At 42.3% G+C, this 288,358-nt stretch overlaps 1 protein-coding gene and 2 long non-coding RNA genes across 5 annotated transcripts; 2 read left to right on the top strand and 1 right to left on the bottom strand.

Annotated features, from left to right (window-relative positions):
• Positions 1-51,642: 51,642 nt before the first annotated feature.
• On the top strand, positions 51,643-200,498 carry lmo3 (LIM domain only 3). Of its 3 annotated transcripts, none has more exons than XM_034163555.1 (4): positions 51,643-51,766; positions 69,682-69,895; positions 168,441-168,566; positions 200,226-200,498. In XM_034163555.1, the coding sequence occupies exons 1-4, from the start codon at positions 51,718-51,720 to the stop codon at positions 200,329-200,331; spliced, it is 495 nt and encodes a 164-aa protein (XP_034019446.1). In that variant the 5' UTR covers positions 51,643-51,717; the 3' UTR covers positions 200,332-200,498. The 3 variants fall into 3 exon arrangements, with proteins under 3 accessions (XP_034019446.1, XP_034019448.1, XP_034019447.1); XM_034163557.1 differs by lacking the exon at positions 51,643-51,766 and adding an exon at positions 51,802-51,964; XM_034163556.1 differs by lacking the exon at positions 51,643-51,766 and adding an exon at positions 52,253-52,379.
• Positions 61,912-65,133, top strand: LOC117504164. Its single transcript, XR_004558734.1, has 3 exons — positions 61,912-62,170; positions 64,519-64,584; positions 64,983-65,133. It is a non-coding gene; the product is annotated as an uncharacterized LOC117504164 (long non-coding RNA).
• A 65,317-nt stretch (positions 200,499-265,815) lies between the features above and the next one.
• LOC117503916 lies at positions 265,816-281,005 on the bottom strand. The gene is made up of 3 exons (XR_004558694.1): positions 280,925-281,005; positions 276,995-276,999; positions 265,816-265,847 (listed from the first exon to the last, which is right to left on the bottom strand). It is a non-coding gene; the product is annotated as an uncharacterized LOC117503916 (long non-coding RNA).
• Between the last annotated feature and the right edge of the window lie 7,353 nt (positions 281,006-288,358).

Here is a 288,358-nt window from a genome sequence, read left to right as displayed (position 1 = left end):
GCAAATTGGATAACATCTCGGAGCAGATGCGTGCCTTGCAGGAGAAGATTTCAGAGGCCGGGGAATTTGTCATAATTGGGTTTTGGTTTGTTCATGTGAAGCTGGAAAGGTGTTTTTCATTGCTCAACCACAAACACGGCAGCCTTATCAGCCTGTCAAGGATAAAATGCCCATTGTTTATCCTCCAGAAGAGCTTCTATGGCCTTGGGAAGATTGGCTGCCTCGTTATCTTTCCTACTCCAGTACACAAGGACAGACAGACTCACACATGGACAAAGACTGAAGCATGCTCCACTTTCCCTTCTACCTCACCTCCTGTCCCCCATCAAACACCCCATCCCGGCCATCGCTCACGCCACGCCTTTCCCCTCTGGGGGCTGCGCGGTTTTAGCTGTGGCAGGTCCCCGTTCCCCCCAAGCTAGCGGCAGCGCGACTCCAGTTGCTGCAGCTACCACACACTCACATTGCCTCAATTTGGACAAAGGACTGTTTCAAGTTATAGCACATAAACAATGCCAAATGTATATGTGTTGTCTTAATTCGGATGTGTGCCATTATTACGGTAAACAAGTAATAATTGTGGATTAATTGCTGTTTGTCTGTGGAAATGTGAGTGTGGACGTAATCTTGTTGTTGTCAAAACTACTGTATTGCCCTTAGAAGGTGGAAGTCCGGTTACAAAGTCAATGGTGATATGTGACCATGGGTGAGTTGGAACAGGTGATGGCAGCAATGAGCCTGCAGGCAGACTATTGGATGACTATTGGATGCCAAATGTGTGCTATGCACACATTTGGCAGACATTATGATGACTAAAAATTTGTAGTGTTCTGTGGGAATGTTCAATGCTGTTTTCCATTTATCACCTTGCTTGATTCAGACTAAATGGTATGCATTGCGAAGATCAAGCTGATTGAATATCTTGGCCCCTTCTAATAACTCAAAGATGGAAGGGATAAGAGACAGTGGATAGCGGTTCTTTACTGTTATGTCATTAAGTCTGCGGTTAACTTCTTGAATGTGAAACCAGAATGCTGAATACGTGTAGCAAGTAACTGGGACTGAATCCTGTTTAGAACAATCCTCACAAGCGTATTTCATGGCAAAGAAAGCTGTATAATACCTCTGTAATTGTAATACATTTGATCACCCTTTCTTTTCCAGGATTGGATGACTGGTCCTTTATTCCCATTTATAGGGATAATATCTAGCTTTGTATGAGACTGTATGAAATATCAGGAGAAATGTTTCTGTGTCTACATGCATGGGTTCAGCCCCACTACCTCAGATTCACTTGAGATCTGTCAGGACCCAGCATGACTGCGATAGGACAAGGTTTGGAGGAATAAAGTGCTTTGATTCCTCTGTAAGCTGTCTGAGGGTCACTAGACCACAAAAGAAAGGTCACCTCAGCAAACTACAGCTTTTCTACCCTCAGGACCATCACAGCCTGTATTGCAGCGCCTTGTACAGTCTAAAATTTCCAGAAAATTCTGCACTACATCTCCTCTGCAGTGCCCTTTGATACGAAACACATCCTCCTGTGGACACTGGCAACTCCAGTGACATCCTCAGCCAGTCTGGCCATGACAAACCACTTTACATTAGGACAACCATTTGTGTCCACATCTGCAAGTCCAAGACTGCATGAAGACACCCTCAATAATTTGATCTTAAAGTTGAGCCAGATTTAAACTTGAACACTGAGCAGACTGCGGTCTGTGTGGCTTCAACTGAATCCTTATGGAAACTACAACATGCCTGTAGTAAGCAATCACAAAGTGGTTCTATAGATCCTATGGTTCCTTAGAAGTCTCTGCCATCTTCCAATGAGATGACAATTAATCTGCTAAGGGCCACCACTCTGGACACTGAAAGCAGGATCCAGCAACACGGAGTCCCTGCTGCACTGAGGCATTTTCACTACAGTCACCAGATCCTTGAAAATCGATACTGTTATCACTCTGTCAGTGCCAGTGGTCACTTTTAAATCTCCCATGACCGGGGGAGTATCTTGACCAGGTAATTCATCCATCACCATTTGAAGCCATAAGAAAAATGTTTCAGTTGCAGATGTTGTTTGAGCTGAGAACAAGTCTCAGCCTCATTTCATCTAAATTCTGTAGGTGAAGCTGTTAGTGAAACTCAGTCGCCACCCTGCTGCTGATTGTCTTAGTATTCTCTTTGCTTCCCTGTCAATTTACTGATGGTGAATTCATACCTTTGGTGCAGTTATTTCCAGTTGACTGATTCTGCTCTTTTTCTCTGTGTCCGAGGCACTGATTGTTGTATGGCTGGGGGGGGGCCTGGCTGCCTTTTTGTTTCTCTTTTGTTTTTCCTTCCAGGTGGCTTGCATTTGGGACTGAGTGGCTGTGTAGCTGAGTTTATCAGGACCTCACCCTGATCACCTGAGGCTGATCACCTGCGGCTCGTCAGGACTCACAGCTGTGGTGCATCTACATGGATTGGAACATGGTGGCATTTAAGACTGGAGTACACAGTGTGTATTTGCCAGAGACTCGACCTTGTGACCAGACGGGTGAGATCGTCGTCTCAAGAGCCATCTCATCATCAGTGGATGCAGAGAACGTCCAGGTTTGATGCATGGTCTGTGAAAGAGGAGGGGGTGAGGTCTCACGCTCGTCAGCACACTTCCTGAGGTACGTTAGATTTTGTGACTAACATTTATACAGTCAGTAAATGTGGTGTCCCTCACACCTTGTTATATTGAGCTGTTATGTTAGTCCTTTTTAATCAGCTTCCACTGCAGTGGAGTTTTGTGAACAGGGTGTTCCATGCCTGCAGGGTGGGAAGCTGATTAGTAATTAAGCCAGGAAGTGTTTGCTGTTTGTACACCTTTGAGCGTTCTCTCTGTGTGTAGAGTGTGGACTCACAAGATGATTTCTTCATTCACAGACTCAGTTTGTCGCGGCCACCTGGGGGGTGTCGGCGGGGTCCTTGGGTCCGAACTGGTTCTGGCTCCGGATCGTTAGCGCTGCTGGGAGCGCACCGTTTACCACCACGCCAGACCGCGCACTTATTTGTTTGTATATTTTTCACAGCACTGTTATGTTCATTAAACTCTGTTATCCTTTGTACCGTGCTCTGCTTATTTTATACTGGGTCCTTCAAATGCTGGTCGGTTCTCCGGGCTGCGTCCGACACATAACACTGATGACACCTTCTGTTGTGTGCTGCCTTGGTTCCTGCTCGGTTCTGCCTTCTCCTCACTTTCTCTGTTTCTAGGTGGCATGCTGCAGAGCTGCTGTCTAACCTGTGGTTCATCAACTCAACAATATTTAAACTCTGGTTCAACACTTCCACCTTTGCCAGAAACTCAGCTTTCATTTCCTGGTATCTGGCTCCTCTGGCTCCCTAGATAGACTTTTTGTAAATTCTCATGCAGCCTTAATTGCCTCTGTGCTTTATGCATTCCTACATAGCCTTACTGGGTGTTTTTCTAAGCACTGTGCATTCCTGCGCCTGGATCTGTGCTCTCGGCATTCCTATGCATTCACTCACCTCTGCCTTCTCATCCTTTACAGTGAACCTGCACCTCAGCAACTCCATGGGCAGCCACCTGGCTCTGGTCATCATCTACTCATCATCCTGGTTCTGTGGCGCCTGGTTCCACACCTCTGTCAATCCTGGTTCTCCATCCTTAGTTCCGGTTCCTTCAAACTGTAGCTCCTTGTTTCTACAACAGCCAGTCTGGGTCTCCATGCACCAGGCCTCCACCACATTTCTAAATTTATTGTTGCACATTTGCTTATTGTATTGAATCTGGTTCATTGTCCTCATTCTGTCTCCTGCATTTGGGTTCAGCAATTCAATTTGGGTCCAGCCTTGACACCTTCGCCGGATGCTGACCCTCAGCCCCACAGCGCTGGACTAACCTGAGGGTGACCTACAGACAAGATAGGGTATTCTTTGTTTTTGGTTTTTGGAGGAGAGTCTTGCTGTCTCTCAAAGATGAACAAATAGTCATCTATAGGACATCAATAATAGTACTGCAGTGCTCTCTGAAACAGGTATGGTACTTGATCATTTTAATTGGATTAATTACCACTGGTTTCTCACAAAACAAGTCAACCAAGGGTCAATCAATCACATTCTGCAAGGATATGTTGAAAAGAAGCTTTTCAAAAGGACCTCTGGAAGCTTTTTCTTCTAGTATTGACTCGATCTGGCTGCTTTGTGAATCATCATGGGAATTCATGGGATCCCTGGCAAGGTATTCTGGCACGGCACATGCACTAAACTGCTACGAAGAATGCTGTGGAGCATGAAAGCAAAGTCTCATCAAACTTTATCTTGTTGTTTGGACACATATTGAGTGGTTGCACAGAATGTGTTGGGAAGGCTGGAGACCTGTTACCCGGGGGAAGTTTACTGTCATCACAAAGAGGTCAGATCACTGACCCTGAGTTTACAGATGATGCTGAGATCTTTGGGGAAGAATCCATATGTTGTTTGGTGTTCTTGGGAAGGCGTGAGAGCAGTTGGAGCACGTCAATGTGTGTGTCTTAGCCAAGACCACAGCCTGCTGCCTCTGTGAGCTGCTGGCAGCTGACTGGTGCCAAACTTTGTGAAAATGTTCATCAGTGGATCATGATGGGCAGCCGTCCTGCTAAAAGACAAAGATTTCTTCTGGTTTTTGGTTTGTATGACTTCAGTAATGTCACCACTGTGGTGCATGAGGAGACTGCTGTCCAATCAGGGCATGAGGTCAAATAATGTGGTTTACTTTTCAATATGACTGGAACATTTTTAAATTTTGACCCCTGTGACCTGGTTAAAGCTGCCACCCTGCGATGGTCCAGCCCCCTCGGCGGATTTTCATTGTCAGGAAAATGGCTTGAGCGACTGCTGCTTTGCTGCATCAAAATTTTTTCAGAAACTGTGAGAGACAGCCAGGTGGAAACCATTCGGAAAATTCAGATGGCTTTCGGTGAAGATCTTATGGCATCATACAGATTAAGGAGCATTACAACCGGATTAAAGACGGCCCACAGCAGCTGAGGGCGCGCCGCGCTTCGAGCGGCCATCGACAGGCTGAAACGACCAGATCATTTCCAAAGTGAAGGCTGTGTTGTTCCGGGACGTTGTCTGACTACCAGAGAAATGGCAAGAGAGGTGGACATAGCACTTTTTCGGCACATTACACTGTTACAGGAGATTTTGTAATGAAAGACGTGCGGCAGAATTCACGCGTCGGGACGGAGCCGCTAATGGCGCAGAACAAAAAGCACCTCCATGTTGGAAGTCTCACGGGACATGCCCAGCTCTTCCACCATTCGGAAGATTCAGACGGCTTTGGGTGGCTTTTCAGTCGAGTGAGTATCTGATAAATTGTCGAAGATCTGGGCATGTCACAACATGTCCTGTGAGACCAACACGGAGGTGCTTTCGTTCCGCGCAATTTGCGGCTCCGTGGTGAATTCCTCCGCTCCTGTTTTCATGACAAAATCTCCTTTAACAGTGGAATGTGCCGGAAAAGTGCTGATGTCCACCTTTTCTGCCATTTCTCTGGTAGTCAGACGACGTTCCGGATCAACACAGCATTCAGTTTGTAAATGATCTGGTCGTTTCAGCCTGTTGATCGCCGCTCGGAGCGCGGCGCCCCCTCCGCCATTGTGCGCCGTCTTTAAACCAGCTGTACCACTCCTTAATCTGTGTGATGCCCATAAAATCGTCCCTGAAAGCCATCTGAATTTTCCGAATGGTGTCCACCTGGCTGTCTCTCACAGTTTCTGGAAAAATTTGATGCAGCGCTGCTCCAGCCGTTCAGACATTTTTCTCACAATGAAAATCCAACGAGGGGCTGGACCACTGCTCACTCAAAGCCTGCTCACAGGCGAATGACGCAACCAACAGGCGTGAAAAAACTCACGCATGCACACGAAGGTTCAAGCTTGGCTGATGCAATCACACGTGATTCAAATTCATAAGGTTATTGCAAAAAATATAAAAGGTCAGATACTTTTCTAACAGACCTCATATTTGACCTCCTAATGTGATCATGAAGCTAACAGACTACAATTATTGCTTTTCAGAGAAGTCCTGCTTTTCCCATGTCAAGCTTTTTTAAGTGCTCTTTTGGTTGCTGGATTTATTATTCCACAACTGGAAGTGTGCTCCATCTTTTCCTTTCCCTTGTTTTTTACAGGTTTGGCCAACCCAGTCTCACGGCACGTCCTGATTCAGCAGAAGAAATATACATTAATCTACTGGCTTGTAATATTGTCACAAGAAGCGCTTGATTTTCGTCATGGCAGCACAAATTCAGTCTAATACATTCCATGATGGCTGCATGAAATTAAAAGTGAAGCTGGGGGGGGTAGTCATGGTGGTTATGGTTAGGTCTGGGGGTAGGATTAGGGTTAGTAATAGTGAGTTAAAAAAAAGTTACGAAAATTTGAATAATTTCGTGACTGGAGCACGAAAACAAAACATGAGACTGGGCTGGTTTTGGCTCACGTCTCTCCACCTCCTGGAACAGAAGAGTCGTGGAGATAAAATTGCCGAATGTTATTCATTTATTGATGCATTTCTTTATTTTGAGCTGCTTTGAGAACTTTGGCATGTTGTATTTGGAGTTGAAATTGGACTCTGAATCAGACGAGTGAAATATGAGGGATGAGTGCTGATTGCTACTGGCTGAATGTCCTCCATCCAACAAGTGGACACCAGAGGCAAAGAAGACCATTGAATAGAATAGATGTCTCAAGTTGACTCACGGGCAGTGGACCACCCACAGACACACTTAGAGGCTGAAAAATCCACTTGACTGAACTGTCGAATGGCCCCAACAACCCCCCCACCCCCCAATGAGCCCCCCTTTAAACCTTTTGGTGCTGTTGGGAAAGTGTAGTGACATGGACCCACAACAGGGGGCGTAAATGAACAGACAATGGAAGGAGTTAAATTAGAACACTTTACTGTTGTGAATGTCACAACCAAACACAGCAGATTACAGAATGTAGACAAGTCAATTCATAAAGGTGTCGTGTGGGCAGGCTCGACGATAGGAGACGCCCGTCTGGAGATGAACCGGAACCACACGATTTCCACTGCCACCGAACCCGAGGGATACTGGAGCCGCCAAGTCCCGAAGTCCCCAGGTGGCCACTGTCACGGCGTGTCGGATCTGGTACTGCTGGCAGAAAGCAAAGACAGTCAAGGGTGGGTGTGTGAACACCCAGTAACAATCCTGGTGGGAATTCCACCTCCACCTCTCGCTCTATAACTTGCAGAGTACTGTAGTGATTCCTCAGGAGAAAAGAGTGCCTTCTAGTGCTCTCTCAGCTTCCACCGACAGAGGTACCGGTACTCCTGCAAACACTCACAATATACAAATAATATTGTAACACAACGGCTGAGGATATTACCTCTTGAAGAAGATGATATCTCGGCAATGTGGTGGAGGTGTCTTCCTGCTTTTATTCCAGATGTGAGTAGATGATTAGTGACAGCTGTCATGGATGATGAGTGACAGCTGTCACCACAGCTTGTTCCTGGAGGCAGCAGCGCCCTCTCGTGCCTGAAGCCCGCACTTCAGGCAGGGCACCCTCTGGTGGTGGGCCAGCAGTACCTCCTCTTCTGGCGGCCCACACAACAGGACCCCCCTCTCAACGGGCGCCTCCTGGCGCCCGACTAGGCTTGTTCGGGTGGCGACGGTAGAAATCGGCCAGGAGGGCCGGGTCCAGGATGAAGCTCCTCTTCACCCAGGAGCGTTCTTCGGGTCCATACCCCTCCCAGTCCACCAAATACTGAAAGCCCCGGCCCATTCGACGGACGTCCAAGAGCCGGCGTACCGTCCAAGCCGGCTCCCCGTCGATAATACGGGCAGGAGGCGGCGCCGGACCGGGTGCACAGAGGGGTGAGGTGTGATGCGGTTTAATCCTGGAGACGTGGGAGACCGGATGGATCCGCAGTGAGGCCGGGAGTTGGAGCCTCACTGCGGTAGGACTGAGGACCTTAAGGATGGTGAAGGGTCCAATGAATCGGTCTTTCAGCTTGGGGGACTCGACCTGCAGTGGAATGTCCTTGGTGGAAAGCCATACCTCCTGCCCGGGCTGGTATGCGGGGGCCGGGGACCGTCGACGGTCTGCATGGGCTTTCGCCCTCGTCCGGGCCCTCAACAAGGCCGAACGGGCAGTGCGCCACACCCGACGGCATCTCCGCAGGTGGGCCTGGACCGAGGGCACACCGACCTCTCCCTCCACCAAAGGAAACAAAGGGGGTTGGTACCCCAGACACACCTCGAACGGTGGCAGAGGACACTTGGCTGTTATGAGCGTACTCGATCCAGGCCAGATGTTCACTCCAAGCCATCGGGTGTGCGGAGGTAGTACACCTAAGGGCTTGCTCCAACTCTTGGTTGGCCCGTTCGGCCTGTCCGTTAGTCTGTGGGTGATACCCAGACGAGAGGCTTACGGTGGCCCCCAGTTCCCGGCAGAAACTTCTCCATACCTGCGAGGAGAACTGGGGACCGCGATCTGAAACGATGTCTGTAGGTATCCCATGCAGCCGGACGACATGGTGGACCAGGAGATCCGCCGTCTCCTGGGCCGACGGGAGCTTCGGGAGGGCGACTAAGTGGGCCGCCTTGGAGAAACGGTCCACTATCGTGAGGATGGTGGTGTGTCCCTGGGACGGCGGGAGGCCCGTGACAAAATCCAGACCGATGTGGGACCAGGGGCGATGAGGCACAGGAAGTGGCTGTAGGAGTCCTTGTGCCTTCTGGTGGTCTGCCTTGCCCCTGGCGCAGGTGGTGCAGGCCTGGATGTAAGCCAGTCAGTCTCCAGGGACGCCCACCAGAAGCGCTGCCGGACTACTGCCACGGTCCTACGCACCCCTGGGTGGCAGGAGAGCTTGGACCCGTGACAGAAGTCCAGGACGGCAGCCCTGGCCTCTGGTGGGATGTATAGTCTGTTCTTCGGTCCTGTTCCGGGATCCGGGCTCCGTGCCAGGGCCTCCCGGACGGTCTTCTCCACGTCCCAGGTTAGGGTAGCCACGATAGTGGACTCCGGTAAGATGGGCTCCGGTGGATCCGACAGCTCGGTCTTGACTTCCCGTTCGTGCACCCGGGACAGGGCATCCGATCTCTGGTTTTTGGTCCCGGGGCTGTAGGTGATCCGGAAGTCAAAACGGCTGAAAAACAGTGACCAGCGGGCTTGCCTGGGGTTCAGTCGCTTGGCGGTCCTGATATACTCCAGGTTCCGGTGGTCAGTAAAAACTGTGAAAGGCACCGACGCTCCCTCCAGCAGGTGTCTCCACTCCTCAAGAGCCTCTTTCACCGCAAGGAGCTCTCGATTGCCCACGTCATAGGTCCGCTCTGCTGGGGTCAACCTGTGGGAAAAATAGGCACACGGGTGAAGAACCTTATCGGTCTCTCCGCTCTGGGATAGCACGGCTCCTATCCCTGAGTCAGAGGCGTCCACTTCAACCACAAACTGGCGACTAGGATCGGGCTGCACCAAGACAGGTGCAGTCGAGAAGCGCTGTTTCAACTCCCTGAACGCGGCATCGCACCGATCCGACCAGGTGAAGGGAACTTTTGGTGAGGTCAGGGCTGTCAGGGGGCTAACTACCTGACTATACCCCTTAATGAACCTCCTGTAAAAATTTGCGAAGCCGAGGAACTGTTGCAGCTTCCTACGGCTCGTAGGTTGGGGCCAGTCTCTCACCGCTGCGACCTTGGCCGGATCCAGGGCGACGGAGTTGGAGGAGATGATAAACCCCAGGAAGGACAAAGACGTGCGGTGAAACTCGCACTTCTCGCCCTTCACAAACAGTCGGTTCTCTAACAACCGCTGTAGGACCTGACGTACATGCTGGACATGGGTCTCAGGATCCGGAGAAAAGATGAGAATATCGTCCAGATATACGAAGGCGAATCGGTGCAGGAAGTCCCGCAAGACGTCGTTAACCAAGGCTTGGAACGTCGCGGGGGCGTTGGTGAGGCCGAACGGCATGACCAGGTACTCAAAGTGACCTAACGGGGTGTTAAATGCCGTCTTCCATTCGTCTCCCTTCCGGATCCGAACCAGGTGATACGCATTTCTAAGATCCAGCTTTGTAAAGATTTTGGATGCAGGGGGGTGAACACGGAATCCAATAATGGCAACGGGTATCGGTTGCGAACCGTAATCTCATTCAGCCCCCTGTAATCAATGCATGGACGGAGTCCGCCATCTTTCTTGCCCACAAAAAAGAAACCTGCCCCCATCGGGGAGGTGGAGTTCCGGATCAGCCCGGCAGCTAATGAGTCCCAGATGTAGGTCTCCATTGATTCGCGCTCAGGTCGTGAGAGGTTGTACAGCCTGCTGGACGGGAACTCAATGCCTGGAACCAAATCAATGGCACAATCGCACGGATGGTGCGGGGGAAGGGTGAGTGCCAGATCCTTGCTGAAGACGTCAGCAAGATCGTGGTACTCAACCAGCACTGCCGTCAGATTGGGAGGGACTTTGACCTCCTCCTTAGCATGTAAACCGGGAGGAACCGAGGATCCTAAACACACCTGATGGCAGGTTTCGCTCCACTGAACCACCACCCCAGACGGCCAATCAATCCGGGGATTGTGCTTCAACATCCATGGGAAGCCCAAAATCACGCGGGAGGTAGAAGGAGTTACAAAAAACTCAATCTCCTCCCGATGGTTTCCAGACACCACCAGAGTTACTGGTTGTGTCTTGTGTGTGATTAAAGGGAGGAGGGTGCCATCTAGTGCCCGCACCTGCAATGGCGAAGGAAGCGCCACCAGAGGGAGCCCTACCTCCCTTGCCCATCTGCTGTCTAGCAAATTCCCTTCTGACCCCGTGTCCACCAGTGCTGGGGCTTGAAGGGTTAAATCCCCGCTCAGGATTGTAACTGGGAGTCGTGTGGCAATCTGTGTGTGTCCCACGTGAATGTTTTGACCCCCCCCTTAGCCCAGTCTCTGAGGGCGGTTGTTGTTGTGGCCGTTTGGGGCAGTTTTTCTGTATGTGCTCCTTTGAGCTGCAGAGAAAACACTCCCCGCGGATCAGCCTCCTCATTTTGGCCCTGTGCGTTTCCCTAACAACGCCAGCAGGGGGAGCTGTTACCCCACGGAGCACTGCGGCTGTGGAGCGTGGGGAGGGCGGCCCCTTTTCGAACCCGGAAGGGAGAGGGACGGCGCGTATCCGGCCACGTCCTTCGCCTCGCTCCCGACGGCGTTCCTCCAACCGATTGTCTAACCGTATAACGAGATCGATAAGCCCATCTAAATCCCGCGGTTCGTCCTTAGCCACCAGATGTTCCTTCAGGACCAGCGACAGTCAGTTTATGAAGGCGGCGCGGAGCGCAACGTTATTCCAGCCGGACCTCGCAGCCGCAATGCAGAAGTCAAATGCATAAGCGGCTGTGCTCCGGCGTTCCTGTCTCATTGACAGCAGCACAGTTGAAGCGGTCTCTCCCCTGTTAGGGTGATCAAACACTGTTCTGAACTCCCTCACAAACCCAGTGTATGTGTGAAGGAGCCGTGAATTTTGCTCCCAAAGCGCCGTAGCCCAAGTGCGTGCCTCTCCCCGAAGCAGAGCAATTACATAAGCTATCTTGCTAGTGTCTGACGCGTACATGACGGGACGTTGTGCGAAGACGAGCGAACACTGCACGAGAAAGTCTGCGCACGTCTCCACACAACCTCCGTACAGCTCTGGAGGGCTTATGTATGCTTCAGGGGATGGTGGGAGGGGTTGTTGAACCACCACAGGAACATTCATATCCTGCACAGGGTCGGCAGGAGGAGGAGCTGCAGCAGCGCCCTGAGCGCTCGCCGCCACTTGCGTGGAGAGAGCCTCCACCCTGCGGTTCAGGAGGATGTTTTGCTCGGTCATTTGATCCAACCGTGCCGTAAAGGCGGTGAGAATGTGCTGCAGCTCACCAATTACGCCTCCTGCAGATGCCTGCACTCCCTGCTCTCCCATTGGTCGTTCAACAGCCGGGTGACGCCCCTCGGAGTCCATGACGCTGGCCGAGATATCCTGTTGGGAAAGTGTAGTGACACGGACCCACAACAGGGGGCATAAATGAACGGACAATGGAAGGAGTTAAATTAGAACACTTTACTGTTGTAAATGTCACAACCAAACACAGCAGATTACAGAATGTAGACAAGTCAATTCATAAAGGTGTCGTGTGGGCAGGCTCGACGATAGGAGACGCCCGTCTGGAGACGAACCGGAACCACACAATTTCCACTGCCACCGAACCCAAGGGATACTGGAGCCGCCAAGTCCCGAAGTCCCCAGGTGGCCACCGTCACGGCGTGTCGGATCTGGTACTGCTGGCAGAAAGCAAAGACAGTCAAGGGTGGGTGTGTGAACACCCAGTTGTTGTGTGGGCCGCTGAAGAGGAGGTACTGCTGGCCCACCACCACCAGATGGCGCCCTGCTTGGAGTGCGGGCTTCATCACAAGAGGGCGCCAGAACCACTGGGAGTGACAGCCGTCACTCATCCTCAACACCAGCTGTCACTCATTCATCTCATCACCATCACCATAAAGGCCGGACGGCGACTCCACCTCCTCGCCGAGAAATCTCCTACGATTAGAGGTAATCTTCTCTGCTGTGATTATTGTAATCTATTATTGTTCTGTGTGCAGTTGCAAACCCGTGAAGACCCAGGAGAGGGACAAACGGGAACTTCACAAGTCAAGACGTTCCTGGAGGTGGAGGTTATCCCTCCCGGAGGAATCATTAATCAAGGTTGCTGGGTGTGAGGATTCACACTCACCACCTTCTGTTTCTGTCTGCCAGCAGTACCAGGGCCGACAACAGAGGACAGAGACCACCTGGGGACTCAGGGCTTGACGGCTTCGGTGTTCTTCAGGCCGTTGGTGGTAGAAGCGGTGTGTGCCCCGGCTCTTCGTTCATCTGAGGTCTCCTATCTTCAAGCCTGCCCGCAGTCCTCTTGTGTATGATTGGCAGTACTCTTGTTTATATTCCGTTGTGTTCTTTTGCAACATTAAATTGTTACTCCTTCTCTTATCCATTGTCCGTTCATTTGCGCCCCCTGTTGTGGGTCCGTGTTACGACACCTTCCCAACAGGATTTCTCGGCCATTCGTCATGGATCCCGAGGGGCGTCAACCACAGCTTGAACAGCCAATGGGAGAACAAGGAGCCCTTGAAGGTACGGGCACTAGATGGCACTCTACTCCCGCTAATCACACACCGGACCCAGCCTGTGACCCTGGTTGTGTCTGGGAATCAACGGGAGGAGATAGTGTTTTACGTGACACCTTCTACCTCCCGAGTGATTTTGGGTTTTCCTTGGATGGTGAAGCACAATCCCCGGCTCGATTGGCCGTCTGGGGCCGTGGTGCAGTGGAGCGAAACCTGCCACCGGGAGTGTTTAGGATCCTCGGTTCCTCCCGGGATCACGGCTAAGGAGGAGGTTAAAATCCCTCCCAATCTGACGGCGGTGCCAGGGGAGTACCATGATCTGGCTGACGTCTTCAGCAAAGATCTGGCGCTCACTCTTCCACCGCACCGACCGTACGATTGTGCCATTGATTTGATTCCGGACGTTGAGTACCCGTCCGGTAGACTGTACAACCTCTCACGTCCGGAACGCAAATCAATGGAGACCTACATCCGGGACTCCTTGGCCGCCGGGTTGATCCGGAACTCCACCTCCCCGATGGGTGCTGGTTTCTTTTTTGTGGGCAAGAAAGACGGCGGACTTCGTCCATGCATCGATTACAGGGGATTGAACGAGATCACGGTTCGCAATCGATACCCATTGCCCCTCTTGGATTCGGTGTTCACACCCCTGCATGGAGCCAAAATATTCACCAAACTCGATCTTAGGAATGCGTACCACCTAGTTCGGATCCGGAAGGGAGACGAATGGAAGACGGCATTTAACACCCCGTTAGGTCATTTTGAGTACCTGGTCATGCCGTTCGGCCTCACTAATGCCCCCGCGATGTTCCAAGCATTGGTTAATGACGTCTTGCAGGACTTCCTGCACCGGTTTGTCTTCGTATATCTGGATGATATACTCATCTTTTCCCCGGATCCTGAGACCCATGTCCGACATGTACGTCAGGTCCTACAGCGGTTGTTAGAAAACCGGCTGTTTGTGAAGGGCGAGAAGTGTGAGTTTCACCGCACTTCTTTGTCCTTCTTGGGGTTTATCATCTCCTCCAACTCCGTCGCCCCGGATCCGGCCAAGGTTGCGGCGGTGAGGGATTGGCCCCAACCAAAAAGCCGTAGGAAGCTGCAACAGTTCCTCGGCTTCGCAAACTTCTACAGGAGGTTCATTAAGGGTTACAGTCAGGTTGCTAGCCCCCTGACCGCCCTGACCTCCACCAAAGTCCCCTTCACCTGGTCGGACCGGTGCGAAGCCGCGTTTAGGGAGTTGAAACGCCGATTTTCGTCTGCTCCAGTTCTGGTGCAGCCTGATCCTACTCGCCAGTTTGTAGTGGAGGTGGACGCCTCAGACTCAGGAATAGGAGCCGTGCTGTCCCAGAGCGGGGAGTTCGATAAGGTTCTCCATCCTTGTGCCTACTATTCCCGCAGGTTGAGCCCCGCTGAACGGAATTATGACGTGGGCAATCGAGAACTCCTCGCGGTGAAGGAGGCTCTAGAAGAGTGGAGACACCTGTTGGAGGGAGCTACGGGGCCTTTCACGGTTTTTACGGACCACCGGAACCTGGAGTACATCCGGACCGCCAAGCGGCTGAACCCCAGGCAAGCCCGCTGGTCCCTGTTCTTCGCGCGCTTTGACTTCCGGATCACCTACCGCCCCGGGACCAGGAATCAACGATCCGATGCATTGTCCCGGGTGCACGAAGAGGAGGCCAAGGCCGAGTTGTCGGACCCCATCGACACCATCCTTCCCGAGTCCACTGTCGTGGCCACCCTCACCTGGGACGTGGAGGAGATCGTCCGGGAGGCCCAGGCAAAGAACCCGGACCCGGGAGACGGTCCGAAGAACAGACTCTACGTCCCACCAGAGGCTAGGGCTGCCGTCTTGGACTTCTGCCACGGATCCAAGCTCTCCTGTCATCCCGGAGTGCGTAGGACCGTGGCAGTAGTCCAGCAGCGCTTCTGGTGGGCGTCACTGGAAGCCGACGTCCGGGACTACGTCCAGGCCTGCACCACCTGTGCCAGGGGCAAGGCGGACCATCGCAAGACCAGGGGTCTACTCCAACCCCTGCCTGTGCCTCATCGCCCCGGTCCCACATCGGCCTGGACTTCGTCACGGGCCTCCCGCCGTCCCAGGGCAACACCGCCATACTGACGGTAGTGGACCGATTCTCCAAGGCGGCCCACTTCGTGGCCCTCCCGAAGCTCCCGACGGCCCAGGAGACGGCAGACCTCCTGGTCCACCACGTCGTGCGTCTGCATGGGATACCGACGGACATCGTCTCGGATCGTGGTCCCCAGTTTTCCTCGCAAGTCTGGAGGAGTTTTTGTAAGGAGCTGGGGGCCACCGTACGTCTCTCGTCCGGGTATCACCCACAGACGAACGGCCAGGCAGAGCGGGCGAACCAGGACCTTGAACAGGCTCTTCGTTGTGTCACCTCCGCACACCCGGCGGCCTGGAGTAACCATCTGGCCTGGATCGAGTACGCTCACAACAGCCAAGTATCCTCTGCCACCGGCCTCTCCCCCTTTGAAGCGTGTCTGGGCTACCAGCCCCCATTATTCCCACTTGTGGAGGGAGAGGTCGGGGTACCCTCGGTCCAGGCCCACCTGCGGAGGTGCCGCCGGGTGTGGCGGACCGCCCGCTCTGCCCGTATGACCGGATGTCTTTGGTGGTGGACAGCATATGATCACTGGCCTTATGACCAGGTGTCTTTAGAGGTGGACAGCGTACAATCACCGGCCTTATGACCAGGTGCCTTTAGAGGTGCAGAGCGTACGATCACTGGCCTTATGACCGGGTGTCTTTAGAGGTGGACAGCGTACGATCACCGGCCTTATGACCGGGTATCTTTAGAGGTGGATAGCGTACGATCACCGGCCTTATGACCGGGTGTCTTTAGAGGTGCAGAGCATACGATCACCGGCCTTATGACCGGGTGTCTTTAGAGGTGGACAGCGTACGATCACCGGCCTTATGACTGGGTGTCTTTAGAGGTGCAGAGCGTACGATCACCGATCTTATGACCGGGTGTCTTTAGAGGTGGACAGCGTACGATCACCGGCATTATGACCGGGTGCCTTTAGAGGTGCAGAGCGTACGATCACCGGCCTTATGACCGGGTGTCTTTAGAGGTGGACAGCGTACGATCACCGGTCTTATGACCGGGTGCCTTTAGAGGTGGACAGCGTACGATCACCGGCCTTATGACCGGGTGTCTTTAGAGGTGGACAGCGTACGATCACCGGCCTTATGACCGGGTGTCTTTAGAGGTGCAGAGCGTACGATCACCGGCATTATGACCGGGTGTCTTTAGAGGTGGACAGCGTACGATCACTGGCCTTATGACCGGGTGTCTTTAGAGGTGGACAGCGTGCGATCACCGGCCTTATGACCGGGTGTCTTTAGAGGTGCAGAGCGTACGATCACCGGCCTTATGACCGGGTGTCTTTAGAGGTGCAGAGCGTACGATCACCGGCCTTATGACCGGGTGTCTTTAGAGGTGGACAGCGTACGATCACCGGCCTTATGACCGGGTGTCTTTAGAGGTGGACAGCGTGCGATCACCGGCCTTATGACCGGGTGTCTTTAGAGGTGCAGAGCGTACGATCACCGGCCTTATGACCGGGTGTCTTTAGAGGTGCAGAGCGTACGATCACCGGCCTTATGACCGGTTGTCTTTAGAGGTGGACAGTGTACGATCACCGGCCTTATGACCGGGTGTCTTTAGAGGTGGACAGCGTACGATCACCGGCCTTATGACCGGGTGTCTTTAGAGGTGCAGAGCGTACGATCACCGGCATTATGACCGGGTGTCTTTAGAGGTGGACAGCGTACGATCACTGGCCTTATGACCGGGTGTCTTTAGAGGTGGACAGCGTGCGATCACCGGCCTTATGACCGGGTGTCTTTAGAGGTGCAGAGCGTACGATCACCGGCCTTATGACCGGGTGTCTTTAGAGGTGCAGAGCGTATGATCACCGGCCTTATGACCGGGTGTCTTTAGAGGTGGACAGCGTACGATCACCGGCCTTATGACCGGGTGTCTTTAGAGGTGGACAGCGTGCGATCACCGGCCTTATGACCGGGTGTCTTTAGAGGTGCAGAGCGTACGATCACCGGCCTTATGACCGGGTGTCTTTAGAGGTGCAGAGCGTACGATCACCGGCCTTATGACCGGTTGTCTTTAGAGGTGGACAGTGTACGATCACCGGCCTTATGACCGGGTGTCTTTAGAGGTGGACAGCGAACGATCACCGGCCTTATGACCGGATGTCTTTAGAGCTGGACAGCGTACGATCACCGGCCTTATGACCGGGTGTCTTTAGAGGTGCAGAGCGTACGATCACCGGCCTTATGACCGGGTGTCTTTAGAGGTGGACAGCGTACGATCACCGGCCTTATGACCGGGTGTCTTTAGAGGTGCAGAGCGTACGATCACCGGCCTTATGACCGGGTGTCTTTAGAGCTGGACAGCGTACGATCACCGGCCTTATGACCGGGTGTCTTTAGAGGTGCAGAGCGTACGATCACCGGCCTTATGACCGGGTGTCTTTAGAGGTGGACAGCGTACGATCACCGGCCTTATGACCGGGTGCCTTTAGAGGTGCAGAGCATACGATCACCGGCCTTATGACCGGGTGTCTTTAGAGGTGGACAGCATACGATCACCGGCCTTATGACCGGGTGCCTTTAGAGGTGGACAGCGTACGATCACCGGCCTTATGACCGGGTGCCTTTAGAGGTGGACAGCGTACGATCACCGGCCTTATGACCAGATGTCTTTCGAGGTGTAGAGTGTACGATCACCAGCCTTATGACCAGGTGTCTTTCAAGGTGTAGAGTGTACGATCAACTGTTGTGTGGGCCGCTGAAGAGGAGGTACTGCTGGCCCACCACCACCAGATGGCGCCCTGCTTGGAGTGCGGGCTTCAAGCACGAGAGGGTGTCGGAACTACTGGAGTGACAGCTGTCACACATCATCAACACCAGCTGTCACTCATCAACTTCATCCTCCATAAAAGCCGGACTGCAACTCCACCTCCCCGCCGAGAAATCAGCTACCATTCAGGTAATTTTCTCTGCTGTGATTATTCATTGTTGTAAACAGTGGTCTGTGTGCAGCCATGTTCCTGCGGGGTCTATTGAAGGCTGGATTGGCGGACAGTGAGAGGACGACGGTCTTCGTCTCTCACTCCATCCAGGAAGGAGACCTACAGGAGCTGCACGGGTGATTCTGTACCTGGAGGTGGAGGTTTTCCCTCCTGGAGGACTAAGCACTGTAAGATTGCTGGGTGTGTATTCACACACCCACCACTAACTGTTTCTGTTCTCTGCCAGCAGTACCGGGTCTGACTGCTGAAGACAGTGGCCACCTGGGGCGCAGGGCTTGGCGGCTCCGGTGTTCTTCAGATCCGTTGGTGGTGGAAGCTGTGTGGGATCCGGCTCTTCTCTCGCCAGACGTCTTCTATCTTCGAGCCTGCCCACACGTCACCTTGTGTATAATTGACAATCCACAGTATTGTTATTGTCTGTATTTCGTTGTGCGATTCACAACATTAAATTGTTACTTTTGGCTTATCCATTGTCCGTTCATTAACGCCCCCTGTTGTGGGTCCGTGTCACGACACCTTCCCAACATCACCAGCTTTATAACCAGGTGTCTATGGAGGTGGAGGGCATACCATCACTGGCCTTATGACCGGGTGTCTTTGGAGGTAGCGAACGCACAATCATCAGCCTTATGACCGGGTTTCTTTGGAGGTGTAGAGTGTCACTCTAAATGTCATCCAGAGGACTTGTTTTGCACAGCTTTCCTGAAATCTTAGGCTGCACAGGGAGCTGAGAAAGTGCGCTGTGATGACCCTCAAGACTGGATTGTGTTTCAGGTGACAAACCATCTGAGGTCTTGTGACCTTCAACCTGCTTACAAAGGAAACAAAGCACTTTGTTCCTCCAGATCTACACCTCGTCCCACTGCAGTTATGGCAGAGGATTGTTCAGTCCTCTGCTGGACTTTCTCGTTGGACCGGATACCTTGAACAGCTACATCAGGCTGATCCTCCTGTGGGGATGTCAGACATTTCTGGTGCCAGGGTTCTTGGACCTGATTCTCCAGTCAATTGTGACATTTTCATTACATTAACGATGAAATCCATCATGAATCACTGTTTTATGGTGTTCACCTTAGGCCTTCATCAAATGGTGAACCACTGTCAGAAAGTAAACTTAATAATAATAATAATAATAATTGGTTTGCAGCCCAGTGTGAAGTGGCTGGGATGAGGATCAGCACCTCTAAATCCGAGGCCATGGTTCTCAGCAGGAAACTGATGGATTGCCTACTCTGGGTAGGGAATGAGGTCTTCCCCGAAGTGAAGGAGTTCAAGTTCCTCGGAGTCTTGTTCACAAGTGCGGGGACGATGGAGATTGGCTGGAGAATCGGTGCAGCAGGGGTGGTGTTGCATTCGCTCTACCGCACTGTTGTGACAAAAAGGGAGCTGAGCCAAAAGGCGAAGCTCTCGATCTACTGGTCAATCTTCGTTCCTACTCTCACCTATGGTCATGAGGGTTGGGTCATGACTGAAAGATCTAGATCGCGGGTACAAGCAGACGAAATGCGCTTCCTCAGGAGGGTGGCTGGTGTCTCCGTTAGAGATAGGGTGAGAAGTTCGGCCATCCGTGGGGAGCTCAGAGTAGAGTCGCTGCTACTTCGCGTTGAAAGGAGCCAGCTCAGGTGGTTCGGTCATCTGGCAAGGTTGCCTCCTGGGTGCCTCCCAAGGGAGGTGTTCCAGTTATGTCCAGCTGGGAGGAGACCCTGGGGAAGACCCAGGACTAGGAGGAGAGATTATATCTCCACACTGGCCTGGGAACGCCTCGGGATACCCCAGTCAGAGGTGGTCTTAGGGGGTCCCCTGCTGGAGCTGTTGCCCCTGCGACCCGAACCCAGAAAAGCAGTTGAAGATGAGTGAGTGAGTGATAATAATAATAATCATAAAATTCTAACTTTTTCTTTGTGTTTATTTGATGTAGTAGGTGCATCGTGCCACCTCCTGTATGGGACTGTGTGCAATCATGACATTAATTATTCCAACTTAATGTAATACAAAACATGAAACAATAAATTAAATAAATAGATACATTTTAAAAATTACTTCACACCTTTAATCATTTCAAGCCTGGGAGGATGTGCTGGTGCCGCGTTTCACCACATGACACTACTGAACCACACTGGGCTCTGGAAGGCTACCAACCAGCCAGACAAGTGTTCATTCCCACATCTCTCAAATAAAGAGGTGAATCGTGGGTATCCCCTTTGTCTTCTCCAACTACTGGGGTCATCAACACTCAAGCAGCTGGCTGCTGCGTCGTGCACAGAGAAACGGGCCACATAGACAAACTGTCATAGCTGCCGCTCCCTCACAATGCAAGTGATACCCCTCATCTTAGTCTCTCTAACCGCTCATTTCATACAAAGACTTTCCAGTGGCACCCAAGGACAAAAGACATCCAGTCCATGCTTGAGGTCACTGGTTCACGTCGGCAGTAATGACACCCGGTTACGCCAATCGGAGGTCACTAAAATTAACATTGAATCGGTGTGTAACTTTGCAAAAACAATGTCGGACTCTGTAGTTTTCTCTAGGCCCCTCCCCAATCGGACCGGGAGTGACATGTTTACCCGCATGTTCTCCTTGAATTGCTGGCTGTCTGAGTGGTGTCCAAAAAATGAGGTGGGCTTCATAGATAACTGGCAAAGCTTCTGGGGAAAACCTGGTCTTGTTAGGAGAGACGGCATCCATCCCACTTTGGATGGAGCAGCTCTCATTTCTAGAAATCTGGCCAATTTTCTTAAATCCTCCAAACCGTGACTATCCAGGGTTGGGACCAGGAAGCAGAGTTGTAGTCTTACACACCTCTCTGCAGCTTCTCTCCCCCTGCCATCCCCTCATTACCCCATCCCCGTAGAGACGGTGCCTGCTCCCAGACCACCAATAACCAGTAAAAATCTATTTAAGCATAAAAATTCAAAAAGAAAAAAATATATAGCACCTTCAACTGCACCACAGACTAAAACAGTTAAATGTGGTCTATTAAACATTAGATCTCTCTCTTCTAAGTCCTTGTTAGTAAATGATATAATAATAGATCAACATATTGATTTATTCTGCCTTACAGAAACCTGGTTACAGCAGGATGAATATGTTAGTTTAAATTAGTCAACACCCCCGAGTCACACTAACTGTTGTGGCTGGCGTGCCTGGCTGGCTTTTGTTTGTCTTCTGTTTCTGTCTTTTGGTTTTCCTTCCAGGTGGTGCACATTTAGGACTGAGTGGCTGTGTGGCTGAGTTATCAGGACCTCACCCTGATCACCTGAGGCTGATCAGGTGCGGCTCGTCAGGACTCACAGCTGTGGTGCATCTACACGGATTGGAAAATGGTGGCATTTAAGTCTGGAGTACACAGTGTGTATTTGCCAGAGACTCGACCTTGTGACCAGACGGGTGAGATCGTCGTCTTGAGAGCCATCTCATCATCAGTGGATGCAGAGAACGTCCAGGTTTGATGCATGGTCTGTGAAAGAGGAGAGGGTGAGGTCTCACGCTTGTCAGCACACTTCCTGAGGTACGTTGGGTTTTGTGACTAACATTTGTACAGTCAGTAAATGTGGTGTCCCTCACACCTTATTATATTGAGCTGTTATGTTAGTCGTTTTAATCAGCTTCCACTGCAGTGAGTTTGTGAACAGAGTGTTCCATGCCTGCAGGGTGGGAAGCTGATTAGTAATTAAGCCAGGAAGTGTTTGCTGTTTGTACACCTTTGAGCGGTCTCTCTGTGTGTAGAGTGTGGACTCACATGATGATTTCTTCATTCACAGACTCGGTTTGTCGCGGCCACCTGGGGAGTGTCGGCGGGGTCCTTGGGTCCAAACAGGTTCTGGCTCCGGACCGTTAGTGCTGCTGGGAGCACACCGCAATTACCACCTCGCAGACTGCGCACTTATTTGTTTGTATATTTATCACATCACTGTTATGTTTATTAAACTCTGTTATCCTTTGTACCGTGCTCTGCTTATTTTATACTGGGTCCTTCAAACGCTGGTCGGTTCTCCGGGCTGCGTCCGACATATAACACTAACTGCCAGAATGCTCGTAGCACGGGCCGAGGCGGAGGATTAGCAGCAATCTTCCATTCCAGCTTATTAATTAATCCAAAACCCAGACAGAGCTTTAATTCATTTGAAAGCTTGACTCTTAGTCTTGTGCATCCAAATTGTAAGTCCCAAAAACCAGTTTTATTTGTTATTACCTATCGTCCTCCTGGTCATTACTGTGAGTTTCTCTGTGAATTTTTAGACCTTTTGTCTGACTTACTGCTTAGCTCAGATAAGATAATTATAGTGGGTGATTTTAACATCCACACAGATGCTGAGAATGACAGCCTCAACACTGCATTTAATCTATTATTAGACTCTATTGGCTTTGCTCAAAATGTAAATGAGTCCACCCACCACTTTAATCATATCTTAGATCTTGTTCTGACTTATGGTATGGAAATAGAAGACTTAACAGTATTCCCTGAAAACTCCCTTCTGTCTGATCATTTCTTAATAACAATTACATTTACTCGGATGGACTACCCAGCAGTGGGGAATAAGTTTCATTACACTAGAAGTCTTTCAGAAAGCGCTGTAACTAGGTTTAAGGATATGATTCCTTCTTTATGTTCTCTAATGCCATATACCAACACAGTGCAGAGTAGCTACCTAAACTCTGTGAGTGAGAGTATCTCGTCAATAGTTTTACATCCTCATTGAAGACAACTTTGGATGCTGCAGCTCCTCTGAAAAAGAGAGCCTTAAATCAGAAGTGTCTGACTCCGTGGTATAACTCACAAACTCACAGCTTAAAGCAGATAACCTGTAAGTTGGAGAGGAAATGGCGTCTCACTAATTTAGAAGATCTTCACTTAGCCTGGAAAAAGAGTCTGTTGCTCTATAATTAGCCCTCCGTAAAGCTAGGACATCTTGCTACTCATCACTAATTGAAGAAAATAAGAACAACCCCAGGTTTCTTTTCAGCACTGTAGCCAGGCTGACAAAGAGTCAGAGCTCTATTGAGCCGAGTATTCCTTTAACTTTAACTAGTAATGACTTCATGACTTTCTTTGCTAATAAAATTCTAACTATTAGAGAAAAAATTACTCATAACCATCCCAAAGACATATCGTTATCTTTGGCTGCTTTCAGTGATGCCGGTATTTGGTTAGACACATTCTCTCTGATTGTTCTGTCTGAGTTATTTTCATTAGTTACTTCCTCCAAACCATCAACATGTCTATTAGACCCCATTCCTACCAGGCTGCTCAAGGAAGCCCTACCATTATTTAATGCTTCGATCTTAAATATGATCAATCTATCTTTATTAGTTGGCTATGTACCACAGGCTTTTAAGGTGGCAGTAATTAAACCATTACTTAAAAAGCCATCACTTGACCCAGCTATCTTAGCTAATTATAGGCCAATCTCCAACCTTCCTTTTCTCTCAAAAATTCTTGAAAGGGTAGTTGTAAAACAGCTAACTGATCATCTGCAGAGGAATGGTCTATTTGAAGAGTTTCAGTCAGGTTTTAGAATTCATCATAGTACAGAAACAGCATTAGTGAAGGTTACAAATGATCTTCTTATGGCCTCAGACAGTGGACTCATCTCTGTGCTTGTTCTGTTAGACCTCAGTGCTGCTTTTGATACTGTTGACCATAAAATTTTATTACAGAGATTAGAGCATGCCATAGGTATTAAAGGCACTGCGCTGCGGTGGTTTGAATCATATTTATCTAATAGATTACAATTTGTTCATGTAAATGGGGAATCTTCTTCACAGACTAAGGTTAATTATGGAGTTCCACAAGGTTCTGTGCTAGGACCAATTTTATTCACTTTATACATGCTTCCCTTAGGCAGTATTATTAGACGGCATTGCTTAAATTTTCATTGTTACGCAGATGATACCCAGCTTTATCTATCCATGAAGCCAGAGGACACACACCAATTAGCTAAACTGCAGGATTGTCTTACAGACATAAAGACATGGATGACCTCTAATTTCCTGCTTTTAAACTCAGATAAAACTGAAGTTATTGTACTTGGCCCCACAAATCTTAGAAACATGGTGTCTAACCAGATCCTTACTCTGGATGGCATTACCCTGACCTCTAGTAATACTGTGACTAATCTTGGAGTCATTTTTGATCAGGATATGTCATTCAATGCGCATATTAAACAAATATGTAGGACTGCTTTTTTGCATTTGCGCAATATCTCTAAAATTAGAAAGGTCTTGTCTCAGAGTGATGCTGAAAAACTAATTCATGCATTTATTTCCTCTAGGCTGGACTATTGTAATTCATTATTATCAGGTTGTCCTAAAAGTTCCCTGAAAAGCCTTCAGTTAATTCAAAATGCTGCAGCTCGAGTACTGACAGGGACTAGAAGGAGAGAGCATATCTCACCCATATTGGCCTCTCTTCATTGGCTTCCTGTTCATTCTAGAATAGAATTTAAAATTATTCTTCTTACTTATAAGGTTTTGAATAATCAGGTCCCATCTTATCTTAGGGACCTCATAGTACCATATCACCCCAATAGAGCGCTTCACTCTCAGACTGCGGGCTTACTTGTAGTTCCTAGGGTTTGTAAGAGTAGAATGGGAGGCAGAGCCTTCAGCTTTCAGGCTCCTCTCCTGTGGAACCAGCTCCCAATTCAGATCAGGGAGACAGACACCCTCTCTACTTTTAAGATTAGGCTTAAAACTTTCCTTTTTGCTAAAGCTTATAGTTAGGGCTGGATCAGGTGACCCTGAACCATCCCTTGGTTATGCTGCTATAGACTTAGACTGCTGGGGGGTTCCCATGATGCACTGAGTGTTTCTTTCTCTTTTTGCTCTGTATGCACCACTCTGCATTTAATCATTAGTGATTGATCTCTGCTCCCCTCCACAGCATGTCTTTTTCCTGGTTCTCTCCCTCAGCCCCAACCAGTCCCAGCAGAAGACTGCGCCTCCCTGAGCCTGGTTCTGCTGGAGGTTTCTTCCTGTTAAAAGGGAGTTTTTCCTTCCCACTGTCGCCAAGTGCTTGCTCACAGGGGGTCGTTTTGACCGTTGGGGTTTTTCTGTAATTATTGTATGGCTTTTGCCTTGCGGCAACTGTTTGTTGTGATTTGGCGCTATATAAATAAAATTGATTTGATTTGATTTGATTTGGTTGGTGTCCAAGTCTCACAACCTGACAGTAAGATGGGACCATTGTTCTCCTGCAGATATCAGCAATTTGCTCAGTTTGGTAGTTTCAGCAAAATCGCACAGCACTTCCAAAAGACTGTCTTTATACAGATGTTAATGACTGAACCCTGGACTGTGCTGAGACGGTAAAACTGAAATAACAGAATCTTGCAACTTCATTAACTGTTTTACTTTTTGCTTTTAAAATGTATATATTTTCTGATGAAGATAAGCAAATGAATCTGTTTTATAAAAGAACAAGTCCTAAGCACCAGTAGAGGCAGGAGTCTGCCACAGTCAACAGCACCCAAGTTCCAGTCTCTGCAAATGTCTCCCAGAGACAGTCCAGCACATCGTAGCAGATGCAAGCTGGGACAGCGTACATGGACCAACCAACAGTGGCACAACCAAGTGTCGGGCATCGTGTACAGGAACATCTGTGCCGTTTATGGAAATCCTCAAGTTGGGGTGGAAGACACCAGCAGAGTGGACACTAGAGAAAGTGGCTTGAACAACAGTCCTGTGAGACTTCAAATTTGAGATGGACAAGCAGGTGCTGGACAACCGACAGGACATAGTGGTGGTTGACAAAGGAAAGACAACCGCAGGTGTGACCAACGTTACAATCCCAGTCAAATTGGTTTGTCCCGAGGTTCTGTGAATTTAACAAGTGAAATATTTAATGTCCACTTATTTATTGTTGGTTCATTTGTCTTCACCCAGTCAAAGCCGGGTCCCTCCCGTCCTGTTATTATGGTTCTACACCTATAATGTTCTCGTTAACAACAGCTGTTTTTATATCATAGTAACTTTCACTTTATTTAACTATAAGATGGGTATTTGAATGATATTTTTCCAAACCCTAAATGATAACCTTGAAGAATTTAATTGTGGTAACGCTCCATAATATCTGTCATTTCTTTCCATGGTGATTTCTTTGAGTGTTTTTGGCTAAAATGACTTGCATTCAGAACTGAGCATTTCAACCAGAGTGCGTTATACCTCAGCAGCAATCAATCAGACCTAATCCAAAACCAATTTACTTCGTCTGAAGAGGAAAATATCTTTTAATCTCTCACACACAATCCCTGACTGTGGTGATGGAACATCAAACTGTGCTGCTTAAAACTGGACATTTACATTAGATTGGTTTTCATTTGACATACTCATAAAAGAACAGACGATGAGGACAGTTTCTGCTCACTGATGGCCGCATGTCTCTTTCACCTCCTTTTCCATGATCTTGTCACATAAAGTGGGGCAAACAAACATAAGAATGCCCTGTTAACACATTTAATAGATGATTATCTATTTAATGTGTGCCAGAGATAAGACTGTCATGATTTTCACAGCCTCATTACAGCCTCATTCCAAAATGGGTGAAATTCTTTTTTTTTTCCCCCTCAAAATTCTACCCAAAACACTCGATAATGACAACTTGAAACAATGTTTTTTGTTTTTTTTTGGTTTTTTTTTTTGCAAATTTATTTAAAAAATGCATGTACATAAGTATTCACATCCTTTGATCAATACTTTGTTGATGCACCTTTGGCAGCAATTCCAGCCTCAAGTCTTCTTGAATATGATGTCACAAGCTTTGTGCACCTATCTTTGGACAGTTTGGTCCATTCCTCTTTGCAGCACCTCTCAAGCTCCATCAGGTTGGATGTGGAGCGTCGGTGCACAGACATTTTCAGATCTCTCCAGAGATGTTCAGTCAGATTCAGGTCTGGGCTCTGGCTGGGCCACTCAAGGACATTCACAGAGTTGTCCTGAAGACACTCCTTTGATATCTTGGCTGTGTGTTTAGGGTCATTGTCCTGCTGAAAGATGAACCGTCGCCCCAGTCTGAGGTCAAGAGCGCTCTGGAGCAGGTTTTCATCCAGGATGTCTCTGTATGTTGCTGCATTCATCTTTCCCTCAATCCTGACTAGTCTCCCAGTTCCTGCTGCTGAAACACATCCCCACAGCATGATGCTGCCACCACCATGCTTCATGTTGCTTGGTTTCCTCCAAACGTGACGCCAAAGAGTTAAATCTTTGTCTCATCAGACTGGAGAATTTTGTTTCTCATGGTCTTGGATTTATGGAGCTCCTTATTGTTGCTAAGATACCCAAAGGACTTACAAATTGCATTATTATTCATTCACTCACACAATCACACATTGGTGGTGGTAAGCTACTAGCGTAACCACAGCTGCCCTAGGGCAGACTGATGGAAGCGTTGCTGCCTTTCTGAGCCTACGGCCCCTCTGAGCTCCGACCACCACCTCATTCATACACCTTCATAAATAAGCATTTTTCTTTGATTGTGGGAGGAAACCAGAGGAAACCCACACAGAAAGGGTGGGAAGCGACCCCAAGACCTTCTTGCTGTGAGGTCACAGTGCTAACCACTAAGCCACCATGCTGCCAAAACTTGGATTTCCAAAACCCGTCTGAAGTCGCCTTCTGTTCAACCTCTGATAAGATCTTTTGGCACTGCCCTCATATTTATTATAACTGATTATGAAAGGTGAATTTTTGCAGAAATTAAAGCTGGAAATTCTCTTTCACTGCTGTCTTTCGTCAGTTACTGATCCCATTTGATTTTATTTTGTGTTCAATGTCAGGGAAGAGAGACTCACAGTTCCAATTCTTTTTCCAATCTGACGACAGCTGAAATAAGTCATGTACTTGAACTCTCAGTGGAGTAATATGAAAGGTCAATACTCTTTGGTTGACTCTATTATTTAAATTTGGACCTGACCTGCTGTAGAAGGTGATTCTCCAGAGCTTTGTGGGAAAATGGTTCTTGAACTTTGTTCTGCCTCCAACAGACAAAACTGACTCAGGAGGGAGAAGAAAAGTTGTCATTGACCTTCTGTATCCTTTGACCCCACTTGAAGGTCATATGCCAACAGCTATTACTCTGTGTGTGTGTGTGTGTGTGTGTGTGTGTGTGTGTGTGTGTGTGTGTGTGTGTGTGTGTGTGTGTGTGTGTGTGTGTGTGTGTGTGTGTGTGTGTGTGTGTGTGTGTGTGTGTGTGTGTGTGTGTGTGTGTTTAAAAGAGGGTACACCCCAGACACCTCCGTCACCCCAATAACTTTGAATTTGAACACACTGGAGACGACAGGAGAGGAGTGTGTACTTTCATGTGTAAACCCTCCGTGCCAGGTGGTGGCAATAGTCCGATTTTGTCATTCAGACAGATCAACCAGAAGTCAGAGAGACCTACATTCAGATGACCACTTCTAATGCACTCCTGCTCTTCACTGACACCTCCCAGTGAGAGACTCTCTGCTGAAAAGACACTTCAGAAAAGATCAGCGTTCGACTGACTGAGGTTGTATCAATGGGCTCAAACAGATGAGCAAAAAGTATCAGTACATTAGTGCGTTGCACAGTGTGCACAGCAGTGCACAGCATGGTGGTGGACACAGTTCGTTAGACTACCGCAGTGTGACAGCTTATGAATGTCATTCGCGATGGAATTTGCAAGAATTCATTTAATTTGTTCGCTGGATGTCGCTGTCCCCTGGTTTGAGTCACCGGCCATCACTCAGGTCACACCTAAATTTTGAACAGTCCAAAGTTGGAAAGGCAACAAAAGTCCTCACCACACACACAGGTCTGTTGCAGGCATCGCAGACCCTCTGGTTGTCATCTCCATGACTCATACCATGTGATAAACGGGGGGCTCTGTGAGGGTTTGATGACGGATGAAATGAAACTGAGTAAATAAAGACAAAAATGAAGATCTGACGTTCCTCATGAGAGACACAAACTGCACTGGGAGCACACCAAAAAAGAGGAGATGACAGGACAGGAACACCACTTCTGGAAGTGGCTGCAGAAATCTGGTAGCTCTGGCTCTGCTGCCAGCCTGGCAATACAGGGGTGAACAGCGGGCTTCAGGTCTCTGGTCCGCATGACCTGGACTTACAGATTTACTGTTTGGTTTTGTTTTGCTTTAATTGAGGAGCACAATGAAAGTTATATGCTGCCTCCAGGCCCCAACCCACTAATGCATGCAGCACGACAGAGGACGAGGATTCATTCATTCATCTTCAACTGCTTGCCCGGAATCAGGTCGTAGAGGCAACAGCTCCAGCAGGGGACCCCAGATTTCCCTTTGCCAGCCCACATTGACCACCTCTAACTGGGGGATCCCGAGGCATTCCCAGGCCAGTGTGGAGATATAATCTCTCCTCCTAGTCCTGGATCTCCTCCTAGTCCTGGGAGGAGACCCCGGGGCCTCCTCCCAGCTGGACATGTCTGGAACACCTCCCGAGGGAGGTGCCCAGGAGGCATCCTTACCAGATGCCCAAACCACCTCAGCTAGCTCCTTTCGACGCAAAGGAGCAGTGGCTCTACTCCAAGCTCTCCATGGTTGACCGAGCTTCTCGCCCTATCTCTAAGGGAGACACCAGCCACCCTCCTAAGGAAGCCCATTTCGGCCGCTTGTACCCACAATCTAGTTCTTTCGGTTATGACCCAACCCTCATGACCATAGGTGAGAGAAGGAATGAAGATTGACCAGTAGATCGAGACCATACTGCCCCTGCTGCACCGATTCTCTAGCCATTCTCACGCTTTATTGTCACTTTGCTTATGAACAAGACCCCGTGGTACTTGAACTCCTTCACTTGAGGCAAGACCACTTTCCCTACCTCAATCAAGTCAATCAATCAATTTTATTTATATAGCGCCAAATCACAACAAACAGTTGCCCCAAGGCACTTTATATTGTAAGTCAAGGCCATACAATAATTATGTAAAACCCCAATGGTCAAGACGACCCCCTGTGAGCAAGCACTTGGCGACAGTGGGAAGGAAAAACTCCCTTTTAACAGGAAGAAACCTCCAGCAGAACCAGGCTCAGGGAGGGGCAGTCTTCTGCTGGGACTGGTTGGGGCTGAGGGAGAGAACCAGGAAAAAGACATGCTGTGGAGCGGAGCAGAGATCAATCACTAATGATTAAATGCAGAGTGGTGCATACAGAGCAAAAAGAGAAAGAAACACTCAGTGCATCATGGGAACCCCCCAGCAGTCTACGTCTACAGCAGCATAACTAAGGGATGGTTCAGGGTCACCTGATCCAGCCCTAACTATAAGCTTTAGCAAAAAGGAAAGTTTTAAGCCTAATCTTAAAAGTAGAGAGGGTGTCTGTCTCCCTGATCTGAATTGGGAGCTGGTTCCACAGGAGAGGAGCCTGAAAGCTGAAGGCTCTGCCTCCCATTCTACTCTTACAAACCCTAGGAACTACAAGTAAGCCTGCTGTCTGAGAGCGAAGCGCTCTATTGGGGTGATATGGTACTATGAGGTCCCTAAGATAAGATGGGACCTGATTATTCAAAACCTTATAAGTAAGAAGAAGAATTTTAAATTCTATTCTAGAATTAACAGGAAGCCAATGAAGAGAGGCCAATATGGGTGAGATATGCTCTCTCCTTCTAGTCCCCGTCAGTACTCTAGCTGCAGCATTTTGAATTAACTGAAGGCTTTTTAGGGAACTTTTAGGACAACCTGATAATAATGAATTACAATAGTCCAGCCTAGAGGAAATAAATGCATGAATTAGTTTTTCAGCATCACTCTGAGACAAGACCTTTCTGATTTTAGAGATATTGCATAAATGCAAAAAAGCAGTCCTACATATTTGTTTAATATGCGCTTTGAATGACATATCCTGATCAAAAATGACTCCAAGATTTCTCACAGTATTACTAGAGGTCAGGGTAATGCCATCCAGAGTAAGGATCTGGTTAGACACCATGTTTCTAAGATTTGTGGGGCCAAGTACAATAACTTCAGTTATACTACTCTAGTATAGTACCTGGAGTAGGTAATCCAGTGGTTTCCTGCTGAGAACCATGGCCTCAGATTTAGAGGTGCCAATCCTCACCCCAGCTGCTTCACACTTGGCTGCAAATTGATCCAGTGAGTGTTGGAGGTCACAGGCCGATGATGCCAACAGGACCACATCATCTGCAAAAAGCAGTGACAAGACCCTGAGCCCACCACACTAGAAACCCTCCTCCCCCCGACTATGAATCGATATCATGTCCATGAATATCACAAACAGGATTGGTGACAAGGCGCAGCCCTGACAGAGAGCAACCCCCAACGGAAACGAGTCTGACTTATTGCCAAACACCCGAACACAGCTCTCACTTTGTGAGTACAGAGATTGGTTGGCCCTGAGATGAGACCCCATCATGCCATACTCCCACAGCACCTCGCACAGTATCTTCCAGGCAGTGGTGGGCACAGCTAACCAAAAAGTTAGCTTTGATAACCGCTAATCAGCTAACTGAAAAGTTATCTTTTATAACGCTAAACTGATAAACCACCAAAACATTTATCAGAAGCTACAGCTAACCGCAAACTTTCAGTATTGTCTCCGGTACACTCTCAGCTACTAACAAGCCGATTTTGAGTTTAAACACCACCAACGCTTCTGATAGAATCAAAAGCAATCACAAACCCAAACACAGCCAATGAGTCAGCGCTTCTGTCTTTGTGCACCCTGCCCACTGCTGTAAAGAAGCGTTATTTCAGATCCAGCTAGAAAACTACATTAATGTCAACTCTGTCATTTGTGCAAAGTGAAAATATAAGGCATATCTTTTAATTTTAAAATAATGTACTAATTCTGAAGTTTTGAACATTTAGCACACACAGCTGCCCAAAGAGATTATGGGTAAACTGAGCTGTTTCCCACTGCCATCCAGTAGATGGGTCAAAATGCATAGAACACTGCCATCTTCTGGCGCCCAGTTATATCACATCGTTGTCGAATCACAATTTAACAAACAGAATTTTCGTTTTTGCAAATGCTGTTTTTTTAAATGAAAAAAATCTGGATTAATTTGATTTATAAATCAAAACCATGTCAAATCTGCTTTCTTTTTCAAGACCTCTGCCTCACGGCTGGACCACTGTGTGCTGTCAAGGAAAATGACTTTTGTTTTTTGTTTTTTTGTGGCAGTATGGTGGCCAGGCTCCTTTTGCTGGGGTAGAGTTGAGCTCAGCTCCTCTCAGCTGCCTTGATGATGCAAAATACATAGCAGACAGGAGCCAACAGGGTTTCTAAGTGTTTTTATCGTTACTATGTAAAAAAAAGTTAGCCATCTAAAAGATATTGGAAATAAATTTATCAGAAGCTAATTGGTCTGCTGATGGTTTTTGAAGTTAGCTGAAATGCTAATCTACTAACAAGAAAGTTAGCTTCGCTAATTAGCAAATTTGCGGAACTATGCCCACCACTGCTCCCAGGGTACCTGATAATACGCCTTCTCCAGATTCACAAAACACATGTAGACTTGATGGACATACTCCGAGACACCCTCCAGGATCCTTGTGAGAGTGAAGAGCTGGTCGATTGTTCCACGACCAGGGTGGAACCCGCATTTTTTCTCTTCAATCAGAGCTTCTACTATTGGCCAAACTCTCCTTTCCAGCACCCTGGAGTACATTTTACCAGGGAGGCTGAGTAGTGTGATGCCCCTGTATTTGGTACACACTCTCTGGTCCCCTTTTTTTTTAAATATGGGGACCACCACCCCAGTTTGTCACTCCTTAGGCACTGGTCCAAACCTCAACAAAATGCTGAAGAGACATCTCATCCAAGACTGTCCCTCCACACCCAGAGCCTTCAGCATATCTGGACGGATCTCATCAACCCCTGGGTCCTTGAAACTGCGGAGTTGTTTGACTGCCTCAATGACTTCCATCAGGGAAATTGATGATAATCCTCCATCAGCTTCCAGCTCTGCCCTTAGTATAGAGGACACTCCGTTCTGATGCAGGAGTTCCTCAAAGTGTTCCTTCCATCCTCGGTTGAGGTCAACAGAGTCCCATCCTTACTGTAGACAGATTGGATGGTCCCGCGTTTTCCCCTTCTGAGGTGAATCATGGTCCACCAGAAGGAACTTGGTGCCGATTGAAAGTCCTTCTCCATGGTTGCTCCAAACTCCTCCCACACCCGCTGCTTTGCCTCTCACACTTGCTGCTTTTTCTCCCCCACAGCAGCGGCTGCCACCATTTGGGCCTGTTGGTACCTTGCATCTGCCTCAGAGGATGAGGACAAGGATGTCACGCACAATCTGTGCCAAATCCACATGTAGATCTGCAGTGGCAATGCACATCTGTGAGAGTGCTGCACAGCATTCATACACAAATCAGCAGATCCTTGAGCCTGTGAAGACTGTGCTCTACATTCACAAGAGTCCTGTATTCAAGTGGCACTCATGCGATATGTATGCAGACATTTTAGTCCATGCAATATTCAGCTGAGATTTGGGTGATTTGTGGAAGCATGTTGTGAGTACCACTTCACTGACATACCAACTGAGAATTTGACGCTGATTTGTGTGTTTGTTATAAATTCGCATCTCCAGCTACTCTCCACAGTCACTGCTCAGTGAGATAAGACCCTTAGTGTACTTACCTTCCAAACAGAATGACCCTGGTGCCAGGCTTGCCATGCCACAGTCTGTCCCTGTAAAGCTGGAGTTGCAATAAACAGCCAAATCAACATGCAGATCCCAAACCAAGAGGTTGCCACCATCCCTGTCTCTCTGACCTTACTGTATCCTCAGCCACCCCATTGTGACTGTTCATTGTGCTATTTTGAGTTCCCTGTGGGTTTTCATGTCTGTATCTGTCCTTGTTCTCTGGCTCCCTCCTGTGAATGTTCTTGTGTTATTTTGAGTTCTCTATGGGTTTTCATGTCTGTATCTGTCCATGTCCTCTGGCTCCCACTTGTGACTGTTCTGGTGTTATTTTGAGTTCCCTGTGGGTTTTCATGTCTGTCTCTGTCCTTGTCCTCTGGCTCCCCCTTGTGACTGCTCCAAGTGTTGATATTGTCTGGGGTCCCTGTGGGTTTTTGTGTCTGTGTGATGTCTTTATCCTTGCATGTCTTTTGTGCTTATTTATGTCAGATCTGGACTTTCGTGTCATGTTTTTCTGTTGGGTTCTGCTTAGTTTAGGTTTGATTGTTTTGTCTGTGTGTGATTTCTCTTGCTGGGTTTTTCCTGCTTGGGCTTTGTCTTTCCCTATCGCTCTCGTCTGTCTCTCTTTGTGCTTGGTGGTAGGTGGTGCATACTGTTTGGGCCACACCCTATTTTCAAGCTTTCCACACACCTGTTTCTAATCTGTAGCTTATCACCAGGGTGTATATAAGCTTCACTGGTTACATTAGTTCCTCACCAGATCGTTTATGCTTTATGCCTTCACTTCCAGCTCTGTTCTTGTGTTTTCCTAGTCCGGCTTGCCACGTTGTGTTTTGACCACCTGCCTGTTTTTTGACATGCCTTATCACCTGATGTACCTGATTTGTTTGCTGTTTTTGGACTGCCTTTTTGTATAATGGACCCAGCTATGTCATACAGTAAACAATCTTAAAAACCAGAGCTGCTTTGCTGAGTCCTGCACTTCAATCAATCAATCAATTTTTTTATATAGCGCCAAATCACAACAAACAGTTGCCCCAAGGCGCTTTATATTGTAAGGCAAGGCCATACAATAATTATGTAAAACCCCAACGGTCAAAACGACCCCCTGTGAGCAAGCACTTGGCTACAGTGGGAAGGAAAAACTCCCTTTTAACAGGAAGAAACCTCCAGCAGAACCAGGCTCAGGGAGGGGCAGTCTTCTGCTGGGACTGGTTGGGGCTGAGGGAGAGAACCAGGAAAAAGACATGCTGTGGAGGGGAGCAGAGATCGATCACTAATGATTAAATGCAGAGTGGTGCATACAGAGCAAAAAGAGAAAGAAACAGTGCATCATGGGAACCCCCCAGCAGTCTATGTCTATAGCAGCATAACTAAGGGATGGTTCAGGGTCACCTGATCCAGCCCTAACTATAAGCTTTAGCAAAAAGGAAAGTTTTAAGCCTAATCTTAAAAGTAGAGAGGGTGTCTGTCTCCCTGATCTGAATTGGGAGCTGGTTCCACAGGAGAGGAGCCTGAAAGCTGAAGGCTCTGCCTCCCATTCTACTCTTACAAACCCTAGGAACTACAAGTAAGCCTGCAGTCTGAGAGCGAAGCGCTCTATTGGGGTGATATGGTACTACGAGGTCCCTAAGTTAAGATGGGACCTAATTATTCAAAACCTTATAAGTAAGAAGAAGAATTTTAAATTCTATTCTAGAATTAACAGGAAGCCAATGAAGAGAGGCCAATATGGGTGAGATATGCTCTCTCCTTCTAGTCCCCGTCAGTACTCTAGCTGCAGCATTTTGAATTAACTGAAGGCTTTTTAGGGAACTTTTAGGACAACCTGATAATAATGAATTACAATAGTCCAGCCTAGAGGAAATAAATGCATGAATTAGTTTTTCAGCATCACTCTGAGACAAGACCTTTCTGATTTTAGAGATATTGTGTAAATGCAAAAAAGCAGTCCTACATATTTGTTTAATATGCGCTTTGAATGACATATCCTGATCAAAAATGACTCCAAGATTTCTCACAGTAGGTTCACCAGAGTTTTAGGCACAATATACAACCCCAATGATGCGATTTCTCACAGTATTACTAGAGGTCAGGGTAATGCCATCCAGAGTAAGGATCTGGTTAGACACCATGTTTCTAAGATTTGTGGGGCCAAGTACAATAACTTCAGTTTTATCTGAGTTTAAAAGCAGGAAATTAGAGGTCATCCATGTCTTTATGTCTGTAAGACAATCCTGCAGTTTAGCTAATTGGTGTGTGTCCTCTGGCTTCATGGATAGATAAAGCTGGGTATCATCTGCATAACAATGAAAATTTAAGCAATACCCTCTAATAATACTGCCTAAGGGAAGCATGTATAAAGTGAATGAAATTGGTCCTAGCACAGAACCTTGTGGAACCTTGTTAGTACTCTAGCTGCAGCATTTTGAATTAACTGAAGGCTTTTCAGGGAACTTTTAGGACAACCTGATAATAATGAATTACAATAGTCCAGCCTTGAGAAAATAAATACATGAATTAGTTTTTCAGCATCACTCTGAGACAAGACCTTTCTAATTTTAGAGATATTGCGCAAATGCAAAAAAGCAGTCTTACATATTTGTTTAATATGCGCATTGAATGACATATTCTGATCAAAAATGTCTCCAAGATTTCTCACAGTATTACTAGAGGTCAGGGTAATGCCATCCAGAGTAAGGATCTGGTTAGACACCATGTTTCTAAGATTTGTGGGGCCAAGTACAATAACTTCAGTTTTATCTGAGTTTAAAAGCATGGTCATTCATGTCTTTATGTCTGTAAGACAATCCTGCAGTTTAGCTAATTGGTGTGTGTCCTCTGGCTTCATGGATAGATAAAGCTGGGTATCATCTGCGTAACATTGAAAATTTAAGCAATGTTGTCTAATAATACTGCCTAAGGGAAACATGTATAAAGTGAATAAAATTGGTCCTAGCACAGAACCTTGTGGAACTCCATAATTAACTTTAGTCTGTGAAGAAGATTCCCCATTTACATGAACAAATTGTAATCTATTAGACAAATATGATTCAAACCACCGCAGCGCAGTGCCTTTAATACCTATGGCATGCTCTAATCTCTGTAATAAAATCTTATGGACAACAGTATCAAAAGCAGCACTGAGGTCTAACAGAACAAGCACAGAGATGAGTCCACTGTCCGAGGCCATAAGAAGATCATTTGTAACCTTCACTAATGCTGTTTCTGTACTATGATGAATTCTAAAACCTGACTGAAACTCTTCAAATAGACCATTCCTCTGCAGATGATCAGTTAGCTGTTTTACAACTACCCTTTCAAGAATTTTTGAGAGAAAAGGAAGGTTGGAGATTGGCCTATAATTAGCTAAGATAGCTGGGTCAAGTGATGGCTTTTTAAGTAATGGTTTAATTACTGCCACCTTAAAAGCCTGGTACATAGCCAACTAACAAAGATAGATTGATCATATTTAAGATCAAAGCATTAAATAATGGTAGGGCTTCCTTGAGCAGCCTGGTAGGAATGGGGTCTAATAAACATGTTGATGGTTTGGATGAAGTAACTAATGAAAATAACTCAGACAGAACAATCGGAGAGAAAGAGTCTAACCAAATACCGGCATCACTGAAAGCAGCCAAAGATAACGATACGTCTTTGGGATGGTTATGAGTAATTTTTTCTCTAATAGTTAAAATTTTGTTAGCAAAGAAAGTCATGAAGTCATTACTAGTTAAAGTTAATGGAATACTCAGCTCAATAGAGCTCTGACTCTTTGTCAGCCTGGCTACAGTGCTGAAAAGAAACCTGGGGTTGTTCTTATTTTCTTCAATTAGTGATGAGTAGAAAGATGTCCTAGCTTTACGGAGGGCTTTTTTTATAGAGCAACAGACTCTTTTTCCAGGCTAAGTGAAGATCTTCTAAATTAGTGAGACGCCATTTCCTCTCCAACTTACGGGTTATCTGCTTTAAGCTACGAGTTTGTGAGTTATACCACGGAGTCAGGCACTTCTGATTTAAGGCTCTCTTTTTCAGAGGAGCTACAGCATCCAAAGTTGTCTTCAATGAGGATGTAAAACTATTGACGAGATACTAGTTACAGCGCTTTCTGAAAGACTTCTAGTGTAATGAAACTTATTCCCCACTGCTGGGTAGTCCATCAGAGTAAATGTAAATGTTATTAAGAAATGATCAGACAGAAGGGAGTTTTCAGGGAATACTGTTAAGTCTTCAATTTCCATACCATAAGTCAGAACAAGATCTAAGATATGATTAAAGTGGTGGGTGGACTCATTTACTTTTTGAGCAAAGCCAATTGAGTCTAATAATAGATTAAATGCAGTGTTGAGGCTGTCATTCTCAGCATGTGTGTGGATGTTAAAATCGCCCACTATAATTATCTTATCTGAGCTAAGCACTAAGTCAGACAAAAGGTCTGAAAATTCACAGAGAAACTCACAGTAACGACCAGGTGGACGATAGATAATAACAAATAAAACTGGTTTTTGGGACTTCCAATTTGGATGGACAAGACTAAGAGTCAAGCTTTCAAATGAATTAAAGCTCTGTCTGGGTTTTTGATTAATTAATAAGCTGGAATAGAAGATTGCTGCTAATCCTCCGCCTCGGCCCGTGCTACGAGCATTCTGACAGTTAGTGTGACTCGGGGGTGTTGACTCATTTAAACTAACATATTCATCTTGCTGTAACCAGGTTTCTGTTAGGCAGAATAAATCAATATGTTGATCAATTATTATATCATTTACCAACAGGGACTTAGAAGAGAGAGACCTAATGTTTAATAGACCACATTTAACTGTTTTAGTCTGTGGTGCAGTTGAAGGTGCTATATTATTTTTTCTTTTTGAATTTTTATGCTTAAATAGATTTTTGCTGGTCCTTGTGTCCAGCCATCTCTGTCCACCCAGTCTGATAATTTAAATGTTCTGTTTTTAATTGCAGAGTTATCGTAGCGTGGTTTCATTCTGTTTCATTCCTCTGTTTACTTTATCATGGTTGGGTTTATATATTTATCTATAATATATATAATAATATACATTTTTCTATATTATTAGTTCTTCCTGTTTTATTTTGGTGGTCATTAGTTTGGGTCTCATTAGCATCAGATCACTGTCCTTGAAATCCCTGTTAATTAACTAGTGCGGACAACATTTTGATTATTGGTGACTTTAACATTCAATTTATTTATTTATTTTCATTTAAATAGCACTGAATCACAACAGAGTTGCCTCAAAGCGCTTCACACAGGTAAGGTCTAACCTTACCAACCCAAAGAGCAACAGTGGTAAGGAAAAACTCCCTCTGAGGACGAAACCTCAAGCAGACCAGACACAAAGGGGTGACCCTCTGCTTGGGCCATGATACAAACATAAATTACAGAACAATTCACGGACAAATATACAAGAAATGCAATTGGCGCACAGGACAGGAGGATTCCAACTCTCATCTCTGGATGGAGCTGCACCTTAAACAGAGAGAAAAAACAGAATCAGGCATCAGAAAGACAAAAAAATACTGTATAATTTGCCAGCATTAAACAACAAGAAAAACAGAGAAATACTAAGGTGATCGCCGGCCACTAGCCCTAAACTTCACTAAAAGACCTAGAATTTAGGTAAAGTTGAGGCCGCGACACGCTCCAATTACTAATAAATGAATTAAAAGAGTAAAAAGCGTAAAACAAAACTGGCCCAGTATGCTGCCATATGAAAGGGAAAATAAGTGCATCTTAAGTCTGAACTTGAAAGTCTCCACAGAATCTGACTGTTTTATTGATGCAGGGAGATCATTCCACAGAACAGGGACACGATAAGAGAAAGCTCTGACTCACAGACTTCTTATTCACCTTAGGGACACAAAGTAGTCCTGCACCCTGAGAACATAAAGCCCGGGCCGGTACGTAAGGTTTAATTAGGTCAGCTAGGTAGGGAGGTATCAGTCCATGAATAATTTTATAGCAGTAGCAGAACCTTAAAATGTGATCTCACTGGGACAGGAAGCCAGTGAAGAGACGCCAAAATGGGTGTAATATGGTCAAACTTTCTGCTTCTGTCAAAAGTCTGGCTGCAGCATTTTGAACCAATTGGAGAGCCCTAATGCTAGACTGCGGTAAACCATAAAATAGAACATTGCAGTAGTACAATCTAGAAGAGATAAATGCATGGATCAGGGTCTCAGCATCAGCCATAGACAGGATGGGACAAATCTTCGCTATATTTCGCAGGTGAAAGAAAACAGTCCTAATAATATTTCTAATGTGGAGGCCAAAGGATAACATTCATATAAATAAGCCCTCTGATCCCCTTTGCAACTCATTTATGGAACTTGTGGATGCACTGGGATTCCAACAGTGCATTCAGGACTCGACGCACATTAGTGGAAACACCCTTGATTTGGTTCTCACATGTGGCCTTGAGTGGTCTCTGACCACTCATTTATTAGGTTTACATTTACATTGCTGCGTTTAGTGGAGCGAAAGCCTTGTCTACTTCTGCGGCGATGCATTAATCCCTCAACTATGACTGAACTTGAAGCTAGACTGCCTGAAATTTTGGCTTCAGGGTTGGAGAATGTTCAATCAGTGGATAGTCTTGCGGATGGCTTGAATTCAGCACTCAAGGCTACACTGGATAAGACTGCACCTCCTCTTTTAAGGCCATGCCTTCCCAAGGCACAGTCACCTTGGTTCAGTGGTTACTTGCGTGACCTTAGGCAGAAGGCTCGAGGTTTGGAATGGAAATGGCGTAGTTCCAAATTAGAGGTGTTCCACCTTGCATGGCGTGATGCTGTCTTAGATTATAACCATGCACTACTGGCTACTAAGTGTGCCTATTATTCTGATTTGATTAATAAAAACAAGCATAACTCAAAGTTTTTGTTTGAAACTGTAGCTTTTCTCATTCATGGATGGCCACCTGTTATTCACTCTCCCTTTTCAGCACAGGACTTCTTGGACTATTTTGAGAAGAAAATTGAGGATATTAGGTTGAGCATATCTCAGCAGGCCTTGGTCCAACAATCGCATACTGCTATACTGGCTGGTCCCACTGAGGTGTTACCCAGATTTACAGATTTTGATGGTATCTCGCTAGGTGTGCTGACAACGCTCGTGACATCTACAAAAAGCACAACCTGTTTATTTGATCCTATACCAACAAAACTGTTTAAGGACCTGTGGCCCACTCTTGGGCCGACTGTGCTGGAAATTATAAATCTCTCATTAATTTCTGGATCTGTTCCTAAATGTTTCAAGTCTGCAGTGATTAAACCATTACTTAAGAAATCCAATCTCAACAGTAATGTACTGAAAAATTATAGACCTATATCAAATCTATCATTTTGTTCTAAAATCCTGGAAAAAGTGGTCTCGCGACAGCTCGTGGACTACCTCACTGAGAATAATCTTTTTGAGCCACTGCAGTCTGCTTTTAGAAACTATCACTCCACAGAGACAGCACTTACTAAAGTTGTGAATGACCTTTTGTGAGCAATGGACTTGTATACCACTACAGTTTTGGTGCTGTTGGATCTTAGTGCTGCGTTTGATACTGTGGATCATCATATTTTACTCGACAGGCTGGAGAATCATTTTGGGATTACGGGAACTGCCCTTGCATGGTTGATGTCATACCTGTCCAGTCGTTCTTACTGTATGTTGTGCAATGGCACCTCTTCTGATCTTAGGGACATAATGTTTGGGGTTTTGCAGGGATCCGTTTTATGCCCCCTGCTTTTTTCCCTTTATGTAGCACCCCTTGGGAATATACTGCGGTGTTTTGGGATTGCCTTTCATTGCTATGCTGACGACACCCATGTACATGCCGATAACTGTTGGTAATTATTGGACACTGTTGCTCATCACTTATTGCTTTTGTGCCTTGACCTCTTGCTCTGTTTGAAGACCACCTGCCTGCCTATGATCTCTTGGACACTGTCACCTGCTTGGATTGACAGTCTGAGTACCGACCTTTAACCACGTGAGTCATTAAAGACTGCTCCACAGCCTGTCCAGTGGATTTTTATTTTTATTTTATTTTATTTTTTAGCACTGTTGTTGTGCGTTACCTGTGCTGCTCCACAGCCTGTCTAGTGGATTTTTATTTTATTTTAGCACTGTTGTCGTGCGTTACCTGTGCTGCTCCACAGCCTGTCTAGTGGATTTTTATTTTATTTTAGCACTGTTGTCGTGCGTTACCTGTGCTGCTCCACAGCCTGTCTAGTGTCGGATTCCCTGTTTGGGAATCCGCTAGCTTAGCGTAGCTACTAGCTCTTAGCCGTTTTAGCATGGCGGCTTCTCCTGTCTCTCCTGCACTTTTCTGCTCTGGGTGTGAAATGTTTAGTTATTCCTCGGCCTCTTTTAGCAGTAACGGTACATGTAATAAGTGCAGCTTATTCGTAGCTTTGGAGGCCAGGCTGGGCGAATTGGAGGCTCGGCTCCGCACCGTGGAAAATTCTACAGCTAGCCAGGCCCCTGTAGTCGGTGCGGACCAAGGTAGCTTAGCCGCCGTTAGTTCCCCCCTGGCAGACCCCGTGCAGTCGGGAAGGCAGGCTGACTGGGTGACTGTGAGGAGGAAGCGTAGCCCTAAACAGAAGCCCCGTGTACACCGTCAACCCGTTCACATCTCTAACCGTTTTTCCCCACTCGACGATACACTCGCCGAGGATCAAACTCTGGTTATTGGCGACTCTGTTTTGAGAAATGTGAAGTTAGCGACACCAGCAACCATAGTCAGTTGTCTTCCGGGGGCCAGAGCAGGCAACATCGAAGGACATTTGAAATTGCTGGCTAAGGCTAAGCGTAAATTTGGTTAGATTGTAATTCACGTCGGCAGTAATGACACTCGGTTACGACAATCGGAGGTCACTAAAATTAACATTGAATCGGTGTGTAACTTTGCAAAAACAATGTCGGACTCTGTAGTTTTCTCTGGGCCCCTCCCCAATCAGACCGGGAGTGACATGTTTAGCCGCATGTTCTCCTTGAATTGCTGGCTGTCTGAGTGGTGTCCAAAAAATGAGGTGGGCTTCATAGATAATTGGCAAAGCTTCTGGGGAAAACCTGGTCTTGTTAGGAGAGACGGCATCCATCCCACTTTGGATGGAGCAGCTCTCATTTCTAGAAATCTGGCCAATTTTCTTAAATCCTCCAAACCGTGACTATCCAGGGTTGGGACCAGGAAGCAGAGTTGTAGTCTTACACACCTCTCTGCAGCTTCTCTCCCCCTGCCATCCCCTCATTACCCCATCCCCGTAGAGACGGTGCCTGCTCCCAGACTACCAATAACCAGCAAAAATCTATTTAAGCATAAAAATTCAAAAATAAAAAATAATATAGCACCTTCAACTGCACCACAGACTAAAACAGTTAAATGTGGTCTATTAAACATTAGGTCTCTCTCTTCTAAGTCCCTGTTGGTAAATGATATAATAATTGATCAACATATTGATTTATTCTGCCTAACAGAAACCTGGTTACAGCAGGATGAATATGTTAGTTTAAATGAGTCAACACCCCCGAGTCACACTAACTCTCAGAATGCTCATAGCACGGGCCGAGGAGGAGGATTAGCAGCAATCTTCCATTCCAGCTTATTAATTAATCCAAAACCCAGACAGAGCTTTAATTCATTTGAAAGCTTGTCTCTTAGTCTTGTCCATCCAAATTGGAAGTCCCAAAAACCAGTTTTATTTGTTATTATCTATCGTCCACCTGGTCGTTACTGTGAGTTTCTCTGTGAATTTTCAGACCTTTTGTCTGACTTAGTGCTTAGCTCAGATAAGATAATTATAGTGGGTGATTTTAACATCCACACAGATGCTGAGAATGACAGCCTCAACACTGCATTTAATCTATTATTAGACTCTATTGGCTTTGCTCAAAAAGTAAATGAGTCCACCCACCACTTTAATCATATCTTAGATCTTGTTCTGACTTATGGTATGGAAATAGAAGACTTAACAGTATTCCCTGAAAACTCCCTTCTGTCTGATCATTTCTTAATAACATTTACATTTACTCTGATGGACTACCCAGCAGTGGGGAATAAGTTTCATTACACTAGAAGTCTTTCAGAAAGCGCTGTAACTAGGTTTAAGGATATGATTCCTTCTTTATGTTCTCTAATGCCATATACCAACACAGTGCAGAGTAGCTACCTAAACTCTGTAAGGGAGATAGAGTATCTCGTCAATAGTTTTACATCCTCATTGAAGACAACTTTGGATGCTGTAGCTCCTCTGAAAAAGAGCTTTAAATCAGAAGTGTCTGACTCCGTGGTATAACTCACAAACTCGTAGCTTAAAGCAGATAACCCGTAAGTTGGAGAGGAAATGGCGTCTCACTAATTTAGAAGATCTTCACTTAGCCTGGAAAAAGAGTCTGTTGCTCTATAAAAAAGCCCTCCGTAAAGCTAGGACATCTTTCTACTCATTACTAATTGAAGAAAATAAGAACAACCCCAGGTTTCTTTTCAGCACTGTAGCCAGGCTGACAAAGAGTCAGAGCTCTATTGAGCTGAGTATTCCATTAACTTTAACTAGTAATGACTTCATGACTTTCTTTGCTAACAAAATTTTAACTATTAGAGAAAAAATTACTCATAACCATCCCAAAGACATATCGTTATCTTTGGCTGCTTTCAGTGATGCCGGTATTTGGTTAGACTCTTTCTCTCCGATTGTTCTGTCTGAGTTATTTTCATTAGTTACTTCATCCAAACCATCAACATGTTTATTAGACCCCATTCCTACCAGGCTGCTCAAGGAAGCCCTACCATTATTTAATGCTTCGATCTTAAATATGATCAATCTATCTTTGTTAGTTGGCTATGTACCACAGGCTTTTAAGGTGGCAGTAATTAAACCATTACTTAAAAAGCCATCACTTGACCCAGCTATCTTAGCTAATTATAGGCCAATCTCCAACCTTCCTTTTCTCTCAAAAATTCTTGAAAGGGTAGTTGTAAAACAGCTAACTGATCATCTGCAGAGGAATGGTCTATTTGAAGAGTTTCAGTCAGGTTTTAGAATTCATCATAGTACAGAAACAGCATTAGTGAAGGTTACAAATGATCTTCTTATGGCCTCAGACAGTGGACTCATCTCTGTGCTTGTCCTGTTAGACCTCAGTGCTGCTTTTGATACTGTTGACCATAAAATTTTATTACAGAGATTAGAGCATGCCATAGGTATTAAAGGCACTGCGCTGCGGTGGTTTGAATCATATTTGTCTAATAGATTACAATTTGTTCATGTAAATGGGGAATCTTCTTCACAGACTAAAGTTAATTATGGAGTTCCACAAGGTTCTGTGCTAGGATCAATTTTATTCACTTTATACATGCTTCCCTTAGGCAGTATTATTAGACGGTATTGCTTAAATTTTCATTGTTACGCAGATGATACCCAGCTTTATCTATCCATGAAGCCAGAGGACACACACCAATTAGCTAAACTGCAGGATTGTCTTACAGACATAAAGACATGGATGACCTCTAATTTCCTGCTTTTAAACTCAGATAAAACTGAAGTTATTGTACTTGGCCCCACAAATCTTAGAAACATGGTGTCTAACCAGATCCTTACTCTGGATGGCATTACCCTGACCTCTAGTAATACTGTGAGAAATCTTGGAGTCATTTTTGATCAGGATATGTCATTCAAAGCGCATATTAAGCAAATATGTAGGACTGCTTTTTTGCATTTACGCAATATCTCTAAAATCAGAAAGGTCTTGTCTCAGAGTGATGCTGAAAAACTAATTCATGCATTTATTTCCTCTAGGCTGGACTATTGTAATTCATTATTATCAGGTTGTCCTAAAAGTTCCCTAAAAAGCCTTCAGTTAATTCAACATGCTGCAGCTAGAGTACTGACAGGGACTAGAAGGAGAGAGCATATCTCACCCATATTGGCCTCTCTTCATTGGCTTCCTGTTAATTCTAGAATAGAATTTAAAATTCTTCTTCTTACTTATAAGGTTTTGAATAATCAGGTCCCATCTTATCTTAGGGACCTCGTAGTACCATATCACCCCAATAGAGCGCTTCGCTCTCAGACTGCAGGCTTACTTGTAGTTCCTAGGGTTTGTAAGAGTAGAATGGGAGGCAGAGCCTTCAGCTTTCAGGCTCCTCTCCTGTGGAACCAGCTCCCAATTCAGATCAGGGAGACAGACACCCTCTCTACTTTTAAGATTAGGCTTAAAACTTTCCTTTTTGCTAAAGCTTATAGTTAGGGCTGGATCAGGTGACCCTGAACCATCCCTTAGTTATGCTGCTATAGACGTAGACTGCTGGGGGGTTCCCATGATGCACTGTTTCTTTCTCTTTTTGCTCTGTATGCACCACTCTGCATTTAATCATTAGTGATCGATCTCTGCTCCCCTCCACAGCATGTCTTTTTCCTGGTTCTCTCCCTCAGCCCCAACCAGTCCCAGCAGAAGACTGCCCCTCCCTGAGCCTGGTTCTGCTGGAGGTTTCTTCCTGTTAAAAGGGAGTTTTTCCTTCCCACTGTAGCCAAGTGCTTGCTCACAGGGGGTCGTTTTGACCGTTGGGGTTTTACATAATTATTGTATGGCCTTGCCTTACAATATAAAGCGCCTTGGGGCAACTGTTTGTTGTGATTTGGCGCTATATAAAAAAATTGATTGATTGATTGATCTCTGCATTGCCGTCTGAACTATCCTGACAGGGGTGAGTTTTAGTTTTTCTTGCCTGCAAGAACTGAGTGTAACACTTGTGCACACCACAGCACATGCTGTTACTTAAAACTCAGAAAAAAAAATTAAAAATAAGCAAAATGGACAAATAACCCCTGCTCTATATGGTAGCCTAGAATGTGGATCTGGCTCTTCAACTCATTCCAGAAAGTGCAGAGAGGGTGCAGGTTTTCTTTGCTACCACCCAGTCCACCAGGTGAGTTCACTGATCAGCTGCTGGTGTTGGTGGTAGCAAAGAAAACCTGCACCCTCTCGGCACTTTCTGGAATGAGTTGAAGAGCCCTGCTGCAGACCTGGGTTGCAACCGGTCTCTCTCACTGGACCAGACACTGAATCTGCATGGACTCAGTTCACCCAGCTGTAAGTAACTGGTGTCAGACTGGCGTTCCGTCCACATCATCTGCTTTCCTCCGTGGAACCCGGAAGAAGTGCCGGCACTAATGGATCTCAAGGGCCTGGAACTGAATCCAGGAGATGACTATGTCTCAGAGGACAGCGCAGACACCTGTGGCTGCTGTCCCACCTCTGTCCCACTCCTCTGGCCGTCTGACAGTGGAGCCGGGGGTCTCTGACTGTGGAAGTCACGGACCGTCACAAATACTTTCTTCTGCCACCATGAAAATCACCTTCTGTTTAAAGTGCAAACGCGTGGCATTAGCATTTCCCACAGTGCTTTTCTGTTTTAGAGTGCCGGCTAATTAGCCGGGCAACAGGAGTGGCACTGATTGGCATCATAAAAGCTGCTCTATCACTTCTACTCCTTTCCCAGAATCCCCTTCTCTGTTCAAAGTTGCCATCAGAGGAATTATTTAAGCTGAAAGACGCTGTGGAAAATATTCTCCCCTGAAAGAAACCATCAGTACCAACCTTCAAAGGAGGGGCTTCCTGTTTGCCCACCGCCTGTCTGTCTGCCTGTCCGTCTGTCTGTCTCTGTCTGTCTGTCTGCCTGGCTGCCTGTCTGTCTGCCTGTCCGTCTGTCTGTCTCTGTCTGCCTGCCCGCCTGCCTGTCTGTCTACCTGTCTGTCTGTCCACCTGTCTGTCTGTTTACCTGCCTGTTTGCCTGTCTGTATGTCTGTCTGTACTACAAAGGTTACAGTACATCTGACTGTCAGTAGGGCCTTCTGACTGGGAGTTGGAGGGGGGGGGGGCGGAGGTAAGGGGGGGGCACTTTGAGAGAAAGAGATACTTTGATATTTCAGAATGTTAGAAGGGTGAATGTGGAGAACTGGAGGTTGGGGATCTAATTACCGGGCCATAATTGGGGGCTGGGGAATCGGCTGCCGTCCTCTCAACTCGCTGCAGATCAATTATGTTAAGAGAACATCTGTAAGTAGAGCTTAATGAGCTCCATTAGAGCAACATGCGCTGCTGCTTGTCAGCTTCTTGGATGAGCCAGAGCGCGCTGCTGACTGGGGACCTGCTGGAGGAGCTTAAATAGGAGAGGAGGCTCCGCTCCCTGCCACAGACCCACGGACACGCCAGCAGCTGGCGGACACGGACGCGCGCAACTTCACTAACTTCGCCGTCTTTCGTTTTGATGATGATTACTTCCTCCAACAGCTTCTCTTCATGAAAGTCCAAAGTGCAGGAGCTGCGGGGAAGTGCGAGGCGCCTCCTGGTGTGCGGGGCTCCGTGTCCGGAGGAGAATAAGGAGGTGCGGCCGCTGCTTTTGGACACGCGTCACCGTCTACTAACAGGTACGTGCGCCGTGCGCTCGGCACACTTTACGCACATCAAAAAAGTGTCATTTTCCCCTAAACGCAGTCTGTCCCGTGCACGTGTTTCCCGCGTGTGCGTGCTCCTCGCCGAGACACAAATTATTCAATATCCGTGACAAAAGCTAATTACCGGCAGGTAATCCGCTGTCAGCTTTAATGCATCTCTTCGCTCAGAACGGGGGGCGCGAGCGCAGCGTTTTATGAACCGTCTCATTATCGCCGAGGCCGCGTGCCAACTGTCACTGACTTGTGCTTCCTTCTCCAGTCTTCCTTCATCTTCCCCAAAACTTGTGTGGATCGCCGTGCGCGTAACACGCGCGCTCTGCCGTGGACTCATCCGGTCCAAACGGCGCCAGAAAATGACTCCATCCGGTAACTCTGGACCTGATTGAAATCAAACAGTGGACGTGCGTGTGTCTGATTGTCAGTTCACGGGCACGGCGACACAGCTGGACACAGTTTAAATATTTGGTGCATAAATTAACCCACGTAAATCTCGACATGTCCGTATGATGTTTCTGATGATGTCTGACTCCATCATATGACGTCAGTGTGACTTCATTGTGAAGTCATTCTATTTTACTGATCAAGATCAGGGCTTCCTGGTTATTTCAAAATACAAAAAAAAAAAAAAAAAAGTGTTTTTCAGACAGGATTTCACTGACCTTTGAACTTTGACCAAACTAGTCCAAACTTTTATGACCACCACAATATTCCCACCAAGTTTGATCCATCTACACTTCTTGACTGTTGAGATGCAATTAAAGGTGTTTTTCAGACCATGATTTCCTTGACCTTTGACTGATCTATGCCCAAATTGAATCACCTTGAGCTGTCAACCCAAAAGCTATTCTCACCAAGTTTGGTGAAAGTCTGTCAGACTGCTTTTGAGTTATTTTGTCCAGTCAGACAGAAACACACACACACACACACACACACACACACACACACACACACACTGAACTCATGGAGGAGGGCTCAGAAAACTGACTTTTATGTAAAGTCACAACATTGTCTAAATCCTGTGGATTCGGTGCCACCATGAACTGTGGACCTCTGCTGAATTGTGCCGAACTTAAAACAGCACCAACAACAGCGTCACAGGAACCCTTTGAATTCATTGACTCGGTGGATGGTGCAGGAGGGAGCAGCTGAGACGTGTCTGCTCGCCTAAATGCTTCCACATCACCTCATGTAGGTGGAGACAAACTCTTGAGCTTAGCATTGTATCCCTCTGTGTGTTCAACCCCGGCACCCGACCCCAGTGATGGAGTCAACCAATTTTCAAGGGTGCCCAAGTTCGGTCCTTGAGATCTGCCTTCCTGACACTCTTAGTGTCACACCTGAATCCAATGAAAGACTTGTTAGTGGGCTTTCAACGAGTCTTTCATTGGATTCAGGTGTGTTGGATCAGGGAGACAACCAAGAGTGTCAGGAAGGTAGATCTGGAGGTCCGAACTTGGGAACCCCTGAATTAGCTGCTTGACTTGTGAAGCAACATTGGTGGATCTAGAGGGGAGGTTGAAGGGGTTTCACCCCCACCCCCCTGCCCGAGCCACCAACCTAATGTGTGATAAAATGTAAGAAAGCTCTTGCACAAACAAAGGCTGACTGATGCAGTTTAGAATAAAAACTGTGCATTAAAAGCGATGACAACACTGTAAAAAACTGTCATATTTACATTAAAAAACTGGCAGTTGTGGTTGCCAGATTAATTCTGTAAAAAAAGACAATAAAAATGTTGTCCTGTTGGTTGCTCCTGTTAGGTCAGATCAACACAGCCAGATCCACATTGATATTTGGCACAAGTTTTATGCCGGATGCGCTTCCTGATGCAATTCAGGTTTAACGTGGAGACACACACATGGGCGCTGGTGCTCTGAAGACGTTTCCCATCCAAACGCTAACCAGGCGCCACACTGCTTAGCTTCTGAGATCAGACAGCACCAGGGTTACACAGAGCATAAATATCTAAATACCTTTAAAGAACAACCTGTAAACCTTATGGTATAAAGCTGTTGGAATTTACAAAAAGTTACTTTATTATTGCTGTTTTAAACTAATTATTTCTATAGTTGTTGCTTAATGTACATTGAATTCCATTTTGCTCAGAGCCATCACAGGAGGCTTGGTATGAGATCCAAGTGTTGGTCTGGTTTTCCAGGAAAACGGAGCTCTTGAAGCTGAGATACAAACACTTTATGTTTGCACCGCTGTGCTGCCACACAATAGGAACTACTCTGAAAATATGATGAACTATATCAAGATGTGGGGCTGTGACAGACTGACGTCCTGTCCAGGGTGAACCCCACCTCGCCTCACCCCACCCCACCTGACTGCTGGGATAGGCTCCGCCGTGACCCATAATTAGTGGGTATAGAAAGTGGGTGGGTGGATGTTTATATTATGTTGCCATATTAAAGTATTCTTACTGTATTTGTACAAAGTATGTTATTTCAGGAGCAGTTCTGAAAACTGTCACTAAGTCGGCTCATCATCAACAGGATGAAATGGACTCTGCATTTCATCATTTCATCCAGACTAACTGGCATCATGTGACAGATTGGCTTTGTTAGCTGCTTTTTTCCAAAACTGAAGGTGCCCAGTCTCCATAATTACAGTTTTGGCAAATTCTAACTGTTTTATATGGAACGTTTTACAGTATTTTCTATCAAGTTACCGTAAGTCCAGGCGTTTATTTTTTCAAACTGTGCTCAGACGGGCACCAAAATGAGGCCGACCTTTATTCAAGGCCGGCAATTATTAACAAAATGCTTCTTGCTGTCTGCACTGTAATATGGTGTTAAGTTGCACACGTATTCCTGGGTGTGACGAACCAAACCGCTTTAGATCAGAGCCCTCTGCGGGGCTGCAAACTCTGCCCGGAGCCTGATGTGTACCTGCAAAATGACACAGACCACAAGGGCTGTGATTGGTCACTTTCAAATTTTCACTCATACCTCTCCTGTCAAATTTTAAAACTTTTTGCAGTGGGCATGCTGATTAATAATATGTTTGACAGAAAAGTCCACAAATATGACCAACTTTACAACACAGAGTCAGAAAAAGATGCTGAAATTACCCACAATTCATGGAAGAAATTGTATGTATTGTATCATTGGTTTGGAGGTTGATGATTCCATAAAGAAGTGCTTTTTGAGGGACAAATTAATCCAGAAAAGTCACTGTTCCTGCTGCAAATTACACAATGGAGAACTTTAAAAGTGTCACATGCACATTCACATTGTTTCAGCGGACATGAGCGGCGGCTCGCGTGCGCGTGCACATGTTCTCTAATCAGAACGGCTTCCTCAGCGGCGTAATGAAGGGCCGTGCGCGTCCGCGCCTCCGCTGAAGGACGTTTTGAAAAGTGGGCGTCGTGTACACGCGCATCCGTTGCAAAGTGGAACAGCTGTTAATAAGTGAATGGCCTCGCGTGTCAGCGGTGACGGATCGGCTTCGCACGTAATAAAGCGTGTTTGTGGCGTGCGCGCGCACGGGGGGGGGGGGTCCCTGCACGGTCCGCGGCGCGCGCACGAACACCTGTAGCTCCGCGCCGTGATGCACGTGGGGCTCATTATGGGCATCAGTCCGGCACGGAGTTGACTTTGGTGAACTTTTGGCTCCGAGGGCACCGCTGAACTCCAGGATTCTGCTGCGCGCGCTCTGAAAGGTGAGTGACGTGAGCAGCTGTTTGACATTTTGGAAGATAAACGATCTTTTTTTTTTTTTTGAAACCGTTATGATTAAAAAAAAAATGCCCTCAACGGCGTGGTTTGGGGTTGACACGCGTGGGCGTGCCCCACGATCGGCGCGGCGGTGCCGGCGGCGGCGCTGCGCACGCGAGCCCGTGCCGCCCGCAGACGCTGGCTGCGCCGCGGAGGAGAAGCATCGTCTGCTCGTCGTGCTCCCGTTCGCCGCCTGCCTCTCCGCGCACGCGTCCCCGCCCGCCGCTCCAGCTCCGCCTCGCTGCTCTCCGTGGCGGATCGTTCCGAACCAGCCTGCGGATCGCTGCGGCTCCCGGTTCCACGGCGGCGCTTCGGCTGCTTCAGCGCGTCAACAAATGCAGAAAAGGGAGAAAAGTTTCGGTAAGACGTTTCCTCTTCTTCCATCTAACGCGCACGCCTTCTGTTTGCTTCAGACACAAAAGAATCGGTGTCACGTTGCGCAAGTTCGGACGGTTCCGGTTCTGATCCGTGCGCGTGAAGCAGCGCGCGCGCGGCGCCCCGTGCCGTTCGTCCGTTACTGGCCTGTAACGGCACTCCGCTGCCATGGCAACAGTAATTAAAGTGATGGGTTGAAATGTCAGTGGCGGGCGGCTGGAAACCCAACACGCTCCTGCTGTGCACACGGCGGTGCGTGTGGCCGCTCGGAACCCGCAGATAACGCGGCAAGCGTCCGGGCACGTGCGCGGAAAACGAAGCTTTTGTTCGTTTGATTCCCGCCGCGCGCGCGCGCCGAGGACCAGAAACTCTCCGTTCGGTTTGGAACTGATCCGGATCGATCCATCTCCGCGTCCACGCGCCTCAGCGGCACCGAGAACCGCTTCGACGCGCAAAATACGCCACTTTGTCGCACGTGGATATTTAGACAAAGAGAGAAATGGTTGATAAAAATCATCCATCAGGTTTTAGGCTCCTGATTATTGACGTCATTGACGGTTGAGGGCTTTTGCAGAAATGTTTTTCGGGGTTTGATCCCGCGGAGTCCGAGAACCCTTCAGTGGAAACAGGTTCAAGTCTCAGTGCGGCTAAAAAAAAAAAAAAAAAAAAAGACAATTTTCTACAAATCAGTGATCTATTTTTAAAGTTACAAAAAATGAAACCTCAGCAGGTGGCCAGAAGATTGTGGATCAGATCTGTGCCAAAAGACAAAACTGAAAATAAATAAATAAATCACTTTAGAGTTTAGGTGCAGAATAAACCGCCGAACACCACGTGACACAAACAGCCCCATAAAGAGACTAATTCGAGCTGTGTGTGTGTGTGTGTGTGTGAGTGTGTGAGTGTGTGAGGGGGACAAAGGGTGTGCCTCCCCTCAGGGACTGGTAGGAGAATACTAATTCCAGCCTGGTGCAAAGCCCCCCCCATAAAACCCCAAAGTGGGGGCTGACAAAAGCCCCCCACAGTCAGCGGCTAAACAATACCGGCATGGCAGAACTAGCCACGCCCCTTCAAAGATACAAGAGGTCAATGCCAAAAGTAGTCAGGAAGAAACAAAGTGTTTTTGTGCCTTTGACCAAAAAACAGAAACTCTTCTGCAAAAACTTTGTTTTCTCAAACTGCAGAAAGTCTAAAATTTAAAAATCTGACATTTTTGGCAAAGAGTTTCATGACTGAGTCTGTGTGTGATGTCACATAGACTCTGTGAAAGAGGACAGGAGGCCAACACGTGGTAACCAGTCAAACATGGTGATGTTTGAGTGCACACACACACACACACACTACAATCTTCATCGCTCACTTTTCTTTTTCTGTGAAAATAGTGATATTTGGGTCACCGTGTCACCAGATGTGCAGCCGTCATTCAGTCACTTTTGTTTTATGATGATTCTACACCAGAGGGCGCTATCAGCTGGAGCCCCGTGTGGTTTTTGATTCCGACTCCAGAATAATGTTCCAGAAACACACATTTTACGATGGGTTTGAAACACTCCAGAAGAGGTTAGACTTTGCCGTCACTAATTTGCAGCAGAGATGAAACGTTTGATTTTGTCCTGAGTTGCACTTTTCATCCTGTGAGGATGTTTCTCCCTGTGGGTGTTCATTTAACTTGGTCACCCCCATTTACTATCCAGCAGGGGGCAGACACGTGTATAGGACTTTAGAGTGGCGTTGGCATCCCAGGGTTTTGACTGACAGGCGCCCAGAGCGCACTGATCACATTATCAATGAGACGTGTCTCAGGGCAGCAGGTTGTTGGATTCATGGTTTTACTCTCCAAAAGGTTTCAGAGTAACTGCACATGGATGCAAAAATCCATCTGAAAACGGATGTAAAAAATGTACAGATTTACTGCAGATACAGAAAAGGAGATAAATACGAGGTCTATTAGAAAAGTATCCGACCTTATTATTTTTTTCAAAAACCATATGGATTTGAATCACGTGTGATTACATCAGACATGCTTGAACCCTCGTGGGCATGCAAGAGTTTTTTCACGCCTGTCGGTTACGTCATTCGCCTGTGGGCAGTCTTTGAGTGAGGAGTCGTCCACCCTCTCGTCGATTTTTTTCATTGTTTAGGAATGGCTCAGAGACTGTTGCTTTGTTTGATAAAATTTTTTTCAAAACTGTAAGGCACAACTGAGTGGACACCATTCAATAAATTCAGCTGGTTTTCGGTAAAAATTTTAACGGCTGATGAGAGATTTTGGTCTGGTAGTGTCGCTTTAAGGACGGTCCACGGCGCCTGACGGCGATCTGCGCTTCGAGGCGGCAGCGTCTCGCCGTTTCAAGTTGAAAACTTCCACATTTCAGGCTCTGTTGACGCAGTAAGTCGTCAGAGAACAGAGAACTTTCAGAAGAAGTCGGCATGAGGAGTTTATTCGGACATTCCATTGTTAACGGTCATTTTGTAATGAAAGAACGTGCGGGCAGAGTCGCATGTCGGGCCGGACCTGACCGCGGGGGGTCGCGACAGGAAAAACACCTCCGTTGGAAATCTTAACGGGCAAGTTGGAACATGCCCAAGCTGTTAAACAATTTCTCAGTTACTCACTTGTTGAAAGCCATTAAAAGCCGCCTGAATTCTACAAATGGTTTTCAACACGGAGGTGTTTTTCCTGTCGCGGCGCACACAGATTCACCGAGTCGTCACGGAAACGACTCGGCGAATTTGCGCGTACGTCTTTCATTAAAAAATGTCCTTAAACAGTGGAATGTCCGCATAAATGTAGCGCCTTGGGGCAACTGTTTGTTGTGATTTGGCGCTATATAAAAAAATTGATTGATTGATTGATTGATAAATTCCTCATGCCGGCCTCTTCTGAATCTTCTCTGTTCTCTCACGATGTCCTGGGTGAATTAAGCCTTAAATTAGGATGTTTTAAGCTCGAAACAGGCCGACGACGGCGCCTGGAAGCGCTGCGCGACGTCCCGCTCTGTGGGAAGTCCTTACACCGACAGAAACACCCCATAATCTCTCATCAGCCGTTAAACTTTTCACAGAAAACCAGCTTAATTTCTCGAATAGTGTCCACTCGGATATTCCTCACAGGTCCAGAAAAAATTTTGATAAAGCAACGCGCGCCGTCTCGAGCAGCTGTGAAACAAAGGAATTCAGCCGAGAGGGCGGGACCACATCTCACTCAAGGCCTGCCCACAGGGAAATGACGTCACCGACATGCGTGAAAAAACTCACGCATGCGCACGAGGGTTCAAGCATGATTGGTGTAATCGCACGTCATTCAAATCCATATAGTTAAAAAAAATAAAAGGGTCGGATAGTTTTCTAAAAAACCTCATATGTGAAACTAAAACAAGGTCCAGCTGTCAGGAAAGTTCATGTCCAAGCTTTAACGAGTGTGTTGGTTCTAGTTCTTCCCTGCAGCCTTTTATACTGAAATTATGGCCGTTCAAATGTTGCAGTAATTTAGATAAATTAATTATGGAGCCTATAACATCACAGACATTTAAAGTCAGTTCATGTTATCAGTGCCAGGCTAGAATAGTACAAAGGACAAATAGTATTATCCTGAAAATCAATAATGATTTCAGCACATCAGCAGAAAGCTGAGGGTAAAGAACCGCTCTCATTATGTTGCTGGAGCTGTGGCACACGTGTCAGACGGCTGTTAATGACTTTTCTCATAGACGTAACTTGATTTAATAACTGTCATGGAGTTACCTAAAGTGTGTGTGTGTGTGTGTGTGTGTGTGTGTGTGTTAACGCTCGTTAAGCCTGAAACACTTCTTAATTAAACAGCCACAGACCTCTGAAACATGCAAACTGTGTAAAAATGTTTGATTCTTGTTGTTTGCCGTCCAGGTTTTAAGGGTCAAGGATGTGATTGTTAGTCACGTTCTTGGACACAGACCTTGGACATGTTCAGAGATGTCTACCCTTGACCTATTTTAAGAGGTTAAAAAGTCACATTCTGTTTCAATCTGTTCAGTTTTGTTTTTGAGTGACAGCCAATCAGAGTAGAGTGGCTCTGTGATGCCAGTGGCTGGTCTCTCCACAAGCTTCATTTTGTGTGTCTCATATTTTATGTAAAAGCCAGCAAGAAATAAACACTTCTAAAATGGAAATGCTGTTTTTGTAACCTGATAACACCTCTGAACTTATTTACGAGACATTTCACAGACGTTAGCGTGCACACTAACTTGGACTAACTCAAAACTAACTTACTGTGGAGTTAAATTTGTCTCATTAATACCTGCAAATGCACAGAGGCTGATCCACAAATACTCCTTGATTTGTACAACGTGTGCTCTTAAAATGTATATATTGTTTTTGATTGATGGAGGGGCTTTATTGAACATGTACAAATGGCACTTTAGACAACAGGATTTTAATAATTAACTCAACTGAAGATTATAAAGAACACAATGCAAATACAGCCGAGGGTATTTTAGATTGTGGGTTTTTTTTTTAATCTAAGTGGGAACCCGCTGTGATTGTGAACACGGACAACTCTTTTTGATCAAATGACTTTTGAACATTTCTATATCAAATAGTACTTGGGAATATTTGTTAGTGTACTTGAGCTTAGCTGCCACAAATGTGATCTTAAAAATTATATAAAGAATTTCATGAGCTTTAAAGTTGATCTGTTCCAACTTAACTGATTGACAGAGATTTGACTAAATTGTTGTTATTAAACTGTTTTGCAATAAAATAAAGAGATATGTCCTGTTAAACACAAGAGCAAATGTAGGAGGGAAAAAACTAAAACTTAATGTTTATACTTTTATAATAATGTAACTCCACATCAAAGCAAATTTTGGGCGATGTCGGGGTCTTATTTGTATGACTGTGGAGTTAGTTTTTTTTTATCTAACTGGGGTCTGGTGGGCGATGTCTGGGTCTTATTTGTATGACTGTGGAGTTAGTTTTTTTTTATCTAACTGAGGTCTGGTGGGCGATGTCGGGGTCTTATTTGTATGACTGTGGAGTTAGTTTTTTTTTTATCTAACTGAGGTCTGGTGGGCGATGTCTGGGTCTTATTTGTATGACTGTGGAGTTAGTTTTTTTTTTTATCTAACTGAGGTCTGGTGGGCGATGTCTGGGTCTTATTTGTATGACTGTGGAGTTAGTTTTTTTATCTAACTGGGGTCTGGTGGGCGATGTCTGGGTCTTATTTGTATGACTGTGGAGTTAGTTTTTTTTATCTAACTGGGGTCTGGTGGGCGATGTCTGGGTCTTATTTGTATGACTGTGGAGTTAGTTTTTTTTTTATCTAACTGAGGTCTGGTGGGCGATGTCGGGGTCTTATTTGTATGACTGTGGAGTTAGTTTTTTTTTTATCTAACTGAGGTCTGGTGGGCGATGTCGGGGTCTTATTTGTATGACTGTGGAGTTAGTTTTTTTTTTATCTAACTGAGGTCTGGTGGGCGATGTCTGGGTCTTATTTGTATGACTGTGGAGTTAGTTTTTTTTTTTTATCTAACTGAGGTCTGGTGGGCGATGTCTGGGTCTTATTTGTATGACTGTGGAGTTAGTTTTTTTTATCTAACTGGGGTCTGGTGGGCGATGTCTGGGTCTTATTTGTATGACTGTGGAGTTAGTTTTTTTATCTAACTGGGGTCTGGTGGGCGATGTCTGGGTCTTATTTGTATGACTGTGGAGTTAGTTTTTTTTATCTAACTGGGGTCTGGTGGGCGATGTCTGGGTCTTATTTGTATGACTGTGGAGTTAGTTTTTTTTATCTAACTGGGGTCTGGTGGGTGATGTCGGGGTCTTATTTGTATGACTGTGGAGTTAGTTTTTTTTATCTAACTGGGGTCTGGTGGGCGATGTCTGGGTCTTATTTGTATGACTGTGGAGTTGTTTGTTTTTATCTAACTGGGGTCTGGTGGGCGATATCGGGGTCTTATTTGTATGACTGTGGAGTTAGTTTTTTTTATCTAACTGGGGTCTGGTGGGCGATGTCTGGGTCTTATTTGTATGACTGTGCAAATGTAGGAGGGAAAAAACTAAAACTTAATGTTTATACTTTTATAATAATGTAACTCCACATCAAAGCAAATTTTGGGTGATGTCGGGGTCTTATTTGTGTGACTGTGGAGTTAGTTTTTTTTTATCTAACTGAGGTCTGGTGGGCGATGTCGGGGTCTTATTTGTATGACTGTGGAGTTAGTTTTTTTTATCTAACTGGGGTCTGGTGGGTGAGGTCGGGGTCTTATTTGTATGACTGTGGAGTTAGTTTTTTTTATCTAACTGAGGTCTGGTGGGCGAGGCCGGGGTCTTATTTGTATGACTGTGGAGTTAGTTTTTTTTATCTAACTGGGGTCTGGTGGGTGAGGTCGGGGTCTTATTTGTATGACTGTGGAGTTAGTTTTTTTTATCTAACTGAGGTCTGGTGGGCGATGTCGGGGTCTTATTTGTATGACTGTGGAGTTTTTTTTTTTATCTAACTGAGGTCTGGTGGGCGATGTCGGGGTCTTATTTGTATGACTGTGGAGTTAGTTTTTTTATCTAACTGGGGTCTGGTGGGCGATGTCTGGGTCTTATTTGTATGACTGTGGAGTTAGTTTTTTTATCTAACTGGGGTCTGGTGGGCGATGTCTGGGTCTTATTTGTATGACTGTGGAGTTAGTTTTTTTTTTATCTAACTGAGGTCTGGTGGGCGATGTCGGGGTCTTATTTGTATGACTGTGGAGTTAGTTTTTTTTTTATCTAACTGAGGTCTGGTGGGCGATGTCTGGGTCTTATTTGTATGACTGTGGAGTTAGTTTTTTTTATCTAACTGGGGTCTGGTGGGTGATGTCGGGGTCTTATTTGTATGACTGTGGAGTTAGTTTTTTTTATCTAACTGGGGTCTGGTGGGCGATGTCTGGGTCTTATTTGTATGACTGTGGAGTTAGTTTTTTTTATCTAACTGGGGTCTGGTGGGCGATGTCGGGGTCTTATTTGTATGACTGTGGAGTTAGTTTTTTTTATCTAACTGGGGTCTGGTGGGCGATGTCTGGGTCTTATTTGTATGACTGTGCAAATGTAGGAGGGAAAAAACTAAAACTTAATGTTTATACTTTTATAATAATGTAACTCCACATCAAAGCAAATTTTGGGTGATGTCGGGGTCTTATTTGTGTGACTGTGGAGTTAGTTTTTTTTTTTATCTAACTGAGGTCTGGTGGGCGATGTCGGGGTCTTATTTGTATGACTGTGGAGTTAGTTTTTTTATCTAACTGGGGTCTGCTGGGCGATGTCTGGGTCTTATTTGTATGACTGTGGAGTTAGTTTTTTTTTATCTAACTGAGGTCTGGTGGGCGATGTCTGGGTCTTATTTGTATGACTGTGGAGTTAGTTTTTTTTATCTAACTGGGGTCTGGTGGGCGATGTCTGGGTCTTATTTGTATGACTGTGGAGTTAGTTTTTTTATCTAACTGGGGTCTGGTGGGTGATGTCGGGGTCTTATTTGTATGACTGTGGAGTTAGTTTTTTTATCTAACTGGGGTCTGGTGGGCGATGTCTGGGTCTTATTTGTATGACTGTGGAGTTAGTTTTTTTTATCTAACTGGGGTCTGGTGGGCGATGTCGGGGTCTTATTTGTATGACTGTGGAGTTAGTTTTTTTTATCTAACTGGGGTCTGGTGGGCGATGTCTGGGTCTTATTTGTATGACTGTGCAAATGTAGGAGGGAAAAAACTAAAACTTAATGTTTATACTTTTATAATAATGTAACTCCACATCAAAGCAAATTTTGGGTGATGTCGGGGTCTTATTTGTGTGACTGTGGAGTTAGTTTTTTTTTTTTATCTAACTGAGGTCTGGTGGGCGATGTCGGGGTCTTATTTGTATGACTGTGGAGTTAGTTTTTTTTATCTAACTGGGGTCTGGTGGGTGAGGTCGGGGTCTTATTTGTATGACTGTGGAGTTACTTTTTTTTATCTAACTGAGGTCTGGTGGGCGAGGCCGGGGTCTTATTTGTATGACTGTGGAGTTAGTTTTTTTTTATCTAACTGGGGTCTGGTGGGTGAGGTCGGGGTCTTATTTGTATGACTGTGGAGTTAGTTTTTTTTATCTAACTGAGGTCTGGTGGGCGATGTCGGGGTCTTATTTGTATGACTGTGGAGTTAGTTTTTTTTATCTAACTGAGGTCTGGTGGGGGATGTCGGGGTCTTATTTGTATGACTGTGGAGTTAGTTTTTTTTTTATCTAACTGAGGTCTGGTGGGCGATGTCGGGGTCTTATTTGTATGACTGTGGAGTTAGTTTTTTTTTTATCTAAATGAGGTCTGGTGGGCGATGTCTGGGTCTTATTTCTATGACTGTGGAGTTAGTTTTTTTTTTTTCTAACTGAGGTCTGGTGGGCGATGTCGGGGTCTTATTTGTATGACTGTGGAGTTAGTTTTGTTTTTTTTTCTAACTGAGGTCTGGTGGGCTATTTCGGCGTCTTATTTGTATGACTGTGGAGTTAGTTTTTTTTTTTATCTAACTGAGGTCTGGTGGGCGATGTCTGGGTCTTATTTGTATGACTGTGGAGTTAGTTTTTTTTTATCTAACTGAGGTCTGGTGGGCGATGTCTGGGTCTTATTTGTATGACTGTGGAGTTAGTTTTTTTTTCTAACTGAGGTCTGGTGGGTGATGTCGGGGTCTTATTTGTATGACTGTGGAGTTAGTTTTTTTTTATCTAACTGAGGTCTGGTGGGCGATGTCTGGGTCTTATTTGTGTGACTGTGGAGTTAGTTTTTTTTATCTAACTGGGGTCTGGTGGGTGAGGTCAGGGTCTTATTTGTATGACTGTGGAGTTATTTTTTTTTTATCTAACTGAGGTCTGGTGGGCGATGTCTGGGTCTTATTTGTGTGACTGTGGAGTTAGTTTTTTTATCTAACTGAGGTCTGGTGGGCGATGTCTGGGTCTTATTTGTATGACTGTGGAGTTAGTTTTTTTTTTCTAACTGAGGTCTGGCGGGCGATGTCTGGGTTTTATTTGTATGAGTGTGGAGTTAGTTTTTTTTTCTAACTGAGGTCTGGCGGGCGATGTCGGGGTCTTATTTGTATGACTGTGGAGTTAGTTTTTTTTTTATCTAACTGAGGTCTGGTGGGCGATGTTGGGGTCTTATTTCTATGACTGTGGAGTTAGTTTTTTTTTTATCTAACTGAGGTCTGGTGGGCGATGTCTGGGTCTTATTTCTATGACTGTGGAGTTAGCTTTTTTTTTTTCTAACTGAGGTCTGGTGGGCGATGTCGGGGTCTTATTTGTATGACTGTGGAGTTAGTTTTGTTTTTTTTTCTAACTGAGGTCTGGTGGGCTATTTCGGCGTCTTATTTGTATGACTGTGGAGTTAGTTTTTTTTTTTTATCTAACTGAGGTCTGGTGGGCGATGTCGGGGTCTTATTTGTGTGACTGTGGAGTTAGTTTTTTTTTTTCTAAGTGAGGTCTGGTGGGCGATGTCTGGGTCTTATTTGTATGACTGTGGAGTTAGTTTTTTTTTTCTAACTGAGGTCTGGTGGGTGATGTCGGGGTCTTATTTGTATGACTGTGGAGTTAGTTTTTTTTTTATCTAACTGAGGTCTGGTGGGCGATGTCTGGGTCTTATTTGTGTGACTGTGGAGTTAGTTTTTTTTATCTAACTGGGGTCTGGTGGGTGAGGTCGGGGTCTTATTTGTATGACTGTGGAGTTATTTTTTTTTTATCTAACTGAGGTCTGGTGGGCGATGTCTGGGTCTTATTTGTGTGACTGTGGAGTTAGTTTTTTTTATCTAACTGGGGTCTGGTGGGTGATGTCGGGGTCTTGTATGACTGTGGAGTTTTTTTTTTTTTATCTAACTGAGGTCTGGTGGGCTATGTCGGGGTCTTATTTGTATGACTGTGGAGTTAGTTTTTTTTTTTATCTAACTGAGGTCTGGTGGGCGATGTCTGGGTCTTATTTGTATGACTGTAGAGTTAGTTTTTTTTTTCTAACTGAGGTCTGGCGGGCGATGTCTGGGTTTTATTTGTATGACTGTGGAGTTAGTTTTTTTTTCTAACTGAGGTCTGGCGGGCGATGTCTGGGTCTTATTTCTATGACTGTGGAGTTAGTTTTTTTTATCTAACTGAGGTCTGGCGGGCGATGTCGGGGTCTTATTTGTATGACTGTGGAGTTAGTGTTTTATCTTACTGGGGTGTGGCGGGCGATGTAGGGGTCTTATTTGTATGACTGTGGAGTTAGTGTTTTTATCTAACTGAGATCTGATGTGCGATGTCGGGGACTTATTTGTATGACTGTGGAGTTAGTTTTTTATCTAACTGAGGTCTGATGGGCAATGTCGCGGTCTTATTTGTATGACTATGGAGTCTTATTTGTATGACTGTGGAGTTAGTTTTTTTTATCTAACTGAGGTCTGGCGGGCAATGTCGGGGTCTTATTTGTATTACTGTGCAGTTTTTTTTTTTATCTAACTGATGTCTGGCGGGCGATGTCGGGATTTTATTTGTATGACTGTGGAGTTAGTTTTTTTCTAACTGAGGTCTGGCGGGCGATGTCGGGGTCTTATTTGTGTGACTGTGGAGTTACTTTTTTTTAATCTACCTGAGGTCTGGTGGGCGATGTCGGGTTCTTATTTGTGTGACTGTGGAGTTAGTTTGTTTTATCTAACTGAGGTCTGGTGGGCCATGTCGGGGTCTTATTTGTATGGCTGTGGAGTTAGTTTTTTTTTTTATCTAACTGAGGTCTGGTGGGCTATGTCGGGGTCTTATTTGTATGACTGTGGAGTTAGTTTTTTTTTTTATCTAACTGAGGTCTGGTGGGCGATGTCGGGGTCTTATTTGTATGACTGTGGAGTTAGTTTTTTTATCTAACTGAGGTCTGGTGGGCGATGTCTGGGTCTTATTTCTATGACTGTGGAGTTAGTTGTTTTTTTTTTTATCTAACTGAGGTCTGGTGGGCGATGTCTGGGTCTTATTTCTATGACTGTGGAGTTAGTTTTTTTTTTTCTAACAGGTCTGGTGGGCGATGTCTGGGTCTTATTTGTATGACTGTGGAGTTAGTTTTTTTTTCTAACTGAGGTCTGGTGGGCGATGTCGGGGTCTTATTTGTATGACTGTGCAGTTAGTTTTTTTTATCTAACTGAGGTCTGGTGGGCGATGTCGGGGTCTTATTTGTATGACTGTGGAGTTAGTTTTTTTTTATCTAACTGAGGTCTGGCGGGTGATGTCGGGGTCTTATTTGTATGACTGTGGAGTTAGTTTTTTTTATCTAACTGAGGTCTTGCGGGTGATGTCGGGGTCTTATTTGTATGACTGTGGAGTTAGTTTTTTTTTTTTATCTAACTGAGGTCTGGCGGGCGATGTCGGGGTCTTATTTGTATGACTGTGGAGTTATTTTTTTTTTCTAACTGAGGTCTGGTGGGCCATGTCGGGGTCTTATTTGTATGGCTGTGGAGTTAGTTTTTTTTTTTTATCTAACTGAGGTCTGGTGGGCTATGTCGGGGTCTTATTTGTATGACTGTGGAGTTAGTTTTTTTTTTTATCTAACTGAGGTCTGGTGGGCGATGTCGGGGTCTTATTTGTATGACTGTGGAGTTAGTTTTTTTTATCTAACTGAGGTCTGGTGGGCGATGTCTGGGTCTTATTTCTATGACTGTGGAGTTAGTTTTTTTTTTATCTAACTGAGGTCTGGTGGGCGATGTCTGGGTCTTATTTCTATGACTGTGGAGTTAGTTTTTTTTTTTTTTTCTAACAGGTCTGGTGGGCGATGTCTGGGTCTTATTTGTATGACTGTGGAGTTAGTTTTTTTTTCTAACTGAGGTCTGGTGGGCGATGTCGGGGTCTTATTTGTATGACTGTGGAGTTCGTTTTTTTTATCTAACTGAGGTCTGGTGGGCGATGTCGGGGTCTTATTTGTATGACTGTGGAGTTAGTTTTTTTTTTATCTAACTGAGGTCTGGCGGGTGATGTCGGGGTCTTATTTGTATGACTGTGGAGTTAGTTTTTTTTATCTAACTGAGGTCTTGCGGGTGATGTCGGGGTCTTATTTGTATGACTGTGGAGTTAGTTTTTTTTTTTTATCTAACTGAGGTCTGGCGGGCGATGTTGGGGTCTTATTTGTATGACTGTGGAGTTAGTTTTTTTTTCTGAGGTCTGGCGGGTGATGTCGGGGTCTTATTTCTATGACTGTGGAGTTAGTTTTTTTTATCTAACTGGGGTCTGGTGGGCGCGGTCGGGGTCTTATTTGTATGACTGTGGAGTTAGTTTTTTTTTTTATCTAACTGAGGTCTGGTGGGCGATGTCGGGGTCTTATTTGTGTGACTGTGGAGTTAGTTTTTTTTTCTAACTGAGGTCTGGTGGGCGATGTCATGGTCTTATTTGTGTGACTGTGGAGTTAGTTTTTTTTTTATCTATCTGAGGTCGGCTGGGCGATGTCGGGGTCTTATTTGTATGACTGTGGAGTTAGTTTTTTTTATCTAACTGAGGTCTGGTGGGCGATGTCTGGGTCTTATTTGTATGACTGTGGAGTTAGTTTTTTTTCTAACTGAGGTCTGGTGGGCTATGTTGGGCTCTTATTTGTATGACTGTGGAGTTAGTTTTTTTTATCTAACTGAGGTCTGGTGGGCGATGTCGGGGTCTTATTTGTGTGACTGTGGAGTTAGTTATTTTTATCTAACTGAGGTCTGGTGGGCGATGTCGGGGTCTTATTTGTGTGACTGTCTAGTTAGTTTTTTTTTTTATCTAACTGAGGTCTGGTGGGCGATGTCTGGGTCTTATTTGTGTGACTGTCTAGTTAGTTTTTTTTTTTTTATCTAACTGAGGTCTGGTGGGCGATGTCGGGGTCTTATTTGTATGACTGTCTAGTTAGTTTTTTTTTTTTTATCTGACTGAGGTCTGGTGGGCGATGTCTGGGTCTTATTTCTATGACTGTGGAGTTAGTTTTTTTTATCTAACTGAGGTCGGCTGGGCGATGTCTGGGTCTTATTTCTATGACTGTGGAGTTAGTTTTTTTTTATCTAACTGAGGTCTGGTGGGCGATGTCTGGGTCTTATTTCTATGACTGTGGAGTTAGTTTTTTTTATCTAACTGAGGTCGGCTGGGCGATGTCTGGGTCTTATTTCTATGACTGTGGAGTTAGTTTTTTTTTTTTATCTAACTGAGGTCTGGTGGGCGATGTCGGGGTCTTATTTCTATGACTGTCTAGTTAGTTTTTTTTTTTATCTAACTGAGGTCTGGTGGGCGATGTCGGGGTCTTATTTGTATGACTGTGGAGTTAGTTTTTTTTTCTAACTGAGGTCTGGTGGGCGATGTCGGGGTCTTATTTGTGTGACTGTGGAGTTAGTTTTTTTTATCTAACTGAGGTCTGGTGGGCGATGTCGGGGTCTTATTTGTGTGACTGTCTAGTTAGTTTTTTTTTTATCTAACTGAGGTCTGGTGGGCGATGTCTGGGTCTTATTTGTATGACTGTCTAGTTATTTTTTTTTTTTTATCTAACTGAGGTCTGGTGGGCGATGTCGGGGTCTTATTTGTATGACTGTCTAGTTAGTTTTTTTTTTATCTAACTGAGGTCTGGTGGGCGATGTCTGGGTCTTCTTTGTATGACTGTGGAGTTAGTTTTTTTTCTAACTGAGGTCTGGTGGGCGATGTCTGGGTCTTATTTGTATGACTGTGGAGTTAGTTTTTTTTTTTCTAACTGAGGTCTGGTGGGCTATGTCGGGGTCTTATTTGTATGACTGTGGAGTTAGTTTTTTTTCTAACTGAGGTCTGGTGGGCGATGTCTGGGTCTTATTTGTATGACTGTGGAGTTAGTTTTTTTTTTTTCTAACTGAGGTCTGGTGGGCGATGTCGGGGTCTTATTTGTATGACTGTGGAGTTAGTTTTTTATCTAACCGAGGTCTGGTGGGCGATGTCTGGGTCTTATTTGTATGACTGTGGAGTTAGTTTTTTTTTTTCTAACTGAGGTCTGGTGGGCGATGTTGGGCTCTTATTTGTATGACTGTGGAGTTAGTTTTTTTTCTAACTGAGGTCTGGTGGGCGATGTCTGGGTCTTATTTGTATGACTGTGGAGTTAGTTTTTTTTTTTCTAACTGAGGTCTGGTGGGCTATGTCGGGGTCTTATTTGTATGACTGTGGAGTTAGTTTTTTTTCTAACTGAGGTCTGGTGGGCGATGTCTGGGTCTTATTTGTATGACTGTGGAGTTAGTTTTTTTTTTTTCTAACTGAGGTCTGGTGGGTGATGTTGGGCTCTTATTTGTATGACTGTGGAGTTAGTTTTTTTTCTAACTGAGGTCTGGTGGGCGATGTCTGGGTCTTATTTGTATGACTGTGGAGTTAGTTTTTTTTTTTTCTAACTGAGGTCTGGTGGGCGATGTCTGGGTCTTATTTGTATGACTGTGGAGTTAGTTTTTTTTCTAACTGAGGTCTGGTGGGCGATGTCTGGGTCTTATTTGTATGACTGTGGAGTTAGTTTTTTTTATCTAACTGAGGTCTGGTGGGCGATGTCTGGGTCTTATTTGTATGACTGTGGAGTTAGTTTTTTTTTTTCTAACTGAGGTCTGGTGGGCGATGTCGGGGTCTTATTTGTATGACTGTGGAGTTAGTTTTTTTTCTAACTGAGGTCTGGTGGGCGATGTCGGGGTCTTATTTGTATGACTGAAGTTTTCAAGTGTAGCTGATCGAACCAGAAAACATGGCTTTAAATCGTGAGTTGTCCCCTCTCTGTATACGAGCTCTCTGTCAGATATTAATCTGACAAACAAAGTTGCCTTTTCAATAGATCTGTTTAAAAAAAAAAGAGTTAACGAGCGTCAAATCAATTTGTCATTTGTTTTTGTGAATTATGTACAAGATGATAGTACTGTACTCTGGCTGGGACAGACTCACTCACCTGCTCACTCATTCACTCGCTCATCCTCATTTTTTAAATCCATGCTGAGAGTCCATGAGAGCATTTAATTCTGTTTATCCCACCAGTGTTAAAAATGTCAGAATTAAAGTGTCAGCTGCTGATTTGTATCTTTTATTTATGGGTCCTCGTATTCTTCACCTGTTTATACACTCTGTAGTTGTAAAGCGTGTGTGCAGAAGAGGAATCGATTAAAACGTGTGTGTGCAGATGTTTGAGCCTCTTTTAAAATGTGCTCTCATTGGTTGGTCTTAAATAAAGTCCAAGACATATTCAGTGACTTGGAAATGTTCATGTATCCATCCCCTGACTTGTCTGAAGAAAACTGGCAATTAAACTGATTATTTACAGGTATTATACCAACGGGGATGATTACCTATGCAACCCATCATCTTGGCTGTTAGATGTTTAATTGCGTTATCTCAAGTTGTAGAGATTTACTTTCAGTTTTAGTCTAAGGAAGATCATTTTAGAACTTTTTATGTTGAGAAACCTTATTTACTTTTTATATTTGACATGCCTGTTGTGAAAGTGTAGTGACACGGACCCACAACAGGGGGAGCAAATGAACGGTCAATAGATGAGCCAAAAAGTAACAATTTAATGTTGTGAAGGTGCACAACGAACATACAGACAATCTCAGAATATGATTACAGTCAAATTACAAAGGTGACATGTGGGCAGGCTCGAGGATAGAAGACGTCTGTCCTGAGAAGAGCCGGAACCACACGATTTCCGCCGCCACCGAACCTGGTGAATACTGGAGCCGCCAAGTCCCGAATTCCCAGGTGATCACCGTCCCCGACTGTCGGATCTGGTACTGCTGGTGAAGAACAAAGACAGTCAAGTGTGGGTGTGTGTACACCCAGTAACAACAACGGTGGGAATGCCACCTCCACCTCTCACTCAACATGTGATGAGTACCGCAGTGATTCCTCAGGGGAAAAGAGTGCTGTCTTGCACTCACTCAGCCTCCACAGAAAGAGGAACCGGTACTCCTGCAAACACTCACAATATACAGATATATTGTAACACAAAACGGCTGAGGATATTACCTCCAATGAAGTATGATATCTCAGCGATGAGGTGGAGATGACGTCTGGGTTTTATGGAGTGAGATGATGAAGAATGAGTGACAGCTGTCAGGCAGTAATGAGTAACAGCTGTCACCCCCAGCTGTGTCCGTGGCGGCAGCGCCCTCTTGTGCCTGAAGCCCGCACTTCAGGCAGGGCGCCCTCTGGTGGTGGGCCAGCAGTACATCCTCTTCTGGCGGCCCACACAACGCCATCAACAAATTGAAATGTGTGAAAAACCAAGGGGCTGAATACTTTTACAAGCCACTGTAGCTGACATTTTTAAGGGTGGTAATAAATTATGCAAAGTTTCTATAATGAGTTAGAATAGTGTGTGAGTCCAGAATATTTTTAGAACCTTACACTTCAACAGTTTTTACAATTAGAATTTAACCCTTTTATTTCCTGTTTCCATATTTTTTAATATTAATTTACTGTCTTAATGTATTACTAAATTGTTTAGGTTGTTGTTTTCAAATACACACTATTATTCTATTTCTATTTTGTCATTTGATTTTTAAATGTACCACAATGGAAAGTGTTACATTTTTACAAATATATTATACACTTACATTGACCTTACTAAAGAAAACCACACATACTTTTAATATGCAGATGATTTTCTGCCCCCTGCTGGAATGGAGTTTTGGGCAGAATATAATTAGCAATGTTAGCTAATGCCTTTAGTTTCTCCAACGTATTAGTTCTATCAATGTTGCATTTTTGCAGCGTTCATCCTTGACCCAAAATACATAAGCATACCAAACGGCAAATGTCAGCTGTTCAGTTTCTGTGATCAAAGTTTTACACACACACACACTGAGAGCTTTATGTCTTTTCCACATTCTGCCACAAGCAGGTGCTTCTATTTTTAGACCTGCACAAAGCCGGTGTCACAAACCAAACGCTTCCCCCCTAAAATTGGTCCGCCCTGCTTTCACTGCGCATGTGTCATTTGGGACGACAACAGCTTGTCTAAGACTGACTCTCTGAGTCTGACTCTGTACACCCAAAGCAGTCGAAGGGAATAATGTAATTAACCATCAGATAACAAAGTAAAGGCCCAGTTACATGAGCATGGCTTTGCTTCATGCAATAGCATGAACTGTGTCATGACAATCTCACCCGCTGTGTTCACAGCTGGACGCCGGCCTTGGAGGCTGCAAGTAGAAATCTGTTTGGAGTTTTTTTTTTTTTTTTAATGAAATGCGCTTGCAACGTCTCAGTGTTTTTCATGTCGTTGGTCCTTTGATGTGTGTCTGTTTGTGGGGTTGAGATTCACCTGATTTTGTCGCCGTCGGTGAAAGATGTTGTTGGTATTTTCTCTCTGCCTCAGGTATACAAATGCTCTCCGTCCAGCCGGACACCAAGCCAAAAGGCTGTGCCGGCTGCAACCGGAAGATAAAGGACCGCTACCTGCTGAAGGCCCTCGATAAGTACTGGCACGAGGACTGCCTGAAGTGCGCCTGCTGCGACTGCCGGCTGGGCGAGGTGGGCTCCACGCTCTATACCAAAGCCAACCTCATCCTGTGCCGGAGAGACTACCTACGGTAAGACACAGACCCCGTCACACTGAGCTTTAGACCAGGCCGCCGTGTTTCTGGAGCAGAGTCCAGCTACCTGCTTGTATTTTTTTTTTACTGTTTTCTGTGGGACTGGTTTTTGTTTCCTGTGTGACTCTGGTGCAGGTTGTCGTCTTTGGGTTTGAAGCTTGAGGCTTCATAACCTTCAGGAATCAGATTCATCTTTGACACTGGTCATGTTTACATTAGCTTTATCGGATGTTCACGCTGACAGCACATCTTCAGAGGTCATCACATACCTGACTAGACCCGCCCACACTAATTTGATTGACAGGCCTGAGAGTGGTAATGACAATAATGTCATGGGTAAGACTTTAAATCACTGGCAGGAATAGTTTCATGACATACAAAACAAAAAGGAAAAATACTGGCTCCTGAGTTTTGTGTCATTACTTCACAACAGGTAGCTGAGTGGTTAAGGAGCTGGTCTGCTGACATGTCGACCTGGGTTTGAATCCCACTCATGTTACCTGTCTGTATTTTTAGGTGAGACACTTATCGTGAGCTCCAGTGTTTACAGTCTGGTGTTAATCATCACGATAACGCTTACCGTCTACAGTTAGTCCTCATGTTGACAGAATTACTAGTGTTTGTCCTCATGGTTGTGGTCCTCAGTGCTCTCTGGTGTTTGTCCTCATGGTTGTGGTCCTCAGTGCTCTCTGGTGTTTGTCCTCATGGTTGTGGTCCTCAGTGCTCTCTGGTGTTTGTCCTCGTGGTTGTGGTCCTCAGTGCTGTCTGGTGTTTGTCCTCGTGGTTGTGGTCCTCAGTGCTCTCTGGTGTTTGTCCTCGTGGTTGTGGTCCTCAGTGCTCTCTGGTGTTTGTCCTCGTGGTTGTGGTCCTCAGTGCTGTCTGGTGTTTGTCCTCGTGGTTGTGGTCCTCAGTGCTCTCTGGTGTTTGTCCTCGTGGTTGTGGTCCTCAGTGCTCTCTGGTGTTTGTCCTCGTGGTTGTGGTCCTCAGTGCTGTCTGGTGTTTGTCCTCGTGGTTGTGGTCCTCAGTGCTCTCTGGTGTTTGTCCTCGTGGTTGTGGTCCTCAGTGCTCTCTGGTGTTTGTCCTCGTGGTTGTGGTCCTTCAGTGCTCTCTGATGTTTGTGTCTTGCTGACCTTCTTATTTACAGTTTGAAGGCCGTTTGAGGATGTAATGTTGAGGTCACGTTGGGTTTTGGCTGCTTGTTGGTTTCTGGACTCTCCTGGTGTCTTCTGTTCCTCTGTCTTCTGTTCCTCTGTGTTATGTGCTGCTGGTGGTCTGCAGCACGGCATTCTGGGAAATGCTGGTAGTGCATGAGGCAGTGTGCACGCAGCTGTACAACTGTGGGCGGGGCCACTGTGAGTGACAGCCATTGAAGAAGAGCCTCCAAACCCTGGAGGTACAGAAAATAATTTTGATTAATGATGTGATTTATCAATAATCAGTTATTTTTTTTTAGAAGTAATAAATAATTAATGGTGCATGGTCAGAGAATAATTAAAATGAGTTCACCAGAGAGCAAATAAATCATTTATCTGAAGAACACCTCAAAAAACACTGTTTACAGCCACAAATGATCTGAAATCCTCCCGTTTCAGAGTCGATAAATGCGGCTGAAGATGTTTGTCAGATGTTAATTTTGTCTTTGATGGCTGTTGTCATTTTCTGGTGTAAATTTTAATGCCGATTGATATTTGTACTTGCTTTGTCAGCATCAGCGTTTTGGCCACGTGGTCCTTTTCTCTGTCCGTGATTCAACTTGCAGCTCCCTGAGTGTTTTTGGACACGCCCACTTTTCACTTGGCTGCAGTAGACAGATGGTTAATTTAGAAAGGTGGCCATGTCTTCAAGGTTGTGTGCCTGGGTGGTTGCCATCCAGGAGCCAGTGTGTCGTGACACAGAACCAGCGCATGTCCCAGATGTGACTTGATGGTATTTTAACTTTAATTTCATACACCACTGTGTGATGGTCCAATCTAGATGCTTCTGAGGTCAAAGAAGTCAACACTGCTTCTGGACAAGGATGACATGAAGCTTCTTGTTGAACAGTAAACATTTCAGTGGCATTTATGACTTCTGTACTGGAGTGCTTGACAAAGGTTTCACAATGTAATCCCTTGCCCATGTGATTATATCAGGTATTGATGAATGCCAGTTGTTGATGCAGTGCTGTCTGAGGGATCAGGGATCACGTCTGTTCATTTTAGATTTGTGCTCTTGCCTTTCATGCTCTGAAATTCCTCCACATTCCTTGAATCATTTATTGATATTTTGGACTTTAGAAGGAGAAATATAAAAATGCCTTCCAAGCTATCTGTAAGGAATAGTTTATTTTAAATATTTCAAAAGATTTTGTCAGATTTGTTGACAAGCTGGAGATTCTCTTTCCATCTTTGCTGCTGAGAGTGCTTTTCTACCAAATCACCTGTTGTCATAGCAACATTATGTTTTTTTTTTTGTTTGTTTGTTTTTTACATGATTTGTTATGTGGGTGGTTATTTCATGTGTGGGTTTTTGTATTTTCATTGTATTCGTGTTTGTTTTTTTTCTTTGTGTTCAGGTTTTGTCTGCGTTGTGTTTGTCTGACTGCATGCTCTTGTCTTGTGTTTAGGGTTGGGTCTGGGTGTGTCCAGCCCCTTTTGTTTGCCACGTCCTCTTCCTGGTTGTTCTCCCACACCTGTGTCTCATTTTCCCTAATCGCACCTGTTATTTAAACCCTTTGTTTTCCTTCCTGTCTTTGCCAGTTCCTTGTTCCTCGTGTTTTCATTACAGCAGTTTTCTCAGTAATTTACCTTGTTTTTTGCCTCACCGTGTACTGAACCTTTTGCCTGTTTTTGACCTTGACTTAGTCTCATGATTTGGACTTCTTGCTCTGGGCGTTAGTAAGGTTAGATCTTACTTGTGTGAAGCGCCTTGAGGCAACTTTGTTATGATTTCGTGCTATATAAATGAAAATAAATCAAACTGAAAATTGTTGCTGATTTTGGTTTGTCTTCCTGTGTACAGACCTTTGCTTGATTCTTTAGTAAATCCATTTTTACACTGTACACCTCTGTGTGAGTCTCGCCTTTGTGTCCAGCTTTTTGGGGTCCAGGTTCCTGACATCATGAGTTAATTCCTCAGGTTTTTCTTTTTTTTTTTTCTTGAGGTCACCGCAGCAGATCCCAGATGCAAGTTGATTTGGCACAAGTTTTACACTGGGTTTTTCTTCCTGGCACAACTTCACATGACACGGAGAATGGGCAGGGGTGGTCTTGAACCGGGAACCTTCTGTTCTGGAAACACGTTCTTGGCCTGCACCTGCCTCCTTACTAGCCCTTAACTGCCCCCTCGCCAACTTATTAAAAATGTGTTGGAGGCCTGAAATGCAGGAATTGACAACTGTGACATTCACTGTACAGTGAGCTGAACACAAAGTGCTCACACCCCCAACTCATCACGTATGTACGTTTGGCGAGGTGGTCCTGTTGCTGCATTTAGTGGGGGGGGTTGACAGCAACATCAATTCTCTCTGGCAACACAAACAGCGGTCTGCTTCACTTCTGTGTTCTCAGGGAACATTCAGATATGTTTTGGTTGTGGTCATAGTTCTAGTTCTGGTTACCGTGGATACCCACTTTGTCGCATATTGACGTTTGGTCAAACTGGACTTTTGGGCTGCAGTTACAAACTAACCACGTGAAGTGGGGTAGACTGTAGATGTGAGGTGTTGACGTGTCCAGTTCGGCTTCAGTTCCTGCAGTGCTGCATTTCAAAGAGAGAAAGAACACTGAGAGATCTTCAGAGCAAACATCCTCATGCCGACACCTCCTGTGTACACCGACGACAGCACTGGGCGGACAAAGTCTGTTTATGTATTTATATATATGTACATATACTCCACAAACACAAAGGAGCTGAAGAACATTTAAACAACAACAAACAGATGTGAGTTTGGTAAAATTATAGTTCTGTAAAGTGTGAATGAATGAATGAATGCATCAGCAATTAAGATTCAGTCTAGCAATTAAGATAAGTTGCCTCAAGGTGCTTCACACAAGTAAGGTCTAACCTTACTAACCCGCAGAGCAACGGTGGTAAGACAAAACTCCCTCTGAGGAAGAAACCTCAAGCAGACCAGACTCAAAGAGGTGACCCTCTGCTTGGGTCATGATACAGACATAAATTACAGAACAATTCACAAAACAAATATACAGGAAATGCTGTTGGTGCACAGGACAGGAGGGTCTCCAACACAAATACCACAACCATCTCTGGATGGAGCTGCACCTTAAACAGAGGAAAAACAGAATCAGGCATCAGAAAGACAAAAAATACTGTATAATTTGTCAGCATTAAATGACAAGAAAAACAGGAAATACTCAGGTGATCTCCGGCCACTAGCCCTAAACTTCACTAAAAGACCCAGAATTTAGGTAAAGTTGAGGCCGCGGCACGCTCCAATTACTAATAAAATGAATTAAGAGAGTAAAATGCATAAAACTATACTATACCAGTATGCTAGCCATATGAAAGGGAAAATAATCAATCAATCAATCAATCAATTTTTTTATATAGCGCCAAATCACAACAAACAGTTGCCCCAAGGCGCTTTATATTGTAAGGCAAGGCCATACAATAATTATAGAAAACCCCAACGGTCAAAACGACCCCCTGTGAGCAAGCACTTGGCTACAGTGGGAAGGAAAAACTCCCTTTTGACAGGAAGAAACCTCCAGCAGAACCAGGCTCAGGGAGGGGCAGTCTTCTGTTGGGACTGGTTGGGGCTGAGGGAGAGAACCAGGAAAAAGACATGCTGTGGAGGGGAGCAGAGATCAATCACTAATGATTAAATGCAGAGTGGTGCATACAGAGCAAAAAGAGAAAGAAACAGTGCATCATGGGAACCCCCCAGCAGTCTAAGTCTATAGCAGCATAACCAAGGGATGGTTCAGGGTCACCTGATCCAGCCCTAACTATAAGCTTTAGCAAAAAGGAAAGTTTTAAGCCTAATCTTAAAAGTAGAGAGGGTGTCTGTCTCCCTGATCTGAATTGGGAGCTGGTTCCACAGGAGAGGAGCCTGAAAGCTGAAGGCTCTGCCTCCCATTCTACTCTTACAAACCCTAGGAACTACAAGTAAGCCTGCAGTCTGAGAGCGAAGCGCTCTATTGGGGTGATATGGTACTACGAGGTCCCTAAGATAAGATGGGACCTGATTATTCAAAACCTTATAAGTAAGAAGAAGAATTTTAAATTCTATTCTAGAATTAACAGGAAGCCAATATGGGTGAGATATGCTCTCTCCGTCTAGTCCCCGTCAGTACTCTAGCTGCAGCATTTTGAATTAACTGAAGGCTTTTTAGGGAACTTTTAGGCCAACTGATAATAATGAATTACAATAGTCCAGCCTAGAGGAAATAAATGCATGAATTAGTTTTTCAGCATCACTCTGAGACAAGACCTTTCTGATTTTAAAGATATTGCGTAAATGCAAAAAGCAGTTCTACATATTTGTTTAATATGCGCTTTGAATGACATATCCTGATCAAAAATGACTCCAAGATTTCTCACAGTATTACTAGAGGTCAGGGTAATGCCATCCAGAGTAAGGATCTGGTTAGACACCATGTTTCTAAGATTTGTGGGGCCAAGTACAATAACTTCAGTTTTATGAGTTTAAAAGCAGGAAATTAGAGGTCATCCATGTCTTTATGTCTGTAAGACAATCCTGCAGTTTAGCTAATTGGTGTGTGTCCTCTGGCTTCATGGATAGATAAAGCTGGGTATCATCTGCGTAACAATGAAAATTTAAGCAATACCGTCTAATAATACTGCCTAAGGGAAGCATGTATAAAGTGAATAAAATTGGTCCTAGCACAGAACCTTGTGGAACTCCATAATTAACTTTAGTCTGTGAAGAAGATTCCCCATTTACATGAACAAATTGTAATCTATTAGACAAATATGATTCAAACCACCGCAGCGCAGTGCCTTTAATACCTATGGCATGCTCTAATCTCTGTAATAAAATTTTATGGTCAACAGTATCAAAAGCAGCACTGAGGTCTAACAGAACAAGCACAGAGATGAGTCCACTGTCCAAGGCCATAAGAAGATCATTTGTAACCTTCACTAATGCTGTTTCTGTACTATGATGAATTCTAAAACCTGACTGAAACTCTTCAAATAGACCATTCCTCTGCAGATGATCAGTTAGCTGTTTTACAACTACCCTTTCAAGAATTTTTGAGAGAAAAGGAAGGTTGGAGATTGGCCTATAATTAGCTAAGATAGCTGGGTCAAGTGATGGCTTTTTAAGTAATGGTTTAATTACTGCCACCTTAAAAGCCTGTGGTACATAGCCAACTAACAAAGATAGATTGATCATATTTAAGATCGAAGCATTAAATAATGGTAGGGCTTCCTTGAGCAGCCTGGTAGGAATGGGGTCTAATAAACATGTTGATGGTTTGGATGAAGTAACTAATGAAAATAACTCAGAACAATCGGAGAGAAAGAGTCTAACCAAATACCGGCATCACTGAAAGCAGCCAAAGATAACGATACGTCTTTGGGATGGTTATGAGTAATTTTTTCTCTAATAGTTAAAATTTTGTTAGCAAAGAAAGTCATGAAGTCATTACTAGTTAAAGTTAATGGAATACTCAGCTCAATAGAGCTCTGACTCTTTGTCAGCCTGGCTACAGTGCTGAAAAGAAACCTGGGGTTGTTCTTATTTTCTTCAATTAGTGATGTGTAGAAAGATGTCCTAGCTTTACGGAGGGCTTTTTTATAGAGCAACAGACTCTTTTTCCAGGCTAAGTGAAGATCTTCTAAATTAGTGAGACGCCATTTCCTCTCCAACTTACGGGTTATCTGCTTTAAGCTACGAGTTTGTGAGTTATACCACGGAGTCAGGCACTTCTGATTTAAAGCTCTCTTTTTCAGAGGAGCTACAGCATCCAAAGTTGTCTTCAATGAGGATGTAAAACTATTGACGAGATACTCTATCTCACTTACAGAGTTTAGGTAGCTACTCTGCACTATGTTGGTATATGGCATTAGAGAACATAAAGAAGGAATCATATCCTTAAACCTAGTTACAGCGCTTTCTGAAAGACTTCTAGTGTAATGAAACTTATTCCCCACTGCTGGGTAGTCCATCAGAGTAAATGTAAATGTTATTAAGAAATGATCAGACAGAAGGGGGTTTTCAGGGAATACTGTTAAGTCTTCAATTTCCATACCATAAGTCAGAACAAGATCTAAGATATGATTAAAGTGGTGGGTGGACTCATTTACATTTTGAGCAAAGCCAATTGAGTCTAATAATAGATTAAATGCAGTGTTGAGGCTGTCATTCTCAGCATCTGTGTGGATGTTAAAATCGCCCACTATAATTATCTTATCTGAGCTAAGCACTAAGTCAGACAAAAGGTCTGAAAATTCACAGAGAAACTCAGTGTAACAACCAGGTGGACGATAGATAATAACAAATAAAACTGGTTTTTGGGACTTCCAATTTGGATGGACAAGACTAAGAGTCAAGCTTTCAAATGAATTAAAGCTCTGTCTGGGTTTTTGATTAATTAATAAACTGGAATGGAAGATTGCTGCTAATCCTCCTCCTCGGCCCGTGCTACGAGCGTTCTGGCAGTTAGTGTGACTCGGGGGTGTTGACTCATTTAAACTAACATATTCATCCTGCTGTAACCAGGTTTCTGTAAGGCAGAATAAATCAATATGTTGATCAATTATTATATCATTTACTAACAGGGACTTAGAAGAGAGAGACCTAATGTTTAATAGACCACATTTAACTGTTTTAGTCTGTGGTGCAGTTGAAGATGCTATATTATTTTTTTCTTTTTGAATTTTTATGCTTAAATAGATTTTTGCTGGTTATTGGTGGTCTAGGAGCAGGCACCGTCTCTACGGGGATGGGGTAATGAGGGGATGGCAGGGGGAGAGAAGCTGCAGAGAGGTGTGTAAGACTACAACTCTGCTTCCTGGTCCCAACCCTGGATAGTCACGGTTTGGAGGATTTAAGAAAATTGGCCAGATTTCTAGAAATGAGAGCTGCTCCATCCAAAGTGGGATGGATGCCGTCTCTCCTAACAAGACCAGGTTTTCCCCAGAAGCTTTGCCAATTATCTATGAAGCCCACCTCATTTTTTGGACACCACTCAGACAGCCAGCAATTCAAGGAGAACATGCGGCTAAACATGTCACTCCCGGTCTGATTGGGGAGGGGCCCAGAGAAAACTACAGAGTCCGACATTGTTTTTGCAAAGTTACACACCGATTCAATGTTAATTTTAGTGACCTCCGATTGGCGTAACCGGGTGTCATTACTGCCGACGTGAATTACAATCTTACCAAATTTACGCTTAGCTTTAGCCAGCAGTTTCAAATTTCCTTCAATGTCGCCTGCTCTGGCCCCCGGAAGACAATTGACAATGGTTGCTGGTGTCGCTAACTTCACATTTCTCAAAACAGAGTCGCCAAAAACCAGAGTTTGATCCTCGGCGGGTGTGTCCTCGAGTGGGGAAAAACGGTTACAAATGTGAACGGGTTGGCGGTGTACACGGGGCTTCTGTTTAGAACTACGCTTCCTTCTCACAGTCACCCAGTCGGCCTGCTTTCCCGGCTGCTCGGGATCTGCCAGAGGGGAACTAACGGCGGCTAAGTTACCTTGGTCCGCACCGACTACAGGGGCCTGGCTAGCTGTAGAATTTTCCACGGTGCGGAGCCGAGTCTCCAGTTCGCCCAGCCTGGCCTCCAAAGCTATGAATAAGCTACACTTATTACAATTACCGTTACTGCTAAAGGAGGCCGAGGAATAACTAAACATTTCACACCCAGAGCAGAAAAGTGTGGGAGAGACAGGAGAAGCCGCCATGCTAAATCGGCTAAGAGCTAGTAGCTACGCTAAGCTAGCGGATTCCTAAAAACACGCAAAGTGAATAATGTGTAAATAATTTAGAGGTGATTCAGCAGAAGGAGTGCTTTAGTTAAGGCACGTAAAGATTACACTGGGAATCAAATCGTAATCTAGATAACTAGATCAATCTAACTGCGCAGATTAAACAGCTAACAGATACAGAAAAACACCGCTGTGCTCCGGAACAGGAAGTGATACAATACCGCAGTGAGAGCCAACCACCAGTAGAGTGGTTGGCTCTCACTGCGGTATTGTATCACTTCCTGTGATACAAAATAAGTGCGTCTTAAGTCTGGATTTGAAAATCTCCACAGAATCTGACTGTTTCATTGACGCAGGGAGATCATTCCACAGAACAGGGACACGATAAGAGAAAGCTCTGTGACCTGCAGACTTCTTATTCACCTTAGGGACACAAAGTAGTCCTGCACCCTGAGAACGTAAAGCCCGGGCCGGTACGTAAGGTTTAATTAGGTCAGCTAGGTAGGGAGGTGCCAGTCCATGAACAGTTTTATAGACTAGTAGCAGAACCTTAAAATCTGATCTCACTGCGACAGGAAGCCAGTGAAGAGACGCGAAAATGGGTGTAATGTGGTCAAACTTTCTGCTTCGTGTCAAACGTCTGGCAGCAGCATTTTGAACCAATTGGAGAGCCCTAATGCTGGACTGCAGTAAACCAGAAAATAGAACATAGTAGTAGTGTAATCTAGAAGAGACAAACGCATGGATCAGGGTCTCAGCATCAGCCATAGACAGGATGGGATGAATCTTCACTATATTTTGCAGGTGGAAGAAAGCAGTCCTAGTAATGTTTCTAATGTGGAGGTCAAAGGACAACGTAGGATCAAAAATTACGCCAAGGTTCCTCACTTTGTCAGTGTGATGTATGACACACAAGCCTAGGCTAAGCTTTAACTGGTCACATTGATGCCGATGTCTCACTGGACCAAGAACCATCATTTCAGTCTCACCAGAGTTTAAAAGTAGGAAGTTTCTTGACATCCAAATTCTCACTGATGCAAGGCAATCTTCTACGGATTTTATGTGAATAAGATTACCAGCAGTTATTGGCATGTATAACTGAGTATGATCAGCAAACAATGAAAGGTAATCCCAAAATGCCGAAATATGTGCCCAAGGGGTGTTTTATAAATGGGAGAAAAGCAGGTGGCCTAAGACGGTCCCATGTGGAACCACAAATTTCATGTCACTAAGGTTAGAGGTAGTGTTGCTGTACAAAATACAGTGAGAACAACTGGTCAAGTATGACGTCAGCCATGCAAGGGCACTCCCAGTAATCCCAGAATGATTTTGCAGCCTATCAAGTACAATATGATGATCCACTGTATCAAATGCAGCACTGAGATCTAACAGCAACAGAACCGTAGTGGTGTCCGAATCCATTGTAAGCAGAAGATCATTCACCACTTTAGTGAGAACCGTCTCTGTGGAATGATATTTTCTAAAAGCAGACTGCAGTGGCTCAAAGAGATTATTCTCAGTAAGATAGTCCACAAGCTGCCGTGACACCAATTTTAAAGAAAAATGATAGATTTGATATCGGCCGATAGTTTTTCAATACACTAAGGTCAAGATTAGGTTTCTTAAGTAATGGTTTAATCACTGCAGATTTGAAACATTTAGGAAAAGATCCAGAAGTTAAAGAAAGATTAATCATTTCCACCACAGTCGGCCCAAGAGTGGGCCACAGGTCCTTAAACAGTTTTGTTGGTATAGGATCAAATAAACAGGTTGCGTATGATGTCAGTATTTGACGGCAATACCACGTGCAAGAACCAAATCCAGGGTATTTCCACTAATGTGCGTCGAGTCCTGAATGCATTGCCGAAATCCTAATGCATCCACAATTTCCATAAATGATTTGCAGAGGGGATCAGAAGGCTTATTAAAATGAACATTCAAGTCACCAATGATCAGAATGTTATCTGCACAAGTTGACAAGTTAGAGATGAATGCACCCAATTCATGTAAGAATTCAAAATATAGGCCAGGAGGTCTATATACAGTGACAAAGTAACACGGCTGATTTTTATTCTTCTGACCTTGGCAATGCATAATATCCTGAGCGGAGAATCAGATGCTCAAATGAGTTATATTTGTGACCCCCAACAGCTAATAAGCTAAACCTAGATTGATAAATAAGAGCAACACCCCCGCCTTGCTTCGCATCACGAGGGACGTGACTAAATGTATATGCTGGTGGGCAGACCTATTTTAAGGGGAGGACAGCTGTAGGTTTAAGCCAGGTTTCACATAACCCAATCACATCTAAGTGTTGATCAATAATTAGATCATTAATTAACAATGATTTTGAGGACAGTGATCTTATGTTAATGAGTCCCAGACTAAGGACCTCAGTGGGGTTGACAGGTGAACTGTTTGGGTTTAGGGGTGGTTCCAGAGTAGCATATATGATGCCTAGAAGTAGGTTTAGGTTTGAGACATTCCACGTGCGTTGTAGGTAGCAGACACAAAATGTTTGATATTGCTGGAACAACCACTGGGCCATCCTCAATTTCAACATCATCCAATGTAGTCCAATGTACTTTATTGTTGTTTATGCACCAATGACACCAGATCAAATTCCTTGTATGTGAGAACTTACTTGGCAATAAATTCATTTCTGATACCTGTTGCAATGGTGACCAACATACTGACACAGATTGATTGGTTGATAGTGTTTGTTGTCTAATTGATGTGTTCTGTACTTCACGCTCAAGGCTCCTCAGAGTTCTGAGAGCCGGTTCAGTTTTTCTTTCTGCATTGACACGGTGAGTGACGCGGCCTGCGAGAAAAGACTCTGTGTGTCTGCTGGATGTGGACGACTTTTTCACACACCTGCCTCTTATTTACTGTGAAAAAAGAGGCCAGGTCAGAAACATTGTAACTGATGCTGTGGAGTCGGGCCTGTAGCTAACATTTTCAGTGGATTAGCTTTACAGATAATTTTGAAAACCATAAGTGGACCAATTAGCTTCCATTAAATTTAGTTCCAATAATTTTTAGACCTCTAACATATTTTGCGGGCATAGTGAATAAAGCATAACAGTTACAAACATTTGTAAAGTCTGAAATCAAAAGAAGAGAAAAAAAAGCTAATTTCTCTTCACACCATACAGACCTGCCAGTCTTTTCACTGGAGTCTTGCACAGGCAGACAGTTTTGACTTATGATTCTAATTTTAAACCAACTAATTCCGGACAAGTTAGTGAAATTAACGCCACGTCAGTCATTTTACAAAGTGAAAATATCAGCTATACCTCTTAGTTTTAAAGTAATGCACTAATTTTGAAGGTTTTAGCGCTTAGACACACATGCCGCATTGCATTATGGGTACATTGGTTTCCTGATGTCAGTGGTTGGCTGGTGGGTATAAGACAGTTATCAGTAAATGGCAGGTTGCGCAGCCACACATTCGCTAAAAGTGATGAAGGACTTGAACAGAATTTTTTTTTTTTTTTTTTACAAATTAAAAAAAAATTACATATTTACAAATACAGATTTATTTGTAAAACCCACCACACGTTTCAGTAACTGTGTGTCACAGTGTAAAATATGTGCATCCACCTCAGATTTGCTTTGGCGACCCTGAGTAAAAACAAGGGAGCAGCCGAAGGGACGTCGTTGAGTGTTTTTATTCAATCCTGCATTATATTTTCTAAATCACTGCCATTTCTTTTCCAGTTATTAATGGTTTCAACGTAAATTTATACATCAATATCATAATTATCGCTTTTCTTTTTCTTAAACTTTAATTTATCAATACAACCCCAATTCCAGTGAAGTTGGGACATTATGTGAAATGTAAATAAAAACAGAATACAATGATTTTTAAATCCCCTTCAACCTATATTCAGTTGAATAGACCTCAAAGACAAGATATTTAATGTTCAAACTGATAAACTTTATTGTTTTTGTGCAAATATTTGCTCATTTTGAAATGGATGCCTGCAACAGGTTTCTAAAAAGCTGGGACAGTGGTATGTTTCCCACTGTGTTACATCACCTTTCCTTTTATACCCAAGTATGACTCGCAATTAATGTCCTCAGTTCCCAAACGCTTATTGAGTGTTGTTAGAAGGAAAGGTGATGTAACACAGTGGTAAACATACCACTGTCCCAGCTTTTTAGAAACCTGTTGCAGGCATCCATTTCAAAATGAGCAAATATTTGCACAAAAACAATAAAGTTTATCAGTTTGAACATTAAATATCTTGTCTTTGAGGTCTATTCAACTGAATATAGGTTGAAGGGGATTTGAAAATCATTGTATTCTGTTTTTAGTTACATTTTACACAACGTCCAGACTTCATTGGTTTTAGGGTTGTAAACCAACTGAGCAATTTGTAAAATTTTTGTCTGTCTTTTTACCAATACACCCCAATGCTGAAATAACATGAAAGTCCTTAAAAAATAGTGAAAAATGCCCAATATCTGATATTTACAATAAAACCACAAATATCTATATGGATTAGAATTGACTGCTTTTTAAAATGAGTTATTGTTCAAACAGCACAGACAAATAGAGTTCAATGTGAATTAAAATGACACCAGTTTTTTATGTACCACTTTTTTGCTAATTTATTATGATTATTGTAATTAAGAGCAAAATTTTGATGTGGCAGTCCTGACAGGAAAGTGATACAATCGAGAAACCTTAAAAAAAAAAAAAAAAATCAATTTTTAAAGCATTAAACAGAAATGTTACCCAGTAAGAGAAACCAGAACCTTAAATTATGATTCTTTTGAAAGAAATTATGATAAAGATTTAAGATGTATTTGCTGCATTCGTAAGATTCAGAAGAACTCAAAATCTGCCCATTGCCTATTTTTCACCCACACTAGTCTCGTCTTTGTGGGAAAAATGGTTTGAAATTCCAGGAGTTATTTCATCATTAAGATATTAGATGTACAGGTTGAAATATTGTTACTCTTATAGCATTTTTTAAAATGTATGAGTTCATCTAAAATTATAAGCTGAGGGAAATTAAATTTTTGAGTGGTTTTATGGCTTCGGTATTCTTGGGACACAGACTTTGGACAAATTCAACGATGCCTAAGCTGGACCTATTTTAACAGGTCAAAAGGTCAGATTCTGTTTCCTATTTTTATGCTCATACGTATTTTAGCATTGCGTTATATATATTATTTTACATATGTTTGCTTCTTGAAAGGTTGAAAACATGATCCTGTGTGTGTATTAAAACATGGGAAATGCTTCACAATGATGATCTAGAGGTTCTGACCTTTGTAAAGTAAGATTCTGGCCATATTGGAATCCAATGTTGTTGCCATTGTATTTTTTTCTACATATTTTTGGTGACTTGTGCTTTAAGTCATGGGAAACACCATGCAGGCATGATCGAGAGGTTTCAGCTTTTGGAAATGTCAGAAACCAATTAAATGTCCATATCTGACTCCAAATGGCTCCTATTTTATATTTATGCTTATTAATATTCCAGAAAGATCATTTTCTGTGACACAATCCACATGCTAAGTTTTTCTCATTTTTCACCTTCAGTTTCTTGTGCCCCAAGCAAACATATGTTTAAAAAAAATGAAGTGGTGAAACGGCAGCCGTTAAGACGCCATCTGTGATTTTTGAAAAAGGCCTCGGGGGATTTTTGGGGACTTTTCGTACGATTCTACACATTTCTCTGGAATTTTCCTGAAAAGCTCAGCTTGTTCTACAAAATTTCCATGAGCCTATTTGGCCATTTTTGAGCTCAGTCTTTTGGGCTACTGGACTGTTCAGACCAAGAGAGGAAAAATAAGGATAAATTAATATTAATCAAGTTTTTTTGTGTTTGCTCTAAAAGTCAATTATTAGCTTTCATCATCCCCTGGAGTTGATCCTGTTCGGCTTAGCAGGCCGGCGTGTCATTAGTTCTAATATAACAGGGTTAATAGAATTCTTCCAGGGTCTACGACCGCGTGAGATCTCACCAGCAGACCCACAATAATCCTCCGTCACAACACAGAAAAATACTAAGGAGTGAAGAAACGCAGTCGGCTGGTGTTGCGTACAGACGCCTCTCCTGTTTTATCCGGAGATGATTTGTGTGATGACTCGATGAGACGTTTGGGGTAAAACACTGAGAAAAGGGGCACTGCGGCAGACCAGCCTGCTGAGCGCAGCGGCACCTCCGAGGCCAGCGTGAGCGCCGAAAAGCTGCCGGGCATCACTTAAAGACGGCACCGGGAGAACATGCATTTATTTATCTATCTATTCATTCATTTTTAATCCAACTTCAATTTTTCTCTCCAGTGGTTTTACTAAGATTGTAAATGCAGGCGAACGCAGAGAGCTGTCAACACGGCGGGATTTATTACGGCGGCAGAAAGCTGGCTATCACCCAGAGATAACCAGCATGTAGAGCGCGCTGCTTTCTTTGCCTCCTTCACAATCAACTTTGGCGCTGTGTATTGCACTCTGTTGAACCAGGTGTATAAATGTAAATGAAAACACAATCTTTCCTCAGCTCACGTCAGGCTTGGTGAGTTTGAGTCAGGCGGGACTCTGACATCGCGTCAGTCCTCACGGGACGCCACAGGGTTACGCGCTGCTCCTCAGAACCTCACTTACAGGTGTTGTGATGCTGTTTGAAAAACTGATTTCAAACAGTGATTTAATTTTGTGGACATTTCCTTTGGTTATGGTGGAGGCCAAACAGTGGAGGAAGGTCTGGGGTTTGAGTCCTACACTGGCCAGGTGCTTCCTGCGTGGATGTTGCATTGTCTCGCGGTGTCAGCATGAGTTTCCTCCTACCATCAAAACATGCTTCGTCATATATTGTTGCTCTGCATAAATTGTGACCACCACCAACATACGCTGAGTCCAAAGGCACATATTGTTCTGACAAATTTGATTTTACCTGTTTTATACAACAATACTACCTCTAACCTTAGTGACAGGAAATTTGGGGTTCCACAGGGGTCCGTCTTAGGCCCACAGTTTTTCTGCCTTTATATAGCACCTTGGGCACATATTGTGGCATTTTCGGATTACCATGTCATTGCTATGCTGATGTACTCGGTTATACATGCTGTTAACTGCTGGTAATCTCATGCACATAAAATCCTTAGAAGATTGCCTTGTGTCAGTAAAAAGCTGGCTGTCCAGCAATTTCCCACTTTTAATCTCTGATAAGACTGAAATGATGGTTCTTTGTCCTTTGAGACATCGGCATTAATTTGACCAGTTAACATTCAGCCTCGGCTCATGTGTCATACATCACACTGACAAAGTGAGGAAACTTGGGGTAATTTTTGATCCCACATTGTCCTTTGACCTCCACATTAGAGATATTACTAGGACTGCTTTCTTCCACCTGCAAAATATAGTGAAGATTCGTCCCATCCTGTCGATGGCTGATGTTGAGACCGTGATTCATGCATTTGTCTCTTCTAGATTGGACTACTGCAATGTTCTATTTTCTGGTTTACCGCAGTCCAACATTAGGGCTCTCCAATTGGTTCAAAATGCTGCTGCCAGACGTCTGACATGAAGCAGAAGATTTCACCACGTTACACCCATTTTGGTGTCTCTTCACTGGCTTCCTGTCCCAGTGAGATCAGATTTTAAGGTTCCACTGTTAACTTATAAAATTGTTCAAGGACTGGCACCTCCCTACTTATCTGACCTAATTAAACCCTATGTACCGGCCCAGTCTCTGTGTTCTCAGGGTGCAGGACGACTTTGTGTCCCTAAGGTGAATAAGAAGTCTGTGGGTCACAGAGCTTTCTCTTATCGTGCCCCTGTTCTGTGGAATGATCTCCCTGCATCAATAAAACAGTCAGATTCTGTGGAGATTTTCAAGTCCAGACTTAAGATCCACTTATTCTCCCTTTCATATGGTTAGCATACTGGCATAGTATGTTACTATGCTTCCTATCCTATTAAATTAATTTTATTAGTATTGGAACAGGTCTCAACATTCAAACAACTTTATTGATCCCTAAAGGCCCTGTCCCACTGGCGTTTAGGAAGATGTGCGTATGGATTGCACACCAAATTTTCTCATATTCACTAAACATCCGCAATATCAATGAAACATGCTTGTATGAGTCAGCTGACATCTGCACACGTCCGCAATTATCCGCAGAGGCACGTTTTTCCGTTGCCAGGATTTTTGAGCTTTGAGCTGAAAATAAGTTGTAGCAAATGCAGACAGATTGGGCATGGATAAAGCATTTGTATCACGTCAGCTTTGCATCTAATTTACAGACAATTTGCAAATGCATAACAAACACATCAGGTAAACCCAAAGTAGTACATGTGGCAGAAATCAACATACCTGCTAATCAGTGCCGGTCCAACTGTGGAGATGTACAGATGTAGTTATGGATCCCCAAAGACATAATAGCTGCTGCCATCCAACAACATACTGTAAATCCCCAGCTACAGAGACGTCAGTCGTGGACCTCGGTTCTCTTTCAGAACGTTTAACTCCAACAAAAGGAAGAGTTGCTGTTTAGCCGCAACTCACGTTGAACTCTCTCTTTTTGGGAAAAAAAAACACCGTCTCACAACCCAGAGCGGCTTCCCCCCTTCCCCTCCACCAAAGTCATGAATGGTTTAACCCTTGCATGACAACATGAACATCAACTCTATGATCATTACAATACCAACCAACTTGTCCGAGTCCAGCAATTGCTCCAGAGGTTGTGGTGTTGGTGTGAATAGTGATGCCAAAAGGCGCTTCTTTTATGACCACAATGCAGATGCATTAACAATACATCTGTAATATTTCCATGATAATCGCAATGCGTCCGATCCGTTTCCTCCATACATGTTATACATCCGTGATTGTTGGTCATATATTCGCTATACATTATTAATATATCTGTAATTCATACTGGGACATTTGTCATTTTTGGCCAATTTTGTTGCAGATGTCAATGAACGCCCGTAATTTGTGTACTCAATTCATGCGCAATTAATCCTCTCCCCAATCGGACTGGGCCTTAAAAGCGCATTTCACATTACACCCAATTACTTCAGACAAAAATACAGCAATTAATCCACAATTATTACTAGTTGAACATAACAATGGCACACATCAGAAATAAAACAACCGCACATATACATTTGATTGTTTATGTATGCTAAACTTTGAAACAGTCTGTCATCCGAATTGAGGCAATGTCCTTGTGGGTTGCAGCAGCTTCCTGCCGTGCAACCGAGCTTGGGGGTGGAGGGGAGGTTGCTGAAGCTGAGCCACACGGCCTCCCGGAGGGGGAAGGGAGTGGCAAGTGCAGAGGCCGGTGTGGGGAGGACAGAACCACAAGGGGGGGGGGGGTGCATCCTTGTGTGCAGGTGGTTCAGTCTGTGTCCATGTGTATGTAGAGTCTGTGGGGGACAGCAGATGAAAAGGGGAGCCGTGTGCATCACCCGGGCTGTTGAAATCTTCTGGAGGAAAAACAATTTGGGCAATTTGACCTTCGGTAACTGATGAGGCTGCCATGTTTGGGTTAGGCAGAGAAGCACAGAGACAAATGCGGCTTCTCTTAACTGCCCAGATGAAATTGTGTAAATGAATATTCGCCGGTCTCCAACATCAATGCCTTTCATTGATGCCTCAACTTTATCTAAATGCGGGGTCTGCGAGTGAAGCTTAGGGCCAGCAGCTGGTGATCACCTTAGTAATTTCTCTTCACAAACACACACACACACACACACACAAAAAACAAATCCACTGTGCTGTCTGGAGGCTGTTAACAGGAAGAGAGAAGAAAAGCTGGACTCATTTCTGACGTGATTTTTTTTTTTTGTTTGTTTTTGCTGCACTGAGGACATACGCAGTTGATCGACCCAGTTGCGTGTGTGTGTGCTTGCGCGTGCGTGCGGGGGGGACAATGGCATGATTTGACTGAGCTAACTGACGCTGCTTGTAACACACACACACACACAAAATCCACTCTGCTGTAAACCGTCTGGATACATGAAGACCTGTTCACATGAAACACTGATGTGATATTTGACTACACAAAGTCTTTTTTTTTTTTTTTTAATGGAAGTCCAAAGTCAGTGCACAGCATCATTGGACTACAGGTTACAGTGAAACAACAAAATATAAGTCCCTTTTCTATTATTTATAAATTAATAAAATATCAAATGACAAGGATCTATTTTAGCCGTTATATAAAACAAATGAACGTTTTTACGTTCTTTCAATGGAATGAATATTTAATTCGGCTTTGCCTCATTGAATGGTATGTTCCAGCTTTCACCTCATGAAATATTTGTACCATTGAACTCATAAACATTCATTATTTGTATACTATATAAATTAAATAAATTAAATTGAATTATGCCGTAAAGCAGTCACTTATTGTTGTCAAACAAAGGCAAAAGACAATTAAAAGCACTATATCACTTATGGTGACAGCAACATAACACTTAAGTAAATTGACTAAACCAACTGAACTACAAAAACACAATAAATCAATAACACTAACAACACTGTTAAACTAACATGAACCTCAATAACATTTTAAACCCAAAACTCCCACACTGCATTGTAGCACAACGTACATTGTTTATTGTTTAGCTAAAATTGTTACTTTTTCCAAAAATATTTGTCTCATCAACTTTACATTTTCGCAGCGTTCATCCTTGATCCAAAATACATAAACATACCAAACAGGAACTGTCAGCTCTCCCAGTTTCTCTGTGATTGAAGCCAGTTATCATGAATGAATTAATTTCAAAAAAGCAAAACACATAAAGAAAAATACTACATCACCAAACAAAGAATGCTTGAGAAGTAATAGGAAAAAGTACATAAGGATAAATTTGTACCCCCTTCTCACTATTCATACAGTGCATCCAGAAAAAGTTCACAGCACTTCACTTTTTCCACATTTTATGTTATAGCCTTTTTCCCTCAAAAATGTAGTCAACATGATCGATTTTTTTTATTTTTGCAAATTTATTATGTTTTTAATAAATCTGAATTAATTATTAATTCATTAATAATTGAATGAAGAAACCACATGCCCATAAGTATTCACAGCCTTTGTTCAGTACTTTGTTGATGCACCTTTGGCAGCAATTCCAGCCTCAAGTCTTCTTGAATATGATGCCACAAGCTTTGTGCACCTATCGTTGGACAGTTTGGTCCATTTCTCTTTGCAGCACCTCTCAAGCTCCATCAGGTTGGATGGGGAGCGTCGGTGCACAGACATTTTCAGATCTCTCCAGAGATGTTCAGTCAGATTCACGTCTGGGCTCTGGCTGGACCACTCAAGGACATTCACAGAGTTGTCCTGAAGACACTCCTTTGATATCTTGGCTGTATGTTTAGGGTCATTGTCCTGCTGAAAGATGAACCGTCGCCCCAGTCTGAGGTCAAGAGCGCTCTGGAGCAGGTTTTCATCCAGGATGTCTCTGTGCTTTGCTGCATTCATCTTTCCCTCAATCCTGACTAGTCTCCCAGTTCCTGCTGCTGAAAAACATCCCCACAGCATGATGCTGCCACCACCATGCTTCACTGTAGGGATGGTGCCTGGTTTCCTCCAAACATGATGCCAAACAATTTAGTCCATGAAGCAAGCAGGTTTTCAGTAACAAAGGTGACAAAGGTCAGTTTCAGTTTGTACAGGGGTCAAAATTAAAGTTGCTCCAATTTCAGTACAAAATGATGCAAATTATTGGTTGAAATAAAAGGATTAATAAGTGGAATAGTTTTGATTGTGTTCAGTGTTTGGTATCCAAGGTAAAGGTCAAACAAGGTCAACATCTAGTGGATTCTGCAACATGTGACATATGCTACCTTGTAACATAACTCAGCATGACACATGGTGCAAACTATTCCTTATTAGAACCCTATTAACCCAAACAATAATTTGCATCATTTTTTTTTACTGAATTTTAGCAACTTTAACTTTTGACCCCTGAACAAACTGAACTTGACCTTTGTCACCATTTTTGTTGTTTTTACCTCATAATTCCAGAACATTCCATCACAGATAGTCCAAACTATACCTTTTTGGAATCGTATGTGATATAGTTTTCAACATGATTGGAGCATTTTTAAAGTTTGACCTTTGTGTAATTTTTCACTGACCCCTACCTGGCTACAGCTACCATTCTGGGATGGCTATCATACATTTTTGTGTAGGCCATGATACACTGAGGCTGGATTCTAAGTGTTGTTTATTCCCCTTAAGTGGTCCAGATTAGGTCAAAATTGATGAGTGGCTCATGGACTAATTCAATCTTTGTCTCATCAGCCCAGAGAATTTTGTTTCTCCTGGTCTGAGAGTCCTTCAGGTGCCTTTTGTCAAACTCCAGGTGGGCTGCCATGTGCCTTTTACTAAGGAGTGGCTTCCATCTGGACACTCTACCATACAGACCTGATTGATGGATTGCTGCAGAGATGGTTGTCCTTCTGGAAGGTTCTCCTCTCTCCACAGAGGAATGCTGGAGCTCTGACAGAGTGACCGTCAGGTTCTTGGTCACCTCCCTGACTAAGGTCCTTCTCCCCTGATTACTCAGTTTAGATGGGCGTCCAGCTGTAGGAAGAGTCCTGGTGGATCTGAACTACATTTACAGATGATGGAGGCCACTGTGCTCATTGGGACCTTCAAAGCAGCAGAAATGTTTCTGTACGCTTCTGCAGATTTGTGCCTCCAGACAATCCTGTCTCAGCGGTCTACAGACAATTCCTTTGACTTCCTGCTTGGTTTGTGCTCTTTCCAAAGACAGACAGGTGTGTGTCTTTCCAAATCATGTCCAATCAACTGAATTGACCCCAGGTGGACTCCAGTTAAGGTGTAGAAACATCTGAAGGATGATCAGTGGAAACTGGAGGGACCTGACCTCAAAGGCTGTGAATACTTATGGACATGGAATAGCTTTTATATATATATATATATATATATATATATATATATATATATATATATGTATGTTTTTCCCCATTGTCATTGTGTGTAGAATTTTGAGAAATTTTTTTTTTTTAAAAGCTGTAACATAACAAAATGTGGAAAAACTGAAGTGCTGCAAATTGTTTCCAAATGCACTGTACGTGTGTGTGTGTGTGTGTGTGTGTGTGTCCACTTTTGGCCTGTTGCCTAGCAGAAAAAGGCAAAGAACACCTGAATTGTCATCCTGACATCCTGTAGAGTGGGACATAAGTGAGTAAGCAGCCTGATGGACTCTGTGTCTGCCGTCTGTCTGGAGCGTCACCTCGTAAGTAACCTGTAAAGGTTCTACAGCCAGATTCCAAGTCGCTAAAAGTTCCTGGTAAAGTATTTGTGTAACTTCTGAGTTAACGATCCCCCGGCTAATGAAGGCTTACGGCCCACATTAAATAATGTGACAACAGCTGGTTCCAACAGTGGGAAATGAAATCTTCTGAAAAAGGGAGAAGGAGTGTCAGACGGGATAATGAAGTGCGAGTCAATTAGCCGTTGAGTTAGAAGATCATGTTGACTACAAATCCAAATTAAGCATGGCCTCATTTCACATGGACTCCGGATCAGTAATTATGAAGTCATCGGTGGATGGCAAAGAGAACATGGCGAGCTGAAAGCGTGTGGGTTTTGCACCGCCTCCCGCTCGCTCGATGTGGCGGCGCTCCTGGGAGATTTGCAGGAAGCGTGGTGCAGTTTGTCATGTGCGCGCTCCTTCCTGATTCTCTGCAGGCTGAAGGATTCAGGCCAGCTCTCCTTCCTCTAATGACTAGCGCAGATGTTCAGCCGTTCTTCCAGCTAACGCTGAAGGGCGCGAGGACGCGGCGGGCAAGCTTGGCTGTTTGTCAGTGACACGCGCTCACCTTACCTGAGCTGCAGTAGGCGCTACACTGCTTTAACAAAGAGCTCGCTGCAGGCGGAATTCTGCACAAAAATCTGAGGCCCCATAAAATGAAAACAAACAAAAACTGGAAGCTGAGATCAGAGACTGTCCAGAGCAAACTCCGCCTCTCACCCAGCTCCCATCACTCTTAACTAAAAAAGTTAAATATTCAATGAATATGAATAATATGATCAAAGACTGAACCAAATTGTATTTGTATTTATATTTGCAAACCGTTTTTCTTTTTTCACTTTTGATGCTCTGTGTGCTTCTTACCCTGTGTGCTGCTGAACAATGCAGTTGGAATCTCAGTTTCCCTGAAGGAGTCTTCTCAAGGCATCAGTAAAGTTCTTTCTAACCTAAATAAATACAGATCAGGATTGTTTTATGGGATCATCGTATTGATCAGTTCATTCTTCACTGAGCCTGTTTGATGTTTAGGTGGAAAACTACAAAGTAACCAGGTTTAAGTTCTTAGGTTATTAATTAAAAAAGTGTTACTTTCTTCAATACACCACCGTCTTTTTTTTTTTTACTTATAATTTTATTAAACTTTTTCACACAATTATACAAATCAACATCAACGTATGTCTGGGTAACACAGTATTAGTATTATTTTTTGTTTCAACAATGTCCATTTTTTTTCAAAACTTTTTTTGTCCATTTGTGGTTCCCATAGTCTCAATCTGTGCATTAGTTTTTCCATTAAGAATACAGATGCAGGTCATATAATGAGAATATCATGAAAAAGTTGATTTATTTCACTGATTCCATTCAAAAAGTGAAACTTGTATATTATATTCATTCATTCCACAGACTGATATATTTCAAGTGTTTATTTCTTTTAATTTTGATGATTATAACTGACAACTAATGAAAACCCCAAAATCAGTATCTCAGAAAATGAGAATCTTGTGAAAAGGTTGAATATTGAAGACACCTGGTGTCAGACTCTAATCAAATCAAATCAATTTTATTTATATAGCACCAAATCACAACAAACAGTTGCCCCAAGGTGCTTTATATTGTAAGGCAAAAGCCATACAATAATCACAGAAAAACCCCAACGGTCAAAACGACCCCCTGTGAGCAAGCACTTGGCTACAGTGGGAAGGAAAAACTCCCTTTTAACAGGAAGAAACCTCCAGCAGAACCAGGCTCAGGGAGGGGCAGTCTTCTGCTGGGACTGGTTGGGGCTGAGGGAGAGAACCAGGAAAAAGACATGCTGTGGAGGGGAGCAGAGATCAATCACTAATGATTAAATGCAGAGTGGTGCATACAGAGCAAAAAGAGAAAGAAACAGTGCATCATGGGAACCCCCCAGCAGTCTACGTCTATAGCAGCATAACTAAGGGATGGTTCAGGGTCACCTGATCCAGCCCTAACTATAAGCTTTAGCAAATAGGAAAGTTTTAAGCCTAATCTTAAAAGTAGAGAGGGTGTCTGTCTCCCTGATCTGAATTGGGAGCTGGTTCCACAGGAGAGGAGCCTGAAAGCTGAAGGCTCTGCCTCCCATTCTACTCTTACAAACCCTAGGAACTACAAGTAAGCCTGCAGTCTGAGAGCGAAGCGCTCTATTGGGGTGATATGGTACTACGAGGTCCCTAAGATAAGATGGGACCTGATTATTCAAAACCTTATAAGTAAGAAGAAGAATTTTAAATTCTATTCTAGAATTAACAGGAAGCCAATGAAGAGAGGCCAATATGGGTGAGATATGCTCTCTCCTTCTAGTCCCCGTCAGTACTCTAGCTGCAGCATTTTGAATTAACTGAAGGCTTTTCAGGGAACTTTTAGGACAACCTGATAATAATGAATTACAATAGTCCAGTCTAGAGGAAATAAATGCATGAATTAGTTTTTCAGCATCACTCTGAGACAAGACCTTTCTGATTTTAGAGATATTGCGTAAATGCAAAAAAGCAGTCCTACATATTTGTTTAATATGCGCTTTGAATGACATATCCTGATCAAAAATGACTCCAAGATTTCTCACAGTATTACTAGAGGTCAGGGTAATGACATCCAGAGTAAGGATCTGGTTAGACACCATGTTTCTAAGATTTGTGGGGCCAAGTACAATAACTTCAGTTTTATCTGAGTTTAAAAGCAGGAAATTAGAGGTCATCCATGTCTTTATGTCTGTAAGACAATCCTGCAGTTTAGCTAATTGGTGTGTGTCCTCTGGCTTCATGGATAGATAAAGCTGGGTATCATCTGCGTAACAATGAAAATTTAAGCAATACCGTCTAATAATACTGCCTAAGGGAAGCATGTATAAAGTGAATAAAATTGGTCCTAGCACAGAACCTTGTGGAACTCCATAATTAACTTTAGTCTGTGAAGAAGATTCCCCATTTACATGAACAAACTGTAATCTATTAGACAAATATGATTCAAACCACCACAGCGCAGTGCCTTTAATACCTATGGCATGCTCTAATCTCTGTAATAAAATTTTATGGTCAACAGTATCAAAAGCAGCACTGAGGTCTAACAGAACAAGCACAGAGATGAGTCCACTGTCCGAGGCCATAAGAAGATCATTTGTAACCTTCACTAATGCTGTTTCTGTACTATGATGAATTCTAAAACCTGACTGAAACTCTTCAAATAGACCATTCCTCTGCAGATGATCAGTTAGCTGTTTTACAACTACCCTTTCAAGAATTTTTGAGAGAAAAGGAAGGTTGGAGATTGGCCTATAATTAGCTAAGATAGCTGGGTCAAGTGATGGCTTTTTAAGTAATGGTTTAATTACTGCCACCTTAAAAGCCTGTGGTACATAGCCAACTAATAAAGATAGATTGATCATATTTAAGATCGAAGCATTAAATAATGGTAGGGCTTCCTTGAGCAGCCTGGTAGGAATGGGGTCTAATAAACATGTTGATGGTTTGGAGGAAGTAACTAATGAAAATAACTCAGACAGAACAATCGGAGAGAAAGAGTCTAACCAAATACCGGCATCACTGAAAGCAGCCAAAGATAACGATACGTCTTTGGGATGGTTATGAGTAATTTTTTCTCTAATAGTTAAAATTTTGTTAGCAAAGAAAGTCATGAAGTCATTACTAGTTAAAGTTAATGGAATACTCAACTCAATAGAGCTCTGACTCTTTGTCAGCCTGGCTACAGTGCTGAAAAGAAACCTGGGGTTGTTCTTATTTTCTTCAATTAGTGATGAGTAGAAAGATGTCCTAGCTTTACGGAGGGCTTTTTTATAGAGCAACAGACTCTTTTTCCAGGCTAAGTGAAGATCTTCTAAATTAGTGAGACGCCAATGAATACTTATGTACATGGGATTTGTTAGGGCTTTTTTTTTTTGTTTTTTTTTTTTTTTTGCAATAAATTGCCAAATATAAGAAAAAAAATCTTTTCATGGGGTGTTTTTATTATGGGGCATTGTGAGTAGAATTTTGGAAAGGAAAAAGTAATTTCATACATTTTGCAATAAGGCTGTAACATAAAATGTGGAAAAAGTGAAGCATGAATATGTTAGTGTATTTGTGTGTGTGTGTGACTCCTCACTCGGGGGAAGAGAAGTAACAGGAAGACAGGGGATGGGAAGGAGAGCAACAGTAGTAACCAGTAATTCAGTAGCGATCAGTATGTCTGATATTTATATTTGCAGTTCTTTTTTTTTTTACTTTCACTTTTGATGGTCTGTGTGCTTCTTATCCTGTGTGCTGCTATGCAATACTGCTGGAACCTCAATTTCCCTTAGGGAGTCTTCTCAAGGGATCAATAAAGTTCTATCTATATGTCAGTGTTTCTGTATATATATATATATATATATATATATATATATATATATATATATATATATATATATATATATCTTCCTGACTACCAAGACACACACACACACACTGTCCTCAAAAGAACGGTGCACACAGGCTTTGGGAGTGAGAGAGGAAAAGAGGTTGAATAAATTCTTTGGTCTTGGCTGGGTTCTGGTGTTCTGCTGGTTTATTCCTCGTTCAACTCTGTTCCAGATGACAGAATTTTTTTTTTTAATTTGCCAGCAAAGAGAAGATTTTGGAAAACATCAGTTTCAGAATTTACATGTCGAGACAGTCGATGTTCCACAGTTTGGTCAAATCGCAGTGTGGAGCTATTTAAAAAAAACTAACTTGTGGTTTGGTACGACTATCCAAAGCAGTTATTACTCTCAAAAACTCTTTATTTAAAGAGAAGTTGGTGAAACTAAAACAAAAAGGACCAAAGTGTCACAAATCAAGATTTTAAAAGTTAATATGTTATAGGTGCTGTAATTATTTTATCTAAATTAACATGTTATTTAATACTTGTTGTTGTTGTTGTTGTTATTATTAACAAACCTGTGACTTCATTTATTTATTTATTGGTACTTATATAAATTACATCAGAGTATAAGTCCAGGACGTCCCCAACTAGTAAAAAAAAAAAACACTCCTTATACTCTGGAAAATACTTTTCGTTGTAGTTTTGAGGTATGTGAAGCATGGTTGTGGAGGCGGTTGAGGTTGTGGAGGCGGTTGAGGCTGTGGAGGCGGATGAGGTTGTGGAGATGATTGAGGTTGTGGAGGCAGCTGAGGTTGTGGTTGAGGTTGTGGAGGCAGTTGAGGTTGTGGTTGAGGTTGTGGTTGAGGTTGTGGAGGCGGCTCAGGTTGTGGTTGAGGTTGTGGAGGCAGTTGAGGTTGTGGAGGCGGCTGAGGTTGTGGTTGAGGTTGTGGAGGCAGTTGAGGTTGTGGAGGCGGCTGAGGTTGTGGTTGAGGTTGTGGAGGCAGTTGAGGTTGAGGTTGTTGAGATGATTGAGGTTGTGGAGGCGGTTGAGGTTGAGGCGGTTTAGATTGTGGAGGTGGTTGAGGTTGTGAAGGCGGTTCTTATTGATCTGGAACGCTTTGGTTCATTCAGCGTTTGCTGCTCGTCGTTAGCGTCGTGTCCTTGTCATGAACAAAGGGCCTCTCCTGCCGAAGCTTCACCACATTCACAAACACACAGATTTCGCGGTTCCTCTTCAACTGCCACTCGCGGCTTTGATATCATCGTCTCCATTTCCTGATTCTAATGACGTGTTTGATGTCTTTTGTCTGTTGTCCCCTGTCTTTCTGTAGCTCCCCTCACCCCGCCTCCCCCCGGAGACTCCTCTCGGAGGCCAGACGCACATAAGGAAGGTGGCCTCACCGCTACAAGGTGAACTGTTCGCTGGCCCCCGTTATTATTAATAACTGCCAGAGAGCGGCTCACCCACCACAGCGTGCTGAACAGAACCCTGGGTGCAGCAAGTAGGCTGCAGCTGGGCGCGCTGTAAAACAATACCCCGTCCCCCCGAGGACACGCGCTGCTTAAAGCAAGACTGATGCACGGCCGCGAGACGCGGAGCCGCAAACACATTTCTTAGCTGTGAAAAATGACGACGTGTCACCACCTGGTGCTTTAAGCTCACCGTTACCGCTCAGCACAAACCGTCCGAACTATCGGCTCTGATTCTCTGCTCGCTGCCTCTGCAGCGTCGCGCTGTCATTAAAGCTTAGCTCTCTGATTGTGTTTGGTGAGCACGTCAACTGTAGGCTCAGAAGGAGAGGAAATGCTAATCACCACATAAATTATGGGACGTCTCTCGTTAGCTGAAGTCACAGGAGTTTTAGTACCATAATGTAGTTTCAGTGGTGATGAGTAAGGTCAGGAAGTGCATCCAGACTCAGAGACGTGGGTTTGATCTGGTCGCTGTTACGGTCAGATGTTGTGCCGTTTATTTCCCTGAACTCTTCTGGTTCAACTTCGTTAGTTCTTGTTGAGGCTGTGAGGCGGAACACGACCTCTGCAGTCTTGTTACGCCCAAATCCATGTGTCCGTTAGACGTCCGTCTGTTAGGTAAAAACTCAAAAACCAAAGAGTTAGATTTTAATTTTTTCAGGCAACATCTAAAAATTACCAAAAGATGTGAAGTAAGAACTTTCTCAGCAAAATTTGTTACTGCAAGTATGTTTTTAAGCACATTATAAATCCCATAACTCACAATGGAGGTACTTAGCTCATGCTAATGTTATCCCATTAGCATCACATTATGTGATGTTCTCGAGCTTTCATGCAAACTTTAGCCCGTTAACATCACATTATGTGATGTTCTCGAGCTTTCATGCAAACTTCAGCCCGTTAGCATCACGTTGTGTGATGTTCTCGAGCTTTCATGCAAACCTTGGCCCGTTAGCATCACGTTAAGTGATGTTCTCGAGCTTTCATGCAAACTTTAGTCCGTTAGCGTCACGTTGTGTGATGTTCTCGAGGTTTCATGCAAACTTTAGCTCGTTAGCATCATGGTGTGTGATGTTCTCGAGCTTTCATGCAAACTTTAGCTCGTTAGCATCACGGTAAGTGATGTTCTCGAGCTTTCATGCAAACTTTAGCCCGTTAGCATCACGGTAAGTGATGTTCTCGAGCTTTCATGCAAACTTTAGCTCGTGATGTTCTCGAGCTTTCATGCAAACCTTAGCCTGTTAGCATCACATTATGTGACGTTCTCGAGCATTCATGCAAACTTTAGCCCGTTAGCATCACGTTATGTGACGTTCTCGAGCTTTCATGCAAACTTTAACCCGTTAGCATCACATTAAGTTACGTTCTCGAGCTTTCATGCAAACTTTAACCCGTTAGCATCACATTAAGTTACGTTCTCAAGCTTTCATGCAAACTTTAGCCCGTTAGCATCACGTTATGTGACGTTCTTGAGCTTTCATGCAAACTTTAACCCGTTAGCATCACGTTAAGTGACGTTCTCGAGCTTTCATAGAAACTTTAGCCCATTAGCATGATGCCTGTTAGCATTGCTTTGGTGACTGCAGCATGTTTTCATGCTTACATCAGCCTGGTAGCTTTAGGTTTTCCCAGTTGCCATTAGCGTCTTATGTGACGGACAGCCCAGTCTCATGTTTTTTCTTGCTCCTGTGATGAATTGAGTCAAATTTTCATGACGGAGTTTTTTTTAACTCATTATAACTAACCCTACTCCTCTCCCCCACCCTAACCATAACCACCCTGACCCCCCGCTTCACTTTTAATTTTGTGCAGCCGTCACGGAATGAATTAGAATGAATTTGTGCTGCCGTGACGAAAATGAGGCGCCTTTTGTCACGATATCGCAAACCAATAGATTAATGTGTATTTTGTGCTGCTGAATCACGACTTGCCGTGAGACCAGGTTGGACAGGAAGGGTTCACTAGTCCAAAGGGGGGTGTGTGTGTGTGTGTGTGTGTGTGTGTGTGTGTACATATTTACTCCAAATGAAGTCAAACATCATGTGTGTGACATTTACATTGTGTGGTGCATCTTAATAACCAGTGAACTTAAAAACAAAGCTGTGTGTGTTTTTAAATTAAAGTAACATTCACTCTGTCATCACAGATGAAAGAACCATCTTTTTAATCAGGGTTTGAAACGTCGCCCAGAGTTTGACACCTTGTGCTGCAGCACACCGTCAGCGGTTTGTGTAAAGGTCGTGGTGAAGCGGTTTGCGCGCCTCCGTTAGACGGGATGGATGATGTTTCAGAAACATGCTTCATTTCAAAGTGTCGAGGTTCAGTAAGAATCGAGGAAGTCTGGATCCTGACAGGACGCAGTACGATCTCCAGAAAACACTTTTTCTGTTTTAAGTTGATGGATCAGAAATAAAACTGAGGTTTGTTTGTGCATCAGCTCGACTGACGTCAGATTGAACATTTTCAACAAAAAAACAAAAACCAAATGAACCAAATGACGAGTGTTCATCTGAGAGGGTTCCTCACTATGATCATGTGGATCAGTGGACTTCAGTCCTTCCTCCTCACCTCCTTTATCACAGTGAGGTGGACGTGCTGGACTAGGGAGAGATGGAGTCTGTGCAGGAGCAGCGACCGCTGATCCAGATCATCCGTCCATTATCTTTGGATTCCAGCTCCATGAAGAGTCCCACCACAGGCTGGGACACAGACCAGGTTCATCTGCAGCATGTGACAGTAGACTGTGTGTAGATCAGGATCACGGGGCTGAAATGTGGAACCAGCCAATGAACAAAATGTGCAGAATCAGTTTGGATGTTTAGTGGTTTTGGGGTTGTGTCTGAACGAGTCCACCCTGAAGCAGATTCCACACCGTGGTTTTCCGTCACAGTCGCTGTGTTTCCAGTCGATCACTCAGCGGCTGGAATGTATTTCCTGTGGTGTATTTGTGCAGACCACTGTTGTTGTTGCGGTGCTGCTTGTGGTCTTGGTTTTTCTCCTTGGTGTACTGATCTGATGTCCCGAGGCTCCGGCTCGCGCAGCTCAACCACGTGGACCCGTGGAGCTGGAATGACCACCTGTGCTTCAGCAAATGGTCTTTCAAGATGACCTTCAGGAATTATTCTGCCACTAGAGCATAATCTCTAGTTTCAGAATCAAAATAAAGCTCCCCCCCACAAATACACTGAGCAGAAGGAACGGCAGTTGGAGCCTTTGAGCAGATCCAGTAACAGTTCTGTATGTGGGAAGTGGAAAATGTGTGAATACTGTCTGTCGATATGTGGTTCTGTGATAAACTGGCTGTTTAACTGCTGGGGTAGGGTGCACCCCCATGACCCCCCCAGAGTGAGTGGGTGTAGAAAATGAATAAATGAATGAACAGAATGGGGGGACTGTTACTTTATTTTCCATACAGGACACCATTTAGCTGCTAAATCGTGACGTAGAAAGTAGTTCTTCGTGGTAAAGTCAAGCTTCATAAAGTTACAGAATGAAAATCGATCATGTGACTTCCATGACTTTAGCATTAAGCACAAATAATAGAGTTTTAATGTTTTCCACGAAGGAAATGTGTCTTCATATAAAAGATTCCCACTTACCAGATTAAGACAAAAAGATTAAAATACTTTGAAAATGATTATTTTGACATGTAATAGATTTTAGGCTCCACGTGTACATTTGTTACAAGTCGTGTTCAAACACGTACAAATCATGTTTTCCTTCAAACATTCACATTCTGATCAATCAAACTGAGTTTTTTTTTTCCATTTTTATATCAAGTTCCAACTCTCTTAAAAAAAGTACAATAAATGATACATGACAGTAATAAAGACAAATATATTTTAACATGTATATGAGTGTTTAATTTAATAAATAAATTATGAAACGGGAGCAGCTTGGATTGAAGGTGTTTTTGTTTTACTGAATGGGAGAGCAGTGGCAGCGGCCTGACTTTAATGTGGTTCTCTTACAGCGGTACCCTCTCGGACTGGGACTTGGTATCTGCAGACACATTCGGTATGTTGTGGTCAGTATTTGGGTTCTGGTCTCGTCGGTGCCGTGCAGCCGTTGTGTGTACGTCGTCTTTTCCTGGTGGCGGTTCTGGAGGCCTCGGCCGCGGGTTTCATCAGCACGTTTATCTAATTCATTCTCCCAAACATATCAACCAGGGTAATGAAAAATTCATTGACTCAGTTACTTTGTGCAATTGAACACATCCATCATCTGCTGATACTTTGCAATATTGTTAATCACGTGACCGGGCCGGCGCTGAACCCTCTCTGACCAAGCAGACCTTTTTATAATGAATATTGACTCGTATTGCGTTAAATTCATTCAAGTGAATCGGCCTTTTAAATTTCTGAAGCTCCAAACTGTCAGCGTCACATTCCACTCAGCTTTGACTTTAATTTTCGGACTCTGTAAGTTGATGAAACTCTATTACCTGCTGACTGAAGGACAAAAAAAAAACATAAAGCCCCCCACCCCACCCGCCCGGTCTCAGCTCCATTTAAGTTTCCACTGCAGCGGGAGCTGATGTGACCTGGTGATGGTTTGATATCATGTCTCCTTCTCCTTCCTTGCAGATTAACCTTTACGGCCCTAATAAATGGTCTGTATTGACATCAAAGGAACAGCGAGCTGGTGCAATGCCTTATGGGAGCAGGAACACAGGCCTGCTGAGGTTCACGCTCCTCTTTCTCATTGAACAGTAATTGTTCCTGTCCACTCCCAAATTATGCTCTTCTTTGTCTTTTTAATTAAACTTAAGTGCAGTTTGGAGGCTGTTTGACCTCTGCTGCCCCCTCTTTATGGGGCGTGCCGCGGGTCATTTCTATGCATATATTAATGGGTCAGCCTCTGCCTCATGCTGCCCAGCCAATGATCTGCAGGGCTTTAGAGATTAGCCAGAGGTTCGCCTTCAGGGTGTCTTTAATCTGCTGCACAGGAGCTTCTTTCACAAAGCACAAGAAAATGTTGAAGACTTTTCAAGGCAGTGCGTTTAGTTTCAGACAGTATGAACCTGAAATATTTCATGTTGTTCTTTTTTTTAACCACGATTAACTGTGTTTCAGGCCTAAAACACATTAAAAAAAAACAGTTGGACCTGAGCACGTACCATTTTGGAATGCTTCCATCTGTTCACGCAACACTTTACATGTGATCTGGTGCTGAAGACACCAAGTCATGAAGCATCTCTGGTGTTGTATTTTGTCCCATTCCATTTTCTACCCCGTCACACTAGAGCACGAAGGAGCCCGAATTCTGTATGAAAGAGGATTCAAACGACAGTTGTGCAAATTCAAGCTGCACTCGAACACATCATGCAGCATTCGTACAACAGTCGGAATACGCACATGCACACTACGTTCATTTTGCGCTCATGTTGGAAAACATTCAAACGGTGGTTGAGTTTCAGTTGTACTACAGTCTGACTGCAGTCGTAGTATTTGTATGGAAATTCGAAGCATCCGGACTGCATTCAAGCAACTGTACAAATTGTTCAAGTACGTGGAATCCCAACCAAATGTCTCAACTGTCCTCCCCGTGACACTAGAGCACGGATGAACCAAAATACCATACAAATGGACATTCGAACAGCATTCATGCAAATTCGAGCTACATTTGAATTCCCCGTACAGCACTCGCGTGTGTGTGTGTGCGTGCGCGCGCTCCAGTCAGGCATATTCACAGGGTCAGCAGGAACGTAGAGAACATGCACTCCACTGTGTGTTCGACCTGGGGAAAATTTGAACGGCGGTCGATGGGGTCGTACCGCAGTCTGACTGCATTCAAGGAGACCTCAAAATGGATCAGGCACGCCAAATTCTGCCAACACATCCCGATTGTAGCCCGGATGAGCCGGACCCCACCGTGCATCCTATGTGGTGCGCATGAAGGAAATATTATAATGTGTAAAGTCTGTGGCACGCAATCCATATGTGCACTAGACATGAACATTGCGCAGTCGCACCGAATACACCATGTATCACAGAGAGTCAGTGCATCTCAGAGTTGCGCTGCACCACGCACAGCTGAACAGGCTGTCACATCGGTGACACACATCATCTCACAGTAACGCATACGAAGCACTGATGTCGAACTGTATTATCAAGCCATCACACCATGAATAGAATAAAGGGTCATCTTTAGAACGGCTCCAGAGGAACCCGCTCGGTGCATGTCTGTGCGTGGTGAGAACAGCTGATTCACCACCGGACATGCGTGTGGTCATAACAGCCGACATATGCACTGCGCGAGCAGCAGGCTGGATCATCCACACACCCTGGTGTGTGTGTGTGTGTGTGTGTGTGTGTGTGTGTGTGTGTGTGTGTGTGTGTGTGTGTGTGTGTGTGTGTGTGTGTGTGTGTGTGTGTGTGTGTGTGTGTGGTCATGACAGCTGACTGAACTGCCACGCATGCATGAGGCTGGAACACATGCCCTAAGCTGCGTGCATGTGCTCATAAATAGCTGATTGCTTTCCTCCATGTGTGCCTGCGCCAAACAGCTGATTCTCTGGTGGTTAAGAGGGCACACGTGCCATGTGGGGGGATGGCTGATCCATTAATGTCAGGATATGCTGTACCTCTCCTATTTTATCCAATATATAAACTGCCGTATGTCATACAGAGTCCCCTGTACATGGTTCACTGCACTGCACCACAACTAGTGGTAATAACAACTGTGGGTGTGCACGTCATTGATCAGATGTCCGTAATAATCCGATCACACATGCACTACAGTGATGCAATAGTCAGGGGACCCTGGTGTATATGTAATCGGTCCATGGGTTGGATGTCATTTGACACTTGGCAGTGTAACACAGCAGGTCTTCAACAGTGCAGACCACAGCACTCACCCTGCCATGCCCCCCTGTTTGCCTTTCACCCATACCTCTGGTGGCACGTACCACATCGGAGGTGCATTCTACATATTCCTGCTGCATTCTGGGGTTTTATGCTGTCATCTTTTTATTCTTTCTCTTTTTTTAATTCTGTGTTTATTTTTTCTTGTTACATGCTGTGTTGTGTCCACATTTGGCCTGAACTCTGCTTAGCTGACCTGGATTCGGGAGCTGCTGCCGTCCAAATATGTACAAATCATTCAAGGTGGCTTCATGGCACGTTCTGCGTATTCGTACAGCATTCTGTGCAAATGTCTGTCCCATATGAGTGCAGCTCAAAGTCTGGCTTGAAATTCTTGCATATTTGTTAAAAATAAAAAAAAAGAGAAATCACATTTACAGTCTTTGCCATGAAGATCAGAATTGAGCTCAGATCCCTCCTGTTTCCACTGATCATCCTTGAGATGTTTCTACAGCTTAATTGGAGTCCACCTGGGGTAACGTCATTTGATTGGACATGATTTGGAAAGACACACATCTGTCTACATATAAAGTCCCACAGTTGACAGTCACAGCACAAACCAAGCAGGACGTCAAAGGAATTATCTGTAGACTCCAAGACAGGATTGTCTGGATGCACAAATTTGGGGAAGGGTACAGAAACATTTCTGCTGCTTTGAAGGTCCCAATGAGCACAGTGGCCCCCATCATCTGTAAATGGAAGAAGTTCAGATCCACCAGGATTCTTCTTAAAGCATCATCTGTAAATGGAAGAAGTTCAGATTCACCAGGACTCTTCTTAGAGCTGACCGCCTGTATAAACTGAGCGATCAGGGGAGAAGGACCTTATTCAGGGAGGTGACCAAGAACCCAATGCTGGAACCAGGAATGCTGGAGCTCCAGCATTCCTCTCTGAGAGAGGAGAACCTTCTAGAAGTACAACCACCTCTGCAGCAATCCACCAATCACACCTGTATGGTAGAGTGTGCAGACAGAAGCCACTCCTTATTAAAGGCACATGGCAGCCCACCTGGAGTTTGACAAAAGACACCTGAAGGACTCTCAGACCAGAAGAAACAAAATTCTCTGGTCTGATGAGACAAAGATTGAACTCTTTGGTGTCATGTTTAGAAGAAACCAGGCACCATCCCTACAGTGAAGCATGGTGGCATCATGCTGTGGGGATGTTTTTCAGCAGCAGGAACTGGGAGACTAGTCAGGATTGAGGGAAAGATGAATGCAGCAATGTACAGAGACATCCTGGATGAAAACCTGCTCCAGAGCGCTCTAGACCTCACACTGGAGTGATGGTTCATCTTTCAGCTGGACAGTTACCCTAAACACCCAGTCAGGATATCAAAGGAGTGGCTTCAGGACAACTCTGTGAATGTCCTTGAGTGGTCCAGCCAGAGCCCAGACCTGAATCTGTTTGAACATCTCTGGAGAGATCTGAAAATGTCTGTGCGCCGACGCTCCCCATCCAACCTGATGGCGCTTGAGAGGTGCTGCAAAGAGGAATGAACCAAACTGCCCAAAGATAGATGCACCAAGCTTGTGGCATCATAATCAAGAAGACCTGAGGCTGGAATTGCTGCCAAAGGTGCATCAACAAAGTATTGAGCAAAGGCTGTGAATATTTATGGTGGACATGTGATTTCTTTGTTTTTAATAAATTTGCAAAACGGAAAAAAATACTTCTTTTCATCTTGTCATTATGGGGTGTTGTGAGTAGAAGCTTGAGGAAAAAATGACTTTACTACATTTTGGAATAAGGGTGTAACATAATAAAATGTGGACATGAAGCACTGTAAATACTTTGTGGATGCTCTGTACCTCAGTAAACGTGAAGAAAAATGACTGGTTATACAGTCTGTGCTCAGCGGTTTTGCTAACACATGAGAGGGATAACGTAAAACAAAGTCAAAACAAGTCAAACATTTCATCTAACAACATCTAACATCTAAATATGGGATCCAGAGAGGCAGAGATTAAATATAAGGACTATAAAAGTAAACTAACAACTATTGTGCGGAACTGTAAAAAAAATCATACTTTGGAAAAATACTTAGGGCCCTGTCCCACTGGTGTTTAGGAGGATTTGCGTATGGATTGCGCACAAAATTGGCCCATATTTGCCAAACATCCGCAATATCCTTGTAACATGCTTGTATGAGTCGGCCATCATCCAATCACGCCCGTGATCATCCACAGAGGCACACATGTCTGCAGCCAGGATGTTTGAGCTGTTCAAAAATCTGGATGCGGATGACATCCGCCTTACATACTCTATAGTGTTTTTATTACATCTGCTTTGCAGCTGATTTGCAGACAATCTGTGAATGCATAACAAACACGTCACGTAAAGCCAAAGTACTATATGTGGCAGAAAGCGACATACCTGCCAGTCAGTGCCGGTCCGGCTGTGTAGATCCACAAAGACGTAGCTGCTACAATCCAGGCCTTTTATTTAACACCAACAAAAGGAAGAGTTGCTGTTTAGCCACAACTCACGCTGACGTCTGTTTTCTGTGACACTTTCTAAAAAAAAAAACAAAACACCGTCTCACACCCCAAGCGGCTTCCCCCCTCCCACTCCCCAAACTCATGAACAGTTAACCCTCGCATGACAACATGAACATTAACTCTGTGATCAACTTGTCCAAGTCCAGCAAATGTTCCAGAGGCTGTATTGTTGGTGTGAATAGTGATGCCGAAAGGAGCAAGTGCGCTTCTTTTCTGACCACAATGCAGATGCCGTGCACGCACAACACGTGCGCGATGCATTCGTAATACACCCGTAATACTGCCGTGATAATCCCAGTGTGTCGGATCAGTTTCCTCACTACATGCGTTTTATAACCATGATTGTTCATCATATATTCGCTATATATTATTAATATATCCGTAATTCATACTGGGACATTTGTCATTTTTGGCCATTTTTGTTGAGGACGACAACGAACGCCCGCGATTTGTGTACTCAATTCATGCGCAATTAATGCTCGCTGGGACAGGGCACTAAACGATAATAAAAACAACATAAAGGAAACATGGAAAATACTGAATAGTATGATTGCAAAGAAAACCATATCAAATAACTACCCACATACTTTACTTATAACAACAAAGATGAATATAACATGAGCAAAGTAGTGAATAGTTTCAATAATTTTTTTGCTAATGTTGGACCAGATCTGGCAGCTGAAATCCCACATAGCCCATGGGAAAATCAGCAATTAATCGCCAGGAATCCACACACAATGTTTCTCAGCCCGGTAGATGAAAGGGAAATTATTAATGTACTTAGTACTGTTGTGAAGGTGTCGTAGCACGGACCCACAACAGGGGGCGCAAATGAACGGACAAAGAGTAAGCCAAAAGGTAACAATTTAATGTTGTGATATTACACAACGAAACGTGTCTTAATCTCACAGTCAATAAACACCAGGTGAAGTGTGGGCAGGCTCGAAGATAGAAGACGCCCGACGAGAGAGAAGCCGCGTCCCACACGGCTTCCACCACCAACGGCCTGAAGAACACCGGAGCCGCCAAGTCCCGAGTCCCCAGGTGGCCTCTGTCTTCGACTGTCGACCCTGGTACTGCTGGCAGAAAGCAGAAATATGATGTGTGAGTGTGAGTCCGCACACTCAGTAATACATAGTCCAGATACCGTTAGGTGGGAGCACCTCCACCTCCAAATCACACACACTCGTGCAGCTCCTGTTTGTCCCTCTTCTGGGTCTTCACAGGAATACGGCTGCAAACAGACGTAAGTCACAGTTTAAAGTCAGCAGAGAAATTACCTTGGTTCTGGTAGTCGATTTCTCGGCGGGGAGGTGGAGTTGCAGTCCGGCTTATATGGTGGTGTAGATGAGTGACAGCTGGAGTAATGAGTGACAGCTGTCACTTCCTCTGGGTCTGGCGCCCTCTCGTGCTTGGAGCCCGCACTCCAAGCAGGGCGCCCTCTGGTGGTAGTGGGCCAGCAGTACCTCCTCTTCAGCGGCCCACACAACAGGACCCCCCCCCCCCTCGACCAGGCTTGTCCGGGTGTCGTCTGTAGAAATCGGCCAGGAGGGCCGGGTCCAGGATGAAGCTCCTCTTCACCCAGGAGCGTTCTTCAGGTCCATACCCCTCCCAGTCCACCAGATATTGGAACCCCCGGCCCTTACGACGGACGTCCAGGAGCCTGCGGACCGTCCAAGCAGGCTCCCCGTCGATGAGCCGGGCAGGAGGCGGCGTAGGTCCAGGTGCACAGAGGGGCGAGGTGTGGTGTGGCTTAATACGGGACACGTGGAAGACAGGGTGGATCCGCAGTGAAGCCGGGAGTCGGAGCTTCACTGCGGCCGGGTTGATGATCTTGAGGATGGGGAATGGTCCGATGTACCTGTCCTTTAATTTGGGTGAGTCCACACAGAGGGGGATGTCCTTTGTTGACAGCCACACCTCCTGCCCGGGCTGGTACGTGGGGGCCGGGGAACGTCGGCGGTCCACATGGGTCTTGGCCCTCGTCCGGGCCTTTAACAGGGCAGAGCGGGCGGTCCGCCACACCCGGCGGCACCTCCTGAGGTGGGCCTGGACCGAGGGCACACCGACCTCTCCCTCCACCAGCGGGAACAATGGGGGCTGGAACCCCAAACATGCCTCAAAAGGGGAGAGGCCGGTAGCAGACGAGACTTGGCTGTTATGGGCATACTCGATCCAGGCCAGATGGTGACTCCAGGCCGCCGGGTGCGCGGAGGTGACGCAGCGAAGGGCCTGTTCCAACTCCTGGTTAGCCCGCTCTGCCTAGCCGTTGGTCTGGGGGTGGTACCCGGACGAGAGACTCACGGTGGCCCCCAGCTCCTTACAGAAACTCCTCCACACCTGCGAAGAGAACTGGGGACCACGATCTGATACAATGTCCGATGGTATCCCATGCAGCCGCATGACGTGGTGGACCAGGAGATCTGCCGTCTTCTGGGCTGTCGGGAGCTTCGGGAGGGCCACGAAGTGGGCCGCCTTGGAGAACCAGTCCACTATCGTGAGAATAACGGTGTTGCCCTGGGACGGCGGGAGGCCCGTGATGAAGTCCAGGCCGATGTGAGACCAGGGGCGATGAGGCACTGGCAGGGGTTGGAGGAGTCCCGTCGTCCTCCGATGGTCTGCCTTGCCCCTGGCGCAGATGGTACAGGCCTGGACGTAGTCCCGGACGTCGGTTTCCAGGGACGCCCACCAGAAGCGCTGCTAGACTACTGCCACGGTCCTACGCACTCCGGGATGACAGGAGAGCTTGGACCCGTGACAGAAGTCCAATACGGCAGCTCTTGCCTCTGGTGGGACGTACAGTTTGTTCTTGGGGCCAGTCCCCGGGTCCGGGCTCCTTGTCAGGGCCTCCCGGACGGTCTCCTCCACGTCCCAGGTGAGGGTGGCCACGACAGTGGACTCGGGGATGATGGTCTCGGTGGGGTTCGACAGACCCGCTTTGGCTTCTTCTTCGTGCACCTGGGACAATGCATCTGGTTTTTGGTTCTTGGTCCCGGGGCGATACGTGATCCGGAAGTCAAAGCGCCCGAAGAACAGAGACCAGCGGGCTTGCCTGGGGTTCAGCCGTTTGGCGGTCCGGATGTACTCCAGGTTCCGATGGTCAGTGAAAACCGTGAAGGGCAACGATGCCCCCTCCGGCAGGTGTCTCCACTCTTCAAGAGCCTCCTTCACCGCAAGAAGTTCCCGATTGCCGACGTCATAGTTCCGTTCAGCTGGGGTCAACCTGCGGGAATAAAAGGCACAAGGATGGAGGACTTTATCCGCCTCCACGCTCTGGGACAGCACGGCTCCTATCCCTGAGTCAGAGGCGTCCACCTCTACTATGTACTGGCGATCAGGATCAGGCTGCACCAGAACTGGTGCAGTCGAGAACCGGCGTTTCAACTCCTGGAACGCGGCTTTGCACCGATCCAACCAGGCGAAGGGGACCTTGGTGGAGGTCAGGGCAGTCAGGGGGCTAACTACCTGACTGTACCCCTTAATGAACCTCCTGTAGAAATTTGCAAAGCCTAGGAACTGCTGTAGTTTCCTGCGGCTTGTTGGTTGGGGCCAATCTCTCACCGCCGCAACCTTAGCCGGATCAGGGGCGACGGAGTTGGAGGAGATGATGAACCCCAGGAAGGACAAAGAAGTGCGGTGGAACTCGCACTTCTCGCCCTTCACAAACAGCCGGTTCTCCAACAACCGCTGTAGGACCTGACGTACATGCTGGACATGGGTCTCAGGGTCCGGGGAAAAGATGAGTATATCATCCAGATATACGAAGACGAACCGATGCAGGAAGTCCCGCAAGACGTCGTTAACCAAAGCTTGGAACGTCGCGGGGGCGTTAGTGAGGCCGAACGGCATGACCTGGTACTCAAAATGACCTAACGGGGTGTTGAATGCCGTCTTCCATTCGTCTCCCTTCCGGATCCGAACCAGGTGGTACGCGTTTCTAAGATCCAATTTTGTGAAAATTTGGGCTCCATGCAGGGGCGTGAACACTGAATCTAACAGAGGTAACGGGTATCGGTTGCGAACCGTGATCTCGTTCAGCCCTCTGTAATCGATGCATGGACGGAGTCCGCCGTCTTTCTTGCCCACAAAAAAGAAACCAGCACCCATCGGGGAGGTGGAGTTCCGGATCAGCCCGGCAGCTAAGGAGTCCCGGATGTAGGTCTCCATTGATTCGCGTTCCGGACGTGAGAGGTTGTACAGCCTGCTGGACGGGTACTCAGCGCCCGGGACCAAATCGATGGCACAATCATACGGTCGGTGCGGGGGAAGAGTGAGTGCCAGATCTTTGCTGAAAACGTCAGCAAGATCGTGGTACTCCTTTGGCACCGCCGATAGATTGGGGGGAACTTTGACCTCCTCATTAGCCGTAGTGCCGGGAGGAACCGAGGATCCTAAGCACTCCCGGTGGCAGGTTTCGCTCCACTGCGTCACAACCCCAGACGGCCAATCAATCCGGGGATTGTGCTTCACCATCCATGGAAAGCCCAAAATCACTCGGGAGGTAGAAGGTGTTACATGGAACACTATCTCCTCCCTGTGATTCCCAGACACAACCAAAGTCACTGGTTGTGTCTGATGTGTGATTAATGGAAGCAGGGTGCCATCTAGTGCTCGCACCTGCAATGGTGCCGGCAGAGCCACCAGAGGGAGCCCTACTTCCTTTACCCATCTGCTGTCCAGCAGATTCCCTTCAGACCCTGTGTCTATCAGTGCTGGGGCATGAAGGGTTAAATCCCCACAAAGGATTGTTACTGGGAGTCGTGCAGATTTGCGGGGTTTTCCCGCGTGCGTGTTATGACCCACCCTTAGCCCAGTTTCTAAGGACGGGCGTTGTTGTTTGACCGTTTTAGGGCAGTCCCTCTGCATGTGCTCGCAAGAGCCGCAGACGAAACACTCCCCGTGGGCCAGCCTCCTTTGTCTGATGTTTGATTTTAATTTAGCCCTACTCGTGTCCCTAGCCTCCTCAGCAGGGGGAGCTGTAGCCACACGGAGCTCTCTGGCAGTGAAGCGTGGGGACGACGTCACCTTGTCGGAACCGGAAGGGGGAGAGACGACTAGTGCCCGGTCATGCCTCCCGGCCTGCTCCCGACGATGCTCGCTTAAACGGTTGTCTAAACGTATAACCAAATCGATCAGCCCGTCAAATTCCCGCGGTTCCTCCTTGGCCAGTAGGTGCTCCTTGAGGACCGGGGACAGTCCATTTACAAAGGCGGCGCGTAGCGCAACGTTATTCCAGCCGGACCTCGCTGCCGCAATGCGGAAGCCGACTGCATACTCGGCTGCGCTACGATGCCCCTGTCTCATCGACAGCAGCACGTTCGAAGCGGTCTCGCCTCTGTTGGGATGATCAAACACTTGTTTGAATTCCCGTACAAACCCAGCATAAGACGTTAGGAGCCGTGAATTCTGCTCCCAAAGCGCCGTAGCCCATGCGCGTGCCTCTCCTCGAAGCAAAGTAATAACATAAGCCACCCGGCTAGCGTCTGATGCGTACATGACGGGGCGCTGTGAAAAGACGAGCGAACACTGCATGAGGAAGTCCGCGCACGTCTCGACACAGCCCCCGTACGGTTCCGGAGGGCTTATGTATGTTTCAGGGGACGGTGGGGGGGTTCGTTGAACGACCAGTGGAACGTCTAATACGGGCCCAGGACCAGCCAGAGGAGTGGCTGCAGCAGCGCCCTGATCGCGCGCTTCCACCCTGGCGGTGAGAGCCTCCACCCTCCGATTAAGGAGGACACTCTGCTCGGTCACTAATTCTAACCGGGCCTTGAAGGCGGTTAAGATCTGCTGCAGCTCACTCAACCCGCCTCCCGCTGACGCCTGCGCTCCTGGCTCTTCCATTGGCCGTTCAAGCTGGAGTTGACGCCCCTCGGAGTCCATGACGATGGCCGAGAAATCCTGTTGTGAAGGTGTCGTAGCACGGACCCACAACAGGGGGCGCAAATGAACGGACAAAGAGTAAGCCAAAAGGTAACAATTTAATGTTGTGATATTACACAACGAAACGTGTCTTAATCTCACAGTCAATAAACACCAGGTGAAGTGTGGGCAGGCTCGAAGATAGAAGACGCCCGACGAGAGAGAAGCCGCGTCCCACACGGCTTCCACCACCAACGGCCTGAAGAACACCGGAACCGCCAAGTCCCGAGTCCCCAGGTGGCCTCTGTCTTCGACTGTCGACCCTGGTACTGCTGGCAGAAAGCAGAAATATGATGTGTGAGTGTGAGTCCGCACACTCAGTAATACATAGTCCAGATACCGTTAGGTGGGAGCACCTCCACCTCCAAATCACACACACTCGTGCAGCTCCTGTTTGTCCCTCTTCTGGGTCTTCACAGGAATACGGCTGCAAACAGACGTAAGTCACAGTTTAAAGTCAGCAGAGAAATTACCTTGGTTCTGGTAGTCGATTTCTCGGCGGGGAGGTGGAGTTGCAGTCCGGCTTATATGGTGGTGTAGATGAGTGACAGCTGGAGTAATGAGTGACAGCTGTCACTTCCTCTGGGTCTGGCGTCCTCTCGTGCTTGGAGCCCGCACTCCAAGCAGGGCGCCCTCTGGTGGTAGTGGGCCAGCAGTACCTCCTCTTCAGCGGCCCACACAACAAGTACATGTAAAAGTAAAAAGTCATCAGATCATAATGAGGTACACATGTCCTTAGTAAAGCAAATAATTACTGAAATCGCAAAACCATTATCATATATTTTTAATAAATCATTTCAAACTGGAATTGTTCCTAATGGCATGAAAGTGGCAAAAGTGATACCTTTATTCAAATCTGGTGACAAGCATCTTTTTACTAACTACAGGTCTGTGTCTCTATTGTCACAATTTTCTAAGATATTGGAAAAACTTTACAACAACAGTGGATAAATTTATAGAACGACACAACTTGCTTGATGAAAGTCGATATGGTTTTAGAGCAAAAACGTCCACTACACTGGTTCTGCTTGATTCAGTAGAAGAGATCAATAAACATGTGGACCAAAGGGAAATAGTATTAGGTTTATTTATTGACTTAAGAAAGACTTTTGACACAATTGATCACAATATATTATTTCAAAAGATGGAACTGTATGGGATCAGAGGGGTGGCTCTGAGTTGGATTAACAGTTACTTACAAAACCGGAAGCAGTTTGTTAAACTTGGGGACTCCTGTTCTTCATGTCTGGACATCGTTTGTGGGCTTCCACAGGGTTCTGTGTTGGGACCAAAATTATTTATTTTATACATCAAGTAATGTAAAGTTTCAGAACGGTTTAAGGCAGTTCTCTTTGCAGATGACACAAATCTGTTTTGCTCAGGAGAAAATCTGCAACAATTGTTATCTGATTTAGGGACTGAAATGATAAATAGATGGTTTGATATTAACAAATTATCATTAAATTTGTCAAACTAAATTGTTATTTGGAAGTTATAAAAAAGACGTACAAATACAGTTAAATATACAAAATGAATTGGAAAGCTCATGTTCAACATGCTCAAAAGAAGGTATCAGAGTATTGCAGTATTAAATAAAGTAAAGCATGTTCTTGATTGCGGAGCACTACTTACTCTGTTCATTGATTTCACCCTACCTGACCTACTGTGCTGAAGTTTGGGGCAACCATTATTCATTCTTCAAAAAAGAGCATCAAGAACAATTCATAATGCAGGTTATCGAGACCACATCAACCCACTGTTCATTAAATCTCAAATATTAAAACTTCATGATATGATTTTGTTCGACTGTTCAATTAATGTACAAAGTGAAAAATAAACAAGTGCCATCTAGAATTCAAGATTTTTTACTGAGAGAGAGGGAAAATATAATTTACGGGGCTTGTATCATTTTAAAATTGCTGGCCCTCGGACAACCAGGAAAGGTTTCTGTGGCCCTAGAATATGGAATAACCTGACGGATGACCTCAAACGATGTCCAAATATCAATCAGTTTAAAAATCAATATAAAGACATGATGTTTTCAAGATATGTATCTGCTGAAGAAGGATGTGTTTTGTGTGATGCCAATTGTAAATGTAAATTTGTAAATGTAACTTTGTAAATTTAAATTTGTAAATGTAAATTTGTTTGGTAGCATTCGGATTGTGTCCTTTAAGCTGAAGAGTTTTACGTGGTTGAAAATGGGAGTGGGAATAGATGTTTTTTTTTACTTCCCCCACTCCTTCTGGACTAGATAATTTTATTTTTGGTTAAAGGGGTAGGCGTTATGAGCTTTGCTTCTGCCTATACCCTTTCAGGCACATGGATGCACTGTTAATCCATTTTCTTTCTTCGTTGTAAGTTTTTGTTGTTGTTGTTTTGAACTGTGCTAAATCAATAATAATGACAGTATTTATTTTAAAAACATTGGTTGAATTGCATAGTAATTATGTTACCTAAGCCATTTATCTTGTATAGGTAACATAATTATTATGCAACTCAAACAATCTACTTTACGTATTTTAAATAAATACTGTCATTATTATTGATTTAGAGTAATTATATTTTATTAATATTAAATACATCAAGCTGAGGATTATGCATTTCAAATAAATAGGATTTATTACAGTAATGAATATGCATCATGTAAGGTTTATTTGGTAGGTTCATATTAAAATTATTGGGAATTTTTCATGTAATAAAATTCCATAAATCTTAAAGGTTAGGGTTAAATATTTCTGTGAGTGCACGAGTCTCCACGAGCCACACTTTGCACCAGAAGTTGAGTCATTCATTAACATCTCAGTTACCACAGGCATTGATTCTGTCTGAATGCAAAGAAAGTATCCCATGTTCCACAAAGATAAAATAATGTTAAAATTATCCTGTTTTGTGTCCGTGTGTTGCGGAGATGCTGCGTGACACAGTGTGTACGTGTGTGCATGATGCCATGATCCTCCAATATCCTGTGGGTGGAACATCATATCCAGCCTGGACACAGATACTGTGCTGTGTGGAGACACAGACTCTGATCTTTTTTTTTTTTTTTTTCTTTCAGTGAAAGCTGGCGTTCCTCAGGGACATGTTCTCTCTCCTACATTGTTCAGTTTTTGCATGGACTGGGTGGTGGGCTGATGCTGGATCAGGTTGTGGAAACCTGTTTTTTGGTTGCTTTTTCTGGTGAGGAAAGGTTTATGGATCTTGCCTTCACAGATGATGCTGTGATCTTTGTGGAATCAACGGATGCTTTGATTGTTGCACTTGAGAAGCTGAGTGAGAAATCAGACTTGTCTGGGTTTTTGATTGTCCTGGATCAAATATCCAAGCTTTTAATGACTTCCTGGACTCATCCATCAAGAAGTGTATCTGTATGTGGTGAAAGTATTGAACTTGTAGAGATGTTCACTTCTCTCAGCGGGGACATTCACATCTCTGACTTGTCGGTCTTTGACATTGAGAGATGCCTGAGAAGATCCTGTGGAGTCATGAGGACACTGGACAGAGGTGTTTGGTGGTACTGACATTTTGCAGGAGAACAAAGGTCCACGTCTTCACCTTCCTGGTGCTGCCAGGAAGGTGATGGTACCAGGTCTCTTTGGAGATGACTTATTATGAAGATGAGGAGAATCACTTGCATCAGCTCGGACATTTTGGCACGCAGGTACTGGAGTGTTGATGACCCCAGTAGTTGGAGAAGACGCAGGGCGTGTCGTTGTTTCACCTGTCTGCAGCAGACAGGTGTTACTTTAAAGATGTGGGAGCAGACCAGCTGCTTGTTTGAAAAATGTTTTTTGGATCATATTTCCCTCGAACTTGGCCTTTGACCAAACTACTCTGAAATCTAATCACTTCTAGATATCAGTCCAAGTCATATTCACACACACACACACACACACACACACACACACACACACACACACACACACACACACACACACACACACACACACACACACACACACACACACACACCAATGAAAACAAACCTCTGCTTCTCAAGCGTGCAGGATTCTGCAGGAGGATCCTCGTTCTCGTGTGTGTGTGTGTGTGTGTGTGTGTGTGTGTGTGTGTGTTTAAAGTGTCCAGCAGTGGCTGATGTGTCCACTGACTCTTTTGGCCTTTGCGGTTACTTCCTGCGAACTCGCCGCTGGCTGCTCCGCCGTCACCTATTCGGCTGCCAGCTCACCTCTGCAGGCATGTGAGCGCGCGATAACAGCCGCGCTGTTTGACACACAGCGACACATGTGGCCCCTCCTCTCCTTTGGCACGCATCACTTTTGTTTTGTTTGGGTGTTTTTGGGAGTCACCTCCAGTTTCATCCTGCACACAGTTGCACTCTGGAAGTTGGTCCAAAAAAAAGAGCCGTCATCACTGGAATGTTCTGCTTTGAGCTCTTCTCTTTAGGTGAGCAGAAGGACCTCAGTGAAGAACCTGCACATGCTGCTGATGTTCAGTAGGTCCAAGTGGAAAAAAAAATGCTGATGCTTACATGCTGCAGCACAGACCCTCTGCTGCATCACTGCTTGCTTGCTGCAGCACAGACACTTGCAGCACAGCTCAGAAGCTCATGTCTGCTGCACAGACATTTGTGCCATGGTGCACAGACACTCATGAAGCACCACGCAGTCGTGTGCACACCGCTGCACAAACAGTCGTGCATGAGCACTGTGTGCTGATACTTTCAGTGTCTTGTCTGTCATTAACGATCATTTAATTAGCTATACTTCACTGAGCAAAAAGTTGTTAAAAGCGACTGCTGATGCATTTGCTGAATGTTGTCAACAAAATAATTTTGTTTTGTTTAATAAGTTGTGGCGACTACATACAGACTGGAAATGAATAAAGCATTTTTATTATGTCTGCTTTGCATCTGATTTGTGGCGGATGCAAATCAGATGCGTTGTGTTCACAGCTGGACGCTGCCTATATAAAATAATTATTTTGTGGTGGATTAATCATGTTTTCTACAAATTCGCCGTTGAAAGTGGCTCTAATCACTACCTGAATAACAGAGGAGGCTGCAGCCCGAGCCGTTTGGGTGCACCTAACAAGCTGCAGAAAGCACTTTGAGCTGTCTAAAAAGGTAATTATTTGATTTGTTTACATTGTCATGGCTTGATAAAGCAGTTGCGTGTTTTTTCCTTCTTGTCTGCAGCTGTTACAGTATTTATTCCTGTTTATAACAGATTTAACTTCTTGTTATAATTGTTCAGTCGAGATGCGCTCTGGTGCGACCTGCTGACGTCACCACTCGCCCCGTTCACTGCTCCAGAGACTGTGGTGTTGGTGTGAACAGTGAAGCTGAAAGGCCCGAGTGCACTTCATTTATGACCGCAATGCAGATGCCGTGCACACGCAACATGTGCGCGATGCATTGTCAATACATCTGCAATAATCGTAATGCGTCGTCCAATCCGTTTGCTCAATACATGCGTTATACATCCGTGAGTGTTTGTCATATATTCACTGTACATTATTAATATATCTGTAATTCATACTGAGACATCTGTCATTTTTGGCCACTTTTGTTGCAGACGATGACGAACGATGCCACAGGTGTGTTAATTGGTCATCCTTCCAAATTGTTTTGGGTGCATTTCTATGACACCATGATTCCTAATAAAGATAATTGTCCTTTTTTCATTTTTCTTGTTCGTGTGCCGTGCCTCAAGCAATTCTGCACAGGACCCACAGTTTGACCTCTGACTGACTTTTTGACTTTGTCCTTGGCTGACCCTCAATTATTTCACCAAGTTTAGACCAAATCCAGTCAAAAAGTTATTTTGTTAATACATGGACAGACAGACAGGACCAAAAACAATATGCCCGTGTGTGCCTTTGCTCCATGCATGTAGAAAAAACAAACATACACATTCCTCTTCATCCGTCCTCTTCATGCTGCAACACGTTAATCAGCTGCAGCTCTTCCTCCTGGTGGTCCTCCATGTTTGGTTTTAATATGATTGACCATCACACATTTAAATGACTGTATTTTCTGGAGTATAGTTTGTGTTTTTTTTTTGTTTGTTTTTTTACAAGCTTAGCGAGTCCTGTGATTTATACTCATGGTCAGGTTATATAATGAAAACTTGTGTTTTTTATAATAATAATAATGCAGATTCATAAAGGGCTTTAGTCTCTACAATGAGTCTTTAAACAAAATAAACTCTGATAATAAAAGAACAGATGGCAATTAATAATAGTCCACGAGAACAGTGCACAAAAATTCTAAATTAATGAGCTGATTAAAAAAATCAAATGGTCTGTGTGTTTATTTTAGTGTTTCCAGCGAGTGGGCCACAAATCTGTGTCCACCTGAGTCAGCTAATTTTGGGAATTTAAAAGTCCTGATGTTAAGTAACAGGCTGTGATGTGCACATGTGCTACACTGAGTTCTAGACCCCACCTGGGTGATAATTTCAGCCGACATGAGCCCTTCATGACTATATGGGCATCAGCGTCAGTTTTCCCCTTTTTAAAACAAATAAACATTACAGAAAACATGTTGTTTGTGGGAAATGGTGTCATTACATTGTTTGGCCAGCAGAGTGCTTTCCAGTGACATTCCTTACAATGCTGCCAAGCATGGTTGGGACCTCCATCACCCCTTAGTCACATTAGCTACAAGAGACAGTTGCAAAGTGACCAGCTGTCATTAACGTTCAGTCAGAGACGACGTTTAACAGCAACAAGAGACAAGTGGTCACTACACCGCCAGCTAGCCAGGGCTAAAATAGACCAGTAGCCTATTTTATACAAATGCTGAGCGATATGGCACAGAGTGCTAATCCGAGTGACGGCTGGCTGTTATATTTATAGTTATCTCTAATCAAGTTCATGGTTTAACTGTCAAACAAACTGTTTGACGCATTGTTTGAGCCTAAACACACTGATGTCACTGTTCCAGAGTCTGCGCCAAATAATAAGTTTGACTGAGTCCGGTACGTACCAATCCAGAAGAAGACCAATGGTATGGACCTCAGCCTCACCTGGGTCTGTGGACACGGCAGCCACTGCGCGGCCCGTGTCTGTCTTAGTTCACCTTTAATGTCATACTGCTAATGGGGGTCGGTGAGACAGAGTCGGGTTCTATTACCAAAGTGCAGGAGCGGCGTGTCTGGATGCGTCAGCAGTAATTAGTGTGGCGCCGTGTGAGCGCGGACTCGGTGGGCTTCAGCAAGGCCGACCCTGGTTAATGAGGCCTTTATGGAGATGAAGTGGCTGTGCAGCAGAGGCAGACCTGGAGACAAGTCCTAGCCAGGGAGAGTGCAGCTGTTAAAACAGGGGGCTGTGGAAAACAGGTTTCAGAAAGCTGATTGGCTGGTATCAGCCCCACTTACAGGCATTGTTTGAATGGTACAGGCAGAGCTGTGAGGCCTGTGCTCAACCCCTGAGTGACTTCTCAATTAGCGGGCAGCCTAGTGGAACTGCCAGACACTTTTGTGTGTTGTCACCCCCCCCACCAGCACTGATCCACCCACCGCCTGCCTGTCCGACCTGCTGCCCGGCAAACGTCGTTCTGCTGTGCGCCGCTTTCATAAGGACTCGGCGATGACGGCGTCAGTAAACAGCCTTGCTAAAGTAAATCACTGCTTTATTTGCACGCGGTGTGGTGATAGCCGCGGCTCTCAGGCTTTGTGAAGAGCTGAGTCCCCACAATGAGTGAAACTGCGCGCTGCTTGCGTTACCAAGCCCAGCCAGTCATGGCAGCTGTGGAAAATGAGATGTAAATGTGGCGATATTTAACTGCTTGATTTATTCATGAGGATGCTAACAGAAATAGAGGGATTCTAATGCGATGCACTGTTTTGCCCTCGGCCATGGCAACTCCACAAACAAGACACTCAACAAAAGGAATTAACAAGTTTATTAAGCGAGCTGACTGTTGGCACGTCCACCATCATGGGAAACACTACCGCTGCCTGAAAACTGCAATACCGTAAAATATGTTCACTTTCACAGTTTGTGCAGGTAAAATCAAAGCTATATGTAGAAAGAGTCACAGGGGAACAAAGTGTCCTGGTTTCCTGACGGTGTCTAAGAGCCTGGTCCCACTGGTGTTTAGGATGAATTGCGCACAGAATTGGTTCATATTCACTAAACGTCCACAATATTCGTGAAACATGCTTGTATGAGTCGGCGGACACCCACACACGTCCGCAATTATCCACAGAGGCACGTTTTTCCGTTGCCAGGGTTTTTGAGCTGCACAAAATTTTGGCTGCAGACATCCGCCAAACATACTTAATACATACTCAACCTATGGGCCCTGTCCCACCGGCGTTTAGGAAGATTTGCATATGGATTGCGCACAAAAATGGCACATATTTGCCAAACATCCACAATATCCATAAAACATGCTTGTATGAGTCGGCCGACACCCAGACAAGTCCACACTTATCCGCAGAGGCACGTTTTTGTAGCGAATGCATACAGATTGGCCGCGGATAAAGCGTTTGTACTATATCTGCTTTGCATCTGATTTGCAGATAATCTGCGAATGCAGAAATCGACATACCTGTCAGTCAGTGCCAGTCCAGCTGTGGTGACGTACAGATGTAGTTATGGATCCCCAAAGATGTAATAGCTGCTGCCATCCAACAACATACTGTAAATCCTCAGTTAACCCTTGCATGACAACATGAACATCAACTCTGTGATCAACTTGTCCGAGTCCAACTATTGCACCAGAGGCTGTGGTGTTGGTGTGAATAGTGATGCTGACGGTGCGAGTGCGCTTCTTTTATGACCGCAATGCAGATGCCAACACGTGTGCGATGCATTCACAATACACCCGTAATACTGCCGTGATAATTGTGATGTGTCAGATCCGTTTCCTCACTACATGCATTATACATCCGTGATTGTTCGTGATATATTCACTGTACATTATTAATATATCTGTAATTCATAGTGGGGCATTTGTCATTTTTGGCCACTTTTGTTGCAGATGACAATGAATGCCCGTAATTTGTGTACTCAATTCACACACAATTAATCCTCTCCGCAGTGGGACAGGACCCTATGTGCTGTATATCCTCTGTTATCCACTAATATCTGCAACTGATGGGGTATTGTGGCTTGGCAGTGGACTGGGACAGTGTGTAAAACGGATATATAGCGTGCCTATCACGTCCACATCATAGACTAAAATAAGTTGTAGCAAATACATACAGATTGGCCACGAATAAAAACTTTGTATTACATCAGCTTTGCATCTGATTTGAGGACAATTTGCAAATGCACAACAAACACTCCACATAAACCCAAAGTACCATGGCAGACATCGACATACCTGCCAGTCAGTGCCAGTCCAGCTGTGGAAACGTACAGATGTAGTTATGGATCCCCAAAAACGCCATCCAACAACATAAAGGCTCACTGACACGAGCATGTTTTGCTTCACGCAGCAGCACGACCTGTGTCCTGATAATCTCACCCGCTGTGTTCACAGCTGGATGCCGTTCTTTGTTCCACCGGCTGCCACACGCTCTGCACTGGATGCTGCGTATATAAAATAATTATTTTGTGGCAGATTAATCATGTTTCCTGCAAATTCGCTGTTGAAAGCGGCTCTAATCACTTCCTGAATCACAGAGGAGGCTGCAGCCCGAGCCGTCAAGACTTGATAAAACAGTTGCGTGTTTTTTCCTTCTTGTCTGCAGCTGTTACGGTATTTGTTTCTATGTTTATAACAGATTTAACTTCTTGTTATAATCGTTCAGACGAGCTGTGCTCTGATGTGATCCACTGACGTCACCACTCGCCCCGTTCACTGCTCCACAGGCTGTGGTGTTGGTGTGAACAGTGATGCCGAAAGGCCCGAGTGCACTTCATTTATGCAATGCAGATGCCGTGCACGCGCAACACTTGTGCAAATGCATTGTCAATACATCTGTAATAATCGTAATGTGTCCGATCAGTTTCCTCACTACATGCGTTATATATCCGTGACTGTTTGTCATATATTCACTGTACATTATTAATATATCTGTAATTCATACTGACACATCTGTCATTTTTGGCCACTTTTGTTGCGGATGACAACGAACGCCCAACATTTGTATACTCAATTCATGCACAATTATTCCTCTCCGCAGTGTGACGGGGCCTTAAGGCTTCGTTCAGACTGGCAGCTCAAATTTATTTATTACATATCTGGTTCAAATCTGATCTCACTGAGTGACTGTCCACAAAACAGAGGTGGGATGAAGTCACTGTCAAATCATTCTCAATTCATCAATCTGCAAGTCCCAAATCAAGTCTCAAGTCAGCTTGCAAACAATTGGTGGTCATTATGGCTTGAGTGCTGATTCATGACTTGAGTGACTTGATGGTGACTTTGTCCGATCTCTGCCACATTATATATTAGCCAGTGACCAGATCTGATCTGTGTGTCCGTGTGACAGTCCTCGTCTGCCGTCTAGTCCGTGTTGGTTGCTTTGGTAATGAAAGTCAAACACACATTGAAACAGTCACATGACTGCTGTCCAGTGTCTGGACACTGCAGCTGAAGCCACACATATCTCTGTGATTCACAGAATGTAGATTTTAAGTAACCAAAACTGGTGCATTTATATGTTTTAAAAGTTTATATTTTGTAAAATGTTTGACTTTGACTGTTAGATGTTTTGACCAGCCAAATGAGACAACAACAAAAATGCTACATGGAATAAATGCTTGATCAAAGACAAATGATGTGGACAGACTGAGCACAAGTTCAGCACCTGCTGAAATGCTGTCGGGTGTAAATACACAAATATGATGCGCAGCAATCGTGAAAAGTCACCGACATAACCAAACAGCCCGGAATTTGATGTGAGACCAAACAGATGAACAGAAATTATCTGCATTTCAGACGATGAATGAAGCTTGAAATAGGAAAATAAACAGGTTTCATGCAGCTTTTGACTGTTCAGACTCACATTATGGAATCAGATTGTGATCAGATCGGCACATGAATCAGATTTTTACTGTCGGTCTAAACGGGGCCTAAGAGAGGACTTCTGATTGCAATGTGCTGTGTGACGGGCAGCAGCGCCGCCAGTGGATCAGTGGGAGAACCGGGCTGCACCACAGACACCTGCTGGACAAGCAGCTGGTAACCGCAAAAATAAAACGGCAGCGCCTACATGTCAGTGACACGTGGAGGCAACCTGACCCAACCTGTGCCGTCTGCACTGACACTTATGACATCATAACGGCTGAGTGGATTCTTGTCATTTGATTGGTGGCATGTATGTCACATGACGTGGATTAGTCGTACTATTTGCCGTTGTGTTTCATTGACCGTGCAATAGTTCTTTTTAATGGGCAGTTTTGGTGCTATATGAAATGTGCTATTGCACGCCCTGACCACCGCGCGTGCTCACCGTTTGTTTTGCTGCCACACGATGATTTGAAGGAGCTAATTGACGCTGCTAATTCTTCTAACACACACACACACACAAAAAAAAAACAAATCCGCTACACAGGAGGCATGAAGAGGCGTTAGGATGAAATCTGGACTAATTTCTGGACTGAGTACACAGCACACACAAAGTCAGTGCACAGACTACATCACAGACTACATCACAGACTACATCACAGACTACAGAATGGTTTTTGAACTATCTGATTGTTTTTCCAAGTTGACTGAGAATAATTTTGATCTATTTAAAGTTCATGTTGGAGTGTTAACCACCAGTGACAAACACCAAATGGAAGTTACTTTTTTGTCGTTTATAAATTAATAAAATATCAAATAATAAGGATCTATTTTCACCGTTATATAAAATAAACAAATGTTTTTTTTTTTTTTTTATTCTTTCACTTGGACAAACCATTGAACTCATAAACATTCATTATTTCTATAACATAGTCTGCTCGTGTCTACAAGTCGGGGTTTTCTAGTTCACAAAATAATCGCCCAGAACACAACCAGAGCAATTCAAAGACATTTTTCATCGTTACTCAGCTGCAAATACTTTACTTTTAGTGTTTTGTCCAGCGCACTGTTAAAACGGGAAAGTTGAGTGCTAATGTTGTTTAAAAAGTTAACTGACATGTCATGTTCTACGTAACCCTTAGCAAAAAGAAGTTTATTCAAGTGTACTATGAGTATACGAGGTCTCTTAGATAATAAACCGACCCTTTTATTTTTTTTTTTAACTATATGGATTTGAATGACGTGCGATTACACCAATCATGCTTGAACCCTCGTGCGCATGCGTGAGTTTTTTCACGCATGTCGGTGACGTCATTTCCCTGTGGGCAGGCCTTGAGTGAGATGTGGTCCCGCCCTCTCGGCTGAATTCCTTTGTTTCACACGCTGCTCGAGACGGCGCGCGTTGCTTTATCAAAATTTTTTCTGGACCTGTGAGGAATATCCGAGTGGACACTATTCGAGAAATTAAGCTGGTTTTCTGTGAAAAGTTTAACGGCTGATGAGAGATTATGGGGTGTTTCTGTCGGTGTAAGGACTTCCCACGGCGCGGGATATCCTGCAGCGCTTCCAGGCGCTGTCGTCGGCCTGTTTCGAGCTGAAAACATCCTAATTTAAGGCTTAATTCACCCAGGACATCGTGAGAGAACAGAGAAGATTCAGAAGAGGCCGGCATGAGGAATTTATGCGGACATTCCACTGTTTAAGGACATTTTTTTAATGAAAGACGTACGCGCAAATTCGCCGAGTCGTTTCCGTGACGACTCGGCAAATCTGTGTGCGCCGCGACAGGAAAAACACCTCCGTGTTGAAAACCATTTGTAGAATTCAGGCGGCTTTTAATGGCTTTCAACAAGTGAGTAACTGAGAAATTGTTTAACAGCTTGGGCATGTTCCAACTTGCCCGTTAAGATTTCCAACGGAGGTGTTTTTCCTGCCGCGACCCCCCGCGGTCGGGTCCAGCCCGACATGCGACTCTGCCCGCACGTTCTTTCATTACAAAATGACCGTTAACAATGGAATGTCCGAATAAACTCCTCATGCCGACTTCTTCTGAAAGTTCTCTGTTCTCTGATGACTTACTGCGTCAACAGAGCCTGAAATGTGGAAGTTTTCAACTTGAAACGGCGAGACGCTGCCGCCTCGAAGCGCAGATCGCCGTCAGGCGCCGTGGACCGTCCTTAAAGCGACACTACCAGACCAAAATCTCTCATCAGCCGTTAAAATTTTTACCGAAAACCAGCTGAATTTATTGAATGGTGTCCACTCAGTTGTGCCTTACAGTTTTGAAAAAATTTTTATCAAACAAAGCAGCAGTCTCTGAGCCATTCCTAAACAATGAAAAAAATCGACGAGAGGGTGGGCGACTCCTCACTCAAAGACTGCCCACAGGCGAATGACGTAACCGACAGGCGTGAAAACTCTCGCATGCCCACGAGGGTTCAAGCATGTCTGATGTAATCACACGTGATTCAAATCCATATGGTTTTTGAAAAAAATAATAAGGTCGGATACTTTTCTAATAGACCTCGTACATATTTTTTACTTAAATTGAGGAAGTATACTTGAAGGTGACTTTTTATAAACTATATTTTATATACTTAAGAATAGTCTAGTGAAGTATACTTGGCTTATACTGAAAAGTATAAACAAAAGTCTAAGCCTAAGTGCATTAATACTAAGACTTATACTTGTACTTTAGTATACTTTTTACGTCTTTCTGCCACAAAGTACTAACACTTATTATGCACTTGGAGCAAGATATACTAACCCTTAGCAAAAAGTAGTATACTTAAAGTTTGTTTTATTAAGTATGCTTCAGTATAAGTATAGCAAGTATACTACAGACCGTGTACTGTTTGTATACTAAAAAGGACACAAATTTAATACTTTTCGGACTAAATTGGAACATTTCAAGTTTATAAAAGTATATTTTAAAGTTCATTTTAAGTTTGCAAAGTACACTTTAAAGTATACAACAAGTACACTCATCTATATGCTATCAATGTACTTGATATATCCCTCTCCTATGCTTAAAGTATACCACAAGTGCACTTATCGATATACTGCCATTGTACTAGTTGGGATTAAATTTGTGTACTTTCTAGTATATTAACAGTACACGGTTTGTAGTATACTTGCTATACTTATACTTATACTGAAGCATACTTAATAAAATGAACTTTAATATACTACTTTTTGCTAAGGGAATGCACTAAGTCCAAAATAACACATTAAACATGCTATAAATAGTTAATTTGATGATTGTTTAAGATTTAAAATTTCACCTTCAGACTTCCTGTTGAAAGAGTGACATCACTCCAGGAAGTCGCCGCTTTGCTGCACTTGAAAACAGACACCAGACCGCTGAGATCAGTAAGGAAAGGAAACGTTTAGTGTGGAAATGTGGCTGAATGTGGCAGAGCTACAAAATGGGTAATAAATAAACATTTTTTTGGAGGATCTCTTCGTGGAAGGTCCCGTATTTTTGTCTGAAAAGATAAAGAACAGAAAATGCAGTAAGCGATTTACATTTTTGATCCAAGGAAAGAGGAAAAAAGCTCCAGATGCAGGCACACATTACACACAGACGCACACACACATTGTGGGCAGCGACTGTCCAACGAAGACAGAACAACAAGGAAATAACTATTTATGACTTCTACAGTGACAAAGATCAGACCGACTGTCACACCTGCCGTGCGCCCACCTGGACTGCCGTCCAAATGGAGAGCAAAGTCAGGCATCTCAGGTGGGCGGAGCCTGTTCGGAGGATGGCGTGGACCCAGTCTGCTTACTTTCTCACTTACTTTCTCGTGTGAATGAAGATATTTTTTGAAGAGTGGACATACAAATGGGATTCAAAACTCAAAACTACACTTGACATGATTGCCCCACCTATATTAAAACCACACCCCCAAATCACAGTCACCTTGGTTCAATGATTACCTGCATGACCTCAAGCATAAGGCTAGAGGTCTAGAACAGAAATGGCGTAGTTCAAAATTAGAAGTATTCCAGCTTGCGTGGTGTGATGTTATCTTAAACTATAAGCATGTATTATTGGCTACAAAGTGGACCTATTACTCTGATTTGATCAACAAAAACAAGCATAACTCAAAGTTCTTGTTCCACACGGTGGCAACACTTATTCATGGACAACCACCTGTAGTTCACTCTCCTTTTACAGCACAAGATTTCCTAGATTACTTTGAGAAGAAAATAGAAGACATCAGGTTAAACATATCCCAGCATGCCTTAATCCAGCCACTACACCCTGCTATTGAGGTGGGCACCACTACTGAGGTATTACCTAGATTTACAGAATTTGATAGTATCTCACTAGACATGCTGACAAAACTCGTAACATCAATATCATCGGCCAATATCAAATCTATCATTTTGTTCTAAAATTCTGGAAAAGTGGTGTCACAGCAGCTCGTAGACTATCTTACTGAGAATAATCTCTTTGAGCCACTGCAGTCTGCGTTTAGAAAATATCATTCCACAGAGACGGCTCTCACTATAAAGTGGTGAATGATCTTCTGCTTACAATGGATTCAGACACCACTACGGTTCTGGTGCTGTTAGATCTCAGTGCTGCATTTGATACCATGGATCATCATATTCTACTCCAGGGGTGGCCAAGTTCGGTCCTCAAGATTTACCTTCCTGACACTCTTAGTTGTCTCCCTGCTCCAACACACCTGAATCCAATGAAAGGCTCATTAAAAACCTGCTGAGTCTTTCATTGGATTCAGGTGTGTTGGAGCAGGGAGACAACTAAGAGTGTCAGGAAGGTAGATCTTGAGGACCAAACCTGGCCACCCCTGTTCTACTCGATAGGCTGGAAAATCATTTTGGGATTACTGGGAGTGCCCTTGCATGGTTGACATCATACTTGACCAGTCGTTCTCACTGTCTTTTGTACAGTAACACTACCTCTAACCTTAGTGACATGAAATTTGGGGTTCCACAGGGGTCCATCTTAGGCCTCCTGCTTTTCTCCCTTTATATAGTGCCCCTTGGGCACATATTGCGGTGTTTTGGGATTACCTTTCACTGCTATGCTGATGATACTCAGTTATACATGTTGATAACTGCTGGGAATCTCATCCACATAAAATCCTTAGAAGATTGCCTTGCATCAGTGAGAAGCTGGATGTCTAGCAACTTCCTACTTTTCAACTCTGAAATGCTGGTTCTTGGTCCAGTGAGACATTGGCATCAGTTTTACCAGCTAACTCTTAGCCTCGGCTTGTGTGTCATACATCACACTGAAAAGTGAGGAACCTTGGGGTAATTTTTGATCCTACGTTGTCCTTTGACCTCCACATTAGAAACATTACGAGAGCTGCTTTCTTCCACCTGCAAATTATAGTGAAGATTTGTCCCATCCTGTCTATGGCTGATGCTGAGACCCTGATCCATGCGTTCATCTCTTCTAGATTGGACTATTGCAATGTTCTATTTTCTGGTTTACCGCAGTCTAGCATTAGGGCTGTCCAACTGGTTCAAAATGCTGCAGCCAGACTTTTGACATGAAGCAGAAAGTTTGACCACATTACACCCATTTTGGCGTCTCTTCACTGGCTTCCTGTCCCAGTGAGATTAGATTTTAAGGTTCTGCTACTAACCTATAAAATTATTCATGGACTATAACCTCCTTACTTAGCTGACCTAATTAAACCTTACGTACCTGCCCGGGCTCTGTTTTCTTAGGGTGCAGGACAACTTTGTGTCCCTAAGGTGAATAAGAAGTCTGTAGGTCACAGAGCTTTCTCTTATCGTGCCCCTGTTCTCTGTGGAATGATCTCCCTGCGTCAATAAAACAGTCAGATTCTGTAGAGACTTTCAAGTCCAGACTTAAGACGCACGTCTTTTCCCTTTCATATGGCAGCATACTGATTCTTTTAATTCATGTTATTAGTAATTGGAGCGTACCGCAGCCTCAACTTTACCTAAATTCTGGGTCTTTTAGTGAAGCTTAGCGCTAGTGGCCAGCGATCACCTGAGTATTTCTTGTTTTTCGTGTTGTTTAATGCTGACAAATTATACTGTATTTGTTGTCTTTCTGATGCCTGATTTTGTTTTTTTTGTTTTTTGTTTTTTTCTCTCTGTTTAAGGTGCAGCTCCATCCAAAGATGGGTGTGGTATTTGTGCTGGAGACCCTCTTGTCCTGTGCACCGACAACATTTCCTGTATATTAGTTTTGTGAGTTCTTTTGTAATTTATGTCTGTATCATGGCCCAAGCAGAGGGTCACCACTTTGAGTCTGGTTTGCTTGAGGTTTCTTCCTCAGAGGGAGTTTTTTCTTACCACTGCTGCTCTGTGGGTTGGTAAGGTTGGACCTTACTTGTGTGAAGCACCTTGAGGCAACTCTGTTGTGATTTGGTGCGATATAAATGGAAATAAATTTTAAAAAAAGATTAATTGAAGGAACTAATATGGAAAATCTCTGTTTAAACCATAAAATACATAAAACCCTGTCTGTGTGGGGACCAATCTGATGTTACACAAATACTGGCAAAACTCTGGGATTTTAAATAGTATATAGTAGTAATAGAAGTCGCACCTGTTACAAAGTGAAAAACCCTCATATCAGTGGCACTGGAGGCTGTTTTATATCTGCATCATCATTCATTCATTACTTACCCACTTACTCCAGTCAAGGGTCACAGGGGGTGGAGCCTACCCAGCACTCATAGGCTGAGAGGCGGAGTTCACCTTGGACAGGAGACCAGTCACAGAACTTCTGAATTATCAGCTCTGTGATTTGGGATTTGTGTACATTGTGCTGGCTTCATTGTCATTTATTGTTTATTATTAGAATTTATTTTGTTGTGATTTGAATCCTTGGAAAGTTTGATATAAATATGCATTCGTGAATTTAGAATGTTGTGACAAACAGTGATGTGTCAGGAATTTGGATCCGGACCTCAGTAAGCCGACGAACAGACCAGGTGTCAGACTTTAACTCTGTCCGTCTCCTGGAGGTCTCACGCTGTCTCTGCACATCCACTGGCAGAATGAAGAACAAAAACCTGATGTCCAGCTAACATTGTTTTTATTTGGAGACAAAACAGAATACAAAAGAATAAAAGCTGAAAAAATGTGACCCGATGAATTAAAGCTGAAAGTACAGAAATTTACAAAAGCTGTCACTGTCCAAATACTTCTGGGCCGTGGACTGTAAGTGGGACTCCCGGGACATCAGGCTTAGTTTGTCCTTTTCCTTGACATTTAATTTCCTGCTCGTCCTGAACGTGATGAAAGCTTCGGTCCTCGCGTGTCTTCTGCAGCGTCTCCTCACCTTCCTTTGCTGCACACAGAAAGACACGAAAAATAAAAATTAACTGCAACATATCAAATACTGAAAGACACAAATACTGTTTTTTATGTTGTGTAGTTTTGTGTTGTGTAGTTTGTGTATTATGTTGTTTTTGCTTTGTGCAGTACTTTGTAGTTTTGTGTTGTGCAGTACTTTGTAGTTTTGTGTTGTGCAGTTTGTGTATTATGTTGTTTTTGTGTTGTGTAGTACTTTGTAGTTTTGTGTTGTGCAGTACTTTGTAGTTTTGTGTTGTGCAGTTTGTGTATTATGTTGTTTTTGTGTTGTGTAGTACTTTGTAGTTTTGTGTTGTGCAGTTTGTGTATTATGTTGTTTTTTTGTGCAGTACTTTGTAGTTTTGTGTTGTGCAGTACTTTGTAGTTTTGTGTTGTGCAGTACTTTGTAGTTTTGTGTTGTGCAGTTTGTGTATTATGTTGTTTTTGTGTTGTGTAGTACTTTGTAGTTTTGTGTTGTGCAGTACTTTGTAGTTTTGTGTTGTGCAGTTTGTGTATTATGTTGTTTTTTTGTGCAGTACTTTATGGTTTTGTGTTGTGTAGTTTGTGTATTATGTTGTTTTTGTCTTGTGTAGTACTTTGTAGTTTTGTGTTGTGTAGTTTGTGTATTATGTTGTTTTTATTTTGTGCAGTACTTTGTACTTTTGTGTTGTGCAGTACTTTGTAGCTTTGTGTTGTGCAGTTTGTGTATTATGTTGTTTTTTGTGCAGTACTTTGTAGTTTTGTGTTGTGTAGTTTGTGTATTATGTTGTTTTTGTTTTGTGCAGTACTTTGTAGTTTTGTTTTGTGCAGTACTTTGTAGTTTTGTGTTGTGCAGTAATTTGTAGTTTTGTGTTGTGTAGTTTGTGTATTATGTTGTTTTTGTGTTGTGTAGTACTTTGTAGTTTTGTGTTGTGCAGTTTATGTATTATGTTGTTTTTTTTGTGCAGTACTTTGTAGTATTGTGTTGTGTAGTTTGTGTATTATGTTTTTTTGTGCAGTACTTTGTAGTTTTGTGTTGTGCAGTTTATGTATTATATTGTTTTTTGTGGAGTACTTTGTAGTTTTGTGTTGTGTAGTTTGTGTATTATGTTTTTTGTGTTGTGTAGTACTTTGTAGTTTTGTGTTGTGGTTTGTGTATATGTTGTTTTTGTTTTGTGCAGTACTTTGTAGTTTTGTGTTGTGCAGTACTTTGTAGTTTTGTGTTGTGTAGTTTGTGTATTATGTTTTTTGTCTTGTGTAGTACTTTGTAGTTTTGTGTTGTGTAGTTTGTGTATTATGATGTTTTTGTTTTGTGCAGTACTTTGTAGTTTTGTTTTGTGCAGTACTTTGTAGTTTTGTGTTGTGCAGTACTTTGTAGTTTTGTGTTGTGCAGTTTGTGTATTATGTTGTTTTTTTGTGCAGTACTTTGTAGTTTTGTGTTGTGTAGTTTGTGTATTATGATGTTTTTGTCTTGTGTAGTACTTTGTAGTTTTGTGTTGTGTAGTTTGTGTATTATGTTGTTTTTGTTTTGTGCAGTACTTTGTAGTTTTGTGTTGTGCAGTTTATGTATTATGTTGTTTTTTTTTGTGAAGTACTTTGTAGTTTTGTGTTGTGTAGTTTGTGTATTATGTTTTTTGTGTTGTGTAGTACTTTGTAGTTTTGTGTTGTGTAGTTTGTGTATTATGTTGTTTTTTGTGTTGTGTAGTACTTTGTAGTTTTGTGTTGTGTAGTTTGTGTATTATGTTGTTTTTGTTTTGTGCAGTACTTTGTAGTTTTGTGTTGTGCAGTACTTTGTAGTTTTGTGTTGTGCAGTTTGTGTATTATGTTTTTTGTGTTGTGTAGTACTTTGTAGTTTTGTGTTGTGTAGTTTGTGTATTATGTTGTTTTTGTTTTGTGCAGTACTTTGTAGTTTTGTGTTGTGCAGTACTTTGTAGTTTTGTGTTGTGCAGTTTGTGTATTATGTTGTTTTTTGTGCAGTACTTTGTAGTTTTGTGTTGTGTAGTTTGTGTATTATGTTGTTTTTGTGTTGTGTAGTACTTTGTAGTTTTGTGTTGTGTAGTTTGTGTATTATGTTGTTTTTGTTTTGTGCAGTACTTTGTAGTTTTGTGTTGTGCAGTACTTTGTAGTTTTGTGTTGTGCAGTTTATGTATTATGTTGTTTTTTGTGAAGTACTTTGTAGTTTTGTGTTGTGCAGTTTGTATTATGTTTTTTGTGTTGTGTAGTACTTTGTAGTTTTGTGTTGTGTAGTTTGTGTATTATGTTGTTTTTGTTTTGTGCAGTACTTTGTAGTTTTGTGTTGTGCAGTACTTTGTAGTTTTGTGTTGTGCAGTTTGTGTATTATGTTGTTTTTTTTGTGCAGTACTTTGTAGTTTTGTGTTGTGTAGTTTGTGTATTATGTTGTTTTTGTTTTGTGCAGTACTTTGTAGTTTTGTGTTGTGCAGTTTATGTATTATGTTGTTTTTTGCGAAGTACTTTGTAGTTTTGTGTTGTGTAGTTTGTGTATTGTTGTTTTTGTGTTGTGTAGTACTTTGTAGTTTTGTGTTGTGCAGTTTGTGTATTATGTTGTTTTTTGTGCAGTACTTTGTAGTTTTGTGTTGTGTAGTTTGTGTATTATGTTGTTTTTGTGTTGTGTAGTACTTTGTAGTTTTGTGTTGTGCAGTTTGTGTATTATGTTGTTTTTTGTGCAGTACTTTGTAGTTTTGTGTTGTGTAGTTTGTGCATTATGTTGTTTTTGTGTTGTGCAGTACTTTGTAGTTTTGTGTTGTGTAGTTTGTGTATTATGTTGTTTTTGTGTTGTGTAGTACTTTGTAGTTTTGTGTTGTGTAGTTTGTATATTATGTTGTTTTTGTTTTGTGCAGTACTTTGTAGTTTTGTGTTGTGCAGTACTTTGTAGTTTTGTGTTGTGCAGTTTATGTATTATGATGTTTTTGTTTTGTGCAGTACTTTGTAGTTTTGTGTTGTGCAGTACTTTGTAGTTTTGTGTTGTGCAGTACTTTGTAGTTTTGTGTTGTGCAGTTTGTGTATTATGTTTTTTGTGTTGTGCAGTACTTTGTAGTTTTGTGTTGTGTAGTTTGTGTATTATGTTGTTTTTGTTTTGTGCAGTACTTTGTAGTTTTGTGTTGTGCAGTACTTTGTAGTTTTGTGTTGTGTAGTTTGTGTATTATGTTGTTTTTGTTTTGTGCAGTACTTTGTAGTTTTGTGTTGTGCAGTACTTTGTAGTTTTGTGTTGTGCAGTTTGTGTATTATGTTGTTTTTTTGTGCAGTACTTTGTAGTTTTGTGTTGTGTAGTTTGTGTATTATGATGTTTTTGTCTTGTGTAGTACTTTGTAGTTTTGTGTTGTGCAGTTTATGTATTATGTTTTTTTGTGCAGTACTTTGTACTTTTGCGTTGTGTAGTTTGTGTATTATGTTTTTTGTGTTGTGTAGTACTTTGTAGTTTTGTGTTGTGTAGTTTGTGTATTATGTTGTTTTTTGTGTTGTGTAGTACTTTGTAGTTTTGTGTTGTGTAGTTTGTGTATTATGTTGTTTTTGTTTTGTGCAGTACTTTGTAGTTTTGTGTTGTGCAGTACTTTGTAGTTTTGTGTTGTGCAGTTTGTGTATTATGTTTTTTGTGTTGTGTAGTACTTTGTAGTTTTGTGTTGTGTAGTTTGTGTATTATGTTGTTTTTGTTTTGTGCAGTACTTTGTAGTTTTGTGTTGTGCAGTACTTTGTAGTTTTGTGTTGTGCAGTTTGTGTATTATGTTGGTTTTTGTGCAGTACTTTGTAGTTTTGTGTTGTGTAGTTTGTGTATTATGTTGGTTTTTGTGCAGTACTTTGTAGTTTTGTGTTGTGTAGTTTGTGTATTATGTTGTTTTTGTGTTGTGTAGTACTTTGTAGTTTTGTGTTGTGTAGTTTGTGTATTATGTTGTTTTTGTTTTGTGCAGTACTTTGTAGTTTTGTGTTGTGCAGTTTATGTATTATGTTGTTTTTTGTGAAGTACTTTGTAGTTTTGTGTTGTGCAGTTTGTGTATTATGTTTTTTGTGTTGTGTAGTACTTTGTAGTTTTGTGTTGTGTAGTTTGTGTATTATGTTGTTTTTGTTTTGTGCAGTACTTTGTAGTTTTGTGTTGTGCAGTTTATGTATTATGTTGTTTTTTGCGAAGTACTTTGTAGTTTTGTGTTGTGTAGTTTGTGTATTATGTTGTTTTTGTGTTGTGTAGTACTTTGTAGTTTTGTGTTGTGCAGTTTGTGTATTATGTTGTTTTTTGTGCAGTACTTTGTAGTTTTGTGTTGTGTAGTTTGTGTATTATGTTGTTTTTGTGTTGTGTAGTACTTTGTAGTTTTGTGTTGTGCAGTTTGTGTATTATGTTGTTTTTTGTGCAGTACTTTGTAGTTTGTGCATTATGTTGTTTTTGTGTTGTGCAGTACTTTGTAGTTTTGTGTTGTGTAGTTTGTGTATTATGTTGTTTTTGTGTTGTGCAGTACTTTGTAGTTTTGTGTTGTGCAGTACTTTGTAGTTTTGTGTTGTGCAGTTTATGTATTATGTTGTTTTTTGTGAAGTACTTTGTAGTTTTGTGTTGTGCAGTTTGTGTATTATGTTTTTTGTGTTGTGTAGTACTTTGTAGTTTTGTGTTGTGTAGTTTGTGTATTATGTTGTTTTTGTTTTGTGCAGTACTTTGTAGTTTTGTGTTGTGCAGTTTATGTATTATGTTGTTTTTTGTGAAGTACTTTGTAGTTTTGTGTTGTGCAGTTTGTGTATTATGTTTTTTCTGTTGTGTAGTACTTTGTAGTTTTGTGTTGTGTAGTTTGTGTATTATGTTGTTTTTGTTTTGTGCAGTACTTTGTAGTTTTGTGTTCTGCAGTACTTTGTAGTTTTGTGTTGTGTAGTTTGTGTATTGTTGTTTTTGTGTTGTGTAGTACTTTGTAGTTTTGTGTTGTGCAGTTTGTGTATTATGTTGTTTTTTGTGCAATACTTTGTAGTTTTGTGTTGTGTAGTTTGTGTATTATGTTGTTTTGTGTTGAGTAGTACTTTGTAGTTTTGTGTTGTGCAGTTTGTGTATTATGTTGTTTTTTGTGCAGTACTTTGTAGTTTTGTGTTGTGTAGTTTGTGTATTATGTTGTCTTTGTGTTGTGCAGTACTTTGTAGTTTTGTGTTGTGTAGTTTGTGTATTATGTTGTTTTTGTGTTGTGTAGTACTTTGTAGTTTTGTGTTGTGTAGTTTGTGTATTATGTTGTCTTTGTTTTGTGCAGTACTTTGTAGTTTTGTGTTGTGTAGTTTGTGTATTATGTTGTTTTTGTGTTGTGTAGTACTTTGTAGTTTTGTGTTGTGTAGTTTGTGTATTATGTTGTTTTTGTTTTGTGCAGTACTTTGTAGTTTTGTGTTGTGCAGTACTTTGTAGTTTTGTGTTGTGCAGTTTATGTATTATGTTGTTTTTGTGTTGTGCAGTACTTTGTAGTTTTGTTGTGTAGTTTGTGTATTATGTTGTTTGTGTTGTGTAGTACTTTGTAGTTTTGTGTTGTGTAGTTTGTGTATTATGATGTTTTTGTTTTGTGCAGTACTTTGTAGTTTTGTGTTGTGCAGTACTTTGTAGTTTTGTGTTGTGTAGTACTTTGTAGTTTTGTGTTGTGCAGTTTGTGTATTATGTTGTTTTTTGTGCAGTACTTTGTAGTTTTGTGTTGTGCAGTTTGTGTATTATGTTGTTTTTTGTGCAGTATTTTGTAGTTTTGTGTTGTGCAGTTTGTGTATTATGTTGTTTTTGTTTTGTGCAGTACTTTGTAGTTTTGTGTTGTGTAGTTTGTGTATTATGATGTTTTTGTTTTGTGCAGTACTTTGTAGTTTTGTGTTGTGCAGTACTTTGTAGTTTTGTGTTGTGTAGTACTTTGTAGTTTTGTGTTGTGCAGTTTGTGTATTATGTTGTTTTTTGTGCAGTACTTTGTAGTTTTGTGTTGTGCAGTTTGTGTATTATGTTGTTTTTTGTGCAGTACTTTGTAGTTTTGTGTTGTGCAGTTTGTGTATTATGTTGTTTTTGTGTTGTGTAGTACTTTGTAGTTTTGTGTTGTGTAGTTTGTGTATTATGTTGTTTTTGTTTTGTGCAGTACTTTGTAGTTTTGTGTTGTGCAGTACTTTGTAGTTTTGTGTTGTGCAGTTTGTGTATTATGTTGTTTTTTTGTGCAGTACTTTGTAGTTTTGTGTTGTGTAGTTTGTGTATTATGTTGTTTTTGTTTTGTGCAGTACTTTGTAGTTTTGTGTTGTGCAGTTTGTGTATTATGTTGTTTTTTGTGCAGTACTTTGTAGTTTTGTGTTGTGTAGTTTGTGTATTATGTTGTTTTTGTGTTGTGTAGTACTTTGTAGTTTTGTGTTGTGCAGTTTGTGTATTATGTTGTTTTTTGTGCAGTACTTTGTAGTTTTGTGTTGTGTAGTTTGTGCATTATGTTGTTTTTGTGTTGTGCAGTACTTTGTAGTTTTGTGTTGTGTAGTTTGTGTATTATGTTGTTTTTGTGTTGTGTAGTACTTTGTAGTTTTGTGTTGTGTAGTTTGTATATTATGTTGTTTTTGTTTTGTGCAGTACTTTGTAGTTTTGTGTTGTGCAGTACTTTGTAGTTTTGTGTTGTGCAGTTTATGTATTATGATGTTTTTGTTTTGTGCAGTACTTTGTAGTTTTGTGTTGTGCAGTACTTTGTAGTTTTGTGTTGTGCAGTTTGTGTATTATGTTTTTTGTGTTGTGCAGTACTTTGTAGTTTTGTGTTGTGTAGTTTGTGTATTATGTTGTTTTTGTTTTGTGCAGTACTTTGTAGTTTTGTGTTGTGCAGTACTTTGTAGTTTTGTGTTGTGTAGTTTGTGTATTATGTTGTTTTTTGTTTTGTGCAGTACTTTGTAGTTTTGTGTTGTGCAGTACTTTGTAGTTTTGTGTTGTGCAGTTTGTGTATTATGTTGTTTTTTTGTGCAGTACTTTGTAGTTTTGTGTTGTGTAGTTTGTGTATTATGATGTTTTTGTCTTGTGTAGTACTTTGTAGTTTTGTGTTGTGTAGTTTGTGTATTATGTTGTTTTTGTGCAGTACTTTGTAGTTTTGTGTTGTGCAGTTTATGTATTATGTTTTTTTGTGCAGTACTTTGTAGTTTTGTGTTGTGTAGTTTGTGTATTATGTTTTTTGTGTTGTGTAGTACTTTGTAGTTTTGTGTTGTGTAGTTTGTGTATTATGTTGTTTTTTGTGTTGTGTAGTACTTTGTAGTTTTGTGTTGTGTAGTTTGTGTATTATGTTGTTTTTGTTTTGTGCAGTACTTTGTAGTTTTGTGTTGTGCAGTACTTTGTAGTTTTGTGTTGTGCAGTTTGTGTATTATGTTTTTTGTGTTGTGTAGTACTTTGTAGTTTTGTGTTGTGTAGTTTGTGTATTATGTTGTTTTTGTTTTGTGCAGTACTTTGTAGTTTTGTGTTGTGCAGTACTTTGTAGTTTTGTGTTGTGCAGTTTGTGTATTATGTTGGTTTTTGTGCAGTACTTTGTAGTTTTGTGTTGTGTAGTTTGTGTATTATGTTGGTTTTTGTGCAGTACTTTGTAGTTTTGTGTTGTGTAGTTTGTGTATTATGTTGTTTTTGTGTTGTGTAGTACTTTGTAGTTTTGTGTTGTGTAGTTTGTGTATTATGTTGTTTTTGTTTTGTGCAGTACTTTGTAGTTTTGTGTTGTGCAGTTTATGTATTATGTTGTTTTTTGTGAAGTACTTTGTAGTTTTGTGTTGTGCAGTTTGTGTATTATGTTTTTTGTGTTGTGTAGTACTTTGTAGTTTTGTGTTGTGTAGTTTGTGTATTATGTTGTTTTTGTTTTGTGCAGTACTTTGTAGTTTTGTGTTGTGCAGTACTTTTTAGTTTTGTGTTGTGCAGTTTGTGTATTATGTTGTTTTTTTGTGCAGTACTTTGTAGTTTTGTGTTGTGTAGTTTGTGTATTATGTTGTTTTTGTTTTGTGCAGTACTTTGTAGTTTTGTGTTGTGCAGTTTATGTATTATGTTGTTTTTTGTGAAGTACTTTGTAGTTTTGTGTTGTGTAGTTTGTGTATTATGTTGTTTTTGTGTTGTGTAGTACTTTGTAGTTTTGTGTTGTGCCGTTTGTGTATTATGTTGTTTTTTGTGCAGTACTTTGTAGTTTTGTGTTGTGTAGTTTGTGTATTATGTTGTTTTTGTGTTGTGTAGTACTTTGTAGTTTTGTGTTGTGCAGTTTGTGTATTATGTTGTTTTTTGTGCAGTACTTTGTAGTTTGTGCATTATGTTGTTTTTGTGTTGTGCAGTACTTTGTAGTTTTGTGTTGTGTAGTTTGTGTATTATGTTGTTTTTGTGTTGTGTAGTACTTTGTAGTTTTGTGTTGTGTAGTTTGTGTATTATGTTGTTTTTGTTTTGTGCAGTACTTTGTAGTTTTGTGTTGTGCAGTACTTTGTAGTTTTGTGTTGTGCAGTTTATGTATTATGTTGTTTTTTGTGAAGTACTTTGTAGTTTTGTGTTGTGCAGTTTGTGTATTATGTTTTTTGTGTTGTGTAGTACTTTGTAGTTTTGTGTTGTGTAGTTTGTGTATTATGTTGTTTTTGTTTTGTGCAGTACTTTGTAGTTTTGTGTTGTGCAGTTTATGTATTATGTTGTTTTTTGTGAAGCACTTTGTAGTTTTGTGTTGTGCAGTTTGTGTATTATGTTTTTTCTGTTGTGTAGTACTTTGTAGTTTTGTGTTGTGTAGTTTGTGTATTATGTTGTTTTTGTTTTGTGCAGTACTTTGTAGTTTTGTGTTGTGCAGTACTTTGTAGTTTTGTGTTGTGCAGTACTTTGTAGTTTTGTGTTGTGTAGTTTGTGTATTGTTGTTTTTGTGTTGTGTAGTACTTTTTAGTTTTGTGTTGTGCAGTTTGTGTATTATGTTGTTTTTTGTGCAATACTTTGTAGTTTATGTGTTGTGTAGTTTGTGTATTATGATGTTTTGTGTTGAGTAGTACTTTGTAGTTTTGTGTTGTGCAGTTTGTGTATTATGTTGTTTTTTGTGCAGTACTTTGTAGTTTTGTGTTGTGTAGTTTGTGTATTATGTTGTCTTTGTGTTGTGCAGTACTTTGTAGTTTTGTGTTGTGTAGTTTGTGTATTATGTTGTTTTTGTGTTGTGTAGTACTTTGTAGTTTTGTGTTGTGTAGTTTGTGTATTATGTTGTCTTTGTTTTGTGCAGTACTTTGTAGTTTTGTGTTGTGTGGTTTGTGTATTATGTTGTTTTTGTGTTGTGTAGTACTTTGTAGTTTTGTGTTGTGTAGTTTGTGTATTATGTTGTTTTTGTTTTGTGCAGTACTTTGTAGTTTTGTGTTGTGCAGTACTTTGTAGTTTTGTGTTGTGCAGTTTATGTATTATGTTGTTTTTGTGTTGTGCAGTACTTTGTAGTTTTGTTGTGTAGTTTGTGTATTATGTTGTTTGTGTTGTGTAGTACTTTGTAGTTTTGTGTTGTGTAGTTTGTGTATTATGATGTTTTTGTTTTGTGCAGTACTTTGTAGTTTTGTGTTGTGCAGTACTTTGTAGTTTTGTGTTGTGTAGTACTTTGTAGTTTTGTGTTGTGCAGTTTTTGTATTATGTTGTTTTTTGTGCAGTACTTTGTAGTTTTGTGTTGTGCAGTTTGTGTATTATGTTGTTTTTTGTGCAGTACTTTGTAGTTTTGTGTTGTGCAGTTTGTGTATTATGTTGTTTTTTGTGCAGTACTTTGTAGTTTTGTGTTGTGCAGTTTGTGTATTATGTTGTTTTTGTGTTGTGTAGTACTTTGTAGTTTTGTGTTGTGTAGTTTGTGTATTATGTTGTTTTTGTGTTTTGTAGTACTTTGTAGTTTTGTGTAGTTTTCCTGTTGTGTAGTTTAATTGTACTGTGTTTTTTTATAGTGGGTTTAGAAGTTCTGAATAAGTTCTGTTTTACTTTAAAAGCTTTTCTTTTTTTTTGTTATTTTCTTATTGTCATTTCAAACAGATGTCGGCTGACCGTCTACTTGTTGTGTTTGTACAAAGTGACACGGACACGTGATCGCACCGTCTCAACCTAAAACCCGCCAAGCAAACTTTATGCCTGTTTTTTTTTTTCTTCTTTTTTTTCATTCAGTTTGTTTTTTATTGGGTGAGGTGGGGGGGTGAGGTGGTGGAAGGCGCACGCGGCTCAGAGGAAGGTGAGGCGCGGCCTCTTCAGTTTCCGCCTCAGTTTGCCGTTTAATGAGACGGCGTGTGGATGTTAAAAGCGGTGAAACAGCCTGTAATTGTTGTGTTGTGCTTTGGAAAGCTCGGCTGCCATTAACCTCCTGACGCCGCCGTTCACTTCACACGTCCAGCAATTATCTCGCCTGCACAGCGCGGCTCGCGGACGCGTGTGTTCTGAATTTCCTGTAATTAAATTGGGCTTTTCACGTCGTGTGAAAATGCTGAGGGGTCAAACATGGCCCCGTTAATCAGACGTGACTGAGCCTGAAGGGGAGCAGCGCCCCCTGGAGGCTCTGTTTGTAGCAGCACTTCATTGTCCTGATGACAGAGGTCACGCTTCCTGAAGGTGGGGTCGAGTGAGCGGTGCATTTTTTAAAACCGTAGTCAGTCGCCCTCCAGTGACATCATTTATCTGACGTACACTCTAAAAAATGAAACACTCAACTTCCTTTATCTTGATCTGACAAATGCTCCCACAAAACTTGGAAAAAATGTACAAATAATTATAATAATGTCTGTTTATTGAGATACTTTTGGTTATTTAGAAGCAATGATTTACCCAGCAAGCAAAGAGCTGGTGCGAGTCAAGACTGTGGCCTTTAAATATGAAATCCATCATTTGATATGGGTGCACATTCTCAAACCATCCAGCAGGTGGCAGCACAACATCACACTCACTAACTTCAACTGCTTACTCCAATGAAGGTTTGGGGGGGTGGAGCCTCTCCCAGTCATGAGGTTTGAGGCGGGTTCAGTCTGTCTCAGGGTCACATACGGACAAACACATTCACACCTACGGATAATTTAAAGTTTCCACTCCATCTCACCTGCATGTCTTTAAATGTTGGAGGAAGGTGGAGCACACGGAGGGAACCCACACAGACACGGGGAGAACACGCAAACTCCACACACAAAGGACACAGGTGGGAATCCATCCCACGATCATAATTGTTGTTCTGGCAAAGCTCTTGTGAGATCTGTCCTTCTACCAGAAGTACTCAGCAGGTCAGTTAAAGTTGATCATTTTAATGCTGCCGCTGGTCTCCATCATAGCAGCATGTCGACCTGAGATGATCATGAAACCTGCTGGTGGAAATGGCAGAGGCAGAGCCTGCCCTCAGGCGGAGGAAGGGGACCAACTGGTGGCAGTGGGGTGGTGGAGGGGATGTCCTGATCGTGATCTGTAAACAGTTACACGTGAGCAAGAACATTGATGTTTTACGAAATGTGCAAGGTTCCTATTGGTTGATAGCTGATGACTAGCAGGTAACACCTGCTACATTTAGAGATTAAACCTGATGTTCATGAACCTGTTCTGAGTCAGTACTTAAAGATCTGAGTCCTTTGGTAGAACTTAACACTGCACTGCATTTCCAAAGGTCATAGTGACGACGGGGTTAGTCCCACTGAATATTACATTATTTTTTAGTTAGTCATGTGACTCTTTCTGTACATCATGTGATAACAAAAAACTTTTCCATTGCAGTTTTGCAAAATAAGGTGAAAAGGACTTTGAGAGTAGGTTCCACGTTGAAGATGATGCCAGGGAGCTCCATGAGGGGTCACGACACTGAGGTCGGAGAACTCCAGTCGGCAGTGGAAAAGGAAGCACATGGTGCCAAACATGAGCGAACTCAAGTCACATCAGTTTGGCACCATATTTTGCAGTGCGGCCGAAAAGTTGTGCTGATCCCCAGCCACACATTCTATCTATTCTTACCTGTTACTATGTGAGTCGACCTGCTGCGTGTCAGTCAGTGACTGTACGTCAGCTGGAATCAGGTCTTTATCTGCTCTTGCTGTTTTTGACTTCTTGTTGCCACGGCAGCGCTGACTGGGATGTTCTGGACCTGCTCAGAGCCTTGTCTTGGTTTTTGCTGTCCAGGCCCTGTGTCCTTGCCAGTGCCGGGACACAAACCAGCCTCAGTGTTAAATATTGTATCTCAAATCCACTAATCCTGAAATCTGTGTGGGATACTTTGTGGATGTGGAGGTTTTTTTCTTTGGAGAAGCTGAATCGTCCCAAACCCATTATTTTCTGTTTGGCTCCTTCCTCGCTGTTTGATTGCAGCTCTGGTCCCGTTAACTGACTCTGAATACATTTGCCTGGACCCATTATTCTGTTGGACCGTCCCCTCCAGTTGAGATTAGCTAAATTAAGTGTGAAGAGCAATGACTCGTGGGACTGAGCGTGTTTGGTGCAGATAATTGCAGGGCTGCGGTGCCGGAGCCTGGCACCGGCTTTGGAGTTGCAGGTGGGTTGGCGCAGTGAAGTGTCTATCGAGCGCCACATCTGACCCCTGCAGGGGTCAAAATCTTTCATCAGAAACCTCCTGGCTGCTCACGTTCATAGTTACTACGTCCACCAAGGGCGGAATAAAATCTTCAGCAGCATTACATCAAAACTACTGCACGGATTTTCACCACATTTTCCCCACAGATAGATATTATGTCCTGGAAGACTCCATTAAATTTTGGAGGTGATCCGGATCCAGATTCTGGCTCAGGATTTGTTGGGAGTAATCCAGATCAATATGCAGGTTCTGCAGCAGAATGATGACATCACAATGTAAAATCAAGATGTTTCAGCGTGTGAAAACATCTTGATCAGTTGCTCTGTTCTGGATCAGGATGCAGTTAATGTATTGTGTTGTGGAATCCGGATCCAGGTAAAGTCCAGGTCACATCTTTTATTTTGAGTCCTCGTTGGCTCTCAGCAGACGTCAGAAAACTCTGATTTCTCTTGTTTTTATAATACTAATAATCATAGTAATAAAACTATTTTTTCCCATGAATCAACACACTAATCAGAAGAAAGTCCAGTAATAAAAGTACTTAACAATGCACAAGCCCCAAATTAAAGACCTGAACTGGAACCTACAAATGGACTTGTGTTTTTATTGTATTCTTTCAGATGTTGTGGTCAATAATCTGTGTTCAGCAACATCAAACCAAATTCAGTATGTGATTCATCACACATTTATTTGTTCATCTTGCTTGTTTTTGGATTTCAAAGTCATTATGTTAAGTAACAATGCATGCTGTGGTGTGCACTTGTGCTACTCTGAGTTCCTGACCGTTGTTAATCTCACCCGAAACACTAAAAAGTGAGTTCCATACACAGAAAAAAAGATGTGACTTAATCACCTGTGAGACTTGTATTTTTTTTTACAGCAAATATGGAAAACAGAAGCTTCTGAAACTGAAGAAAAGCTAATAGTGTATATTTCAGCCAGCAGGTGTTTTTTGACCTTTCTGAGTTCCTGTAGCCCTCTGCGGCTGCTCTTCAGGCTGACAGTTTCACAGAATGCTCCTTGTACGGTTGGTGGTTCCTCAGAAAACATTAGGAAATCAGAGTCCAGATGCAGATGAGATCCGATCAAGGCAGCAGCCGGGAATGTCCAGCCACTCGAGGACGACCACCTTATCCCGGCGACAATTCCCAGGTCACGTCTGCAGTAATTGAAATAATTTTGCCCTGAGAGTTTCTTAATCGCTGACAGTCACACATGCACCCACTTCTTAACTGAGGAACACACACTTCCACTGTTACATGACTCCGCCCCCTCACGCTAGCTCCGATTTGTCTCCTTTGGGACTGAAGCACCGAGCAGACATGTGATTCAGGTCGAAGCCCGAGTCCGGCTCAGCTGCAGCCTCGGCGGGTCGTCAGACGGACAAAGCCGAGTCCGTCTAAAAACGGTCATGTTGATATGCAACAAATCATTTGTCTGTGATTAACCCAGAGCCTGTAATTATGCAGATTGCCATAGATTTTCCCCGGGTGCCTGGATGAGCGATCCGGGGGTTGTTGTGAGCGTGGCAGGCAGACGAGGGAACGGCCGTGCATTACTGAACTTGCCACATTCATCATGTTGACTGATGGCACAGGGAGTCGGTCCCCGGGTCCCGGTGGTTAATGTAGTGGGTAATTAACTGTCATTTGCCTAGTAATAGGCCGATGATCAATGGTTTGTGAGGAAACAAATTCTAATCCTCCAGCTGATGAATGCACGCTGAGGCTGAGGAGTTGAAATAGTGGGAGGAGCATGCATGAATGAAGGAGGCGAGGAAGAACACAGCTCGCACGTCTCAGGCCCAGGTGACCGAAGCCCTCCACACTTTGCCAGAAATAGATTTGTCCAGAAAGTAGAGGACAGACGAGGTAACGATCCATCAGCGTTCACTCACTCATCTGGCTCCAGACAAACAGCTTTGGTTCTGTTCCATGACGTTTGTCTTGGGGAAACGATGCCGCCTGCTGGCACACAAATTAACTGCAGATTTTTTGGATACATTTATTGATGTTGGAATTTCTCAGAGTGACCACACAAGAAGGAAACTGACTTAGGATAGGCTTAAACCACTGACTGAAGCTACATTTTGGATGCTGAATGACTGAAGCTATGTTTGAGTTGCTGACTGAGTGACTAAAGCTAGTTTTGGCTGCTGAATGAGTGACTGAAGCTAGGTTTGAGTCACTGACTGAATGACTGAAGCTAGTTTTGGCTGCTGAATAAGTGACTGAAGCTAGGTTTGAGTCACTGACTGAGTGACTGAAGCTAGGTTTGAGTCACTGACTGAGTGACTGAAGCTAGTTTCGGCTGCTGAATAAGTGACTGAAGCTAGGTTTGAGTCGCTGACTGAGTGACTGAAGCTAGGTTTGAGTCGCTGACTGAGTGACTAAAGCTAGTTTTGGCTGCTGAATGAGTGACTGAAGCTAGGTTTGAGTCACTGACTGAATGACTGAAGCTAGTTTTGGCTGCTGAATAAGTGACTGAAGCTAGGTTTGAGTCACTGACTGAGTGACTGAAGCTAGGTTTGAGTCACTGACTGAGTGACTGAAGCTAGTTTCGGCTGCTGAATAAGTGACTGAAGCTAGGTTTGAGTCACTGACTGAATGACTGAAGCTAGTTTTGGCTGCTGAATAAGTGACTGAAGCTAGGTTTGAGTCACTGACTGAGTGACTGAAGCTAGGTTTGAGTCACTGACTGAATGACTGAAGCTAGTTTTGGCTGCTGAATGAGTGACTGAAGCTAGGTTTGAGTCGCTGAATGAGTGACTGAAGCTAATTTTGGCTGCTGAATAAGTGACTGAAGCTAGGTTTGAGTCACTGACTGAGTGACTGAAGCTAGGTTTGAGTCGCTGACTGAGTGACTAAAGCTAGTTTTGGCTGCTGAATGAGTGACTGAAGCTAGGTTTGAGTCACTGACTGAATGACTGAAGCTAGGTTTGAGTCGCTGACTGAGTGACTGAAGCTAGTTTTGGCTGCTGAATGAGTGACTGAAGCTAGGTGTGAGTCGCTGACTGAGTGACTGAAGCTATATTTGAGTCGCTGACTGAGTGACTGAAGCTATATTTGAGTCGCTGACTGAGTGACTGAAGCAAGGTTTGAGTTGCTGACTGAGTGACTAAAGCTAGTTTTGGCTGCTGAATGAGTGACTGAAGCTAGGTTTGAGTCACTGACTGACTGACTGACTGAAGCTACGTTTGAGTCATTTTGGGTGCCGAATGACTGAAGCTAGGTTTGAGTCGCTGACTGACTGAAGCTAAGTTATGGCTGCTGAATGACTGAAGCTACATTTGAGTCATTGTCTGAGTGACTGAAGCTATGTTTTGGCTGCAGAATGACTGAAGCTGTGTTTTGGCTGCTGAACGACTGCAGCTTCGTTTGAGTCGCTGACTGACTGACTGAAGCTACTTTTGAGTCGCTGACTGACTGACTGAAGCTACTTTTGAGTCGCTGACTGACTGACTGAAGCTAGTTTTGGCTGCTGAAAGACTGAAGCTATGTTGGAGTTGCTGACTGAGGGACTGTAGCTACGTTTGAGTCGCTGACTGAGTGACTGCAGCTACATTTTGGGTGCCGAATGACTGAAGCTAGTTTTGAGTTGCTGACTGAATGACTGAAGCTAGTTTTGAGTTGCTGACTGAGTGGCTGAAGCTACGTTTGAGTTGCTGACTGGGTGGCTGAAGCTACATTTTGGATGCTGAATGAGTGAAGCCAGGTTTGAGTCGCTGACTGACTGAAGCTAGGTTTGAGTCGCTCACTGACTGAAGCTACATTCTGGCTGCTGAACAACTGAAGCTACGTTTGAGCCGCTGACTGAGTGACTGAAGCTATGTTTTGGCTGCTGAATGAGTGAAGCTATGCTGGAGTTGCTGACTGAGGGAGTGCAGCTACGTTTGAGTCACTGACTGAGTGACTGAAGCTAGTTTTGGCTGCTGAAAGACTGAAGCTATGTTGGAGTTGCTGACTGAGGGACTGAAGCTACATTTGAGTCACTGACTGAGTGACTGCAGCTACATTTTGGGTGCCGAATGACTGAAGCTAGTTTTGAGTCGATGACTGAATGACTGAAGCTAGTTTTGGCTGCTGAATAAGTGACTGAAGCTAGGTTTGAGTCACTGACTGAGTGACTAAAGGTAGTTTTGGCTGCTGAATGTGTGACTGAAGCTAGGTTTGAGTCACTGACTGAATGACTGAAGCTAGGTTTGAGTCACTGACTGAGTGACTAAAGCTAGTTTTGGCTGCTGAATGAGTGACTGAAGCTAGGTTTGAGTCACTGACTGAGTGACTGAAGCTAGGTTTGGCTGCTGAATGAGTGACTGAAGCTAGGTTTGAGTCACTGACTGAGTGACTGAAGCTAGGTTTGGCTGCTGAATGAGTGACTGAAGCTAGGTTTGAGTCACTGACTGAGTGACTGAAGCTAGGTTTGGCTGCTGAATGAGTGACTGAAGCTAGGTTTGAGTCACTGACTGAATCAACTTCAATCAATCAACTTTTTTCTTGTATAGCGCCAAATCACAACAAACAGTTGCCCCAAGGCGCTCCACATTGCAAGGCAAGGCCATACAATAATTATGAAACACAGTCTACGTCTAAAGCAACATAACCAAGGGATGGTCCAGGGTCACCCGATCCAGCCCTAACTATAAGCCTTAGCGAAAAGGAAAGTTTTAAGCCTAATCTTAAAAGTAGAGAGGGTATCTGTCTCCCTGATCTGAATTGGGAGCTGGTTCCACAGGAGAGGAGCCTGAAAGCTGAAGGCTCTGCCTCCCATTCTACTCTTACAAACCCTAGGAACTACAAGTAAGCCCGCAGTCTGAGAGCGAAGCGCTCTAATGGGGTAATATGGTACTATGAGGTCCCTAAGATAAGATGGGACCTGATTATTCAAAACCTTATAAGTAAGAAGAAGAATTTTAAATTCTATTCTAGCATTAACAGGAAGCCAATGAAGGGAGGCCAACACGGGTGAGATATGCTCTCTCCTGCTAGTCCCCGTCAGTACTCTAGCTGCAGCATTCTGAACCAACTGAAGGCTTTTTAGGGAACTTTTAGGACAACCTGATAATAATGAATTACAATAGTCCAGCCTAGAGGAAACAAATGCATGAATTAGTTTTTCAGCATCACTCTGAGACAAGACCTTTCTGATTTTAGAGATATTGCGTAAATGCAAAAAGGCAGTCCTACATATTTGTTTAATATGCGCTTTGAATGACATATCCTGATCAAAAATAACTCCAAGATTTCTCACAGTATTACTAGAGATCAGGGAAATGCCATCCAGAGTAAGGATCTGGTTAGACACCATGCTTCTAAGATTTGTGGGGCCAAGTACAATAACTTCAGTTTTATCTGAGTTTAAAAGCAGGAAATTAGAGGTCATCCATGTCTTTATGTCTGTAAGACAATCCTGCAGTTGTCCTGAATGACTGAAGGTATGTTTGAGTCACTGACTGACTGAAGCTAGGTTTGAGTCATTTTGGGTGCCGAATGACTGAAGCCAGGTTTGAGTTGCTGACTGACTGAAGCTAAGTTATGGCTGCTGAATGACTGAAGCTACATTTGAGTCATTGACTGAGTGACTGAAGCTAGTTCTGGCTGCTGAACGACTGCAGCTACATTTGAGTCACTGACTGACTGACTGAAGCTATGTTTGAGTCGCTGACTGACTGACTGAAGCTACTTTTGAATGCTGAATGACTGAAGCTGGTTTTGAGTCGCTGACTGAGTGACTGAAGCTAGTTTTGGCTGCTGAATGAGTGACTGAAGCTAGGTTTGAGTCACTGACTCAATGACTGAAGCTAGGTTTGAGTCGCTGACTGAGTGACTGAAGCTACATTTGAGTCGCTGACTGACTGACTGAAGCTACGTTTGAGTCATTTTGGGTGCCGAATGACTGAAGCTAGGTTTGAGTCGCTGACTGACTGAAGCTAAGTTATGGCTGCTGAATGACTGAAGCTACATTTGAGGCATTGTCTGAGTGACTGAAGCTATGTTTTGGCTGCAGAATGACTGAAGCTATGTTTTGGCTACAGACTGACTGAAGCTAGTTTTGGCTGCTGAACGACTGCAGCTACGTTTGAGTCGCTGACTGACTGACTGAAGCTACTTTTGAGTCGCTGACTGACTGACTGAAGCTACTTTTGGCTGCTGAAAGACTGAAGCTATGTTGGAGTTGCTGACTGAGGGACTGTAGCTACGTTTGAGTCGCTGACTGAGTGACTGCAGCTACATTTTGGGTGCCGAATGACTGAAGCTAGTTTTGAGTTGCTGACTGAGTGGCTGAAGCTATGTTTGAGTTGCTGACTGAGTGGCTGAAGCTACATTTTGGATGCTGAATGACTGAAGCCAGGTTTGAGTCGCTGACTGACTGAAGCTAGGTTTGAGTCACTCACTGACTGAAGCTACATTCTGGCTGCTGAACGACTGAAGCTACGTTTGAGCCGCTGACTGAGTGACTGAAGCTATGTTTTGGCTGCTGAATGACTGAAGCTAATTTTGGCTGCTGAACGACTGAAGCTATGTTGGAGTTGCTGACTGAGGGACTGCAGCTACGTTTGAGTTGCTGACTGAGGGACTGCAGCTACGTTTGAGTCGCTGACTGAGTGACTGAAGCTACATTGGAGTCGCTGACTGAGGGACTGAAGCTACGTTGGAGTCGCTGACTGAGTGACTGAAGCTACGTTTGAGTCACTGAGTGAGTGACTGCAGCTACATTTTGGGTGCCGAATGACTGAAGCTAGTTTTGAGTCGATGACTGAATGACTGAAGCTACATTTGAGTTGCTGACTGAGTGGCTGAAGCTACATTTTGGATGCTGAATGACTGAAGCCAGGTTTGAGTCGCTGATTGACTGAAGCTAGGTTTGAGTCGCTCACTGACTGAAGCTACATTATGGCTGCTGAATGAGTGACTGAAGCTATGTTTTGGCTGCTGAATGACTGAAGCTACGTTTTGGCTACAGACTGACTGAAGCTAATTTTGGCTGCTGAATGACTGAAGCTATGTTTGAGTTGCTGACTGACTGATTGCAGCTACGTTTTGGCTGCAGATTGACTGAAGCTACGCTTTGGGTGCCTAATGACAGAAGCTAGTTTTTAGTCGTTGACTGAGTGAAGATACGTTTTAGTCACTGACTGACTTAAGTTAGGTTTTGGCTGCAGACTGACTGAAGCTACATTTTGGGTGCTGACTGAAGCTACGTTTTGGGTGCTGACTGAAACTACATTTGAGTCACTGACTGAGTGACTGAAGCTACGTTTGAGTCGCTGACTGACTGACTGAAGCTACTTTTGAGTCGCTGACTGACTGACTGAAGCTAGTTTTGGCTGCTGAAAGACTACAGCTGCGTTTGAGTCGCTGACTGAGTGACTACAGCTGCGTTTGAGTCGCTGACTGAGTGACTGAAGCTACGTTTGAGTTGCTGACTGAGTGGCTGAAGCTACATTTTGGATGCTGACTGACTGAAGCTAGGATTGAGTCGCTGACTGACTGAAGCTAGGATTGAGTCGCTGACTGACTGAAGCTATGTTTTGGCTGCTGAATGACTGAAGCTATGTTTTGGCTGCTGAATGACTGAAGCTACGTTTTGGCTACAGACTGACTGAAGCTAATTTTGGCTGCTGAACAACTGAAGCTATGTTGGAGTTGCTGACTGACTGATTGCAGCTACATTTTGGCTGCAAATTGACTGAAGCTACGCTTTGGGTGCCGAATGACAGAAGCTAGTTTTGAGTCATTGACTGAGTGAAGATACGTTTTAGTCACTGACTGACTTAAGTTAGGTTTTGGCTGCAGACTGACTGAAGCTACGTTTTGGGTGCTGACTGAAACTACATTTGAGTCGCTGACTGACTGAATCTACATTATGGCTGCTGAACGACTGAAGCTACGTTTGAGCCGCTGACTGAGTGACTGAAGCTATGTTTTGGCTGCTGAATGACTGAAGCTATGTTTTGGCTGCTGAATGACTGAAGCTACGTTTTGGCTACAGACTGACTGAAGCTAATTTTGGCTGCTGAACAACTGAAGCTATGTTGGAGTTGCTGACTGACTGATTGCAGCTACATTTTGGCTGCAAATTGACTGAAGCTACGCTTTGGGTGCCGAATGACAGAAGCTAGTTTTGAGTCATTGACTGAGTGAAGATACGTTTTAGTCACTGACTGACTTAAGTTAGGTTTTGGCTGCAGACTGACTGAAGCTACGTTTTGGGTGCTGACTGAAACTACATTTGAGTCGCTGACTGACTGAATCTACATTATGGCTGCTGAACGACTGAAGCTACGTTTGAGCCGCTGACTGAGTGACTGAAGCTATGTTTTGGCTGCTGAATGACTGAAGCTACATTTTGGCTACAGACTGACTGAAGCTACGTTTTGGCTACAGACTGACTGAAGCTAATTTTGGCTGCTGAATGACTGAAGCTATGTTTGAGTTGCTGACTGACTGATTGCAGCTACATTTTAGCTGCAGATGGACTGAAGCTAGTTTTTAGTCGTTGACTGACTTAAGTTAGGTTTTGGCTGCAGACTGACTGAAGCTACATTTTGGGTGCTGACTGAAGCTACGTTTTGGGTGCTGACTGAAACTACATTTGAGTCACTGACTGAGTGACTGAAGCTACGTTTGAGTCGCTGACTGACTGACTGAAGCTACTTTTGAGTCGCTGACTGACTGACTGAAGCTAGTTTTGGCTGCTGAAAGACTGCAGCTACGTTTGAGTCGCTGACTGAGTGACTGAAGCTACGTTTGAGTCGCTGACTGAGTGACTGCAGCTACATTTTGGGTGCCGAATGACTGAAGCTAGTTTTGAGTCGCTGACTGAATGACTGAAGCTAATTTTGAGTTGCTGACTGAGTGGCTGAAGCTACGTTTGAGTTGCTGACTGAGTGGCTGAAGCTACATTTTGGATGCTGACTGACTGACGCCAGGTTTGAGTCGCTGACTGACTGAAGCTAGGATTGAGTCGCTGACTGACTGAAGCTAGGATTGAGTCGCTGACTGACTGAAGCTATGTTTTGGCTGCTGAATGACTGAAGCTGCGTTTTGGCTACAGACTGACTGAAGCTAATTTTGGCTGCTGAACAACTGAAGCTATGTTGGAGTTGCTGACTGACTGATTGCAGCTACATTTTGGCTGCAGATTGACTGAAGCTACGCTTTGGGTGCCGAATGACAGAAGCTAGTTTTGAGTCATTGACTGAATGAAGATACGTTTTAGTCACTGACTGACTTAAGTTAGGTTTTGGCTGCAGACTGACTGAAGCTACGTTTTGGGTGCTGACTGAAACTACATTTGAGTCACTGACTGAAACTACATTTGAGTCACTGACTGAGTGACTGAAGCTACGTTTTGGCTGCAGAATGACTGAAGCTAATTTTGACTGATGAATGACGGAAGCCAGGTTTGAGTCACTGGCTGACTGAAGCTAGGTTTGAGTCGCTGACTGAAGCTAGGTTTGAGTTGCTGACTGAAGCTAAGTTATGGCTGCTGAATGACTGAAGCTACATTTGAGTCATTGACTGAGTGAGTAAAGCTATGTTGTGGCTGCAGAATGACTGAAGCTATGTTTTAGCTACAGACTGACTGAAGCTAGTTTTGGCTGCTGAACGACTGAAGCTACGTTTAGGGTGCCGAATGACTGAAGCTAGTTTTGAGTCACTGAGTGAGAGTCGCTGACTGAGTGAAGTTAGGTTTTGGCTGCAGACTGAGTGAAGATACGTTTTAGTCGCTGAGTGCCTGAAGCTACGTTTGAGTCGCTGACTGAGTGACTGAAGCTGCGTTTTGGCTGCTGACTGACTGAAGCTGCGTTTTCGCTGCTGACTGAAGCTAGGTTTGAGTCGCTGACTGAATGATTGAAGCCACATTTGAATCATTGACTGAGTGACTGAAGCTATGTTTTGGCTGCAAAATGACTGAAGCTACATTTTGGGTGCTAAATGACTGAAGCTATGTTTCAGTCACTGAGTGACTGAAGCTACGTTTTGATACAGACTGACTGAAGCTATGTTTTGGGTGCTGAATGACTGAATCTATGTTTTAGTCACTGTCTAAGTGACTGAAGCTAGTTTTGGCTGCTGAACGACTGAAGCTACGTTTGGGGTGCCGAATGACTGAAGCTAGTTTTGAGTCACTGAGTGAGAGTCGCTGACTGAGTGAAGTTAGGTTTTGGCTGCAGACTGAGTGAAGATACGTTTTAGTCGCTGAGTGACTGAAGCTGCGTTTTGGCTGCTGACTGACTGAAGCTGCGTTTTACCTGCTGACTGACTGAAGCTAGGTTTGAGTCACTTACTGAGTGACTGAAGCTATGTTTTGGCTGCAGACTGACTGAAGCTAGTTTTGGCTGCTGATTGACTGAAGCAACATTTTTGGTGCTGAATGACTGAAGCTTGGTTTGAGTCGCTGACTGACTGAAGCTACGTTTTGGCTGCTGAATGAGTGAAGCTACATTTTGTGTGCTGAATGACTGAAGCCGGGTTTGAGTCACTGACTGACTGAAGCCAGGTATGAGTCGCTGACTGACTGAAGCTAAGTTATGGCTGCTGAATGACTGAAGCTACATTTGAGTCGCTGACTGAGTGATTGAAGCCACATTTGAGTCGCTGACTGAGTGATTGAAGCTATGTTTTGGCTGCAAAATGACTGAAGCTACATTTTGGGTGCTAAATGACTGAAGCTATGTTTCAGTCACTGAGTGACTGAAGCTACGTTTTGATACAGACTGACTGAAGCTATGTTTTGGGTGCTGAATGACTGAATCTATGTTTTAGTCACTGTCTAAGTGACTGAAGCTAGTTTTGGCTGCTGAACGACTGAAGCTACGTTTGGGGTGCCGAATGACTGAAGCTAATTTTGGCTGCTGAACAACTGAAGCTATGTTGGAGTTGCTGACTGACTGATTGCAGCTACATTTTGGCTGCAGATTGACTGAAGCTACGCTTTGGGTGCCGAATGACAGAAGCTAGTTTTGAGTCATTGACTGAATGAAGATACGTTTTAGTCACTGACTGACTTAAGTTAGGTTTTGGCTGCAGACTGACTGAAGCTACGTTTTGGGTGCTGACTGAAACTACATTTGAGTCACTGACTGAAACTACATTTGAGTCACTGACTGAAGCTACGTTTGAGTCTCTGACTGAGTGACAAGCTACGTTTTGGCTGCAGAATGACTGAAGCTAATTTTGACTGATGAATGACTGAGGCTAGTTTTGATTGCTGAATGACGGAAGCCAGGTTTGAGTCACTGACTGACTGAAGCTAGGTTTGAGTCGCTGACTGAAGCTAGGTTTGAGTCGCTGACTGAAGCTAGGTTTGAGTCGCTGACTGAAGCTATGTTTTGGCTGCAGAATGACTGAAGCTATGTTTTAGCTACAGACTGACTGAAGCTAGTTTTGGCTGTTGAACGACTGAAGCTACGTTTAGGGTGCCGAATGACTGAAGCTAGTTTTGAGTCACTGAGTGAGAGTCGCTGACTGAGTGAAGTTAGGTTTTGGCTGCAGACTGAGTGAAGATACGTTTTAGTCGCTGAGTGCCTGAACCTACGTTCGAGTCGCTGACTGAGTGACTGAAGCTGCGTTTTGGCTGCTGACTGACTGAAGCTGCGTTTTCGCTGCTGACTGACTGAAGCTAGGTTTGAGTCGCTGACTGAGTGATTGAAGCCACATATGAATCATTGACTGAGTGACTGAAGCTATGTTTTGGCTGCAAAATGACTGAAGCTACATTTTGGGTGCTAAATGACTGAAGCTATGTTTCAGTCACTGAGTGACTGAAGCTACGTTTTGATACAGACTGACTGAAGCTATGTTTTGGGTGCTGAATGACTGAATCTATGTTTTAGTCACTGTCTAAGTGACTGAAGCTAGTTTTGGCTGCTGAACGACTGAAGCTACGTTTGGGGTGCCGAATGACTGAAGCTAGTTTTGAGTCACTGAGTGAGAGTCGCTGACTGAGTGAAGTTAGGTTTTGGCTGCAGACTGAGTGAAGATACGTTTTAGTCACTGAGTGCCTGAAGCTACGTTCTGGCTGCAGAATGACTGAAGCTACGTTTTGGCTGCAGAATGACTGAAGCTGCGTTTTGGCTGCAGAATGACTGAAACTGCGTTTTGGCTGCTGACTGACTTAAGCTGCGTTTTGGCTGCTGACTGACTGAAGCTGCGTTTTCGCTGCTGACTGACTGAAGCTAGGTTTGAGTTGCTGACTGACTGAAGCTAGGTTTGAGTCGCTGACTGACTGAAGCTAGGTTTGAGTTGCTTACTGAGTGACTGAAGCTATGTTTTGGCTGCAGACTGACTGAAGCTAGTTTTGGCTGCTGATTGACTGAAGCAACATTTTTGGTGCTGAATGACTGAAGCTTGGTTTGAGTCGCTGACTGACTGAAGCTACATTTCAATCGCTGACTGACTGAAGCTATGTTTTGGCTGCTGAATGAGTGAAGCTACATTCTGTGTGCTGAATGACTGAAGCCGGGTTTGAGTCACTGACTGACTGAAGCTAAGTTATGGCTGCTGAATGACTGAAGCTACATGTGAGTCGCTGACTGAGTGATTGAAGCCACATTTGAGTCATTGACTGAGTGACTGAAGCTATGTTTTGGCTGCAAAATGACTGAAGCTATGTTTGAGTCACTGAGTGACTGAAGCTACGTTTTGATACAGACTGACTGAAGCTATGTTTTGGGTGCTGAATGACTGAATCTATGTTTTAGTCACTGACTAAGTGACTTAAGCTAGGTTTGAGTTGCTACCTGAGTGACTGAAGCTAGGTTTGAGTTGCTACCTGAGAGACTAAAGCTAGGTTTGAGTCGCTGACTGACTGAAGCAACGTTTTAGTCGCTGACTGAGTGAAGTTAGGTTTTGGCTGCACACTGACTGAAGCTACGTTTTAGTTGCTGACTGAGTGAAGTTAGGTTTTGGCTGCACACTGACTGAAGCTACGTTTTAGTTGCTGACTGAGTGAAGTTAGGTTTTGGCTGCTGAAAGACTGAACCTACGTTTTAGTTGCTGACTGACTGAAGCTACATTTAAGTCACTGACTGAGTGACTGAAGCTACGTTTGAGTCACTGACTGAGTGACTGAAGCTATATTTTGGCTGCAGAATGAATGAAGCTACATTTTGGCTGCTGAATGACTGAAGCTACGTTTGAGTCGCTGACTGAGTGACTAAAGCTATGTTTGAGTCGCTGACTGAGTGACTAAAGCTATGTATTGGCTACAGACAGACCGAAGCTACGCTTGAGTTGCTGACTGAGTGACGGAAGCTGCGTTTTGTCTGCTAACTAACCGAAGCTACGTTTTGGGTGCTGAATGTCTGAAGCTAGGTTTGAGTCACTGACTGACTGAAGCTAGGTTTCAGTCGCTGACTGATTGACTGAAGCTACGTTTTGGCTGGAGACTGAGTGATTGAAGCTACATTTTGTGTGCTTAGCACTGAAGCTACGTTTTGGCTACAGACTGACTGAAGCTACGTTTTGGCTGCTGAATAACTGAAGCTAGTTTTGGCTGCTGAATGATGGAAGCTATGTTTGAGTCGCTGTTTGAGTGATTGAAGCGACATTTGAGTCATTGACTGAGTGACTGAAGCTACGTTTTGGCTGCTGAATAACTGAAGCTAGTTTTGGCTGCTGAATGACGGAAGCTACGTTTTGGGTGCCAAATGACTGTAGCTAGTTTTGAGTCGCTGACTGACTGAAGCTACGATTTGGCTGCTGACCGACTGAAGCTATGTTTGAGTCGCTGTTTGAGTGATTGAAGCTACATTTGAGTCATTGACTGAGTGACTGAAGCTACGTTTTGGCTGCTGAATGACTGAAGCAATGTTTGAGTCGCTGAGTGAGTGAAGCTACGTTTTGGCTATAGACTGACTGAAGCTACATTTTGGCTACAGACTGACTGAAGCTACGTTTTGGCTACAGACTGACTGAAGCTACATTTTGGCTGCCGAATGACGGAAGCTACGTTTTGGGTGCCGAATGACTGTAGCTAGGTGTGAGTCGTTGACTCAGTGACTGAAGCTGTGTTTTGGCTGCTGAATGACTGAAGCTACGTTTTGGCTGCTGAATGACTGAAGCTATGTTTGAGTCGCTGTTTGAGTGATTGAAGCTACATTTGAGTCATTGACTGAGTGACTGAAGCTACGTTTTGGCTGCTAAATGACTGAAGCTACATTTGAGTTGCTGAGTGAATGAAGCTATGTTTTGGCTGCTGAATGACGGAAGCTACATTTTAGGTGTGGAATGACTGAAGCTAGTTTTAAGTCTCTGACTAAGTGAATGTAGCTAGGTTTGAGTCACTGACTGACTTAAGCTAAGTTTTAATTGCTGACTGACTGACTGTGTGTTTGTTTGTTTTTTCTTGGAACACCAGCAGGAGCTGTATTGTGATAAATTGTGGAACCGTAAGTATTTGTTGTTATTTATAACACCGTGCTAACAGCGCCGCTCTCCAGGCCGCGGGTATTACACATGTAGCCCTGTCTAAAGTCACTGACTACAGTACATAAAATCAGTAACATATGTAAATAGTTGTAGGATACACCAAAAGTTCATGATATTAAAACTGGTTAGAAGGTGCATTAGATACATTTGCATAAATAACATATGTACTGTTTAAAAGTTAAGCTACACATTTCTAAAATGTGCCATGGTCCTTTAAAATCCTGAACTTAGGAGAATATGAGTTTGTTTGAGCAAAAAGTCTGTGCAATCTAACCTGTTAACAATTTAATGTCAGTCAGTTTGTTTTAAGTATTGCTATTGGATTTTACTGAAGTAACAGCCAATCCCAAGTTTTTCCTAAAAAGGGGCAGAACAAGTGACGTGAGCCAGAGTGTCTTTTTTTTTTTTTTTTAGCAGACGTACTGAGGGTCGGAGGGAAAGAGTCAGTCGGTGTGTAACAGCGTTCTTCAAGTTTTATCTGCACGGTCGACTACTCGTGGGCCTGATAATAACTTGTTTGTAACTTAAAGGTAAAGAAAAACCGTGTGCCATTCGTTCTGTGTTGTAACGAACAGTTATAGTGATAATTCATGTGTGGTGTTAGTTAGCGGTCTGCTAATTAGCGTAGCATACCATGAACATGTGCCTTGATACCATACTGTTCCTGTAGTATTGAAATGCTTGCTAGTTGAAACAGATTTCACGTATTTCATCACGAAATAAGTGCTGGTATTGTGACTCAACTGAGTTAATATGCTTAAAGGAGACGTGGAGAGAGAGAGAGGTTTGGAGCGGTTTTCCCAGTCTTCCCAGTGGATGGACTCTGCTGTTTTTCCTGGTGCTGTTTCGTGCTCATTCTTCCTGGTGGTTCCTGAGGTCCCGACAGCTCCGGTGGTTCCTGGTACTAGCTGCTCCGGTCTTACTGCCATTGCCCTGGTGACTGTTAGCTCCCCTATCAATTCATTTGGGATTTGTGAGTATTAAGTGAATCAACTGAACTGCACGTGCTTTTTTTTTTTTTTTTGTTCTGCTTGTGTCGGAGTGAAGCGGCCATAAAGTTTTAGGCCCCATCGCACCCTGGCTTCAACTCAGGCCTGCAACTTTTGATTAAGGAGTAAAAATTGAGTGTGTGTGTGGGCCCACTGAAGATTTGGAGTTATTGAGTTTTTTTTTCATATATTTTTTTAGGGTTCTAGCCAAAGTTCAAGAGTATTTTTTTTTTTTAAAGAAAGACAGGTCACTTTATATTAGCGCAGCTCAAGAACAGGAAGATAATGTTATCTCATATAAATGTGTAAAAGATTTTTTTTGTTGTTGTTGTATACTAAAGAAAAAAACTTGAAAGCAGAAGAAACCTCAGTTCAACTTGCACATTTTCAGTTATAACATTTTTAGTTTTGTTTATATTATTTTTACGTTACCAAAAGTTGTTTTTCTTCTTCAAGTTGTGTAAATAAATGCCTGCACAAGGATTATTGCATTTAAAGTACCGTTGTATGGTGTCCTTATTAATTTTAGTAGGAAAACTCAGAGATCAAGATTTAGTAAAACTTAAAGGGAGGTACCTTAAAGGGTAATAAAACATAAAACAGTTCATCAACGAACTCAGGCCCGATCCCATTGTACTACCCACTCTAGATAACTATAGCTACGTGGGACAAGGGTTACACACACAAGGCCTAAACCATCACTCTGCGCCTGTGACTTTGAATTCATTACAAGCAAAGCACGCTTAATTGGCTTCGTGTCCTGACAGCCATTAGTGCCTGACATCAAAGTGGTGGAGCAGTGAAAGAGGAGTGGCAGGTATTCTTCATCCATCTTCCCTCCCTGTGGGCTGAGCCGGCCTTCCTGTGCACCGGCCTGGTCAGCCTGGCACCGATGCATTCTGGGTAAATCCCCCAAACTATTAGCTGCTCAGGGTCTGTCACTGTGGACACGTCGTTTGTGCTTTGGTGTGCACCAGAAAAAGCTTGAGACGGGTCCTTGTGGTTCTCCTTCTGAAGCTGATGTATTGTGCAGTCTCCATCCTCCCTCTCTCTCTTTGCTAATTCACTGCAGAAAACGGTTCTGGAGAGCATTAGCATGGCTAAAGTCCTTCAGCTTCAGGGGGGGTCACAGTCCTAATGCTGGCAACCCTGTCATCCAGCTGAGGGTAGTTTAGCCTTTTTTGCATTTGGTTTGTTTTTTTTGGGGTGGGGGTAGCACCCCACACTCACCACCGTGTTTTCCTTTGATACACTGTGACGGCTTATTAAGAAACCTTTAACTTCCAGTACGTGAGAACCCTCAGTGACTTTTATTAACTCAAGCACGTAATACATTTTTATTGTCAAGTTCCTATTGAACATACAGGACATAATAATCTTGAGTCGTGAGAGAGCATTTAATTGTAAATCAGGTCATCATGGTGACAGGTCATGAATCCCGCTACATATTGCTGTTTTGTAATTATTTTTAATCCAGTCTGGCTGTGACACTCACCAATATAACAGCTGGCTGATATGAGTTTTCATCAACGTATATCATCACTGTTACTTTTGCACATCTGAAAACGTATATGAAATAAACAGTGCAGAAAAACTATTCTGGCTGTTGGAAATGGTGTCATTATGTAGTTTGTTCAGCAGAGGGCACTCCAACTGTCGGGTGACATACGTTGGTTGTGCATTTTAATTATATTTATTTCAGGGTGGCGACCGCAGAAGCGGATGTCACTGAGAGATTAAAAAAAAGTTGCCAAGGGTGTACGAGAGTCATCCTGAGTTGCTGAAGTCTCTGGATGTTGGTGGGCTGTCATGGCTGACACACTTATACAGCGCTGACGGATGGACAGTACCTCTGGTTTGGCAAACTGGGATGGTGGTCCCTGTCTTTAAAAAGGGGACCAGAGAGTGTGTTCCAGTTATAGAGAAATCAAAATTCTCAGCCTTCCTGGAAAAGTCTATGGCAGGGTACTAGAGAGGAGACTTAAACCGTTAGTCAAACCTCAGATTCAGGAGGAGCAATGTGGGTTCCATCCTGGTCGTTAAATGGTGGACCAGCTCTTTGCCCTCGCAAGGATATTGGAAGGGTCTACACATGTTTTGTGGACTTGGAAATGGTGTGTTACCTGGTCCTTCAGGGTATCCTGTTGGGGGGGTGCAGGAGTATGTGGTACCGGATACTCCAACAGGGCTGCCCCTTGTCACCAATCCTGTTTGGGATGTTAATGGTCTGAATTTGAAGGTGCAGTCAGGGACTGGACTGTGTCCAGTTTGATGACTCAGAGTTGCGTTTCTACTTTTTGCAGATGATGTGGTTCTGTTGGCTTCATCAGGCAGTGACCTCCGATGTGCACTGAGCAGGTTTGAGGCTGAATGTGAAGTGACTGGGATGGGAATCAGCAGCTCCATTCTGAGACCATGATCATCTGTCAGAAAGCGGTTGATTGTCCTCTCTGGGTCAGGGGAGAGTTAGTTTAAGTATCTCAGAGTCTTGTTGGTGAGTGGGGGTAAGTTGGAGTGGGAGATAGATGGATTGGGGTGGTGTCTGAATTTTTTGCGGACATTGTACTGGATTGTTGTGGTGAAGGAGGAGCTGAGCCAGAAGGCTTTCAATTTACCAGTCGATTTATGCTCCGGTCCTCACCTGTGGTCGTGAGCTTTAGGTAATGACTGTAAGAATAGGTTTGCTGATACAAACGGAAATGAGATTCCTCCATTAGGTATCTGGGTTTACACTCCTGGACAGGGTGAGATGCCTGATTACCTGAGAGGAACTTGGAGTAGAACCACTGCTTCTTTTCATCCAAAGGAGCCAGTTTTGGTGGTTTGGTGAAGATGCTCCCTGGTCATCTCCATATGGAGCTCTTCCAGACACATTCAACTAGGAGGAGGCCCCAGGGAAGATCCAGGACGCGCCAGAGATATTATATTTCCCAGCTGGCTTGGGAAGGCCTTGGGTTCCCATGGAAAGAGTGACAGGACTTGGCTGAGGATAGGGAAGTGTGGGATGAGCTGCTTGCTCTGCTGCCACTGTGGCCCAGACCCAGATAAGCAGCTGAAAATAAATGAATGATTGAAATAAAGTTAATAAATAAACTGTAAAAAAGTTATTTTTTGTCATAATATTGGTATCATCATTTTTTTACTCCCTAACATTAATATCAGTAATGCTCCCCCCCCCCCCCAAAAAAAAACTAAATCTGGTTGGGCTCTATTTATAATGTTTAGGAACCTCTACAAATGCAGCTTGTCGTGTATTTTAGAATGTCATGTGACTCTGTAGGTCATGTGACCTGTAGTAACAGAATAAGTGTTTCCATTGCCGTTTTTCAAAATAAGGCTTTTTGAAATAACTGAAAAAACACTCACTACCAGGCCAAACATATTTTCTCAATGTTTGATTCAGTTGTTTGGGTTAAAGTGTTTGCTCCTTCGGTTTGTGCAGTTTGGATGCTCCTGGAAACCCACCGTGAGGCCCGGCAGATTCAGAACCAGGCCTTTTTTCAGCACCAGAACCTTCTAGAACCTTGAGTTCATGCTGCGTGGAGATGACTGAGGCTGGTCAAAGCTCCGGCACTGTGAAGTTCTGCTGTTCTGCTCTTTATCTCAGACATCTCCTGCCCGGTTTGAGGTTTCTTTTTGATTAGCTCCTTGGGAAGTGGGAAGTCCTCGCGGCAGTGAACATGTGCGCAGAGAAGAGAAAGGATACGAGATAACACCAATGGATCTAAATTTAGACGGCTCAAAGGAAAAGGCAGAATTCTTTTAATTAAGTCAGCACTAATCTGTGGAATTGGTGCTTTGTTTCCACCCCGCTAACACGTAACAGGAGATATCCTTCAGCGGTCTCAAGGTGCGTCGACGGCGTCGGTATTCATGAGGCCGCGATCCATCTGCTGGCTTTGCCTCTGGGAAACATACTTTCTGAAGGTTAATAAACAACCCCGTGTATCCCGGCCCCGAGATCGTTCATCAGATTGGGATCTCTTACACACTCAGAGAGTGGCACACCGTTTTATCATTTTAACAACGATGGCTAAAAGTGCCTCAAGACGTCCGCCTAATGGCTTATTTTGTTATATGATCCCGTTATCAGATATATTTTCCTCGCTGGCCTGCTACAGGTCAGCGTGTAGTAACAGCCCTGAATCCCTAATCAACACGTTCGTGTCCCTCGAGCAGTCGGAGGAAATAATACGTCCGTCTGCGAGTGGCCTCCGTCTATTTCTATGCTATGAGTTGCAGCCCGCCATTTTTGTCTGTAGTCCGCCCTTGTGTTACATGATAGCTGTCTGTTGTCGTGTTTCTGCAGCTCCTGGAAATAATTCCGGAATCAGATATTCACCTTCTGGAGCAAATCAACAATTCACAAAATGCCAAGAAGTCGTAATGATAATTCAACAGCTGAGCAAACCTATATATCAATTTAAAATCCATTTTTTCTGGACTATAAGTCACAGTTTTTCCTCTAGTCTGGGAGCTCAGAAAATACACAATACGTTTTTCTCTCTACACTCATCTCATCCGTCATCTGAGCCACGTGTTTGTCACCATTGAACCAACTCCAGTGTTTCTTGTGAAATATGTCTCAAAATTAAATGTGACTGGGGGGGCGGGGGGGGGGGGGGTTATGACTTGCAACTCATTCTCTGGAAAATCCGACAGTTATTTGCAATCCCTGATGATATCACCAAATGTGGGGGGCGTGGGGGCCATAGGGGTTACTGTTATGGTTGTTAGGTTTAGAGTTATGTTTAGAGGTTGGGTTAAAAATAAATGTGATGCATTTCATGACTGTATCAAAAAAAAAAAAAAGCCTGAGACTGGGCTGTTGTTTGAATGAATGGGTTAAGTCAAGGATGATGGCATGAATCCTTTCAGGACCTCATGAATGAAATCAATCTCCATCAAACTGGTTCCAGATTTCTCCACTAGCTGTTGACAGATCAGCTTTGCAGCACGCAACCTCATCATGGACCTTTTTTTTTTGTTTCTTTTCAGAACAGAACTTCTAGAATTCTTGGATTTGTGGTCAAGATGGATCATCTTGACTTATGACTTTATCATCAACAAACTTATTGGTCTGAAATAAGAAGTGCTGAAAATGAAGAAGAGTCTCTTCTGGTGCTTCACCTGATGTATGTTTTATAATTGAGTAGAGAAATTTCACACCTTCGTAGGTTCTGTGAGAACAACACCAGGCAGTGGTTCTACCATGGTCTACCTGCCCAGTGCAGCTTCAGGACTCACGGCTGAGTTTCACTGCTGTCACTTCACTCTGGCCTGTTTTTTGGTCTTTCTGTGTGGACGTCTCACATCATTTGGACCGTTTCTCAAACATCGACTCCTGTTTGTTCTTTATCTCTCTTCTTGTGCTTTGATCTTTGAGTTTTTGTGCACATTCCGTGTGCAGTATTTCCGAAATGCAGGTGGAATTCACATGGAACACAGTACAAATCCCCAGAGTGCAGGTCCAATGTGGACACAAACGCAGCACGAAATGCCGGCAAAATGCAGCAGGAATATGCAGAATGCATCCCGAATGCTGTACGACAGAGGCCCAAACGCAGGCCGAATAACACCCAGGGGCCGCTCAGAAGGCGCCCCCAATCCTGTATGAATGGACCTCAGAGACGGGACAACACCCCTGGAATGTGCACCGAATGTGTAGGACCCAAAGGGAATAACAAGAATATACCCTGAATGTGACACGAGTGCCGCAACTGTACCAAGCATGTGGACAGAATGGTGCCCGCCAAGGTATAAATGCCCACCCATTGTAAGGGCCCCTTCACACATAAAACGAAGCTGGGCGAAAGAAGCAAGAACCGGCAAAAAATCTGCAACCCAAAAAGGTAATGGGGAACTGCAAAACATTCCCCCTGTTGTTGGGACGGACACACGGTTGGATAGGTGTGCACGATACAGTGACGACGGTTTTGAAATGCAGTGCGAGCAGCTGGAATTTGTTGCATCACATCATGCCGCTGCTGTGGAGAAAAAAACACACACACCATAAAAAAAACACCACAAATCCCAACATTTAAGCCCTCTTATCAAGCGGACAATACAAGTATGATCCTTCTGTTCCTCTGTATATGACCCATGGTCATTGACATACAATTATGTCCAGCTGGCCCCACGTGTCCAGTGAGGAGAAGCCGAAAGATCGACACCGTGCCATGTGGACCAGAATCACGTGTACTAAGTATACGAGCACACATACATTGCATTTAGGGGAGGTGATGGTTTAGTGGTTAAGGTGTTGGTCTTGAGACCAGAAGATACTTGGTTCAAATCCCAGCCTGACTGGAAAATCACTGAGGGCCTTTGGGCAAGGTCCTTAATCCCCTAATTGCTCCCAGTGTGTTGTGGGCGCCTTGTGTCTGATGCAGATGGAAAAGCGCGATATAAATGCAGTCCATTTTATTTATTTATCTACATATACCACATATCTGGGTGTAGCTGACTGATATATACAGACAATGTAGGTGAAACTGACACATAAGTAAAAATGTGCGTGAGACAGACCCACGAAACAGGTGGCAAAGACATATTATCTGCACAACAGCAGGGTGGATTAGGTCACTAACATACACTCAACAAAAATATAAACGCAACACTTTTGGTTTTGCTCCCATTTTGTATGAGATGAACTCAAAGATCTAAAACTTTTTCCATATACACAATATCACCATTTCCCTCAAATATTGTTCACAAACCAGTCTAAATCTGTGATAGTGAGCACTTCTCCTTTGCTGAGATAATCCATCCCACCTCACAGGTGTGCCATATCAAGATGCTGATTAGACACCATGATTAGTGCACAGGTGTGCCTTAGACTGCCCACAATAAAAGGCCACTCTGAAAGGTGCAGTTTTATCACACAGCACAATGCCACAGATGTCGCAAGATTTGAGGGAGCGTGCAGTTGGCATGCTGACAGCAGGAATGTCAACCAGAGCTGTTGCTCATGTATTGAATGTTCATTTCTCTACCATAAGCCGTCTCCAAAGGCGTTTCAGAGAATTTGGCAGTACATCCAACCAGCCTCACAACCGCAGACCACGTGTAACCACACCAGCCCAGGACCTCCACATCCAGCATGTTCACCTCCAAGATCGTCTGAGACCAGCCACTCGGACAGCTGCTGAAACAATCGGTTTGCATAACCAAAGAATTTCTGCACAAACTGTCAGAAACCGTCTCAGGGAAGCTCATCTGCATGCTCGTCGTCCTCATCGGGGTCTCCACCTGACTCCAGTTCGTCGTCGTAACCGACTTGAGTGGGCAAATGCTCACATTCGCTGGCGTTTGGCACGTTGGAGAGGTGTTCTCTTCACGGATGAATCCCGGTTCACACTGTTCAGGGCAGATGGCAGACAGTGTGTGTGGCATCGTGTGGGTGAGCGGTTTTCTGATGTCAATGTTGTGGATCGAGTGGCCCATGGTGGCGGTGGGGTTATGGTATGGGCAGGCGTCTGTTATGGACGAAGAACACAGGTGCATTTTATTGATGGCATTTTGAATGCACAGATATACCGTGACGAGATCCTGAGGCCCATTGTTGTGCCATACATCCAAGAACATCACCTCATGTTGCAGCAGGATAATGCACGGCCCCATGTTGCAAGGATCTGTACACAATTCTTGGAAGCTGAAAATGTCCCAGTTCTTGCATGGCCGGCATACTCACCGGACATGTCACCCATTGAGCATGTTTGGGATGCTCTGGACCGGCGTATACGACAGCGTGTACCAGTTCCTGCCAATATCCAGCAACTTCGCACAGCCATTGAAGAGGAGTGGACCAACATTCCACAGGCCACAATTGACAACCTGATCAACGCTATGTGAAGGAGATGTGTTGCACTGCATGAGGCAAATGGTGGTCACACCAGATACTGACTGGTATCCCCCCCCCCAATAAAACAAAACTGTACCTTTCAGAGTGGCCTTTTATTGTGGGCAGTCTAAGGCACACCTGTGCACTAATCATGGTGTCTAATCAGCATCTTGGTATGGCACACCTGTGAGGTGGGATGGATTATCTCAGCAAAGGAGAAGTGCTCACTATCACAGATTTAGACTGGTTTGTGAACAATATTTGAGGGAAATGGTGATATTGTGTATGTGGAAAAAGTTTTACATCTTTGAGTTCATCTCATACAAAATGGGAGCAAAACCAAAAGTGTTGCGTTTATATTTTTGTTGAGTGTATATAATATCCACATATCCAAGCACGATGGTGGGTACGTACCTCAGCTGCCCCCTTATGTGCCCTCTGAGTTGCCACATCAGCCCCAAGGTCGCCCTGCATGTTGATGCCAAGTGGCCTCAGTGACACAACGCCACATGAAATGATGCAGTGTGGCAGGGGAGGGGTTTGAATCTGGAACCTTCCACACTGAAAGCAAATCGGCTACAAGATTTTATATAACGTGACATCAAGGAGGACAGTGTGGGACACATTGGCATGACGAATTGCGCGGCAGCGCGGGGATCAAATTTGTGCAAGTTTTTTTTTTTCTTGAGTTCTCTTGACTTCTGTTTTCTCTCCAAAGTAGAGTTAACAAACTTCACTATTTTAATGTGGTTTATTTTATTCAATATTAAATTTATATGTGATTAAATTCGGACACTGTGATTTAAGAGTTTTAACTTTGAGTCTAAACATATGTTTTGTAGTTTAGATGTTGTTACATCATAATTCAGTGTGATTACGACAAACAAAGTGACAAAACCGGAATATTTCCATGGAATCTTTTTGAACAGGTGACTCAGTTTGACCGTCACAGCTGAGCAGTTCTACGGTAACAGAATTACAAAAAAAAAAAAAAAAAACCTGCTGTGGTTCTAATTCCGTTTTGGCAGAATGATGCAGCTGTGACAAGTGCGAGAACATGCAACATCCAGACACAGTTCCAAACCCACAACCTCCCCCACGATGAGGCGGTCGCACCCAGCAGGGCCTATATTTGGCCCCAGTGATACTGTTTTAGGTCCAGCGGTTTTAAATGCAGCAGTTGAAACATAAAGATGTAAATGTGATGCAGTGATGTTGTTTGCTGGTGGTTTGAATTAAACGCTGTAGTTTATGGAAAACTAAACGTCTTTCTCTGCTGTGACCTTTGCATCAACAGTGTGTTATTGTGTCACTGTTTTCAGACTGTTTGGTGTAACGGGGAACTGTGCAGCCTGCAGCAAGCTGATTCCAGCCTTCGAGATGGTCATGAGGGCCAAAGAAAACGTCTACCACCTCGACTGCTTTGCCTGCCAGCTCTGCAATCAGAGGTGAGTGATTTGCCGCATGCCTGATTCTCTCCTGTACAATAACCCGTTCAGACGGCCGGTCAGGGAAGTGGGAGAGTTGAGGAAGGATCCCACGCCACAAATTCATCACGTTAACCAGCAAGCGCACAGACATGCCCGGGGCCGCAGAGATGCCTGCTGGCTCCAGTGCAGTGATTAGAGCGCTGCACAGCTCGTGCACAGTAACACGGCTACATGTCCGGACTCACGCCTCCCATCAGTCTTCATTACTGAGCCTCCACCTGCATCCTGTGAACGCGGGAAGAGAATTCCAGGACATGACTTCACAGGAGGCGCTTTGTGCTGTCAGACCTGATCCTAAAGTCTACATCTTCACCAACACCCCACCACTGCGGTGCATCAGCTCCACAACACTGTCTGATGCTGCATTTCCATTCTCTGGCATCAGTCAAACAATGACAAGTCATGGAAAACACTCCCATTGCCGTTGGTTGTAAACTTAGTTGACAAACCAGGAATCAGAATATTTTCAGTCCTACAGTAATGACTTAGGGTCCAATCTCACTGGGCTGCGACAGCCTGTGAACAGCCATGATTACAGCCTTATTCCAAAATGGATGAAATTCTACTCACAACACCCCATAATGATAACATGAATAAAGGGTTTTTATTTTTGCAAATTTCAAAATGCAGTAAAAAAAATTCCCTCAAATTTTGACTCACAAAATCCCATATCAACATAGAAAAAGTTTTTTTTTTTTCAAATTTATTAGAAATAACCTAATAAATCATGTGTCCATAAGTATTCACAGCCTTTGCTCAGTACTTTGTTGATGCACCTTTTGCAACAATTCCAGCCTCAAGTCTTCTTGAAAATGATGCCACAAGCTTGGTGCACCTATCTCTGGGCAGTTTGGTCCATTCCTCTTTGCAGCACCTCTCTGAAGCTCCATCAGGTTGGATGGTGATTTCATTGATGAGCTCTTCCCATTTGCTCAAAGTGATGTTGATCAGTCAAATCACCTGAAGGAGTTTGTGGTTAAAAAGAAATCCTGCACCTTTTTTTCCCCTTCTGGAATCAGTTTGACACCTGTGACGTAGAATTTGCATGTGCAGGACAAAAACCAAGCTCCACAGGCAGTCTGCAACCTTCGACAGCACTCAAGACGAACACCACTTCCCCCCAGTACATGACCCGTAGCAGCATGATGTGGGTGAGGCGTTAGAGCTGTGCAGGGCGGCTCCTGAACGTTAGAGCAGTGTCATTTCTTTATTAAACACAAGTATCTTGACTCTCACGGCAGATAGTGATCGAACCTGTTTTTCCAAATTTGACCCGTCCCACACGCGTCCAAACTCAATCCGGCTCAAACTGAAGGAGATGTGTCTGGAGGTCAGAGTACATGTGTGTGTGTGTGAATGGTGGATTTTCTTGGAGAGAAATGGTAAACAGACTACATTTATGTAGCACTTTTCCATCTGCATCAGTTGCTCAGAGTGCTTTACAATGATGCCTCACATTCACCATTTCACACAAACACACTCACATACTGCTGCCATGCAAGGCGCCCAAGGCGCCCACTACACAACAGGAGTAGCTCGGGGATTAAAGACGTTGCCCAAGGGCCCTTAGTGATTTTCCGGTGAGGCTGGGATTTGAACCGAGGATCCTCTGGTCTCAAGCCCAACGCTTAAACCACTAGACCATCACTTCCCCAGAGGAAGGTTTGTTTGCTGTTGTTGCCATTGCAGCACATTGAACACCCCCACAGTGGGAGCACAAACACAGTGAGGACGTATGAGGTCACGACCCCGAGCCGGCTGGATTCTGGGCACATGTGCTCTCTGCCTTTCAACATCCAGCTCCGCCTGTCTGAGGTGGACTGAGCTGGAATGAAAACAAGCCAGCTTGTAAATCCAGTTTGTGACATTAACATTCAGAAAACAAGAGCAATATGAGATTTCTGAGATCCGCCAATCTGGATCCAGATCGCCTCCAAATGGAGTCTTCCACGGCCGAATATCCATCTGTGGAGAAACATTCATCAACATCTGTGCAGTAGTTTTGATGTAATCATGCTAACAGGCAGACAAACACCAGTGATTTTATTACATCCTTAGCTGAGTTGCCACCCCCAGTCAGACAGTAGAACCTGAGTAGTACCAGAAACCTGCCTGGCTCATGGACTGAACTTCACTCCCTTCAGTCAGTCAAACGTTCTTCAGGTCAGGTGTTTTGTAGTGTTACGTTGTTTTAATCTAGATTTATCTTGATATTGGCAGTGTCTTCATATTCATGTTTTCATCTCAAAGCCAAACCCAGTGTAAATCCAAGATTTTAAAATATGTTCCAAAATATGGACAAAAAACAAAACAAAACAGTTTTTAATGATGAAAATAGTTTTGTTTTTTATTCATTATTGACAAGAAACAAAAAAATCTGTTAGAAAGAGGAATAAAAAAAGATATAAAATAATAAATGAATAATAACTTACACATTTTTCATCCACTTTCTGAAAGTTTTTTGTTGTTTCAGTTCAATAACTTTGCTTTCTAGTTTAATAATTTCATGATCAGTTTCAGAAAATCAGTTTGTTTGCAAAATGTGTTTTTAAAAAAATGGGGCTGCCCATAATGTTGATGTCCTGGTGTTCTTGTTATTGCAGTACTTTCAGTAGGGACTGTGTACACTGTACTATGGTGTACTTCTCTACACTCAGTGTCCAAACAGTAAACTAAAGTGGTTTTTCCTCATAGTTTGATGAACATATCCCTGTGTTCTTCAGGTTTGTGCTGTCTGCTGGGTGTTCTCACACACACACACACACACACGTACACGGTGCACGCCAAAGGCAAAGGATCTGGTTACGTGCAATTAGCACTCAAGTATTGTCTTGCCACTTGAGCCGGCTGCAGCAGACGGCCCTCCCCTAATGGAAGCAGTCAGCTAATCTTCATCAGCCGCGGCCGGGCCGGCCAACGCCGCCCGCTCAGATTAAAACCCATTTAAACACGAGCAAATCTTTCTTTTTACATTAGGGAAGTTGATGAAGTGTTGAATAAAATGGACGTCAGTGTGTTCCACACGGTCCACTGTGGCCTTCAAAGCACCATTCAGATGCCCATCACAATTTAACAGAGACCTGGCTAAGATTTATGGTGTGGCGCCGGCTTTAATTGAAGCTGTTCCTCAACTTTGACTTTCTATTTTCCATTTTGTTGCTTTCCATCAGTGGAGCTGCAGGGCGAGAGGCACCTGGGCTGCAGTCTGACGTTCTGCCCGTGTCCACGTCCCACAGCAGTCCTCCGCTCAAAATGCAGCTGAACTAAGAGGAGAAAACTTAAATCGTGTGCGGGTGAAAATGCACAACTAAGAACATGAGACTTTTTCAGATCATTCAAAGCAGGAAAGTCGTAGAGTGCAGATCAAAAGATGCCACGGAATTCATTGGTGTATGTGAGCCAGGTCGGGTGGTCACGACCCCCCAGGGTGTCACACTTTCAATGTGCCGTTTTGGTCACCTGTCCACTTGAAAAGTGTATGATAGCCAGCTCAGGGTGGCGGCTGTAGCCCGGTAGGGGTCAATGACCGATTACACAGGGGTCAAATTTAAAAAAGCTCCATTCCTGTTGAAAAAAAATACCACATTAATTTGTCTGATCATAGGGATTCCAAAAAGGTATAGTTTGGACTATCTGTGAGTGAACATTATGGGGTTAAAAACAGCAGAAACTGTGACAAAGGTCAACAACAGGGGTCAAACGTTAAAGTTGTTCCAATTTTGGTAAAAAGTGATGCAAAATATTGGTTCAGTTAAAAGGTTTAATTACATAATTATAGTTTTGCTGCTGTTAAATGTTTGGTGTCCAATGTAAAATAAGTCAAATACTCAAATGAGGTCAATGTCCACTGGAATCTAAGACGTTTGTTACCCAGTAACGTGACAACTAAACAAAACACATGGAGCAAACTACTACTGCTTTTGTATGTTTTCTTCAGGGTGTAAAAAGCCATATTCATTGGTAAAACAACTTGATAACGATTTTATCATATACCTATAAATGATAAATGTTGTATGTTTTCTTCAGGGTGTATAAAGCCATATTCATTGGTAAAACAACTTGATAACGATTTTATCATATACCTATAAATGATAAATGTTGTATGGTTTTCTTCAGGGTGTAAAAAGCCATATTCATTGGTAAAACAACTTGATAACGATTTTATCATATACCTATAAATGATAAATGTTGTATGGTTTTCTTCAGGGTGTAAAAAGCCATATTCATTGGTAAAACAACTTGATAACGATTTTATCATATACCTATAAATGATAAATGTTGTATGGTTTTCTTCAGGGTGTATAAAGCCATATTCATTGGTAAAACAACTTGATAACGATTTTATCATATACCTATAAATGATAAATGTTGTATGGTTTTCTTCAGGGTGTATAAAGCCATATTTACTGGTAAAACAACTTGATAACGATTTTATCATATACCTATAAATGTTGTATGGTTTTCTTCAGGGTGTAAAAAGCCATATTCATTGGTAAAACAACTTGATAACGATTTTATCATATACCTATAAATGCACGCAGAACACAATGCGCATGCTCTCCCTTCGCTCACTGCCTCAGGGGGTGCGGATGCGGGACCCACAAAGAATCCAAGTCATGGCCACGGAGCTCTGCGGCTGCGATTACCGAGACCATGCAGTGGGCGCTGCGTATCAAAACAGCGAGTGTAGTCTCTGGACCTGTTGCTGCATGCAGCTCGGCACAGCAGACAGGGGGGCGGTGTGAGTGGCCCGCTGCTGCACTTACCGAAAAAAAAAGAAACAGCACAGTTCAGCTGAAGCATTAGTGGACATACGTGACACCGGTGGGAAATACACACGTGGAACAAGAGGTGAAGCTCGTAACAGACAGAATATTTCATGTCCACTATGGTATGATAATAATATGGTATGATATCATATATCATATCATATTAGATCATATCATGCCATATATCATATATCATATCATATTAGATCATATCATGCCATATATCATATATCATATCATATTATATCATGCCATATATCATATCATGCCATATTATATAATTTCATGTCATGCCATATTATATCATATCATACCATATTATATCATGCCATATATCATATCATGCCATATTATATCATTTCATATATCATGCCATATATCATATACCATATTATATAATTTCATATATCATATCATACCATATACCATATAGCATACCATATTATATCATTTCATATATCATATCATATATCATATCATACCATATTATATCATTTCATATATCATATCATACCATATTATATCATTTCATATATCATATCATACCATATTATATCATTTCATATATCATATCATACCATATAGCATACCATATTATATCATTTCATATATCATATCATACCATATTATATCATTTCATATATCATTTCATACCATATAATTTCATATATCATATCATACCATATTATATCATATCATACCATATCATTTCATATATCATATCATACCATATTATATCATATATCATGCCATATATCATATATCATACCATATTATATCATTTCATATACAATATTATATCATATATCATGCCATATATCATATATCATATCATACCATATTATATCATTTCATATATCATATACCATATATCATATATCATACCATATTATATAATTTCATATATTATATCATATATCATATCATGCCATATATCATATATCATATCATGCCATATTATATCATTTCATATATCATACCATATATATCATATCATACCATATATCATTTATCATATCATACCATATTATATCATTTCATATATCATACCATATATCATATATCATATCATACCATATTATATCATTTCATATATCATATCATACCATATTATATCATATATCATACCATATTATATCATTTCATATAGCATATCATACCATATCTCTCCCGCTGCTCCTCCACGTCAAAAGGAGTCAGTTGAGGTGGCTCGGGCATCTTTTCCGGGTGCCCCCTTGACGCCTCGCTGGAGAGGTGTTACGGGCACATCCCATTGGGAGGAGGCCCTGGGGAAGACCCAGGACATGCTGGAGGGACTACATCTCTCGGCTGGCTTGGGAACGCCTTCCCCCGGAGGAGCTGGGGGAGGTGTGTGTGGATCAGGAGGTCTGGGCGGCTTTGCTTGAGCTGCTGCCCCCGCGACCTGACTCCGGATAAAGCGGAAGAAAATGGATGGATGGATGGATCATACCATATTATATCATACCATATATCATATATCATCCATCCATCCATCTTCTAGCGCTTAGTCCAATTGAGGGTCGCGGGGGGCTGGAGCCTATCCCAGCAGTCATAGAGCGCGAGGCGGGGTACACCCAGGACAGGACGCTAGTCTGTCGCAGGGCCACAAATAGACAAACAAACACAGACACACCCACACACACACCTACGGACAATTTTAAAGATTCCAATCCACCTAACCCGCATGTCTTTGGATGTGGGAGGAAACCGGAGCACCCGGAGGAAACCCATGCAAACACAGGGAGAACATGCAAACTCCACACAGAAAGGCCACGGGAATTGAACCCACAACCTTCTCGCTGTGAGGCAACAGTGCTAACCACTAAGCCACCGTGCTGCCCATCATATATCATATCATACCATATTATATCATTTCATATATCATATCATACCATATATCATATATCATTTCAAATATATCATACCATATATCATACCATATATCATATATCATTTCAAATATATCATACCATATATCATACCATATATCATACCATATATCATATATTATATAATTTCACATATCATACCATATTATATCATATCATTTCATATATCATATCATATATCATAGCATATTATATCATATATGATAAAAAGAACCTAAACAATTTATAAAACATTAAGACAGTAAATTAACTCAACAAAATTATGTAATTAACAGGAAATAAAAGGGTTGAGCTCATCTTCTAAAAAATTGTTGAAGTCTAAGGTTCTAAAACCATTCTGGACTCACACCTTTACAACTCATTATAGAAACTTTGCACAATTTATTATCACCCTTGAAATATGTCAGCTACCTATTTTATAAACACGACCCAATCTAGAGCCTGTGGATCCCCACGGACAGCACGCTAGTATAAATATTAATATTAAAAAATATTAACAGAATCACATTTTGTCTGAATACCCACTTAACACTGAACCCATTTGAAGGTGCCACCCAAAAGAGGTGATCCCAGTCCAGATCAGAACCCTGAACCCTGGTCCAGTTTGTCTGCAGTTTGAAAACACTTTGCTGGGTAGTTCAGACTTTTGGACCAATTACAGGAAGTTGTGGCCTGTTATCTTTACCTGTTGCACAACTGAAAAAGAAAAGAAATGAAGTTTTTTTTGTTTGTTTTTGCCTAGCCTTAAGTGGAACCCAAACATTGATCAGTCTTACATGCAGTGTTGAGGAATGATGTGAGTGTCAAGCAAATAATTTTAAACCATATTGGAGAGAAATTTGGCTATTTGTAGAGTAGCATGATTTTGAAGGGGGTGATGGTTGATTATCAGCTCTCCTTCTATGGTTAGGATGGTGGGCGGGGTCAACGGCAACTCAATCCATGTGACGGCAGATTGACATCAATGTGACGTAGCGTACGTTGGTTGGTTGGCTGCATGAAAAATAATCCAAGATGGTGGAATACACACCCAGACAGCTGTATTTCTAGATCAGTCTAATGTGTTTGCTGTCGTTTTCTTATATACTTTCTAAAGGTTTGTGACAAATAAACAATGTGTGACGATTCTAAAACCAATTGAAAGGTTTTACAAAAGAGTGTTGAAAATTTTAGATAAAAGACCATTTTCGCATCATCATTGTAAAATTTTAACAAAGTATAATTTATTTAGTTTTGAAAATTTTATCAGATTTAAAAATGCTTGTCTAATGTAAATGGAAATGTAATCATTATGAACTCAATTGTAGAAAATAAGAAGAACCATAGGAAAGTGCAATGCTCTACAGCACTTTATAAGTTATTGTTCTTAAAATATACGCATATAAATGTATGAAATTAGACTGGCAATTTTAATTAACTTATTCCAGGTGAATTGTAAATGTAGTAGTTGTGTACTGTTTTTTTTTTTTATTGTTTTTTTTAATTAATTTGACTGAGTTTGTGTAAGATAACCTTCATGCTCAGATCACGTCGGTGTCCTCTTGTCTCCTGTCTTTTGTCCAGTCTGTGTCTTGTTGTTGCTGTAGTTAGTGACCCCGTGTAATGTAGTCTGTTGTTGTATTGTAAGCTCCTGTGACGTTTGTGTGTTTTTACTGTAAATTGTTAATTTTTGCAGTCTGTCAGGGATGACAGATGGAAATTAGAACCATGGCTAGAATCTGACATATTTACATTTTATGTGTTCATCAATATGTGTTGTCCTTTTTAAATAAATAAATAAAATTAAATTAAACACTTCTGAATTTTGGAAACAGGTTATACTGCTAATTAGTGTTAGACGAGCTTCACAATGAAACATGCTTCTTGATTCTGATTCTTGATGATTCTTTTATTCGTGTGCAACATACACTGTCACACTTCTTTTAATATATTTATTATACTTCATCGACCATAGTGAACACTTCTTATTTGTATAAATATGTCCTAAAAAAACAACACTATAACAAAAATTGACTGTAAACAGGATCAAATTTATTACCAAAATCTTTCAATTATACCTGAATCTATATCTGATTTTTTTCAATTGATAAAATCAATAAAAATATGACTGCATATATTCTTAATAATAATAATATATTGAGATACAGACAGTTCACAGAAGACATTTTCCATTGATACCAATCAAAATTAGAAGTAGTCCAGCAGGTAACAATATTCATCATGTCCATGACTAAATCTACTAAAACAAATACATCACAATTGTACACATATCACAATTGTGATTAAATTGAAACTGAATTGAAATTGAACATTTTATTGAGTCTTAAAGTAAATAAATATGAAATTGTTCACTGGATCCTTAAACTTTGGACATAATAAACTCTACATGGTGGATCCTTGATCTCTGGACATAAATAGGAATAAACAAAATCTGTAGTTTTTGTCAAAAGCATTTCCTTTCAGACATTATTGGCATGAATGTCTTTCCATATATCTGAGCTGAGCTCTTACAGCTGCTGTGCTGCACGTCAGGATGTAATTTGTAAAGAAATACAGCACATTTCATTTTGGGAGGAAAAAAGTGTTTGTCGATTGTAGTTTCTTGTCTGTATTACAACGTTTATAAGAGGTGTCATTTTATTTAAAGTGGCAATTCATTTTGAAGTTATTAATACCGACCGGACTCTGTCTCAGCAGAGAGCCGCGCAGCGTTTGGAGCTGTGTGAACGGAACGGACGATTCTCGTTTCTTGACTGCAACAAGACAAGAGTCCCAGTTAGTGACTTTAATCCACACAAAAGTGACTCACGGTATTTTAATGTATTTTAATGAGAGGAGTTAAGAAGCGGACTTGCTGTTTCTGAAGAGCAGCGAATCAAAGAACCAACGAGCTAATGGATCGAAGCATTGCTTCAATGGTTCACGCTTCAAAGTGGAGTCGCGCTGCAGAAACAGCTGATTACAGACCAAACCCTGAATATCCGACTTTATTTATACTTTATGTATGACTCTGAAACTTGGAAAAATCCGTATAATTTACGGACTATAGGTTGACATGAAAACCACCAAAAAGCTGTGTTCACCGCAGGGACACGTTCAGCACTATTCGGGATTATTCAAGTTTTTTTTTTTTTTTACTGATCATGAACAATGCGTAAAAAAATTTGACCGATGCAACTGCGTCGGTCCGTCTGGATCCGGGTCTGAATATTTCCATATTAAATAAAAAAAAACACCAGTTCTGTTCCAGGAGATACCACAGTAGTGGGTGAATAATGACATTTTTGGCCCAACGTTTATTATCTGCCCACATGAGCCACTAGAAAGTATCAGCGTTCATGCAAAGTGATGCTAACCTCCAGGTGTCTTCATAGTAAGTGATAATTATATATGCTGACGTGACTAAAGGGAGTTACCTAGCTTGTCACGTGGTGATGTTGATGGGTACCGTGTGACGGCTTGGGAGGGAGAACATGTAGAATCCGAGGAACCAGAGCAAACATATGAAAACATGAACCTCAGGGCGCGTCTCGCTCTGGACTTTCAGGTGTGAACACGCCCTGAGATTGAGTATAATCTTGGAGACGACCAAAGCATGGCTGAAGAAGACCAGTCTGTGGCATCTCCTGATTAATTCCTGATTAACGGAGTTCCTCAGGCTCAGTCCGAAGCCGATCAGCAGATCTCACTTAAGATTCTCTGAATAGCTTCACTGTGGATGGAAACGTGCTGGTGTCCTTTGTCTGGCGTACCGACCTGCTGCCTTGTTCATCCACGCAGACTCTGTCCCTCCTCATGTCCCAGCCTCAAACAAACATGACCCCCCCCCCCAGTCTAATGTTTCTCTGCAGAACATCATCAGAAAACGTGAAAACTGATAAACAGCAGGTGGTCGTGAGCGTGGTCAGGAGCAGCACACGTTGCCGTCTGTACTGTTGGTTGCTTTGCGCTCGTGTCCACCCTGTTGACCCGGCAGAGCGGCAGCGCGGAACCCGAAGCAGTGATTATTCTGATTTCATCAAGGTCTCTTGATGAAATCAGCCATCCTCAGCTATTCAGGGCCAATTAATGGCCAGTGGAGATGGAAGGACGGCCTGTCGAGTGGCCACGCATCACCTTCAAAGTGGTGCTGCTGCAATCACTGACTCGCCTCGGAAGAATCGCTGCGCGCCAAACCGACTTCAGGAGGAAGGTAAATGGAGAAGCGTCACTAGTTATCTTACTTGTGTATCTGCCGGAGAGCAAAAGCAGTTTCCCTCCTTTTTCTTCATTTTGAGCCTGACTTTGACGCGGTCTCCAGCTGAGGGCGGTGGATAGCTCTGTTCCCTGGTCCATCAGGAAAAATATGGGATCCTGCACCGGCTCATATCTGCACCCGGTGTGGCCTTACTCGCTTAAAGTGGACATAAATTCTCCATCGTGACCTTCCCATCGGCCAGACCTGTTATTTTCTTACCTGAGCGTCACCAAAGGGACGGGGGCTGGTCCTGAGGAGAGGGGTGCCGCTGGTGGGGGGGGTCGGGAATAAGGAAGGAGATATGAGGCTGCGTGCAGCAAGCAGTTAGCCACAGATCAGCCCTGAGGGACAGCTAATCGATGGGGCTGTCGTCCAGCCTCATCATGGAGCCGGAGCTGGCCCAATTTCCCTCTGATGAGCTGGAGGCCACAGTCTCAGGAGGCTGGAGGAAGGTTGGAGCAGAGGGGAGTGGATGGGTGACAGTGCAGGGGAAGGTCAGCGCTGATAAGGGGGGGAGGCTCCTTACTGGATCCTCGGAAGGAGAGACTGACACCAATTGGGTTCAGCACAGCTACCGCGGCCACTGGCGCATTGTGTGTCAGGAGTTAGGCTTGTTAGACAAGAGCCTAATAGGCAATAAGGGACACAGTTGTCACTTTGTGTATGATTGGTGTTGAGAACTTGACGCCTGTGCAGCCAGGCTACGAGAAAACCCAATCCGACCACCTCAGCCCGCCCTGGGGGGGGGGTATATAAGACTGACAAATTTCATATAAATAAATGTCAGTTTTTCTACATGAACCTGCAGTGTGTGTGTGTGGAACCTGTAATAGTTTCAACATGAAACCAACCTAATGAAGGCTTCAACCACCTTAAGTAATCCTGTTTTCTCGCCCTCCTTATAAGTGTCATCCCATATTTTCTGGAGTACAACTTGGAGGTTTTTTTTTTCTTACTTGTTTGGGAGGTCCTGTGACTTACATCCTGCTGCAACTTACATATTGAAAACCTAGGCATTCTTTACTCTTTCATTAATAACTAGTCATGGAGGCTTTTCCCAGGAATCAAAACACAAATGAAAAAAAACTCCAAAAATAATAATAATAAAAAAAAAAAAACACTGCAACAATGTACAAATTAAAGAGCCCATTAAAAAAATACATCAAATGGACTCAGGCTTCCAGCGCTGTGGGTTAGGACTCGATCTGCTGTCCATCTGATGTTTTCTGCAAAAATGAAAAGAGACAGCAGAAAAATATTCAATAAATTCAGGTGTGGTGTCACAAAATTAAAAATGGAGTTTTAGTGATTTTTTTTTTTAAATCATTAAAATAAATAATAAAATGAGCAATAAAATTCACTAATTCTCTAAAATTCAATATTTGCACATTTTTCCAAACTGAGTGCTGTAGTTTAACCAGCAGGAGGAGTGTTTTTGGTGACGCCACACCTGAATTTATAGAATATTTTTCTGCTGTCTTGTTTTTGCACTTTGTAGACGGTCGCTAAGCTTCCATTTCTCAGCCGTCAGCACGTTCAGATCAATATTATTTTTCCAGCTCATATGGATAATAATGAGGTTGTAGCTTGTTGTCTCCCTTCCTGAGGTTAGAAACTAGTGTTGTTTGCTTTTCTACAACTTTTCTTTTAAGATTATTGAGTTGTTTACTGGGGGGGTTCTGTCCTCCCTGAGTTTGACGCCTTCGTTCCCATTTGACAGGTGGACTGTCCCAGTCAAACTCCTCACCTGACACTGTCCAGCGGGGCTCAGATCACCTCCTCAGGCTGTAATGACCCCCGGCCCCGCCAAAAAAAAAACTAAACATTTTTGCAGTGATCAGGTTTGTGATCAAGATTTCCTGCAGTAATTGATCTATAAACTGAAATCCATAAACTACTTAAACTGAAAAAAAAAAAAAAAAAAAAAAAAAAAAAAAAAAAATATATATATATATATATATATATATATATATATATATATATATATATATATATGATTAATTAAAGTAAACAGGTATAAAAAATGACAGAACAGCCACAGGAGACTATAATTCCTTCAAAGCTGTCTTGGTGGCTTCCCTCACTTGTCTCCTTGCACAGTCACTCCTACTCCAGACAAATGCACCATATTACTGACTAAAATGTGGATTTTGGGAATCGTTACACCACTAGTTGCTGGTGAATTCATACCAAACCTTTCTGCTGCCCTGTGTGGATTAGTGGGGTCACTATTGGTTTTGTTAACGATGTAACTACAGGGAAACAATCAGAAATCAGTTTAGTTCTCCAGATGACTAGAGGTTCCTGCAGAAACTGTTTTGGTGACTGACAAGCAGAGCTGAAACAAGTCAATCATCAATCCACCATTCACGAGTCACCCGACAGGTGGCGGACTCATCTGTGGAATTCCAACAAAGGCAAATCAAAGTTTCTGTTTGATTTATCTCGTGCATCAAAGTACACCATACCATCATCTTTTAATGAGGCAAGTCGCAAAATGATACATCTTCTGTGTTCATATAACATATTCAACAAACCTTTACCATTTTCCCATAACCTATAACAGATTAGTGTTGTTCTGTGTTTTCCATCCTCAATAATACCGGTACACATTTTTCTGTGATAAAAATGTTATCTTGTGATATAAACAGCTGGTGTTTTTAGTGTTTTTGTGTGGTTGGGAATGTTTCTCCTCTCCTGATTCATGCATGTTGCTCCAGAGACGTTTGCCAGTTGTTACTTGGTGTCATTCTGCAGAAATGAGCAGAGTCTCTCTCGCGTCAGCTGTTCTGTGGTGTTCGTGGAGGAGTGAAGAGCAGTCAGATGCTGTGCAAAGACTGTGTGCTGTAAAATGATCAAGTCCACCCACTGTCCAGGCTGACTGGTCTTTAAGTGTCCTCCAACGCAAAACAAACCAGCTCTGTGCGTGCATAAGTAACATAGCTCAGCTCCACGCTCCATCAAACTGTGACACTCGTCCAATCTGGGTTTAAAACCAGCACAAAGGCACTGGCACCCTGCAACATGGTTAATCTGGGACACAAAACCCTCAGATTTAAAACTTCCAGACAGAGGAATCTGATGGTTGTAAAACATTTGTCCTTAACTGACATCAATGTTCTGCTTTACACAATCAGCATCCATCCATCCATCCACACGCGGAATTCCTCCGCTCCTCTTTCCGTGACAAAAACTCCTGTAACAGTGGAATGTGCCGTTCATTTCCAAACTGGACGCTGTGTTTTATTCGGGACGTCCTCTGACTAGCACAGGAATTGCGGAAGACGTGGACATCAGCACTTTTTCGGCACATTGAGACAGACGTGTGGAGGAACTCTGTGCGTCACGGCGGAGCCGCATGGCGCAAAGCACCACCGTGATGAAGCCTCACAGGACATGTTGGGGCATGTCCAGCTCATGCACAATTTCTCGGATACTCACACGACTGAAAAGCAACCAGAAGCCGTCTGAAAGCCGTCCTGTGAGACTAACACGGAGGTGGTTTTGTGCCGCGCCATGAACGGCTCCGTGGCACATCCGTCCACTTTTCTTTCCATGAAAAAAACTCCTGTAACAGTGGAATGTGCCGAAAAAGTGCTGATGTCCACGTCTCCTGCCATTTTTGTGTAAGTCAGACGACGTCCCGGATCAACAAAGCTTCACGTTGGAAATGATCTGGTTGTTTCAGCGGGGTTTGAGCCTGTTGATCGGTGCTCGGAGCGTGGCACTCTCTCAGCAGCTGTGGGCGGTCTTTAAACCGGCTGGATCACTCCTTAATCTGTGTAATCCCCATAAAATCGTCACTGAAAGCCTTCTCAATTTTCCAAATGGTGTCCAGCTGGAGGTCTCTCACAGTTTCTGGAAAAATTTGATGCAGCAAAGCTCCAAATGGTTCAGACATTTATTCGCAATAAAAATCCGAGGAGAGGGGTGGACCACTGCTCACACAACGCCTACTCACAGGCGAATGACGCAACCGACAGGCATGAAAAAACTCACGCATGCGCACCAAGGTTCAAGCTTGGCTGATTCAATCACACGTGATTCAAATCCATATGGTTTTTGAAAAAAATAAAAAGGTCGGATACTTTTCTCACAGACCTCGTATATTCACTCTTTTATTTGTTTATTTATTTGTTTGTTTGTTTTTTGTTTTTATTGTTGATGTTTTTAAATAAATGTTACCATAAAGCTTATTTTCAGTTTGCTACTTCAAATTGTGAAATTTTGGATTGATATTCTTGTGCACACAATGATGAATCATGTCTGAAAGTCAGAGCAGCGTGTCAGCCTCCATTTATTGTTTACACACACACACACACACATAAGGGATGCACCGATCCCGATACCAGTATCAGTATCGACCCGATTCTGTATTTATTTACTTGTACTTGTAATCATAAAACTTCTCTGAAAAAAATGTTTTGTGTGTGTTTTTGCCTTTAAGTAGATGGTAAATAATGTTGAGATAATTTCAATTTTGCACAAAAAATAAATAGTAATTTTGGTATTTTGGTAATAATTTATGTTATAATAATAATAATGGTATGTTGCAAATTTGCGACAACAGGCGTACTGGTCAATTTGGTATGTTGCATATTTGAGTCAAATATTGTAGCATATATGCGACAACAGGCGTTAAAGGGTTAAAGAGGGGTGTTATTTCAAAAAATTTGGAAATCTATAAACGTTTGCATGGAATATGGAAATATAAACGGAATAAACCATAGCAGGATCAATTTTGGGTCATTTGGTTCCAAAAACCCATATGGACGGAGCCAGTGAAAATATCGGGTTCAAAAATCGCCAAAAATATTGACGAAAATGTTGTATCTTGAGAACCGCTGCACCTAGAGACTTGAAATTTGGCTCCAGTTATTGCTTGACCCCAAGTTTATATTCAACTTCTATAGTAACAATAAGCCTATCTGGTGTTTTTAAAGAGTAATTGACAAAAAAACCTCATTTCAGTACATATGTTACAATCAACTGTAACAAAATCTATGTAGTTTTTATTTCAGGAACGTCAGTTGAGTATAATCACTAATTATAAGCAACAGAGTGGTTTTCTACGTCAACAGCACATATACGACACACGTTACTTGAAATTTTCAAACGCTCCGTCCATATGGGTTTTTGGAACCAGATGACCCAAAATTTATCCTGCTGTGGTTTATTCTGTGTAAATTTCCATATTCCATGCAAACATTTATAGATTGCCAAATTTTTTGAAGTAACACCCCTCCCTAATTCGATGACACCTGATACCCCTTTACAGCAACGTGATGTCAACCTCTCAGTGTGGGATTGTCACACACACTCCGTAATTTCCAGAGTATAATCCACTACCTTTTTCATACGTTTTGGCTGGACCACTCAAGGACATTCACAGAGTTGTCCTGAAGACACTCCTTTGATATTTATTTATTTATTTATTTAAATAGGGACAATGCACATTAATGAACATCAGTATAAAAACAATTATGCCGGATTATAGCTACAAAGCTAGTTTTCATCTGTAATCCCTAGGCAGGCAAATACATAAGAAAGAAAATATATAAAATAAACAACACAAGGGAATGTTAAAAGTCTAGTATATCTTAGCTGTGTTTAGGGTCATTGTCCTGCTGACAGATGAACCGTCGCCCCAGTCTGAGTTCAAGAGCGCTCTGGAGCAGGTTTTCATCCAGGATGTCTCCGTACATTGCTGCATTCATCTTTCCCTCAATCCTGACTAGTCTCCCAGTTCCTGCTGCTGAAAAACATCCCCACAGCATGATGCTGCCACCACCATGCTTCACTGTAGGGATGGTGCCTGGTTTCCTCCAAACATGACACCAAAGAGTTCAGTCTTTGTCTCATCAGACCAGAGAATTTTGTTTCTCCTGGTCTGAGAGTCCTTCAGGTGCCTTTTGGCAAACTGTAGGTGGGCTGCCATTTACTAAGGAGGAGTGGCTTCTGTTTGGCCACTCTACCATACAGACCTGATTGGTGGATTGCTGCAGAGAAGGTTGTCCTTCTGGATGTCAGGCCAGGCGGCTGCCCAGCACTGAGTGGCTGGACCCGCAATGAATGCAAACTCCCAGACTAGGTTTTTGTGGAAGAGAAATCATGGTCTTTATTCCAGGCTTGGTTTTGGTACACATGTGGTCAGTCAGCGCAGCAGAAGTACTAGCAGAATTAGGCAGAGATGCAGTCATGAATGAGCAGGGGTCAGAGGCACAAGCAAACACCAACATCTGGGATGAAGCAAGAGGCATGGTCGAAGAATACAGAGCAGGATTCAGAACACGGCAGGACAAAAACTCAGGACTGTGAAGGGCGCTGGAAAGTGTACAAAGACAACAGTCTGGCAGTGAAGTGAAGGACTGTGAGGTTTAAATGCAGGTGGACTAATCAGCATGTGAGATGAGGAACAGGTGGTGTTAACGAGGTGCACGTGAGGAAAGATCTAGAAGGGGGCGTGGCTAGTGAACAAAGATTATACAGAGGCAAGATTGTGAGGAGGGGAGTGCACAAAGTGGAGTGATGTAATATACAAAGACACGTGAGCGGGTGCCAAGAGTGTGAGTGAAAGAAATGAGACAGGCTCAGTGAACACAATCAAATATGAGTGAGGGATGAAGACATGATGGGAGGAGCAGGGGTGTGGAGTGGAAACAAATGGCAAAAAAACAGAACAGAGCTAAAACAGAAATCAAGGGCAGAATAAAATACAACAAACTGGGCAAAAACAAGAGAACTGAAAGAAAATAAACACCAAGACAAAACTAAACTGGAACTGACTAAGAAAGAAACTAAAAATAAAACAGACTGTGATTAACAAAACCTGACACTAAAGCACAAAAGACAAATTAACAAATGAGGAGTACAAAATCAATAAGTGATAAACAATGGAACCACAAACTGACTGAACAAAACAAGAATGGAACTGAACCATGGCTAAAGTATGAAAAGTAACAAAACAAAGTAACACAGTACGACGAGAACAAAGAATAAACCAGGATGAAAACAACAAATAACTCAAAGCTGGGGCAGAAAATCAGGCAAAGAAAGGGGCAATAAAAAAAAGGGATCAAAGCCTGGAAGGTTCTCCTCTCACCACAAAGGAATCCTGGAGCTGTGACAGAGTGACCATCGGGTTCTTGGTCACCTCCCTGACTAAGGCCCTTCTTCCACCATCTGTCAGTTTAGATGGGTGGCCAGCCTGATGGAGGCTACTGTGCTCTTTGGGACCTTCAAAGCAGCAGAAATGTTTCTGTTCCCTTCCCCAGATTTGTGCCTCCAGACAATCCTGTCTGAGGTCTACAGACAATTCCTTTGACTTCATGCTTGGTTTGTGCTCTGACTGTCAACTGTGGGACCTTATAAGGAGACAGGTGTGTGTCTTTCCAAATCATGTCCAATCAGCTGAATTGACCCCAGGTGGACTCCATTTAAGCTGTAGAAACATCTCAAGGATGATCAGCAGAAACAGGAGGCACCTGAACTCGATTTGAGCTTCATGGCAAAGACTGTGAATCTATATTATCATAGGGAAGTGGCCTCTGTGTGCATTTGTGCGTACCTCTGCGCGTGCATCTGTGCGTGTGTATGGCTGCGATCACCGAGAAACTGGGGAGAGCTGACATTTGTGATTTGGTATGCTAATGTATTTTTGCTCAAGGATGAATACTGTGAAAAGGCAAAGTTAATAGGACTCATATTCTTTTAGAGAAATTAGCGATATAAACTAAGAACAGTAAACTATGGACATTGTGCTGAAATGCACCATGGAAGTTTGTGGTTTTAGGGTTTTAAATGTTATTATAGTTCATCTTTGATTAACAATGTTGTTAGCATTATTGATTCATTGCATTTTTGTAGTACAATTGGTTTGGTCAGTTTAGTTAAGTGTCATGTTGCCATTAACATGAGTGAGACATATAGTGGGTTTGATGTTTTCTGCTACTGTCTCTGTTTGTCCATGTGTAAAAATGAAAGCACCGGCTTGCAGCAGAATGCACAGTAGACAAAAAGCTCTGCATGCGTGTGTGTGTATAACTTCCATCCTGGAAAAACTGGGCAGAGCTGACATTTGCCATTTGGTATGTTAATGTATTTTAGGTCAAGGATGAGCGCCGCCAAAACGGAATGTTGATAGGTCTAATATTTTTGGAGAAACTATGGATTTTATCTAACAGGACTGAACAATGGACATTGATAATTTCATTCTGTACTCACACACCATTCCAGCAGGGGGTGATAAATCATCTATATATTAATAATGTGTATGCATAATTTTATTTAGTAAGTTCAATGTAAGTACATAATATAATTGTAAATACATTAAGTACATTGGATGACACAAGAAAGTGAAAACTTATTTCCACTGTGATCCATTTAAAAATCAAATGACAAAATAGAAGAATAAAATAAATTAATAATAATACTGACAATAACAAGTGTATATATAATAACAAGAACCTAAACAATTTATGAATACATTGAGACAGTAAATTAATGTAAAAAAAAAACATAATTAACAAGAAATAAAAGGGTTGAGCTCTTCTTTAAAAACTGTTGAGGTCAAAGGTTCTAAAAATATTCTGGACTCACACACCATTCCAGCTCATTGGAGAAACTTTGCATAATGTATTACCACCCTTGAAAAATGTCAGTTACCTATTTTATAAAGACTACCCATGCTAGTTTTTAAATTTTCAAAAATCTCAAAAACCTTTTTCACATTGTGCTTATGGGGTATTGTGTGTCGAATTCTGAGGGAAGAAAATGAATTTCATCCATGTTGGAATAAGGCTGCAACATAACATCTTGAACCAGTGAAGTGCTGTGAATACTTTTAGGATATATATATATATATATATATACACTCAACAAAAATATAAATGCAACACTTTTGGTTTTGCTCCCATTTTGTATGAGATGAACTCAAAGATCTAAAACTTTTTCCACATACACAATATCACCATTTCCCTCAAATATTGTTCACAAACCAGTCTAAATCTGTGATAGTGAGCACTTCTTCTTTGCTGAGATAATCCATCCCACCTCACAGGTGTGCCATATCAAGATGCTGATTAGACACCATGATTAGTGCACAGGTGTGCCTTAGACTGCCCACAATAAAAGGCCACTCTGAAAGGTGCAATTTTGTTTTATTGGGGGGGGGGATACCAGTCAGTATCTGGTGTGATCACCATTTGCCTCATGCAGTGCAACACATCTCCTTCACATAGAGTTGATCAGGTTGTCAATTGTGGCCTGTGGAATGTTGGTCCACTCCTCTTCAATGGCTGTGCGAAGTTGCTGGATATTGGCAGGAACTGGTACACGCTGTCGTATACGCCGGTCCAGAGCATCCCAAACATGCTCATTGGGTGACATGTCCGGTGAGTATGCCGGCCATGCAAGAACTGGAACATTTTCAGCTTCCAAGAATTGTGTACAGATCCTTGCAACATGGGGCCGTGCATTATCCTGCTGCAACATGAGGTGATGTTCTTGGATGTATGGCACAACAATGGGCCTCAGGATCTCGTCACGGTATCTCTGTGCATTCAAAATGCCATCAATAAAATGCACCTGTGTTCTTCATCCATAACAGACGCCTGCCCATACCATAACCCCACCGCCACCATGGGCCACTTGATCCACAACATTGACATCAGAAAACCGCTCACCCACACGACGCCACACACGCTGTCTGCCATCTGCCCTGAACAGTGTGAACCGGGATTCATTCGTGAAGAGAACACCTCTCCAACGTGCCAAACACCAGCGAATGTGAGCATTTGCCCACTCAAGTCGGTTATGACGACGAACTGGAGTCAGGTCGAGACCCCGATGAGGACGACGAGCATGCAGATGAGCTTCCCTGAGACGGTTTCTGACAGTTTGTTCAGAAATTCTTTGGTTATGCAAACCGATTGTTTCAGCAGCTGTCCGAGTGGCTGGTCTCAGACGATCTTGGAGGTGAACATGCTGGATGTGGAGGTCCTGGGCTGGTGTAGTTACACGTGGTCTGCGGTTGTGATGCTGGTTGGATGTACTGCCAAATTCTCTGAAACGCCTTTGGAGACGGCTTATGGTAGAGAAATGAACATTCAATACACGAGCAACAGCTCTGGTTGACATTCCTGCTGTCAGCATGCCAATTGCACGCTCCCTCAAATCTTGCGACATCTGTGGCATTGTGCTGTGTGATAAAACTGCACCTTTCAGAGTGGCCTTTTATTGTGGGCAGTCTAAGGCACACCTGTGCACTAATCATGGTGTCTAATCAGCATCTTGATATGGCACACCTGTGAGGTGGGATGGATTATCTCAGCAAAGGAGAAGTGCTCACTATCACAGATTTAGACTGGTTTGTGAACAATATTTGAGGGAAATGGTGATATTGTGTATGTGGAAAAAGTTTTAGATCTTTGAGTTCATCTCATACAAAATGGGAGCAAAACCAAAAGTGTTGCGTTTATATTTTTGTTGAGTGTATATACACACAGTAGTGTTCAGAGTTGTAGTCTTACACACCTCTCTGCAGCTTCTCTCCCCCTGCCATCCCCTCATTACCCCATCCCCGTAGAGACGGTGCCTGCTCCCAGACCACCAATAACCAGCAAAAATCTATTTAAGCATAAAAATTCAAAAAGAAAAAATAATATAGCACCTTCAACTGCACCACAGACTAAAACAGTTAAATGTGGTTTATTAAACATTAGGTCTCTCTCTTCTAAGTCCCTGTTAGTAAATGATATAATAATTGATCAACATATTGATTTATTCTGCCTTACAGAAACCTGGTTACAGCAGGATGAATATGTTAGTTTAAATGAGTCAACACCCCCGAGTCACACTAACTGTCAGAATGCTCGTAGCACGGGCCGAGGCGGAGGATTAGCAGCAATCTTCCACTCCAGCTTATTAATTAATCAAAAACCCAGACAGAGCTTTAATTAATTTGAAAGCTTGACTCTTAGTCTTGTCCATCCAAATTGGAAGTCCCAAAAACCAGTTTTATTTGTTGTTATCTATTGTCCACCTGGTCGTTACTGTGAGTTTCTTTGTGAACTTTCGGACCTTTTGTCTGACTTAGTGCTTAGCTCAGATAAGATAATTATAGTGGGTGATTTTAACATCCACACAGATGCTGAGAATGACAGCCTCAACACTGCATTTAATCTATTGTTAGACTCGATTGGCTTTGCTCAAAATGTAAATGAGTCCACCCACCACTTTAACCATACTTTAGATCTTGTTCTGACTTATGGTATGGAAATTGAAGACTTAACAGTATTCCCTGAAAACCCCCTTCTGTCTGATCATTTCTTAATAACATTTACACTTACTCTGATGGACTACCCAGCAGTGGGGAATAAGTTTCATTACAGTAGAAGTCTTTCAGAAAGCGCTGTAACTAGGTTTAAGGATATGATTCCTTCTTTATGTTCTCCAATGCTATTATACCAACACAGGGCAGAGTAGCTACCTAAACTCTGTAAGTGAGATAGATTATCTCGTCAGTAGTTTTATATCCTCACTGAGGACAACTTTGGATGCTGTAGCTCCTCTGAAAAAGAGAGCCTTAAATCAGAAGTGCCTGACTCCGTGGTATAACTCACAAACTCGCAGCTTAAAGCAGATAACCCGTAAGTTGGAGAGGAAATGGCATCTCACTAATTTAGAAGATCTTCACTTAGCCTGGAAAAAGTGTCTGTTGCTCTATAAAACAGCCCTCCGTAAAGCTAGGACATCTTACTACTCATCACTAATTGAAGAAAATAAGAACAACCCCAGGTTTCTTTTCAGCACTGTAGCCAGGCTGACAAAGAGTCACAGCTCTATTGAGTTGAGTATTCCTTTAACTTTAACTAGTAATGACTTCATGACTTTCTTTGCTAATAAAATTTTAACTATTAGAGAAAAAATTACTCATAACCATCCCAAAGACATATCGTTATCTTTGGCTGCTTTCCCAAAATTTCCTGTATTGTCAATTTTGTTGGTAGCATGACCCAAGCAGAGGGTCACCCCTTTGAGTCTGGTCTGCTTGAGGTTTCTTATATTGATGATTTACAGCCCCCTGCTGGAATGGTATTTGAGTACAGAATGTAATTATCAATGTCCATTGTTAAGGACCCCTTCACAAATAACACGATTGAAGCCGACTAGTGCACAAAGGAAGAATTGCAAGCCATTCATGAAAAATCATAGCCACCTCTAACGCCTCGTACACCTGTTGGTACAACTATTCACGCACACCAGCAGGCGAAAGTCAGAGAGTGCCCTGTCAGAGTCCATTCGATCCCTCTTGCAGCAGGTGTCCGCCAAATTCCAGGTGATGAGGAATGGGTACTGAATTCAGTACTTTTTTTGGTACCGACCGAATTCTGTCAGTACTACCGGGTATCTGTTCATGTAAAATAAAACGGTACCATGTTTTGATACTTAAACACACCATTATGCTTGAGAGTGTTGTGTGGGCCGCCAGAAGAGGAGGTACTACTGGCCCACCACCAAAGGGCGCCCTGCCTGAAGTGCGGGCTTCAGGCACGAGAGGGCGCTGCCGCCACGGACACAGCCGGGAGTGACAGCTGTCACTCATTAATTCCTGACAGCTGTCACACATTCTTCATCATCGCACTCCATAAAGACCAGACGTCATCTCCACCTCATCGCCGAGATATCATACTTCATTGGAGGTAATACTCTCAGCCTTTTTGTGAGATTTATAAATCTGTTATTGTGAGTGTTTGCAGGAGAACCGGTCGTTTTTGCGGAGGCTGTGCAAGACGGCGCTCCTTTTCATCTGAGACCGCTGCAACGTGTTGAGTGAGAGGTGGAGGTGGCATTCCCACCGTTGTTGTTACTGGGTGTACACACACCCACACTTGACTGTCTTTGTTCTTCACCAGCAGTACCAGATCCGACAGTCGGGGACGGTGATCACCTGGGAATTCGGGACTTGGCGGCTCCAGTATTTACCAGGTTCTGTGGGGGCGGAAATCGTGTGGTTCCGGCTCTTCTCAGGACAGACGTCTTCTATCCTTGAGCCTGCCTGCACGTCACCTTTGTAATTTGACTGTAATTATATTCTGAGATTGTCTGTATGTTCGTTGTGCACCTTCACAACATTAAATTGTTACCTTTTGGCTCATCTATTGACCGTTCATTTGCGCCCCCTGTTGTGGGTCCGTGTCACTACACTTTCACAACAGAGTGAGTGGGAGGGTGAACAAATTTACATGCTAAACATGAATGCAGCATGCACAGCATAATGACGTCAGAAGTGCCAGCCACTGCTTCATAAACAAAGCAACATGGCTGACAAAAAGCGCTTGAAAGTATGGCTCCACTTTTCTGAATGCAATGCAAATTACATTCGCTGCAATATTTGTGATGCAAAATGCAAGGCCAGAGGTGGAAATACATCAAATCTGAGGAAGCACCTGGTTAAGCACAAGATATTTCTCAACGCTGAAGAGAGCACAATTTTGACAGCCTGCGAGTAGGGTTGCATAACGAGAACCAGTTATTTTCAGGTATCGTTAAGAAATGATTCGATCCACCGATATCAAAAGCCTTTTTGCTTAACGATTCCCTTATCAGTCCTTCAGAGCGGGCGTTGTTTTTGAGGATGTTTGTCGGGAAAATGATCATTCCTCTAAGTTGATTACAGAGCCTGCAGCCGCTCTGTAATCAACTGTTTCTTGAGGATTTTCAACCTTAAAATACGTTAAGCAGTTAGATTTGGTACGACAACGGCTAGCAAATGCAGCTTCATCTTAGCTTTCGCTAACACTTGCGCACATAGCTGATTAACCATCGTTTTGCCGAACTGTCCGCTGGAAGTGTGCGTGAGAACACCAGTGATTAAGCAACGTTAGTCATACTGTCCAAAAACCGGTTCAAACCAGTTTTTCATTTTAATCTTTCTCCTCAGTCGCATGTTGACAATGAGAACAGAAACAGGAAGTATCGTAGGACGTCTTCCTCACCATTTTAATTTGTTGAACAGTTGTGTGAGCTGCTGCCATCTGTTGGTGATATAATATCATTTGCACTTGGTGTTGCAGCCATTTGTCGGTGAGGTAAATAAAATCACACCTTATTTGGTTTGAAAAGCAATAGGTTTATATTCCTAGAAACAATTGGGTGCTTAAAATTAAGAAATGTAATTAATAAAACATAAAATAAACGATTGGGTGCTAAACATTAAAATTAAGAAAATGAATAAAATAAAATAAAAATAAGGACTACCCAGCAGGCACATGTACGTAAAATATACGTAGAAAGGATGGATCATAAGCTAGTTATGTATCCCCACGTGATATTTCCGTAAATTCTACATATAGAGTAAATCAAAAATGCAACACAAATTTTTCGTGACAGTGTTCACATGTTTTCAACATAGATTCTATGAGTGTGAAACGTTATGATGAATAATCGGCATAATTTGTATCATTGCTTGCAAGCATTACCCATGCATCTAAACAAATGAGCTGCCAGGAGCTAGAATTTTCACGTCTTAGCGATCACTCACCAGCCTGATAGGTGGCAGTAAATGCACCTTAAGATGGTGCCACCCGCCATTGTATGTGGAAGAAGAAGAAGGTTATTTACCCTGAAAAGAAATATGTTTAGAATAAGCCGTCTGTTTATGTTCTTACCAACGAGTAGCTAATAAAAAAGAATGCTTAATTTGTGAGGAAAAAATGTAAAGACAACCAAAATATGATTTGTATTTTGATCACTAATTAATAGTGTCTGATTTTACATTTGTAAATAATGAACTATTAATGATCAACTTTTGTTGAATGGTTTATAGAGAATTAAAAAATCATTTATAAATGTTTTATATACATTACATATTTTGTTATTAATAATTATTAAGCCATCTGTTTATGTTTTTACCAGTGAGTAGCTAATAAAAAAGAATGCTTAATTTGTGAGGAAAAAATGTAAAGACAACCAAAATATGATTTGTATTTTGATCACTAATTAATAGTGTCTGATTTTACATTTGTAAATAATGAACTATTAATGATCAACTTTTGTTGAATGGTTTATAGAGAATTAAAAAATCATTTATAAATGTTTTATATACATTACATATTTTGTTATTAATAATTATTAAGCCATCTGTTTATGTTTTTACCAGTGAGTAGCTAATAAAAAAAGAATGCTAATTTGTGAGGAAAAAATGTAAAGACAACCAAAATATGATTTGTATTTTGATCACTAATTAATAGTGTCTGATTTTACATTTGTAAATAATGAACTATTAATGATCAACTTTTGTTGAATGGTTTATAGAGAATTAAAAAATCATTTATAAATGTTTTATATACATTACATATTTTGTTATTAATAATTATTAAGCCATCTGTTTATGTTTTTACCAGTGAGTAGCTAATAAAAAAAGAATGCTTAATTTGTGAGGAAAAAATGTAAAGACAACAAAAATATGATTTGCATTTTGATCACTAATTAATAGTGTCTGAGAAGGGCATCCGGTGTAAAACCTGTGCCAGTTCAACATGCAGATCCACCTTGGATTTTCTGTGGCGACCCCGAGTGCAAACAAGGGAGCAGCCGAAGGGACTTACTTTACATTTGTAAATAATTAACTATTAATGATCAACTTTTCTTGAACAACGAAACACTACAGTAAATGTAGTTCATTGCAAAAAAGTTTTTAGCTCTTATTTTTAGTTTTTGCACTTTAATTGATAAAAAGTACACTTTTATTTATTTTTTGTCTGGTCTGGTGAGGTATAGTTAAAAGTTTCAATGTTCAAGAAATTTGTGAAACAATTGCCCTGTTACAAGACAAACAATTTCCTGTTGTTTTGACATATTTGTTAAAGTTTATACTTTCAGAAATAAATGTTAAATTGTAATTTTTTGAGATCTTACTTCAAACACAAAGCTTAAAAGTACCGAAAATTTGTACCGTTGCGTACAGGTATCGATTCCCAGGTGCCGGGTATCGGAACCATATCGGTTCATATATAAATGGTACCCATCAATACAGGTAACACACACAAACATCCAAAATCACTTGCTGGACACTGAGAAAATGTGGTGCCATTCATGCTCTCAACATGAAAATAGTGAGCAGACGACCACTTTCAAGCTGGCTGTGAAATTTGTCTAAGTGCCCCATGAGTGTGGCATTGCAAAGCAACACATGTGGCATGCCAGTGTGTCGGCTCCCAACATATGTGTCGTGCGTGTGTTTTGCAGCCCCCGTTCCCCCAACATATGTGGCAGGGGGGTGGAATTTGGCGTACGTATGTACAGATGGGGACTGGCACAGCGAGGCGGCTCTCTGCTGATCACCGGTCAGAGACTCACTGACAGCTGCAAATAACGGCTCAGTGAACACAATATGTCACATTAAAAACACAGAGACCACGGCCAGGACAGGTATATTAAGAAGTACTACAATAAATACAAACACAATTACATAACAAAATAACTTTAAAAAATGATCACATAACACAGAAACAGAGAGTGACACATTGGTCTGTGCACTGAACGGACAGGTGGTATGGTCACCAACAGCAGCAGCTGTTGAGATATCTGGTCCCAGATGTTACAGCTCGGGAACACATACCATGTTTTGAAGGACATGACCACTGTGACACGCGTTTCTGCTTGCTGTCCTTATGTGGAAATACATAAAAACATCTATTGCTTTTCCAATGGGCTGCAGCGAGCAAGGTCACAGCACACACACTGACAGGCTGTCCCAGGTGAAATGGCCCGTCAGACCATGTGAACAATCCCCAACCTGAGCTCTGTTCCACATGCGTGTCTTGCGGTGCCCCCGCTCACAGGACACAAGCGCAGGGATGACAGGACATGCCAGACCAGCAGATGTGTACATAAGAGCATACTGCTTCTTTCATGTCATGTTATGACTGTATGTCTATGACCATGGGTTTTCTACAGCCGAACAGATGGTTCATACTGGTATTGTTCGCATCAATAAGCATGATTCAATAAATTGCGGTGTGTGGTTTTTATTTATTTTTTTCTCCACAGCAGAGGTGCAGTGTGGTGCAACATGTGGCAGCTGCTCACACTGTGTTCGTGCACATGCGTGCACAAAACCATTGCCGGTGTAACGTGTATGCCGGCCCGACTGTGTGTCCCTCCCGACAGCAGGTGGAATGTTTCATGGTTCCCCATTTCATCTTTGGTTGGCGGATTTTCTTCCAATTTCTGCAACTTTCATGTTTTTTGTGAAGGGGCCCTAACTGTTTGATAATATCTGTAGTTTCTCCAAAAATATTAGACCTATCAATGTTCCATTTTGGCGGCATTCATCCTTGACGGCTTCTCCCCAGTTTGTCCGTGATCAAAGTAATACATATGCACAGCTTTTTGTCCTTTCTGCATTCTTCTGGTAGCAGGTGCTTTTATTTTTACACACCCAGGAACAGAGACGATGGCAAAGACATCAAACGCACTACACTTCTCACTCATGTAATGGCAACATGACACGTAACTAAACTGAATAAAAAATTGAACTACAAAAAAACACAGTAAATCAATAGCACTAACAAGGCTGTTAAACTAACATGAGCCACAATAACAACAATTAAAACTCCAAAACCCCAAACTCCCATGATGCATTGCAGTACAACATCCATTGATCACTGTTATTAGTTAATATCACTAATTTATCCAAAAATATTAGTGCTATTGACTTTCCGTTTTCACAGCGTTCATCCTTGATCCAAATTACATCAGAATACCAAATGACAAATTCCAGCTCTCCCCAGTTTCTCCATATCAAAGTCAAATACACGCACGCACACACACACACACACACACACACACAAAGGCCACTTCACTATTCCAATATAGATATGTATATGGACTTGTATAGTTTCAGGTGAAGGGGTGGGGGTGAATTTTGCCCCTGGATGTCCTGGAAATATTTAAAAATCTATAACCTTTTTCCTGCGTTCTAATGCAATTTGTGAAACCAACGACTGACTCACTAGTCATCATTTTAAAGACAGTTTTTATTTTAAACACTTGAAGGATATTTGGCGTGTTTCCACTATTCTTCAAATTGTACAAATCGATTCATGTATGTATTTCAGGGGGAAAAAAACATTTTTATGCTCACGAGGTTTTTCGGGTGATTTCACCAATGTAGAATAGAAACAGTTTTTTCACTGCTGCAGGTCACATGACAAACAACGCGTCACTTGATGATAATAAAAGATACGACACATGTGGATGGACAAAGTCAGAGATGGAGAGCTTGTTAAATGTTGGAAGAGAGAACATGATAACAATACTGGATTAAAAAGACAAATAATAATATTTAGCAGGTATTACTATGACTTGAAATTAGTTGTCGCCAGCTGGACAGCTTGTCCACAAACTGGCCAGCTTGTCCAGTTTATGGAAAAGCTGTCATTTTGCTATTCTATTCTAAACTTCAATTATGGAAATTCAAAAGAACTGAGCAAGTAAGCTGATACGTGTCTGCACATGTTTTAGGAGAGGAACATTCAACTGTTCGAGACTGACCCAATGAACAACTTTGGATATCTGCAAAAAATCTATCAAGGACGAACAGACTGAAAATGACCACGCCCTTTTTCATCCAAGACCCCCATCAATGCCGATGCGCAAACGCCTGGATGGCAAGCACGGGACCAGGGTAGGAGCCAGCACTTTGTCCTCCTTTGCACAGGCCCTGCTGGTACTGGACATCGCAGTACAACCAACATATGGACCGGACTCACACCATATGTGTCCAAGCCAGCATCGGTGCAGTCACTTACTCACTCCCATGCAATCACATCTGCGCTCGTCCTCACATTCCCAGCATTCACTGACCTCGCATGTGTGTGCGTAGAACGGGCTGAAATGATGAAATGATCGCTCAGTGTCCGGTTGGATTATCGGTGTTCAGCATGTCACATGGGATTTATTTATGCCGTGGATGTTTGCAGCACCACAGGCTGTGGTCCCTGGCACATGTCCTCCCTGCGCTGTGAAACACTTCTGAGGCCGTGCCAAAGGTAAGACTCATGTTTAATAATGTTGTCATGGCCTGGAAAAAACAGGTCAACCTCACATTTCCTACAGAGTTTAGATGTGATCAAGTAATAATATGTATATTACAGCGGTGAGGGCCGTTCACCTGCGAGGCTCTGACACGTGCAATGACACATTAATACACGAGACCGCGGAGAGGTCCACCTGCCCGTGGTGTCACAGATATGATGGGCACAATATTTCACATTATTATGTTGCCCATGAGAAGGATTGGAGATGTATCCGCACCTCAACACTTCCCGACTGTGTGCCGGATGTGTCATTCTGACACCATTTGGCCTCAGTTGGCATATGTGTGACGGGGGGTCTTACTTCAAATACTGCTGTATTTTCGAGACTGCAGCAGCTACAGATTTTCCAAGGTACTCAAAATGTTCAGAATGACCAGTACATGTTTAGAAGGGTGTAAAATTTCTATTTTGATATTTTAAGAGAAAATGGCTAAAATAAGTGAGTCAACGTATCACCATCCATCGAAAGAAAACAAACATTTGCCAGATATAATGAAATGTTATTTTCGGTCATACTGTTATCAATGGAATATGCATTTAAAGTGAAAAAAAATACAAATCAAAACTTGTTTCTTTAGCAGACAGCATCTTAAATGTTTTAAAGATTATGTCCAGAAAGTTTAAGTTATTAAATATGTGGCAACGTTTTCTTGTGGTTTTCTCTAAATTCTAAATTTTACACTTTTCTGTGACCTTTCTAAACATGTCCTGGTCTTTCTGAAAATTTTGAGTACCTTGGAAAATCTGTAGCTGCTGCAGTTTAGAAAGTCAAGCAGTATTTGCAGTTGGACTTTTCATTGCACATAGAGATTCTGCCACATATCCAAGGTGTTCATTGGGTCAGATTAGTCCAGAGCGGTTGAGTTGTCCTCTCCTAAATGATGTATGTGGTTAAACTCAGTCCTAGACTAAGCGGTTCAAGCAGCATTCATCAATCAGCCTTTTTTCATGACATTCCCATGTTTCATCGCACCCGTGGCAGGCCCCCCTCAGCCCCCCTCTGGATCAGTCACTGCTAACAATCTGCTGGTTACTGACACAACAAATCTATTGCACAGATATTGATATTTAAATATACAGACTATTATTTTGCTTATATTGGTGCCAAATACTGAAGGTGGGTGTGAATGGTGCTGATTGGACCCACGTGGTTAGATCCAGTCTTGCTGTCTGTGCACCCTGAACGCTGTGGAGCTCTCAGCTCTGGACTCGGTGGTCTGAACATCTCAGGAAGTTAAACCGCTGCAAGGCCCCCTCCCTCCTGCACGCCCCCTCCCTCTCGTAAACTGCGCCGCTCGCTGACTTTGTCCAACCTGCGCGGAGAGATAAGCGGCCTCAGGACAATACAACCAGACTCGCCGCTTTTACTCCTTCAACATAATCTCCACTCGGTGATGCGCTGAAAGGTCAAGTAGAACCTGGTTTCAGGTGGAATGTGAAATAAAAATAATTCTGTTTGTATCCACCAGAGCCCCTCCCTCAGCCACACGCTACCTGCAGAGCCACGTGGTTCCTGAACCTGCCGGCCCCCAGCTCAGTGCTGATGGTTGTGGCTGCGTTGCTGATGAAACCTTCTCTTCTGTCTCCTTGTGCTGCAGGTTTTGTGTGGGAGACAAGTTTTTCCTGAAGAACAACATGATCTTGTGCCAGACGGACTACGAGGAGGGCCTGATGAAGGAAGGCTACGCCCCCCAGGTCCGCTGACCCACGTAGGCCGGCTGGTGGACGAGTGGGACAAGGAGAGACTGAAGGAGAGCTGTCAATCACACTCCAGAAAGCACGTCCTGTTCCCACATGTACATACATGAGCGTGTCTCCCTGTGACAGGAGGGGGGGCGGGCACCAGACACAACAGCCATACAGACTGCAGCGTGGTGACCAAAGGCCCGGACGCCAACCATGAGCTAATAAAAAACTGTTTGTTCTTTTGATTGACAGCTGCCTCTTTCCTGGACAAACATGACGGGAAGCAGTTTTGTTTTGGAGGACGAGGACAGACGGTGACTGATCTGTCCCCAAACTGGACTGAGGTGTTGTTCTGATTACTTTTTTTACTGGACGTTACCCCGTCAGTGACCCTGTGCGTGTGTGTGTGTGTGTGTGTGTGTGTGTGTGTGTGTGTGTGTGTGTGTGTGTGTGTGTGCGTGTGTGCCTGTGCGTGTGTGTGTGTGTTGTAGGCGTGGCTGTTGCCTTCAGTCCTGTGAGGCTGCATTTGGTTTCTCTTGTTCTCAGACTGCAGAGGCACCTGATCTGCACCAGAGTCCAGCAGGACTTTTGTCCAGACCACCAAGAAACTAACGAATCACATCGGCACGAGTCACTATTATGAGGAGAGCTGAGTCTGGACGTCTCGCTCCTCTCGCTTTATTTCTGTCATCGTCAGCACTGATGAAGCTGCTCATTTTGAATCAAAACCCAGACATGCAGATGAGTGTGACATGATGCTTTGTTTGAAATGATGCATTCAGTCTGACTGCAGGAAGCCCCCTGTCCCTGCAGCAACTGTCCCTGCAGGAAATCCACTGTCCCTGAAGCAACTGTCCCTGCAGGAAATCGACTGTCCCTGCAGGAAGTGTCCCTGCAGGATGTTTGCTGTCCCTGCAGGAATCCACTGTCCCTGAAGCAACTGTCCCTGCAGGATGTTCGCTGTTCCTGCAGAAATTCAACTGTTCCAACAAGAAGTACTGTATATTGCCCATGTAGGAAGTCCACTGTCCCTGGAGTAATTCTACAGTTCCAGCAAGAAGTCCACTGTCCCGACAAGAAGTCCATTGTGTATGTAGGAAGTCCACTGTCTGTGCGGGAAGTCCTCTTTCTGTCCTTTCTGCTCATCCACTTTTTGAACATGTGTCATTTGCAGTTGAAGGAACTGTTTCATGCAGTTTGACTTTTCTTTCTGTGGTTTTCCGGCGTTGCTTTTGGTTGGTATACCATGATGGACTGCAGTGTCACTGCTGAGAGCTGGAATCATGGTGACATCACAACAGCAAGGATCCACAGTCAAGGAACGCAGGGAAGAAAAAAGCAAACCTCTAGTTTAGCCCAAGTTGCTCTTTTGTTTATAGTCAAATCCAAAAGTTTTACATCTGAAAAAATCTCATTGCCTGTTATTATTATTATTAATAATAATAATAATAGCAATACTAATTATTTAAAAAAAAACCTCAAATGAAGTTTTGTTTCCAGGTACTTTTATCATTATCATATTCCCAGATTTTTGCAGTAATACGTACTAGTGAATAAAATTTTATTCCAAAACCACTATTTTCATTAAAAAGAAATCAAGATGTTTGCTGTAACACTTCAGATGTCATTTGGGATATTTTTGTTTTTGGTCGACTGTTGAATGATGTTATTGGATGTGATACTTGAATCTGGTCAGTCCGGTCAGTGCTTCTGTTCAGGACAGTTTGTTTCAATCCTGCTTACAAAATCCCGGTCATCCTGGTTATCCCAGTTATCATGGTTGTCTTGTTATCCTGGTTATTCCGGTTATCCCTGTCATCCTAGTTATCCTGGCCACCCCAATTATCCTGGCTATCCCTGTCATCCTGGTTATACTGGCCATCCTGGTTATTCCAGTTATCCTGGTTATCCCTGTCATCCTGGTTATACTGGCCATCCTGGTTATTCCAATTATCCTGGTTATCCCTGTCACCCTGGTTATACTGGCCATCCTGGTTATTCCAATTATCCTGACTATCCCTGTGATCCTGGTTATACTGGCCACCCCAATTATCCTGGCTATCCTGTCATCCTGGTTATACTGGCCATCCTGGTTATTCCGATTATCCTGGTTATCCCTGTCACCCTGGTTATACTGGCCATCCTGGTTATTCCAATTATCCTGGTTATCCCTGTCACCCTGGTTATACTGGCCATCCTGGTTATTCCAATTATCCTGGTTATCCCTATCATCCTGGTTATACTGGCCATCCTGGTTATTCCAATTATCCTGGCTATCCCTGTCATCCTGGTTATACTGGCCATCCTGGTTATTCCAATTATCCTGGTTATCCCTATCATCCTGGTTATACTGGCCATCCTGGTTATTCCAATTACCCTGGTTATCCCTGTCAACCTGTTATACTGGCCATCCTGGTTATTCCAATCATCCTGGCTATCCTCTGTGATCCTGGTTATACTGGTGATCCTGGTTATTCCAATTATCCTGGTTGTCTCAGTAGTCTTGGTTATTCTAGTTATACCTGTCATCCTGGTTATTCCAGTTATCCTGGTTATTCTGGTTACTTTGGACATCCTGATTATCCAAGTTATCCTGGCAGGCCTGGTTATTCCGGTTATCCTGGCGATCTGATTATCCAAGTATCCTGGCAGTCCTGGTTATTCCAGTTATCTCGGCCGTCCTGGTTATCCCAGTTATCCTAGTTAACCCAGATATCCTGGCTGTTGTGGGTTATCCCAGTCATCCTGGTCATTCCGGTTATCCTGGTTGCTTCTGAACATTGATGACTGTGTAACAGTCTCAGTGTCTGAACGTGCGCTCAGGACAACAGGAAGCCTTCATTTGTTTGTAAGTTGTTGGTGTAGATAAAAGAATATTCTTTTTTGTTTGTTTTTTTTTTGCTTGCTTCCTCTTGTAACAGGATTTCTTTTTATGTGTCATCCAGCATGAAATGTTCATTTTTAGGACAATGCCTGTAAATACTGGAATTGTAATAATTTTAAGCACATAATACAGTTTTATTGTGTTAACCTGTTTGTTGTCGGGGTTTTTCACGTGTGTGTGTGTGTGTGTGTGTGTGTGTGTGTGTGTGTGTGTTCATATTAGCTGCAGTTATTTCTTATGAAAATAACTGAAACTTGGTCAACAGGTGCGGGTTCGATGTTGTAGTGAGGACTTTTCATAGCACTTCAGGGGACTAAACCACACTTAAAATCAATCAATCAATTTTATTTATATAGCGCCAAATCACAACAAACAGTTGCCCCAAGGCGCCAAAATCCAGCCTCAGCGTCACTTCCTCCAGTCATATTGAAAAGTTATCTGTGTGATCAATAAAACCAACACAGAATGGTGACAAGGGTCAACTACACTCCTGCCTGGGGGCAGCCAACACCCTGGATGGCCACCATACGTTTGTGTGTCGGTGGTGTACTGAGGCTGGACTGTAAGTGTAGCTTCGCCTCCTGAAGTGGAACCAAAATCCTGTTTGGACCATCAGATGTGGAGCTGGCCGGAACACCAGAGGAAGCTAACGGCACGCGTTCCTGCTGTGTTAGCTGAGTTAGTGCAGCGTGTCACACTTTATCACACCTGATATGAAACAGCGTCTTTTGCTGGCGTCTAAACCGCGACAGGCTTTCTTCTCATGGGAGGAGGTTGATTTTCTCTTTTCAACCATCATGTGTCCAGTGAGCACGGAAGCGAAGAAAAGCCCGTGTGATTGGTTTCTGCCGTCAGCAGACTTCACGCCGAGGCGCCGCTTATCTCCTCGTGGGCTCGTTCAACTAATTACCTGGATTTCAATTTGGAATCGTCTGGAATGTCAAAGTAAAACATTTGGATTAAAGTTATTGCTTTAATTAGCGAGGTGCTTCTAAAACGCCCTGTGAAGTTAGTCGACGGCGACGCTTACATCACATTACGGCGCATAATATCCAGGCCAATTAAGCTAATTGAATTTCTTTATCCAGAGACACAAAGAAAAAACTCTTTGATTAGGCTCAAGCTGTTGAAGGTCCTTAGCAGAAAAACAGAGCAGACGGAGATTACAGCCTCGTCAAATTAAAAGAGAGTGTGGCGGCAACCACGGCGAGAATTGTCACTAATGTGCTGTGTTATTATAGAGCAGCTGCTCTGGAAACGGAACGTGGCATCGTTCCCATGGCGATGTGTGTCACAGTGAGGGCCTTGACCACCTGAACAACCCATCTGACGGCGTCCGTCAGCGTCCCTGACTTCAGTTTCCATTTCAGACTCGTCACGTGAGCGACCGTATCAGTAATGTGCAACATTGTGCAACGCTCCTTTAGGAGGACAAGATCCAGGACGTTGGTCATACAATAGGATGTCAGTGAAGAGGCTCAGCTGTGGCTGTATTCTGTAGGAAGCCCTGAGGACCTGGGACTGGGTGCAGACTGCTGGACACTGGAAGAACTGAAAGACACATTAATTTCAAAGCACACAGCCGTGCTCCGGCACCCACAGGGATCATCTTGTCCTTGGACATCCAAAACTACAGATGCTGCTGCCTGGGGTTTGATGGCTGAGGGCGCTCTGGTTCTGCATACTGGGTCACCTGCTGGCCATGTGGCCTGACTTAAGGTGCAGCGCTCCTGCTCATCTGCTGGAGCTGAAAGAAGCTTGTCTTAACAACAGAGTCAATTTGTTTATGGAGATTTAGGCCAGTGCCCAAGTGAACTCCCAAGTTTCTGATTACAGTGTTATGGTGAGGAAGTGAGTGACCGTTTGAGACAACGGCGAGTAGGCTTGTGGTGCCAAAAAGACAGAATTCCGTTTTGGATTCATTTAGACTCAGGAAATTCTGTGGAGCCAGGCTTGATGTCCATCCATACAGGTGTTGATGGCCTGAAATGCATCTGGAGAATCTGGTGAGACTGGTAGATAGATTTGAGATCATCAGCGTACATAGACACAAGACACATTATGGCTGGAGATGATTGAACCCAGAGGCAGCATGTAAAGAGAGAACAGAACGGGCCCAAAATGGAGCCTTGCGGGACACCAGAAGACAGTCGGGCTGTAGAAGAGGAGTGGCCATTGATGAAACAGAGAAGTGCCTGTCTGTTAAATAGGACCTGAACCACTGCAGCACGGGTCCCTGAAAGCCCACCTGCTGGGCTAGATGGTTCAGGAGGATGGAGTGGTCCACTGGTATCGAATGCTGCAGGAGATCGAGCATTACCAACACTACAGGTCTCTTTGAGTCCAGGGACAACAGGATGTCAATTTTGGACTGTCAACAGCGTGGACTCAGTACTGTGGTGTGTACGAAACCTGACTAAAATTTATCAAAACCTGATTCTGGTCCAGAAAAGACAGCAACTGATTAAAAACAAGTTTATTTACTAGTTTGGTCTTATTTACAGAAAAATCACACATTCATTATTAATGATAATTATATATAAAATATTCATATCAGGCTCTCTCAGGAATCAACACAAACAAAATAAAACAAAAACTTCAAATTAAAGAGCTCATTCAAAACAAGAGAGTTGTACATAAGAGCAAGGACACTGTCAGTTGGTTTTTTGGCTCAGTCCATCTTATTTTCACCAAAAATGTACTTTTCAATCAATAAACAGTCGAGACCTTGTTGCACATTTGAGCAGCCCAAATTTTTGAAGTAACACCCTCCATAATTCGATGACACCTGATACCCTTTACCGCAACGTGATGTCAACCTCTCAGTGTGGATTGTCACACACACTCCGTAATTTCCAGAGTATAATCCACTACCTTTTCATACGTTTGGCTGGACCACTCAAGGACATTCACAGAGTTGTCCTGAAGACACTCCTTTGATATTTATTTATTTATTTATTAAATAGGGACAATGCACATTAATGAACATCAGTATAAAAAATTATGCCGGATTATAGCTACAAAGCTAGTTTTCATCTGTAATCCCTAGGCAGGCAAATACATAAGAAAGAAATATAAATAATAAACAACAAGGGAATGTTAAAAGTCTAGTATATCTTAGCTGTGTTTAGGGTCATTGTCCTGCTGACAGATGAACCGTCGCCCCAGTCTGAGTTCAAGAGCGCTCTGGAGCAGGTTTTCATCCGGATGTCTCCGTACATTGCTGCATTATCTTTCCCTCAATCCTGACTAGTCTCCCAGTTCTGCTGCTGAAAAACATCCCCACAGCATGATTGCGGCACCACCATGCTTCACTGTAGGGATGGTGCCTGGTTTCCTCCAAACATGACACCAAAGAGTTCAGTCTTTGTCTCATCAGACCAGAGAATTTTGTTTCTCCTGTCTGAGAGTCCTTCAGGTGCCTTTTGGCAAACTGTAGTGGGCTGCCATTTACTAAGGAGGAGTGGCTTCTGTTTGGCCACTCTACCATACAGACCTGATGGTGGATTGCTGCAGAGAAGGTTGTCCTTCTGGATGTCAGGCCAGGCGGCTGCCCAGCACTGAGTGGCTGGACCCGCAATGAATGCAACTCCCAGACTAGGTTTTTGTGGAAGAGAAATCATGGTCTTTATTCCAGGCTTGGTTTTGGTACACATGTGGTCAGTCAGCGCAGCAGAAGTACTAGCGAATTAGGCAGAGATGCAGTCATGAATGAGCAGGGGTCAGAGGCACAAGCAAACACCAACATCTGGGATGAAGCAAGAGGCATGGTCGAAGAATACAGAGCAGGATTCAGAACACGGCAGGACAAAAACTCAGGACTGTGAAGGGCGCTGGAAAGTGTACAAAGACAACAGTCTGGCAGTGAAGTGAAGGACTGTGAGGTTTAAATGCAGGTGGACTAATCAGCATGTGAGATGAGGAACAGGTGGTGTTAACGAGGTGCACGTGAGGAAAGATCTAGAAGGGGGCGTGGCTAGTGAACAAAGATTATACAGAGGCAAGATTGTGAGGAGGGGAGTGCACAAAGTGGAGTGATGTAATATACAAAGACACGTGAGCGGGTGCCAAGAGTGTGAGTGAAAGAAATGAGACAGGCTCAGTGAACACAATCAAATATGAGAGGGATGAAGACATGATGGGAGGAGCAGGGGTGTGGAGTGGAAACAAATGGCAAAAAAACAGAACAGAGCTAAAACAGAAATCAAGGGCAGAATAAAATACAACAAACTGGGCAAAAACAAGAGAACTGAAAGAAAATAAACACCAAGACAAAACTAAACTGGAACTGACTAAGAAAGAAACTAAAATAAAACAGACTGTGATTAACAAAACCTGACACTAAAGCACAAAAGACAAATTAACAAATGAGGAGTACAAAATCAATAAGTGATAAACAATGGAACCACAAACTGACTGAACAAACAAGAATGGAACTGAACCATGGCTAAGTATGAAAGTAACAAAACAAAGTTTAACACAGTAAGACGAGAACAAAGAATAAACCAGGCTGAAAACAACAAATAACTCAAAGCTGGGGCAGAAATCAGGCAAAGAAAGGGGCAATAAAAAAAAGGATCAAAGCCTGGAAGGTTCTCCTCTCACCACAAAGGAATCCTGGAGCTGTGGACAGAGTGACCATCGGGTTCTTGGTCACCTCCCTGACTAAGGCCCTTCTTCCACCATCTGTCAGTTTAGATGGGTGGCCAGCCTGATGGAGGCTACTGTGCTCTTGGGGAACCTTCAAAGCAGCAGAAATGTTCTGTTCCCTTCCCCAGATTTGTGCCTCCAGACAATCCTGTCTGAGGTCTACAGACAATTCCTTTGACTTCATGCTTGGTTTGTGCTCTGACTGTCAACTGTGGGACCTTATAAGGGAGACAGGTGTGTGTCTTTCCAAATCATGTCCAATCAGCTGAATTGACCCCAGGTGGACTCCATTTAAGCTGTAGAAACATCTCACGGATGATCAGCAGAAACAGGAGGCACCTGAACTCGATTTGAGCTTCATGGCAAAGACTGTGAATCTATATTATCATAGGGAAGTGGCCTCTGTGTGCATTTGTGCGTACCTCTGGCGTGCATCTGTGCGTGTGTATGGCTGCGATCACCGAGAAACTGGGGAGAGCTGACATTGTGATTTGGTATGCTAATGTATTTTTGCTCAAGGATGAATACTGTGAAAAGGCAAAGTTAATAGGACTCATATTCTTTTAGAGAAATTAGCGATATAAACTAAGAACAGTAAACTATGGACATTGTGCTGAAATGCACCATGGAAGTTTGTGGTTTTAGGGTTTTAAATGTTATTATAGTTCATCTTTGATTAACAATGTTGTTAGCATTATGATTCATTGCATTTTTGTAGTACAATTGGTTTGGTCAGTTTAGTTAAGTGTCATGTTGCCATTAACATGAGTGAGACATATAGTGGGTTTGATGTTTTCTGCTACTGTCTCTGTTTGTCCATGTGTAAAAATGAAAGCACCGGCTTGCAGCAGAATGCACAGTAGACAAAAAGCTCTGCATGCGTGTGTGTGTATAACTTCCATCCTGGAAAAACTGGGCAGAAGCTGACATTTGCCATTTGGTAGTTAATGTATTTTAGGTCAAGGATGAGCGCCGCCAAAACGGAATGTGATAGGTCTAATATTTTTGGAGAAAACTATGGATTTTATCTAACAGGACTGAACAATGGACATTGATAATTTCATTCTGTACTCACACACCCATTCCAGCAGGGGGTGATAAATCATCTATATATTAATAATGTGTATGCATAATTTTATTTAGTAAGTTCAATGTAAGTACATAATATAATTGTAAATACATTAAGTACATTGGATGACACAAGAAAGTGAAAACTTATTTCCACTGTGATCCATTTAAAAATCAATGACAAAATAGAAGAATAAATAAATTAATAATAATACTGACAATAACCAAGTGTATATATAATAACAAGAACCTAAACAATTTATGAATACATGAGACAGTAAATTAATGTAAAAAAAAACATAATTAACAGAAATAAAAGGGTTGAGCTCTTCTTTAAAAACTGTTGAGGTCAAGGTTCTAAAAATATTCTGGACTCACACACCATTCCAGCTCATTGGAGAAACTTTGCATAATGTATACCACCCTTGAAAAATGTCAGTTACCTATTTTATAAAGACTACCCATGCTAGTTTTAAATTTTCAAAAATCTCAAAAACCTTTTTCACATTGTGCTTATGGGGTATTGTGTGTCGAATTCTGAGGGAAGAAAATGAATTTCATCCATGTTGGAATAAGGCTGCAACATAACATCTTGAACCAGTGAAGTGCTGTGAATACTTTTAGGATATATATATATATATATATATATAATACACTCAACAAAATATAAATGCAACACTTTTGGTTTTGCTCCCATTTTGTATGAGATGAACTCAAAGATCTAAAACTTTTTCACATACACAATATCACCATTTCCCTCAAATATTGTTCACAAACCAGTCTAATCTGGATAGTGAGCACTTCTTCTTTGCTGAGATAATCCATCCCACCGCACAGGTGTGCCTATCAAGATGCTGATTAGACACCATGATTAGTGCACAGGTGTGCCTTAGACTGCCACAAATAAAAGGCCACTCTGAAAGGTGCAATTTTGTTTTATTGGGGGGGGGATACCAGTCAGTATCTGTGTGATCACCATTGCCTCATTGCAGTGCAACACATCTCCTTCACATAGAGTTGATCAGGTTGTCAATTGTGGCCTGTGGATGTGGTCCACTCCTCTTCAATGGCTGTGCGAAGTTGCTGGATATTGGCAGGAACTGGTACACGCTGTCGTATACGCCGGTCCAGAGCTCCCAAACATGCTCTTGGGTGACATGTCCGGTGAGTATGCCGGCCATAGCAAGAACGGAACATTTCAGCTTCCAAGAATTGTGTACAGATCCTTGCAACATGGGGCCGTGCATTATCCTGCTGCAACATGAGGTGATGTTCTTGGATGTATGGCACAACAATGGGCCATCAGGATCTCGTCACGGTATCTCTGTGCATTCAAAATGCCATCAATAAAATGCACCTGTGTTCTTCATCCATAACAGACGCCTGCCCATACCATAACCCCACCCGCCAACCATGGGCCACTTGATCCACAACATTGACATCAGAAAACCGCTCACCCACCACGACGCCACACCACGCTGTCTGCCATCTGCCCTGAACAGTGTGAACCGGGATTCATTCGTGAAGAGAACACCTTCTGCCAACGTGCCAAAACACCAGCGAATGTGAGCATTTGCCCACTCAGTCGGTTATGACGACGAACTGGAGTCAGGTCGAGACCCCGATGAGACGACGAGCATGCAGATGACTTACCCTGAGAGGTTTCTGACAGTTTGTTCAGAAATTCTTTGGTTATGCAAACTCGATTGGTTCAGCAGCTGTCCGAGTGGCTGGTCTCAGACGATCTTGGAGGTGAACATGCTGGATGTGGAGGTCCTGGGCTGGTGTAGTTACCGTGGTCTGCGGTTTGTGATGCTGGTTGGATGTACTGCCAAATTCTCTGAAACGCCTTTGGAGACGGCTTATGGTAGAGAAATGAACATTCAATACACGAGCAACAGCTCTGGTTGACATTCCTGCTGTCAGCATGCCAATTGCACGCTCCCTCAAATCTGGCGACATCTGTGCATTGTGCTGTGTGATAAAACTGCACCTTTCAGAGTGGCCTTTTATTGTGGGCAGTCTAAGGCACACCTGTGGCACTAATCATGGTGTCTAATCAGCCTCTTGATATGGCCACACCTGTGAGGGTGGGATGGATTATCTCAGCAAAGGAGAAGTGCTCACTAGCACAGATTTAGACTGGTTGTGAACAATATTTGAGGGAAATGGTGATATGTGTATGTGGAAAAGTTTTAGATCTTTGAGTTCATCTCATACAAAATGGGAGCAAAACCAAAAGTGTTGCGTTTATATTTTTGTTGAGTGTATATACCACAGTAGTGTTCAGAGTTGTAGTCTTACACACCTCTCTGCAGCTTCTCTCCCCCTGCCATCCCCTCATTACCCCATCCCCGTAGAGACGGTGCCTGCTCCCAGACCACCATAACCAGCAAAATCTATTTAAGCATAAAAATTCAAAAAGAAAAAATAATATAGCACCTTCACTGCACCACAGACTAAAACAGTTAAAGTTGGTTTATTAAACATTAGGTCTCTCTCTTCTAAGTCCCTGTTAGTAAATGATATAATAATTGATCAACATATTGATTTATTCTGCCTTAACAAACCTGTTACAGCAGGATGAATATGTTAGTTTAAATGATTCAACACCCCCGAGTCCACTAACTGTCAGAATGCTCGTAGCACGGGCCGAGGCGGAGGATTAGCAGCAATCTTCCACTCCAGCTTATTAATTAATCAAAAACCCAGACAGAGCTTTAATTAATTTGAAAGCTTGACTCTTAGTCTTGTCCATCCAAATTGGAAGTCCAAAAACCATTTTTATTTGTTGTTATCTATTGTCCCCTGGTCGGTTACTGTGAGTTTTCTTTGTGAACTTTCGGACCTTTTGTCTGACTTAGTGCTTAGCTCAGATAAGATAATTATAGTGGGTGATTTAACATCCACACAGATGCTGAGAATGACAGCCTCAACACTGCATTTAATCTATTGTTAGACTCGATTGGCTTTGCTCAAAATGTAAATGAGTCCACCCACCACTTAACCATACTTTAGATCTTGTTCTGACTTATGGTATGGAAATTGAAGACTTAACAGTATTCCCTGAAAACCCCCTTCTGTCCTGATCAGTTCTTAATAACATTTACACTTACTCTGATGGACTACCCAGCAGTGGGGAATAGTTTCATTACAGTAGAAGTCTTCAGAAGCGCTGTACTAGGTTAAGGATATGATTCCTTCTTTATGTTCTCCATGCTATTATACCAACACAGGGCAGAGTAGCTACCTAAACTCTGTAAGTGAGATAGATTATCTCGTCAGTAGTTTTATATCCTCACTGAGGACAACTTTGATGCTGTAGCTCCTCTGAAAAAGAGAGCCTTAAATCAGAAGTGCCTGACTCCGTGGTATAACTCACAAACTCGCAGGCTTAAAGCAGATAACCCGTAGTTGGAGAGGAAATGGCATCTCACTAATTTAGAAGATCTTCACTTAGCCTGGAAAAAAGTGTCTGTTGCTCTATAAAACAGCCCTCCGTAAAAGCTAGGACATCTTACTACTCATCACTAATTGAAGAAAATAAGAACAACCCCAGGTTTCTTTCAGCACTGTAGCCAGGCTGCCAAAGAGTCACAGCTCTATTGAGTTGAGTATTCCTTTAACTTTAACTAGTAATGACTTCATGACTTTCTTTGCTAATAAAATTTAACTATTAGAGAAAAAATTACTCATAACCATCCCAAAGACATATCGTTATCTTTGGCTGCTTTCCCAAAATTCCTGTATTGTCAATTTTGTTGGTAGCATGACCCAAGCAGAGGGTCACCCCTTTGAGTCTGGTCTGCTTGAGGTTTCTTATATTGATGATTTACAGCCCCCTGCTGGAATGGTATTTGAGTACAGAATGTAATTATCAATGTCCATTGTTAAGGACCCCTTCACAAATAACACGATTGAAGCCGACTAGTGCACAAAGGAAGAATTGCAAGCCATTCATGAAAAATCATAGCCACCTCTAACGCCTCGTACACCTGTTGGTACAACTATTCACGCACACCAGCAGGCGAAAGTCAGAGAGTGCCCTGTCAGAGTCCATTCGATCCCTCTTGCAGCAGGTGTCCGCCAAATTCCAGGTGATGAGGAATGGGTACTGAATTCAGTACTTTTTTTGGTACCGACCGAATTCTGTCAGTACTACCGGGTATCTGTTCATGTAAAATAAAACGGTACCATGTTTTGATACTTAAACACACCATTATGCTTGAGAGTGTTGTGTGGGCCGCCAGAAGAGGAGGTACTACTGGCCCACCACCAAAGGGCGCCCTGCCTGAAGTGCGGGCTTCAGGCACGAGAGGGCGCTGCCGCCACGGACACAGCCGGAGTGACAGCTGTCACTCATTAATTCCTGACAGCTGTCACACATTCTCATCATCGCACTCCATAAAGACCAGACGTCATCTCCACCTCATCGCCGAGATATCATACTTCATTGGAGGTAATACTCTCAGCCTTTTTGTGAGATTTATAAATCTGTTATTGTGAGTGTTTGCAGGAGAACCGGTCGTTTTTGCGGAGGCTGTGCAAGACGGCGCTCCTTTTCATCTGAGACCGCTGCAACGTGTTGAGTGAGAGGTGGAGGTGGCATTCCCACCGTTGTTGTTACTGGGTGTACACACACCCACACTTGACTGTCTTGTTCTTCACCAGCAGTACCAGATCCGACAGTCGGGGACGGTGATCACCTGGGAATTCGGGACTTGGCGGCTCCAGTATTTACCAGGTTCTGTGGGGGCGGAAATCGTGTGGTTCCGGCTCTTCTCAGGACGACGTCTTCTATCCTTGAGCCTGCCTGCACGTCACCTTTGTAATTTGACTGTAATTATATTCTGAGATTGTCTGTATGTTCGTTGTGCACCTTCACAACATTAAATTGTTACCTTTTGGCTCATCTATTGACCGTTCATTTGCGCCCCCTGTTGTGGGTCCGTGTCACTACACTTTCACAACAGAGTGAGTGGGAGGGTGAACAAATTTACATGCTAAACATGAATGCAGCATGCACAGCATAATGACGTCAGAAGTGCCAGCCACTGCTTCATAAACAAAGCAACATGGCTGACAAAAAGCGCTTGAAAGTATGGCTCCACTTTTCTGAATGCAATGCAAATTACATTCGCTGCAATATTTGTGATGCAAAATGCAAGGCCAGAGGTGGAAATACATCAAATCTGAGGAAGCACCTGGTTAAGCACAAGATATTTCTCAACGCTGAAGAGAGCACAATTTTGACAGCCTGCGAGTAGGGTTGCATAACGAGAACCAGTTATTTTCAGGTATCGTTAAGAAATGATTCGATCCACCGATATCAAAAGCCTTTTTGCTTAACGATTCCCTTATCAGTCCTTCAGAGCGGGCGTTGTTTTTGAGGATGTTTGTCGGGAAAATGATCATTCCTCTAAGTTGATTACAGAGCCTGCAGCCGCTCTGTAATCAACTGTTTCTTGAGGATTTTCAACCTTAAAATACGTTAAGCAGTTAGATTTGGTACGACAACGGCTAGCAAATGCAGCTTCATCTTAGCTTTCGCTAACACTTGCGCACATAGCTGATTAACCATCGTTTTGCCGAACTGTCCGCTGGAAGTGTGCGTGAGAACACCAGTGATTAAGCAACGTTAGTCATACTGTCCAAAAACCGGTTCAAACCAGTTTTTCATTTTAATCTTTCTCCTCAGTCGCATGTTGACAATGAGAACAGAAACAGGAAGTATCGTAGGACGTCTTCCTCACCATTTTAATTTGTTGAACAGTTGTGTGAGCTGCTGCCATCTGTTGGTGATATAATATCATTTGCACTTGGTGTTGCAGCCATTTGTCGGTGAGGTAAATAAAATCACACCTTATTTGGTTTGAAAAGCAATAGGTTTATATTCCTAGAAACAATTGGGTGCTTAAAATTAAGAAATGTAATTAATAAAACATAAAATAAACGATTGGGTGCTAAACATTAAAATTAAGAAAATGAATAAAATAAAATAAAAATAAGGACTACCCAGCAGGCACATGTACGTAAATATACGTAGAAAGGATGGATCATAAGCTAGTTATGTATCCCCACGTGATATTTCCGTAAATTCTACATATAGAGTAAATCAAAATGCAACACAAATTTTTCGTGACAGTGTTCACATGTTTTCAACATAGATTCTATGAGTGTGAACGTTATGATGAATAATCGGCATAATTTGTATCATTGCTTGCAAGCATTACCCATGCATCTAAACAATGAGCTGCCAGGAGCTAGAATTTTCACGTCTTAGCGATCACTCACCAGCCTGATAGGTGGCAGTAAATGCACCTTAAGATGGTGCCACCCGCCATTGTATGTGGAAGAAGAAGAAGGTTATTTACCCTGAAAGAAATATGTTTAGAATAAGCCGTCTGTTTATGTTCTTACCAACGAGTAGCTAATAAAAAGAATGCTTAATTTGTGAGGGAAAAAATGTAAAGACAACCAAATATGATTTGTATTTTGATCACTAATTAATAGTGTCTGATTTTACATTTGTAAATAATGAACTATTAATGATCAACTTTTGTTGAATGGTTTATAGAGAATTAAAAAATCATTTATAAATGTTTTATATACATTACATATTTTGTTATTAATAATTATTAAGCCATCTGTTTATGTTTTTACCAGTGAGTAGCTAATAAAAAAAGAATGCTTAATTTGTGAGGAAAAAATGTAAAGACAACCAAAATATGATTTGTATTTTGATCACTAATTAATAGTGTCTGATTTTACATTTGTAAATAATGAACTATTAATGATCAACTTTTGTTGAATGGTTTATAGAGAATTAAAAATCATTTATAAATGTTTTATATACATTACATATTTGTTATTAATAATTATTAAGCCATCTGTTTATGTTTTTACCAGTGAGTAGCTAATAAAAAAAGAATGCTTAATTTGTGAGGAAAAAATGTAAAGACAACCAAAATATGATTTGTATTTTGATCACTAATTAATAGTGTCTGATTTTACATTTGTAAATAATGAACTATTAATGATCAACTTTTGTTGAATGGTTTATAGAGAATTAAAAAATCATTTATAAATGTTTTATATACATTACATATTTTGTTATTAATAATTATTAAGCCATCTGTTTATGTTTTTACCAGTGAGTAGCTAATAAAAAAGAATGCTTAATTTGTGAGGAAAAAATGTAAAGACAACAAAAATATGATTTGCATTTTGATCACTAATTAATAGTGTCTGAGAAGGGCATCCGGTGTAAAACCTGTGCCAGTTCAACATGCAGATCCACCTTGGATTTTCTGTGGCGACCCCGAGTGCAAACAAGGGAGCAGCCGAAGGGACTTACTTACATTTGTAAATAATTAACTATTAATGATCAACTTTTCTTGAACAACGAAACACTACAGTAAATGTAGTTCATTGCAAAAAAGTTTTTAGCTCTTATTTTTAGTTTTTGCACTTTAATTGATAAAAAGTACACTTTTATTTATTTTTTGTCTGGTCTGGTGAGGTATAGTTAAAAGTTTCAATGTTCAAGAAATTTGTGAAACAATTGCCCTGTTACAAGACAAACAATTTCCTGTTGTTTTGACATATTTGTTAAAGTTTATACTTTCAGAAATAAATGTTAAATTGTAATTTTTTGAGATCTTACTTCAAACACAAAGCTTAAAAGTACCGAAAATTTGTACCGTTGCGTACAGGTATCGATTCCCAGGTGCCGGGTATCGGAACCATATCGGTTCATATATAAATGGTACCCATCAATACAGGTAACACACACAAACATCCAAAATCACTTGCTGGACACTGAGAAAATGTGGTGCCATTCATGCTCTCAACATGAAAATAGTGAGCAGACGACCACTTTCAAGCTGGCTGTGAAATTTGTCTAAGTGCCCCATGAGTGTGGCATTGCAAAGCAACACATGTGGCATGCCAGTGTGTCGGCTCCCAACATATGTGTCGTGCGTGTGTTTTGCAGCCCCCGTTCCCCAACATATGTGGCAGGGGGGTGGAATTTGGCGTACGTATGTACAGATGGGGACTGGCACAGCGAGGCGGCTCTCTGCTGATCACCGGTCAGAGACTCACTGACAGCTGCAAATAACGGCTCAGTGAACACAATATGTCACATTAAAAACACAGAGACCACGGCCAGGACAGGTATATTAAGAAGTACTACAATAAATACAAACACAATTACATAACAAAATAACTTTAAAAAATGATCACATAACACAGAAACAGAGAGTGACACATTGGTCTGTGCACTGAACGGACAGGTGGTATGGTCACCAACAGCAGCAGCTGTTGAGATATCTGGTCCCAGATGTTACAGCTCGGGAACACATACCATGTTTTGAAGGACATGACCACTGTGACACGCGTTTCTGCTTGCTGTCCTTATGTGGAAATACATAAAAACATCTATTGCTTTTCCAATGGGCTGCAGCGAGCAAGGTCACAGCACACACACTGACAGGCTGTCCCAGGTGAAATGGCCCGTCAGACCATGTGAACAATCCCCAACCTGAGCTCTGTTCCACATGCGTGTCTTGCGGTGCCCCGCTCACAGGACACAAGCGCAGGGATGACAGGACATGCCAGACCAGCAGATGTGTACATAAGAGCATACTGCTTCTTTCATGTCATGTTATGACTGTATGTCTATGACCATGGGTTTTCTACAGCCGAACAGATGGTTCATACTGGTATTGTTCGCTCAATAAGCATGATTCAATAAATTGCGGTGTGTGGTTTTTATTTATTTTTTTCTCCACAGCAGAGGTGCAGTGTGGTGCAACATGTGGCAGCTGCTCACACTGTGTTCGTGCACATGCGTGCACAAAACCATTGCCGGTGTAACGTGTATGCCGGCCCGACTGTGTGTCCCTCCCGACAGCAGGTGGAATGTTTCATGGTTCCCCATTTCATCTTTGGTTGGCGGATTTTCTTCCAATTTCTGCAACTTTCATGTTTTTTGTGAAGGGGCCCTAACTGTTTGATAATATCTGTAGTTTCTCCAAAAATATTAGACCTATCAATGTTCCATTTTGGCGGCATTCATCCTTGACGGCTTCTCCCCAGTTTGTCCGTGATCAAAGTAATACATATGCACAGCTTTTTGTCCTTTCTGCATTCTTCTGGTAGCAGGTGCTTTTATTTTTACACACCCAGGAACAGAGACGATGGCAAAGACATCAAACGCACTACACTTCTCACTCATGTAATGGCAACATGACACGTAACTAAACTGAATAAAAAAATTGAACTACAAAAAAACACAGTAAATCAATAGCACTAACAAGGCTGTTAAACTAACATGAGCCACAATAACAACAATTAAAACTCCAAAACCCCAAACTCCCATGATGCATTGCAGTACAACATCCATTGATCACTGTTATTAGTTAATATCACTAATTTATCCAAAAATATTAGTGCTATTGACTTTCCGTTTTCACAGCGTTCATCCTTGATCCAAATTACATCAGAATACCAAATGACAAATTCCAGCTCTCCCCAGTTTCTCCATATCAAAGTCAAATACACGCACGCACACACACACACACACACACACACACACAAAGGCCACTTCACTATTCCAATATAGATATGTATATGGACTTGTATAGTTTCAGGTGAAGGGGTGGGGGTGAATTTTGCCCCTGGATGTCCTGGAAATATTTAAAAATCTATAACCTTTTTCCTGCGTTCTAATGCAATTTGTGAAACCAACGACTGACTCACTAGTCATCATTTTAAAGACAGTTTTTATTTTAAACACTTGAAGGATATTTGGCGTGTTTCCACTATTCTTCAAATTGTACAAATCGATTCATGTATGTATTTCAGGGGGAAAAAAACATTTTTATGCTCACGAGGTTTTTCGGGTGATTTCACCAATGTAGAATAGAAACAGTTTTTTCACTGCTGCAGGTCACATGACAAACAACGCGTCACTTGATGATAATAAAAGATACGACACATGTGGATGGACAAAGTCAGAGATGGAGAGCTTGTTAAATGTTGGAAGAGAGAACATGATAACAATACTGGATTAAAAAGACAAATAATAATATTTAGCAGGTATTACTATGACTTGAAATTAGTTGTCGCCAGCTGGACAGCTTGTCCACAAACTGGCCAGCTTGTCCAGTTTATGGAAAAGCTGTCATTTTGCTATTCTATTCTAAACTTCAATTATGGAAATTCAAAAGAACTGAGCAAGTAAGCTGATACGTGTCTGCACATGTTTTAGGAGAGGAACATTCAACTGTTCGAGACTGACCCAATGAACAACTTTGGATATCTGCAAAAAATCTATCAAGGACGAACAGACTGAAAATGACCACGCCCTTTTTCATCCCAAGACCCCCATCAATGCCGATGCGCAAACGCCTGGATGGCAAGCACGGGACCAGGGTAGGAGCCAGCACTTTGTCCTCCCTTTGCACAGGCCCTGCTGGTACTGGACATCGCAGTACAACCAACATATGGACCGGACTCACACCATATGTGTCCAAGCCAGCATCGGTGCAGTCACTTACTCACTCCCATGCAATCACATCTGCGCTCGTCCTCACATTCCCAGCATTCACTGACCTCGCATGTGTGTGCGTAGAACGGGCTGAAATGATGAAATGATCGCTCAGTGTCCGGTTGGATTATCGGTGTTCAGCATGTCACATGGGATTTATTTATGCCGTGGATGTTTGCAGCACCACAGGCTGTGGTCCCTGGCACATGTCCTCCCTGCGCTGTGAAACACTTCTGAGGCCGTGCCAAAGGTAAGACTCATGTTTAATAATGTTGTCATGGCCTGGAAAAACAGGTCAACCTCACATTTCCTACAGAGTTTAGATGTGATCAAGTAATAATATGTATATTACAGCGGTGAGGGCCGTTCACCTGCGAGGCTCTGACACGTGCAATGACACATTAATACACGAGACCGCGGAGAGGTCCACCTGCCCGTGGTGTCACAGATATGATGGGCACAATATTTCACATTATTTATGTTGCCCATGAGAAGGATTGGAGATGTATCCGCACCTCAACACTTCCCGACTGTGTGCCGGATGTGTCATTCTGACACCATTTGGCCTCAGTTGGCATATGTGTGACGGGGGTCTTACTTCAAATACTGCTGTATTTTCGAGACTGCAGCAGCTACAGATTTTCCAAGGTACTCAAAATGTTCAGAATGACCAGTACATGTTTAGAAGGGTGTAAAATTTCTATTTTGATATTTTAAGAGAAAATGGCTAAAATAAGTGAGTCAACGTATCACCATCCATCGAAAGAAAACAAACATTTGCCAGATATAATGAAATGTTATTTTCGGTCATACTGTTATCAATGGAATATGCATTTAAAGTGAAAAAAATACAAATCAAAACTTGTTTCTTTAGCAGACAGCATCTTAAATGTTTTAAAGATTATGTCCAGAAAGTTTAAGTTATTAAATATGTGGCAACGTTTTCTTGTGGTTTTCTCTAAATTCTAAATTTTACACTTTTCTGTGACCTTTCTAAACATGTCCTGGTCTTTCTGAAAATTTTGAGTACCTTGGAAAATCTGTAGCTGCTGCAGTTTAGAAAGTCAAGCAGTATTTGCAGTTGGACTTTTCATTGCACATAGAGATTCTGCCACATATCCCAAGGTGTTCATTGGGTCAGATTAGTCCAGAGCGGTTGAGTTGTCCTCTCCTAAATGATGTATGTGGTTAAACTCAGTCCTAGACTAAGCGGTTCAAGCAGCATTCATCAATCAGCCTTTTTTCATGACATTTCCCATGTTTCATCGCACCCGTGGCAGGCCCCCCTCAGCCCCCCTCTGGATCAGTCACTGCTAACAATCTGCTGGTTACTGACACAACAAATCTATTGCACAGATATTGATATTTAAATATACAGACTATTATTTTGCTTATATTGGTGCCAAATACTGAAGGTGGGTGTGAATGGTGCTGATTGGACCCACGTGGTTAGATCCAGTCTTGCTGTCTGTGCACCCTGAACGCTGTGGAGCTCTCAGCTCTGGACTCGGTGGTCTGAACATCTCAGGAAGTTAAACCGCTGCAAGGCCCCCTCCCTCCTGCACGCCCCCTCCCTCTCGTAAACTGCGCCGCTCGCTGACTTTGTCCAACCTGCGCGGAGAGATAAGCGGCCCTCAGGACAATACAACCAGACTCGCCGCTTTTACTCCTTCAACATAATCTCCACTCGGTGATGCGCTGAAAGGTCAAGTAGAACCTGGTTTCAGGTGGAATGTGAAATAAAAATAATTCTGTTTGTATCCACCAGAGCCCCTCCCCTCAGCCACACGCTACCTGCAGAGCCACGTGGTTCCTGAACCTGCCGGCCCCCAGCTCAGTGCTGATGGTTGTGGCTGCGTTGCTGATGAAACCTTCTCTTCTGTCTCCTTGTGCTGCAGGTTTTGTGTGGGAGACAAGTTTTTCCTGAAGAACAACATGATCTTGTGCCAGACGGACTACGAGGAGGGCCTGATGAAGGAAGGCTACGCCCCCCAGGTCCGCTGACCCACGTAGGCCGGCTGGTGGACGAGTGGGACAAGGAGAGACTGAAGGAGAGCTGTCAATCACACTCCAGAAAGCACGTCCTGTTTCCCACATGTACATACATGAGCGTGTCTCCCTGTGACAGGAGGGGGGGCGGCACCAGACACAACAGCCATACAGACTGCAGCGTGGTGACCAAAGGCCCGGACGCCAACCATGAGCTAATAAAAAACTGTTTGTTCTTTTGATTGACAGCTGCCTCTTTCCTGGACAAACATGACGGGAAGCAGTTTTGTTTTGGAGGACGAGGACAGACGGTGACTGATCTGTCCCCAAACTGGACTGAGGTGTTGTTCTGATTACTTTTTTTACTGGACGTTACCCCGTCAGTGACCCTGTGCGTGTGTGTGTGTGTGTGTGTGTGTGTGTGTGTGTGTGTGTGTGTGTGTGTGTGTGTGTGTGTGTGCGTGTGTGCCTGTGCGTGTGTGTGTGTGTGTGTTGTAGGCGTGGCTGTTGCCTTCAGTCCTGTGAGGCTGCATTTGGTTTCTCTTGTTCTCAGACTGCAGAGGCACCTGATCTGCACCAGAGTCCAGCAGGACTTTTGTCCAGACCACCAAGAAACTAACGAATCACATCGGCACGAGTCACTATTATGAGGAGAGCTGAGTCTGGACGTCTCGCTCCTCTCGCTTTATTTCTGTCATCGTCAGCACTGATGAAGCTGCTCATTTTGAATCAAAACCCAGACATGCAGATGAGTGTGACATGATGCTTTGTTTGAAATGATGCATTCAGTCTGACTGCAGGAAGCCCCCTGTCCCTGCAGCAACTGTCCCTGCAGGAAATCCACTGTCCCTGAAGCAACTGTCCCTGCAGGAAATCGACTGTCCCTGCAGGAAGTGTCCCTGCAGGATGTTTGCTGTCCCTGCAGGAAATCCACTGTCCCTGAAGCAACTGTCCCTGCAGGATGTTCGCTGTTCCTGCAGAAATTCAACTGTTCCAACAAGAAGTACTGTATATTGCCCATGTAGGAAGTCCACTGTCCCTGGAGTAATTCTACAGTTCCAGCAAGAAGTCCACTGTCCCGACAAGAAGTCCATTGTGTATGTAGGAAGTCCACTGTCTGTGCGGGAAGTCCTCTTTCTGTCCTTTCTGCTCATCCACTTTTTGAACATGTGTCATTTGCAGTTGAAGGAACTGTTTTCATGCAGTTTGACTTTTCTTTCTGTGGTTTTCCGGCGTTGCTTTTGGTTGGTATACCATGATGGACTGCAGTGTCACTGCTGAGAGCTGGAATCATGGTGACATCACAACAGCAAGGATCCACAGTCAAGGAACGCAGGGAAGAAAAAAGCAAACCTCTAGTTTAGCCCAAGTTGCTCTTTTGTTTATAGTCAAATCCAAAAGTTTTACATCTGAAAAAATCTCATTGCCTGTTATTATTATTATTAATAATAATAATAATAGCAATACTAATTATTTAAAAAAAAAACCTCAAATGAAGTTTTGTTTCCAGGTACTTTTATCATTATCATATTCCCAGATTTTTGCAGTAATACGTACTAGTGAATAAAATTTTATTCCAAAACCACTATTTTCATTAAAAAGAAATCAAGATGTTTGCTGTAACACTTCAGATGTCATTTGGGATATTTTTGTTTTTGGTCGACTGTTGAATGATGTTATTGGATGTGATACTTGAATCTGGTCAGTCCGGTCAGTGCTTCTGTTCAGGACAGTTTGTTTCAATCCTGCTTACAAAATCCCGGTCATCCTGGTTATCCCAGTTATCATGGTTGTCTTGTTATCCTGGTTATTCCGGTTATCCCTGTCATCCTAGTTATCCTGGCCACCCCAATTATCCTGGCTATCCCTGTCATCCTGGTTATACTGGCCATCCTGGTTATTCCAGTTATCCTGGTTATCCCTGTCATCCTGGTTATACTGGCCATCCTGGTTATTCCAATTATCCTGGTTATCCCTGTCACCCTGGTTATACTGGCCATCCTGGTTATTCCAATTATCCTGACTATCCCTGTGATCCTGGTTATACTGGCCACCCCAATTATCCTGGCTATCCCTGTCATCCTGGTTATACTGGCCATCCTGGTTATTCCGATTATCCTGGTTATCCCTGTCACCCTGGTTATACTGGCCATCCTGGTTATTCCAATTATCCTGGTTATCCCTGTCACCCTGGTTATACTGGCCATCCTGGTTATTCCAATTATCCTGGTTATCCCTATCATCCTGGTTATACTGGCCATCCTGGTTATTCCAATTATCCTGGCTATCCCTGTCATCCTGGTTATACTGGCCATCCTGGTTATTCCAATTATCCTGGTTATCCCTATCATCCTGGTTATACTGGCCATCCTGGTTATTCCAATTACCCTGGTTATCCCTGTCAACCTGGTTATACTGGCCATCCTGGTTATTCCAATCATCCTGGCTATCCCTGTGATCCTGGTTATACTGGTGATCCTGGTTATTCCAATTATCCTGGTTGTCTCAGTAGTCTTGGTTATTCTAGTTATACCTGTCATCCTGGTTATTCCAGTTATCCTGGTTATTCTGGTTACTTTGGACATCCTGATTATCCAAGTTATCCTGGCAGGCCTGGTTATTCCGGTTATCCTGGCGATCCTGATTATCCAAGTTATCCTGGCAGTCCTGGTTATTCCAGTTATCTCGGCCGTCCTGGTTATCCCAGTTATCCTAGTTAACCCAGATATCCTGGCTGTTGTGGTTATCCCAGTCATCCTGGTCATTCCGGTTATCCTGGTTGCTTCTGAACATTGATGACTGTGTAACAGTCTCAGTGTCTGAACGTGCGCTCAGGACAACAGGAAGCCTTCATTTGTTTGTAAGTTGTTGGTGTAGATAAAAGAAATATTCTTTTTTGTTTGTTTTTGTTTTTTGCTTGCTTCCTCTTGTAACAGGATTTCTTTTTATGTGTCATCCAGCATGAAATGTTCATTTTTAGGACAATGCCTGTAAATACTGGAATTGTAATAATTTTAAGCACATAATACAGTTTTATTGTGTTAACCTGTTTGTTGTCGGGGTTTTTCACGTGTGTGTGTGTGTGTGTGTGTGTGTGTGTGTGTGTGTGTGTGTGTGTTCATATTAGCTGCAGTTATTTCTTATGAAAATAACTGAAACTTGGTCAACAGGTGCGGGTTCGATGTTGTAGTGAGGACTTTTCATAGCACTTCAGGGGACTAAACCACACTTAAAATCAATCAATCAATTTTATTTATATAGCGCCAAATCACAACAAACAGTTGCCCCAAGGCGCCAAAATCCAGCCTCAGCGTCACTTCCTCCAGTCATATTGAAAAGTTATCTGTGTGATCAATAAAACCAACACAGAATGGTGACAAGGGTCAACTACACTCCTGCCTGGGGGCAGCCAACACCCTGGATGGCCACCATACGTTTGTGTGTCCTCGGTGGTGTACTGAGGCTGGACTGTAAGTGTAGCTTCGCCTCCTGAAGTGGAACCAAAATCCTGTTTGGACCATCAGATGTGGAGCTGGCCGGAACACCAGAGGAAGCTAACGGCACGCGTTCCTGCTGTGTTAGCTGAGTTAGTGCAGCGTGTCACACTTTATCACACCTGATATGAAACAGCGTCTTTTGCTGGCGTCTAAACCGCGACAGGCTTTCTTCTCATGGGAGGAGGTTGATTTTCTCTTTTCAACCATCATGTGTCCAGTGAGCACGGAAGCGAAGAAAAGCCCGTGTGATTGGTTTCTGCCGTCAGCAGACTTCACGCCGAGGCGCCGCTTATCTCCTCGTGGGCTCGTTCAACTAATTACCTGGATTTCAATTTGGAATCGTCTGGAATGTCAAAGTAAAACATTTGGATTAAAGTTATTGCTTTAATTAGCGAGGTGCTTCTAAAACGCCCTGTGAAGTTAGTCGACGGCGACGCTTACATCACATTACGGCGCATAATATCCAGGCCAATTAAGCTAATTGAATTTCTTTATCCAGAGACACAAAGAAAAAACTCTTTGATTAGGCTCAAGCTGTTGAAGGTCCTTAGCAGAAAAACAGAGCAGACGGAGATTACAGCCTCGTCAAATTAAAAGAGAGTGTGGCGGCAACCACGGCGAGAATTGTCACTAATGTGCTGTGTGTTATTATAGAGCAGCTGCTCTGGAAACGGAACGTGGCATCGTTCCCATGGCGATGTGTGTCACAGTGAGGGCCTTGACCACCTGAACAACCCATCTGACGGCGTCCGTCAGCGTCCCTGACTTCAGTTTCCATTTCAGACTCGTCACGTGAGCGACCGTATCAGTAATGTGCAACATTGTGCAACGCTCCTTTAGGAGGACAAGATCCAGGACGTTGGTCATACAATAGGATGTCAGTGAAGAGGCTCAGCTGTGGCTGTATTCTGTAGGAAGCCCTGAGGACCTGGGACTGGGTGCAGACTGCTGGACACTGGAAGAACTGAAAGACACATTAATTTCAAAGCACACAGCCGTGCTCCGGCACCCACAGGGATCATCTTGTCCTTGGGACATCCAAAACTACAGATGCTGCTGCCTGGGGTTTGATGGCTGAGGGCGGCTCTGGTTCTGCATACTGGGTCACCTGCTGGCCATGTGGCCTGACTTAAGGTGCAGCGCTCCTGCTCATCTGCTGGAGCTGAAAGAAGCTTGTCTTAACAACAGAGTCAATTTGTTTATGGAGATTTAGGCCAGTGCCCAAGTGAACTCCCAAGTTTCTGATTACAGTGTTATGGTGAGGAAGTGAGTGACCGTTTGAGACAACGGCGAGTAGGCTTGTGGTGCCAAAAAGACAGAATTCCGTTTTGGATTCATTTAGACTCAGGAAATTCTGTGTGAGCCAGTGCTTGATGTCATCCATACAGGTGTTGATGGCCTGAAATGCATCTGGAGAATCTGGTGAGACTGGTAGATAGATTTGAAGATCATCAGCGTACATAGACACAAGACACATTATGGCTGGAGATGATTGAACCCAGAGGCAGCATGTAAAGAGAGAACAGAACTGGGCCCAAAATGGAGCCTTGCGGGACACCAGAAGACAGTCGGGCTGTAGAAGAGGAGTGGCCATTGATGAAAACAGAGAAGTGCCTGTCTGTTAAATAGGACCTGAACCACTGCAGCACGGGTCCCTGAAAGCCCACCTGCTGGGCTAGATGGTTCAGGAGGATGGAGTGGTCCACTGTATCGAATGCTGCAGTGAGATCGAGCATTACCAACACTACAGGTCTCTTTGAGTCCAGGGACAACAGGATGTCATTTTGGACTGTCAACAGCGTGGACTCAGTACTGTGGTGTGTACGAAAACCTGACTAAAATTTATCAAAAACCTGATTCTGGTCCAGAAAAGACAGCAACTGATTAAAAACAAGTTTATTTACTAGTTTGGTCTTATTTACAGAAAAATCACACATTCATTATTAATGATAATTATATATAAAATATTCATATCAGGCTCTCTCAGGAATCAACACAAACAAAATAAAACAAAAACTTCAAATTAAAGAGCTCATTCAAAACAAGAGAGTTGTACATAAGAGCAAAGGACACTGTCAGTTGGTTTTTGGCTCAGTCCATCTTATTTTCACCAAAAATGTACTTTTCAAATCAATAAACAGTCGAGACCTTGTTGCACATTTGAGCAGCTTTTGTCACCATCTAGTGGCCAATGTGAGCATTTCATGTCTTCTGTACATTTTCTATTTGAAACACATATTTCTTTAAAAAGACATTTCTAAATCTCAGAATATTGATCTGCAAACTCTTTGATTTGAGCATTTTAAGGTTCTTGAGTTTTGGGACATAGAAGGTTTTTCCATACAGACAGACAGGAGGATGGACAGGAGGACGGACAGGAGGACCGCAGTTTCTCTTGACATGCACAACGTCCTGTTGTGAAAAATGCAGCTGTCTCATTCAGTGTGGAAAACTCCAACATATCAGCACTTAGCGGGCAGACGTGTGTCTCCACACCCACCTGGCGTCTCTCACTGTGGACATGTCCAGAGAAAGGAAGAGTCCAGCGTCCCTCCAGGAAGGTGGTTCCAGAGCTCATGGTGTGTGTGGAGGTGAATTCAGCTCTCTGTACTTGGTATCACTCAACCTCCTGCACGTGCTCGTGGTCCTTCCCCACCCAAGAGCTGAGGTTCAACATCCCAAGAGTCAAGTATTGTATCATCCACTGGAGGGAATTATTTAAGACTGAGACTTAGGCTCATTCTTATTGTCACTCAGGAAAAAGTCACACAATGAAATACTGATGCACTGCACCAATAGATAAAAAACACAGGAGAAAAAAAGCACAGAATACCAGTCCAAGGTGTCTGATAAAAAACCTTTTTGATAACGGTCTCTGTATCTGTGTATCACCACATAAAATAAATAAATAAAGGACACGAGATATTACACCAGAGCCAGAAATACTTTTTTCACTTGCATCTTTCTTTTTACCACAGCTCCCTTTCCTGCACAGCGGCCAACTTTGCACCAGCAGCAGAGCGCAACAGCGTAACCCCCTAATGAATTCACACCGCCTGTGCCACACGTTTTATCATCGATCACTGATCATTCACCTTTTTCTGTTGACTGTTATATTCCTCCTTTCACTTGAAACTTTTCCTGTTTTGCTGCATGTTTTGTAGGTTTTGCAATTAGCAGGACAGCCATAGGATTAACTAGAGCACCGGATTAACTAGAGCACCAGATTAACTCGAGCACCATTCTAACTAGAGCACCGGATTAACTAGAGCACCAGATTAACTACAGCACCAGATTAACTCGAGCACCGGATTAACTAGAGCACCGGATTAACTAGAGCACCATTCTAACTAGAGCACCGGATTAACTAGAGCACCAGATTAACTCGAGCACCATTCTAACTAGAGCACCGGATTAACTAGAGCACCATTCTAACTAGAGCACCGGATTAACTAGAGCACCGGATTAACTAGAGCACGATTCTAACTAGAGCACCGGATTAACTAGAGCACCATTCTAACTAGAGCACCGGATTAACTAGAGCACCGGATTAACTAGAGCACCATTCTAACTAGAGCACCGGATTAACTAGAGCAGCGGATTAACTAGAGCACCAGATTAACTCGAGCACCATTTTAACTAGAGCACCGGATTAACTCGAGCACCATTCTAACTAGAGCACCGGATTAACTAGAGCACCGGATTAACTCGAGCACCATTCTAACTAGAGCACCGGATTAACTAGAGCACCATTCTAACTAGAGCACCGGATTAACTAGAGCACCGGATTAACTAGAGCACCATTCTAACTAGAGCACCGGATTAACTAGAGCACCGGATTAACTCGAGCACCATTCTAACTAGAGCACCATTCTAACTAGAGCACCGGATTAACTAGAGCACCGGATTAACTAGAGCACCATTCTAACTAGAGCACCGGATTAACTAGAGCACCATTCTAACTAGAGCACCGGATTAACTAGAGCACCGGATTAACTAGAGCACGATTCTAACTAGAGCACCGGATTAACTAGAGCACCATTCTAACTAGAGCACCGGATTAACTAGAGCACCGGATTAACTAGAGCACCATTCTAACTAGAGCACCGGATTAACTAGAGCAGCGGATTAACTAGAGCACCAGATTAACTCGAGCACCATTTTAACTAGAGCACCGGATTAACTTGAGCACCATTCTAACTAGAGCACCGGATTAACTAGAGCACCGGATTAACTCGAGCACCATTCTAACTAGAGCACCGGATTAACTAGAGCACCATTCTAACTAGAGCACCGGATTAACTAGAGCACCGGATTAACTCGAGCACCATTCTAACTAGAGCACCATTCTAACTAGAGCACCGGATTAACTAGAGCACCGGATTAACTAGAGCACCATTCTAACTAGAGCACCGGATTAACTAGAGCACCATTCTAACTAGAGCACCGGATTAACTAGAGCACCGGATTAACTAGAGCACCATTCTAACTAGAGCACCGGATTAACTAGAGCAGCGGATTAACTAGAGCACCAGATTAACTCGAGCACCATTTTAACTAGAGCACCGGATTAACTCGAGCACCATTCTAACTAGAGCACCGGATTAACTAGAGCACCGGATTAACTCGAGCACCATTCTAACTAGAGCACCGGATTAACTAGAGCACCATTCTAACTAGAGCACCGGATTAACTAGAGCACCGGATTAACTAGAGCACCATTCTAACTAGAGCACCGGATTAACTAGAGCACCGGATTAACTCGAGCACCATTCTAACTAGAGCACCATTCTAACTAGAGCACCGGATTAACTAGAGCACCGGATTAACTAGAGCACCATTCTAACTAGAGCACCGGATTAACTAGAGCACCATTCTAACTAGAGCACCGGATTAACTAGAGCACCACGCTCGTAGAGCACAATCCTCCACCAACACTTGTTTACAATCTCACAAAATTTTACTTAAAAAAAATTCAAGGTCAAAGTTCTGTTAGAAGTGGCTTTTTATAAACTAAATTAGATGTGATCAAATATCAGGAGGATGTAATCAAAGTTTTTTGTGGTGTTGTGTTTTTTTCAAACTTGTCTGCTTTCTGAATTTTTTTTTTTTTTTCCCCGATCATTTTCACAGAACACTCGTTGCTTTTTTTTTCCACATGGTTTCCAACTGATAACTGGACGAGAAACAGGCATAAAACTGGAACCACTATCCAGTTTTGGTGCTGTAAGTAAATCCATAACAGGAAAATGAGAGTGACTGAGACACTTTTGAGATATAATGTAAAATATACATTAAATGGGGTTTTCAATGTTAAATTTAAATGACCACAGAATCTGTAATCTGGATCAGATCCAGATCAAACTTTATCAGTTGATAAAATATTGATCTTTTTTGACACTTCAATCAATCAATCAATCAATTTTTTTTATATAGCGCCAAATCACAACAAACAGTTGCCCCAAGGCGCTTTATATTGTAAGGCAAGGCCATACAATAATTATGTAAAACCCCAACGGTCAAAACGACCCCCTGTGAGCAAGCACTTGGCTACAGTGGGAAGGAAAAACTCCCTTTTAACAGGAAGAAACCTCCAGCAGAACCAGGCTCAGGGAGGGGCAGTCTTCTGCTGGGACTGGTTGGGGCTGAGGGAGAGAACCAGGAAAAAGACATGCTGTGGAGGGGAGCAGAGATCGATCACTAATGATTAAATGCAGAGTGGTGCATACAGAGCAAAAAGAAAAAGAAACAGTGCATCATGGGAACCCCCCAGCAGTCTACGTCTATAGCAGCATAACTAAGGGATGGTTCAGGGTCACCTGATCCAGCCCTAACTATAAGCTTTAGCAAAAAGGAAAGTTTTAAGCCTAATCTTAAAAGTAGAGAGGGTGTCTGTCTCCCTGATCTGAATTGGGAGCTGGTTCCACAGGAGAGGAGCCTGAAAGCTGAAGGCTCTGCCTCCCATTCTACTCTTACAAACCCTAGGAACTACAAGTAAGCCTGCAGTCTGAGAGCGAAGCGCTCTATTGGGGTAATATGGTACTACGAGGTCCCTAAGATAAGATGGGACCTGATTATTCAAAACCTTATAAGTAAGAAGAAGAATTTTAAATTCTATTCTAGAATTAACAGGAAGCCAATGAAGAGAGGCCAATATGGGTGAGATATGCTCTCTCCTTCTAGTCCCCGTCAGTACTCTAGCTGCAGCATTTTGAATTAACTGAAGGCTTTTTAGGGAACTTTTAGGACAACCTGATAATAATGAATTACAATAGTCCAGCCTAGAGGAAATAAATGCATGAATTAGTTTTTCAGCATCACTCTGAGACAAGACCTTTCTGATTTTAGAGATATTGCGTAAATGCAAAAAGCAGTCCTACATATTTGTTTAATATGCACTTTGAATGACATATCCTGATCAAAAATGACTCCAAGATTTCTCACAGTATTACTAGAGGTCAGGGTAATGCCATCCAGAGTAAGGATCTGGTTAGACACCATGTTTCTAAGATTTGTGGGGCCAAGTACAATAACTTCAGTTTTATCTGAGTTTAAAAGCAGGAAATTAGAGGTCATCCATGTCTTTATGTCTGTAAGACAATCCTGCAGTTTAGCTAATTGGTGTGTGTCCTCTGGCTTCATGGATAGATAAAGCTGGGTATCATCTGCGTAACAATGAAAATTTAAGCAATACCGTCTAATAATACTGCCTAAGGGAAGCATGTATAAAGTGAATAAAATTGGTCCTAGCACAGAACCTTGTGGAACTCCATAATTAACTTTAGTCTGTGAAGAAGATTCCCCATTTACATGAACAAATTGTAATCTATTAGACAAATATGATTCAAACCACCGCAGCGCAGTGCCTTTAATACCTATGGCATGCTCTAATCTCTGTAATAAAATTTTATGGTCAACAGTATCAAAAGCAGCACTGAGATCTAACAGAACAAGCACAGAGATGAGTCCACTGTCCGAGGCCATAAGAAGATCATTTGTAACCTTCACTAATGCTGTTTCTGTACTATGATGAATTCTAAAACCTGACTGAAACTCTTCAAATAGACCATTCCTCTGCAGATGATCAGTTAGCTGTTTTACAACTACCCTTTCAAGAATTTTTGAGAGAAAAGGAAGGTTGGAGATTGGCCTATAATTAGCTAAGATAGCTGGGTCAAGTGATGGCTTTTTAAGTAATGGTTTAATTACTGCCACCTTAAAAGCCTGTGGTACATAGCCAACTAACAAAGATAGATTGATCATATTTAAGATCGAAGCATTAAATAATGGTAGGGCTTCCTTGAGCAGCCTGGTAGGAATGGGGTCTAATAAACATGTTGATGGTTTGGATGAAGTAACTAATGAGAATAACTCAGACAGAACAATCGGAGAGAAAGAGTCTAACCAAATACCGGCATCACTGAAAGCAGCCAAAGATAACGATACGTCTTTGGGATGGTTATGAGTAATTTTTTCTCTAATAGTTAAAATTTTGTTAGCAAAGAAAGTCATGAAGTCATTACTAGTTAAAGTTAATGGAATACTCAGCTCAATAGAGCTCTGACTCTTTGTCAGCCTGGCTACAGTGCTGAAAAGAAACCTGGGGTTGTTCTTATTTTCTTCAATTAGTGATGAGTAGAAAGATGTCCTAGCTTTACGAAGGGCTTTTTTATAGAGCAACAGACTCTTTTTCCAGGCTAAGTGAAGATCTTCTAAATTAGTGAGACGCCATTTCCTCTCCAACTTACGGGTTATCTGCTTTAAGCTACGAGTTTGTGAGTTATACCACGGAGTCAGACACTTCTGATTTAAAGCTCTCTTTTTCAGAGGAGCTACAGCATCCAAAGTTGTCTTCAATGAGGATGTAAAACTATTGACGAGATACTCTATCTCCCTTACAGAGTTTAGGTAGCTACTCTGCACTGTGTTGGTATATGGCATTAGAGAACATAAAGAAGGAATCATATCCTTAAACCTAGTTACAGCGCTTTCTGAAAGACTTCTAGTGTAATGAAACTTATTCCCCACTGCTGGGTAGTCCATCAGAGTAAATGTAAATGTTATTAAGAAATGATCAGACAGAAGGGAGTTATCAGGGAATACTGTTAAGTCTTCTATTTCCATACCATAAGTCAGAACAAGATCTAAGATATGATTAAAGTGGTGGGTGGACTCATTTACTTTTTGAGCAAAGCCAATAGAGTCTAATAATAGATTAAATGCAGTGTTGAGGCTGTCATTCTCAGCATCTGTGTGGATGTTAAAATCGCCCACTATAATTATCTTATCTGAGCTAAGCACTAAGTCAGACAAAAGGTCTGAAAATTCACAGAGAAACTCACAGTAACGACCAGGTGGACGATAGATAATAACAAATAAAACTGGTTTTTGGGACTTCCAATTTGGATGGACAAGACTAAGAGACAAGCTTTCAAATGAATTAAAGCTCTGTCTGGGTTTTGGATTAATTAATAAGCTGGAATGGAAGATTGCTGCTAATCCTCCACCCCGGCCCGTGCTACGAGCATTCTGACAGTTAGTGTGACTCGGGGGTGTTGACTCATTTAAACTAACATATTCATCCTGCTGTAACCAGGTTTCTGTTAGGCAGAATAAATCAATATGTTGATCAATTATTATATCATTTACCAACAGGGACTTAGAAGAGAGAGACCTAATGTTTAATAGACCACATTTAACTGTTTTAGTCTGTGGTGCAGTTGAAGGTGCTATATTATTTTTTCTTTTTGAATTTTTATGCTTAAATAGATTTTTGCTGGTTATTGGTAGTCTGGGAGCAGACACCGTCTCTACGGGGATGGGGTAATGAGGGGATGGCAGGGGGAGAGAAGCTGCAGAGAGGTGTGTAAGACTACAACTCTGCTTCCTGGTCCCAACCCTGGATAGTCACGGTTTGGAGGATTTAAGAAAATTGGCCAGATTTCTAGAAATGAGAGCTGCTCCATCCAAGTGGGATGGCTGCCGTCTCTCCTAACAAGACCAGGTTTTCCCCAGAAGCTTTGCCAATTATCTATGAAGCCCACCTCATTTTTGGACACCACTCAGACAGCCAGCAATTCAAGGAGAACATGCGGCTAAACATGTCACTCCCGGTCTGATTGGGGAGGGGCCCAGAGAAAACTACAGAGTCCGACATTGTTTTTGCAAAGTTACACACCGATTCAATGTTAATTTTAGTGACCTCCGATTGGCGTAACCGGGTGTCATTACTGCCGACGTGAATTACAATCTTACCAAATTTACGCTTAGCCTTAGCCAGCAGTTTCAAATTTCCTTCAATGTCGCCTGCTCTGGCCCCCGGAAGACAATTGACTATGGTTGCTGGTGTCGCTAACTTCACATTTCTCAAAACAGAGTCGCCAATAACCAGAGTTTGATCCTCGGCGGGTGTATCGTCGAGTGGGGAAAAACGGTTAAAGATGTGAACGGGTTGGCGGTGTACACGGGGCTTCTGTTTAGGGCTACGCTTCCTCCTCACAGTCACCCAGTCGGCCTGCTTTCCCGGCTGCTCGGGATCTGCCAGGGGGGAACTAACGGCGGCTAAGCTACCTTGGTCCGCACCGACTACAGGGGCCTTGCTAGCTGTAGAATTTTCCACGGTGCGGAGCCGAGTCTCCAATTCGCCCAGCCTGGCCTCCAAAGCTACGAATAAGCTACACTTATTACAAGTACCATTACTGCTAAAGGAGGCCGAGGAATAACTAAACATTTCACACCCAGAGCAGAAAAGTGCGGGAGAGACAGGAGAAGCCGCCATGCTAAATCGGCTAAGAGCTAGTAGCTACGCTAAGCTAGCGGATTCCTAAAAACACGCAAAGCGAATAATGTGTAAATAATTTAGAGGTGATTCAGCAGAAGGAGTGCTTTAGTTAAGGCACGTAAAGATTACACTGGGAAACAAATCGTAATCTAGATAACTAGATCAATCTAACTGCGCAGATCAAACAGCTAACAGATACAGAAAAACACCGCTGTGCTCCGGAACAAGAAGTGATACAATACCGCAGTGAGAGCCGACCACCAGTAGAGTCAAGTAAAAAAGTAAAAAAAAAATAAAAATAAAAAGGTAAAAAAGTAAAAAAGTCTTGAAAAAGACTATTAGTTCAAAGTCCAAAGCAGCAGGTAGCAGTCTCTGTGTAAACAGTCCCAACAGAGAGCCAAAATTAACAGATACAGCAAAACACCGCTGTGCTCCGGAACACAGCACTTATGAATTTTTAAAATTCGTTCAATGTTACAGTAGATAGGGATTTTTCCAAGATTCTTCCTGAATTTGACCTTTGACTTCTGACCTTGCAAATTGAATCAGTTCTTGTCTATCAGGATATGAATCTTCAGTAAAAATTTCATAATGAGATATTGAATGTTGTGGTTGTTCACAGATAAACCGGTGTGATAAAACCTCCTCTAGTTTTGTTGGCATTCAACTCTGAATCTTTAAGTTTTTACAGATATGACCAGGGAACCGTCAAACCTCTATATTTTCAGCCACGACCACAGCATTAGATAAAGATATAGACAAGCTGATCAACTTGCTGTTGAAGCCCTTGTTGCTTCTCTCCAGGTATCTTCAGTACATTTCTTTAGAACCAGTTGGCCACATCTCCAAGGCAGTGACACACTGAGGGCCCCAGAGCGCACGCTTGTATCGTTATGATGAGGAAAATGTGATTAATTGATCAACAGTGTCTGGACGTTATCCACCCTATCAAAAAGCACGTTGGTGACACGGACAAGAAAAACGTTTTTGGTTTTTTTAGATTATAGGTAGAAACCTCAAGCTGACCAGAGTCAATGGGGTGGCCCTCTGCTTTGACCATTCCAACAAAACAAAGCAGAGGGCACAACAAGATGGACAAGTGCGACCTCAGGACCAGCGGTGGGGGGAACCAACTCGATGTCGATACCGCATGTATTAATGTCATACATTTTATTCCATATCTCCCCAAATATTTATCCTATTGTGATCATTTTTACCTCAAAGTTGGAGGAGGTTATGTTATCGACCCCGTTCATCTGTCTGTAAACAGCCTGGAACCCACAATTTTTCATATATTGTTATGAAAATTTTACTGAAGATTCATATCCTGATAGGGAAGATGTGACTCAATTTTCAAGGTCATATGTCAAAGGGCAAAGTCAAGAAAAGTCTTGGAATATTGGGAAGACCCCTGTGTTTAACAATGAAAGAATTTTCAAAAATTCATAACTCTGTCAAAAAAGATCAAATTTCTTTCATATTTGACAGCGTTATGTAGGATGTTATCCTTTTTGATCTGGATCTGAACCAGAATACAGATTTTTAGGGCCATTTAAATTTAACATTGAAAACCCCATTTAATGTATATTTTACATTATATCTTAATCAAACGTGCCCCGAACACTACACACTACGTTAGATTTGCATCTGATCTGTATTGCGGATTTAGGAGATATTTGATTCTTTTTAACACTGAAAAGCCTTTTTGATTTATATTTTAGCTCATAAAAAGTCACTTCTAACAGGACTTTGACCTTGAAAAATTTTTCCAAGCTAAAAATTTGTGGAATTGGCAACTAGTTTTGGCGGTGCTCTAGTTTTTAACATGTTCCTCACGGAATTCTCTTCAAGAAACACATATTCACATACTGATTTTATCGACGGCACACTAAAAAAGTGTAGTTAGTCCCAATAAAAGGTGTAAAATTTGTGCTCACTGAGGCATTGCAGAGGTGTCATTGAGCTGGGTGGCTGCCAAAACAGTGATTTTACATTATTTTCTGACATGTAAAGTCTAGATCCTGTAGTCGGTGTAGTGCATAGGCTATGTTCACTCGCTACACAATGAATATCAATTCAGGGATGTATGCCAGGCTGACTCAGTTAAAAAGAAATTTTGGGATGATTTACCCCGTTCTGGTCTGCTGTCGATAACAATCAATACATGATTCTTGAAGAGAATTACGTGAAGAACACGTTAAAAATTTAGCTTGATAGGACAAATATTAAGGGAGATATGTACCAAAACATGTAGTACTGAGATTGCAGTGGTTCCAAGATCGTATTGGTACCACTGGTACTGAGGTCATGTAGTTACGAGGTCTCCAGACACTGGGGATTACCTGTAGGGATGAAATACGGTGGGGAGCTCATTTGCACCGTGGCAGCCACAGTAGCCATGAAGGCCCAACGGCAACCCTGAACATGAGACAGCTAACGGGGCTCTGGATCAGGTAGAGGAGGTGATGGCTTGTACCCCAATGACTGTGAAGGTGGATGAAGGCTGCAAGAGGTCCTCAGACCCCAATCATCTGAGATTTCCCAGCCAAGGACCATGTGTTGGTTGATGTGCAAAGACATTCCCACATTACACAAACCCATGTAGGCGTCCGGTCCAGGAATTGACCAAGAGACAATTTTCCACTGAGGGATTGCCACAGTGTAATTGCAGGGTCCTGGTTGCCACTAAGCCCATGGTTACTTGTATGTAACTTTATTTCTTCATTCGTTTAGGGGACCAAACTTATTAGTCCCTGCCTGAGTTGTATTTGGATCCATCTTGAACTTTGTGAGACCTTCATAATCGGAAACTCAAACTGAAGAGCACAATCTAAAAATGTTGACTATTTTCATGCTAATTCTCAAACTGAGCTTCAAATAAACCAGATGTGCCCATTTTCTCATAATTATTATCCCATTCACTTTGTAGTTGGATCTCAAACACATGTTCTGCCCTAATCTCAACTGGTCAACTAATGAGTATTAGATGTTATCAGTGCTGAGGAATCTGCCAGCCATTGGCCCACGGGTTGGGGAGGTGCATGACCGCTCTCAAATGTGCCCTTTGATGTTTCACAGTAATATGTACCACATGCCTATTCAAACCTCAGTTGACCAGCTGGGCCACAGAAGGATCGTGATCCCAAACGCGCATGTCGTGGCTGACACCATCCGAACAATGAAATAACTCCAGAGAATTTTGGCTTCACTCAAGCTGCCTATAGCTTTGATGGTTTCCTGTGTTTAATCCTTTATTACAGTGACACATGACTTCTTTGATGTACTTCAGTGTTTTGGACACGTTCATTAAACTGCACTTGTCATTATGAATTACTGTGTCACAGTTCTCTGGCTAGATGTTAGAGGGGGAACAACATTACTGATTTATGTACGCTAGTAAACTAACGGTGATGCTAAGCTTTCCAAGAAACCAAATACAATGCTCTTTGAGTTTATTGATAGTTAATTTTTAATTTAACCTTTATTGAACCGGGTTATTCCCATTGAGACTGAGATCTCTTTTAAAGGGGAGACCTGGACAATTATAAAGTTTCCAGTCCACCTAACCTGCATGTCTTTAGATGTAGGAGGAAGCCAGAGAACCCACAGGGAACCCACACAACCATGGGAAGAACATGTGATCTCCACACAGAAAGGCCACAGGTGGGAACCAGACCCATGACCTTCTTGCTATGAGGCAACAGTGCTAACCACTAAGAAATCTGGCCAATTTTCTTAAATCCTCCAAACCGTGACTATCCAGGGTTGGGACCAGGAAGCAGAGTTGTAGTCTTACACACCTCTCTGCAGCTTCTCTCCCCCTGCCATCCCCTCATTACCCCATCCCCGTAGAGACGGTGCCTGCTCCCAGACCACCAATAACCAGCAAAAATCTATTTAAGCATAAAAATTCAAAAAGAAAAAATAATATAGCACCTTCAACTGCACCACAGACTAAAACAGTTAAATGTGGTCTATTAAACATTAGGTCTCTCTCTTCTAAGTCCCTGTTAGTAAATGATATAATAATGGATCAACATATTGATTTATTCTGCCTTACAGAAACCTGGTTACAGCAGGATGAATATGTTAGTTTAAATGAGTCAACTCCCCCGAGTCACACTAACTGTCAGAACGCTCGTAGCACGGGCCGAGGCGGAGGATTAGCAGCAATCTTCCACTCCAGCTTATTAATTAATCAATCATTTGAAAGCTTGACTCTTAGAGTCTTGTCCATCCAAATTGGAAGTCCCAAAAAACAGTTTTATTTGTTGTTATCTATCGTCCACCTGGTCGTTACTGTGAGTTTCTCTGTGAATTTTCAGACCTTTTGTTGTGAAAGTGTAGGAACACGGACCCACAACAGAGGGCGCAATGAACGGACAATGGAGAAGGTAAATAACAAGGTTTACTATTGTGAAACGAGCACAATAAATACAACAATCACAATTTGGGGTCGAATCCGCTGGTGTCGTGTGGGCAGGCTCGAAGGTAGGAGACGTCCGTCTCAGTCGAACCGGAACCACCCAGATCTCCTCTGCCACCGAACCCTGGAAATACTGGAACCGCCAAGTCCCGAATTCCCAGGTGGCCACTGCCTCCGCTCGTCGGATCCGGTACTGCTGGCGGGAGAGAGCAACAACACACAGGTGTGGATGCGACCGCACCCAGTAACGGAGAGGGGAGAAGCCGCCTCCACCTCTTGTCAAAGTACAGCAGGAAGGTGAGTACTTATCCAAGCAATGAAGCTATCAGTAGTCAACAGTCCTGAAAAGGTTTAACAAGTTTAGCTGGTTGTTCAGAATATAAATGCAGAGAATATTACCTCAGTCTTAGGCGATATCTCGGCACTGAGGTGGAGACGCCGTCCTCCTGATATACCTCTGTGCTGAGTGGAACAGCTGTGTCTGGTGATGGGTGACAGCTGTCACCCAGGATACTCCCATAAGGCGGCAGCGCCCTCTGGTGCCTGGAGCCCGCACTCCAGGCAGGGCGCCCTCTGGTGGTGGTGGGCCAGCAGTACCTCCTCTTCAGCGGCCCACACAACACCTTTTGTCCGACTTAGTGCTTAGCTCAGATAAGATAATTATAGTGGGCGATTTTAACATCCACATAGATGCTGACAATGACAGCCTCAACACTGCATTTAATCTATTATTAGACTCAATTGGCTTTGCTCAAAATGTAAATGAGTCCACCCACCACTTTAACCATACTTTAGATCTTGTTCTGACTTATGGTATGGAAATTGAAGACTTAACAGTATTCCCTGAAAACCCCCTTCTGTCTGATCATTTCTTAATAACATTTACATTTACTTTAATGGACTACCCCGCAGTGGGAAATAAGTTTCATTACAGTAGAAGTCTTTCGGAAAGCACTGTAACTAGGTTTAAGGATATGATTCCTTCTTTATGTTCTCTAATGCTATATACCAACACAGTGCAGAGCAGCTACCTAAACTCTGTGAGTGAGATAGATTATCTCGTCAATAGTTTTACATCCTCATTGAGCACAACTTTGGATGCTGTAGCTCCTCTGAAAAAGAGAGCCTTAAATCAGAAGTGCCTGACTCCGTGGTATAACTCTCAAACTCGCAGCTTAAAGCAGATAACCCGTACGTTGGAGAGGAAATGGCGTCTCACTAATTTAGAAGATCTTCACTTAGCCTGGAAAAAGAGTCTGTTGCTCTATTAAAAAAGCCCTCCGTAAAGCTAGGACATCTTACTACTCATCACTAATTGAAGAAAATAAGAACCCCAGGTTTCTTTTCAGCACTGTAGCCAGGCTGACAAAGAGTCAGAGCTCTATTGAGCCGAGTATTCCTTTAACTTTAACTAGTAATGACTTCATGACTTTCTTTGCTAATAAAATTTTAACTATTAGAGAAAAACTTACTCATAACCATCCCAAAGACATATCGTTATCTTTGGCTGCTTTCAGTAATGCTGGTATTTGGTTAGACTCTTTCTCTCCGATTGTTCTGTCTGAGTTATTTTCATTAGTTACTTCCTCCAAACCATCAAAATGTCAATTAGACCCCATTCCTACCAGGCTGCTCAAGGAAGTCCTACCATTAATTAATGCTGCGATCTTAAATATGATCAATCTATCTTTATTAGTTGGCTATGTACCACAGGCTTTTAAGGTGGCAGTAATTAAACCATTACTTAAAAAGCCATCACTTGACCCAGCTATCTTAGCTAATTATAGGCCAATCTCCAACCTTCCTTTTCTCTCAAAAATTCTTGAAAGAGTAGTAAAACAGCTAACTGATCATCTGCAGAGGAATGGTCTATTTGAAGAGTTTCAGTCAGGTTTTAGAATTCATCATAGTACAGAAACAGCATTAGTGAAGGTTACAAATGATCTTCTTATGGCCTCAGACAGTGGACTCATCTCTGTGCTTGTTCTGTTAGACCTCAGTGCTGCTTTTGATACTGTTGACCATAAAAATTTTATTACAGAGATTAGAGCATGCCATAGGTATTAAAGGCACTGCGCTGCGGTGGTTTGAATCATATTTATCTAATAGATTACAATTTGTTCATGTAAATGGGGAATCTTCTTCACAGACTAAGGTTAATTATGGAGTTCCACAAGGTTCTGTGCTAGGACCAATTTTATTCACTTTATACATGCTTCCCTTAGGCAGTATTATTAGAAAGCATTGCTTAAATTTTCATTGTTACGCAGATGATACCCAGCTTTATCTATCCATGAAGCCAGAGGACACACACCAATTAGTTAAACTGCAGGATTGTCTTACAGACATAAAGACATGGATGACCTCTAATTTCCTGCTTTGAAATTCAGATAAAACTGAAGTTATTGTACTTGGCCCCACAAATCTTAGAAACATGGTGTCTAACCAGATCCTTACTCTGGATGGCATTACCCTGACCTCTAGTAATACTGTGAGAAATCTTGGAGTCATTTTTGATCAGGATATGTCCTTCAATGCGCATATTAAGCAAATATGTAGGACTGCTTTTTTGCATTTGCGCAATATCTCTAAAATTAGAAAGGTCTTGTCTCAGAGTGATGCTGAAAAACTAATTCATGCATTTATTTCCTCTAGGCTGGACTATTGTAATTCATTATTATCAGGTTGTCCTAAAAGTTCCCTGAAAAGCCTTCAGTTAATTCAAAACGCTGCAGCTAGAGTACTAACAGGGACTAGAAGGAGAGAGCATATCTCACCCATATTGGCCTCTCTTCATTGGCTTCCTGTTAATTCTAGAATAGAATTTAAAATTCTTCTTCTTACTTATAAGGTTTTGAATAATTAATAAAATTAATTAATAAAACAAATTTCATATTGTTTAATGACAGAGTAAAAAAAATGATGTGTCATTAAAAATAGATGGAAAGGACATTCAAAGGGTAAAAGAAACGAAATTTTTAGGGGTTATGATTGATGAAGATTTACATGGAAGTCACACATAAATTCCATAAAAGGAAAGACAGTGAAAGCCATTGCTGTTTTGCATAAAGTTGAATATTCATTAAATAGTTATGGATTATTAACATTGTACAATTCATTGATTGTTCCATATTTGACTTATTGTGTAGAAATCTGGGGATCAATATGTACAACTTATACACAACCTTTATTTATTTTGCAGAAAAGAGCTTTAAAAGTGATTAGCAATAGTCGTTTTAGAGATCCATCTAGTCCATTGTTCATTAAGTATAGGGTAATTAAATTTCATGATTTAGTTGATTTGAAATTATTACAAACAATGTACCAAGCAAATAACAATACCTTACCAATAAACATTCAAAATATGTTTGAAAAAAGAGTAAGTAGTTATAATTTGAAGGGCATAGAAGTCTTTAAAAAACCAAGATTCAGAACCAAGATAAAGGAACGGAGTATTGCAGTGAATGGTGTAAAATTATGGAACAACCTCAACAAAGAAATCAAAGAATCAAAGTCGCTTAAATTATTTAAAAAAACGTATTAAACTAGATGTATTAAGTAAGTATGAAACTATGAAATAAATCAGTGGGATGTGACAAAGTCTAAAATGTAATCTGTTAATAGTGTTTAGAATGTTTGAAGTTTAAAATGTAATCTGTTAATAGTGTTTAGAATGTTTAAAATCTAAAATGTAATCTGTTAATAGTGTTTAGAATGTTTGAAATCTAAAATGTAATCTGTTAATAGTGTTTAGAATGTTTGAAGTTTAAAATGTAATCTGTTAAGTGTTTAGAATGTTTGAAGTCTAAAATGTAATCTGTTAATAGTGTTTAGAATGTTTGAAGTTTAAAATGTAATCTGTTAATAGTGTTTAGAATGTTTGAAGTCTAAAATGTAATCTGTTAATAGTGTTTAGAATGTTTGAAGTCTAAAATGTAATCTGTTAATAGTGTTTAGAATGTTTGAAGTTTAAAATGTAATCTGTTAGTGTTTAGAATGTTTGAAGTCTAAAATGTAATCTGTTAATAGTGTTTAGAATGTTTGAAATCTAAAATGTAATCTGTTAATAGTGTTTAGAATGTTTGAAGTTTAAAATGTAATCTGTTAATAGTGTTTAGAATGTTTGAAGTTTAAAATGTAATCTGTTAAGTGTTTAGAATGTTTGAAGTCTAAAATGTAATCTGTTAATAGTGTTTTGAATGTTTGAAGTCTAAAATGTAATCTGTTAATAGTGTTTAGAATGTTTGAAGTTTAAAATGTAATCTGTTAATAGTGTTTAGAATGTTTGAAGTTTAAAATGTAATCTGTTAATAGTGTTTAGAATGTTTGAAGTTTAAAATGTAATCTGTTAATAGTGTTTAGAATGTTTGAAGTCTAAAATGTAATCTGTTAATAGTGTTTAGAATGTTTGAAGTCTAAAATGTAATCTGTTAATAGTGTTTAGAATGTTTGAAGTTTAAAATGTAATCTGTTAAGTGTTTAGAATGTTTGAAGTCTAAAATGTAATCTGTTAATAGTGTTTAGAATGTTTGAAGTTTAAAATGTAATCTGTTAATAGTGTTTAGAATGTTTGAAGTTTAAAATGTAATCTGTTAATAGTGTTTAGAATGTTTGAAGTCTAAAATGTAATCTGTTAATAGTGTTTAGAATGTTTGAAGTTTAAAATGTAATCTGTTAATAGTGTTTAGAATGTTTGAAGTTTAAAATGTAATCTGTTAATAGTGTTTAGAATGTTTGAAGTTTAAAATGTAATCTGTTAAGTGTTTAGAATGTTTGAAGTCTAAAATGTAATCTGTTAATAGTGTTTAGAATGTTTGAAGTCTAAAATGTAATCTGTTAATAGTGTTTAGAATGTTTGAAGTCTAAAATGTAATCTGTTAATAGTGTTTAGAATGTTTGAAGTTTAAAATGTAATCTGTTAATAGTGTTTAGAATGTTTGAAGTTTAAAATGTAATCTGTTAATAGTGTTTAGAATGTTTGAAGTTTAAAATGTAATCTGTTAATAGTGTTTAGAATGTTTGAAGTTTAAAATGTAATCTGTTAAGTGTTTAGAATGTTTGAAGTCTAAAATGTAATCTGTTAATAGTGTTTAGAATGTTTGAAGTCTAAAATGTAATCTGTTAATAGTGTTTAGAATGTTTGAAGTCTAAAATGTAATCTGTTAATAGTGTTTAGAATGTTTGAAGTTTAAAATGTAATCTGTTAATAGTGTTTAGAATGTTTTAAGTTTAAAATGTAATCTGTTAATAGTGTTTAGAATGTTTGAAGTTTAAAATGTAATCTGTTAAGTGTTTAGAATGTTTGAAGTCTAAAATGTAATCTGTTAATAGTGTTTAGAATTAAGTTTAAAATGTAATCTGTTAATAGTGTTTAGAATGTTTGAAGTCTAAAATGTAATCTGTTAATAGTGTTTAGAATGTTTGAAGTCTAAAATGTAATCTGTTAAATAGTGTTTAGAATGTTTGAAGTCTAAAATGCAATCTGTTAATAGTGTTTAGAATGTTTGAAGTTTAAAATGTAATCTGTTAATAGTGTTTAGAATGTTTGAAGTCTAAAATGTAATCTGTTAATAGTGTTTAGAATGTTTGAAGTCTAAAATGCAATCTGTTAATAGTGTTTAGAATGAAGTTTAAAATGTAATCTGTTAATAGTGTTTAGAATGTTTGAAGTCTAAAATGTAATCTGTTAATAGTGTTTAGAATGTTTGAAGTCTAAAATGTAATCTGTTAATAGTGTTTAGAATGAAGTTTAAAATGTAATCTGTTAATAGTGTTTAGAATGTTTGAAGTCTAAAATGTAATCTGTTAATAGTGTTTAGAATGTTTGAAGTCTAAAATGTAATCTGTTAATAGTGTTTAGAATGTTTGAAGTTTAAAATGTAATCTGTTAATAGTGTTTAGAATGTTTGAAGTCTAAAATGTAATCTGTTAATAGTGTTTAGAATGAAGTTTAAAATGTAATCTGTTAATAGTGTTTAGAATGTTTGAAGTTTAAAATGTAATCTGTTAATAGTGTTTAGAATGTTTGAAGTTTAAAATGTAATCTGTTAATAGTGTTTAGAATGAAGTTTAAAATGTAATCTGTTAATAGTGTTTAGAATGTTTGAAGTTTAAAATGTAATCTGTTAATAGTGTTTAGAATGTTTGAAGTCTAAAATGTAATCTGTTAATAGTGTTTAGAATGTTTGAAGTCTAAAATGCAATCTGTTAATAGTGTTTAGAATGTTTGAAGTCTAAAATGTAATCTGTTAATAGTGTTTAGAATGTTTGAAATCTAAAATGTAATCTGTTAATAGTGTTTAGAATGTTTGAAGTTTAAAATGTAATCTGTTAATAGTGTTTAGAATGTTTGAAGTTTAAAATGTAATCTGTTAAGTGTTTAGAATGTTTGAAGTCTAAAATGTAATCTGTTAATAGTGTTTAGAATGTTTGAAGTCTAAAATGTAATCTGTTAATAGTGTTTAGAATGTTTGAAGTTTAAAATGTAATCTGTTAAGTGTTTAGAATGTTTGAAGTCTAAAATGTAATCTGTTAATAGTGTTTAGAATGAAGTTTAAAATGTAATCTGTTAATAGTGTTTAGAATGTTTGAAGTCTAAAATGTAATCTGTTAATAGTGTTTAGAATGTTTGAAGTCTAAAATGTAATCTGTTAATAGTGTTTAGAATGAAGTTTAAAATGTAATCTGTTAATAGTGTTTAGAATGTTTGAAGTCTAAAATGTAATCTGTTAATAGTGTTTAGAATGAAGTTTAAAATGTAATCTGTTAATAGTGTTTAGAATGTTTGAAGTCTAAAATGTAATCTGTTAATAGTGTTTAGAATGTTTGAAGTCTAAAATGTAATCTGTTAATAGTGTTTAGAATGTTTGAAGTTTAAAATGTAATCTGTTAATAGTGTTTAGAATGTTTGAAGTTTAAAATGTAATCTGTTAATAGTGTTTAGAATGTTTGAAGTTTAAAATGTAATCTGTTAAGTGTTTAGAATGTTTGAAGTCTAAAATGTAATCTGTTAATAGTGTTTAGAATGTTTGAAGTCTAAAATGTAATCTGTTAATAGTGTTTAGAATGTTTGAAGTTTAAAATGTAATCTGTTAATAGTGTTTAGAATGTTTGAAGTTTAAAATGTAATCTGTTAATAGTGTTTAGAATGTTTGAAGTTTAAAATGTAATCTGTTAAGTGTTTCGAATGTTTGAAGTCTAAAATGTAATCTGTTAATAGTGTTTAGAATAAAGTTTAAAATGTAATCTGTTAATAGTGTTTAGAATGTTTGAAGTCTAAAATGTAATCTGTTAATAGTGTTTAGAATGTTTGAAGTCTAAAATGTAATCTGTTAATAGTGTTTAGAATGTTTGAAGTCTAAAATGCAATCTGTTAATAGTGTTTAGAATGTTTGAAGTCTAAAATGTAATCTGTTAATAGTGTTTAGAATGTTTGAAATCTAAAATGTAATCTGTTAATAGTGTTTAGAATGTTTGAAGTTTAAAATGTAATCTGTTAATAGTGTTTAGAATGTTTGAAGTTTAAAATGTAATCTGTTAAGTGTTTAGAATGTTTGAAGTCTAAAATGTAATCTGTTAATAGTGTTTAGAATGTTTGAAGTCTAAAATGTAATCTGTTAATAGTGTTTAGAATGTTTGAAGTTTAAAATGTAATCTGTTAATAGTGTTTAGAATGTTTGAAGTTTAAAATGTAATCTGTTAATAGTGTTTAGAATGTTTGAAGTTTAAAATGTAATCTGTTAAGTGTTTAGAATGTTTGAAGTCTAAAATGTAATATGTTAATAGTGTTTAGAATGAAGTTTAAAATGTAATCTGTTAATAGTGTTTAGAATGTTTGAAGTCTAAAATGTAATCTGTTAATAGTGTTTAGAATGTTTGAAGTCTAAAATGTAATCTGTTAATAGTGTTTAGAATGAAGTTTAAAATGTAATCTGTTAATAGTGTTTAGAATGTTTGAAGTCTAAAATGTAATCTGTTAATAGTGTTTAGAATGAAGTTTAAAATGTAATCTGTTAATAGTGTTTAGAATGTTTGAAGTCTAAAATGTAATCTGTTAATAGTGTTTAGAATGTTTGAAGTCTAAAATGTAATCTGTTAATAGTGTTTAGAATGTTTGAAGTTTAAAATGTAATCTGTTAATAGTGTTTAGAATGTTTGAAGTCTAAAATGTAATCTGTTAATAGTGTTTAGAATGTTTGAAGTCTAAATGTAATCTGTTAATAGTGTTTAGAATGTTTGAAGTCTAAAATGCAATCTGTTAATAGTGTTTAGAATGTTTGAAGTTTAAAATGTAATCTGTTAATAGTGTTTAGAATGTTTGAAGTCTAAAATGTAATCTGTTAATAGTGTTTAGAATGTTTGAAGTCTAAAATGCAATCTGTTAATAGTGTTTAGAATGTTTGAAGTCTAAAATGTAATCTGTTAATAGTGTTTAGAATGTTTGAAATCTAAAATGTAATCTGTTAATAGTGTTTAGAATGTTTGAAGTTTAAAATGTAATCTGTTAAGTGTTTAGAATGTTTGAAGTCTAAAATGTAATCTGTTAATAGAGTTTAGAATGTTTGAAGTCTAAAATGTAATCTGTTAATAGTGTTTAGAATGTTTGAAGTCTAAAATGTAATCTGTTAATAGTGTTTAGAATGTTTGAAGTTTAAAATGTAATCTGTTAATAGTGTTTAGAATGTTTGAAGTTTAAAATGTAATCTGTTAATAGTGTTTAGAATGTTTGAAGTTTAAAATGTAATCTGTTAAGTGTTTCGAATGTTTGAAGTCTAAAATGTAATCTGTTAATAGTGTTTAGAATAAAGTTTAAAATGTAATCTGTTAATAGTGTTTAGAATGTTTGAAGTCTAAAATGTAATCTGTTAATAGTGTTTAGAATGTTTGAAGTCTAAAATGTAATCTGTTAATAGTGTTTAGAATGTTTGAAGTCTAAAATGCAATCTGTTAATAGTGTTTAGAATGTTTGAAGTTTAAAATGTAATCTGTTAATAGTGTTTAGAATGTTTGAAGTCTAAAATGTAATCTGTTAATAGTGTTTAGAATGTTTGAAGTCTAAAATGCAATCTGTTAATAGTGTTTAGAATGTTTGAAGTCTAAAATGTAATCTGTTAATAGTGTTTAGAATGTTTGAAATCTAAAATGTAATCTGTTAATAGTGTTTAGAATGTTTGAAGTTTAAAATGTAATCTGTTAATAGTGTTTAGAATGTTTGAAGTTTAAAATGTAATCTGTTAAGTGTTTAGAATGTTTGAAGTCTAAAATGTAATCTGTTAATAGTGTTTAGAATGTTTGAAGTTTAAAATGTAATCTGTTAAGTGTTTAGAATGTTTGAAGTCTAAAATGTAATATGTTAATAGTGTTTAGAATGAAGTTTAAAATGTAATCTGTTAATAGTGTTTAGAATGTTTGAAGTCTAAAATGTAATCTGTTAATAGTGTTTAGAATGTTTGAAGTCTAAAATGTAATCTGTTAATAGTGTTTAGAATGAAGTTTAAAATGTAATCTGTTAATAGTGTTTAGAATGTTTGAAGTCTAAAATGTAATCTGTTAATAGTGTTTAGAATGAAGTTTAAAATGTAATCTGTTAATAGTGTTTAGAATGTTTGAAGTCTAAAATGTAATCTGTTAATAGTGTTTAGAATGTTTGAAGTCTAAAATGTAATCTGTTAATAGTGTTTAGAATGTTTGAAGTTTAAAATGTAATCTGTTAATAGTGTTTAGAATGTTTGAAGTCTAAAATGTAATCTGTTAATAGTGTTTAGAATGTTTGAAGTCTAAAATGTAATCTGTTAATAGTGTTTAGAATGTTTGAAGTCTAAAATGCAATCTGTTAATAGTGTTTAGAATGTTTGAAGTTTAAAATGTAATCTGTTAATAGTGTTTAGAATGTTTGAAGTCTAAAATGTAATCTGTTAATAGTGTTTAGAATGTTTGAAGTCTAAAATGCAATCTGTTAATAGTGTTTAGAATGTTTGAAGTCTAAAATGTAATCTGTTAATAGTGTTTAGAATGTTTGAAATCTAAAATGTAATCTGTTAATAGTGTTTAGAATGTTTGAAGTTTAAAATGTAATCTGTTAAGTGTTTAGAATGTTTGAAGTCTAAAATGTAATCTGTTAATAGTGTTTAGAATGTTTGAAGTCTAAAATGTAATCTGTTAATAGTGTTTAGAATGTTTGAAGTCTAAAATGTAATCTGTTAATAGTGTTTAGAATGTTTGAAGTTTAAAATGTAATCTGTTAATAGTGTTTAGAATGTTTGAAGTTTAAAATGTAATCTGTTAATAGTGTTTAGAATGTTTGAAGTTTAAAATGTAATCTGTTAAGTGTTTCGAATGTTTGAAGTCTAAAATGTAATCTGTTAATAGTGTTTAGAATAAAGTTTAAAATGTAATCTGTTAATAGTGTTTAGAATGTTTGAAGTCTAAAATGTAATCTGTTAATAGTGTTTAGAATGTTTGAAGTCTAAAATGTAATCTGTTAATAGTGTTTAGAATGTTTGAAGTCTAAAATGCAATCTGTTAATAGTGTTTAGAATGTTTGAAGTTTAAAATGTAATCTGTTAATAGTGTTTAGAATGTTTGAAGTCTAAAATGTAATCTGTTAATAGTGTTTAGAATGTTTGAAGTCTAAAATGCAATCTGTTAATAGTGTTTAGAATGTTTGAAGTCTAAAATGTAATCTGTTAATAGTGTTTAGAATGTTTGAAATCTAAAATGTAATCTGTTAATAGTGTTTAGAATGTTTGAAGTTTAAAATGTAATCTGTTAATAGTGTTTAGAATGTTTGAAGTTTAAAATGTAATCTGTTAAGTGTTTAGAATGTTTGAAGTCTAAAATGTAATCTGTTAATAGTGTTTAGAATGTTTGAAGTCTAAAATGTAATCTGTTAATAGTGTTTAGAATGTTTGAAGTTTAAAATGTAATCTGTTAATAGTGTTTAGAATGTTTGAAGTTTAAAATGTAATCTGTTAATAGTGTTTAGAATGTCTGAAGTTTAAAATGTAATCTGTTAAGTGTTTAGAATGTTTGAAGTCTAAAATGTAATATGTTAATAGTGTTTAGAATGAAGTTTAAAATGTAATCTGTTAATAGTGTTTAGAATGTTTGAAGTCTAAAATGTAATCTGTTAATAGTGTTTAGAATGAAGTTTAAAATGTAATCTGTTAATAGTGTTTAGAATGTTTGAAGTCTAAAATGTAATCTGTTAATAGTGTTTAGAATGAAGTTTAAAATGTAATCTGTTAATAGTGTTTAGAATGTTTGAAGTCTAAAATGTAATCTGTTAATAGTGTTTAGAATGTTTGAAGTCTAAAATGTAATCTGTTAATAGTGTTTAGAATGTTTGAAGTTTAAAATGTAATCTGTTAAGTGTTTCGAATGTTTGAAGTCTAAAATGTAATCTGTTAATAGTGTTTAGAATAAAGTTTAAAATGTAATCTGTTAATAGTGTTTAGAATGTTTGAAGTCTAAAATGTAATCAGTTAATAGTGTTTAGAATGTTTGAAGTCTAAAATGTAATCTGTTAATAGTGTTTAGAATGTTTGAAGTCTAAAATGCAATCTGTTAATAGTGTTTAGAATGTTTGAAGTCTAAAATGTAATCTGTTAATAGTGTTTAGAATGTTTGAAATCTAAAATGTAATCTGTTAATAGTGTTTAGAATGTTTGAAGTTTAAAATGTAATCTGTTAATAGTGTTTAGAATGTTTGAAGTTTAAAATGTAATCTGTTAAGTGTTTAGAATGTTTGAAGTCTAAAATGTAATCTGTTAATAGTGTTTAGAATGTTTGAAGTCTAAAATGTAATCTGTTAATAGTGTTTAGAATGTTTGAAGTTTAAAATGTAATCTGTTAATAGTGTTTAGAATGTTTGAAGTTTAAAATGTAATCTGTTAATAGTGTTTAGAATGTTTGAAGTTTAAAATGTAATCTGTTAAGTGTTTAGAATGTTTGAAGTCTAAAATGTAATATGTTAATAGTGTTTAGAATGAAGTTTAAAATGTAATCTGTTAATAGTGTTTAGAATGTTTGAAGTCTAAAATGTAATCTGTTAATAGTGTTTAGAATGTTTGAAGTCTAAAATGTAATCTGTTAATAGTGTTTAGAATGAAGTTTAAAATGTAATCTGTTAATAGTGTTTAGAATGTTTGAAGTCTAAAATGTAATCTGTTAATAGTGTTTAGAATGAAGTTTAAAATGTAATCTGTTAATAGTGTTTAGAATGTTTGAAGTTTAAAATGTAATCTGTTAATAGTGTTTAGAATGTTTGAAGTTTAAAATGTAATCTGTTAATAGTGTTTAGAATGTCTGAAGTTTAAAATGTAATCTGTTAAGTGTTTAGAATGTTTGAAGTCTAAAATGTAATATGTTAATAGTGTTTAGAATGAAGTTTAAAATGTAATCTGTTAATAGTGTTTAGAATGTTTGAAGTCTAAAATGTAATCTGTTAATAGTGTTTAGAATGAAGTTTAAAATGTAATCTGTTAATAGTGTTTAGAATGTTTGAAGTCTAAAATGTAATCTGTTAATAGTGTTTAGAATGAAGTTTAAAATGTAATCTGTTAATAGTGTTTAGAATGTTTGAAGTCTAAAATGTAATCTGTTAATAGTGTTTAGAATGTTTGAAGTCTAAAATGTAATCTGTTAATAGTGTTTAGAATGTTTGAAGTTTAAAATGTAATCTGTTAAGTGTTTCGAATGTTTGAAGTCTAAAATGTAATCTGTTAATAGTGTTTAGAATAAAGTTTAAAATGTAATCTGTTAATAGTGTTTAGAATGTTTGAAGTCTAAAATGTAATCAGTTAATAGTGTTTAGAATGTTTGAAGTCTAAAATGTAATCTGTTAATAGTGTTTAGAATGTTTGAAGTCTAAAATGCAATCTGTTAATAGTGTTTAGAATGTTTGAAGTCTAAAATGTAATCTGTTAATAGTGTTTAGAATGTTTGAAATCTAAAATGTAATCTGTTAATAGTGTTTAGAATGTTTGAAGTTTAAAATGTAATCTGTTAATAGTGTTTAGAATGTTTGAAGTTTAAAATGTAATCTGTTAAGTGTTTAGAATGTTTGAAGTCTAAAATGTAATCTGTTAATAGTGTTTAGAATGTTTGAAGTCTAAAATGTAATCTGTTAATAGTGTTTAGAATGTTTGAAGTTTAAAATGTAATCTGTTAATAGTGTTTAGAATGTTTGAAGTTTAAAATGTAATCTGTTAATAGTGTTTAGAATGTTTGAAGTTTAAAATGTAATCTGTTAAGTGTTTAGAATGTTTGAAGTCTAAAATGTAATATGTTAATAGTGTTTAGAATGAAGTTTAAAATGTAATCTGTTAATAGTGTTTAGAATGTTTGAAGTCTAAAATGTAATCTGTTAATAGTGTTTAGAATGTTTGAAGTCTAAAATGTAATCTGTTAATAGTGTTTAGAATGAAGTTTAAAATGTAATCTGTTAATAGTGTTTAGAATGTTTGAAGTCTAAAATGTAATCTGTTAATAGTGTTTAGAATGAAGTTTAAAATGTAATCTGTTAATAGTGTTTAGAATGTTTGAAGTCTAAAATGTAATCTGTTAATAGTGTTTAGAATGTTTGAAGTCTAAAATGTAATCTGTTAATAGTGTTTAGAATGTTTGAAGTTTAAAATGTAATCTGTTAATAGTGTTTAGAATGTTTGAAGTCTAAAATGTAATCTGTTAATAGTGTTTAGAATGTTTGAAGTCTAAAATGCAATCTGTTAATAGTGTTTAGAATGTTTGAAGTCTAAAATGTAATCTGTTAATAGTGTTTAGAATGTTTGAAATCTAAAATGTAATCTGTTAATAGTGTTTAGAATGTTTGAAGTTTAAAATGTAATGTTAATAGTGTTTAGAATGTTTGAAGTTTAAAATGTAATCTGTTAAGTGTTTAGAATGTTTGAAGTCTAAAATGTAATCTGTTAATAGTGTTTAGAATGTTTGAAGTCTAAAATGTAATCTGTTAATAGTGTTTAGAATGTTTGAAGTTTAAAATGTAATCTGTTAATAGTGTTTAGAATGTTTGAAGTTTAAAATGTAATCTGTTAATAGTGTTTAGAATGTTTGAAGTTTAAAATGTAATCTGTTAAGTGTTTAGAATGTTTGAAGTCTAAAATGTAATCTGTTAATAGTGTTTAGAATGAAGTTTAAAATGTAATCTGTTAATAGTGTTTAGAATGTTTGAAGTCTAAAATGTAATCTGTTAATAGTGTTTAGAATGTTTGAAGTTTAAAATGTAATCTGTTAATAGTGTTTAGAATGTTTGAAGTTTAAAATGTAATCTGTTAATAGTGTTTAGAATGTTTGAAGTCTAAAATGTAATCTGTTAATAGTGTTTAGAATGTTTGAAGTCTAAAATGTAATCTGTTAATAGTGTTTAGAATGTTTGAAGTTTAAAATGTAATCTGTTAATAGTGTTTAAAATGTTTGAAGTTTAAAATGTAATCTGTTAATAGTGTTTAGAATGTTTGAAGTCTAAAATGTAATCTGTTAATAGTGTTTAGAATGTTTGACGTTTAAAATGTAATCTGTTAATAGTGTGTAGAATGTTTGAACTTTAAAATGTAATCTGTTAATAGTGTTTAGAATGTTTGAAGTCTAAAATGTAATCTGTTAATAGTGTTTAGAATGTTTGAAGTCTAAAATGTAATCTGTTAATAGTGTTTAGAATGTTTGAAGTTTAAAATGTAATCTGTTAAGTGTTTAGAATGTTTGAAGTCTAAAATGTAATCTGTTAATAGTGTTTAGAATAAAGTTTAAAATGTAATCTGTTAATAGTGTTTAGAATGTTTGAAGTCTAAAATGTAATCTGTTAATAGTGTTTAGAATGTTTGAAGTCTAAAATGTAATCTGTTAATAGTGTTTAGAATGTTTGAAGTCTAAAATGCAATCTGTTAATAGTGTTTAGAATGTTTGAAGTTTAAAATGTAATCTGTTAATAGTGTTTAGAATGTTTGAAGTCTAAAATGTAATCTGTTAATAGTGTTTAGAATGTTTGAAGTCTAAAATGCAATCTGTTAATAGTGTTTAGAATGTTTGAAGTCTAAAATGTAATCTGTTAATAGTGTTTAGAATGTTTGAAATCTAAAATGTAATCTGTTAATAGTGTTTAGAATGTTTGAAGTTTAAAATGTAATCTGTTAATAGTGTTTAGAATGTTTGAAGTTTAAAATGTAATCTGTTAAGTGTTTAGAATGTTTGAAGTCTAAAATGTAATCTGTTAATAGTGTTTAGAATGTTTGAAGTCTAAAATGTAATCTGTTAATAGTGTTTAGAATGTTTGAAGTTTAAAATGTAATCTGTTAATAGTGTTTAGAATGTTTGAAGTTTAAAATGTAATCTGTTAATAGTGTTTAGAATGTTTGAAGTTTAAAATGTAATCTGTTAAGTGTTTAGAATGTTTGAAGTCTAAAATGTAATCTGTTAATAGTGTTTAGAATGAAGTTTAAAATGTAATCTGTTAATAGTGTTTAGAATGTTTGAAGTCTAAAATGTAATCTGTTAATAGTGTTTAGAATGTTTGAAGTTTAAAATGTAATCTGTTAATAGTGTTTAGAATGTTTGAAGTTTAAAATGTAATCTGTTAATAGTGTTTAGAATGTTTGAAGTCTAAAATGTAATCTGTTAATAGTGTTTAGAATGTTTGAAGTCTAAAATGTAATCTGTTAATAGTGTTTAGAATGTTTGAAGTTTAAAATGTAATCTGTTAATAGTGTTTAAAATGTTTGAAGTTTAAAATGTAATCTGTTAATAGTGTTTAGAATGTTTGAAGTCTAAAATGTAATCTGTTAATAGTGTGTAGAATGTTTGAACTTTAAAATGTAATCTGTTAATAGTGTTTAGAATGTTTGAAGTCTAAAATGTAATCTGTTAATAGTGTTTAGAATGTTTGAAGTCTAAAATGTAATCTGTTAATAGTGTTTAGAATGTTTGAAGTCTAAAATGTAATCTGTTAATAGTGTTTAGAATGTTTGAAGTTTAAAATGTAATCTGTTAATAGTGTTTAGAATGTTTGAAGTCTAAAATGTAATCTGTTAATAGTGTTTAGAATGTTTGAAGTTTAAAATGTAATCTGTTAATAGTGTTTAGAATGTTTGAAGTCTAAAATGTAATATGTTAATAGTGTTTAGAATGTTTGAAGTTTAAAATGTAATCTGTTAATAGTGTTTAGAATGTTTGAAGTCTAAAATGTAATCTGTTAATAGTGTTTAGAATGTTTGAAGTCTAAAATGTAATCTGTTAATAGTGTTTAGAATGTTTGAAGTTTAAAATGTAATCTGTTAATAGTGTTTAGAATGTTTGAAGTTTAAAATGTAATCTGTTAATAGTGTTTAGAATGTTTGAAGTTTAAAATGTAATCTGTTAATAGTGTTTAGAATGTTTGAAGTTTAAAATGTAATCTGTTAATAGTGTTTAGAATGTTTGAAGTCTAAAATGTAATCTGTTAATAGTGTTTAGAATGTTTGAAATTTAAAATGTAATCTGTTAATAGTGTTTAGAATGTTTGAAGTCTAAAATGTAATCTGTTAATAGTGTTTAGAATGTTTGAAGTCTAAAATGTAATCTGTTAATAGTGTTTAGAATGTTTGAAGTTTAAAATGTAATCTGTTAATAGTGTTTAGAATGTTTGAAGTTTAAAATGTAATCTGTTAATAGTGTTTAGAATGTTTGAAGTTTAAAATGTAATCTGTTAATAGTGTTTAGAATGTTTGAAGTCTAAAATGTAATCTGTTAATAGTGTTTAGAATGTTTGAAGTTTAAAATGTAATCTGTTAATAGTGTTTAGAATGTTTGAAGTCTAAAATGTAATCTGTTAATAGTGTTTAGAATGTTTGAAGTTTAAAATGTAATCTGTTAATAGTGTTTAGAATGTTTGAAGTCTAAAATGTAATCTGTTAATAGTGTTTAGAATGTTTGAAGTCTAAAATGTAATCTGTTAATAGTGTTTAGAATGTTTGAAGTTTAAAATGTAATCTGTTAATAGTGTTTAGAATGTTTGAAGTTTAAAATGTAATCTGTTAATAGTGTTTAGAATGTTTGAAGTTTAAAATGTAATCTGTTAGGGATGTAGTCTTTTAAATAATGGTTAAAATTATGAGATAAGTCAGTGGCATGTGACAAAGTCATAGAAATGTAATCTGTTAAATTATGTTGATTAATGATGCTTAATACTGCAAGATTGTATTGTAAAAAAGGGGCAGAATATATAAGACTTGTTCTTCCAATCTGCTCCTTTTCATTCAATGGTTTGTAATGTTTTGTTATTTCTGCTTTTCTGTTTTGTTTTTTGTCTCTCTTAAATGAATGAAATATTAAATAAATAAATAATCAGGTCCCATCTTATCTTAGGGACCTCATAGTACCATATCACCCCAGTAAAGCACTTCGCTCTCAGACTGCAGGCTTACTTGTAGTTCCTAGGGTTTGTAAGAGTAGAATGGGAGGCAGAGCCTTCAGCTTTCAGGCTCCTCTCCTGTGGAACCAGCTCCCAATTCAGATCAGGGAGAGAGACACCCTCTGTTGTGTGTGGGCCGCCGGAAGAGGAGGTACTGCTGGCCCACCACCAGTGGGCGCCCTGCCTGAAGTGCGGGCTTCAGGCATGAGAGGGCGCTGCCGCCATGGACACAGCCGGGGGTGACAGCTGTCGCTCATTACCTCTTGACAGCTGTCACCCATCTACTCAACATCATCTCACTCCATAAAGTCCAGACGTCATCTCCACCTCGTTGCCGAGATATCATACTTCATTGGAGGTAATATCCTCAGCCGTTTTCGTGTTACAACATTGTTTGTATATTGTGAGTGTTTGCAGGAGTACCGGTACCGTTGTCAGTGGAAGCTGAGAGAGCGCTAGAAGGCATTCTTTTCCCCTGAGGAATCACTGCGGTACTCTGCACCATACTGAGTGAGAGGTGGAGGTGGCATTCCCACCGTTGTTGTTACTGGGTGTACACACACCCACACTTGACTGTCTTTGTTCTTCGCCAGCAGTACCAGATCCGACAGTCGGGGACGGTGATCACCTGGGAATTCGGGACTTGGCAGCTCCAGTATTCACCAGGTTCTGGGGCGGCGGAAATCGTGTGGTTCCGGCTCTTCTCAGGACGGACGTCTTCTATCCTCGAGCCTGCCCACACGTCACCTTTGTGTATTGACTGTAATGATATTCTGAGATTGTCTGTATGTTCGTTGTGCACATTCACAACATTAAATTGTTACCTTTTGGCTCATCTATTGACCGTTCATTTGCGCCCCCTGTTGTGGGTCCGTGTCACTACACTTTCCCAACAGGATATCTCGGCCAGCGTCATGGACTCCGAGGGGCGTCACCCGGCTGTTGAACGACCAATGGGAGAGCAGGGAGCGCAGGCGTCTGCAGGAGACGTGATTGGTGAGCTGCAGCACATTCTCACCGCCTTTACGGCTCGGTTGGATCAAATGACCGAGCAAAACATCCTCCTGAACCGCAGGGTGGAGGCTCTCTCCGCACAGATGGCGGCGAGCGCTCAGGGCGCTGCTGCAGCTCGTCCTCCTGCCGACCCTGTGCAGGATATGAACGTTCCAGTGGTGGTTCAACAACCCCTCCCACCATCCCCTGAAGCATACATAAGCCCTCCTGAGCCGTACGGAGGTTGTGTGGAGACGTGCGCGGACTTTCTTATGCAGTGTTCGCTCGTCTTCGCACAAAGTCCCGTCATGTACGCGTCAGATGCTAGTAAAATAGCTTATGTGATTGCTCTGCTTCGGGGTAAAGCACGCGCCTGGGCTACGGCGCTCTGGGAACAGAACTCATGGTTGTTATCAGTATACACTGGGTTTGTGGGGGAGTTCAGAACAGTGTTTGATCACCCCAACAGAGGAGAGACCGTTTCAACTGTGCTGCTGTCAATGAGACAGGGACGCGAGAGCGCAGCCGCTTATGCAGTCAACTTCCACATCGCGGCTGCGAGGTCCGGCTGGAATAACGTTGCGCTCCGCGCCGCCTTCATAAACGGACTGTCGTTGGTTCTGAAGGAGCAGCTGGTAGCTAAGGAGGAACCGCGGGTTTTAGATGGGCTTATCGATCTCGTTATATGGTTAGACAATCGGTTGGAGGAACACCGTCGGGAGCGAGGCGAAGGACGTGACCGGATACGCGCCGCCCCTCTCCCTTCCGGGTTCGAAAAGGGGCCGCCCTCCCCACGCTCCACAGCCGCAGCGCTTTGTGGGGCAACAGCTCCCCCTGCTGACGTTGTTAGGGAAATGCACAGGGCCAAAATGAGGAGGTTGATCTATGGAGAGTGTTTTCTCTGCAGCTCAACTGAGCACACACAGAGAAGCTGCCCCAAACGGCCAAAATGTCAACACTCGCCCTTAGAGACTGGGCTAAGGGGGGGTCAAAACATTCAAGTGAGACACACACAGATTGCCACACGACTCCCAGTCACAATCCTGAGCGGGGACTTAACCCTTCAAGCCCCAGCACTGGTGGACACGGGGTCAGAAGGGAATCTGCTAGACAGCAGATGGGCAAGGGAGGTAGGGTTCCCTCTGGTGGCGCTTCCTTCGCCATTGCAGGTGCGGGCACTAGATGGCACCCTCCTCCCTTTACTCACACACAAGACACAACCAGTAACTCTGGTGGTGTCTGGAAACCATCGGGAGGAGATTGAGTTTTTTGTAACTCCTTCTACCTCCCGCGTGATTTTGGGCATCCCATGGATGTTGAAGCACAATCCCCGGATCGATTGGCCGTCTGGGGTGGTGGTTCAGTGGAGCGAAACCTGCCATTGGGTGTGTTTAGGATCCTCGGTTCCTCCCGGTTTACAGGCTAAGGAGGAGGTCAAAGTCCCTCCCAATCTGACGGCAGTGCCGGTTGAGTACCACGATCTTGCTGACGTCTTCAGCAAGGATCTGGCACTCACCCTTCCCCAGCACCGTCCGTACGATTGTGCCATTGATTTGGTTCCAGGCGCTGAGTTCCCGTCCAGCAGGCTGTACAACCTCTCACGACCTGAGCGCGAATCAATGGAGACCTACATCTGGGACTCATTAGCTGCCGGGCTGATCCGGAACTCCACCTCCCCGATGGGGGCAGGTTTCTTTTTTGTGGGCAAGAAAGATGGCGGACTCCGTCCATGCATTGATTACAGGGGGCTGAATGAGATTACGGTTCGCAACCGATACCCGTTGCCATTGTTGGATTCCGTGTTCACCCCCCTGCATGGAGCCAAAATCTTTACTAAGCTGGATCTTAGAAATGCGTATCACCTGGTTCGGATCCGGAAGGGAGACGAATGGAAGACGGCATTTAACACCCCGTTAGGTCACTTTGAGTACCAGGTCATGCCGTTCGGCCTCACCAACACCCCCGCGACGTTCCAAGCCTTGGTTAACGACGTCTTGCAGGACTTCCTGCACCGATTCGTCTTCGTATATCTGGATGATATTCTCATCTTTTCTCCGGATCCTGAGACCCATGTCCAGCATGTACGTCAGGTCCTGCAGCGGTTATTAGAGAACCGACTGTTTGTGAAGGGCGAGAAGTGCGAGTTTCACCGCACGTCTTTGTCCTTCCTGGGGTTTATCATCTCCTCTAACTCCGTCGCCCCTGATCCAGCCAAGGTTGCGGCGGTGAGAGATTGGCCCCAACCAACAAGCCGTAGGAAGCTGCAACAGTTCCTCGGCTTCGCTAATTTCTATAGGAGGTTCATTAAGGGCTACAGTCAGGTAGTTAGCCCCCTGACAGCCCTGACCTCTCCAAAAGTCCCCTTCACCTGGTCGGATCGGTGCGAAGCCGCGTTCAAGGAGTTGAAACGACGGTTCTCTACTGCGCCAGTTTTGGTGCAGCCTGACCCTAGCCGCCAGTTCATGGTTGAAGTGGACGCCTCTGACTCAGGGATAGGAGCCGTGCTGTCCCAGAGCGGAGAGACCGATAAGGTTCTTCACCCGTGTGCCTACTTTTCACGCAGGTTGACCCCGGCTGAACGGAACTATGACGTCGGCAATCGAGAACTCCTTGCGGTGAAAGAGGCTCTTGAGGAGTGGAGACACCTGTTGGAGGGAGCGTCTGTGCCATTCACGGTTTTCACTGACCATCGGAACCTGGAGTATATCAGGACCGCCAAGCGGCTGAACCCCAGGCAAGCCCGCTGGTCATTGTTCTTCGAGCGTTTTGACTTCCGGATCACCTATCGCCCCGGGACCAAGAACCAGAGGTCAGATGCCTTGTCCCGGGTACACGAAGAGGAGGTCAAAACTGCACTGTCGGATCCACCGGAGCCCATCCTGCCTGAGTCCACTATCGTGGCCACCCTCACCTGGGACGTGGAGAAGACCGTCCGGGAGGCCCTGGCACGGAGCCCGGACCCAGGAACAGGTCCGAAGAACCGTTTATATGTCCCACCAGAGGCCAGAGCTGCAGTCTTGGACTTCTGTCATGGTTCCAAGCCCTCCTGTCATCCAGGGTTGCGAAGGACCGCGGCAGTTGTCCGGCAGCGCTTCTGGTGGGCGTCTATGGAGGCTGACGTCCGGGAATATATCCAGGCCTGCACCACCTGTGCCAGGGGCAAGGCAGTACATAAGAAGGCCCAAGGACTCCTCCAGCCGCTGCTGGTGCCTCATCGCCCCTGGTCCCACATCGGCCTGGATTTCATCACGGCCTCCCGCCGTCCCAGGGCAACACCACCATCTTCACAATAGTGGACCGTTTCTCCAAGGCGGCCCACTTCGTGGCCCTCCTGAAGCTCCCAACAGCCCAGGAGACAGCAGACCTCCTGGTCCACCACGTTGTCCGTCTGCATGGGATACCCTCCGACATCGTCTCAGATCGTGGTCCCCAGTTCTCCTCACACGTCTGAAGGAGCTTCTGCAGGGAACTGGGGGCCACCGTGAGCCTCTCGTCCGGGTACCATCCACAGACGAATGGACAGGCAGAGCGGGCCAACCAGGAACTGGAACAGGCCCTCCGCTGCGTCACATCCGCGCACCCGACGGCCTGGAGTAACCATCTGGCCTGGATCGAGTATGCGCATAACAGCCAGGTGTCTTCTGCCACCGGCCTCTCCCCATTTGAGGTGTGTTTGGGGTATCAGCCCCCGTTGTTTCCCGTGGTGGAGGGAGAGGTCGGTGTGCCCTCGGTCCAGGCCCACCTGCGGAAGTGCCGTCGGGTGTGGCGCTCCGCCCGTTCTGCCTTGTTGAAGGCCCGGACGAGGGCGAAGACCCATGCAGACCGCCGGCGATCCCCGGCCCCTGCTTACCAGCCCGGGCAGGAGGTGTGGCTTTCCACAAAGGACATCCCCCTCCAGGTGGACTCCCCGAAACTTCAGGACAGGTACATTGGCCCCTTCAGGATCCTCAAAGTCCTCAGTCCTGCCGCAGTGAAGCTCCAACTCCCGGCTTCACTGCGGATCCATCCGGTTTTCCACGTGTCCCGCATCAAACCTCACCACACCTCACCCCTCTGTGCTCCCGGACCGGCGCCGCCTCCTGCTCGGATCATCGACGGGGAGCCGGCTTGGACGGTGCGCCGGCTCCTGGACGTCCGTCGGATGGGCCGGGGGTTCCAGTACTTGGTGGACTGGGAGGGGTATGGACCCGAAGAACGCTCCTGGGTGAAGAGGAGCTTCATCCTGGATCCGGCCCTCCTGGCCAACTTCTACCGTCGACACCCCAACAAGCCGGGTCGGGCGCCAGGAGGCGCCCGTTGAGGGGGGGGTCCTGTTGTGTGTGGGCCGCCGGAAGAGGAGGTACTGCTGGCCCACCACCAGTGGGCGCCCTGCCTGAAGTGCGGGCTTCAGGCACGAGAGGGCGCTGCCGCCATGGACACAGCCGGGGGTGACAGCTGTCGCTCATTACCTCTTGACAGCTGTCACCCAACTACTCAACATCATCTCACTCCATAAAGACCAGACGTCATCTCCACCTCGTTGCCGAGATATCATACTTCATTGGAGGTAATATCCTCAGCCGTTTTCGTGTTACAACATTGTTTGTATATTGTGAGTGTTTGCAGGAGTACCGGTACCGTTGTCAGTGGAAGCTGAGAGAGCGCTAGAAGGCACTCTTTTCCCCTGAGGAATCACTGCGGTACTCTGCACCATACTGAGTGAGAGGTGGAGGTGGCATTCCCACCGTTGTTGTTACTGGGTGTACACACACCCACACTTGACTGTCTTTGTTCTTCGCCAGCAGTACCAGATCCGACAGTCGGGGACGGTGATCACCTGGGAATTCGGGACTTGGCAGCTCCAGTATTCACCAGGTTCTGGGGCGGCGGAAATCGTGTGGTTCCGGCTCTTCTCAGGACGGACGTCTTCTATCCTCGAGCCTGCCCACACGTCACCTTTGTGTATTGACTGTAATGATATTCTGAGATTGTCTGTATGTTCGTTGTGCACATTCACAACATTAAATTGTTACCTTTTGGCTCATCTATTGACCGTTCATTTGCGCCCCCTGTTGTGGGTCCGTGTCACTACACTTTCCCAACACCCTCTCTACTTTTAAGATTAGGCTTAAAACTTTCCTTTTTGCTAAAGCTTATAGTTAGGGCTGGATCAGGTGACCCTGAACCATCCCTTAGTTATGCTGCTATAGACTTAGACTGCTGGGGGGTTCCCATGATGCACTGTTTCTTTCTCTTTTTGCTCTGTATGCACCACTCTGTATTTAATCATTAGTGATTGATCTCTGCTCCCCTCCACAGCATGTCTTTTTCCTGGTTCTCTCCCTCAGCCCCAACCAGTCCCAGCAGAAGACTGCCCCTCCCTGAGCCTGGTTCTGCTGGAGGTTTCTTCCTGTTAAAAGGGAGTTTTTCCTTCCCACTGTCGCCAAGTGCTTGCTCACAGGGGGTCATTTTGACCGTTGGGGTTTTTCCGTAATTATTGTATGGCTTTTGCCTTACAATATAAAGCACCTTGGGGCAACTGTTTGTTGTGATTTGGTGCTATATAAATAAAATTGATTTGATTTGATTTAAGCCACTGGGCTGCCCACAGATTGATTATTGGTTGATTAAACTAAACCTTTAAACAATATCAAATATAATGCAGTTTAAACGTGTGACAGAGTGTTTCAGTGGATGTTTCAGAAACACGTCCAAAATCAGGAAAAGGTGCTTTATGAGTATCAAAGCTATGAAACTGCTCAGCAGACACTTAATTTGGCCAACTCCACCAGAGCTGGCTGAGGGGGAGGAGTCACTCCACTCCTGGGATCACCATCTCACCCATGTTTGGTGCCAGCTGTCATCAACACAACTACTAGATTTGACTTGGTGAGGTTGTACATTTGTGATGACACAGTGGTCAAATCTCAGCGAAAATTACTCAAATTTACTCCATCTGGTGCTGACTTTTTCAGTCATTTGCACTGAACCAGGAAGATTTACAGATGTTCTGGTTGGAGGAGCAGCAGCTCTGTATGGAGTTTACAGGAGACATGGGCAGGGGAGGTGAGCACGAGTGCTTGTGACACTCAGTTAGCAGGCGCTGCACTCTGCGTTCCCATCTATCCACCTTGCCAGCTTACGCTCTCTGGTGAACAAGGTGGATTAGTTGTTGCTCCTCAACAGGAAAAACTCCACTGCAATATGTTTCACAGAAACCTGGCTCAGTGAACATATCCCCGACAGTGCTCTGCACCTGCCTGGCTTGCTGCTGCTACGCGCAGACCATGTAATGGAGTTCTCTGGGAAGACAAGAGGCAGCGGAACATGCTTTTATATAAAGGAAGGTTGGTGTACAGATGTCACATTGTTGAAGAGGATGTGCAGCCCTCAGCTGTAAATGTTTTTCATCAACTGTAACCCGTTTTATTCACTGCAGAAGTTCTCCTCGTTTGTGCTGGTCAGTGTGTATATTCTACCACAGGCATGCATAACGGAGGCACAGCAGCAACTCACAGACCAGATTACAGACATGGAGAGGAAGCATCCAGACTCCCTGCTCAGCATTTTGGGGGATGTTAACAGAGCAAATTTCAGTCACAAATTCCATAAATACAGAGAGCACATCACGTGTCCCACCAGGGATGCAAACATTCTTGACCACTGCTACACCACAATAAAGGATGCCTATTGCTCTGTTCCCCATGCAGCTTTGGGACTCTCTGATCAATGCCTGCTCCACCTCATTCCTACCTACAGGCAGAAATCGATTGGTGACTTGGATCTCCAGCTACCTCATTGACAGGCCACAGTATGTCAGGCTGAGGGACACCACACCTGACACTGTGATCAGCAGCACCGGACCACCCCAGGGTCCTGGCCCCTTTTCTCTTAACCCTGTACACCTTTGACTTCAGACACAATGCTGAGCTGTGTCACATACTGTTCACAAATGACACAGGGCTGGACAGCAAACTGGACTGGACAACAAACACCAACCACCTGTACAGGAAGGGACAGAGGAGGTTGTACTTTCTGAGGAGGCTCCGGTCATTTAACATCTGCAGGAAACTCCTGTGGATGTTCTGCCAGTGTCCTCTTCTACACCGTGGTGTCTGTGCACATCCAAGAAGGACACATCCAGATGGACAAACTGATCAGGCGGGCTGGCTCCGTGGTTGTCATGAAGCTGGACTCTCTGCTGATGGTGGCAGAGAAGAGAACAATGGACAAACTGCTGGACATTATGGACGATGCCAGTCAGCCTCTGCACACCGTCATCAGCAACCAGAGGAGCCTCTTCAGCCACAGACTGCTGCTTCCCAAGTACAGGACCAACAGACTGAGAAACTCCTTTGTCCCTCAGTCCATCAGACTGTACAACTCCTCACTCAGGGGGAGGAGGAGGAACAGGAAGACAGAGGACGGGAAGGAGAGCAACAGTAGGAGCCAGTAAACCACTATTGATCAGTATGTCTGGTATTTGTTGTTTATTTATATTTATATTTGCAATCTGTTTTTACTTTCATTTTTGATACTCTGTGTGCTTCTTAGCCTGTGTGCTGATATACAGTGCTGCAGGAACCTCAATTTCCCTGAGAGTCTTCCCAAGGGATCAATAAAGTTTTATCAAATCTAATCTAAGCTAAATTAAAATATGCAAAACTGTAGTCAAGACAGTAAAGAAGTGGACGGATGAGTTGAGGCAGAAGCTACAGGCCTGTTTTCACTGCACAGACTGGAGCATCTTTGAAGCTGCATCCACAGACACTCATGTGACATCTTACATCAGCTTTTGTGAGGCTCTGTGTGTGCAGACCAAAACCTTCTGCACATACAGCAACAACAAACCTTTGTTTACTGGGAAACTGAGGCAGCTCCGCCAGAAGGAGAAGGAGGCCTACAGAACGGGAAGCAGGTTCCTGTACAAGCAGACCAGAAGCACGCGGACAAAGGAGATCAGAGTAGCAAAGAGGAGCTACACTGATGAGCTGAAAAAACAATTCTCAGCCAATGACCCTGTGACACTGTGGAGAGGTCTTCAGCATGTCACCAACAACAGGAGACCAACCCTAAAACCTGTGGAGAACCCCAGACTGGCTGAGAAGCTGAACATCTTTTATGCCAGATTTGAAAGAGGCCCTCTCACACCCCTCACCAACACCAACAACAATGACGTGCCTTTCACCATGGACACCTCCCACCCCTCCTCTGCAGCCCCACCCATACTAACCATCTGTGAAGGGGATGTGTGCCAGACATTTTACAGACAAAAGGTCAAGAAGGGTCCAGGACCTGATGGTGTCTCTCCCTCATGTCTTCACAGTAAATTTTGAGAGTAAAATATACTCTGCCAGGATAACATTTGGTTCCAGTCCAAATAGAGTTAAATAAACTCTACTATAGAGTGAAATCAGCTCCAATAAGAGTCATTCACAGCATGACAGAGTTGATTTTACCCTGTGATAGAACTGACTTAGCACTGTGATAGAGTATATTTAACTCTGTTTGTTTAATCTCTGTTTGGTTTCCATCTGCCTCCAAACATGACAGGCACAGACTTCAACCAACTGTTAGGTCTGCAGAAAAAAAAATACTGGAGCCAGCCTGACCTCCATCCAGGACTTACATCAGTCAAGGACCAGGAAGCCAGCTGGTAACATCTCTGCAGAACCCTCCCACTCTGGACACACACTATTTAAACTCTTCTCCTCTGGTTGATGTGACAGAGCTCTGTATGTCAGAACAACCAGACACAGGAACAGTTTCTTTCCACAGACCATCACATTGATGAACAACTTAACCTGCCAACAAACTCACTCATTCATATACCTCATGTACAACTTCAATGTGTTTTTCTGAATCCAATGATTTTCAAATCCTCTTCAACCTATATTCAGTTGAATACACCACAAAGACAAGATATTTAATGTTCAAACTGATATGAAAATCAATGTATTGTTTTTATTTACATTTTACACAACATCCCAACTTCATTGGAATTGGGGTTGTATGTTTATATAGTTGTATGTAAAAGTTTGTGCACCTCTGATGACTTTCCTGATTTTCCTTTATAAATCATTGATTGTCTGGATCAGTAATTTCAGTTAAATATATCGTATAGCAGACAAACACAGTGATATTTGAGAAGTGAAATGAAGTTTATAGGATTTACAGAAAGTGTGCAATAATTCTTTAAACAAAATTAGGCAGGTGCATAGATGTGGGCACCCCAACAGAAAAAACTACATCAATATTTAGTAGATCCTCCTTTTGCAGAAATAACAGCCTCTAAACGCTTCCTATAGCTTCCAATGAGAGTCTGGATTCTGGTTGAAGGTATTCTGGACCATTCTTCTTTACAAAACATCTCAGGTTTGTTGGTTTCTGAGCATGGACAGCCCGCTTAAAATCACACCACAGATTTTCAATAATATTCAGGTCTGGGGACCAGGGGTGTAGCACCAAATTCTGGGCCCTAGGTACTAGTCATATTGAAGACCCCCCACCCCCACACAAACACACACACACACACACACTGTTCTTTTTTTATTAACACAAACACCAAATTTCTAATGTGTAGTCAAACCAGGTCTAAATCATGTATACCTTAGATCACACCTGGGAGTCAGAACCCTTTTTAAAGTTGGGGAGCAATATTGAGTTGGGGGGTCTGGGGGACCAAATTGCACCATTTTGTAGAAAAAGGTGCAATTTGGTCCCCCAGACCCCCCAACTCAATATATCTATAGCTTTCAAGCTCACCTCTCTTTTCAAAGAATTTGGTTATCAGCTGCTTTCCCTCATTTAGTTTTCTTTCCACCCTTTTTTCTCTTCTTTTTTGAGATTCGGACGTTGATTTTTTTTTTAGGAAAGACATATTTTATTTCAGCCTAAACACTTGGGCTGCAGCTAATGATTATTTTACTAATCAGTTCATCGGTTGATTTTTTTTTTTTTTTGATTAATCGTTTTGTATTGTTTTTTTACTTACGTGAGTTTTGCCATTATTTCTTTAAGTGAGTTATTATTAAAAGGTCTTTATCACGCAACATCAACGTTTGAGCTTGTAACAAAATTATGTTATATTCTCGTCAAAAACATACTTGTAGTAGTGTTTAGTTTTATTTTGCACATACAAACATCACCAACACACCACAAAGAGATTTCCATCAGGTTTAGATGCCGACAGCAACGATCTCAACCACTGACAACATATTACAGCAAGAGTCCACTAAAGTATTTTAAAGGCCTGACTAAAGTGTAATATGTTATATTTAATAAGATATTTTCATGAAAAAAGACACAAATGTGCAGTTTACTGCATTTTATTTTTTCTTGTGTAAAAACACAGCTTAGATGTGGTTTGACCGAAACAAATTGTCATTAAACTTAAATAAAACAGGGATGAAGTGGAGGTTTAAGAGTCACTCGGTGTTCACAGGAAACACTTATTTGTATATTTATTTATGTTCATTGCTAGCTGGTTTAATCTTTTCTGTTTTGTTTTATCAGATTGTTTTGGTCTGTTTCTCTAAAACTGCATTGTGGCATTATTAGTTATTACTATTATTGTTGTTGTTTCTATTATTATTATTATTGATATATAAAAATAAATGAATAAAATATTACAATTTGTAATACATTTAACTCTTTAATGACAACAAACGCTGAGCCATGAATTATTATACAGAAAACAAATGTTCTGACAGCTGCAACAGCTTAATGCTAACTTTAACATTGAAAACGCCATAGACATGCTAACACATTAGCATTGGTCCTGTTTTTAAGTTATAAAATACATCTATCAACTGTTTCAGAAGACCATAACAGGTCAGATTAACATAAAAAGGTAAATATTACTCACAGACATATGCTCTTTGGGGTTTTACTGGGGAAAGATTCTGATTAAGCAAAATAAAACACTGAATCAACAAAGCACCAGATCGAAGCACTGCTGGTTCAATTGGTTCAAGGTTCAAAGCAAAGCTGCGCTGCAGAAATGGTTGATTTATATGGAAGAAACGAAACATTTGCGGTTAAACAAAGTTATTTAACAACTAATTGATAACTAAATTAGTTGACAACTTTTAATAATTGATTAAATCGATTACTTGTTTCAGCACTACTAAACACCTCTTTCTGTGAGATCCCATTTGGGATGTGTGTGTGTGTGTGTGTGTGTGTGTGTGTGTGTGTGTGTGTGTGTGTGTGTGTGTGTGTGTGTGTGTGTGTGTGGCAGCGTGCCGCCTGTGCACCTGGACTAAACCATTGTACAACTGTGCAGGGGTGGAAGGGCCCTCAGAGATCTTTCAATATTATTGTTAGAGCAGAATTATGTTTTGCAACATTTATACATTCATTCTAATTATATTCTTTTACAACATGAATTGTATGGACATTAATAACATGCAACACAAAAATGTATTTAATGCAAGTTTTTTATGGGCTCCCCCATGCTCTGGGCCCTGGGTACATAGTACCTTTTACCCCCCCAGTCCGACGCCCCTGCTGGGGACTGAGATGGTCATTCCAGAACATCGTACTTGTGCCTCTGCATGAATGCCTTGGTAGATTTTGAGCAGTGTTTAGGGTCATTGTCTTGTTGAAAGATCCAGCCCCGGCGCAACTTCAACTTTGTCACTGATTCATGAACGTTGTTCTCAAGAATCTCAATCAATCAATTTTATTTATATAGCGCCAAATCACAACAAACAGTTGCCCCAAGGTGCTTTATATTGTAAGGCAAGGCCATACAATAATTACGTAAAAACCCCAACGGTCAAAACGACCCCCTGTGAGCAAGCACTTGGCGACAGTGGGAAGGAAAAACTCTCTTTTAACAGTTTAGCTAATTGGTGTGTGTCCTCTGGCTTCATGGATAGATAAAGCTGGGTATCATCTGCGTAACAATGAAAATTTAAGCAATGCTGTCTAATAATACTGCCTAAGGGAATCATGTATAAAGTGAATAAAATTGGTCCTAGCACAGAACCTTGTGGAACTCCATAATTAACCTTAGTCTGTGAAGAAGATTCCCCATTTACATGAACAAATTGTAATCTATTAGATAAATATGAATCAAACCACCGCAGCACAGTGCCTTTAATACCTATGGCATGCTCTAATCTCTGTAATAAAATTTTATGGTCAACAGTATCAAAAGCAGCACTGAGGTCTAGAGAAAGAGTCTAACCAAATACCGGCATCACTGAAAGCAGCCAAAGATAACGATACATCTTTGGGATGGTTATGAGTAATTTTTTCTCTAATAGTTAAAATTTTATTAGCAAAGAAAGTCATGAAGTCATTACTAGTTAAAGTTAAAGGAATACTCGGCTCAATAGAGCTCTGACTCTTTGTCAGCCTGGCTGCAGTGCTGAAACCTGGGGTTGTTCTTATTTTCTTCAATTAGTGATGAGTAGTAAGATGTCCTAGCTTTACGGAGGGCTTTTTTATAGAGCAACAGACTCTTTTTCCAGGCTAAGTGAAGATCTTCTAAATTAGTGAGACGCCATTTCCTCTCCAACTTACGGGTTATCTGCTTTAAGCTGCGAGTTTGTGAGTTATACCACAGAGTCAGACACTTCTGATTTAAAGCTCTCTTTTTCAGAGGAGCTACAGCATCCAAACTTGTCTTCAATGAGGATGTAAAACTATTGACGAGATACTCTATCTCCCTTACAGAGTTTAGGTAGCTACTCTGCTCTGTGTTGGTATATAGCATTAGAGAACATAAAGAAGGAATCATATCCTTAAACCTAGTTACAGCGCTTTCTGAAAGACTTCTAGTGTAATGAAACTTATTCCCCACTGCTGGGTAGTCCATCAGAGTAAATGTAAATGTTATTAAGAAATGATCAGACAGAAGGGGGTTTTCAGGGAATACTGTTAAGTCTTCAATTTCCATACCATAAGTCAGAACAAGATCTAAGATATGATTAAAGTGGTGGGTGGACTCATTTACTTTTTGAGCAAAGCCAATAGAGTCTAATAATAGATTAAATGCAGTGTTGAGGCTGTCATTCTCAGCATCTGTGTGGATGTTAAAATCGCCCACTATAATTATCTTATCTGAGCTAAGCACTAAGTCAGACAAAAGGTCTGAAAATTCACAGAGAAACTCACAGTAACGACCAGGTGGATGATAGATAATAACAAATAAAACTGGTTTTTGGGACTTCCAATTTGGATGGACAAGACTAAGAGACAAGCTTTCAAATGAATTAAAGCTCTGTCTGGGTTTTTGATTAATTAATAAGCTGGAATGGAAGATTGCTGCTAATCCTCCGCCCCGGCCCGTGCTACGAGCATTCTGAGAGTTAGTGTGACTCGGGGGTGTTGACTCATTTAAACTAACATATTCATCCTGCTGTAACCAGGTTTCTGTAAGGCAGAATAAATCAATATGTTGATCCATTATTATATCATTTACTAACGGGGACTTCGAAGAGAGAGACCTAATGTTTAATAGACCACATTTAACTGTTTTAGTCTGTGGTGCAGTTGAAGGTGCTATATTATTTTTTCTTTTTGAATTTTTATGCTTAAATAGATTTTTGCTGGTTATTGGTGGTCTGGGAGCAGGCACCATCTCTACGGGGATGGGGTAATGAGGGGATGGCAGGGGGAGAGAAGCTGCAGAGGGGTGTGTAAGACTACAACTCTGCTTCCTGGTCCCAACCCTGGATAGTCACGGTTTGGAGGATTTAAGAAAGTTGGCCAGATTTCTAGAAATGAGAGCTGCTCCATCCAAAGTGGGATGGATGCCGTCTCTCCTAACAAGACCAGGTTTTCCCCAGAAGCTCTGCCAATTATCTATGAAGCCCACCTCATTTTTTGGACACCACTCAGACAGCCAGCAATTCAAGGAGAACATGCGGCTAAACATGTCAACAATCTGCTGATATTGACTGGAATCCATGTGACCCTCAACTTTAACAAGATTCCCAGTACCTGCCACATAGCCCTACAGCATGATGGAACCACCTCCAAATTTGACTGTAGGTAGTAAATGTTTTTTCTTGGAATGCTGTGTTCTTTTTCAGCCATGATGTTGAACAGTCTTTGTTTTCAGGTCATTTGAGAGTTGTTTAGAGGCTTCCATGTTGCCACTCATTAGAAGAGATGCAAAGAGGAGAAACATTTGTAAATGGCCACCTTAAATACCCTTTCTCATAGTTGGATTTACCTGTGTAAGGTGGTCAAGGGTCAATGAGCTTACCAAACCAATTTTGTGTTCCAATAATTAGTGCTAGTAAGTAAAAGTAAGTCCCTTCGGCTGCTCCCTTGTTTGCCCTCGGTGTTGCCACAGCAAATCTAAGGTGGATCAGCATGTTGAACTGGCACAGATTTTACGCCAGATGCCCTTCCTGACGCAACTCCACATTACATGGAGAAATGTGGCAGGGGTGGGATTTGAACCTGGAGCCTTCTGAACTTGAAATCAAGCACATTAACCACTTGGCCACCACCCCTGCATAAATGTATTCAAATCAATAAAATGACAGGGGTGCCCAAATTTATGCACCTGCCCAATTTTGTTTAATAATTATTGCACACTTTCTGTAAATCCTAGAAACTTCATTTCACTTCTCAAATATCAGTGTGTTTGTCTGCTATATGATATATTTAACTGAAATTTCAGATCCAGACAACCAATGATTTATAAAGTAAAACCATGAAAATTATCAGGGGTCCCCAAACGTTTGCATACAACTGTAGATGCTTGTACAGAGAGAGTACAGTTCAAGCCACAGTCAAATTCTTTGTGTTCTTGTAGATACTTGGTGAATAAAGGCTATTCTGATTCTGATTCTAATAGTACAAGTTGCACTTGTCAAAAAATACCTCAAAGGGGGGAGAAGAATTTTATAAAAAAATATATATCTGAAGTCACACCCTATTTCTGGATGTGTAACTCACTTTTTAATGCAGGACCAAGTTTAACAATGGACAAAGACTTGGTAACACATGGTGCACACCACAGCATGTGCTGTTACATAAGGACTATTAAATTCCAAGATGGAGAAATAGAGATGCAATGTTTAACATACTGGATGTTACTTGACACTGTTTGGACAAAATAAATCATCAAATGGACACAGATTGGCCCATATTGTTGGAAGCACTACAACAAAAACACCAGTCATTTTGATTTTTTTTTTCTTAATCAGCTCTTTATTTTGAGATTTATATGCACTGTTGTACTGTAGCTTTATTATTGACATTTTATTTTTTGTGTTTATTTTGTTTAGTGGTTTGACAGATAATAATAATAATAATAATAATAATAATAATAATATTACGAGCGATGTGACGCACAGTGACGCAAAGCTTATTGATGGTACAGGGAGTCCCAAAGCGGTAGTGCCAAATTTTGAGTCCACAGTGAAACAGAAAATGTCAAATGTTGAATACTTCCTGGCATGAGTGGAGCTAGAGCGGAGGCCAGGGGTGCACTGGACTCCGCTGAAATCTGATTGGACACAGATGACTGACATGTCACAGCACCACACATCTGGTTGAAAAGAGCTGCATTTTGAAATCAGTGACACATATTGACTGCTAGGCCCCTCCAGTACCATAGATGGTGCTGTGTACCACAAAAAGTTCTTATCCACCTTAATAAAAGAAGGAAAACATTTGACTCAAGGAATTCAAATGACACCAAAGTTATACTGATGCGTAAACACCCAAATTTTATGCCAGAAATGAGGTCCAGGTTGTTAAAAGTGGCATTTCTCCTTTAATTTGGGATGCCTTATATATATGTGTTTTTCCCAGTGATTTTTAAACAAGCAGGCAGCTGTTGATTCATGAGATATAAGGTGAAGATGCTCAGGCTGAAAGAAATTCTGGTAATTTACCTCTCCTGTGTTCTGTATAAAATCTGTGTAACCTCTTAATTTTGCTGTCTGAGTGACACACCAGTGACACAACTTTAGATAAATAAATCTAATGTTATTTTCCTTAAACTCGAACTGAAAGCAAATCTCTACAACTTGATATAAATGAATTAAAAATCTAAAATCCAGCTTCCTGATGAAGTGGTGTAGAGGAGGATTTTCTTCAAAAGAAGACCTGAAAGTTCAGCTACAATTTGACAGAAAGTACATTTGAGATGAAAAACTAGATTTGATGTTTTGTGAAAGAAACTTTTGTATTTCTTCATAATTGATGTAAATAAAGTCCAAGACATATTCAGTGACTTGGAAATGTTCATGTTTCCATCCCCTGACTTGTCTAAAGAAAACTGGCAATAAAACTGATTATTATTTACAGGTTTTATCAAGTTTTAGAGATCTGCTTTCAGTTTGAGTTTCAGGAAGGTAACTTTAGAAATTTTTATAATTTTTTTGTATTTCTAGCATTTAAAATGGCTTAAACAAATTAAAATGTGTGAAATTCCAAGTGTTCCAATACTTCTGGAGGGCACAGTATCCTAACCTTATGATGAGTGTAAAATGAGTGTGATATTATTACTGTTTGGTTTAAGAAGGTTTAATTTTCTCTGTTGCATGTAATTAGGGGGGTCGGGGGAGGGGACAGAACTCCCCCAGAAACTGGAAGGTTTTAGTCATGCTAATGCTCCCCTTAAACATTTGCTTAAAAAAAAGTATGAAGGACTAAAATGACACGATGAGATGCTGAAGAGCTTCAGTCGTTCATGTCTGCGACATATACATATTAATAATAATAATAATAATATGTATGCCACCAGTCTTCTCTGCATGAGCCTGATCCTGTCAGATCTCCGAAGCCCAGCAGAGTCAGTCCTGGTTATGGATGGGAGACCTCTTTGTAAAGGTCAGAGCTGTTTCTCTTTCACCTAATAAAACTGGATTTGCATCAGGAAGGGCATCTGGCTTTAAAACTTGAGGATATCTGTACTGGATCTGCTGTGTTGACCCCAAGCAATCAGGAGTAGTCCAAAGACCACTACCACTATAATAATGTGTATCAGAATATGCATAATGTCCGTATAGAATTCACACTGGACTTCCAAAACTACTTAAAGTGCTAAAAATGAGAACAAAATGCTAAAAATTGATGTTGGCATAAGAGAATCTGACTTTTTATCACTTGCAGGGGCAACAGCTGCATCTCCAGTGGGATAAATGGGTTTGACCATAACGTCGTACTAAAGGAAGTAGTACTGTTCTTGTCAGATGGTGGTGCTGATGTCACTCCGGTCGTGCTTCACACACCGTGAGCCGTTTGTTCTGATGTGATTTATGCTGAATCAAAAGAAAGAGTCAAAAATGTGGTGTGTTTACTGATCCAGCAGCAAATCAAATATCCAATCAGGTCATGCTGCTTGGGCCGGACAACACCGTTTCTTTTCTGCCCGTCGGCGTCAGAAATCTGTGGTTTTGTGTTTGCCTGTTGCCCCGGTTTGTTCCACGGCTTGTGTCACGACAATCAAGGCTGGATGCTCGCAGGAGAAGGGAAACGATGCCACCCTCCCATTCTTCAGTCGGCGGCGTGCTGACCCTGTGTGTTTACGATGTGCTGTTTCTATATGACCTAATCTCAAACAAATTGGAAAGATGATTGTCATCTGCAGGGGGCAGGAGCTCCATTATTCTCAACAATAACCTTCAGAAAACCTTTCATGAGGAAACAAGAGAGAAAAAAAATCATGAAGAGAATTATTCAAAAGGCAATTTTCTCACAGTTACACTCCTCCGGCTCATTTGGGCAGAAGTGCTGTGTGATGTGATGAAACATCTTATTTTGTTGTGTGTGAAAAAAAAAAATACCCAAAGAGGGGAGATGGTGGTTCTGAGAGCAGCATGAACGATGAAGGATGAATGCAGTTTAAAACGCAGCACAAAGTAACTGTGCACAAAAAACACAGAAACACCAGCATTCAAACTGCAGATTTCAGTTATAAGTACCGATATAAGCAGCACAAAATTGCTATTTATTTAATTTAAGACATCTGTGTTTTCCAAAGTATCAGTTTTATGTTTTGTTGTGATTGTTGTTTGTTTCTAGTTTGTGAGACCCTGTGAATTGCAACTCATCTACTGAAAAAAAATCTCACATTTGCAGACAATAACTATATGAGGAGGAATCAAAGCATTAAAAAATCAACTATAATAATAACAAAATAAATAACAATAATAAAAGCACCCGCAACAATACACAAAAACATTAAAATTAAAATGGCTATATATATATATATATATATATATATATATGTGTGTGTGTGTGTGTGTGTGTATGTATATATTTATTTTTTTCTAGATCTTTATAATGATAATACTGTGTTATTGTGACCTTCATTGTTCATTTCCTGTTTGTTAATGTAATAAAGTTTTGGGGGGGAAAAAACACTGTGGGAGAGACAACAAGGTGAGTAAAAACACCTCAGTAATATTTAGAACTACAAAGTCTGGAGACCAGTCACAGCGCAGCAAGTAGGCTGAGCGAGTACAAGTGATGTTTGTCATTCAGTGCGAGAAGAGCCGCGGAGGCATCGCGTGTATGCGTTTCATTTGCACATTGAATGCGGAGGATTGTAGCTCTCCCTTCAAGACACCAGGAAAAGTAGCTTGATGTGTCGCTAGTCGCTTTTGAAAAACTAAGTCATTAAGAGGGTTTGGAAAGTCACTAGCTTTAGCGAGAAAGTCACCAAGCTGGCAACACTGGACAAAGTGATGTCACTCTGTGGCTGGTCTCCGCCTCCATTCCCACATGCGCCGAGGAGGCGGAGACCAGCCAGCGACTGAGTCCAATGTCAACAATGAGATTTATAATGTAAAATATGTACACATGCTAAGGTTGCTACCTTTCAGAAATGAAAATAAAGGACGCCCACCACGACTGGCATATTTAATTTTGAAAAAAAAAAAGCATTTAGTCATTCTTGAAACTGTTAATGATAAACTCTTCAGTCACTGAATTGTGCAATAATAAACATAAACATTAAGGAAAACAGACCAATAATTTTAATCTTTAAAGGGACGACATTTTTACATTAAGAAGAGGAAATAAAAAATAAAAATACTTGTTTGCCTCATTGCCACTAACGCTGTCAGGCCAGGGGTTCGACTCGTCCCCCTCGCATCTGCACACTGCAAACGTTTTTGCTTGTTAGAGTTTCAGGTGTAGACATGCCAGCCAATCAGGCAACCAGGCAATCAGGCAATCAGGCAACCAGGCAACCCGTGACAGGACACGGGAAAGTCTGAGGTCTGTCCACTGTCCCTTGCATCAGGTACAGAAATGACATCAGCAGCCCTTAATATTTCCTGTGTTTTATTTTGTTCATTATTCAGTTTTGATGAGTGTGTGAGTGTGTGTGGAACATTTATGAAAATACGGAACAATTCACATCCCATATTGATTCAATATGGGATTATTGTCAAATAAAGGACAATTCTGTATTTTAAGGGACGGGTGGCAACCCTAAAATGCTAACATAAAGACATGCTATTAACATTACACCTTCACTGATGCTAATGTGATACTAATGGGCTAACATTAGCATGAAAACCCAGCTAATGTTAGCATGAACTGACTGAGTGCCTCCGCTGTGGAAAACAGGATTCATAATGTGCTTAAAAAACACAAGGTTTTGCTCAGAAATGGTGTTGAAGGTTTTGTTTGTTTGTAATAACAGTATAACACAATGTCGGTGTATCTCTACTGACCAGATTGTCTTGTAACATCACACAAAAGCTGTAACCCCCCATCATTAACCTCCCCGGCACGTCTCAGCCTCCTGACGGTTGGTCTGCACACGTGCACTGCTAAGCACGTTATTAAGGAGGCTGTGGAACGCGATGACGCTAACAACAACAGTGAGCTCCACAAATGAGCAGGCCAGGCAGTAATTGTGCAGTGCAAGTGCACAGGGTCGGCTTGATCACGACGCTAGGCCTCAGTCCTAATGGGTCCTCTGGAGACTCGGGGCTGCGGCTCCTCCTGCCAATCCAGCACTGTCCTCTTGACACTGGGGCGTCTTAAAGGGGGATGGGGCCGTGCTGTAATTACTGCACACCATCCCGTCACAGAACCTGATGCTCCTAATACCCCTGCAAGCTCCAGGCTGAAAGGCCGAGGTGGCCTGCAGAGTCGGTGAGAGGTTACGGGAGCTTCGTTTGTGATCCCTGCAAACCAGGAACAGCGAAGAGTCCGCTGCAGAGCTGTCAGAGGAATCACGCCTGCGCCAACACCGCCATGGTTTGCTGGTTGTGAGCTGGTGAAGTGAGCGTTCGTGGCAATGTGAAAAATGGTGCACTGCCACTGGGATCAGTTCTTTGTTAAGACATGAAAGACCTCCTCCATTGTTGATCCCTTGACATCACTCACATCATGTGGAAAGGCACGCCCACTTGTAGTGCTTTTTGGGTGTAAATTACTCTCTGATTAACATGTGAAGAGAGCAAGAGAGAAAGGAGAGGAAAGAAAGGTTCCTGTTTGTTGAATTTTATATCTCCCACGCAAAAAAAAAAAATCACGAGAACCACCAGAACATGACGCCCTCCGTCTTCAGAACCGGTGGCACGCTGTCTGCACTGAGAGACGGTTCTACTCAGGACCAATTCAACAGGACCATCTGAAGCTTTCCCCCGGAGCTTCACTAAAGCCGGGAACCAACCAGGGAAAACAAAGAGATGAAAACCGAGAGTGTAAGTTATAGATAGTTATAGATGGACGGCCGACTGTATGGAAATACAGAGAATTAGTTCCAGCTGTAATCGGAATGCTACGGATGCATCCTGATGCCATTCTGAGAGACAAAAGAATTATTTACAAATAAGAGTTGAAATAATTACAAAATTACAGTATTTAATGAGCAGACATTCACCTTATCCAATCAGATCTCTACAGGCTGAGATGTGGAAACCAAATTTCAAATGTTAGAAAACACATTTATAAAAGTAAAAACAGGTTTTTGGATTTTGTAAATGTGTTTGTCAATTTGTTTTGGAAATTCAAATTTGTTTTTGAAAGGTGTTTCTTTTGTAAATATGTTTCTTAACCTGTAAATTTTGTTCTCAATTAGTAAATTTGTTTTCTCATTGTAAATCAGATTTTTACATTTCTAATTTTGTTCTCAATTTTTACATTTGTTTTCTAAATGTGAATTTGTTTTTGCATTTGTAAATTTGTTTTCTAAATGTAAATTTGTTCTTACTTTTGTAAATGAATTTCTCAACTTGTAAGTTTGTTTTAACTTTCGTAAAAAAAAAATTCAAAATTTGTAAATTTATTTTCAAAATGTAAATTTGATTGTACAGATTTCTGAATTTGTTCCTCAGTTTATACATTTGCTTTCTAAATGTGATTTTGTTTTTACATTTGGAAATTTGTTTTCTAAATGTAATTTTTTTTACTTTTGTAAATGTGTTTCTTAGCTTGTAAATTTTTTTTCTCAGTTCGTGTATTTTTCTCAATTTGAACATTTGCTTTCTAAATGCAAATTTGATTTTACATTTGTAAGTTTGGTTTCTAAATATAATTTATTTTTTACTTTTGTAAAAATGATTTTGTTTTAGCATTTGGAAATTTGTTTTCAAAATAATCATTTGCTTTGAATATGTAAATTCATTTTTGAAAGGTAAATTTTTTTTCTTTTGTAAATGTGTTTCTCAACTTTTTTTTTTTTAATTTGTAAATTGTTTTCTAAAACTAAATCTGATTTTACATTTTTAAAAATTTGTTTCTCTGTACATTTGCTTTCTAAATGTGATTTTGTTTTTACATTTGGAAATTTGTTTTCTAAATGTAAATGTTTTCCAAATATATATATATTTTTTTACTTTTGTAAATGTGTTTCTTAGTTTGTAAATTTGTTTCTCAGTTCGTGTATTTTTCTCAGTGTTAATCTGTTTTTAAATGTTTTTTTTTTTTTTTTTTTTTTACTTTTGTAACATAAATTTGGTTTGTGCCTCCTGGTCACTGCACATCAGAAGTGGAATATCATAATTCCTGAATTGGCTAGTATCTCACTGAGGTGTGACTGGTGGAGAGTAGACAAGGGCATAAAATCGTTTGAAATCAGGTGAAAAGGCAACAACTATTTTATGTAGAATCTTACTGGTCCTCATATTATTTGTGTGCATGCTGGTAAAGTCTCAGCCTAATGACGTCCGGAATGGTGTCAAAAACGCGGCCACAAACCTTGAACAGTCTACAATCAGTCACATACCAAGCAAGAGCCACTGACATGGTGCGCCGCACATGCCAAAGTCCAGAAACACTGGTGCGTTCTTTACATGTGTAAGGATTTGTGTGTGAATATCACGCAGCACTCTCATGAATGTTGTCACTGGCTGAGATGATGACATGTTTGCACACACAGTGCTGAGGATGGATGTGGACTATTCCATTGTTATTATGTGAAAGAGGCTGTGAAAATTCCCCCTGACGTTTAGCAGAAAAGCATTGAAATGAATAATAAAATAAAATTAATAATAAAATAATAATAATTATAAAAACAACAAGAAATGTGAAGGAAGCCACTCGCGGACTTGCAGAATGATGTCCAGGAGCTGCTACATGTCAATATACACACTAGTGACTGTCCTCTTCTCCTGCAAATGACCACACATTCACCCTTTCTCTCTCTCTCACTCACACACACACACACCACACACACACACACACACACACACACACACACACACACACACACACACACACACACACACACACACACACACACCACACACACACAGACACGCCCAGGTGCTGCTATGCAAAGTGCTCACTACACACCGGGAACAGCTTGAGGATTAAGGACCTTGACCAAGGGCCCTTAGTGATTTTCCAGTCTGACGGGGATTTGAAGCCCACCGATTTGACCAATATGGTCCTGCAGATGTCTGCCTTGGTGCTACACTCTCTCTTAGTTTGTGTGTGTTTTTTTTTTTTTTGTATTTCTTGTTTTTGCACTCTGCTCGCCCCCTATGCTCTCTTACTCCAGAGAAGAGCTCATAAATGCTGGATGTTGGAACGTTGTTGCCGGTTTTTACTGAACCAGGGAGTTTCACAGATGTTTTTGTTGGAGGAGCAGCAGCTCTGCTTGAAGCTTACAGAAGACACCTGAGGGGGAAGTGAGCAGGAGCGCTGCTAAAGCTGCGCACAGTGCTCCCATCTAGCCACCTCCCCAACGTAACACTCTCTGTCAAACAAGATAGATGAATTGCTGTCCCTCCTCAACAGGACAAACTTAGACTTTGGAAGATCCAGCGCATTATGTTTCACTGAAACCTGGCTCCGTGAACATATCTGAGCCATGAACTCGATAAATTCAGACAGCACATCATGTGTCATTACGCGTACAGGAACATTCTTGACCACTGCTACACAACAATAAAGGACGCGTGTCGCTCTGTTTCCCCTGCAGCTCTGGGACTCTCTGATCACTGTCTGAGAGCCTGTGCTGACCAGCTGGCCCCCATCTTCACCCAGATTTTCAACAGATCTCTGAAGCTGTGTGTGGTTCCTTCCTGCTTCAAATGCTCCATTATTAACCCAGTCACAAACAAACTCTCCATAACAGGACTAAATGACTACAGGCCCATCAGCCTGACTTCTGCAGTCATGAAGTCTTTTGAAAAGCTGGTGTTGAGCCACCTGAAAGACATCACGGGACCCCTGCTGGACCTCCTGCAGTTTGCCTACTGGACATGGGACTGACTGCATTACATCCTGCAGCACCCAGACTCTGCAGAGACATATGAGAGGATCCTGTTTGTGTTCTTCAGCTCGGCGTTCAACACCATCATCCTCCACAAAAAAACTTCTCCAACCTCTCTGTGCCAGCTCCCACCTGTCAGTGGATCTGCGGCTTCCTGATGGACAGGACACAGCAGGTGAGGCTTGGTGAACCTCACATCCAGCACACGGACAATCAACACTGGCGCCCCTCAGGGGTGTGTGCTCTCCCCACTGCTCTGCTCCATCTACACAAATGACTGTACCTCAGGGAACCCCTCTGTTAAACTCCTGAAGTTTGCGGATCCTCATCCAGGATGGTGATGAGGTTCAGGCAGGGGCGTAGGTTTGCATATGGACCATAGGGACAAGTCACAACCAATATTTTGGGATGGCAAAATAGTCCCTACCAATATTTAGCATTTTTGTTTATATAACAAAATCATTCACTATTTTTCTGCGAACTCGATACTATAATTTTAGTCGTCATGTTTGTGTTTTCGACGTGCCAGAGTGACAGGGTTACCCATGTTGCAATTTCATTGGCTCACGTTCTTCTCACATGGCCGTAAACAAAGCGCATCTCGTGGCAGGCAGTGCTTCATTTGTAAAGTGGGAGGTCCCGGAGCGCAGAGGATGGGTGGCTCCGGTGCAGTGTTGCCAGATGTACGATAATTATCGTATTTGTACGATAGTTTTGCCCTCTGCACGATGTACGATCAATAATGGGAAAAAATCCAATATGTACGATAATTTCAGTTGGTTGCCCAAACACGCATCTCTCTCTGACACCCAAGAATCATTTTGCAGGCGTTGCACTCAGGCGGCATCAAAGACACACCACACACAGGGCTGCTGCAGGCTTTGGGCGACCGGGACAAAGTCATTTGAAAGCCCGCCCCCTCTCATACAGAGTAATGAGTTCCATCCAATCTGTACCGTGACAGGAAGATTCCCCAAACAACTTTTTTTTTTGAAACTTTATTTCAACAAATGCAACAACAAACGAACAAAACACAAGAGCAAAGAGATATACAAGAAAAATAAAAAAAAGTTCAAGTTCCTTATGGAGGTGTCAACATTTTTTCTGTGTTCAACAAAATCTGCACAAGTGTCCATGGCATCGGATGACGACAGCGACCTCGAGGTTGAATTCGACTCTTTCTAGTCTGGTAATTAACACGTTTGTGTCCCTTCACAGAAAAAAAAAATGTTTCTAGTCTGGTAGTGCATTTGCGTTCTTTTTGTGCCATAGTTTTCCCCATTACTATAATTACTGTTTAAAAATGTGACATAAAATTCTTTGTAAATTTTAAAAAGAAACGCTAAAATAGCTACGTTGTATGCGTTTTGTTTGTGTACGATAATTTCTCCCAAAATACGATCATTTTGAGGTTTTGGTACGATAGTTTCATATTTCATATCTGGCAACACTGCTCCGGTGCAGAAAAACAAGAAGGGCGGGCGGGGGGGCTGGAGAACAATGCTGTGCGCCACACTTAAAATAAACTGCACACCCACACAAACACGCACACACACCTTCACAAATGACACTAACATCCTGCCTTTTCCTCAAAAATTACTACATTTATGTTTGCTGTCTGTCTATGTACTTTTCTGTCACTTTTGCGCTCTTTTTCATACTTTTCCCTCGTTTCAAAAGTCACCGAACGCACTTTACCGTAATATATGCAACATATAGCACACTGTTGGAAAGCACGGGTTCTTGGCTTGCTGTCAAATTTTTCAGAGTGAGGGCTTATATGAGAACTTACGGTAATGAGAATCAGCGGCGCACTAGTTTTTTTTTTTTTATTATTATTTTTTTTTTTCTCAGCGGCGCACTAGTGTGAAACTTCCGTGTTTTTCCTCTGCGTTATGACATCACAGGCTTCGTTTACCGTAATACACCATATATATCATTGGAAATCCCTTTTTTTTTTTTAAATTAGGTTGCCAGATACCTACAACTGCATTATTGATGAAGAGAATAGATTATACATCTTGGTTGCAAAAACTTTTTTTTTTTTTTTTGTTAGCTCCACAAGTATTTTTTTGTTGTCTTGTTCTCTCAGGTGTAGGCCTATAGAATAGATTCGTGATTTTGGGTGCAATTTTGTTATTTAAGCTATTTGTTTGTTTGCCTACACACTTAATATTGTAAATAAAGTGTTAAATATTAATAAAGTGTCGTCATATGTTATGTATTATGCTGTACTTGTGCGTCTAATGGTGTGAGTGGGTTAGGGGGTGGTGGTGGGCAGGGGGGCCGGGGGGGTATTGTCCCTACCAAAGCTAAGACCAAACCTACGCCCTTGGGTTCAGGTGACTTTATTTGTAGCCATCAGGACATTTGTCTTGCAGCAAAGCAGAAGAAAGGGTGTCCATGTTAGTCAGACAAAACATTGACAATACCAACACTAAAAACACTGACAAAAGTGCATGAGGCTGCATACAGACAGGAGGTGGAACAGTTGGTCCTCTGCACAGTAATTTTTGCAGAGTAAAAGTTACTCTGCCGGGGTAACATCTGGTCCAAGTCCAAATAGTATTAAATATACTCTATCACAGTGTAAAATCAGCTCTTACTGGAGTAGAAACACGTGATTTGAGAAGACGGTAAAGCTGATTTCACTCTGTAATAGAGTGTATTTTACTCTATTTAAACCAGCAGAGTAAATTTTACTCAGTGAAATTTACCATGTCGCGTGGTCAGAACAACGTGGAGCTGAACCCGCTCAAAACTGTGGAGATGATAGTGGACTTAAGGAGGAACCCACCATCACTACCTCCCTCTCCATCCTCAACAACACTGTGGACACTTTCGACACTTTTGGGTTCCTGTGATCCACCATCTCCCAAGATCTTAAGTGGACCTCCCACATGGACTCCATCAGGAAAAAAAGGCACAGCAGAGGATGTACTTCCTCACACAGTTCAGGAAGTTCAACCTGCCCCAGGAACTTCTCATCATCTTCTACATCCCCATCATCCAGTCTGTCCTGTGCATCTCCAGCTCTGTTTGGTTGCCCTTTGCCTCCAAACATGACAGGCACAGAATTCAGCCAACTGTCAGATCTAGAAAAAAATAATTGGCTACCCAGAGTAGCCAATGCATCAGTTTCCTGCTGAGCACCATGGCCTCAGATTTAGAGTTGAGGATCCTCATCCCAGTCACTCCACACTTGGTTGGGAACCAACCCAGTGTGTGCTGGAGGTCACAGGCTGATGATGCTAACAGGACCACATCATCTGCAAAAAACAGTGAGGAGACTGTCAGTCCACCAAACTGAAGACCCTCCTCCCCCTGTCTGCAGTATCTACAATTTCCTGTCTATGAATATCACAAGCAGGATTGGTGACAAGGCGCAGTACTGGCGGAGGCCAACCCCGACCGGAAACAAGCCTGACTTACTGCTGAGGACCCAAACACAGCTCTCGCTTTGTGAGTACAGAGATTGGATGGCCCTGAGAAGGAACCCCCTCACTCATACTCCCACAGTAGCATCTCCCAGGGTACCTGATCATACACATTCTCCAAGTCCATAAAAACATATGTAGACTGTAGAGTGAAGAGCTGGTCAGTTATTCCAAGCCCATGACAAGCCCACATTGTTCCTCTTCAATCTGAAGTTCCACGATTGGCTTAACCCTCCTTTAAAGAACCCTGGAGTAGCCTTTACCAGGGAGGCTGAGTAGTGTGATGCTCCTGGAGCTGGCACACACTCTCTGGTCCCCTTTATTTAACCACCCCAATTTACCACTCCTTTGGCACTGTCCCAGACCTCCACACAACGCTGAAGAGATGTCTCATCCAAGACAGTCCCTACACACCCAGAGCCTTCAGCATTTCAAGATGACTGATGGTCTAGTGCAGGGGTGGCCAAGTTCGGTCCTCGAGAGCCACATTCCTGACACTCTTAGTTGTCTCCCTGCTCCAACACACCTGAATCCATTGAAAGACTCGTTAGCAGACTTTTGATGAGCCTTTCATTGGATTCAGGTGTGTTGGAGCAGGGAGACAACTAAGAGTGTCAGGAATGTGACTCTTGAGGACGGAACTTGGCCACCCCTGGTCTAGTGGTTAAGCATTTAGCTTGAGACCATAAAATCCTCAGATCAAACCCCAGCCTGACCGGAAAATCACTACGGGCCCTTGGGCAAGGTCCTTAATCCCCAGTTGCGCCCCATGTGTAGTGCGCACCTTGCATGGCAGCACCCTGACATCGGTGTGTGAGTGAGTGTGAATGGGTGAATGTGAGGCATAATTTTAATTAAAAAACACACTTTGAGCATCTGATGCAGATGGAAAAGCGCTCTATAAATGCAGTCCATTTACCATTTCTGGATGGATCTCATCAACCCCCAGGGGTTTGCCACTATGGAGTTGTTTGTTTACCTCAGTTACTTCCACCAGGGAAACGGATGATGATCCCCCATCAGCTTCCACCTCTGCCTCAACTACAAAGGGCACTCCAGTCTGATACAGGAGTTCCTAAACGTGCTCCTTCCAGCGACGGGTACCTCCTCACTTGAAGTCAACAGAGTTTCAACCTTACTGTAGACAGCCTGGATGGTTCCCCGAATTTTTTCTTGTGTGGTGCTGCATGGATGATCCAAACTCCTCCAACACCTGTTTCTTTTACTCCCTCACAGAAGAGGGTGCTGCCCTTCAGGCTTGTCAATGCCTTGCAACTGTGCCCTTAGACTCCTTCTTCAGTCAGATGGCTTCCCTGATCACCGGTGTCCACCACAGTGTTTGAGGGTTACTGCCCCTTGAGGTACCTAATGCCTTCGGTCTACAGCTCCATGCTACAGCTGAAGCAATGAAAAATTTGAACATTGCCAATTCTAGATGAATGCTCCCAACCTCCACACAGATGCCAGAAAAGCTACACTGGAGGTGTGTGTAAAAGATTTCTCGGACAGTGGGTTCCTCCAGACATTCCCAGTTCACTCACACTATCTGTGTGGACTTACCAGGTCTGTACAAAGTCCTAACCCATCCTCTGATCCATCTCACCACCAGATGGTTATCAGTTGACAGATATGCCCCCCCCCCCCCACCCCGACCTGACTGTCTGGAAAGATTTCTGTTTTTGTGCGGACAACCTACCATACATCCAGAAATCACTGCACTGTTTCCACATTTTTTATGTTACAGCCATGTTCCAAAGTGGATGAAGTTCTTTTTTTTTTCTTGAAAATTCTACACACAATACCATAATGACTATGTGAAAAAAGGTTTTTGTTTTTTTTGTTTTTTTAAAGATTTTTGTAAATTCATGAAACTAAAAAGACTATATTTGTAGATAAGTATTCACAGCCTTTGACATGAAGCTCAAATTGAGCTCAGGTGCCTCCTGTTTCCACTGATCATCCTTGAGATTTTTTTACAGCTTAACTGGAGTCCACCTGGGGTTGATTCAGTTGATTGAACATGATTTGAAAAGACAGACACCTGTCTACATATAAGGTCCCCCAGTTGACAGTCAGAGCACAAACCAAGCATGAAGTCAAAGGAATTGTCTGTAGACCTTTGAGACAGGATTGTCTAAAGGCACAAATATGGGGAAGGGTACAGAAACATTTCTGCTGCTTTGAAGGTCCTAAATGAGCACAGTGGCCTCCATCATCTGGAAATGGAAGAAGTTCAGATCCACCAGGACTCTTCCTAGAGCTGGCCGCCTGTCTAAACTGAGCGACTGAGGGAGAAGGGCCTTAGTCGGGGAGGTGACCAAGAACCCAATGGTCACTCTGTCAGAGCTCCAGCATTCCTCTGTGGAGAGAGGAGAACCTTCAAAGAAGGACAATCACCTCTGCAGCAATCCACCAATCAGGCCTGTATGGTAGAGTGTCCAGACAGAAGTCACTCCTTAGTAAAAGGCACATGGCATGACTCTCAGACCATGAGAAACAAAGTTCTCTGGACTTATGAGACAAAGATTGAACTCCTGGAAATCATGTTTGGAGGAAACCAGGCTCCATCCCTACAGTGAAGCATGGTGGTGGCAGCATCATGCTGTGGGGATGTTTTTCAGCAGCAGGAACTGGGAGACTAGTCAGGATTGAGGGAAAGATGAATGCAGCAATGTACAGAGACATCCTGGATGAAAACCTGTTCCAGAGCGCTCTTGACCTCAGACTGGGGTGACGGTTCATCTTTCAGCAGGACAATGACCCTAAACACACAGCCAAGATATCAAAGGAGTGTCTTCAGGACAACTCTGTGAATGTCCTTGAGTGGTCCAGCCAGAGACCAGACCTGAATCGGACTGAACATCTCTGGAGAGATCTGAAATATCTGTGCACCGACGCTCCACATCCAACCTGATGGAATTTGAGAGGTGCTGCAAAGAGGAATGAACAAACTGTCCAAAGATAGGTGCACAAGATTGTGGCATCATATTCAAGAAGAACATGAGGCTGGAATTGCTGCGAAAGGTGCAGTCAACAAGTTACTGAGCAAAGGCTGTGACTACTATGGACATGTGATTTATTAGTTGTTTATATATATATATATATATATATATATAATATATATATATATAATATATTATATATAGTATATATATATATATATAACTCAACAAAAATATAAACGCAACATTTTGGTTTTGCTCCCATTTTGTATGAGATTACACTCAACGATCTAAAACTTTTTCCACATACACAATATCACCATTTCCCTCAAATACTGTGCACAAACCAGTCTAATCTGTGATATTGAGCACTTCTCCTTTGCTGAGATAATCCATCCCACCTCACAGGTGTGCCATATCAAGATGCTGATTAGACACCATGATTAGTGCACAGGTGTGCCTTAGACTGTCCACAATAAAAGGCCACTCTGAAAGGTGCAGTTTTGTTTTATTGGGGGGGATACCAGTCAGTATCTGGTGTGACCACCATTTGCCTCATGCAGTGCAACACATCTCCTTCGCATCATCCGTGAAGAGAACACCTTTCCAACGTGCCAAACGGCAGCAAATGTGAGCATTTGCCCACTCAAATCGGTTACAATGACGAACTGGAGTCAGGTCGAGACCCCGATGAGGACGACGTGCATGCAGATGAGCTTCCCTGAGACAGTTTCTGACAGTTTGTGCAGAAATTCTTTGGTTATGCAAACCGATTGTTCCA

The sequence above is a fragment of the Thalassophryne amazonica genome, chromosome 22 (genome assembly GCF_902500255.1).
Source record: "Thalassophryne amazonica chromosome 22, fThaAma1.1, whole genome shotgun sequence".
Classification (NCBI taxonomy): Eukaryota; Metazoa; Chordata; class Actinopteri; order Batrachoidiformes; family Batrachoididae; genus Thalassophryne; species Thalassophryne amazonica.
The sequence above is the reverse complement of the archived record's forward strand: the minus strand, read 5'-3'. Positions and strand labels throughout refer to the sequence as shown.

Excerpts from the sequence above, each read along its gene's own strand:
- lmo3 (XM_034163555.1), top strand. The coding sequence starts at position 51,718 with ATGGCCTCGCGTGTCAGCGGTGACGGATCGGCTTCGCACGTAATAAAG. Across the intron at positions 69,896-168,440 it reads TGCCGGAGAGACTACCTACG|ACTGTTTGGTGTAACGGGGA; the intron begins GTAAGACACAGA and ends CACTGTTTTCAG. Across the intron at positions 168,567-200,225 it reads TGCCAGCTCTGCAATCAGAG|GTTTTGTGTGGGAGACAAGT; the intron begins GTGAGTGATTTG and ends CTTGTGCTGCAG.